This window comes from Pieris brassicae, chromosome 2 (assembly GCF_905147105.1).
Source record: "Pieris brassicae chromosome 2, ilPieBrab1.1, whole genome shotgun sequence".
Lineage (NCBI taxonomy): Eukaryota > Metazoa > Arthropoda > Insecta > Lepidoptera > Pieridae > Pieris > Pieris brassicae.
In genome coordinates this window covers 806,017-1,079,216 of record NC_059666.1, presented here as the reverse complement: position 1 = coordinate 1,079,216, position 273,200 = coordinate 806,017, and the positions used below count along the sequence as shown (strand labels likewise).

The 273,200-nt window shown below is 34.7% G+C and overlaps 1 protein-coding gene across 6 annotated transcripts; it reads left to right on the top strand.

The window, feature by feature from the left end:
* The first annotated feature begins 38,917 nt into the window (after positions 1 to 38,917).
* LOC123718865 (homeobox protein homothorax) lies at positions 38,918 to 261,858 on the top strand. 6 transcript variants are annotated; one of them, XM_045675850.1, is made up of 14 exons: positions 38,918 to 39,195; positions 50,683 to 50,855; positions 54,201 to 54,342; positions 70,645 to 70,695; positions 76,783 to 76,833; positions 82,089 to 82,256; positions 127,515 to 127,554; positions 149,464 to 149,472; positions 162,319 to 162,405; positions 184,664 to 184,812; positions 209,845 to 209,921; positions 252,224 to 252,282; positions 258,881 to 259,067; positions 259,319 to 261,858. In XM_045675850.1, the coding sequence occupies exons 1-13, from the start codon at positions 39,181 to 39,183 to the stop codon at positions 259,051 to 259,053; spliced, it is 1,194 nt and encodes a 397-aa protein (XP_045531806.1). In that variant the 5' UTR covers positions 38,918 to 39,180; the 3' UTR covers positions 259,054 to 259,067; positions 259,319 to 261,858. The 6 variants fall into 6 exon arrangements, with proteins under 6 accessions (XP_045531806.1, XP_045531798.1, XP_045531788.1 ...); XM_045675842.1 differs by having other exon boundaries at positions 162,319 to 162,417; XM_045675832.1 differs by lacking the exon at positions 127,515 to 127,554 and adding an exon at positions 114,764 to 114,887 and having other exon boundaries at positions 258,896 to 259,067.
* Positions 261,859 to 273,200: the final 11,342 nt, after the last annotated feature.

Genomic DNA, 273,200 nt, shown 5'->3' with positions numbered 1-273,200 from the left:
ATTTCATTGAATACGTGACGAATTAATTATGTTTTATTCTTTCGCCTAAATACATATTATATATACTTAGTAGTTTGGGCCGAATAGATTTTAAACCTGTGTTCGAACGGTTAAAGCTATTGTTTGTTTCTATACAATGACATTTCATGTCAAATTATGTAGATAGTTAGGTACTTAGAAAAATCTTTAAAATGCGGTTATTAACTAACACATATGAGGTAACATGTCCCTTCTGGGTCCTATTCCCGGCAAAATATTAACTGTTTTACATAGGCACACACAGATGTAGAAGTATCCAAAGTACACAAACTTTACCACGACCTTGAGTAAAAAGTAGATAAACTTAAATTTATTTTTATAATTAGGTTTAAGGGCTATTATATTCTATATTTTAATAGAAGTCATTTAACTCGTCTTATCAAGGGTTAACCAACCAAAATCATTGTTCAAACTTAGTTTGTGTCATGACATATGTTTTCAAATACGAGTTTATTTATGTGTTTCGTAATCCTACAGCTAACAATATAAAAGACAATTAGACTAAAAATATAGCCAAAGATGGAATACATCATATTTAAAAAAAGGTTCATACATTTACAAAAGCAAAAAAAAATATTTTAGACATTTAACTTATTTGGCTGTGTTGGGTGATGGTAAAATTGCGGAAATGTGCGTGAGTTAATACAGAAATGATTATTTATTTATTGTTTATTCAAGCCATTGTTATGTAAAAAACACTCAATACAACGTAAATAAATTTTATTAAAGTTCTGTACATATGACCAGAGTATGTAATAAAACTAATAATTTGTTGATGTGAAGTTATAATGATTATAGAGAAGAGAATGTTATGTAGCTAGCCCTTTCATCTTCTGTTATTTGTGGAACAATAGAGAATCACAGATCACAACGACAAAACTTAAAAAAAATTCTGACTTAAAGTCCCATGTTCCACTAGTGTAGAAAACCAGCCTGATCGTCCTCGTGAATCCAGCTTCCATCACCTCTGCAATGATGCTTCGTTGCCAGGTCTATTTTGGGAGGCCACGTTTCCCTTAGAGGAATCCAGTCGAGGGATTGCTTAGCAATGTAACTTGTGTATCCCTCCGGCGTATTACAGACCTGTCAATTGTCACCTCTTGCATAGATGGTGAGTAACTTGGGCAAGAATATTCCAAGAAAAAAATACAATACAATAGTTTTACAGACATTATTTTTATATATGAAAACACAACGAAAATAAAAAGTAAATAATGTTACCGTCGGAGGTCTCAATGCTCTCTCTGTAAATTATTTTAGTTTAAAAAAAACACTTTTTGAACGGATTAAAGTTATGTATTATTTTTAAAACTTATAGTTATTTACATAATTCTAAATTTTATGACGGGTTTTTGCAAAAATGACTCACGGTGTCCTCTGTTTTCGCGGATTGTTTGTCTTCGGGTTTTAATTTGATTATTATTGGATCCCAGGTGTTTGATAATTTTAGGCCGTCTTCTCTATTGAAATTGGGGTGTTTTTTGTATTTCAATGGCTTCGCGTACCAATCTTGGGAAGAATCTTTTTTCTTTCGCAAGTACTTTCGGTTGGTCAAAGCATCTTTGACCAACGTTCATCTTTTAGTCGATACCAACTTCGGGGCAATAAATACAGATAAAACAACTTTCTCTGCAGCTGTGATACTTTTGACATTTAACACCTTTTGTCTTCAGACACCGTGACCACGCACACTGAAAAGTACACGAAACGTCGGAAAAAAATTAAAATTTAGAATTATGTAAATAACTATAAGTTTTAAAAATAATACATAGCTTTAATACGTTCAAAAAGTGTTTTTCTTAATGTGTAAAAGCTATTTTAACAAAAGACAATATTTATTTAATTTGTCTGGTCGATTGTAGGTACGCTACCTATAATCAAAACCTATAAAAAAAAATTCGATTTGAACGCGTTTTATAAACGACGTAGGTTTGAATATCCATAATTGATACTCACACTTGGAAATCAATTTATCTGTTCGTCCGGGCAGGAGGCTCACCTGATGCTGTGGTGTGGTAGACCTCAAGTGATTGCCCTGATGTGAAGTGGGCCCTGAAAGCCCATGGACACTCACATTGCCAGGAGTCTCGCAAGTACGTGGCCGACATTTTATTTCTGTAAATGACGGAAAACGAACTTTTTATTTTTTATTCATAAAAGATTGCCAACTGTCGTCACACTGATACATTGGTAAAAGTACCACAATATACAATTTTTAGAGCTTAATCCTTAGGGTTCGTACCGATACTTAAAAGGCCGGCAACGCACTCACGAGCCCTCAGGCATCGAGTGTCCATGGGCATGACATGAGGTGAGACTCCTACCCATATAAAAGAATCCTTTTATTAAAGATATACTCGTGCGTAATGAGTACTCAAACCAGCCGGAGTAGTTCCAGCAGAGGAACTGCAGAGGATCATGATGTTGCTTTTAGATTTTATCACAGTTAATGAAATTCATAGATTTACGGACCTTTTTTAATTGTCGGATTTTATAATATCGTTATTGTTTTTTACATATTTTAAGTATCTAATTATTGAATGTTGTAAGTGTGTTTATATTGTGTGTGTGTTACATAAATATAGTAATAAAACTTTTAATCATATTTATTTCAAAGTAAATAAGCGGGCGACGGGCCTCGTACACAGTGACAGCTAACAAAGCATTTATTAAAAAAGACACGTATTATTAAAAACCTCCTTTTTGTAGTTTATGAAAATAAAAATTACGTAAAATTTACGTAAGTCTCAATGTGCGTCTTTTAGGCATTTTATTACTTCGTTAATTGAATGGTCGCAAAACAGACCACCCAAATTTCAAGTGTTGTCACAACAGGAGGCCAGAGTTGATTTATGGCTACGTTGGTGGCACACAAGTTTGCATCAGTGAAAGTGTGTGTTTCGGTAGTGAATAGTAAATCATAATTGTGTCAAAAAGTTGAATTAACTTTAGTTCAAGTTCAGTTAAAAGTGATGGGTATCTATATGTATAAAAATGAATCCCTATCACGGGGCTCATGACGGCATCACGGGTGTATGACTGGACCGATTTCGTTAATTACTTTTTGTTGTGTTTGTTATTGTCAGGAGAACGTTCTTATGAAAGAAAAAAATAAGCAAAATTGCGCAAATAATTAGAAAATTTAATTAAGGTTGTTACAGCTAATTTTATTTATTCAGTGCATAGCGCTTTTATAATTAAAGTTTGAATTGTTTGATGTAACCTTATGGCGTTTGACATGACATTGACAGAATGCGTGCTACAAATATCGTCAAAGAGGATGTAAGAATAATTAATATCGTTTAAAACAAATGCTTCGATCGGATTTAATGGAGCTAATTCGATCGGAATTAATGTATTGATAAAATACATATAAAATAATTACAGTCGCTAATTGTTTGTGGCATTAATGTTCAAAATCCATCCTTTTCATATGATCAGTTATATGCCGCGTGTTCCCGTGTCTTAATACCAACAAAACTATTTATATGCGCGCCAGAAAAACAAACAAAGAATGTTGTATATCATAATTAGACCATAAGCATTTTTAATTAATTATACCAATTCGAATATCCATAGTTAAGACAGGACAACGTCTGTCGGTCGACTAGTCTTTAATATTTTTAGGCCTCAGTTCTAACATACATCTCTCACTATTCATCAACATTCACAATGCTCGTCTGGTACTTTTGACTTGTCTTTTCTCTTGTCCTGGGTTTGGTACAAGGCCTACCCAACCCGACTTCCCCATCCATCTTTACTTTGTGTACCTCTTAACCTCCTCTCAATCACCGGTTCTAAATGGCGACTGCCTAAGCATACCTTTGAACCCACACTGCTCACGCATCACCAATACTTATCCTATCACGCAGTGTTATACCACACATATTTGTTAACGCTCTCATTACAATAGCATTTATTCTCTCATTCTTTCAATACCATTACCAATACCGCCAGTCGAGCATCGTTTAAAAAATTTACACATAATATTTCCAGCATCAAATACTATTCTATACCAAGGTATTTATTACATAAGCGGCCAAAAGTTTCATCCAATATGTTAGAAGGGTGTAGTATACTGGTATTGGTAGTGTCCATAGGCAGCGATGTCGGTAACATCAGTTGAGCGTCCTGCCCGTTTGCCCCCGTTGCTTGCCCGTTTTGTTCTATAAAAAACAACCTGTGTTTCAAATAGGTACGAGGTCTGACGAATATCGTCATATTAGCTTATGATATTAGAAGAATATTGGTAATTAATAGACATCGTAAAAAATATTTCTTATTCAGTAGAATAATTATTTAATTACTTACGTTTTAAATGTCTCAATATAAAAGAATACTTCATAAAGATATCAAGAATGGAGTCTATACAGATAAATAATAACACAGCTAAAAGGATATTACTTTGATGGAATGAATGAATGAATGACTGAGTGTAACGTAAAAGTCAACATATCTAGTTATCACTCTAAGATAAATCGTCTTTATTATTAAAATATTTTCATATATCAATTATTAATCTGTTTAAAAGTCAAGTAGTTTTTTGAAAGTATGTCTCGAAAGCATACCTAAATGCGACATCTATAGAAAACCCACGTAAGACGAATATTTACAAAAACACAATACTGCATTATTTTTCAATAACAATTGTTATAATAATTAAAAATAATTACGCCGTTAGTCACAGCTTAATGTAAGTAGGCATTTCATTCATTATGAAAATAAAATGAATAATTTATCGTGAAGGCAAAAAATATTCGCACCACATCGCGAACTGCATTTGCATTTCCTATCAAACCTTTTTTTCTACCATCTACTTTTCGCCCCGCTCATTTGACATTACCATTCCGTTTTCCCGCGTCACGCATTGGGAGGCACCTTCCCGCCAAAAGCTCGCCAATCAACTCGACCGCCATGTTGTTATCGGGGCGGCTACGAACTCCTTGAAGCCATATCTCCCTCCCACTTATGTAAACAAACCTACCTCTGTCTCGCTCGCACACGGCTCTCTCTCATTGGCAGGAGTGCAATTAGCGCGGGAATTCGAATTCTATTTTTGAAGTAAATGTTTTTTCAGGGATTGTTTATGGTTAGGCGGCCGGCTATGACGCCCTATCGAGCGACACCTGTCTCGATTGTGAACTCTTTAGAGTTAATCCTTTTTGAATCAGTCGTGTAATGGTGGTTCAGATATAATGTAAATCTGCTAGGATTTATGAAGCCGTATTAGCGCGTTGATCTTTGATAGATTTATGATGTTTCGGGGATTAATTCGGGATGTTATGTAATGATTGTAGGCGGGACCTGTCGTTTAGATGATAGGCGCCTTGCTGATCACTTGATGGACTGTTGAGTGGTTTACGATGTGAAATGAATACATAATTATGTTCGTATTAATTTTACGCTTGCAATTTTTAGTTTGTATTAGGATTCGAATTATTGTAAATGCTTATGAAAGAAATAATGTCAAAATACAATAATTTTTAGTAATAACCACTTGTCAGATGTGACAAATAAACGCAATATCTTCCTAAAAATATAAAGTAAATATGTTTTAAGTATACCAATGAATTTTTAAAGGTACATTTTCTAAGATTTTTTGGTAAGTATCTTATCAAATGAGCATCTGGAAGAAAAAAGTTGTTTTAAGTGCGCAAAAGTCAATAAATTAGCTTGTTCGTAAATATTGTACGCAATATTTTTTGTTGAACAGGTATTAGTGTTTCCGGTTTAAAGGAAAAGGCTAGCTCTTAGGTTAAAACACTATAGATAGCTATGATATCTTTTGAAGTGTTACTACGGTTACTATGTTTTGTGAATGCAAATTTGGTTACGGTTCCTATAAAAATTTGCTTATAAACTGTCATTTTATGATCTATGCACAGCTCAAGTTTAAATGTATTTAACGTATTATGCAGTCTCAATAACGAAGCGGCAGCAGCGGGCATAGACAATCGGTAGATGTCTCTTGAATTTTAGATCAGTAATAATTTGCTCTTTAAAATTAACAAAGCGATTGTTAAAGTCTCTAAACTAAAACTGTCACTGTCACTGTCAAAATATTTATGACAGCGAAAATCTAGAGATAAGTGGCATATATGCCTTGTCTTATAACCGTATTTCTACTAGCATAGCATAACTTTAGGTATAGCAAAAAATGTTTGCCTAAAGCAGGTGCAGGCTCGCACACTTTACGTTAACTCATACAATTTACATTATTATAAACAAAGTTTAGTAATTTGTATAGAATACTGTAAACGTACTAACGATTTGTTTGAAATAATCAAGCCACTATAGCCAACACGTCAAAGTTTTAAAGACCTTGAAGAAAGCAGACCATACTGCTTTCGTGTGAGAGAAGATAGACAACTTTTTTTTATGTAACAGGGGAAGGAGGCTCATCGGATGTTAAGTGATACCGCCGCCCATGAGCACTCAGTGTCAGGAGGCTCGCAAGTGCGCCTGCCTCATAAGAATTGGTACACTCTTCTCTTGAAGGACCCTAAGTCGAATTGGTTCGGAAATCCTTCAGTACTAGCTCAAACGATCAGTTGTGGAACGACGGACTTCGAGGTGATACGGTTTGTACCTTGAATTCCGAGGATGAAACTCAGCTGCAGGTATTAGAGTAACTAAGTTTTGATATGTGATATGATATCTTTAAAAAATCATAATGAATTATATAAAATTTCGTTCAAAAAAGGTTAAAATAGCACTAGCAAAAAGTTTTTTTTTTAATAACTTAATTATTTTAATCCCCGGCTGTGCACCAATTGATTTTCTTTCTATGTGCGCATTTAACATTCGCTCCAACGGTGAAGGCAAACATCGTGAGGAAACCGGCTACCCTTAGACCCAAAAAGTCGGCGTGAGTCAGGCACAGAAGGCTGATCACCTACTTGCCTATTAGATTCGTAAATGATCATGAAACAGATACAGAAATCTGAGGCCCAGACCTAAAAAGGTTGTAGCGCCATTGATTTTTTTTATATTATTTTTAGTTGAAATTAGGCCTATCTACCTACTTCAGCATTATATTTAAATAACCTATAATTCATCAGTAGAATATTTTGGTTAGATCCAAATTGAAGACATGTGTCGGACACAGAAACCTATCAAAGAAGTCAAAGAAACAAATACAGAAAAGACGAAAAGACGGTCACTCCTTGTTTCAACCCAAAAAAGGGTTCATCGTTTAGGCCATTGCTGGTATGGCCATAGTTATATATCTGTCGCAGCCAACTAGCTTAATTAGCCGTTTAATCAAAAGCCTAGTCTCATTGCGAAAAAGCGCCGTTCTACTAGCGACCTTAATGATATTCAGCTATTTGATGAAACAGCTAGGCACACAGCGATGACGTATACATTACTTGTCTATCCTGTTCATTTCGATTTAGTTCCACTTTATGCTGTTCCAAACTGTCAATAAAGCTTCGGTAAACCACAAATTTGATGATGTTTTTCAAATAACTTTATTCATCCAGGTAACCAAGTAGGTACACTTATGAACGTCAACAGAAAAGATTCAAAATTAACATTTACAACCAGAGGCAAGAAGAACTGTCAAGAAACTCTTCACCACTTTTTTCAATCGCCAAGTTTTGAGTCATACAAATCGTTTCAACTGGAGCATATCAATCCCAAGGATTAGGATAATTTAAATAATGAACAAATTTATTAAATGTTTTATCGATTAATTTACGTGTTTGAGTTTTGAATTGTAAATATATTAATTAAAGAATTTCTTATTCGGCTTTTTTATTTCTGTAACGAATGGCGTAAGCCAGCCAGTTTAAATTTTCTAACGAACGATACGGCTGAATATCATTGAGGCCGCTAGTTAAACCTCCCTGACTAGTCAAGAGGGTAGAATGTTGATTGAACGGCTAATTAAGCTAGTTGGCTCCGACATATCTTTTATAATCTAAATCGAATCAAACACTTCAGAGGTCACCGAGTAATGGCGTAGTTCTGTGTACTTTAACTGTATAATCAATGAAGTTATAAGCGGTATACTGCCTATTAGCGGAAATGACTACTATTGTAGCTTAGTTTCTCTTGACTTCAGTAGTCGGTGTGTGTCACATAACTCAATTGCCTACTCGTTAATGATATCATGCTTTCATTATTCTCGACCTGTTCTATGATGAAACGGAAAATATTATTACCGTGCAATAGTTTAGTTATAAAATGTAAATGTTATGTAGAAATTATTACGTCAAGTACAGACACGTCAGAAGCAAAAGACAATCCTTTTTTCTTTTTATTAACTAAACATAACATTGATTTATTTATTATTTGGTTGACGTGTACAAAATGTACATCTTGGATAAAGTGGTTAGGTCCTTATGAAATTGGCGTTTTGGCCACTTTGACCTCAAAAATCTCCGCTTTGGTAAGGAATTAGAATGTCACTTAACAGCTATTTACGCGTACATTAGTTTTTCGTTTATTAGAGGTGCTTCAATTAGAATAAGTCATCCACCGTACTCCCTGGACCTTGATCCAACAGATTACATTGTTTTTCAAAATTTGGATAACTTCTTACAAGGTAAAACTATTGTAACCCCCTTAAAGATTTTACTGATTCCCGTGCTAATGTTTTTTTTTAGTAAAGGGATCAATGAACTACCCATAAGATGGCAAAAGATGATTGATTAATTAAATATAGAATAGATAAAGATTATTTTTATAAAATCTACTTTTTGTTCCTCCCATACAGAACGCCAGTTTCATATGTAACCTAATATTATTTTTACTAATGGTCTACAACTTGGGCTCTAACACATCTACTGTCTATGAATACTGCTAATTTGTTATTGAGAATGCACATATTAAATACATTAAAACAGGGGGGTTTTAGATTGATAAGTAATAATAAAGTAGTAACTTCGGGACATAACAACTCTTAACAAATTCTGCATATGCAGAGCTTTTCTGAGCAGAAAAGCTTAATTGTCCCAATTGCAAATAGTTACGACAATTAACCTATTCACATCGAACGGCATTACATGTAATATAGTCCCAACTAATTAAAGTAAACATCTTTAAACTCTACCGTGTTAAGGAAAACGTAAAAATAAATAACTTAAAAAATAATAATAGATACTATAACAGCCTTATTTAATTAGCTAGATTTAAGGTTCCTAAACTCAACTGTGTCCGTTGTTTCACAACTGAGCGTTTTTTAATTTTGTCGCGCAGCTACTTGGAACCAGATGCCCACTGAAATACTTCCGAACTACTGCGATTATAGTCCTTCAAGAAACGTAAATTTTGATTCGTAAAAGGCCGGCCGAACTTGCGAGTCTTCTAGCGATGTAAGTGTCGTGGGCGGTGGAATCACTTAACATCAGGTCAGCCTTTCTGCCCTTCCTGTCATTTCTTTCCGATGTCATGTAGACACATCACCTTTGTTGCCGACTGCGTTCCGCGCGCAGGGCATAGGTAGACATCAACGTTGGCGAAATATTTATGCTTCCAAGGCTTTTTTTGTGAAATAAATGCGGGTACATATACGGGTGGTCCTTCAAGTGTATTTGGTGTCTTTGAGTCTCTCTCGAGTTGATTTAAAACGTGCTAAAATGTTTTATTTATTGAAAGAAAACACCTTTTTACCAGATTGAAGAAGAAAAATGTATTATTATAAACTTATACTTATTTTACAGCGTCACCGTGACCACGCACGCTGTAAGCACGCGCAACGTTTTTTAAATTATGTAAAATAATTATTATTATTTTTGCCGCGCACCACCGCTACGTGGAACCAGCTGCCCACTGAAGTATTTCCGAACCAATTCGACTTAGGGTCCTTCAAGAAAAGAGCGTACAAATTCTTAAAAGGCCGGCAACGCACTCGCGAGCCCTCTAGCATTGAGAGTGTCCATGGGCGGCGGTATCACTTAACATCAGGTGAGCCTCCTGCCCGTTTGCCCCCTATTTTATAATAAAAAAAGCTATGTTAACAAAAGACTACTATGTTTTATTTATATTTTGACTGGTAGATGTGTATATTTTGATACATTCAATTTAATTCCCGATTTATAGTTTAGAATAGAATTTTAGGGCTTTTTTTAAAGAACTGGGGCGCTATCACCTGATGTTAGATGATACCGCCCATGGACACTCTATTCCAGCGGCTTTTTTCTCGAAGGAGGCTTCTTAAAGTTGTATTTGGTCAATCGGTTTAGTATTCTTATAGGTTTTGAATCTTATTAGACATTTACGCAGACACAAGATTTAGACATTTGTTTAATCAAACACATGTTTAGTTCATAGAAATTAAATCAAATTGAATCATTTTAACTATTAACTAGTTAACAAACTCATACCTTTAATATAATTTTTTTTATAAGTAGGGTAGGTTTAGGTAGTATTTAAGAGTTCGACGCCCTCTTTAACTGTGTCATAGAACTCTTCAAACGCACAATTTTCCGTCTTTATTAATCGACATACTGACTACTACTTGCCAATAAAGTCCATACATTCAGCCATTAGAAATTGGCATGCAAATGTCATATTAATTATCATTATAAGAATAATTAGGTTATTTATAAGTGTTGTCAGAACCTACGGTCGAAATACGAATTTAATTATAACTGTTTACAATTTTGATTGATTTATTCCATTAATAATAGCATTAAATACAGATAATTTTACATTTAAAAAAAGTTGTACAATCTCCTTTTAGGTGTGCCCCTTTTCGGCGAAAGCCTCCACCAAATCCCCCAAGACATTCCGCTCTGCACTTAACGACACTGTCATCTACAGCCTGCTGTATTTAATTTCGCCCTTCCAAGTTGTCTATCTCTTTTCCAGGTTTTCCGGTACCAGTTTAGTACATCTTTGCTCCACTTTTGTGTTCCTCTTGCCATGTGTCCCGCCCATTTCCACTTTAGTCTATTTATTTTAATTGTAACACCTGTCACACGTATTTGTTTTTCTTAAAGCTACATTCTTTATTTTGTCTATTCTTTTCTTCCCTATATATTGTTCTTTGACACACCTGTAGCTTTGTGAGCTGCGCCCAAGTTTGACAACTATATCAGTAATGGTAGTTTGTTTTTCTTAAAGCTACATTCTTTATTTTGTCTATTCTTTTCTTCCCTATATATTGTTCTTTGACACACCTGTAGCTTTGTATGCTGCGCCCAAGTTTGACAACTATATCAGTAATGGTAGTTTGTTTTTCTTAAAGCTACATTCTTTATTTTGTCTATTCTTTTCTTCCCTATATATTGTTCTTTGACACACCTGTAGCTTTGTATGCTGCGCCCAAGTTTGACAACTATATCAGTAATGGTAGTTTGTTTTTCTTAAAGCTACATTCTTTATTTTGTCTATTCTTTTCTTCCCTATATATTGTTCTTTGACACACCTGTAGCTTTGTATGCTGCGCCCAAGTTTGACAACTATATCAGTAATGGTAGTTTGTTTTTCTTAAAGCTACATTCTTTATTTTGTCTATTCTTTTCTTCCCTATATATTGTTCTTTGACACACCTGTAGCTTTGTATGCTGCGCCCAAGTTTGACAACTATATCAGTAATGGTAGTTTGTTTTTCTTAAAGCTACATTCTTTATTTTGTCTATTCTTTTCTTCCCTATATATTGTTCTTTGACACACCTGTAGCTTTGTGAGCTGCGCCCAAGTTTGACAACTATATCAGTAATGGTAGTTTGTTTTTCTTAAAGCTACATTCTTTATTTTGTCTATTCTTTTCTTCCCTATACATTGTTCTTTGACACACCTGTACCTTTGTATACTGCGCCCAAGTTTGACAACTATATCAGTAATGGTAGTTTGTTTTTCTTAAAGCTACATTCTTTATTTTGTCTATTCTTTTCTTCCCTATATATTGTTCTTTGACACACCTGTACCTTTGTATACTGCGCCCAAGTTTGACAACTATATCAGTAATGGTAGTTTGTTTTTCTTAAAGCTACATTCTTTATTTTGTCTATTCTTTTCTTCCCTATACATTGTTCTTTGACACACCTGTACCTTTGTATACTGCGCCCAAGTTTGACAACTATATCAGTAATGGTAGTTTGTTTTTCTTAAAGCTACATTCTTTATTTTGTCTATTCTTTTCTTCCCTATACATTGTTCTTTGACACACCTGTACCTTTGTATACTGCGCCCAAGTTTGACAACTATATCAGTAATGGTAGTTTGTTTTTCTTAAAGCTACATTCTTTATTTTGTCTATTCTTTTCTTCCCTATATATTGTTCTTTGACACACCTGTAGCTTTGTGAGCTGCGCCCAAGTTTGACAACTATATCAGTAATGGTAGTTTGTTTTTCTTAAAGCTACATTCTTTATTTTGTCTATTCTTTTCTTCCCTATACATTGTTCTTTGACACACCTGTACCTTTGTATACTGCGCCCAAGTTTGACAACTATATCAGTAATGGTAGTTTGTTTTTCTTAAAGCTACATTCTTTATTTTGTCTATTCTTTTCTTCCCTATACATTGTTCTTTGACACACCTGTACCTTTGTATACTGCGCCCAAGTTTGACAACTATATCAGTAATGGTAGTTTGTTTTTCTTAAAGCTACATTCTTTATTTTGTCTATTCTTTTCTTCCCTATACATTGTTCTTTGACACACCTGTACCTTTGTATACTGCGCCCAAGTTTGACAACTATATCAGTAATGGTAGTTTGTTTTTCTTAAAGCTACATTCTTTATTTTGTCTATTCTTTTCTTCCCTATACATTGTTCTTTGACACACCTGTACCTTTGTATACTGCGCCCAAGTTTGACAACTATATCAGTAATGGTAGTATGCAAGTATTGAAGTGTTTTTTTTTTAAATATCATGCTCGTTTTCATATCCATGACTCTTCCTTCCTTCTTCTATAACTTCATGACATATAAGTGTTATGTGTATTTGCAACTTATACAGTTTTTTTTGTTCTCACAGTGGTGGTCTTGAATAGATCGCTCGAAGGCAATAAGGCCGCCAGCAGCCCAGTAGTCCTTTTTATTTATTTATTTTGCTGGTATTCTGAACTTTTGATTAAATAAATGAAATAAATATATCAAAGTTACATTATATGGAGCGTTGTCTCCATTCGTACTTGACTACTCAAGGCATATTTACGCATATGACAACTTTGACGTTTGGAGTGGCGTGATACAGAGTACATTAGCTTAGATAAATGAATCAGATACAATACTGTGGGTGTGGTAAAAATAATGGACATTGGTTACTGGCTAAACCTTGTGACATTGTTAGTAGGTACTTTGAATTGTTTATTTCCCTCTGTAAGGAATGAAAATAGTTCGAAATAATTTTAGAATAGGCAACAAAATAAATATGTACACTGTCAATGCCAGAGCTTGTGAGGACTTTTAAGAATTGGTACCTTCTTTTCTTGAAGCACCCTAAGTCGAGTTGCAAATACTTCAGCACTAGCTGGTTCCACATAGCGATGGCGTTGAGGTGTGGAATTTAGCATTATGCCTCAACGTCCGATGATGTTTGTTTTTCTACTAGCTGTTTCGTACAGCGAAAACGAAATCTGTTTTAAAATGGCGATCGCCTACAGTTGTATGAAAAATACATATACCATTTACGGTAAGGATACCATAAACGTCCCCTGTATGCCAAAACACGATTTTGACGTACGGGAGTCTTACTCTCAACTCTGAATCTTATCTTAGATGCTTTAGAGGGGTGTTAAAGCATTTTCTTGAGATAAATACCTACACAGTGTTGTTCTAAGTGCAAATAATTTTTGAAAATATAATTAAAGTCATTAACAGTTATTATTATTTTAAAAAAATGTTTTTAATGGAACATAAGATACAGGTATCACTTATTCCACGTCATTAATTTGTATAGCAGACATCCATACTCATCGGCAAAGACCGAGAGAAAAAGCCAAAGTAAAAAACTGTCGGTACTCTTTTAAAATATCAAAATTATTATAGTCAACAACGTTTTGTAGAAACACTTTTCTTCATTTTATAAAGGATAAGTGTTTTATAAATTACAATTCCTAATTTTAATGCTCTCTTAAATGTTATACGGCTAACACCCACTCAGTTGAAATACAGCCAAATTATCAACATAACTGTATCGTTCGTGTGATTAATCCCATTTATTCAATAATGAAACGCAAACGCCGACGTCACTTTGACAGATCGCCGCGCGAAAACTTTGATAGCCCTGAGCATTATTTTCACAGGTAATTCCGTATCCCCAATCATACTAAATCATAGTTTTTATTTCTTATTACGCCCGCTTTGCGAAACTACGCATTACACGCAGCGTTTCCGCGCGCTAATTTCAGTACAGCGCGGCGCACGCCTTTGACATCTGATTGACAGGTGAAAGGGCGCGAATTAGTGGCAGCGCGGGACCGATTTGCTGGAAACCTGGAAGACGTAGGAATTGGCTCAACTGAAAATTAACATAAAATCGTGCGAAAACAACATGCTGTGCTCGAGTTAATTGCGGCTATGTTGATCGTTGGTTTTGGGGTGATTCTGTTGAATTAAGTCAGGTAGTCCATTAGTGTGACATATGGAGTTGAGTGGGCATAGATAAGATAGACCCATATGTCATAATGCGCTACCGTTTGGCATCTGTGGACAAACAGAGGATGCTTGGATTAGGAAGCAAATAACGCGAGTGTGATGTTAAAACTAGCGATAAAGATGTATGCTTGAGATAATGGAGGTTTTAGATATAGAGCTTAGTCATGTCGGAGTGTAGAGAGGCTCGTTAAGGCATATATTTACGTTTATGTTGAGATAACGTGATCATTAGAACAAAAATTATTGCGTATTGTTAGCGTGTCGCGGTGTATTTTTACGTTTTCATCCCAATATTAAGATTATATTTTATACGATTTAATCTGATACCCATGTTGATAGTTTCATCTTTATTCGGCTAATTTTTAAATTTCGAACTCTGACCCTCGACGCCATGTTTAATCTCGTGACATCACCGATCATCAATCACGCGGGAGTTCGTACACTATCAGAAATCAATATTAGTTAGGTTGATTGTCAATCATTTGAAACGAATAAAGCATTATTGTGATAAAACTATTAATTGTTTTTATTTGTATATAATTGTGTCTACGTAAATGGCAAGAGCAATTCTGAAAATATATGTTGTTGGCATTTTCCAAGCGTAATTTTCGTTCGATGGCATCAAATCAAATCGCTATGATTAAACTGTTTTTTTTTAAGTTAAAAATATTCACAATTTTTACCCATGACCATAATGTCGGTGAAAACACGTGGTTTAGGTTCTATTTATTAATAGTATTTAAATAAAAAGTATCAGAAAATGTGGTTGTAATAGAGTTATATTGTTAAAAAATTATAACAAATAACATAAAATACTGCTAACAAAAAACAATAACTAACCTTAAAATTTAATAACTAAAATATATTATTAAAACGAGTCCCTCTTTAGGCAAGGATCCGAAGATACTGTCAGCGCTCCGCCTTTGAATAGCTGAACAGAAAGCCAAATAGCCCTAGGACTCCACGTACCAAAGGTCTCGACACCGAATGGGACAAAATCATATTCGGAGCCTAGACCCCTGTATTTCCACGCTTTAATAAATAATTGTAACGATCTATAGAACAGAGATTTAATTTTAAAAAAGAATTAGTTTTACGATCTAATCTTTTTATAACAAATTCAGTCAATATTAATTTAATTTACTAATAACGTGTGTTGGGGAAAATATCAATTAAGATTTATTTTCTAAATAAGTTCAAACTTAAAAAATTCAATACTCACTTGACTGTATACCAGCGGCTTCATCCCTTGGCGTTGCATAGAGATGTGGGGTCTAATATATAATATAATATAGGTTATTGTATCATATATATATATATATATATATATATATATATATATATAACACTTTATCGATATCTAAGTATCACAAGGTGTTGTTGAGACAAGTAACTACCTTTTCTCTACGATGTTTATAATGGGGTTTTTGGAGTATGCCTTATGTACTTAGGGTACCTTTATTCGTTTAAAACTATAAATAAAATATGAAAAGCGAAAACTTACTAGAGAAGCTTTTGACAAAGAATGTACGATTATTATCACGCTGCCGAAAACATAACCTTTTAGCTGTATTCTACTCAACAGTCCAGCGTCAGCAAGCTCCCATTCACCAAATGTTTCGTGCAGCAGTGACAATTAATGCGAAAGTTAAAAGTGGGGCACACGGTCAGGCCTCAGCCCACTAGAACACGAATCACTCAAAAATATTTTTACGGTTCAACGCTTTGAAAAATTCAACAATATCGAGAGTTAAAACTCATGTCGAAAGTTACCTGGCCGCACCTGGATGACGGCAGACACAAAGGTGACAATGCAAGCATATGATGGTTACTATATGTCAAAGTTATTTTTCTAGCATCCATATGAATGAAACTTTCATGTTCATAATTAAGTTTTGTAACTACAGGTTGGTACAGGTAACTATTGGTATTGTTATTATGCCAATATGTACAAGGCAAACGATAAAAAAAGTGTGCGTGTACTAGTGTACACACGTAAGAAGTGAAACTGCTTAATTACCTTAATTTTCGTATAATAATCTACTATATGCAACTTTACAGAAATTGGTTAAATAAAGTTAATAAGATAAAGTTTAACAAAAGGCTTTTATTATCATAGACATGAACACAAATAATACAATTACTTAATATTACCATATTACTACTATGATTATTACAGAATTTCATTAACTGTAACATTTTTGTCTTCTTCGAATCAACTGTGGTAGGGACAAAAAAAAGATCGCACGCAACGGAAAAATGTGACGCGTAACCCAAAAAATGTGACGGTATTTTTTTTTCCAACGCCGATAAAGAAGTTTCACTTCAATAATTATTATTTAATATTTTTTAGTGCATTTGGCATCGTTAAATTTTTTTGTTAAATTTTAATAAGCGACAATTATTTATAAAATATTAAGCTTTATTAATTAATTGGTAAGATGTCACTGATAAAAATGAATCCATTCAAACATATTTAAAAATACCCGCAACTCATACAATCCTTCTAAAATTGAAAAGCATTTTTGTCACCTATTCATAAAATGCAAATGGCGTCTATTAATAGAAACACCTGCGAATAAGCAACATAAATCTCACAAGGTGATGTGACAATTTGTAACGGGAATAAAACATTTTTAATTCCATTCAGGATACCTAATCCCAGGTACTACCCCCAATGGGGCATCAGGTAAAAAATATTGCGGCGTCTGTTGGATTATAACTATATTAATCCTGGTCCCAGATTGTATGTTAATTGTACACAGGTTGATTCTTAAATTGTTGTTGGAGATTCTATAAGTGTACAGCAAGGTCTGAATGTAGGACCTCAGGGTTATGAGTCGCGCTCTTAAACTACGCAAACACAGCAACTGCCACCCATATTAACATAAAAGCTGTGTTAATCAAATGCCAAATATTTTATGTCAAGCATTTTTGTCGTTGTGTTAATAAAAATGACAAGTTTACAAAGTAAGTTATTTTCAAACCCCGCTTTTCAAATACAGACATTCAACAAAGCAACCAATTTCAGCTGAAAAACAACAACAAAACATAACAATATACGCTAATTAACTTAGCCCGCGCTTGCCTTAACAGCGGCCATCTTGTGTAAAATATTGCGTTGTAAATTAATAACGAAAAATTACACTTTCAAATGTCGAACACGTAATTGTCCAGTTTTTTCGTAGTTTATTTAAATTGCTTTAAAATAGATCTATTGGAAAGGGTTTTTAAAGATTTTCAAAGGATGTAAAAGGTGAAAATATTTGATATTTTGTATATATGATTCGTCACTGATTCCGATATTATTTGGATTTTATTTATTAAATAGGTGTAAATTACACACAAGAGATAGAAGTTCAGGAAATACGTTTATACCTAGATATTTGGTGAACGTTTTCTTCAGTTAGCCTGATCATTAATTTTAATACATACATCCTAAATTCATTTAAAAATTTTATTAGATTCATTTCCTACACACAAATATACAGTATTTACAATATTGTTAACTTACACAGTAATAATGATTAAAAATTGAAACAAATTTTAAAAGTTTGGTACCTGTAACGCTCGCTGTATTGCGATACTTATTCGATTACCAAGGAAATAGGAATAACAATTTTAGTTTCATTACCTAAATGTTATTTTGCATATTAATATCAGTTCTATATATCTATAGTCAGTGCTTTAATAATATATAATATTTTATTATTGTAATCGTGAATTGCAATGTGAGATATATAGGTATATATTTTCAAGTTAATTTACACTAACTTAAAGATAAGTCCGCACTTTTGATAGGACTTTTATTCATTAATCAAACTCTCTTTGCCTTATCTGCAACTGCTTCCGCTTTCCTTGCGGATCCCAATCAAGCGCCTCCTTGGGGATATAATTGGTATCCCTTCGAAGTGCATCCATTTTCACTCCCACTACAAAAGTTGCTAGATAGAGATCTTCTCGGGCCTCAATACGGCGAATAGGAACGAAGACTTGGAGTAGGTGCGAGATGTCTTTAGTGACCTTCCACATCCATACAGCAGCACAGATTTGACGTTGGATCTGAATATTTTAACCAGTTATTTGCATACCGTCTGTCAAGTCATTTTTAGATTACATAAATTAATGAAAACAGCATTCTACAAACGGAAATAGCATCCTAACGCACAAATTCTATTCATTAATTTATCTGTGACACAACCTCTATAATCTACAGGTATTTTTTTAATCTGGAAAGGCGCAAGTCATTCCCCAGTCGTCTTCATTTGCAACAATGCGTTGTTAAATTGTACAGAGCAGTTATTACTAATTGTTCTTTAAACGATTGTCCGAGAAACGTGTCTTAATGACTCTCGAGAAAACAATGCAATTATACAAACTGTGTATTTTGTAATAATTCATCGGGACGACTGAAAATTTTAAAATGTCGTTTTGTTTTCGTTGCATTTTCCAGCTGAGTATTTCTTGTTTCAGTTAAGCATGTCTTATTCGACTTATAGCTGTGCTATTAATTTGAATATATGTTGTTTTATTCGCTTTTTTTACCAAATTGAATCCAGACTGATTTTTTTTGTAACTTTTAGTTTCAAACATTTGATAATGACAGAGTTTTGACATATCTCATGGTTCTCAGGCCTCAGCTTAGAGTAGAGGAATAATTTCATTTCTTGGTTGAATTAGTTTAATTCTTTTTATAGTTTTTTATTTTATGGTTGTTTGTATTAACACAGTTTTTTGTATCTACTTGATTTCGCTGATCGTTTCCACATTTTGTGGAGACGGCACCGTTTTTATATTTTTGTATGTACGCCAACTTGTATCATGTGTTTATCCTAATTTTGTAGTCAAATAAAAAAAAATATCTTGGACACTAATACGTTTTAAAATATTTTTTTCAACATAAACCTATACAATATGTACAATATTTTTCATCTACATCGACAAAAAACAAACTTATCAAAAAGAGATTAAAACAAATTTGATAAATTTGGTCCCTGTGGTTCTGTACCTTTAATGCCGATTGTTCGTTGAGAAAAGCAGAAATGTTTACTAATTAGTTATTAAAGCACGAAGTCATTGTTGAGAAGTCCAGCATCCAGCCAGCCATGATGATTGCCTGGCCTCCTTTCAAAGAAGCACTAAAAGAAGAATCTTGTCCACTGTTTCAATACTAAACTACCAAATAAAATAAACAAAAATTTTGTTACTAAAAGCCGTTTTTTCGTTTCATTTGATTGGTTTTCAATCCAGATCGATGAATAGGAATTAAGCGACTTAAGGCAATTAGGAAATCGTAATTTATACACAGAAAAACGCGGCCAAAACTCAGCGATATCTAGATTGGTTATTCTGATAAACGAGCTGGGTCTGGATAATTTCTCCCCTCACACTTTGAAATCGATTTTCACTTGAGTTTTTAATTTATGAATAGTTTTTTTTCTCTCTTCGTGTTGGTTATGCCTGTTGTTTGTGCCGAGCTTTGGCAAGATTTTATAAACAAAAGAAAATATTGAGATAGTATGAACTGCACTGGTGTTTCAATTGACGCCACTATTATATTCTTCTTTAGCATCAGGCATATATTCGATTCCTTTCATCATTATTCTTAGAATATGACATTATCATGACATTCGTCACTTCGTCACTTTGTTTCTCTTGCAAATTGCGTACATAGAAAGATAATTCAATTTTGCTGGGAAGGCACTCAGTTTTTTACAAATAATAATGAATAATTTGAAGTAAATTAAACACATTCTGAACATACCATAAGAAATTATTCAAACTCTAACAACCTACCTAAAGAATATTAAATTTTAGTGCATATAAACAAAACAATAAATGTCATGACAATAATGAAGCAATCTAACTAACATCTAAGTAACACAAATAGCGATTCTTCAAAGGTCGGCAAGGCATTAGCGAGACGTCTGATAGTGTCGGTATTTGGCGGTATTAGGCAGGCTATCAGGTGGTATAAAGGTATAGAAAAAAAAGTTTTACCTTTACGTCTTAGAGTGAAGAGAATCCAGATCGCAAAACAAGTGTGATGGTAATGAACTGAGGGACGAGTGGGGGAGAGGTTTAAGTGAAAATAATCTGCGTTCCGTTAGTCGACGGTATTACCTGGCCTCTTGGCGTGGGCTCATTTGTACCTGGATCTAGATATCTGGATGTACCTAAAACGTATAAGCTACCATGAACTTTTTTTATGTAACTGTAGTTTTAAAACCGGCAGGAGGCTCACCTGATGTTAAGTGTCCGCTGCCCTGGACACTGACATTGCTAGAAGGCTCGCAATGACGTTGCCGGCCTTTGAATATTTGGTACGCTCTTTTTTTGGATCCTAAGTCGAATTAGTTCAGCAACTGCCGAGAATCCCTGATAAGCCAGCAGTTCAAAGTGTAACCTTTTCCACTAGCCACTATAGGCCATACGCTAGGAAGAGATTCCAATTATATCCCCAAGCTTGATTTAAACCCGCTAGGAGAGCGGAAACGTTGCTGTCTCAAGCAAATCTGGCGGGGTTGTTTCGAATGAGGCAAAACGAGGCGAAGGCTTAGAGCGAGGGGAAACACGAGGCTCACTGTGGCCCTCTGCCCCATCTAGGTGTTACAGGAGATTAAGAGAAGTAATCAAACACTTACTATAATAAGTTAATAGACGCTATATAGGTATATAGGTACTTAGACGCTCATTAGGTCCGTTGTGCGTAAAGTCCAGGCAACTAAGACAGTCTAGTTCAATCCCCAGAGGCACTTCGTAGCGACTTTACTGCTCCGTGGACTTCCACGTGAAGCCACAGCTACGCATTCCAGAACTACGTGAGTGTGATTGATTCCTTTGCACTGAAACAGCCTCTACACAAGGGATTCTGTCGCGGCTAGGGCAAAAAGATGTTTATTAAGGACCTATCATTCTTTTGAGATTAGTTCCGTTGATCATTTTGCGCGGTGAGCCAAAAATGAGTTATTTTTGCTGACACCTTTTATGTTAAACTAGCATACAACATTATATTGACTGTTTTTATTGGATTTTAAATGTCACATTCGATCACACCTGTTATGGTGTAAATGCTAATATACAGACAGGCTTTTTGAGGATGTGTCAAAATTTGCATGGTCCCGAAACAATTGATGTTGAAGAGGATTTTTTTTATATAACGGGGCAAACTGGCAGGAAGCTGATGTTAGGTGATCCCGTCGCCCATGGATACTCCTAATCCTCCTCCAGAGGGCTCGCAAGTGTCTTCAGTATTGGTACGCTATTTTCTAGAAGGACCCTAATTCGAATTACATCGGAAATACTTCTGTGGGCAGCTGGTTCCACATAGTGGTGGAACGCTCCATTGTAGATCGACGTACGTCAGAGTAGTAAATATTGTAGGAGAACCAGGAGAACAGAGCATCTACCCCTAAATAGAGTCTGTAAGAAAGAAAAAAGGAATGACTTATTAGTCTTAAATAAGGCTATAAGGTAAGGTCCAAACTTGTCCCAATTAAGAGTCGTATATAAAAATTATATTCGTGTATTTGTGAAACGGAATTATTTAGGGTCATCCAGCGCTATATGTCGAAAGGTGTAATATGTTTAGTTGTGTACAGTTTGTAAGTCACTCTCAGCGGGGGTCAGGTCTCAGGCATATAGTAATATCTGCTAAGCTGATACACACATTTTATTTTTCAAATAACTTCACATCAACTTACGATTTCCTCTCTTATCGAGGATTTTAAAACCCTCCAATTCAAATAAAAAACATTTTTAATCAGCTACGACACGAAAATTCGTTGTAATTTTAATTCGATTTTTTATTATACACACCTGCTTAACATACTTTATTACTCATAAAAGATGGTCTAATTTAAGTGTGTTTATCACAAATGGATAGTTATGAGGGCGATGTTATAGTTATTAATAATAAAAGGTAATAAAATCACTATATAATATCTAATGAAGTTCATTACGATTTGGTTTTATAGTTGAAAACGTATTATCGGGCTCTTAATGCGCCAAGACAAATCGTATCCTATCAAACTAGATAGGCCTGTATTAATATGACTATAAAGCTACCGCCTCTAACGTCTTCACGCTCGATATTCGAGGGTAAATGCCAAAGTCGTAACCTCAATCAAAAAGGTGATAAACTTTGACAAAAATTCCACTTTAAGCCGCATTTTAATTATCCATATATTACAGAATTCGAATTTTAAACTACCTGATGGCAATTATAAGCGCTCACCCACGTCAAAAGCGACCCATTCACTGATATAAAAACTCTTTAGAACTGGCCGGTTATAATTCAAGCGAAATGTCCAAACTGCTCTCGAAAAAAATTAAAATTGAACATAGAAAGTGTTAGCGACAATAGGATATACAGAATCTTGTTAAGTCTATGAAAAAAAGATGTTTCCAAAAAGGCCGAGGTTTTTTTTTCGACGCAGCGTGAGATCGGATACTTGGATTTTCGACGTCATGTGTGTAGTTTTTGTTCATTTGAAATGGGCATATGGCTTATAATTTTTTTTAGAAAATAATTTTAATTCTTCGTGAAGTTATTATGAGATTTGCGAAGTGGGCGGCTCGATCGAAATTCGACCTTCGTCAGAATGTTTGTTTATTTGAACGTGTAAAATTGAGATAAATTTACCAAATTGTCAATTGTCAATGTAATTAAGTAATAAATCATAATTACCAATGTATTTTAAATAGTTATGAGATTTAAAACAATGGAACCTAAGTTCATAACAACAATTGTGTTTGAAAACAATGCTTTTGTCATCATTGTCAAGAAGGTTTAAAAATGCATTTTAAAGAAATAATTTAGCTGTTTTTAATAGTTGTGCCAACATCTATTCATACGGGGAGACTTTTTTGACTTTGGTAAGGTCTTAAACCTCCATGTTTTGGTTCCATTGCTATGTCTATGTCAATGTAATCAGGAGGTCCTGCATTCGATTACAAGCGGATAAAACAAAGAGGGAGATTTTTCCCCCCATGATAGGGTTTTATATTTATTTATTGCTTAATCCTACAGCTTACAAAAATTATAAATAAAACAAGCAATAATACTACAAATGTTACCAAAGATGGAATACACAATATTTGCAAAGGAAAAAAACAGTAAGAATTATTCAATAACTCAGTAATACCTAATTTGGCTGTGTTGTGTGATGTGTGATGGCGTAAAAGTAGGGGTATGTTCGTGAAGAGGTGTATGTGGGATATAAAATCTATTTATTGTTAGAATTATATATTACATAATAGATAAAACGTTAAACATTAAGTTTTAGTTTTAAGTGCAACGCAAATATTAAGGCTTTCTCGAGAATAACCAAATTCAAACTATTTTCACGGAGATTTTTATCAAACGATTTATTGGATCATGTGTTTATTGCAGAATCATTCATACTATTAATAATAATTCGTAATTTATTATTAAATTAATATTAATTTAATTTTAATCAAAAGCAATAAGCAATAAGTCCCTAGCCCCCCATAGGCCCCGACAAGTCTTTCCAATACTTTAATATAAAGTATATCGTACAAAGTTTTACGAAAGCACACAAAACCCTTTACATTTTGATATCTTCTCACATTTATCCACATAATAAGGATAAAAAGCGTGTATGTCTATGTAAACACAGCGGACGCGTGTAAATCGGTACTCGCGCCGATAGATCATTCAATGCGCGGAGATCTATAGATCATTCAAGATGGCCGCCGCAACTTGTGTAGTTTACGGAATATATGCTCATGTATTTATTCTTAGTGACTTTCTCTATAGCCTATAGCCGTATCCAAGGAAATATTAAGTGTACCTAAATGTTACACGTGTCGATTTATTATTAAAAAAAATAGGTACAGAAATATGTCTAGCTCTCGCAGCGGTTGAGGGGTTTTACTCTAGAAATTATTATAATATAATCGCTACCATATCATGTAATCAATTTGAAAATAAATATCATTAAATACTTTTCCTAAACGCTTGTCTATTGAATATAAATTTTGCAAGTTAATCTGTATATCAAATGCAGTCCGCTAAACAGCCCATAGCTGTCACTTTGACAGCTCAACGCTGCGCGCCGAAGCATACCAAAGCCTTTTATTTTAATGGCGCGAACACTTCCCAAAATCGCTACGTCACGATAATCAATCACCATTTAAAATATCGAAAATGATTATATTAATTCCCAACATTATTTGACTAAGACCCGTAACAATGCCCCGAATGACCGTTTAAAAAGTGGCTCTATGCTGGATGACGTGTCAATTATAAGCACATCAATTGTCAGTTGCTTTATGGACGCCGGCATAGACGAGCTGGAGCCGTCAAATTTTTTGTTTAATGCATTTTATTTGAAATCGCGTAACGGATGTACATTCCTTTTCAGCCAGTAAGACTGTGTGGTTTGTAGGCCGATCTGTGGATAGTTACGGAACTGCAAATTTTTTTCTGCCATAGCTAGCTCTATAAGAGACACTTCCAGAAACTTCTAAATTTGTTTAGTTCGAAACTATAAACAATTTTCAAACTATTTCAAGTTTAACAATTCTATAGCTAGCTCTTTCGTTAGATTGTAAAAATAAGAGACGGCAACATTACCATCTAAATTTGTGAGTGCAGTAATAGCCCTTTACATAAGGAGCATTCGAGTTTAATTTGTAGAGCAAATTCACCCCGTCATGAGTGTAATTACATAGCCATCTTGCTCAGACCACGCCTTCAGTTAAAGTCTTACATTTGCATAGCCATTACGGTGACCACAAATAAGTGTTTTGACGGACATCTGATCTTTTATCTATTTATCTTTCTATTCGGGGGCGTTAACCTGACGGTCGACAGCGAACGGGTACAAGCTTAAACCTGTTGACCATACAGTCAAAAAGACATGTCAACAAACACGCTTGTTTACGTGATGGATTTGTCATCATACGGAACATAGATAACAAGAGTTGTTCAGCTCACGGCTACATTTGTAATCTTCAGGGTTTAGAAGGGAACTTGAAATGAACACGATAGCAAGTATATATTATATTTATTTATTGGTTATATACAAAACAAAATTAAATGTATCAGCAGAGTATACCAACTGCTGATAGGGATGGAGAATTTATAACTAAAATGGTCAACAATTAAGAAAGAAACAAATTCGAATCTACTCAATAAATATAAATAATAATTTTAAAGAGTTATGGTTCCATTTAAATTTGTATCGACTTTTGGGGTATTGGAATTTTTAATCCATGAATTTCCGTAATTACGGTCACAGTTCTAACCTTTCGTGAGTTTACAATTAACACGAATCGCTATGTTAATTTTCCGCGGTTTTTAATAGCTTCCACTATGCATACAATTATGTGAATATTATGGAAATCGATAAAAAAAGTGGGAAATACGCATCGCATTCTCGAAATATTTTTGTTATTAATTGACTTGTAAGTCACGCTACGTAGAATTTCTTTTCAATGTTACCATGTATGACTGTCGCTCGTGCGTACGAATTTCCATGTGGCCAAATAACAGGCGCATTTTGTGGTATTAACAAAAATAAAAAAAAATAGTGACCCTACAACCTTTTTTAGGTCTTGGCCTCACTCAATCTAATCTAAAATAGGTGGTCCACCACATGACACAACCGGACGTTCAACACGATATTTTTCTTCGCGGTTCATTCACATAGAACATCAATTGGTGCGCGCCGGGGATCGAACCTTCAACCTCAAGGATGAGGATCATGCGCTGAAGCCACTAGGCCCATAGCTCATATCGACTAATCGGCGATATAAGTTAAATCGTACGTTTGTTCGTAATCGTACGTTGCTACGTTTAACGTACATATTATTTAAAACAAAATTTCGGAATTTTTTTTTAATGGACACAATTCAGTCGGTATAGATGTTACAAAATATATGTTTTAAGAACCTCCATAATTAAGTTAATATATAATTAGTTAAATTAATCTACGCAAAAGTTTCTCCAATCGTTTTTAAAAACTATAAAAACATAGTTGCGGGCTTGTTAAGTAAATGAATTAATTGTTAAGCAATTCATATGGATTGAAATTTAAAAAAAAAAAACGGAAATTATAACGATTTTTCGTTGTTTTTTTTTGTAACGGGAAAAAGTGCAGGAGGCTCACCTGATGTTAAGTGCCGCCGCTCATGGACACTTAATAATAGAGGGCTCGTCTTGACGGACTTTTAGTTGGTACGCTCTTGTCTTACTTCAGTGGGCAGCTGGTTCCACATTGTGGTGCGTGAAAAAAACTGCCTTAAAAATACTTAGTTGTGTATTTATTATTCAGAATTTCAGTTTCCCAACTTAACGTAACTGTTTCGCACCTGGAGTACACCGCTTGGAGATAATAAGCCTAAAATACAGTTAAATTCACTGCCCACGTAGTTGTTAATCTTGCCCGATCAAAACAAATCGCAAAATTCAGTTAACAGCCTCTGTATGGGCTGTAAACTTTAGATTATGTAAATATTATTTCTAGATCAAAAATATAGTTTAATCTGTTACGCTGAGTTTTACTGAAGATTTTACAGACAATGTGTTTGGGCTACAGATGGGGCCTTGGACCGAATACTCGAGCATTAAATATATTTATTGGTTAAAAACACAACAAAATTATATATATCAGCCACAAATGGCACTACAGAGTTATCTGCCAGAGCTGCAGACATTGATGGAGCCCATTTATAACTAAAATAAAAGATAAACAAACTGTGGTGAGTGTTCTAAAGATTTGTTTGGGTGATCTTCTGGCTGGAAGTCTTCCATAGTCCGCTTTAAAAGACACCTTCTTTTGAGAAGTTGCGAACTGTGAAATCGACTCCCACTGGTCATCCCTGAGAGATACGACCTCCAACTGTTCTCTATGTGGAGTACATATAGATCCCTCCCTTTTTGGGCTTTTATACATCCCATAAAAAACATACAAAGACATAATGGATTCTATCCTATTCTTTATCAATCTACCTTACATATATAGGAATATTACAAACATACAAAATGTCTCGTTTGAACGGCGTTATATTAGATTTATTATGACCTTTATCGGTCAAAATGCGATTACATTTAGGAGACTTAAGCGTCTGGACTAACAGATATTCCCCTTCACGTTTCTTTGCTGACCACGATGGTCTTCCATGTGCTACCCACTGAAGAGAAAGAGGGTGCTTCGTGGCATTGAATTTAAATGGACAAAAATACTGAGAGTTTGTGTTTGTATTTATTTAGTTCTAAACATTTTTCTGAAGTTTATTTTTGAGTTACGTTCTTTTTAAATAATAGTAAAACTGTATTTATGACAAACATATCGTTGTGACAAAATTGATATAACGTTACTCACCATAGGGAGCCCCAGTGTCATCTATAACTAGATTACAATACCCTGAAATACGAATACATTGACGCATACAACGCGTATAATTATTTTCATAAAATAATTTGAGTTCGCATTGATTTTAAAACACTTGACATGAGTAAATGTAATGCCCTAATGAAGGACTATAGAAAGGTATATATAAAACACTTTCATAGTGCACTTAAGAAATGTTAAGATTTTTTTGCGCTAGTTTTTATCCCGTCCCAATGTTTTGAATGCAGTTTATTTATGATCTGCTAAGCGTCGTGAACTGACACATGAGTTTTGATTTACAATGTGTGACTATACATCTAAATTATGATAACTTTAATTGTTTTTAATTCATTTATTGTATACGTACCGCAGAAGGCGCGCGTCATTAATTAGATAAATATCATAAATTAAATATAATAAAACGGCTTCAGCGTGTGACTCTCATCTCTGAGGTCGTAGTTTCGATCCCTGGCTGTGCAATGGACGTTCTTTCTATGTGTGCATTTAACATACGCTCGAACGGTGAACGAAAACGTGAGGAAACCGGCTTGCCTTACACCAAAAAGTTTTTAGGCGTTTGTCTTTCCTTAGATTGGCAAATGTACATGAAAGAGACCTAAAAAGGATGTAGCGCTAATTATTTATTTTATTTATAAGATGATGTATTAAAATTTTGTCCTTGAATGTTTGTTTAATTTAATTAATTTAACAAATATTTTGTTTATGACTGTAATGTTTTGAACACATTACAACTAGATAAACGTTTTGTATTTTAGAATTTTATTGAAAAGGAAACTCTAATTATGATTTAAGTGAAACAAGAAACTTCAGACGGTAATTGTTAAATATAGCTTAGGAGTACATTCATCAATGGTACACCGCTGCTCTGTCTCTCTTAAATGGGCAGCTCATGTCTAAGCGTCTCTGTCAGCAAGGAACCATCAGGAGCGCACTCAGCGGTTTCAGTCGAGCGCCTCTCTTCTGACAGTGTTCAGTTTTGAGGGAGATGAGATGATGATGACCGCTTTCACTTGAGCGGTCCATCTGGTTGGTGAACAGCCTGCTACAGCCCAACATGATAGTTTGCCTTCTGTGTTATCAACGATCAGTTTTTCGAAGTTCTCACACTGTTTTATATCTTGTAGAAATTTGCGGTTTATTCTTGGCGTATTTATTATAACTGCTTTTGTTAGACATTACAATCTTTGTATGTCGTGCATACTTTAATTGGTAGTGTAATATTATCACTATTAGTGTATGTTAGTGTGGGTTATGGATCAATAAATAATATTTAAAGTTTCTGTTTCTGTATTGCGATTGAAATAAATGTCGACATATATTTTAGCGTCTCGAAGGAAAATTTCCACAATAGTTTTAAACACATAAACAATATTTGTATATAGTTGAGAAACATGACAGTCTTATATGCTTATCTTGTTGATCTGCTTCTAAGTAAGACACAAGCAGTTGTAACAACTAAACTGTTATTCTGAAATAATTAAAACTTTATCGAAAATAACAAAAAACATAACAACATTCACAAATTATAAAATACGATATAAAGGCCGTTGTTTTGGTAATCTACCAGTGGCGCTAAAACCTTTTAGGTTAAGGCCTCAGATTTCTTTAACCGTTCCGTGATCATTTATAATACACAAGTAGACGATCAACCTTCTGTTGATCCATTGTGCCATTGGTATATATATACCTATATGTATCGATTACAGTTTTGGTCTATTCTCTTCTGAGAATGTTTCTACTACTGTGTCTAAACTTTATAAATCGGTACATCTAAGTATATGAGATGTATGTAATCGTATTATGTAATACTAGAATCGGCGTCCGTGTTTCTTAGAAACAACGCCATGTGTTTCATAGTAACCAGAACTGACACATGGGCCCATGTGGTGTGGAGACAGTGTTTTTAGGTTTTCTAATCCATACACGTTAACTCCACATAAATAAAATCCTTATTTTGTTTCTCTTCTGTCTCTTCTTTGAGCTATTAAATTTAATGTAGTGAATAATAATTGTTAATGAACATTAGATTAGTTTAAGATTCATTAGTATTGTAGAAAATTAAGTCAACATAATATTACAGGCTATATAGTCACACTCTTTTTTGTAAACTGTCGCTTAGAAGCGATCTCCTCCAGGCAACCAATGTGAGAAAAAAAATGTATTAAATTAGATAAGGTAGGCAAGAAGTGCAAAAATCAACATTTTATATAGTTATATAGAAAAACTAAACAGAAAAAAAAACACGGTCTAGTCTATTAATGTACTAAACAAATATGTTTCTTTTAACATTGTTTCATTGTATATTATGTAACATATATGTAAACTAAATTTAATGTAATTAACCCTCATTTAGATTGCAAGACATGTGCGTGTATGAAGCGCCATTCACTAAATACATCAGACCTTCTATCAGGAGTTTTAAGACGAAATTAAATACAAATTGATGTATGATTTAAGCCAGGATTTTACACATAGGGATACAAATGAATATAGGATATATAGGATATAGAATATAGGATATACAAATGAAATTGTATATGCCATCTTTATTAAACATATATTTAAAAACAATACTGTGCTAATTTTAACTTCAGAAGTTACGTTATAGCCATATTATATTTATTCACGTTCAAAGTACTAATTAGAACTATTTACACTCCGTCGCCAGCTCTACCGAATTAATGGTAACATTTCAATAAATTTACACAAAACCGTAAGGATATTATATGTAATGAAATTAACTAGATATAATAATTATGTCAAACTTTATTTATTAACAGTTAACATTATTTAATATATTAAGTTGTTTGGTATTTTAAGCGAAAACATGAGTAAAACGGCGATTCCATACTATGGTAGCCGTCAAAATCTTTACAAATGTGGACGCGGAAAGCCCTAAACTGAGATGATTAGTTTTTTGTCTCGTTCTTAATACCCGAGGCGAGGCGAGAGAGATTAACGACGCCATTCTTAATTAAAACTCATACTAATTCTTGAAATACGTATAAGACAGCAAATTAGTTAACATTGAACTTTTGGGCTGTTTTCTAAACAAAAAATTAAGTGGACTTTTGTTGAGATGACGTCAAATATGTATTTATTCTATGATTAATAGAATGCAGAGGCCTTGTGGCTTCAGCTACTCTCATCCCTGATGTCATAGGTTCGATCCCCGGCTGTGCACCAATGGACTTTCTATCTATGTACGCATTTAACATTCGCTCGAAGGGTGAAAAAAACATCTTTTTTTATCGGTTTAAGACCCAAAAAGTCCGCGGTGATTGTCAGGCACACAAGACTTACTTATTAGGTTGACAATTCTTAAAACATATTTAGAAATCTAAAGCACAGACCTAATAAGGTTGTAGCGTAACTGATTTATTTAATTATCAATACCATACAACAAACAGGAGTAACATATAGAGTCTGAGAGCCCGTAAACACCCTATTCTTATATAATTACAAATATAGTATATTTATCAATACAATAAACATATATTTACTTAATAATTCATCACAAGACTTTGTGTGTGAATATTTACATTGACATGATGTAAATATCGATCATTTCTTGAAAAGTCTAATTATGTATAATTAGTAGTACCATATAAATATATTACATACAATTGGTCCTATATATATTGGGGAATTTTCATCTAAATACATATCAGTGTTCATATTTTAATTTACCATTGACTATGGATGAAAATGTTCATAATACACATTTTCCTGGCTTTATTAAAACTCCAAACGTAAGGTATGGTTTGTTCAGGCAGAGATTGATATAATGCTTATAGATAGATATTGTATTTATTTACTAAACATAAAGAACATAACGAAACAAAGATGAAGAGTAAAATACATTAACCATTGTTATGATAAAATATATTTTGTACCAAAAAAAGAGTAATGTGTTAATATTGTTAATTGAAGTCAACAAAGGGTTTAAATAGCTTAGTTAAATGGAATTTGCTTTAACAAACTAAATATTTACTTAGAATCAGGGTTAACCCGCATGCGCTGTCATTCATTCAATTTAACCAATGCAAATATATCTTAAGTTAAAAAATTATTTGTACAAACTAAGATCGATCTTCACAACGCAATTACAGACCACGCTGGTAGCAGGGTTTTCCACACTGAATCACTTCGAATTGCCCTGACGCTTATCAGCCTACGAATAGGAGTACATAAGTGTGGCACCTTGGAATCCATTGCCAAAAGAGGACATATTTTTCGCTACGTTTACGTCAAACACAAAAGCTAAAGTGAACGCAGCCGCAAAGCAGACGGAAAGTAATAAACTGCTCAAATATTTTTAATAGTTTTCGGCAACTTTGATTATTATACTATTTGACACACTTGGAACATGGAGTTCAAGCGCACAGACAGTTAATAAAAATATTTATATTGGCGTTGGGTAGACAGTACCGGTGACCTCAGGGCTGGTACTTTCTGAGGAACTGCTGCCAGCTTGAAGGTTTCACTGCCATACGGAGAATCTTTTTTAAATTCGTTTTAATTTTCTGTTAATTAATTTTAAGTTATTATTATTAATATGTAGACTGTTTGTGAACGTGCAGTCACACACAGTCACATCATTAATATTTAAAAGAGTACATTTATATATTTATAATTCAAATGGAAAATAATGTTTTTTTTTAATATAGACCCAGTATGAAAAAAAATTATTTGCGAAGAATATATTTAACGGCAAAATATTTTAATTACATATTGGGAAGCTGCTATGTAATCGTCAATTATATAAATTTATACTGAAATTATTTTATTCAGTAAAATATTTTGTTTTAAATTTTGGTTATTTTAGTCAAAGTTAAAGTAAAAAAAAAGTTAAAGTCTATTGTACGCTTTAAGAATGTTTTATTATAATAAGTACTATGGGTAACGATTCTCAAAGTGTTTGAGTTAGGTAAGAAATTAACACATTAAAGTTATCACAAATATAAACTAGACATAAATATTTGCACTTTAACTTTGAAGTCAGTAAATTTTGATATAAACCAGCACTTTACTTAGTTCCACTACTCGCCAAAAGATGGCGGTAGCAGTGCGCAAATAAATCCTTTCAACTAAAAACACTCTTATCCCATGCCTGATGCAATTTCTATTTTAAACTGATTTACTAGAATTAAACATACTACATAAACATTATTCATCAAAGACTAATTCCCGAAAAGCAGGGAAACAAGCCTATAAATAATAAAGTCGGATCGCGAACGTATCACGATTCGAATAAAATGCAGTAATAAAAAATAGAATGTTACCCATTACAGCGTTCATTAAATTTTTACTTCGCTTACACGACCGCGTCCTAATTTGTAAATTCTCGTATCTTGCATTTGTTAAATCTGTCTGATTTAATGACAAATATATATATCTGCTAAATAAATAATAGTTCACATACCTTAAAAATATAAAATGTAATAAATTTGGCATTTAAATTCTACTTTAATTGTCGTAAATACATTTTAAAAATTGTAAATTATTAACCAACAACGCCTAGGTCCAGACAAAAAACGCTGATCACTCATTTCCTTTAGAAAAATGAAGCTAGAACTTTCTCCGACCACTATTAGTGCTAAACTCTTAAAGCTGATTTATTTATGGACAATCTTGTAGGGTCTAAATAGGATTCTATAGAAAAATAGAATTTGGAATCTATTTAATCCGAATACGTACAAATAAGGACATTGGTACCTATTGGATCTTACGCACATGAACACCAATAAAACAGGCCATCAAGTGTAGCCGTTAAAAGCTAAACACAAGGCGTGGCTGCGGGGTCCCGCCTTCGATTCCTGACACGCAACTATTTCTAGCTTTTTGCGGGTATTTTGAAATAAATGACTAAAGCTCAATCATTACACCTATTGTGCGGTTTTCTGTAGTAAACATTGTTTTGATTCCACTGCATGATTCCAGTTATCTACGAGCTGTTCTATTGTAGAAAAAGTTTAAAAACTGTTTTCGCAATGATTTATTACACATAATTTATTGTTTGGACTTTGCAAAGATAGTTTTTTATAATTCGGGTAGTTTAACGATATAAAGGCGTGGGTGAATAAATAACCTGTTATTAAAACAGTTTACTACTACTAATAAATTAAGTTAACGCCTGGATACTGGTGACCATAGAGCTGGTGCTTTCCTGGCTTGAAGAATAGGTATCGCAATACAACGAGGAAATGCCAGCTTTAAAGGTAACTGGGACTAGAGTTTTTAAATTTGTTTAATATTTTTATTTATACAGCTTATTTACAAATAATTTCATAACACAATGTACATAACTAACCTATTTTATTTTCTCGCTAAGTGAATGTAATTCTTTGAGTAATAAAATACCTTTGAACCGGATGATAAAGAATTTTGTAAATACTGTATATTTGCGTTGTAAATAAACTACATTTACAATTTATTCAAATGTAGTTTATTATAAAAGACACGGCTGACTTTTTGACATTACGCATTCAGAATCGAAATCCTATATAATTTAATAAGAATTATTTTCATATTCGTCAAGAAAGTTCTTTTTATAATATTATAATTTCAATAATATCGTTTTATAAAAAATCAAAACGCTTTATACACTACATTTTTAATATTGTTACATTTTCGTTACATCCGTTGATACCGTCGTCCGTGAATTACCGAGCGTTACTTTTAAGTCAACACTATAAATACGCTACAAAGAAAAACATTACAAATAACTCAATTATAATAAAATAAAATTATAAATTCTTAATTAAACTATTTATAATCGATCGAAAGGCTCGTTTTCTGTCGTTGAACTTGATAAAACAACAGTTTTTTACAGTTAAAACAAAGCTAGACGTAAAATTTATTAAAAACATTGATTCATTTATTACCAATCATGATTGGTATTTGGAAACTTGAAGCACAATAAAAATTACATAATTAAATATAATTACGTAATTGTGAATTCTGAAAAAAGGGGGTTTTTAAGTGATTATTAGTGTGTTAAGGTGAAGTAATGTCCGCGCGAAGCACGAAAGAAAATTGTCGAATTTTAACAACTTACACAGATAATTTATGTTATTAAATATAGTAACAATGACGTCAGTGCACTATCTCACTATATTCCCTATTGATAAAAATAATATTCCTCTTTCATTAAACAAAATATTCTAGTTAAATCAATAGAGATATAAGAGAGCTTTTGCTTACTATTCTAGACTGGAAGTTGCGTTATACTATTAGATTATCAACAGCATTTACATTGAAGAGAGTTCGAGAGAGTGTTCAGAAGAGTTGTTCGGGATACCTGCAGTTGAGTTTTATCACAGGATGTCGAGGCAGAATACGAGATTCCATCTATAACTGAGCGTTTCTTAAGACAGTTTTTGCCGCGCACGACCATGTGGATCCAGCTGCCCAATGCAGCATTTCGAATTAGGCTCCTTTAAGAAAAGAGTCCAAGAGTGTCCATGGGCGGCGGTATCGCCTAACATCAGGTGAGCCTCCTACCCGTTTGCCCCTTGTTCTATAAAAAAAACAATCTATTGATTGTCTAAGTCTACTGATCAACCACATTATCTGTTTGGTAATTTTGAAGCCCACAGTGGCATGTACTCTTTCTATTTAAGATCACCACAGACAGGGTCAAAGAAAATTTAATTTAACTTACAAATATACTCTTAATTTTTTAGGTACTATACATATGTAGTTATAATAATTCCTTCAGGTTAATTGCTTCTTTTGAATTCTTACTTGGCTTAATAAAATTACGTATTAAATTATAGTTAATATATATAATAAGACCACTAGGGTTGCAACCCTTATTAGTTTTTATATTCGATACTAGATGGCGTAAGTCGTAATGTTTACAAAACAAATTTGCGTTAGTGTAAATTACGGCTAAACTCATTGCTTTGGCAATAAGTATTTATTTGTATGTACCAGTAGAATTAATAATTAATTAATTATAATGTAATCCATGAGAAATTTTACTTAAGTTGAACACCGTCATACTTGTTCGGAGCTATGAATTATGAAACGAAGTAGGCAAGTAGGTGATTAGCATCCTGTGTCTGACTGTTTGAGTATGTCGGGTTCCTCACCGCGATGTTTTCCTGCACCATTCGAGCGAATGTTAAATGCGCTTAGAAAGTCCATTGGTGCTGATCGAACCTACGACCCCAGGAATTAGAGTCACACACTAAAGCCTCTAGGCCACAGCTCACAAGACAATAGGCTAAATAAATATAATGCAGATGTAATGAAAATGTCTTTTTTTATTTATTATAAGTGGAGTCATAACTGAAGTGTATATATTTTCGAACTTAATTTTTTTAGGTAAAATTTATAATTGGATTTAAAGGCAATTTATACGTTTTCCGTACTATAAAACGTATAATTTTTTATGAAAAAATCCCTTTAACATTGCCAGAATTTATACAAAACGAAATAAGTTTTGAAGTCACAGTTTTTCGTATTTAATACAAAGGAACATATCATAGGGATCCATGGGATCGATGTATTGAGAAAAAAAGTATTAAGGTACAGATAGAGGATCTAAACTAAGTCCAAATCCAGGTTTATCAGGGTCTACCTTAACAGGGCTGCTCAACTACCATTTAATTGGGAATATTGTCTTAATAACATTTTTTATTTTATTTACAGGTGGCAAACGGGCAGGAGGCTCACCTGATGTTAAGTGATACCGCCGCCCATGGACACTTACATTGCCGCAACGCATTTGCGAGCCCTTTCAGAACTGGTACGCACTTTTCTTGAAGGACCCTACATCGAATTGATTCGGAAATACTTCTATACTGGTTCACTTAGTGGTGCGAGGCAGAAACTCCCGAAATGCTCAGTTGTGGAACGACGGAAGTTGCAAGTAGATCTATGAACAATATATTTGTAATCTGTAGAGAAAAGGTTTATCATAAATAAACTAAAGAACGAATTGATTTCAAAAATATTAAATTACAATGTCCTAAGAAATGTATGCTATTTGAATTCACATATTATTATATGTTACACCGCAAAATATCTAAGCAAAATAGTTAAGACTGAACGGAGCTTAACTGTTGGACATGCGTTTAAAATATAGTTTAAATTATCAGTTAAAATGTATTTTTAATCCAAAGTTTATGTCTTCACGCTCTTATTAATGTAAACCCTAATCTTTTAATATATAGAAAAGATGTTTTTTGGTTAATAAATAATTTGATAAGACACAAAAAAAAACTAAAATGTAAACTGTGTTAACGCGATTTTTTTAAATCTATGCATAATTTTTAATTTATGCAAACGCTTTAAATGTTAAATTAAATTAATTCACGAAAGTATTTTAAGTAATTATTGAGTGCGCGTCATTAAGACAGGTCAATAATTATCTTTTAATTGCGTTATATTTATAAACTTATTTATATAATTATTATCTATGCAACGTTTTAACATTACTAATCTGTATAATATTGTCTCTTTTCATCACAGCGTAAACATAATTTGGCAGAAAGTAACGAAATAATTGGTACTTCAGCTGTAATCATATTTAACTTTTATATTAGGAGTTAGTCTCTAAGTCATATGATATTTGAAACTAACTGAAACTTGCTTTGACGATATTTGTGATAAAAATAAATTTATTTTTTATATCACCGGAGTGTTTTTGTTATATATGATAAAGATATTTGTTTTGGTACCATGTACAAATGGTACCATGAAATTAGAATCCTATATTTTCGTAGAGTAACACGGAATATAGTTATTTCCATAATATTAAAAGTTTAAAATATTTTTATTATATACAAAATCTAATCTCTCGATCGAATCGAGGTCTTCTAGTTTAAAATTAACTTAACTAAAGTTTTAAATAAATTACCTACGCGTTACAGCTCCAACAAAGCTACAAAACACTTGAAGAATTCTACTTACTACAATATGACGTTAAGAAGTAACTTAAAATAATAATCTTCTAAGTTAATTCACTACTTTAACAAAAAGTTGGTTTTTTTATGATTTTTCATCAGCACTTAATGCTTTAGGTTATTCAAATTCAGTCGTTTAATTTATAAAAACAAACGAGTTCGTTTACCTTTTTTAAACAATTTAATAGAATAATTTTCCCACTATTTCCATTCTACTCTGAGCCCTCTTCGAAGTAAACAATAAAAAAAGCAATTTAAATTATCATAATAGTATACTCTATGTACTGAAAATGTTAATTTAGAGGAATTAGTAAAAACTAGGCATTTTAATTTATTTATCCGTAACAATTTTTTTAACTGTAACCAAAATTCATTAAGATAAGGTAATATGCTACTCATATTCAATTACGTTAAAGTTCTTGTTAAACATTGTTAAAATATTTTCAAATATAACTTTTCACATTAAAACTACGCATGCGCAGTTACAACACAACATTTAGGCAATTATCTGTAAAAAAACATTCGGCTATCATAGACGTTCCACGCGAAAGACTCTCAGATATTTTGATTAGGAAAAATCGGAGGAAAACTGAAATCGGTGCGCGGAAAAAAACGTGCGTCCGCGAATGTGAGCGTACGAAGAGTGGCGGGCGGGAACGCGGCTAAACCGACTCCTTCAGAGAGTAAAGCGCTGTTTAATTATAAAAGTCGCTTAATCGTTCTCCAAAATTTTCTCAGTGTGTTTAAATAATGTTCCCAATAAAAATAACTAACGAGCCATAAATATGTTGAAGTTCGAGTGTACTTGAAACATTTTTATAAGTTTCTTAAAAGCAAACGTTCGGCATTCAGCGTTCTATAGCTGTATTATTACACACAACTGGGCTTCAGCGCTGAGTTGGTCGCATTTGAGGCGACGGAGTACGGAGTGCAAGGTTCCATCCGATGCTCTGCGTTCCCGCGCTCTGATTGGTCGGTCATGTTCTGGGAGCGACGCCACGCCCCGGCGTCAGCTTCAGCGCGGCACACCGCGCCAGTGTCCGACAGACTGCCGAGCGTGTCGGGTTTCCCGCACCCCGCGTTCGCTCGGCCACGCGTTTCGTTCGTTTTTAAAGCCCTAACCGTCGCGAGTGCATTATGACACTAGTGAGCTAGCGGGCCGCTGTGACGGTGTCAATTTGTTGTGTTTGTGATCACGTGCTTGTGTGGTGTGTTAGCTTGAGCCCGTGACATAAAACGTTCGTGGTGGCCAGCGGAGCCTTACACCCGGGCTCGGGCCGAGCTTTCATGGCTCAGCCTAGGGTATGTACAGTCTTTTCATATGTCTGATAGGGCACACTTTACATACATTAGGGCTCCAATCTTACCAACGTAGGGTCAAAAACGAAGCGTCGGATGGTTTTAGCGTTAGCTTAGGAAATCTGAAACAAATCAGTTGTGATTCCAAGTCAGGGGAACGATCTCAAACGATATATTAACGTGTCCTGTCACCGGGGAGTTGTTTTAACAAGTCAAACGCGAAATGAATACGTAATGTAGTTTTAAAATGCATCCAACGACCGCCGACGCATTACGGCCGATAATGAAAACGAAATGAATGCTTTATGGTCATAAAAAGCTAAGATAACGTAATCACAACACTAGTCTGTCTTGGTAATAAAATAGAAAATGCGGTATAAATGAGTGTGAATTGTCAATTGTTTTGCCGACGCCATGTTTATCAAAGAAGGTGTTCTAAATTTAAATATGCTAACACCTGATGAGTTAGTTTAGAATGACAATAATAAGATAAAATGGCGTTCAGCGGGGCGTCTATTGTCGATTGCTCTTATGGGGTCGGTATGGAGCAGTAAAATAGGCCTTACAAGCGGCTTTAAACGCACGGTTGGGCACAAAAGGGCCTATCTCGGAAACCAACAATAAAATTCAATTGACAATGAAAAGAAAGTTTTTTTCGTTCGCGCCACAAAGATCCCTAACGGTACGGATGGGGACAAGTTTCCAAAGATTTAGGGTTGTATTGTTTTTACTCAGGTAACACAAAATTTAATCCCCCATTGCGAACTGTTCGGAGGCATTCATACGTAATGTAGTGTTGTTGAAGATACATGAATAAATTACTATCAACAAATGGCAATATACGGTTCTATGAATCAATAAATTTTAGGTCTAACTGATTATGATGTGAAAATAGTCATTAAAAGAAAACAAGTGTTATCAACTATTATCATCAACACGATAATTTACCATGATAAATAAGATTTGGATATAAGAATTTTATTACGTATATTGACTACTAGGTTTATTGACGACAATAATTTATATTATCGTCAATAAACAGAAGCTAATCTATTATTTTTTAATATATCTTTATCGGTATTGCGTTGCCGACGGTCCAGTTTGCTTTTAGTAGATTTTTATGTTTCAAAGATGCACAACTTTGAGTTGTAATTATAATTATTTAAATATTACGTTTTAAAAATACTTTATATTTCTTTTAATAAATCAGACACAGTCATAGTAACAAGAATTTTTTATTTATATATATCAAATTCATTAATTTAATTAATTACTTCCTTTGAAATATATCAAAACAAATAACAAAAACTAGCCAAAAATATTTACTAGATTATTATTTACGATAAACGATAAACTGTTATTGTAATTAATTAATTAAACAACTATATGATTTATAATAAATATATAGTCTTATATATAAATAATGAATAAATGCGTTTATTACAAAGTACAATAAAAGGACATAGTAATGTTTATTCAATACTTTGTGCCTATTTGACATTAATGTCACGGCCAGCATTTGACATTATGGTGGCCTAGCATAATCCTTATTCTTGTACCTAGTTTAAAGTATTTATGTTACTTTAAAAATATCCTTAGAATATTTGACAGCGCATTACTTTCAACCATAAACTAAGAAGGAAGATAATTGTAATTATTGGCAGTTACATAAGTATTTCACATTTGTCATTTTTTAGATTTTATGACGACTAGCGGACTCGACAAGTGTTGTCCTGTCTTAACTACGAATATTAATTTCGAATTGGTATAATTAACTAAAAAAATATTACAGAAACAAATTGTAATACTTAATGAATTGTCTGGAAGTAATTAAAATTTATAATTTTCCGCAGCTATTTTCTTTCATAAGAATCTTCTTCTGACAATAACAAACACAACAAAAAAGAGTTAGCGATGTCGGTCCAGCCGTTCACGCGTGACCAAGGGAAATGTAGATTTTTATGTATACAGATGAAACTATTATTTAGATAACTGTGTAATAGAAATTAAAATAATATTACAACACACTGTACTCTTCTAATAGCCGTTAAGCCGTTAGTTAATTAGAATAATAAGACATATGAAGATAAACAAATACATATTTTACTACAGATATTTTATATTTACTTCACTGTCAGTGTTCAATGTCTTTCAAGCCTGGTAATAAATATATAAAAACGTTGGCGATATTGTTTCTAATTTCATATTTTATTCACACAAATCTTTTATTGCGGTATCAATTTTTAATCTCGTGCCGTCTGGTCATTGACTCAACAAAAAAGCCTCTAGACACCATAATTGCTAATTTATTCGTTTCAATGTTGGTTTAATTATAATTTAGTTAATTTCGCGAATTATTAGTTGTAATAGAATGTATGTTATATTTGAACACCCAATGGGTACGTCGTTACAACTAGCAAGTAACGATTGTTATGTTTACGGACAGAAGACCTTTTGGTTGAGGATTTGTTTATTCGTTTTTAAATTTAAAAAAATGTGCGCCAGCGTCGAACGACCAGAGACAATATGTATTGGTTTATAAATTATCCGTGTATTAAAAAAAAATACACAATTTTTTGGAACCTATAGACTTACATATGATCAGCTCGCAGCGCCGTAAACCTCACTCATTGCGCGTGGGTAAAATTATTAAAAGGGGAATGAAATGACGATGTAATAATATTTGCTTAGTTGTTGTAATGTTTTGAGTGTATCATAAAGTTTATGATATCAATTTGTCCGCGATAATTCGGCGATGGCCCACTAATATCACTGATAAGTTATCATGCCGTACCTGCATCTGTCAAATATTAAAAAAATATTATGACTGTTAATAATTAATTTAGCTTACTTGAGTATCTACCAAATATCTATAGTATTCAGTGACATGAATATCGGGTTTACTGACACTTAGACTTGCATAAATCTTACAAGTTTAAAATTAAGAACGGTAATTTTAATCTTTGTTTACGGCTAATGAAGGACTCTGAGTATGCATCTGACGGCCTATAGAAGCGCCAAGCGGATTTGCTGTCGTATAGTTGTGTGATTTGAAACTATGTACTTATTGCATTAATACAAATTAATAATCGAATACTCCGACGGTTACTTTGAAGCATTATTAAAATTAATAAAATAAATGTATTTAAAATATTATTTAATATATTTTTAGTCTAGGTTTAATGTGTCTAATAATAAACGAAATTAATGACCACTTAATGAAAAACACAACAGTTCGAATTAATTTATTATTTAATTAATAAATGCGACTATGCTAAAAATAGTATTTTCAGCCTTTAAATAGTCTCAGAAGACTTCTAAAGTTTATTTTAATATTACAATTTGTGTTCCGTTTTTGCATACGGTTATATTTTAAATAAATAAATAAACGAATGTTATATTATATACATTAACTGCACAATCCTGTTTTAATCTTAGATTAATAAACAATTTCTTTAGTATTTTATAAGCGTTTTATAATAATATTCTCTGCAAGTCGGATATGTCATTTAATTTTAAGCTAAGTTTGGTTAGTTCTTCTTTTCCCGTTTACGCCCTTTGTTTAAATACAGTTAAGTTATTTATGAGGCGTATTAAAAATATATGTATATTTAAATAATAATATACTTTTAACATTGTTCATTTTATTTGGTAGGTATTTGCGTTAAATAGTTTTTTCATAAGCTTACCGCGAACTTATTTTCGCCTCAATATGATTTTACTTAGCTTATCTTTTTAGTAGCTACATACCAACATATGGAACAATTTTCTATGACTGTGTACTAAGTACTAAATAAAGCCAATTTTTTTCATATTTTTCCAATCTTTTTCTCCATTAAAACCTTCCAAATTCCAGGAATAAATCTACAACAAAAATACTCGAATTTATTCAGGCATTTGCGAGTTTTGCGATAAGCATACTTTGCGATTAATTCTTATACATATGATTAAAAGAGAAAAGCTTTAAAAATGTGTTATTAACAAAATTTATAGATTAAAAATTAACTAGCAACAGGCCCGACGGCTCACGTGTAAAGTGAACTTTGTAGATGTCTTAACTATACAAAAAACCCGAACGAATTTCCTAGATATATTTTCCCTAACGAATCGTCGGCTGTATATATTATTAGGAATTATACATTATATAATCGTTGTTTTAGAACATACATAGAAAATAGTTTGGCTTGTTATTCATAGTGTTAGAAGCGTTGACCTGGCTTCTGCTTTCGATTCCTAACCCTGATAATCGTAGTTACGAACTCCGGCGGTGCATCAATGAACTTTCTGTGCATAACACTGCTCGTGTGATGATTTTCCTTTACTGTGAGAAAACCGACATGCCTTAATGAAAATCGACGGCGTTGGCACGCTGATGTTCTACTGATGTTCTCTCTTACTATCGATTTGCTCTTAAAAAAATCACGAAACATACAGATATCGGTGGGCCAGTTGTACCGCCACTGGTATATGTTTATATTTAACATTGTAAGACGATTTTTTTCTATTATTTTTGGTTACATAAGTCAAGTTGCGAATTAATTCATTTGTCGTTCAAGTTTATTATAAAGTAGCAACAAAATAACGGAAAATCTTTTTTTTTTTCATTTTTCTGGAAAATTAAGGGAGTATATTATGTGGAAAGACGTCCAATTTAATGATGTTATACCATCAAATTCAACTACCTTAAATTATAATAAATATCAAGTATACAATGAGACAATATAGTTCATTATTCTTTGCGCGTTCCCAATTTGAATACGGTTATATAATAAGTTAATTGCGCAGTTTAGATTCAGAGTTAATTCGTTAATTTGAGAGTTTATTGTAACCGAATGTTTAAACATCCTCTTAGGGTGCGAATAATGAATGCCTAATTGCATTAAACATTTTAAGATGGACACAAAAATGCCGTTTGAACACACACTAATAAATAGTAGACGCAAACGGTTTAAGTTGACAATTGACTTTGAATGTAAGCTTAAAAGGTCGGTCTACACATTTGCTTTTCAACGTATAATATCGTTAAAATACTGCTATACTAATATTGTTAATAGGAAATATTTCGACAACAGGGAACCGGGACTGGCAGCTAGTTGGTTAAAGTTGTAAAATATCGTTTAAGTACGTAAAATACAATAAACAGTCATTAAATCTACCAAAAAGATAACATGAAACTTTATTAGAACCGTTAAAATCACTGAAAACAAAGTGTTGATATTCATGTCACGTCCCACAACACTTTGTTTAACGAATGTAATTCTTCTAATACGTCAGCTACATTAAATAATATTAATTGAAGCGAGGTGATTCAGCTGTTTATCGGCCAAGGGTTGGAAGGACAATGACTCCGGCTCCGCTCTTGGTGCTCGTATTTTCGAAATTCGAATTTTGCGTTCTTAAATTTAATCTTTATATAGAACCTTTTTGTCAAATTTGGAATTCGAACAATTTCATCAATATTTTCTGTGTTATTTTGACATTAATACATTGAATTCAATTGAGATTAAATCAAAATTAAAGGAATTTTTAGTTTTAATATATTACATATAAATAAGAAAATATTAAGAGAGAAATGAACGCTTGCGCAAAGTTTGGTACCGTCAAAGAAATCGACTTTAAATAGTCAATCAAGAGTTGGTGTGGCTAATCTCATTCAGACAGGCACAATAGAGGTAACGAACGCACAAACGGACAGACACGATAATAAGACACGCGTGGGCGGCTTTATGTCAACGTTATTTATGATGAGGCAGCTTTTTTTTCAAATCTTTCGAGTTATAAATGCCTAAACGCTTTGAACTACTTTTTATTAAAAAATAGGTAAATATCTGTTTACCCTCTTACTTAAATCTGAGTGGGTACCTACCAACTTGGTTAATATAGATACCGTTTTAAGATTTAGAAATGTCCTATACCTTCGTTTTGACAGTGTTATATTTCTATTTTATCCGTCATACTACGTACGGGTAGGCAGCAACTAAAAATCTAAGTATATATTAATGTCGTGGCAAAATGGTATTGTTATTTTAAAAGCCCACTGTATGATATTGGGACGTAACTTGGCGTGATTGTGATTTGTAGAAAATAACCCAAAAAATAGCGTTAATTTGCAGCCAGTATTAATTATATTTTTTTAAAGGTTTTATATGTTTAAATTGACGCTTGAGGGTACAGAGGAAACGAGAACGGAATGTTTACAATAGCCGATAATATTATCTTAGTTCATATGCCAGTTATCGACCCCCTGTTTACAATTTTGAATTAAATCAATTTGTTAATTTAATCTAAGGCTGAGGTTAACAGTCTATTAAATTGTAATTAACCGGGTCGTGTAACTGGTAAAAACTAACAATATTTGTAATATCGTGGAATCAGCGTGTGTACTCTTAAATTTGTTTTTTTGTAATTCGACATAAGCGCTATAGATATTAAAACTATATCGAAGCTGGGTCCGAAATCGCTATTGGAAGTTACAGAGTACTGTCGCAGGAAATCGTTTAAACTGCAAACGGGAAATGTCTCCTTTATACAAAGATATCAAATATGCATCTTCATGAACGTATTCTGTTGTATTACAAACATTAAAATATTAAGATAGTACACAAAAAAGTAAGAAACTAATTTAATATGGAAGGGCGAATTAATTTGGCCTCACTCAGTACGTACTGAAATAAAAAAAAAACAACAGAAATGTGTCTGCTTAAGACCACGGTCAAAGCTTATAGACAATTATATTACAGGCGCTATTGAACCTTGAAATAATCTGTGCACTATATGTAGCCTGTGCAAACATTATTAAAATAAGAGATGGATGATTTATGGCTTATAGATAATGCAATGCGTTGAAATGTAAACTGTTAAAGTATGTCTGTTTAGTTAAAAAGAATGAAATTATATTAAGCGTTTGCTTGTAAAATATTTTGAAGTTTTTGTCGGATTTTTCTTTTAACGGTGTTACCCGCTTGAGACCTGTGATAAGATTGTTGTGAGTTGTAATATATTTCTAAATTAATGCAAGTTAATAGTGTTAATTATCATTTGGTAAAAAATACTATTCCGTTTACAACGTCCAATCGACCATTATTCCATTTTGCGTGTTCGTTTCTACAAATAACTGTGCCCCATGCCCCATTCACACCAAATAATTAAGGTGGGTTCGGAAACCGTTTTATTAACACGTGGTCCCTGCGGATGGACAAATGGAATAATAGTCGTCTGGGCCCGCATCCGTCTGCGATACAATTTTTCAATTAAACACACCAGACGGATCCCTAATAGGTGTCGTTAAGACGTTCCGATTTTGAACGAGACGTTTTTATTGGTATTTATTGTTTCTGCGCTCTATGGATAGAGTTAAATAATCCACAGCGTAAAGCTCAACGGCGCTGCCTTAGCCTCGGGCTTCATTAATAGCAAAAATATAAGAAATTAAAAAAATATTTACTGCCAGATTCTTCCATCAGACCATACAATTACAAAAAGTATAGAATACCATAGATAACATTCTATAAAATACAAGATGTATTAAAGCAATTAAACAGCGTACAAATTAATAGGTACAATTGCTACCATTCTATAATTATTAGGTATTTCAACAATACTGGTCACCCCAGCCAGATGACTCGGAGCGGGATAGATATACGATTTGTCTATAGGTAGGAAAGAGACGGGCTGAGGGTGGAACCACCCCGTGTCGCTTACAAGTGACGTCTTTCGAAACCCTCGGTTTTTCATATACTATTTATCATTCTTGGGTTGTATTTATGTAGACAACAAGTAATAATATATATAAAACGTACGAAAGACATAATTACGGATAGTTCTGTATCAGATTTACATGCATTTTAAAAGCACAATCTTTGCCTTGCTTTGACATTGTGACTAATGTTATAGTCGTTGGTCATTCATAATTTTAATGAAATCGCCATTTCTCAGGAATTTAAGTTAACGCTTAACCCAAAACCGCAAAAGCTTATATCACCGCAAATTCTCAGAAACTTAAAGAGATAAGAATACACCTATTTATCCACACAACTGGCAACTCAATAAAACTAATTAAAAAATAAATCGAAAACCATAGATCGCAAAAAGAACTCCACAGAAAAAGCCACAAGTATGAAAAAAAAAATAACGATTCTTTTTCCGCTCGTGGGATAAAGGTTATCTCAAAAAAGGCGGGACCGAGCGATTCCATTTTTAAAACGTATCATTTAATTTTGAAACCGGCTCTCAAGACGTCAAAATGCAGTCATTACGTCTTTTCGTTAATGGCTAGTTTCGGTTTGGACTTAGCGCCTACAGATAACTTATTTTCTCATATTGTCTCTGTTATCTGTGGTTTTATTACCATTTAATATAGTGTACTACTATTATGTATTCTAAAGTGTTTGGTCATAATCATAGTAGATATGTATGTTCATTTAGGTCATTGCCTTATAAGATGGGGGTGTTTTGAATTTTGTGATAAGTATTAAGAATTCTAGGTAAACACTATATGTTCACAGTCGTATAAAACGGGGATTTATCATACCTATAATAGTCATATAAAATGATTTAAAGCGATATTGTCTCTACCAATAGTACTTGACGCCATATTTGATGAAAAACAAATTTAATAATACAACAACTTCAATCATATTGAACTGTAAGCCTTTGTATTAAGGTTTGATTTTAAACGACAATATATGTTATACTTGCAGCGTTAATTGCACGGTTTTCATTCGAGCATATGTCAAAGGAATAAGGTCTTAATTCGCTTAATTTTTGTTTAATAAAGCGGTCAACATTAATAATGATTTATAGAGGTTTATTTGCGAGTGCTTACAAGGAAGGAGCAGTGTTGGTCTAGTGGCTTCAGCGTGCGACTGCCTGAGGACTTCCATGAGCACTTAACGTTCGAACGGTGAAGGAAAACATCGCAAATACTTTAGACCCAAAAAGTTGGCGTGTGTCGGGCACAACTGATCACCAACTTGCCTATTAGATTGACAAATGGTCATGAAACATATACAAACATCTGAGGCTAGACCTAAAAAGGTTGTAGCTTCACGGATTTTTTTAAAGAAAGTGTAAAAGTATTAGAATTAAGTATAGTATATAACATTGCTAGTGGCTCTCATTCTTGAGGTTGCAGGTTCGACCCCGGCACTCCACCATTGGAGACTCATTCTATGTGCGCATTTAACATTAGACCAAAAAAGTCGGTGTGTGTCAGACACAGAAGGCTGATCACCTACTCGCCTATTAGATTGACAACTGAGCATGACACAGATACCGTCCGAAATATTATATATATATAACATATATACATTATTATATATTCTACGATAATTTCTGCATATATATATACATAAATATCCTTTCTAGCCTGTGTAAACTTTTACTATATTTGTAGATTTAACTACCAATTAAAGATTTTTCCCCATCACCTTATTATGAAGTTAACATAGATTTATTCGATTCCCATTGGATCCAGGTTATGTGAGGATCCTGCTGATGGTATTATGGCATATAATTAATTAAAAATAACGTAGCTACTGTTTATAGTACGACTTATAAATTTAAATGTATATTTGACTTAGACCCGTCGAAGAGGTACACTGTGACATACATTCACATAGAAAAATAACAGCTGTTGATAGTAGGCTAAAGGTATCAGCGTTCTAGAATATAGCGTTCTTAATCTAGATTGTAAAGCTAAATTATAGAAAATTTGATATAATTTTGTAAGTTATTAAAAAAGTTCGTGTCATAGCTACAGGTGTGTCGTATCGATCTATAAAAATGCTTACTCATCGTTTTTGATGGTAAACCGTTGTAACTTAACCTATTCATATAAATATTATATAAAGGGTGTATGTTGTGGTCGTTATTTCATCTACCCTCTTTTTTGCGTGACATTATTAGATTTTTTTATATATTTCTTATGACACTTACTAGGATACATATACATGTAGGCTGTACAATCAGCTAGCGATGTAAATTATTAAATATGGGGGTAGAAGAAAAAAAATATTTTTTTAATACAGTAAACCTTAAACAGACTAAAAACTTTATTCGAATAATATTAAATTATTCCTACTTAGACCTAGACCTACATTTAGGAAAAAATTCATGAAAATGAGTCTAGCCGTTACTGAGGACTATTTAAGACCAAAACGAAAGACACGAACTGTCCAGGAGCAATATAATTTGTAATAACTTATATATTAAATAAACCCTTGGGACTACAACTTTTAGTTCTGGGCCTCAGATTTCTGTATCTGTTTCATGATCATTTGTCAATCTAATAGGCAAGTGGGTTATCAGTCTCCTGTGCCTGACCTTTTTAGGTCTAAAGCAAGCCTGTTTACTTACGTTTCCTTCACCGTTGGAGCGAATAACAACAAGTCATTGTTGCACAGCTGTTCGAACCTACGACCTCAGAGACGAGAGCCGCACGCTGAAGCCACTAGGCCAACACAGCTCCTTATATTAACGCGTTCAAAACACACCAAGCATTGTACCATACTTACGAAGCATAAAATTATTTATCTTAGTACAAATTAAAAAAAACAATATTCCATTAGTTTTAATTGCGCACAATCCTGGCTTAAAAGCCTTAATTGATGGTTTGATCGTAGATACAACCACAATGACTTAACCGTTTCTATGAATATTCATTGAATTTTTGTTCCATTTAATTGTGGCCTCTTAATGCGTTTATTTCATACGAGATTTTAATGGAGATTTTAGGCCTGGATTTAGGCCTGCAACACGTTACGACCTAGTTAGTTTTTTTGTCTTTGTATTCAACTTTCACACTTCAGCATCAGCTTGATGACTGGAAGTCCACGGTCCGCTTCACAAGAGTTCTTTTGTGGAGTAGCGAACTGCAGATTGGACTTCCGGTCGGGGTCTTACTGGGAAATACGCTCTCCAATTGTTTAAAGAAAAGTTTACTCTTCCCTCAAAGGTGTCCATGGTCTGCGACGACTGCCCTTTTTAAAATAATGCCTCTGATGATGAATGATAATCAAGCGGTGATGATGGAATGTATAGATAAAGAAACGGTTATACCATCCGATTATTCGCACGCAATTAACAGTATTACCATCATATTATTGGATGAATGATTTATAATTATTTAATATCTTTGTGACTGTGGCATAATAACGTAAAGCCAAAAATGAAAATTTCGTACGTTCAGTTTTAACTATAGACAGGTTAATATCATGCAATGCTACACAATTAACATCATTTATTTATTATGTTTAATACTGCATGTGTTATTCTATAGTTCTAAGTATTAAATTGTATAATATATAAATGTATTGGGTAAGTGTATAGATTTATTTCAAACTTATGCATGGCGCGAATTGGATTATGCCACAGACTACATAGAAATTGCTCACCTAATAAAAACTTTTTGGTGACTTTGTGGACCTTTCATTTGTCTTATATTTAAATGTATTTAAAATGCTTTTTTAACAATTTTCTTTGAATTTCCAGTACGACGAGAGCCTCCACGGCGGGGGCTACATGGAGGGTGGGGCGATGTACCACGAGCACCGGCTCGCTCACCCCCACATCCCCCCAGTGCATTACCCGCCGCCCGCGGCGCCGGCGCACGCGTTACCCGGCGAGCCCTTAGTGCATAAACGAGACAAGGATGCCATTTACGGGTGAGTGGGTGGTAAAGTGGCCTTTTGAAATTTTACATACTTTATACAACTGCAGGGTTACTCTATAAACTTTGAGAACTCAGAAACAGAAAAAAAACCAGCAACGCTACAAGTCTTGGTCTCAGTTTTCCGTAGAAGCGGAACTAACAAAAAATAATAATAAAAATAGCCTTTGTTCCCGTACTACACTACACTAACTCCATGTCATTGTGTTTTACATTGTATTATGAGGCCTCCGACGGAGAGCAGGCCTCCAAATTCTTCCACTTGTCTCAAATTTCTCTCAACAATTTTCTCTCCCCTATCCCTTGTATTCCATCTTCTCTTTCCTCGTCCCACTAGGTCATTCCAAATAAGATACTATACATATATATGTATATACTTGGATGTTTATGAAGGATGTTTAATAAAAAAGCGTACCTCAGTTGCCGTATTCCATATTTGTTTCGAGAACAAAATTTAGAGATTGTTTGACTTAAGCGTACTAAATAAAATATTTGAGCGTAAGACACGCCCCAAGTTATAAATATACCTACATTTGGGACGTTAGCATCTAAAATACCTACGCAATGAGACATCGCATGACTAAAGTTTCTTTGTTCAAAAATTATATTTATTATCCGATTTTTTTTATTCTTAGAAAATTCAACTCGTCACAGGTTAATGTTTTACTGACGGTTAACAGTTAAACTGTATTTTTAACCAACAGTTTACATGTTACATTAAAAATGTTCTTTACATCGTTATTGTAATTCTTGTTCCATTTTATTTTTCCTCACAGTGTTTGTTAAAGATCAGCCGGGAAGATTCGATTCCCGGCTGTGCACCAATGGTGTTTCTATGTGCGCATTTAACAGTGGTTACTTTAGACCTAGGTCAGGCACAGATGGCTGCTTCCCTATTTGAAAAATAATCACGAAATAGATACAAAACTAAAAAGTCTTTAATAAGTTTTGAATGGAAACTTTAGGAAGATACATTCGTCAAAATGTTTTGTAACAGGCTTAATTGATACGATAATCTTAATAGATTAATTTTATCATTTATTGATTGATTAAAACAGTAGCAAATCTTTATATTTGCAGAGACATTTGCAATGGTAAATACAAAATAAAAATCTTATCATTAACAATAATTAGGTATTTCCAATGTTATCTTCATAATTTGTTTAATATACATTTATAACCTATAATTTGAGTTTTGAGTTCCTAATCGTAGCATTTTATTTATTTATTTCTTATTAATTCATCCTAATATTGGTAAATTATTTCTCACTATGAGTATTAGTTGTGTTAGTATAAGTTGTAAAAATTTAGAATAAAAAATAAAATAAAAAAGCCTCCTCCATATTTTTCCATTTACTTTTTTTCTATAATTTTTCTCAATGTATTTTCAGATCTAATTGTCTTGTTTTCATGATGTTACGTTGAATGATCTTTACTTGGTTGATCTTTGGGTACAGATGATACATAGAGTATAGCTTAGGGTCCTTTATGAGTAAAGTCAGGTTTAGGTATGACGTCACGATACAATCAGTCGTAATGAATGGCGTCAGTAAAGTTAAATTGAAGCAGATATGACAACAAAGGTGTCATATCGCGGATCAGTGCACGAAGTTTCTATCTGATCGAAACTTGTCAAACCGTATGGTGTCACTGATAGCGTGTAAAAACGCTTCCGCTTAGCGGCTACGCGATTTTATGAATTTTTCAAGTTATTATTTGCTTATTAACAGAAAACCACTTAACCTTGGTGCTTGAAGGGTGGGTACTAGGTAGTAGTATGGCTGTGTCCCTTGGACTATTTTCCGCAACGTGTCTATGAAAAAACTGACTTTTTGTGATTACCAAATTCGATTTGGTTCCCTTTGGAGTAGAGGCTCTTGGGCCGTGGGGTACTAAGGTACTGGTGAACCCAGAGCTGGTGCTTTCCTCGCTGTTTTGCGACATAATGAAATTATTGGTTATTATTTTTTAATAATTATTATTATTACTATATAGGTATTATTACTGTATATTTTTTTCTTTCGAATGAATACCTTTTCTTTTTCACGTGTCCTTTTTGAGTCAGTTACTTTTCCTGTTATAGTTTTGTCTTTTATATCAGGCATTTTTTCCACTTCGTTTTACTCTCTATGGTTGCCTAGAAGAGACCGCTCAAAAGCGATAAGGCCGCCAGTAGCCATCCTCCTTATGTCAGTTGTATTATATTTCTCTATGCAACGTAGTGTTAATAAATAAACTAAAAGCCACGAATCGCTTGCCTAAGTTCGCTTACATAGCATTTCAAATGCATTGTTTAAAGGTTAATCGCCGGCGCAATCAGCTGCCCGCATTTATTACAATTTTATTGCCTTATAAAGCGTATTTACTCAACACAATATGTATTACTTGTGTAACGGTTGTGTTCAATCGTTTTGTTTATTAAAAATTAAACTGTCTCTATGTTTTTGTCTACTATGTTAATATAGAATAATAATAAATCAATGGCGCTACAACCTTTTTAGGTCTGGGCCTTTTTCTGTCTGTTTCATGTGTTAATCTAATAGACAACAAGGCAGCTTTCTGTACCTGCACGGCGTCCACCTTTTGGGTCTAAGGCAAGCCGGTTTCCTCACGGTTCCCTAACCATTTGAGTGGATCTTAAATGCTCATAGAAATAAAGTCCATTGGTGCATGTCAGTCGCATGCTGAAGCAACTAGGCCAACACAGCTCATTTCAATTCAGAATACTATTCTATAAACAGATGCAAATCCTAGCAGAGCAGCAATCAGTTTTTGTTCTGGCACTGTAGGACTTTGACGGCGCCATGAAAATCACGTGTTACTATTACCAATTCCCAAAAGGCCGGTGACACACTCGCGAGTTTTTACTGTAGCTGTGGTATCTTTAAACAGTAGATCTACTCAAAATATATATATTCTATTCGTTAATTAAAGATTCCCGCGGTAAGTGCCGCCGCACAATGGTGTGATGGTATCACCATCACGTGCGGCATATCTCCATCTAATCGGCTTCTATGCACCTCAATTATTGCCTTTATGGCGTATTTTGCTGGATATACATCTTAACGTTGAGGTTTTTCTGGTGGTTTTTAAATTATGGCTTGATTTTGATTTAGTGGTCAGGCTAAGGAGGCAAAAGGGAGTCCCTATAAAAAATGTCAATGACAGATGCGAGACCAAGAACCATTGTATAGACTATAGAATAAAGTCCATACTTAAAACTATGCCAAGCTGATAGATTACATAATAATTTAATTAATTAATTAATTTGGTTGTTGCATAAAACTATATATTTAATAGGTCTATAGAACGTTCTTAAAACGTATCTTCTATTTTTCAGGCATCCCTTATTCCCCCTCCTGGCGCTGATCTTTGAGAAATGCGAACTAGCCACATGCACACCACGTGACCCTGGAGTCGCTGGTGGAGACGTCTGCTCGTCCGAATCCTTCAATGAAGACATCGCAGTATTTAGCAAACAGGTAAGTTTAGTTCAAACAGATAATGCAAAAGACAAACAATGATCACCTTCTTTCTACGTTCAAAAACTTTGCTGTATTCTGCTAACTAAAATTTGTATAGAATGAAATAAACCCTGGTTTCTCATGACACTTTCCCAATGCGTTCGTCTAAATAGCTACCGCAATGGCGAAACAAAAAGTTTTCATCTCTTCCGAACTTCGATTACATTTCAAACTTCCAAATAGGATTTTAACGCTTTAACAACGTCCAATTGCGCTAGAAAATAAGTAAAAGCGAAACGAGACAGTAATAAAAATCCAGGCAACCCCAATCGGAATCCACAGAGCCATTTTGAAAATGATTCGCGAGTCTGTATAACTCTGTGCACCTGCCTCCATCAGAATTAAAAAAAGTAAAAAAAGCGCGCGAACGCATTCGGATATTAAAATGTCGCGCAAAATGGCGGGCGTAAATCAACGCAGGCAATTTCTTGAATGCCTTTAATAACTATAAAGTGTAATTAGCAACGGTAAATCTGTTATCGGAGTTTCGTATTGATTGTCATGCTTGTTTGTTTGGTTTCAATATCGTCTCATTTGTACGGTAAAGTAATTTAGGTATAATCAATTCGGTGCGAACGTAAAATTTTAATATTTTTAAATTGATTTTCAATACTCTGTGCGCCATGATTATTTATATTAAAATAATAACATTTGCCATCGTAAGAAAGTGGAGCTTTTTATGTTTCAATCACTACAAATAACAATACATAAAAGCTTTGTTACGAAACACCGTTTTGCGGTTTTAACAACAAATCAACATGCACTTAGCGACACCTATTATTTGTTCGATAAAAAGCTCTCGAAAGAACTAAAATGGAGTCATTTTGTTGCAATTCGGTCGGAACAGGTAATCTGGCAGACCGACAATCAACAGCCATATAATTTTCTTGTATAAATTTATTAAACCACAATACTTTTTCACTTTTTACCCCACAATGCCCTAACAGGCGTTGACACGTTGCGGTAGGATGCAATTTTAAAAAAAAACTGTCACTTTTGCGTCAAATGTCAAACGCCGGAAGCGTCTTTGCATCCATGAGTTTCACTTTCATTTAATAACTTATTATCAGTCAAAGACACCATTGTGAGCTAATTATTGAAATTAAATTGTATTAATAGCTTTAATATTGCATGTTGTCTGACCTCTTGATAGCTTCTAGATAATGTCAGTGTCAGAGAACTGACCAGTTCATGTTTATTTATGTCTCTTGACTTAGGTCTGATAAATCGGGATTGATGACATTTAATAAGTATTATTGTTGCATAAATATAATGGAATCTGTATCGGGCGACAGTTAGTGATTGTAGTTGAAATATCGGTTTGGCGATCGAGCCATTAGCTGTCATATTTATCATCCGTACGCACATGTAACGCGTAAGCTAATCGCTTCTTTTTAATTACTTCAATAAAAAGTTTATCGGCGGCGGTAGCACGTGAAATCGCCGCAAAAAGAGATAAAAATTCGGACCTCCCGCTCTAGAGCACTTTAATAAGTAACGTTCATAATTCATCGGCGCACGAAATAAATCATAAACGGTAAAGTGTTTATTTTCAACATACTTAATATGTTATAAATTTATTTAAGTGGCATGCGGTACGATTGTGGAGTGATTGATATAGTGCTCTCTGGCGAGCGATCGGTTTAGTTGTGATACTGTCATCCTGAGCTGTCATCGATACATTCGCGGCACATCACTGCCGTAGTGATGCGATCGAGTGACCGCTTATCGAGGGCCTAAATTGTCAACTGGATGTTTTTATTGCCGCTAACTTCTATGTACTATCAAAACAAAAATTATCTAATTACACCTCGAGTCAAGTTTACGACCGTTTTATGAACAACTTTTATTACCTCTTAATGTGCCCAGGTATTGCGTTCGTTATTAAATACATGTCTTGCCATACTATCTGAATTTAATGAGACTCATGGACTTATCATGTGAATGATAAAACACACTACAGTGATATTTTAATTAACATTTGTCGTACAGCAACTCAATTAACATAGAACAACGTTACACGTAGTTTTAATAACTGCTATAATCTCTGGAGCGAGAAATTAAAAGAGTGGAAAAAAATAACGTGTACCGAACGCGGTCGTGGCTCGAGTATTTCTAAACTTTTTATGAATACGTACGGAATCGATTAATAAAATATTTATGGAAAATCGCTACCGACACCGCTAACACGGCGTCTTAAATAATTGGTGATGTTAAATGGAGAAGCGTGTATAATGAAAAATAATTGCTGGAATTTTAATGGCCAACACGTAGATTCATTGAGAGCGATACACGGAAAACGACTCGTTGTATACACCATGGAAAAAGTGTCGCGTCACTACAAGGTCACTTGTTGCGTTGCGCGCGTTTTTTACTGTCAACTGTCAACTGAGTAAGTTGTCATAAGACATTTGGCCTGGAATGTGTGGAATGCCGGACGAATATTTTGCACTAGACCAGCGGTGTTAATTAGTGTGTAAAAACACGATACCTATTACGGAAAATTATCGGTTGTTAATATATTAATCACTTGCTTCAATAGGTTTTAATTGCCTAAGAAAAAAAAACATTTTGTTCCCACGCAAACTATACAATACCACTTCTCAATCTTTAGAGCGTACCGGTTTGAGAAATTATAATTGCTAACATCCGCAAATTCGGTTCAAATTAAATATAACTGTCTACTGTTTTTAAAAAGAAACGTTCAGAAATTATAAACATTTAGGAATGTTGCCACTTAAGAACATACATTTATTTGACTATAGATAACAAAAGAACGTTGATGAATTCATTATAATGTATATTTATCTAAAACCTGTATTATAAACAAACAAGTCACGTATTCAAATATAAATTAAATCAAAGACAACCACAGATTTCATCAGCCACAGATAATTTTGAAAGAGCGAGAGAGAAAAATCGTTGCACCCAAACACACAAATTGCCACGACAATTAGAGATACACTGTTAATTATTTATATTAAAATTCATTTATTCAAGATACAGGCTAGTCGTTGAATATATTTACACCAATGCCTTAAATTATAAAGATGTAGCGAAGATAAGGCAAAGATATTATGTGTAAAAGATTAAATTATTATGATTTCAATAACTATTTGTTTGCGACTTATTTGACACGTGAATGTTTTATTGTCTAATTGCTTTGTCTAGCTACCTTGATCGCTTTGTTTTCAAAAATATACTGTGGGTATAAAAAAAAACCTGTGGCGCTGCAACCTTTTTAGATCTGTGCCACAGATTTGTTTCTGTTTTATGAGTCGAGCTAGTCTAGTAGAACAGCCTTTGGGGTCTAAGGTAAAGTTTCTTCACCGTTCGAACGAATGTTAAATGCGTATAGCTGTTCGAACCTACGACCTCAGGGATAGCACGCTGAAGCTCAACACTAGTGACACTCCTATATATAACGTATGCACTTATACTATATGTGATAAAATATTGAAATAATGACGTAAGAATGAACTTACGGTAACTATATCTAGTTAATGGTAACCTAACACTTTAAGTTGTCGAATTAAGAGCTGGCAACCCTGCCTTGGTTTCTGAGGTCCCAAAATCAAGTGATTACACTAACATTGTGGAGCACACGACTCACCCCATCAATGCTCTTTTCGTTTGTCTGTTTGTTTACATCTGTCGTCTCGTTTAAAGCATCTATTGTCTATTGTTAAGGGATTTGGCGCGCAATTTGAGCTCTATGCCGCCATGATCCATTTCGCACGGAAATAATAAATATGGCGTCGCTGCAGCTGTGCGTGTATGGGATAAAGTCTTTTGATAAAATGGACACATTGGTGAATATGTGTTTAGTTTTTGTTTTTTTCTATTACTAGATAAAAATGTCCAACACTCGTATACGTATTTTTTTTATATTCTATTTATAACAATCACACGGATCTACTGATTGAGTACACAAAAACAACATTGAGTCATTGCTCGGAGTTAAAGGAATGCGATAATAAAACCATTTATGTAAAATATTTTCACACCATACTGAATTATTATTGGAATATTATGTTTTATTACTTCAACATAGCTACGGGCTAAATCATAGAAGCGTCTAGAATTTTTCTATAAAGATTTTAAAGTAATAAAATAAAATAGCCTTTTTTCTAGTACTTTATAATCAGGATTATATTTAGTCCATGTTCACATTAGTACACGTACTCCGAAGGACATCACGCCTTCAAATTCTTCTAGTTGTCTCTCATCCTCTCCCATTTTCCAATCCTTCTATTTCATCTTACCAGGTGTCTGGTGGGTGTTCACTCTTTTTGTCATATAAAGAGAAAATACTCGAAGTTCCAAGTAAAAGACACGGGTCTTATTCAAGTCAATAAACCTGTGTCAGGAACTCGAACGTAGACTCCAGGTAGCTTTAAGCTCTTCGGAAAACTCCGAACCAATTCGACTTAGGGTCCTTCAAGAAGCGTACCAATTCAAGTCGCCAACGCTCTCGTGAGCCCTTTGGTCCATGGGCGGCGATATCACTTAACATCTGAAAAGCCTCCTGCCCGTTTGCCCCCCCCCCCCCAAGAATAAATCCGGTACAGAATGTTGCCGTAATAGAAAACTTTTCTTGCCATTTCTTCATGAAGAAATTATCTATTACGGTGTGGTTTATCTTCGTCAATGCCTTAAAAACTGCAGGTTATTGACTTTGTTTTGGCAATTCGTGTCCTGATTCAGCCCCATGCGATTGCGTGAGCCACTCAATTAGCGTTTGACACGTCGTTTTTGTACATTAATATGCCGATGGACTAAACATTTCAACACTGACGTCAGACAGGTTTACAATTTAAAATGTTCGTTCCTTTTTTGAAAAGCCTCAAACTTAAACTCAAACTTTATTCATGTAACTAAGTACACTTACGAACGTCAACAGAAAAGATGTTAAATTGGTTCTAAATTTACATTTACTACCGGTTCGCGAGGACGGAGAGCGTGCAAGAGGAACTGGCAAGAAACTCTTTGTAACTCTTTTGAATCGCCAAGATTTGAGTCATACAAATCGTGTGAACTGGAGCAAATCAATCCCAAGGATGCACATATAACATTCGCTCGAACGGTGAAGGAAAACATCGTGAGGGCACCAAAACAGTCGACGGCGTGTGTTAGGCACAGGATGCTGATCACCTACTTGCCTAGATTGCCTAAATCATGTAACAGACTCAGAAATCTGAGGCCCAGACATACAAAAAATTTTTAGTGCCTCTAATTTATTTTAAATTTTCTCAAGTCCAATAGAAAGTGCGTTGAACATGCAAAAACCATTCAACGATAAAGACAGTTGCATGAAAACTACGCAATAAATTCGAATCGTTACGCTTGGCTAATTCGTAAATTTTGAATTTTTGATTAGGGAACGCGAACGGAACGGAGGGTTCGAAATTTGAATGCGCCAATGATGGGCACGGTGTGATGTGATTGGTCAATTTTTCGTATTTCATACCTAGTCTACCCTTCGCCTGCGGCTTGACTCCAATTTAATATGTTTACGTATATGAATAATATAATTAAAATCTTTTGTAATTTAAAGAACGAATGTCCTTTTCGGTGCCGGCCGGTTCGTTGTAAAAAGTTGTAGCGGCTGGCGGTGGTATGGCAATTTTTTTTGACATCTCGCGATTAAAATGGACGTCAAATGAGTATTAATTCGCACCGGTTAATAATGACATAAATATTGTTACAGGGTGTGTTGTTTGGAAGTAGAGCAGTTTTTTTAAACCATTTTTATAATATCACTTATCCTTACCTATTTTTACGATCGTATCAATACGAGAAAATATTAGAATATAAGAAATTGTGATTACTTACTACTTAATTACTTTGCTATGAACATAAAAAGCGGCCTATAAATAATTAAGTTAATAAAGAAACATTCTGTATAAACCGCGGTGTAATTATAAGAGTCGCAGGCGCATTCCACACAACACGTCTTGGCTTTTCGCTCGCCGCGTTCACCGACTGCGTAAAAGGAAAGTTATTTGACGTTTCTTGTGTAAAAACTGACAATTCTATTGCAGATTAAATAGCCATCTAAATAGTTTTGCATGCTCGTTTAGAAATCTGTAAAGATGTAAGGGATTCTGTATCTGTATTTTTTATATAGCAAGGGGCAAACGGGCAAGAGGAACCACATGTTCAGTTATAGCGACGTCCATAGACTCGCGAGTGGGTTGCCGAACATTTCTACGTTTCCTTAAATCGAATGTTATATACCAAACCACGCCGTGACCTGGGGTCTTCGTTCGAGTCCCTGTCACGGGTTTATTTACTTGTCATAAATAAGACTCATGTCTTATACATGGAAGTTCCAGTAGTTTCTTTCCTTGCCTGACCTGAAATCTTGCTAAAAAAGGGTAGAGGAAAAATATTATATTAAGGGTTTTTAACCGGTATTCGAATCCAAAGCCGCCCATAGCTATCAATCCCCATATAAACCTACATATCCTTTATCCCTAAAAATAAAAAGCATTCACATGCATTTGACGTAACCAAAGTAAGTTGACCCGCCGCAAACGTATTTCAAATGAAATGTTTACGGCGCTGGTACTTTTATGGGATCAACGTAATTTGGCCGAGGTAACCGATGTAAGTTGGACCCTGAGACGGTTTGAGAATAAGGCAATGGCGGGTCTTTAGGGTGCGGTAAATAAGGGTGGGTCAAAACCAGCTGACGCGGATTACAGGCTATACGAACTATATATTTGCTAATTGTATAATGTGTTTAATTTTCTAAAACGTAAATCGTTTTCGCCATTTTGAATTTATCGCACCTTCTTTATTCGAATCCGGAATTTCTTTTAGGCGTTCTAAATTTAAAAAGAAAGCGAAGCTCGAGATGTGTTATTTGTCATAGACAATTTTAGTTTAGTTAACTCTAGGCATAGATAACAAACAAGCTTAGCTGGTGGTTCAGCTTGTGTCGAATTAATTATTTTATACAAGTAGGCACAATTCCTTACTTACTCCAGAGAATATGCTTTAAACCCCATTTGACTACTTACAAATATGTTCGTTGATTGCATTTATGATGATTTATCGGACCTCAAGGCAGAATACAAAATACCATCTGTATCACCTCAAGGTCCGTCATTCCACAACTGAGCGTTTCTTAAAGCAGTTTTTGCAGCGCTAACTATGTGGTACCAGTTAGTACTGTAGTATTTCCGATTCAATTCGACTTAGGGAAGAAAAGAGACTTCTTAAAAGGCCGGCAGCGCACTTGTGAGCCTCTTGTTACATAAATAAATAAAAACATAATGAAAATAACAAGTGGTACCTACATACAATTTTTTAATTTCAATATTAAAAACGAACTATCAGTTAACAAAGAAGCAAACCATTAATATACATGTTTAACCCGATCAATGCCGCCTGTTATTAGGGAGCTAGGTTATTTCAATACGAACTGTAACTAAAAATTAATTTTCCCTCGCAACCCTAGACAGTGTTGCCCTGTAATTATGGGATACCAGTTTTTATTTCAATTTAATTCCGCTTGTAATTTTTATTTTTAAAATGCCATAGATTGTTTGCTAATTATGAAAGTTTTTGTATGTCAGCTGTTAACTTAGCTTTAATTTTAAAAGGCATATAATAGCCGCTCCCGCGATTGTCATTTCGCCTAAATACGATACATAGCCAACCTTTTTAGTAGAAAATGAACATATGCTATGCTACCCCTATAGAGATGTTCGCTTTTCTTGAATAAAAACCTAAAAATTAATAAAATTTAAGTAGTGTTGGCCTAGTGGCGTACGACTGTCAACCCTGAGGTCGTAGGTTCGAAGTCATGTGCGCATTTAGATGAAGGAAAACATCGTGATGAATCGTCGACGGCTTGCTTTAAGCACAGGAGGCTGATCACCAATTGTCTATAAGAAAAATAATAGCCCCAGGCCTAAAACGTAGCACTGATTTTTTTAAATAAATATAACTAAATTTTTTAAGTATTATTATATTTTTTACTCCATAAAAACTTCGAGTTTAAGCAATGCATATAAATACTTGTATAATATCATAGATTGGAATAAAATCATTAATTGATTGATTGACCAATTAAGGAACGTAATTAATGAATATTGAACGAATTCTCCTGACGTCTTCTTTAATGCTTCATCAACTTTCTATTTATCGTTTACAATACAATGATTTAGCGAACGAATTAATATATATCCAATCTATGGGGTTAGTCAAACTATCCAGAAAATCTCAAAACGCGTAAAAAATAGATCCGGATTGGATTACATTTATACATAATTTAGCATAATTGAAGCTCTGCAAACGAACACAGGCACAGCTTATAACAGCTCTCAAACCCTTTGTTTGATTAACACTGAAAATTAAGAATCTTTTTTAACATAACACACCACGGACTTGTAATCTAGTTATCGACTACAGTGGGGCTCCCAACTACTGTGGGGACTAACGTTAGATCAATTGTGTAACAATCATATTTCATAAATACAGTTTTATATAGAAGTATTTCTATGTAATAAAGTCAGGGTAAAAAAGTTTATTAATTTATTATTGTTTTATGTTTTACCCTGAAATTGAAGATACTTTGGAGAAGAGAAGCTCGTATTATTAGTACTGTTAGTGCAATAACAAGGAATCAATCATTCAAACCCTTCACCGATATTTGTTCAGGGATAATGGCAGAGCCGTGTATACTGAAAGAGGGTTCATTTCTATAATTTTGCTTGAAGACTTAGGGGACATTTGGTGAAGTCTTTAAACGTCAGAGTTTTATAATTTTTATATATACATTTTTTAGTTTGAGCGATTTTAAACAAATTAAGTTTCATCAGCGGACAAAAATCATTCGTATTACCTCGTCTACAGCTGGGCGTTTCTTAAGGCATCACCACTATGTGGAACCAGTTGCCCACTGAAGTATTTCCGTACCAATTCGACGTATACCAATACCTTCAAGAAATGAGAGTACCAATTCTTAAAAAGCCAGCAATGCACATATGAGCGGGTGAGCCTCCTGCTTGTTTGCCCGTTGTTACCTACATAGAAACGGAGATTTAGGCTCGAATTGTTTGTTTTTTTGTTTGTCTATCTGAGTACACTGTGTATCGCTATTATCTTAAAATTAACGGCTACGATTGTCTCAAAATATCGTTTTATAATAAAAAAAACTTAATATTATATTTATAATGAAAAAGAAAAGTACAAAAATAAAAGTAATAAACAAACATGCAAACACAGACCCCGATCCCTTTATAGTATTAACTTATAAATGATATTAACAAAACTCACCCGCAGATAAGTTATTAAACATAGCACCATTACACTTTAATTTAACCCCCAGGGGTTCTGGGGGATTAAAAAGAGCATGCAATATTCATATGCTTTTTACACGTCTGTGGTTGTTTAGGGTTGGCTATAGTTTAATAAATATCGCCAAATTAATATATATATATTCGTTTTATACGTAAAAATAATAGTGAAAAAGTAATAAAAGAGTTAAGACTTGTCCCAGAGGCAATTATAATATGTAGTAAATTTGTAAATTTAAAAAATTATAAGAGCACAGACTAATAGTATAAGCAAAAAGGTTACATATTATTAAAAAGAATAACTTGACTAAAACTGGCTGGTGAGAAAAAAATGTTTTGATACTGGCCATTATTAAAAAAATAAGAATGTATTCAAGTTTTTATCGATGAATACAAATATAACAGCGAAAGATGCAGGGATTAACGGGCAGATGTATAAGTTTTTTATTTTAATCTTCTTTACGATAAACGTTTTGTAAAAATGAATAATAATTATAATAAAAACGTTTTTATATTAATCCCCGTTAAGTATTTGTTTGGCCTAAAGTTTACTTTACAATGTATGTATATAATAATAGCCTTTATTGCTGTAAAATCCTTATCCTAGTACATAAAAATGTGAAGTATTATAAACACGGTAATACAACGGAAAGCCAGTTAATTTCTGTCAGCTTGGTCTTGAACATAGGCCTCCTCTAAGAGCTTCCACTCTTCTCGGAGTCTAGCTTTGCGTAGCCACATAGGGCCAGGACCACTTGTACCATCTTCTCATATTTTTATATGTCTTCCTCCTTTTCCATAGCGAGGAAGCCATTCCGTCGCTTTTTTCTTACATTTCAAATCTTCTTTATTCTAGTTTTACTCTATCTTTCAATTTCATATACCATAGACTAAATAATCTTTGTAATTCACCAAATAGGTTCTATCATAAGAGTTTTTATTACAAAACGTATTGACCGCTAGTAAGTGCGTTGACCGTTTCAAAATTAAATATGGCGGGTATGAATGCAAATTTATTTATTAGATTTTACCCTTGTATCTCAAGTGCGGACAAATAAACATTCAGGGATTGTATACAAGACCGGGGAACACGCGTACTTTAAAAACAAACAGTTTTTCATCAGTCAGCCCCGAAATATAAACGCTTTGATCAAATAATCGATCGGTTTCGGGAGATTAATTCTGTGACGTCATTGCTTACGTCACTACGTGTGTGTATTAGGGAATGCAATCCCGATCTCGCGGGATCTCGATCTCGCGAGATCCCGTGTAATTTTTCGGGATCAATCCCGAAGCATAATATGACGAGATCCCGTTCGAGATTGACGGGATTGGGCTGCAATGGTCAGCGGTTCTACACACATCCGCTCGGGACGCTTCATGCGACATTGCACATTACATAGGGTACATTGCAATGGACATTAGATGCCGGTTAGCAGATCTCTCTCTCTCTAGAGACACTTTAGAAGATACTCTTTTTTTAGAAGCTACTTTTAAAATCACCAATTTTAATCTCCTTGAGCTATACCTACTTTTATTTTGATTACGTTCATGTAATTAAAATTAGTTGTTTAGTTCGTAATGTTAAAGGATAAAGGCTTTTGTTTTCTTTCAAATAATATTTTATTTTAATTAACCTCACTATCACAATCATGCAGTTTTCATCGTATTCAGTCACGTGAATTATTTTTTTAAACTATACGAGATCCCGAAAATTTCGGGATCCCGCCGGATTGATATTTTTAATCTCGAATTCACGATCTCGCGTCGGGATTGCATTCCCTAGTGTGTATATAATGTAGGGCTATTCTCTAAAATCGATATAATTTTCCGATGCATTGGAATTGTCTATGACAATTGATGCAAATATATCATCAAAAATAGAAGATGGAAACAGAGAAGAAACATTTCCAAAGTGAAATAAATGATACGGTGGCGCTACAACCTTTTTAGGTCTGGGCCTCTGATTTCTGTTTCATGATTGTCAATCTAATAGGCAAGTAGGTGATGAGACACGTCATCGACTGCTAAGGCCTTACGATGTTTTCTTTCACCACTGTTTACTTGGCATAGAATCTCCACTGGTGCAAAGCCGTGGATTGATGGCACGCTGAAGCCACAAGCCTAACACCTATATACCTAAGCTATATATATGGTTACAATTGTGTAATACCTTTTGTCTAATCAAGAACTATGTAGTGTGCACTTAATAGCTTAGTTGAACGCTAAAATCACATATTCCCTGCGTTATCCGGGCGTTTAAGCGTCCCCCTGGGGGTAATTTGGACCAGGAGGTCAGTTTTTCGGCCATTAACGCGATCAGAGGGTTGAAAAGTAGATCGTAAAGGTGTAATCACGAGTGGAGACGCGGTATGTTTCAAGTTTATTGCCTGAGCGAAGGTTTAAGCTTTAACTTATTGAGTTAAATGTTTAGATAACCTAATTCCTTAGTATTTTATGTAAAATAAAGAATGTATCTATTTAAAAGTCTGACCCGCCGTCAGCATATTTAAATCAAATAGTAACTATTTTTATCTACACAAAAACACAGAAAAACTAAGAGATTTGGAGCTGGTCGGCCGTAAATAAACAAACAAGCAGCTATACTTTCCTTGTCAATCGCCACTAGTAGAGGGGAATTGCAGTTTTTGCAGCACAGATAATGAGAAATACTTGATTAATCAAATAGAATGACGTATCGTAGAAAAAACATAAGTGACCCGTAATTTAGAAGACAAATCATTCCGAACGAAATAACAGGTCCCGCACTAAAATTACACGTTAGTGGCAACTGTCAAAAACACGATCACGCCCTAATATAAATTAATAAATCAAATCTCGGTTAGTGACAAAACGCATCAGAGTCACAAATCGTCAGACACCAAGATCGTAAATCAACTTGCATTCTTGGCGAGATAAAAAAATTACCCAAACACCCTGCGAGCGTCTACCTGCTCGTATCTTTAGAATTTCTTGTATTAAAAATAAAATTTTCGAAGGCAAAGCAAAAAATGCAAGAAAAACTACGTATTCGCTGTCTCGCTCTGGCTGTCTTGTCTTCATGTGGACTAGGCCATCTGCGTTAAGACTTTTGTCTTTCTCCTCGATATTTTCTTTTCAATTCATGCCCGATTAGATTTTATTATACGCTTACGTAAGTGGCGTTCAAATTTTAAGTTTTTTCAAATAATGTATATTGACGCATATGTTTATAGACAACTAACAATTTGAAAATCGAATGACAACGAAACACTTTGAGGACAACGCCCAACGTTCACGCATTTATCAGTGAAATGCAGAAATCCCCATTCGTCCCGGCGGGGGTATAGGGACATGTGCAGTGTAGAATAACATTTTTTTGTGCGTACGCGTCATTACTTGATCCGACCCCAATCGAAACGAGTTTCGAAGCTCACCGTTGCATATTTTCGATGTTACGATCACTAAAATATTTATGAATTCCACTTATGAATAGTTCTCTATGATTTACATATTTATGGCGGGGCCGAGCAAACAAAAGGTCCGAATTTGTATAAACTAAACTTTATAGAGAATTTACGACTCACTCGTTCACAAGTAGTTCGAATTTTATGGATCTCAAAACGTTCGCAGTTCGGACCACACAGTATACTTTTTAGTGAACCACGTTGTATCCAAAGGTATTCAAACTAGACTCAATGAACTAAGTGGTCCAAAAATACTCCCTAAAATAAGTAAACGAAAAAAAGGTCCATTTGAAATTAGTCTTTATTCTTTATCGGACAAGTACGTTATTTAATTAGCATCACAAAGCTGCTTATTATCTTAAGTGAGGTATAATCGAAAGTTTCAAAATCGTTACCAAACGCGGTACCCTGTAATTTTTAATAAAAAATCTATTTATACGAAGCTGAGAAGGCTACCTAAGATTCCCGATTGATCGATTTCTTCAAAGATTATTAAATTCGTGTAGACAATTTTGGCACTTGACACCCACAACATATGATCGAAAATCATAAGAGATTTCAGACTTTAATGGTAAATTATTCCATACATTTTGTTCCTCCTATTTCATAAGTTTTTTGATTGACGGCGATGTGCAGGTGGTTTTTTTTTTAAACTCAGGCTTCTGAAGTAGTTAAAATTATAGTGTATTAATATCTGTTACGAATTTTATTAATAGGATGCGCGTGCGCTTGTATTCTTCCGGAACTATAACTGTCACGTTAAAATATGTCCAATCATTTTATGGTCTTATTAGGGCTTCCTTTATACGTTTAATGGCGGACAGGAAAACATCTCAAACATAGATATCGAATGTAATACTAAGTTTAAAAAATATAACTTATACAGTAAGAATGAACATTAAATTGACCATAAAGTTGAGTAATAATGTCTTTTGGCGATTCGAAATTGATTTTAAGTAAAAACTAACAAATCTAAGTTTTATATTACAATTTATTCATTAGAAATTAGCCTAGTGGCTTCAGCTTGCGACTCTTATCTCCGAGGTCGTTGGGTCGAGTCCCGGCTATGCTGGACTTTCTTGCTATATGTGTATTTAACATTCGGAAAACATAGTGAAGAAACCGACCTACCTTTGGCACAAAGTCGGTGTGTGTCGGGCACTGAATGCTGAACACCTACTTGCCTTAATGTATTGACATTCATGAAACCGAAATCTGAGGCCCAGACCTAAAAAGGTTGTAGCGCCACCGACTTATTTATATATTTGATAATAAAATGAATATATGAAACCGTCAAAATTACACAGTATTATAATTTTAATAACAATCCAATATTTTTTGTACGCTCTTTACTACGTTTGTCATACATAGTATTGTGATTGTCAAAGCCTGAATCTTGTCATAAAGTGACAGGAATGGGAATTTGTATCTCCGTGACAAAACACAAAGGCCTACGGCGCATTGATTCAATTAGCTTTACAATTGGCCTAAAATGCACAATAGGACCAGGTAGAAGGACCGTGAATAGGCCTGACAATTGTCGCTGAAGAATTTAAGTCAGTTATATTTATAAAAAGAGTTTAAGTATGATTTATACGTATGTTCTTGTGATTTTTTTTTACTTTCGCTTAGTCTTGGGTTATAGAGGCGTTCCATGAACGTAGCTTTCATGAGAATTCTGCCTTTTGATTGTCACAGGACAATTTTTCTACGGTGTATGTTTTATTTACGTAATAGCGAGGTTTATTAAGTATAGACGAAAAGCCTCTAATAATAATAAATCTTTTATTTGCAAGAAAGTGGTTTAGATCGATCAAATATAAAAACAACAATCCGCCATTTAAAAATATTTAAAAATGTCATTAATTTTCATTAAGTCTGATAATAAAAACATCAACACAATAACATAATAATATTAACAAACAGAGAGAAACGTACATTCCTTATCTACCTACTACATATAACTTAACACATATAGCCACGAAACTATGTATAACAAAAACATATTAAAGGCATCGCGTGGGTGTCGTATTAGCATTTAATTTGACCAAAAGTGGGGGGTTTCGGGTCGATGAGCCCCCAAATGAGGGACTTCCTCCATGAAGAGGCGTGACCTCACGAGATTGGTTGGAGATGGGCATACGTCATAGGTCACTGACCTTATTTAAATTAATGGAAAATAATGCTATATTAATATTTATCGATAGCTCACATTCAGGTAAGAAAACGGCCTTGTGGGATTGTATGTTATTATATATACATTTAGATTCGCCTTAACACTTATGCTATATTCTAGCTAACAATGGTTGATAAGTGATTTATAAGTTACACAAGTATTTATCAGAATCGTCATTAATCAAATGTGGTGTGTGAAAATGTTCACATTCGTTTCGGTAGTTTAAGAATGTTATCTTTTATTGAACTCGAAACTATTATATAAAAATTAAATAAATAAATCAGTACCTGTGACTGACATACTGCTGGGTTTAAGGCAAGCCAGTTTCCTCACGACGTTTTCAGTTTTCGAGCGAATGAAAGAAATCATTGCACCTAGAAAGAAAGTCATTCATGCCAGGGATCGAGCCTCAGAGTTGGGGTCACACGCTACTAGGCCAAAACTACTCGAAACAAACTACTCGATAAATATGCATAGCCAGTCTCAATAATATCATAAAAAGTCTTTCAATGTTGTGGCACTATGTTTCTTAAGGTATTACATTCGAGTACATGACCTTATCTTCATAACAATGTTTCATTACTTGTTAGTTATTAAAAACAAGCTTATACGTTTTTGTACGTATTATTTTCATTTCACACAAAAAACTATGACATTTAAAATTCCGCCAGCGTGCATAGATGCGTGATAGTATAGCATTTCCGGTCAAGAAAAAAGGTACTCATAGAGTAAGCGAATAAGCAGACCGAGCAAAGAGAACTAAAAAAATACATATTTTCAACTGGAATTGCTCAACTTCACTTCCAACGCACAAATATACAATATTAACAGTTTTCTTAACCTACATAATAATAAGTAGAATATTGAAACAAATTTATAAAGTTATTTTTTTTCATGTACTACTGTATTTATTAATATAACTAAAAATAGACTTTTAAAAATACCTGGTCCAAATAACTGTGTTGAATAAATCAAATCGTACATTATTCGCCTTTCTGTAAAGTTATAACGTGTTAATAATTATGATAATTTAAATCGTAGAAGTGTTTCTCTATGATTTGTGTATCTATGATAACATCTATAGTCTTTGTAGTCAACGAAGTGTAACCGCTAATATTACCTGACGCGATGTTTTCGTTCTATTTTTGAATTTCTACCTTGCAACTGTGCGAGTTTTCGTAATTTTTATGTGTGTAATTATTTGTATTCATCTTTTGTGTTCTTTGTTATGAACATAACAGCCACAGCAATGAACGTGTTAAGTAATTTATAAAATTTAATGATGTTTTTGTTGATTTTATTAATAAATAATTTTCTTTTCTTCCAGATACGTCAAGAGAAACCTTATTACATAGCGGATCCGGAAGTTGATTCATTAGTAAGTACTTCATTCATATATCACATTTTAGTGACCAAATAATTTACAACTTGATTGCTTAAATCTAAAATTAACTGGCAACATCGGCAAATAAAAAAGTATTGTATGTCATAAAACCTTGGAGATTTTTGTCCCCCGCGGCTAGGGTTGCCATTAACGTATTTATAGATTTCGTATAACTACAATTATTGTCGTAAATCACTTTGTTTTATAGCAGGGCTCGAGAATATTATAAAAGCCTTATTTGTTCAGGTTTAAAGGTTCATACTAATTATAAAGAGCAGTCTACACGTAAAGTATTAGGACCTAGTGCTCTTTGATAGTTGACATTCCTTCATCTGAAAATATGAATGATAAAAATGGAAAATTAGAACAAATTTAAAAAGCTTGGTCCCTGTATACCTTTAACGCTGGCAGAATTTCCTCACTGGTACTTGAGCGAGGGTAGCACCAGCTCTGAGGTCTCCGGTACTATCTATCAAGCTACAACTTAAATCTTTAACTAGCGCCTGTGCACTTGAACCCCAAGGCCCAAGAATCTACTCCAAAGGGAACCAAAATCAAAGTTGGAAGAAAGACTTCTGTTTGAGTCATATATTACCTTCAGTTTTAATATAATATATTTATTAAGTAAAAAACACAAATGCGTGTTAGATTACGTTGTAACCTTTAAGAGAGTGGCAACCCGTGGTCTAGCGTCAAACAAAAAATTAAAAAAACACATCGACCACCCACCAGCCCGTTCGTTACGGATATTTAACCGATTTTGGACAAATAAAATTTGAGCCATTACGAATCGACGGTGGCCATTCATGCCTCGGATTAGAATTAAACATTATAAAGTAGGTTCGACATGACATTGATGTCAAAATAGCCATTTTCTCATGCGTCCATTTTTGTAAGATTCCTTTCTCTGACTCCATATGGAATGTGTTGTTAGAAAAGCATCTTGGCTAGACTGAGTACATGATAAAAGAGTTGCTAGTTCTCTTCTGCTCTGTGACCTTGATATCAGAACAGACACTAAATGTGAATAAAGAAGATATTCATTTATTAATTTATAAGTGATGTTCCTACAGTGTTACCTATGTAAATAAATTATATTTTGATTTATTGTTGAGCTGCTTACATGCTGAAAAGTGTTTTAATATACGTTCTAACACTTCTAAGTCCATACCAACTCGTCGTTCGTCATGCCACACCTGAGGTTTTTTAAGGCTCTTTCAAGCCCCATTGCCCGCTAAGCTGCCTCCGAACCAATTCGACTCCTAAGCCACCCATACTCCACACCATCTTGACGTTCACCATGAAACAAACGAGGCTTTTTATAGCTTTTTCGTGCCCCACTTAGTTTAGAATCAGAATTTCGACTTCGGGCCCCCATCAATTTTTATTTCTATCAGTGTGAGCTTTATCAATTAGCGTTTCAGTTTAGAAGTCCTTAATTAAGAACCTTAATATTAAAAAAGACATGTATAGCATAACATGTCTTTTTACGTCAGGTAGATCACACAAGAACAGTGAAACAGTTTTTCCTTCACCGTCTTCATTGTATCTTCAACGGTAGCAGTTACAAACATTCTGATAAGCATAAGATAAGGAACACAAACAGAGCTTTCTTGGCAGTTTTTGGGTATCGTTGAGCTTTACTAGACATTTTTATTTAATAAATGTGTGTTGCTTGTTTCTTTAAATATAATATTTAGGACATATGTAGTGAGAGTTTTTCAATTGTACGATATAAGTAGATATATCAATTATATGTTGACGCTGTTTATACAAATTTTGCAAATAGATGTATTAATTATATACAATAATCGCAACCCACATGGTGATAATAAATATAATTAAAAATTAGTAAAATGAAAATTAAAACCAATTGAAAAAGTTTGGTCCCTGTGGCAGTGTACCTTTAACCTCGCTGTATTGCGATACTTATTCATTGAGCGAGAAAAGCACCAGCTCTGGGGTCACCAGTACTGTCTACCAGGTGCCTTAAATCTTTAATTAGCGCCTGTGTTCATGCACATGGCCCAAGAGTCTCTACTTCATAGGGAACAAAATCGAAGTTGGAGAATGACAGATAACATTTTCAATTATATCTGTCATTAAATTTTGTATAGACTGTTTTACTGTTGTAATTAAGTTTGCGTTGTCTAAGGGAAACGTTAAGCAGTGTTTTGCAGTACATTAAATATTTTTTGATAACTGCTGGCACAATGATTTAGACCGTTTTAGCTATGATTCTATATTGTCTTCACTATTGGATTCAATTTTAGAGCATTGTTGGCCTAGTCAGTGAGACTCTCATCCCTGAGGTCGTAGGTTCGAACAGCTATGCCCCAATGGACTTCCTAAGTATTTAACATTCACTCAAACGGTGAAGGAAGACATCGTTAACCTTACCTTAGACCCAAAAAGTCGGTGTGTGTCGGGAACAGGACGCTGATCATCTACTTACCTATTAGATTGACAAATTACCATGTAACAGATACAGAAATCTGAGGCCCAGACCTAAAAAAGGTAGAGCCACTGATATCTTTTTGTGGGTCCATTACCTAAGGCTGTAATAAATTGATTCTAGTTTATTATTACTTACCATACATTAATGAACTTTTATTACAAACAATTACGTAGCTACAATTTTAATTATCTCATTACCCATTATATTGTAAAGCCTTAATTCAATGCGAAATTGGTTTAGCGGTTAACCGTTAAAGCCTTTTCTCAAGGTTGTCTCATTAACCCTGCAAATACCCCAGGGCTATTGTCCCAGGGCCCAGCTGACATTTGGTCATATCCCGCTTGCAATGTGTCATTCATACGTGAATAGTTATTTAAAGTATATATTTCTTTAGTTTTATTTAGTATTTTTTTTGATAAATGTGTGTAATAACACTACTTACCTTTAAATTCGAGTCCTTGGGAATATGTTTTTCTATTTATAGCAAATTTAAACCTGTATATACCCAATATATTGGTAGTATTGTACTGAAGTATTTACCTCGAGAGAAGAGCGTACCAATTCTTAAAGGCCGGCAACGCACTCGCGAGCCCTCTGGCAGTGAGTGTACATGTATCAATTAACATTAAATGACCGTTTGTTCTTTAAAAAAAGAGCTTTTAAAAGTTGCAAAACTAAATATCGACTAATCATATCAAAAACATATGTTTATCATTATAATGGTATAGTATTCTGTTTGTCAAAGATCAATAGTTTGTTTTTGAGAAGTTCAAACTTAAAACCCACAGTGTTTATTATGCCACCACAGATTAGTTATGGCTGTAGGGTGACAATATTTCATATTAAGGAAAAGATATTTAAAAAATTCAATGCTCTCGTTATGAGCTTCAAATGCGATTTTTTATCACTTACTTATATAGATATTTAAAAAATCCATGGGAACACTATGACACCTCAAGAAAAGAACTTACCTCATCTTATAATGCCGGCAACGCACTTCCGAGCCTTCTGGCAATATCCATAGCCGGCGTTATCATTAAGCATCAGACCTCCTGTCCATTCGCCTCCTGTTACATCAAAAATCTTTACACATACCATTATTAGTCGTACAAAACAAAACATTTCTTATTAATTCTAAGCTTTAACTGCCACACCCCTTTTATCATAATTAGTAAACGGAGCAACATAGCCCTATGTTGTATTTCTAATAAATTAAGTTTGTGTATAATGGGACGACTAATTATCCTATAAATGGGACTGCATGGTCACTACAGGTCCCCAAACGCAGTGAAGTTGTTTGCTCACGTCACATCTGTGTTTGCTCCTGCTGCATTTTGAGTCGTTTAACACCATCAGATAGGGTTTAGCCTGAGTCAACAATACTGTGAATAATTAGGGAGATGGCTTTAAAACGTATTTAATGTACTTATAATACTATTATGTTTTTTCCTCTTGAGACAATGAGGTATTGTAACAGTAGTTTCTAAGATTATCGCTTTCAAACCAACTCATTAGTTTTGTAAATCTCACTCAGTCCGCTGGTTCTGCGGACACGGAAGATTTTCCAGACAGACATAGTCCGAGGCTACAATCAACATAACTCGTTTTTAAAACAAAGTTTATCTTAGCGCAAAGTTTACTCCACAACTTCTTGGCCTCACAGGTCCTTCGGGCCGGACTGTCAGTGCTTAGCTCGATTAAGGATTTTTTCATAGAAAATATATTATAGGAAAAACGGGCAGGTGGCTTACCTGTTAAGTGAATCCACCGCTCATGGGCACTCAATGCCAGAGGGCTCGCGAGTGCGTTGCCAGCCTTTTTAAAATACGCTCTTCTATAGAGTCCCCAAGTTTAATTGATTCGGAAATACTTCAGTCGGCAGCTGGTTCCACATAGTCGAGGTGCTTCTCCTTTAAGTCTGAATGAAAAGCAGCATTATCCTTCCTTCAAATTAAATTATGAACAATAGAATATAACCAAAAATGTATATGAGATGGAAAAAAAAGTCTGTAAGGTTTAATTTCCCAACACCTTGGCCGATAATTCCTCCACAGATAAAAAAAAACTAAAAAGATAACAACTTTACTTCTCCTTTAAGTCTGAATGAAAAGCAGCATTATCCATCCGTCAAATTAAATTATGAACAATAGAATATAACCAAAAATGTAAATGAGATGGAAAAAAAATCGGTAAAGTTTAATTTCCCAACACCTTGGCCGATAATTCCTCCACAGATAAAAAGAAAAAACTAAAAAGATAACAACTTTATGACCAGTAGCATAGAGAACAAACAGACCCCATGTTTACTGTCACTTGACTTTTAAGATTTCTGGGTTGACTGTCAACAGTGTTATACTGATTTTAAATAAAAAATCTCTTATAAAACGACATTTCCCTTTGAAAGGCCCTTTAAAAAGCAATTTTTGATTGTTTGCGATTACGATCGACCACAGTCTATTTTAACAATTGTCTTTAATCCAATATTTATGTAGCCTTAATAAAACAGACCTCCCAATTTTACTATTAGACAAGAGAAAGTCTCACAAAACAGCTTCTTTAGCTAAAGTATTATACTCATATAAAAAACATCGATTCAACCTTATAGGGTTTGGGTCTCCGATTTCTGTATCTGTTAGATTATCATTTGTCAATCTAATAGGTAGATCAGACTTCTGTGTGTGACACACACTTTTAGTGTCTTAGGCAAGCCGGTTTTAAGATGTTTTCCTTCACCGTTCGAGCGAGTGTTAAGGCTGAAGCCAGGCCAACACTGCTGTTTTATTATACCCAAAACAATAATTGTTAAATATATTTTATAGGCTCAATTTTGAGACATAACTCCATGTCCCAAAACGGGATCGTAATTTGACCGTAGTCACACATAAATAACATTATTCACTCAAGACACGTCCAAATAATCACACACAAATCAATTATATTAAAAATGCATCGCTCGTCTATCAAGTTGATTTATCGAAAGGGTTCTTAGAACAAGTGCGAGTTATGGCCAAATTGTTTTATAGCGTTTGTTTGTATGTGCTATTATCGGGACAGAGATAATGAAAGCGTTTTTTAAAATACCATCCGTATCACCTCGACGTCCGTTCCACAACTGAACGTTTTTTAAAGCAGTTTATGCCGCGCACCACCACTATGTGGAACCAGCTAGTACTGAAGTATTTCCGAACCAATATGACTTAGGGTCTATCAAGAAAGAAGCGCACCAATTCTTAAAAGGCCGGTAACGCACTTGTGAGCATTCTGGCAATGTGAGTGTCCATGGGCGACCGTATCTCTTAACATCAGGTGCTTGTTTGCCTTCTATTGCATTAAAAACTCCAATTGCATTTTTCAAAGTTTAACGAAAATGGATTTAAAAATCATTAATGTTTAAAAATTAAACCAATTAATACGACGAAACTTAGCGTACTTTAAAGCCTAATTAACAAGTGAGTTAAGGAGAGTTTTGGTAATTTCTTAGTAGACAATACCTATTAATTTCGCCCTAAATGGCAGGCTTTAGTTTTTCGCCCATACCTAGACGTAATTTTAATCTAACGTCTAACTTACATAATCGTTTTAATGTTTTGAAATGTGCGTTCTAATTTTATTTTTGTCCACAGATGGTGCAAGCTATACAAGTCCTACGGTTTCACCTCTTAGAATTAGAAAAAGTAAGTGTCTTTTACATAACGAGGGAATACATTATGGAACCAGTTTTGATCACCTGACAATATTCGATTATACTCGCTGCGATCGAATCGAGATAACATATCGATGACCCGTTCGGAATTTGAAATTTTGAATTAGTTCTTTTTGATATGGAATATCGGCTTTCAAAAATTTTATACGAATCTAGACGCATATTCAATTTTTAAAAACCTTTTAGTGATGTGTCAAACAATAAATATTAATATAGTTATTTGTTGTTGTGCCTTTTTACTTTTTATTTTATTTTTGACCGTAACTTTTAGTATATAGTATAGCAATTTCATAATATGATATTTCCCATATCAATTGCAAACCTGTCCGCGCTATGTTGTAACGGTGTGTAAGATCAATCACACTTTTCGCATGTCCATGTTAATTTCATTTCAAATTTTTAATTAATATAATCTTGGGAATAACCCAACGCATTAAAATACGAAATGTGATAATTAAAAATTATTACGTCCCAATACTTTGTAACACGACATTTTTTAACTAAGCGCCATCTATTGTTCGAACAAATAATTAGGACTCATTCACTTATGATTATTATCCAACATCTTTACCACAACGGTTAATACATGCATACGACAAACTCCCGCGCTCGATATTTTGAATTTGGAACGCGGCTTTATTTTTTTAATGGCTTTTATCTCGCCCTCCAGCCAGATTCAGATTGGGTTACACTCGTTATACCGCATTGTATACTTTTTTTACTAATATTACCGTTTCCGAACGACTGTACATCTATGGTTTTTTTTAAATTTAAACATAGAACTATTGTTGTAGTCAATATTTTTTTTATTTTAAGGGAGGTCTTTATAATGGTAAGTTGTCCAGAAAAAAATATACTTCTAATGACACTAGCCAAAGTTTCTGATAGATTTTACTGTTTTTTTTTTATTATAGCAATAGTTTGATTTTACTGTTAATAACCTCGAAAGACAACTTCATAAATTGTTTAAATTTGAATTAAGAATTATACTTTAAAAAGAGAATAGAGTTTTAAATAAAGAACAAGTTTGAAATTACGTTTTATCCAACACATTAATATTACAAAGAGCTCGAAATGTTTAATGAAACGGAAATGAATCTAACGGTATTTTTTTCTCTGTACAAAAAACTTAAGACGAGATATAAAGCGACGTATGGGATTTCAACAAAAAATTGTTTTTGATATTAACAATTAAAACAGGTATAAAGGCTTTAATTATTACTAGCTTACGCCCGCGACTCCTGTTTCGTAGAGTAAGAATTTTTAATATGAATAAAAAACAAATATACTATTTTCCGATTTGTATACAGTTCATACACCTTCAACTCGAATATATAAAACCAATTGTAAATGTAATAACCAAAGGTCAAACAATACGTGATCATACCGATGTAAAAAATACCACATCGATAAATACCTAAATCATTTAAATTGTTAATATAGCAACAGGTACAAAAACTCACTTATCATTCATACACTTAAAAAGAATTATCCTATATTATAATATCCAATAACGTTTTTGATTTATGTTCGAAATTCGAAATTTAAAACATGGCCGGCGGCGGTCCTGTCACAGCCGACCTGATTGGTCTATACGTATGTACCCAAATTACTTTATGTATTCATTTTGTCTATCTTTTTAAACGTTTTATTTTTTATAAATGGCCAGTTTTCGAATATTTGAATCGACAAATTCAATATAAATCTTTTTTTTAAAAGCGTTTTCTTATCGGCCTACAACTTTTTTATTATCTTTAAAAAATAAAGATTAAAACAAGAATTTAAGAATTCTATATATCTTTATTAAACACCTTGTTCTGTTCCGTTTACAGGCACTCATTAAAACCTAGCCCTTTTTATGTTACTAAGTCGTAAACGTTATCTGTAACGTGGCTAAGTGATTTACGATGTAGGTCAGATTTGTTAGTTTACGGGCTTCGAACCTGGGACCCTCTTTATGACGCAACTATAACTTTTATAACCATACCAACATACGTTTAGTCACATGGAATTTTTATTGTTTTATTAACGATTTGTGTGGTTTTCATGACTTTGCGGATAAAAAATAAACATCTGCTTGGTACATTGTCAACGTCAACTGTTTTGAGATAAAGCTTCGTGTTCCTTTTTATATGAATATTAAAAATATATTAACTGTTTACATATATCGCTACACGGTAAATATGGAAGAATAAACATTAACTAATAGTATAGTTAGGTATTGTATATGATAACATAGAGAGCATAGTGGCGCGTAAACAGACAAGGATATAAACTTTAAGATATATTAGTTTGTATAAACTCGGTCAGTAGCAAAAAACAAGTGCGAATCAGCTCAATTTAAATCTCGACCGGTTTTTATTCAAATCGATGAAAAGAATCTTAACCCATCGAAATGTCGGACGAATACCTTTGAGTGCCGGTAAATAAAGGTATTAATACTTTAATATATTCCTATACATTACGTATAATTTAAAATGTGGCTATGAAATTCGGATTTGTTGAGAATTCGAATTTTAAAATGACAATTTCCGCAGTGAAACCATAGATTCTGTTCGCGTCAAATTAAGAACGTGTTTATTATTTATAGTCAAATCAACGTCGGAATAAAAATATATCTGTCACATAACATTTCACGGTTGATTTAGTAACGGAAAACATGAATATTAATTAAATCATACGCTAAAATAAATGTAATATGATGAATGTTGCAAGGTACCAAAATATATGGAACAATTTACGCATGTCAAAATATTCTATGAAATCAAAACTTGTTATTTTTATAAAAAAGTCCAATTTGCGCTAGTCACACCCACTGGCCGCAAATTCAGGGTTGGCGCGAAGCTAGAGCAATGTTTTTTTAACAGCAATAACACATAATAGGCGTTAAAGAAAAGTTATGCTTACTTTAAACTATAATTAATAATGAGATATAAGCAATTAGTATTTTATCTTAAATAGATAATGAGACGTGTGATCACAAACTGAAAACTATCGTTGATTTTACTAGATTTTGTGTTAAAAAGTCGGCCATGACAGCCCTAGGTAAGCCGCATTAGTGCGGGAAGTGGGTAGGTATTACAAAAAACCCTTTTAATCGCACATCGACCGTGGCACAGATATAGCGCCCACGCCTTGGCGCACTGACAGCCCTCAAAACTAAAAAAATAATTCCCGCATACCTTTATAAATGTACCGGACGATACTGATTAATTTGTTTTTACACTTGCCAAACGCACAAGGATGTGTTTTTAAATACTCTACTTAAAATAACAACACATCGCAGCGTACTGCGAAATTGGATTATTCAGTGTCCAAAAGCCTCGTATCTGTTTCATCGAAACTTCGACGTTTAAATTGTGAAGCCATAATCTTAGCGTTCTAAATTTAAAGTTTTGATGTTAGTAACGATAATCGCCTCGGATTCAGGAATTGGGACTGAGAATGTCGTAATACCTCATTAAAGACATCAACACCATACCGTCTCATCATCATATGTTTTTATGCGATAATGACACTTAGAATTTATGTTTAAAGGCTATTATTGCGTGTGGTGAATGGTAGTTATGTTGTTTACAATTTTCATGGGACGCTGATCCGCATTTGGATATCTAAAGAGTTACGATGACAAACTTGTTCCAATGAACGTTCGACTTGGATTATTAGAATTTTATTCAAAGTTCACTTTTAATTCTTTGTGGATTCACAGTTTTTTTATAATAAGCCAATTTGATTACATAAAATTAAAAATGACATATGAAACGGGTTTTTTTTTTATACACTTAATCTACGTTCTAATTCTGCAGGAACCCTTTTAGGAAAAGGCCTTCTGCTGAACTCCGCATTAGGATCTGTTCTTAGCTCCATCTATTCTCCGACTTTTCTTTTACCTGGAAGGTTGTTTGTTGTTGGTATTAGATTAATTACAAGATTCATCAAAGTTGAATAATGAATTGAAGAGGAAAAACACTTTCACAGTTATAATAAATTCAATAGTAACGCTCACTATAACTATTTTAGTATATTCCTGTAAATTAGAAAAAGCTGTCGATTAGGAAGACGAACATAATTAGCTGTCAACAGTTGCACTGTTTCCGCTTCCGGTGTTGTTCTATTTTCAAATCCGCTAAGGTCCTTCAGACACCTGCTGTTTATTACGTTTCGCCGATAAATTGTTTTTGTAATATGTTAATTTCTAAGTTAATTATGGAAAGAAGATTAGGGGTCGGATTTTATGGGGGCTCTATAGATTGATAGGCGATGGCCATGTTTTGTCCATTTTTATTTCTTTCCGAAGCACCGTGCCATCACTTGTTTAGGTATACGGAATCATTGATATACACCTCATTCATTCCATACAAATTTTGTACCGTTCCATTTTTTTTTTTGTTTTTTTTTTATCTGAGAAGAAATGAAGCCAGCGAGCTCGCAAGTGCCTTTCTAGAATTTTTCGAATCGAAGTCGAATTGGTTCGGAAATCTTAAAACAGTTCAGTATATTAATGAATGGAGAAATGTTTTTGTATATATTTTACAGTAAAGTTTTTACTGCAGTACGCAAACGACAGTTGGTCCACGGTTCCAAATGTATTTGTTCCTATTGTTGTGTTTTTGTAGCATTGTATACTAACATTAGTTTAAAGGTCGTATTTCGATGTTCGTGCGTTCAACTGGAGTCGCTGAACTTTGAGCACAGTGTAGAATGAGCAGTGTTTTTATCTAGTACTAGTGAGCAAAAGTGGGCAGGTTACATATATTCAATGGGAGATACTAGAACTACTAGAACTAAATTCAAAACACCAAATCTATGTTATTCAAGTTGTTATGGAAGCTCTGATACAGTAGTTTATACTTAAAAGAGTTCCCAAAGCTGTACCTTTAATGAAAGCTACACTTACACACATATATATGTGTCTGTGTAAATATCACTGGTGTTACTATATCCAACTGCTCTCAATGTCCTATGTTTCCAATTTAAAGAAATATACAATGCTCTTTATACCAGCTGTTTACGATTTAACCTGCGTTTAGTTTAGTTTAGTTTAGTAGTTTAGTTTCATTTACGCTATAATTACTTTCTTCTAGGATTCGAACCCCAAAACTATTTACATGTAAACTTCATACTTGGGAATCGAACCTTGAAATGTCTTCATTTAGCAGTAATTGCAAAGCAAGTCGACCACACTCCATCTAGGTGAACAGCTCGCTAACCAATGCATATCCGCAGGTGCACGAGCTCTGCGACAACTTCTGCCACCGCTACATCAGCTGTCTGAAGGGCAAGATGCCCATCGACCTGGTGATCGACGAGCGGGAGAGCGCACGCCCACCGGACGCGAACGGCGAGCGTTCGGCCCCCGACTCCAGCCACGACGGAGCCTCAACCCCTGACGTCGTGAGTACCCCCTATAGCAAAACCCATCTCATTCAGAGGCGCGATCCCCAGCTTGCACCCAACTCGACAACGAGTTACCTCGTGCACCCCTGTTCTTAGTTTGGCCATTGCAAAAACGAAGTCTATAGAGGGGTGCTCGCAATCTAGTTTTTAACGCCTCCCTCGCTTGTACACGGACCTTCCGAGGGCTTCCCACGAAGCCTAAGGAATTTCCGCTAGTTTAAGTTAAAAATCTTCGTTTTTGCAATTGGCCAACCCTTTGACACTGTAAAGTTTTAATCAAAGTTTCAAAATAATCGACAGTGATGGGGTGCTTTGGGTGCGATCGCCTGACGTTTTTGACCGATGACGTCGATCGACGTTGCGCTGTCGGTACTTATTTTGCGCTGTATTGTATACGATTTAACTTAAACTACGTATAACGTTAAATGTATGTTTATACTAATAACTTAGTGAATAAATATTCTTATCCCTTTTTGTCGGGAGCCGTTAACTCTTCTAGCGACTATAACTGAGCTTAGTTTAAATTAGGGTATTTGGAGAACTATTTGAAAACGAAGTATACGTAAAAAACACTTTAACTTGCCTAAGTGAAAAAAAGTTTTAATTAGGAATTTTAAATTATTGTCATTGTTTTAAAGGTGGTAGCTGCTAATCCTTTTGGCTAGAAGTATATACGTAAATAGTTAATAATTTGCGTTACTAACGAAAAAGCACTATAAAACTATAGTTCTAGTTAGTTCAATGGTTATACGTACTTGGTATACGCTAGGTGTAATATTAGCTCCATTATGTTTTGATCGCCATTTACTCCAGTGAGCGATCCAACGCCTCTGGCTGTAAATACGACCGACAATCATAATTGGATATTATATAATTGTATGTATGTGTTAGAGGTAGGCGCTTCAATGATATACACTTAGGTTTCGCGAAGAGAGCTACAAATTATTTGCTGTATTTTTGTACATTGCAAAGCCTATTGGAACAGTTGGAAATCAATCGCCGACCAATTCTGTGGCGGTTCTGTGCGATGGCGTGTGACATTTGACAGATGACAAGTGACAGGATTGGTTGGAGTCGCGTTTTGTTTAATGCTAAGGTATTTTTGGGCGTTGAGACTGATTGTTTTGTTTGTGTTATATAATTTTGTCAGTTTGTTAACAGCCATAACTTATACAGTTCTTAATCTGGTTGGTTCGGGAGTATATTATCTGTATATGAGTTTTAACATGTAGTTGATTGTCTAAGTTAGGTTTAAGATATTAACGCGGTAGATGTTCTGAATTTTCTCAATCTTAACTCGTATTGTATATTGCTATTTGGTGTACGTCCATCTTGTATGTCAATGTGATTTTAATTTTTTATTTTTCTGAACGGATTAAACAATAAAATGTTCTGTTTGAAATATCTTTGGATTTTATTTATAACAGAACTCATTTGGCACTAAACACTATCTAAACATCAATACCAGAGACAATTAATCTGTTTTAACGAAGTAATATATTAAAACAGTTACAAAAGAAGACAATCATGTAGATCGAGTAAATCATGTAATTTAAAATCAAATTTCCCAAGAGGAAAAATCCAGGAAAATCAATAGGTCCAAAATAACATTGTTAACTGTTTCAAAGCGGCGTGTTTAAAGGGAATATTTAAGGGAAATATTGTATTTTTATCATGTACCGGGGATAAGCTCCCCCGACGGCGAGCGTTGGAAAATTGTTTCTTTACAACTCCCTACGCGATTATCTTTTGCGGCTTTCCGCGCCGTGAACGCACTGCGGCAAACTTGGGAAAATAGGTTATAGAAAAGATTGACAAAAGTTGTGTCAAGAGGATTGAATAAGAGATTTCGGTTCAATGCATTCATCGCTGTAGTATTATCATGTACTTACTTATTTATATAGTAAGTGTCAAATACTATAAGTATCAAATACTTTACGTATTATACAGTAATTTCCGACGATAATAATAATGTTTGTTCCGTTGGCACTCACATAATGGAGACATATTAATATGATATGATAAAACCGGTGGTACTAGGAAGGCAGAAAGATAGAGGAGGTCTATATTAAAAACAATATAATATCAATAACATGATCAATACATCAAAAACCAGTAGTGCGGATAAGGACCGTCTCGTGGATTCTTTTCAAGAGCGGTTTTCGTGCGACAATCTGATATTTTATTTATTTTTTATAGTCTGCCATTGACGTTTGATGGATGCCGATTGCGATGCATGCTGAGAAAGTAGGGGTCACGATAATTGGTACGAATATTTTGGGAATGGCGGGAAATTTGACGGTGACAGTTATAGACTAATTGAGGTTCTTATTTTAAATAGCTATCAAAGAGGTTCTATTTTTAAAAGGAATTATGGGTTGTAAATGACCCGCGTTTTCCGCGGATTCGTGAAGATAGAAAAAAAAACAGACGACTAAGATATTTTTTAACTGCGTAGTTTCGTTCACAAACAAAACATAGATACAAAAAATAGGGGAAAATGTCTCGAAATTTTTACAAAAGAACACAGTACACACAATGAATAATTTAAGAGCATTGGGGTAATAAAAAATAATAAAAATAAGGGGACAAAGATGGGATTTGATCCCGGATAGAGCGCAATTCGTCACGGATTCGTCACAGTGTCGACAATACTCCAGGGTTACCAGTTATGTTTCCCCATTATCCAGGAACGAGGGAATTTATCCCTTGCTATGGTACCCAAGTTAGATTACAAATGATGAAAGGAAGAAGAATAAAATATAAAAAAAGGAAACATTAAATTATGTCTCTTTTACTTAGTACGAAATTGGAAAGATGCGGAAAACTCTTGTACATAAAGTATGTCCTTCTAAGTATTCATACTGGATTTCGAAAATAAATGAAAATATCTAATAAACAAATGGATTACAAAATCTCATTGGTTATGTACAGTTGCGCGGACTTGCGCGCACGCATACATTAGATTGTCAGTCCGTCTGACATGACCGCTTTATTACGTAGTATTTCTCGCCAACTTTACATATTGATTCATAAATTTCTTTAATTAAATCTTTAAAATATAAGTCGCAATCGCAGTCCGATAAAATCCTGTAAATACACAAATAAATCTTTAAAATATTTGTCCAATGGCAACACGTAAGTACGTTTAAATGGCTATGCAAACCGAATTTAGACTGCAAACATCAACAAAATCCATTTTGGCGGCAAAACGAAGACGCCGCCCGCTCATAAAGCGCTTTTAAATTTCGAACGAGCCGCCATTGGCCGCTCGCTCGCCAATCTCGCTGAAACAAATTTTACGACAACGCTGGCCACACCGAGCACTATTTACGACTCCTGAGAATCGCAAATAATTCTATTAATAAATTAATCGTAAATGCCGTGTAATTTATTGTCATGGCGTTCCCTCTAATTATTTCCTTTATTAGAAATATTTGTTATTACCGCTTTTACGGGCTAATTCTGTTGAGGTTTGCAATAAATATTGTAAATATACTCGAGACAAAGAACAATTTGAGGCCTTTGCTTAATTATCTAATACATTAGGTGTAAGTTTACCAACTTTACCAACTTGACATTCATCTCAATAAATGCCTACGCTATTTCGTCATTATATCTTCATATCTCTCTCCTAGAGAGATATTCATTGTCTTCATATCTCTCTCCTAGAGAGAGATATTCATTGTCTTCATATCTCTCTCCTAGAGAGAGATATTCATCGTCTTCATATCTCTCTCCTAGAGAGAGATATTCATTGTCTTCATAATTCTCTCTCTCTCTTAAGTCGGTAGCTCATATCTGACCATCGTGGTCTGCAAGGAAACGTGAAGCGGACTATCTGTTACCATCAGTTTCTGTTACAATAAACTTCTGTCCAGAGGCATTGTACATGTTACGATGAGTCTTTTAATTTATCTGTCTATTTGTTGGGACCACAATTGGTTTCTCCAAGTTCTCATTTCTCTGAATTGTATAGGCGAGTCTGTGAAGATCGATGTCGCATTTACCAGTCCATGGTATTCTTAACACTCGCCTCCAGCGGCAAATCTCAAATCCATCCCTTGTTATATTTATATTAATCAGAAAACACTAGTCAAATAGTTCATCTTTGATAATAAGACATCTCCATAAAAGTCATCAAATGAAATCGTCCATATAAATTGTCTAATTCGAGAAATGGAGTCGGTAAAGAATTTCTATTTAGCAACAATAGATATAATTATTTGAAAAAGTCCCCGCTGTGCCCCATTTCACGAAGTACAGGAAACTACAGGAGGTCTATATCTTTATTACGAATTGATTGAGTGAATCTATATACAATTCTTAGCTCGTAGATTTTAAATATAGCATACAATTATAATTATGTTAAATGTAATGGAACTTATAAAAAAGATTGTATGCCATAGAGGTATGGAGCGTTCTAATTTTGGGTTGAAACTTACAAGACAGTTAAAAAAACCATCATCTCTGAATCTAATAGACAAGTGAATGATCAGCCTGTGCGTGACACACAACGTCTTTTTGGATCAAAGGTAATTTGCCGTTTCACCGTTCGAGCGAATGTTATAGGCACAGATAGAATGTTCATTGGTGCACAGCTTTTCGAACCTACGACCTCAGGGATGAGAGTCGCACGCTGAAGCCACACAATCTCACCCACAAGTTAGTACTACAGAAATTGAGCCTACACAAATAGAATACAAATTACTTTTACAAGTTCCCCTGAATTGGAGTTTTACGTCGTGTTTATCCCAGGGTGGTCGGAAATCTCTGGTCTGCAAATGGCACCATGGGGCGACAACACGCTTCAGATATAATATTAAACGTTTTCCCTAATACAACTTCCTTAACATGCTCTTGTATTGTTACGTTCTGATGTCCGTTTATTTAATTTCATCCTGATATTTCATTCAATGTAAGATTTAATTCTGTTTATTGCCTTAGAAGATTAGAAACAAATTGGTATCACCTAAATACAAAACATTTTTAATGAATTTCTTTAATTGACTTGATTTGTAATAAATACTGAAGGACGAATTTAAAACGTTTCCAGACGAAATAATTGCTATTAATCAATTACGTATTTTTACCGAATACATTAATTTTATTGAGAGTTCAAATTATTCAATTAATATTCAGTGTTTATTGCTTTTAATAACTTACAATTAATTAGTGATAAATGCCAGAGAGCTACTGAACTTTCTCATAGACAATGTGCTCCATATAAACATGGTAACACCAGGAGTGGAAATAGCTCTTTTGAATATAAATTTCGAATTAGATTTAAAAGTTTAATTACAGAACACCGATCGGCTTCCGTAAAAGCACAACGGCGAACACATTTTCTAATTAGCGATTGGTCACGCGCTCGCCGGCCAATCGCACTCGATTCCAAATCCGAATCGGGTAATTTGAATTTGGAACGGTTCGGCTTATGATTTGCTCACAATGTTTCTTGTATTCATCGATAACGGTCGTCTTTTTCATTTAAACGACTTCTGTGTTCGAATGTATTCAATTATCTTCAAGTTATTTATACCTAATGACACGTCAGATTTGGCACGCCCGGCCGTACAAGTTTAAATTAAAAATATAATCGTGGATCGAGGTTAAAAATGCGGATGAGAAATTCCTCTCAGGTATTAGTCAAGATTTCAAAACGAACACTTTAATTACACGTTCAGATTGGCTTTTTTGAGCTGTGAATACTTAAGATTCCACTATTATGATTAGGACAAAAACCTTATCAGATATCTCGAGAGTGAATGAAGATAATATCTCGAGGATAATTAAGGAGTGTACGAGTCATATTATGGGGTCTGAAGAGGCAAAAACAAAGCATGTTAATGTCGAACAAAAGAGTGTCAAAGTGATTGACGCGAAGTCAACAAAAGGAATTTTCAAATCAACCAATGTCACGCTACAAGTGGCAGCCGTCGCTAAATAAAGTGATGTCGTCACGCCAATTAAAAAAAATTATCCCCCTTAATAAGTGTCAATTCTTAACGAATGTGTGCATACGCATGATTTTTATTTCACGCGCCGGGGCAATGTCTGCGAACAAAAGCTAAATGATAATAAACCTTAAATTAGTACTGTTGAAGTCCATTTTGTTAGTGAAGCAAATTTTACGATTATTTTTATTGACGCCAAGTCTCGACACTCAGTGTAGCAATTGCAGCGCGAATGGTCCTACGAACCTACTGAGTCAACGAAAATTGCACCCTCTTCCCCTACTATACAGTTGATTGTTCAAAAAACATTGAATATAGTTTAAATATTTTACTACCAAGTAGTTGGTACTAATATGTACCGAGTCGAAGATGAATGTGGTAGAAGTGGCCATCAAATTTTAATTGTCCGTTAAAATAATAATCAATGAGGCGACTACCTTTGCGTATACTAGGATAATTGGACAGCGCACATGTGCCAACTACTAATGACACATAAAAAGGGCTATAAAAATAATTCGGGGAACAACTAAATATAATATAAAATTACATGAATTCTTCAAATGAGACATTACGTATTCTAAACGACTTGAATTTCGTGAGGTGCGACGAGAATTTTACTTTTAAAATACGCAAATTCGGTAAGATTGTCGCTTATCTTGGTATCTTGAGAATTACTGGCAGTTAATTCTCCATTTTATGGGTCGTTATTGGTTTAGACGTTAAAGTCACCGCATCTTCTGCGCCTGCGATCTTATTTCTACGTCCAACCACTAATTAGGTGCGTAAATATGGTGATGCTGTCTTGATGCTGTCTTGATGGAAATATATCTTCACTATTTACTGGATAACTTTCCGTTTAATTAAGTTTAATATTAATACGATAATGTCCTTATCTAGAGGTAAAATATATCAGTAGTACAACCTTTTGAGCCTCAGAATATAAGACTATAGGTTTCTTAAAGTAACCTCGAATATTTTGAGATTTTAATCAGTTTTAATCAAATCCAGAATACTCCAAATTTCCTTCTCAATTCTGTGTTGTCCATTATATATTACAGTGCTGACCGATTATCTGTGTCGTATCTATTGTGTCTATAATACTCAATCATTTTATAATTATCTTCCATCATAAAGTAACGGTAATCGGGCACTTAGGAAGTTAACAGCCCAAAGTTTATAAACATAGTTACAGATCATTTAAAGCATCATAATGCTTGTTTTCCCATGGCTTTTTGCTTAAGCTGTTGTTAGGTCGTAATTTATTCGAAAATCCTTTTTGGTGTTGATGCCATGAAGACTTGGCTGTACGAATAATAAGGCCACTGTAATTCCATACTGTTAAAATATCATATTAAATAGGGTGTTTGTTTATATATTATACTCTTAGTCTACGTTATTTACTATTATTTTGTTAGAAATTACCTCCTCCTGAACTTTCCATTTGGATATGTGCTTAGCCTTCTCCATCCATTTTTGACCAGAAACCATACCTAGCTCGTCAGCCCATCACTTTTGTAGCCTTCCTACCTTTGTGGTTACCTCCAGCGGGTGGCTTCAGCGGTGCATTTTTTGTCTGTGCACCTTGCAATATGGCCTGTCCTTTTCCAGCTGTAAGGCGTGAATTAAGATACTTGACTACTATTAATAAACTGTACAAAACATACAATGTTAGCTATTTTCTTATTGATTTTGCCGTAGCTATTATGACAACTTCAATAGACCAACGCATTGAATTGACTTCTAGAGATGTTTCCAATAGTTCTCTGCTATCAGACGCTGTAATTTTTATTGAATCTGTATTACGAAAATATATGTATAGAGATTGCGTAAAACTAGACGTGGAAAGGACAGAAAAGGAGGAAAGGACTCCTCAAAAAAAGGTGGATATATAGAAGTGTGAGCAGGAATGGAAAAAGAAACCTATGGACAGACACATTTGGAAACCTTTACCCATGAAGGAGCTCCGATCAATGGTACTGAAGCTAGGATATTAGGATAACATGAAAAAAATTACATAACAAATCTAATCTACTTTTGTGATTATTGGAAATTAAACGGGATTATTATATTATTAGACATGTTGTTTTCGAATTTCAAGTACTTTTAAGAGTCAACGCATTTCTATTTATAAGAGCGACGTAAACACATATGATAGTCGCCTCTCCGTCGCCAACACTTTCTGTACGCACGTGCTCTATGATAATAATAAATGTTGGCGCATTATTTATTTATAGAACAGTTGCGGCTGTCGTTCGTCTGTCTGTGGATCTAAAACATTCTGTGACCATTAATGAAGGATCAAAGTGTCCAGGACTATCTTTGTAACGTCTTTGTATCATTGGAATGTCTGAGCCAAAATTAAAGATTTTACGTGATTTCACAACAAATATTGTATACAACAACGTTATCAGTTCTTATTCCCACAATCGAAATTCATACGGACATTTCAAAACAAAACCCATCTTCGTACAGTAATATCATACAGCATTGTTTTGCTCCGACGCTATTTGCGTCGTCCCCCTTCCTCTCGGAGAATCGTCTGAGCGCTATATTTTACCCGGGGTACGCTAAACTGTCAGAATCTCATCGGACGTTCAACTCTTTATAACGAGCTACACTTAGGACCTTTAAATTTTGGTTTATATGCTATGGTTTTGTTTGAATTTTAGATTTCGTTTTAGATTTATTATTTATGTTAGATTGTAGATTTCTGAACCGAAACACTAAAGACTTGTTTAAAGTATTTTGTATTAGTGTTTAAGATTTCGGCAATGTCTAATCAGACAGAGCTTAAAATCTTCAGATAAAATTAATTATTTCTAACAAAAGCTAAGTGTCCTAATTGATATTGTAAACATAGATTGCATACTAAATTAAAGCCCAAATCGTCCGTCTCATGCAAGACATTAACAAGCACGGTAATAATTAGTTATAAATCATGAAAATCATCGCGACGATGCATTGATAAAAGATGGTCTATATCTCAAACAGATTTGAGTAATGGCGGGCGTCGAGCCGACACTTGGCGCAGAGCTGGCCAGATAATACGGCCGTGATGGATTTCTCCTTCAATGCATTTTATATGCATTTAATGCTTTGCTTTTGTCTAAGACAGGTGTGTAATTTCGACCGCCTTTGTCCGAAATATTAAGTTTATTTTCATAGACATTAACATAAAATTCATTAGCTTACACTGTCATTTATGATTCAATTGCCATCCGTTGTTTAAATTCATAACGCTAGACGACTTTTATGAAGGCATAATAAAGTTTAAATTTTTAATTCCCAACACGTGAAATATCTTCATTTCCGAGTGGTTTACGACCGTCATTGCGACCACTTACCGACTCGTAACTACATTCTACAATAACGAGATTCTTTATGACAGTTCGTATGGTGACATCCGCTGTTCAAACAACATAAATTATTCCTCAAATCACATCTGATGCGTATTACCCACTGGTCTACAAAAAGCTCATGTATCTCTACATCTTCACGCAACAACAAATGTGTAACAAATAAATTATAAAATCAACGGGCATGGGTTTTTATACTCACGTGTGAGTTGCCGTCTCGTTTCAACTTCTAGAATCGACCATAGCCTTTTCCCGCTCGCCCGTGAATTGTCACTCCACATTCGCAGTTTATCATCAAGCGTCCTTTAATCATGACGTCTGTATTATGTATGGGAATCCTGGACCGAGTTCAGTGCACTCTTAAATTATTCATCAAATGTGGTTTACTCAACTAACTTAAGCGATACATTGTTGAGATCTAAACGTATTGGCTAGTGAGATCTCCACACAGCGAGGCAATTAACAATTTGTCGTTAATAAATTGCCGAGGTAATGCCTCGCGTCGGCTGCGGCGGGTTTAATTGCCAATTTTTCAATTGTAATTCTTTAAAATAAAAGTAGTTAGGTATCATCCTAATTAATTAGCGTGGCTATAATTAGTTGCGCAGGAGTTGCGGGGAGGTGCAGCTGTGACGTTTGACAGATGGCGACGCGACGTTGGCGCGCGCGCAGCTCTTTTGAAACCCGCCTGGAATGTAGGGGCAGGGAAACAGATCTAATTAGATGTGAATTTATTCTCTGATGGTATCGGAGCACACATCTGGCCGTATCTTAAACGTAGCTTTACGGAGCCATAAACTTATCTTAACTGATACAATAAAACCATAAAAAGCTCTCAAATGATTTACAGTACAATTTACACTTGGTCCTCCAATCATAAGCATCCCGTTGTCAATACAAGTAATGCGATAGCAATGAGCGATCATCTACATCAAGTGAGCGAAGGAAAAAAGCGACAATTAATGTCAGACAAAGTTTAGTATCTGACATTAGTAATATAGTAATGCCGCGTTCTTTAATCCGGGTTCAGTTTGAAAAAGTTGAAAACGCTAGATTGACTTCGAGATATGTCAATTCAATATCGCGGCTAACAAATTTGTTATTGCCATCACGTAATTTATGTTGTGCGATAGTGGCGCTTATTTGTTTTGGTATAGGGTCGTAGCTGTTCGCTTGATCTTGAAGAACTGTGGTCGCATTGGTATCTTAATGATATGCTCGTCTCGTCGTCCAGCTACGATTTAAACTCGTTTATCGACCATTGTCCGTCTGCTCCCAAATAAGTCGGTGAGATTAACAGGAATTCGTGTCGTTGGAAAAACTTTTTCGCGCGGGATTTTTATGAATTAATTATAGTATTTACTACAGACAAGATGAATGCTTTAGAAAGATATGGTTTTAACACAGAGTATCGTAAATTATGAATTCACTTAAAATTTTGTTATTGATAACATTTATCAATAACAAAACACACACACACACAGATAAAAAAAAACAAAATTAATACAGTACATTTTAAGTGTGTTATGTGTGCGTTGTGGTTGTAATTGTCCCTGGCTCAGCATTATGCAATGAAGCAGACGCGCCTCAGACACAAAAAAAAAAGAAAAAGAATGTATTATTTTGGAAGATTTGTGTGTAAAAGTAAATGAAATGATAAGAATAATTCTTAGTAAAACTTCTTTAAAAGATATATTCAGCAAACTTTTCTTTTAACTCCAGTATTGATTGATAACCTCTAAGAAATATTTACTACACTATAAATGCAATATATTTTGACACGTCTCAGACCTAGGAGTTGTCATTCCGCGCGCATTTATGTGAATATTCGTCGCACGCGCATCTCAACTAAACTAAATACATAATCGCGTAACTAGAACTGCGCTCAACGGATTCTCATGGCTCTATTATATGTATCAGTTGACAAAGAAATGTCAACTGTGTAATTATTTCACTGTAAATTACTAATTAATGATTAAGAGGAACTAAGGTGTTACAATAAAAAATAATAAACTTAAGTGGAAATGGGTAGGGCACATCGCAAGAGAAAAAACAGAAAACTGGAGTAGGAAGGTACTAAACTGGTGCCCAAGATACAATAAACGGAAAAGAGAAAGACAACTTAGAAGGTGGATAGACTCAATCAAGGAAACAGCAGGTACATGACAGAGAGTGGAACAGAGAAGATATGAATAGCAGCATTTGGAGGAAGCCTTTTCCAAAAGGCCGCACAGATACCTAAGAAGAATGAGATAGAAATATAAATGTGTTTAAGTGTAACAGTATCTGTAATAAAATGCTACTATTATTACTAATTATTAATGTTAGTACAGTAGACATTCTTGAAAAACTCTCTCTACAAGATTAGCTACAAGTATTCTATCGTACAAGAATTGGCTTTTCAACCATTTAATTATGAATAATTATGAATCCAGTGAATTCATCAGTTCATACTCTTTGACAGTTCTGGAACAAAAATCGAATGATGCTCAACGAACCGGAAACACTTCGATCGCTTTTTGTCTCTGAACGATGCAATGTCTAGATCTTCAAGTTGCTCTAATCTATCACAATTGATTTAAGAGTTGCATTCATACGGGTGAGTTGATAGAAATTTACTAATCAAACTTGAGAGAGTTAAGTGATTTATAACAGTTAATAAAAACCTGTTAAATGCGATGAGATTACCGTAGTTACGGTTAACACTACTACGCCATTCACTGCACTAAAGACCCAAGTTTGATAAAATTAACTATTTTTTTATCGACTTCTGGGTTTATTTACATCGTAATCGACACCAATTAAAACTTAATCTTAAAATAAGAAAAGAGCGTACCAAAGACAAAGAAAATATAGAGAAAAACCAACTACAACATCTGGGTCTTTGCCTCATATATTTGTTTCTGCTTTGTGAACATTGTTTCTTAATAAGCAAGTAGGTGATATTTTGTACCTGACACGTTGATTTCTCGGTCTAAGGTCAGTTTCCTCACAATGTTATCATTATCACGGGCACGCTCTACCTAATAGTGCTCATATTGCGTCTATTTTCTTGATGATATGCTAAAATCGCGGGCCGACTTCGTTTGAACATAGGCACGACTTTCAGTACTAAACGATGTTCCATGAATGAAATGTCTACCAACGAATATAATCGAACATAAAGACACAACTCACGGGTCAAACGCCTGTTAAAATTAGCTAAAAGATAATAAGCAAATTGTTGGCTGATAGATGTCGCTCGAGTCGTCGTGTCTCAGCCGAATACCAACGAGCGTACGCTGTGCTTGCGCATACTGAGTGCTTTTCTGTGACTGATCGATACTTTGTATGTGGTGTGTGTTTGTTTTAATCTTGGATTAATGTTGATTGGTCTTTATAGATTATGATCGATGTATCGCTTTTTGTATGTCTACGTGCATTATAGATAGCTTGAGATAAAACTGCTATAATAGAGTAGAAGTTCTAACTAAAAGCCGCAGGCGCAACTTTTCCCAAAATTCCTACAGATCAAAGCTAGATAGAGAGATGTACATCAGATGTAAGGGATGAGGCAAACTATCTCTTACAACCGGTTCCATGCACCCGCCGAATAAAAATTGCATAATTTCTAACGCCCGGGGTGAGTAATTCAAAATGCAAATGCATTTCCATTTAGTATTCAAGAGCATGCCATGCAAGAAGTGGCTACGCCCATCGTCGTTTTTACTGGAAAATCATGTAAAAATCGCTCGTTTTTATTCCGTGCGCATGCGACTTATTCGCTGTTCCCATGACTCTAATTTTCGCGTACATTTTTGTAATGAGATTATTTACATCCGTATATATTCTGATGTCAAAAGCGAAAGTCATTTTATTAAAGGGTTTGGTACAAAGCTATAGGTGAAGGGGATTGTATACTTTTGTTGTATCAACGTAGGCACAAACATATCTACTGTTTCAGACAAATATAACATAGTAATATAGTAGTCTCCCTAAAAAACCCCTTTCAAGAAGCGTGAAGAGCATCACAAAAATATAAAATGTTTCATTAATAAAACCGAAAACTCCTAAAATCCCGTACAAATAAGACGGCTGTTCAGACAGTAACTGGATGCCCGGTTCTATAAAAAGTCGCTTCGTTAGCCCCTGCACCCCTCGCCGGTCTAAATTTAACCGGGAAACGAACCAAGGACTCAGCACGTGTTCCTACTTAGCACTTAGGACGTCCCGACTTTTTGTTTACGTTTACTGTTAAGTTACCGTTAATGTAAACGTCGCCATTCTCGATAAAATTAAAAAGTATAAAGAGTTTTTGTTATCTCAAATATTACAGTTTATTACAATTTTAAATTCGAATCATTCCACTTTTGGTTTCATTGCCTCGGGCCATTCAGTATTTATGCTGGACTAACGACTTGACCTGGCTTTACGTTTGTTAATCTTTCTGTATACCTATTGGTTAGTTGTTCCACGTGTATATTTTGAGAGGTTATGTTTTAGTTTATTTTGGGTTCGCCAGTAGAGTCAATAAGTTCCATACTAGGTCAAAGTCATTTTACAGTTGTAGTAATACATTGCGTATATATACAGACAGACTAAAATATTATATCATTAAAGAGACGCAAGGCATCAGTTTTTCCACATCGGCCTCTTACATATTCTATTTAAATACTTTTTTGGTTCAAGGATAGATTATGTCAGAAACTCAAATGGAATAAATGTTTCCATCAGTGGCAAAACTGTTTGTTTGACATATGAAAGATGTAGTAATACAATAGATATTACGTTTAAACAGAACAACTCTATAATAGTAAGAATATAAACAAAATTAGCATGAAACGTATCCATGGTTTTCAGTTCTTATATTCTCAATAGCAATGCAATATTAGCCAGACCTAATTACAATATATGCACGCGAACAATAATCTAAGAATGGAGCAAAAAGACGGACCTTTATGGTCGCTCCAGCCCAGATTCAAATCCATTCGAAAGCTCAATTTGCTAAGCCGAATAGTTTTGTTTTGAACACAACCGCCATATCTCCGAAACTATCTTGAAAATAATTCAACGTTGCAACGCGATTCGCACTCCAGCAACGCAAAATGTACTCTACACAAACGCAAGATGGCACATTATCCAGTCGAAGTTCATATTCACATCGATTTTAATTGGAATTGAGAACCAATCACACGGTTATTGCCTTAAGGTACATATTGGTCTGTCGAAGACGAAGATATAAGTCGTTCTCGAGGAGAAAATGGTCTGGAATTCAAAGTTAAAGATGAGCGCGACAATTTTCGAAATACGAGGAGTGAAATCTGAAAGCCAGATAGCTTTTTGCGTGAAGACCGCGGCGGGGACGGGGCTTTTAATTATTCCACCGCTAATTAGCTTTTCGGGGTCCCTTTAATGTTTATGATCGACTATTCTGAATGCTTTATTTTTCATGAATTGTCACACATCGTGACGAAATAGTTCATTTAAAAAATACTGTGTACCATCTAAATTTCTATGGATTCCTTTGATTTCATGCAGCATTGAATGTGCTTCACCTTCTTAATAGATTATATAGTGGGTTTATATCTGAAGAACAGGCATATTCAAAATGGTTAGTCTTTTTAATTTAATAGGAGGCATACGGATAGGAGGCTCATCACACTCACATTACCAGAAAGGAATTCGAATTAGTTCGGATATACTTCTGTGGGCAGCTGGTCCCATATAGCGATGATGCTCGGCAAGAACTGTTTTTTTAATGAAACTCAACTGCAGATATTAGACTGAACAACTTTTCTGCATAGTCCCCCTGATCCTGTCCCCCACATCTAGTCTTAGTCCGATTTTCGCAATAGGCCAACTTCATGACTAAAGTTTTCAAAATGTCGAAGTACCACACATGGTATAAATGACGTAAGCCTGCCACACAAGAGCTCAAAGAGAAAGTACAATGTATAATATCAATAAACAAACAATGCCATAAAAAAACGTACGTCTCCTTAATCACTCAATTAAACGTACAGAACCAAAGATCATAAATAACTGCGCCGGCGCTGATTCCTCAGATTTTATGAGTTGTTCGGAAAGTTGTATCGCCACAAAAAAAACTGGCTACGGTCTGAGGCTTGGGTGTTTGAATTTGGCGACTTTTTCCCGCTAATATTAAGATGCACTATGTCTCTCATTCACATATTTTAACTGGAAAGTTAAATTATGTCTGTTTGATTGTTTATTGTCCAACCTAAAACGATATTTTTTTCAATTATTTTGTTCCTTTGGTGTATTATTATTGTTTACTCAAAGACATTTACGTCCAATTCAACTTCACCATAGTACACCTGAATATTACTAAAACAATATCATGAACATTTTAACCTCAACACAAAGAAAATATAATATTTTAATATACATGTCCCGTTCATATAACGACTCTATACGTAATCCATCTTTCCACATAATGATGGCTGATTAAATCCATAACGGAGTAAATTTCAGTATAATGTCGTGTCATTTCGGCGGTGAAGTAACCCAATACCTTGGAGGCACCCTGCTCAGCCTTCAATGCTAAAATTGACGAGTTGTATTGTTCGCCATATTGCCATATGATACGCTTTACAGTTTATTAATCTTGCTCATCGTTACAGTACATTTTTAATTTCTATTCGCTTCATAAAACAAAAATTTAAGAGTACAAATGTAATGAACCAGCCATTTGAACTGAAACTGCAAGACAATAGTCCTATTTCGATAACGAAAGACGTATGAATGGGCGCTGGTGACGCGTTGACAATTTGTCAGGTGCTGTCACTGGAATGAAATGATGACGGGGTGGACGCGTGATTAGGAGTGATGCCAATGCGCTGAAATGGCCTTTCAGTTATAGACTGATTGGATATTTAGCTAGCAACAACTCTTGGAACCAATGCATAGATTAGCTTTCATAATAATAATATGTGATACCGAGTTCGGATGTATAAACGACCTTGAATTGTGTCTTGGATCAAATGAGCAATTGTTTACGTTACACTTGCTTGCTTAAGAAGTCATTAAAAAAAAATTACTCGACTCCTGCACATGCAGAATATTACTTAAATATAATTAACAACTTACATGTATACCAAAACAAAAATTTGCGTTCTCAAACCAGACATTGTAAATTCAAAATAGCCCATTCAAGAAACAATTAAAAACAAAGAGTTAGCAGAGGACAGGAATTTGGTCAATCAGGTATCAACATTTCTGCCAATTACGAAATGCCGGCTTGGCACACGTTGACATCAATGTCAATTCGGAATTACATGCATTCTAGGTCACCTGTGTTCTGTCTTAACGGCCTCATAGTCGATCACACGATTTGCTTACAGTTAAGTCCTTTATTACAGTGGAAACGTGGAACATTTATGTTTCAGGAGGTATTTAAAGATGATAGTGTCATCATACTTTTTCCACTTACCTGATACGGCATACCTCACTAGCGAGCAGTGATATCTAATGTCGTTTCGTAATTTCTAATCTCAGATGAAGGAAAGGCATTCAGAAGACTTGCAAATTCCATTGGACATATGGTTAATCACCTTCATGTCTACAGCCCTTCTAATCCTCTTCTTCTTCTAATCCTTGCCCAGCGCGGCTCACGGGCAGCGAGACTTCAGTCTTAGGTCGACGTTTTTCTTTACTTTACTTTTAACACACGATTACCATTGATTTTTGTAGGTTATATTTAAGAAAACGGTCAACAATAACAATTATCATAAGGCAGTGGTAACCGCCAATTAATTTTTAACACAATGGCGTAACACATCGTTAACGAACGTTAAATTATGAAGAATTCCAATTAAAATATAAATGTATGCAAGACTTTTATTGACGATGAATTGGTGTAGAATGCAACAAAGAATCAAAGAATATTAATATCACTAACTCAATAATAAATATTAAGCTCCCGCAAGTAGCTAGTTAGATTTTGAATCTTTTTCTAGGATACAAGAATCTCCTAGATTTTCCGTTATGGAAAGGATTGCAAACGACAATATCTGTCAAACGGTTGATCCATTATAACATGAAAGAAAAATAAATGTATCGAAGCAAGCAATCGAAAGTGTTATAATGAAATCATACGGGGTTTAAAATATCTTCAAAGATATAGTTAATACTTTTTCTTGTTTTCTGAGTATATTTTTTTGTTTAGCATAAATACATTTATTATTGACTGACAATTGCGAACTCTGGGTTCAGATCTCGTACAGTGTCTTGTTGATTTACGAACGCGTCCAACTCGTAATGAGATGCGCCGACGGTTATGCATTTGTAAATTAACAATACCTTCGCTTCTTGTTTTGCTTTTTTGTTCGACTCGAGCGGAGGGTGATAATGTTTTTCATAATTGCAATTAAGCTAGACGTTCCAGCTTTTATTTATTAACATGGGCTATTGAACTTTAAAGCTTTTCGAAAGTGTTTTTACGTTTATTTGTAGTACAAATCTACATCTTTGTCTAATTTATTTTCCTATAACTAATAAGGAAAATTACCCAACTATATTTCACTTATGAAGAAATAAATTACCTGCCCCATAACAAGACGATCCCATATCAAGGGATCCCTAAGGGATCTATTTTCGGGCCCTCTCAATTTACAAGCTATGTATTTCTTACAGAACTATCTAGTGGTATTCCTGTATCATGTGAGATGCACATCTTAGAAGCAAAAAGAGACATGTACATCACTTTGATTACTAAATCATTTGTAATTGTGAGCTTCGAAGTTGGCAACAAATAATTTTAAATTTAAAACGTAACGAAACGTTGGGATTTAATGAACGAAAGTGTCACTTTCAAAACTAAACATTTCTCGCTAATAATAGCCTCGATCCACCCTTTAAGAGTTCCCGACAAATAGAACTAACAGACACACGATCCATCACAGATCCCCCTCTATATATTATTTATGGGACATCCTGCTACCCATGGCTAATCTTTCAATATCTTGAGAAATTCGGGATCTGAACATGGGGTCCGATGCATTCCAACGAAGTGAAGACGATGCAAAAACCAATCTTCTGGTGAAGGACATTAGGACTATATTAGCTACCGCTTTACATGGATTTGACCACAAACCTAATAATACAGTTATTGTAGACATTATTGTGGAACAAATAGAGTTGAAGTTACCGTGGCTTAGAGCGTGAAACAGTAGGAATAATTGCAGGATTTGTTTGTTTTGGCGCGGTAGAAAAGTAATGGCTTTGCATTGAAGGAGAATTGTAATTAATAGTTGTTTCTTAATGAATTTGCGCTATGACGGCCACTCAGCGGTAATTTCGGTGATGTAATTATACTTGTATATTAGTGCGGAGTCCAATTGTATTTTTTATTCCGTTATTTACGATGTGCAACAAACAAAATGCTCAGGGGAATAGTCAAGGCTCCCTGGTACATTCGCAATTACGACCTCCATCGGGACCTTAAGGTAGAATGTCACCACAAGAATAAAAAGACTGCTGGAGCACACTAACGTAAGCTCCACCATTACGTGAATGTCGAGGCTATTCAACTCCTTGACACCACTGGACTAGTGAGAAGATTGAAAAGGACAAAACCATTTGAACTAGTTAATTAGTGTTAGTGTACTTTAATCAGTGCTAAACAGTGAATAAAAAAAATAACACAAGAACAGAGTCTGTCCCTTTAATAGAGACTAAAAGTAGCGTTATTGGACACTTACTTATGAAAACAATCCTTTTTAGTAAATTAGGTTAGACTTAAATTACTTATTAGTCTTAAGTTAGGCTAGATCGTAATGTTCCATGTCGTAGTATACACATGTATATAAAACAAAATTACGGTGTCCAACCTGTATACAGAGGCTCTGGGTGATTCTTACAAGCATAATTCAAAGTCAAATCGTTTATTTCAATAAGGCCAATTAAAAAGGCACTTGTGAAAGTCAAAATTACAAGGTAAAAATATATAAATAATGACTATGTAGTAGCCCAACTCAGGAATGGGCATTACTCTTTTAAAATAGAACAAAAAAGAACTACAATACTAAAGTGAAACACAGTTATAAAAACAATTCAGCAGATATTATGTAGATACATGGTGGTCACATATTTATTTATTATTGTTTAGATTAAAGTAACGCATACATTTACAATTTCGTGAAAAAATTAGGTTCTTATGAAGTTGACTCTTTGTTTAAATCACTGAAACACATTGTGAGTGGCACAGTTCATAAGATGTTTAATTTACTATGAGTGACAATTTATCGGCACCTCTAAGTACTGCTGTCTGACTTAAGAATTCTATTTGCTATGCAATCTTCATAAGCAAATCCTCCTGAATATTATTGGCCAATAAGGTTCGTATTTAATTGACGTAAATACAAAATGCACTCTTACTTACGTGATTCTAATGATAATATGACACGCGATTCTCGTCTTTGTGTGAAAATGAAAGTATTATTAATTTATTAACTGAGACTGCATTGCGTGAGACGATTTTCTAAAGAAAAATTATTTCATGCGGATTAGCACTGAATGGATAACTCTTTATGCCGAAATTATACGACAAATATGACATCAGCTGTAGAGGAGGGAAGGTGTACTTCTTCCAACCTAATCCTGAGCATTGACCAGTCTCTGGTTTCAGCCGTCGGTAACACTTTGATAACACGATTTCATTTCCATAGGTCAGTTTTCTTCATATGTTCAGCTGTGCTATATTGATTCAAAGTCATCATCAGTTATATTTAGAGTCTGTTTCACAATGTATGGATGAAGTACCAAATAGCTATGCAACACATAAATTATTTGGAAGAAAAAAGTTCCGAAGTTTGACTTTATGTGACGAATAGCGCTTTCAGTAAGTCGTGAAACGCAACAATACTGTTTATCCTACCAATAACTAATCAATAGCTTATTAGGAACTTACCCGTGTGAAAGAGTATCGAATCTTTATTGGCATTGGTAGTTTGTCTTTGAATACAATGAATTGTATAGAAGATTTTGTGAAACCTGAAAAATTACAATCCATAACTAAAATTACGTAGACATTTTCTATTTAATTCCGCGATCTTCGCTTGTCACTACTTGATTTACAGATGCTCGTAAATCTCTCAGCTCGTAAAAGTAACAAATATCCGAATATAAATTGTTTGATATTATCTCTGTTTGACCGATAATGCTATCAGTTGTGAAGTTTACGTTTTGTTTGTCTCGCTCGGGTCAGTGAAGAACTGTGGTCACAATTCTTGATACCAAGAATTGTGGCCACAGGTATGTTGCTTTTGTATAACAGATATTTGGTCATTGTTTTTGAGTGTATTTCCTATGAGATTATAATTAACATGCACCATACAATCTACAATTTTAAGATTTTTATGCAATTTAAAGAAAATATGGGCTATTTTAATTGTAAGCATACAATACATCTCACATGCTCATGTATGTGATGTGTGGGTTTTGAATACTGAACTACTTTTGAAAAGTTATCATATAAACTAATTCAGTATCGACAAACGAATACTGTCATCTTGGAAAAACAATAAGGCTTTTAGTACAAAAAGTCATTGATTCTTAACAAAAAGCTTTTCCAAGTTAAAAAACTTTCCAATACTAATAAAATATACTTACAAAGTTCGACAAATTGTCGCGTTGTGTGAATCGGAGACCTGACAATTGATTTTTGTTATTCACTGCGAGATCCAAAGTTTTTCCACCCCAAGGCTTTTACAGGAAAACTTGGGGTATCTTTAAAACCATACACCGTTTTCACTTTGTATATAAAGCGATATAGAAGATTTAAAAACAACAAAAATTACATACAAAGTCACACTTATATTACTGTTAGTCTTATGTAGTGAGAGCCTTGAGCACCAATGAAGAAAGAACTGGTGTGGAGACCAGCCAAAGTCAGCCTCAGATTTAAACATGGAACATTAAAAGGAAATTTCTCAGTTTTGTTTATCAACTAATATAGATAACGGTGGCCTGTCCTTACTTGAGGCTAGAATTTAATTTTAATACTTATGTAATAAATAAATCCCCTTCTAAAAAACCCCAAAAATTTATTTATATTATTTGTTTGAAAGTTTGTCTGTTTAATACACTTATCGGACGTAACTTCAATCATACTTGGCCAAACTTTGTAAGTGTTCCAAAGTAAATTGATTTGTTTCAAACTTTTCCGGTTTAAATATTGAAACGACATTTCTCTATGAAAATTTTTCTTTTCATGTGGGGAAAACTTTTCGTAAAACAGGGGTTGTTTTATTCAATATTTTAAAAATAACGTATATCCCAAAATAATTGACATTGACTTCAATAATCGCGAATTTATTAATTATTATTTATATTTTAAAATGTTTAAGATACGTATGAGGAAATTATTTTCAATAAATCAAATGAAGTTAATTTAAGCGTTGGTCATGTCCTGGACAAAAAATCTGTATAAATTGTTTAGTTTTTAAAAATATTTACAACTCCAAACCAAAAAAAAAACACGCCTCCAGGTATTTTAAAGCATATTTAAAAGGCCACACATTGCATACGCCACATAAAAGCCGTTCTCCATTGACGGACATATTATTGTGGCTCAATTAGCCTATACTTAAGTACCTTTGTAAAACGATTATTTGAATTTTAAGTGTTTGTTTGTAGGGTGAAGTTCAATAGGCATTGAACATACTTTTAAATTGTATTAATAAGTATACGCTATATATCGGCAAGCTGGTTAATGTCTATTTTACAGCTTGTCCTTGGACATAGGCCTCCACTTAGATCTTCCAAGCTTCTCGGAGTCTAGTTTTACGTATCATCATTACCACCAGGAGCACTTGCATCATCTTTCCATCTATTTATTTGTCTTCCTCGTTTCGTTTGTTAATGAAAATGTTCCATTTACTAAGGAAGTACTATGGAATTAATGGAATATTAGTATTCATAGACTTAAAATTAAACAATTTAGTACATTAAGTTACTTTAGGTATACGTATTCCAATTATATGGCAAAATAATTTATACTATACATGTCCCAATCATCCAATTCACCTAAAAACAATAAAATACGCGATATCCAATACGAATTTGCCCCACATTTTTCTGCCCCAAATAAACGCGCAATTAAAATCGGCTCGCAACCCGTCAGTGGTACATGACAGGCAAACAATCGAACCCACTACCGCACGCGTACACCACTGAACAATCCCCATTGTAATCAACCCCAAAGTTTTTCCCTATTTGTTTTGGTGCGGTAATTATTGTTTGGTTTTCTTGTGAATTGTGGCCCTTAATAGCCCCTTAGACGGATTTATTTGTAATTTCGTTTGAGTGTTCCTGGCGTTAATACGCTGTTGATTACGATTCGGGGGTGTAGGTAGCGGTGCTGTGTCGGATGGGTGACCGGAAGTGAAGATTATTGGTACATGTACGTAGAGAGTTCATTATTAGGGAATTAAGTCGCGTTTGTCTGGATAATACATATTATTAAACGTAGATTAAAGTAGCCTGTATGGTTCCGTGTTAACGACGTATTTATACGTAAAAGGAATGATAACGAGCCAACTTGTAATACGGCCTACGGCTGTAAATGTTGGAATTTTTACAATTTTAAGTTCAACTAATAACGTACTATATAAACATGAACTCTCCGAGCGGCTTGATCCTTTGGAGTTGGATGTGGGTCACTCTGAAACTTCTGCCGCATTTACCATCGACAGTGTTCAGAGAAGTTTTTCGGATTACCGGATACCTGCAGCTGAGTTTCATTCTCACGTGGAATCCGTCAATGTCCCACAACCGAGTGTTACGTAATGCAATTTCCAAACCAGGACTGAAGTATTTCCGAACCAATTCGATTTAGGGTCCTTCAAGGAAAGAGCGTTCCAATTCTTAAAAGGCCGGCAACGCGCGTTCGAGCCCTCTGGTATTGAGAGATTCTTTAGGCGGCGCCATCATTTAACATCAGGGGAGCTTTCTGCCCGTCTGCCCTCTTTTCTATACAAAAAAATCCTGTGAACGTTTTTCTAAATTTCGATATTAAATATACAAATTAAATAAAGTTTGATTTCCTACCTGTCCTAATATGAACCTTAATTCGTTCACCAAACAAAGCCATCCAATTAAATCACTAAACGTAAAAATACTAATTTAAACACAACTACGTCGTAAAAACAATTAAACTAATTCTAATGTTACAAAAGTAATTAGTAATCGTCGGCCGTTCTCAATTGAAACGGAATCTAGACAATCTGATTTAAATAACATGACTATAAAAACATTATGCATTCAAATTGCCCGCCGGAAATGCGTAGACGCTTCCTAAGGTGCCCACAGATTATAATAAGTGCCACACTTGTTGCTATGTATAGATCAAACATGCTTGATAAAATTGTCTATGACATAGACTAAAATAGACTTGAGTTAATTATCTATTACGTTATTAAATTATGTATTACGCATTCCCTATTTTTGGCTCTTCCCACAAAATATTTCACTAATGTTGCAAAGAGCGGTAATATAAATTGTCAAACTTAGCCGTCAAACGTCAAACTTATCAACGAGTAGCGCCTGTCAATTCGAGTATATATTATTGCGCAACTGGTGACTTGTAATATTCATTTTCTCAAATAAAGAGTAAAAACTTCCAGAGATTAGGCAAAGACAGTTCTGTCATCAAAGACAATAGATTTCATTATATCTTGGAACGTCTTGACCGCATTGAATTATGTATGTCCCGTTCCGTTACATTGACTGGTTAATGAGGTGTATTCATGTGTTTGTCTAGTTAATATTAATTCCCCGTGTCTGCCTTACGTCTGATGGCCAAGGGATTTTTATTAGCTGAGTACTTGACTTTGGGATATCGGAGGAGCATTCGCTTTGTCTATAGTCAAAATCTTTTCATAGACCGCTCAATACTTTTATGTACACAATTACAGGTTGTCAAAATATATCTTCTATTAATAAAATAAATCTTCTATTAATAAATAATTTGTCATTCTAGAGAATAACCAATAATAACAAACATGATATTGTTCGTAAAAATTTGCATCAATTCACTGTCAAAAGTGTTATTCATTCTATAAATACCAGGAATAAGCATAAAATAGTAGTCCCAAAATACAGATTAACAAAATCGAATAAATCGTTTTTTGGGAATTGTGTCAGATTCTACAACAGGCTATCGAAGTGTGTAATTGATCTTACGACTAAAAAGTTCAAAAACGTCATCAAAGGAATCCTAGTTAAAAAAGCGTATTATAAAATCCAAGACTATGTTGTCTATATCTCTGCATGTGCGGCTTCCCTGGCAACTTGCGCTGTGCAAGTGTGTGTATCTCATTTTACACTAATAGTAAAAACTCAATTTTCTTTTGCATTGTATAGAATCTCTGTATACCTTGCATTATATAAACTTCTCAGCCGATTATTACTATTGTAACCGAGTCTTTGTAAGCTAAACCATTGTTGAAAAGAGTGTCCATGGAGTTTCTTGCCGGTTCTTCTCCATGAGACCCACTTTTTGGAGCCGTGCAACTAGACGTTTCATAAGAGCCTGCAAAGGCCTATTTGAAATAAAAACTTTTGATTTTGAGACAAGTAGGCGTTAAATGTGCATGTAGAAATAAAATACATTTGTGCACAGCCACGAACCTTGGGGATGAGAGTCACGCGCTGAAGCTACTAGGCCAATACTGTTTTTGGAGTATACTGGAACTAAATTTGTTCTCGCATCTCTTCGTAGAAAATTCGTAATAATTAAAAACAAAACAAAATACTGAAGTTTTTTTTCTGACTTAAAAAAAGATATAGCTAATTTTAATCCAAATCTTTTAATTAAACAAAATGAATGGTTATAATGTTTTAAAGCCAGTCCAGAATCAATGTCTCTGCGGGGCGCAGGCCACATGCCACGATTGTTCGATGCTCTTTAATGGACCTTAAAAAAACTGCCATTTTATGGATCAAGTTTTAATCTTTTTTATATTTTTTACGATTTAGATAACGATGTTTTTAAATGCGTATCAAAAGTCGGTAATTTCTTGTAAAATTCTTTATAATAATTTGTTAAATGCATGAAGTTCATGTCTAAGAAGAAAAAGCGAAATCGCCTTTTTTGTGAAAAAATGTGTTTTTATTTTGTAAATACTATATATGATATTGTGTATTTACACAATATCATATATATATATATATATATATATATATATATAGTATATATATAGTATCTTCCCTTTAATAAAGACTGTAAATAATGTTCTTATGTTAAATATCAGATCTTTCTTCTCAGTAGTTCTAAATTACTTATTACACTTAAACAATTGTCTATGGGTGGAAAGACTTTTTTGATATTTCGTACAAAACCTCTACAAATAATAAAAATAACATTTTATTTTCATACGACGGTAGGACTTGCTTGAAAAAGTATTGTTAAACAATATATGTAACGAGATAAGCCGTGTTTGACGCATTGAATAGCTAATCAGTGGTAATTGTTGGGGTTTTGGGGGCAAATGATCGGGATACTATTGTATGCGTGTGAAATGCTGGCCCAAGTTGTACCCCAATAAATTCTGATATAACGAGCTGTATTTAATAATTAACTCGAAGTTAATTCTGATAAACCATAAGTCAAAGTAACGGTGATCACGAAACGATTGTGACTTATTCAAATAACCGGAAGGCTGGTGATATTTCAGGACACTTTGAGGACTCAATCCTACTAATAATGTATTTATTTTGTAATGCTATAAGTAACAAACATTATATAAACAAACAATCACACTAATAGATCATTTTTACAAGATGATTCAAAAAATTTACAAAAGAGAAAAAACAATAAAAATTATTCAATACATTTGATAATACCTGAAAGGATTTCCGCAATAATTTAAACAATGATAATAATTATTTGGCTATGATTTGAATTGACATTTATGGTGTATAACTCATGTGTTGTATTTGGATTAAAAATTATATAACTATTTAAAGAACGAACTCTGCCGAGGTATGCTAGTCTTTCCTCCAACTTTGATTTTGTTCCCTTTGGATTTACGACTCTTGGGCCATGGGGTTCAAGTGCACAGGAGGTAATTTGGGATTTAAGCAGGCTTCGCTGCCCTCGCCAGCCTTAAAGAACACTGCCACATGGACCAAACTTTTTAAATTTGTTTTAATGGTTTGTTATTTATCAAATTTTAATTGAACTATGAGGGTTAAGAATATGTGTGTATTTTTATGTTGGAAAATAATATGAAATTACGTAATATATCTTAAATACACACCCAGATCATAAAATTTTAATATTTACACGAAAATTTCTAAGCAAATATGATTTTGAGCAAAAAACATTATCAATACTATGTGAACTAGGGCAAGATAACCATACATCACTCTGGACCTTAGCACCTGGACATTAGGCCCATAATATTCTGTAATCTCGTTCCCATGGTGGTCACTGACCTGGCGCCGAAAATGTTTAGAATTATCAACGCGTTCGCAATAAACGTATTATGGATACAAATTTAACTATCGTAAAATTTGACCTTCAATTTATTGAAATAGGCTATAAAGTTTCCAAATTATACAGCATAGGAACGCTGTCATAAAAGTGCCAAGTACATCATATAAAAATAAAACAAATAAATCAGTGGCGCTACAACCTTTTTAGGTCTGGACCTCACATTTCTGTATCCAGCCGAGCGAATGTTAAATCCGCAATGGAGTCCTTTGCACAGCCGGGAAAGGAACCTTCGGCTTCAGGGATGACAGTCGCACGCCGAAGCCACTAGGCCAACACTGCTCATGTACATTATATACATTAAAAAAGGCGGTTGATTTGAGCACTCTCTGCAAGATTCAGCCGCGACTTCCCTAAGTACGACTCCTATATGCCATAACCGTTTTGACATAACTACAGGAGTCACACTTATATATATATTTTATACGTATACACTATATATACACACTTATATATATATAAGTTATATCTTCCTGCAATGTATTTTCTATTCACGCTGTATCTAATTTAAAAGCAAGGTATATTATTTTGACAAGGATTAAAAACTGGACTGTGCCTGGTTGCTGAAGAACAAGCCAAGTTTAGTCATTGCTCAAACCTGCTGATTTATTGCTGATTATGATGAATTTTATTTCTAAACGTACATAATTTTTGAAAGCAATGTTAAGTACCTATCTGATACCTAATCCGCTATTTTGCTAGTATTTTTTTAACTGTATGTTTAACATAATTGTCATGTACTTTAAATTGTAACATATAATGCTATAATAGAACTTTAATAAATTTAGATTTCAATCATTTGTTTTACGCACAAATACAACTAAACCTATAAGAAATGCAAATATATATTAATGCCAGCTGCCAGTAACTTGATCCTGCGCACGCGTCGCCAAACAATCGCACAATACCTTTCAAACCTTTAGCTTGTTCATTTGTTTAAACAAAACCCGTATTGTTTATATTTTTCTATCGTGAACAGCTGATTGTCTTTTTTATGCGATCGGAATCCAAGACATCCGGCCTAACAGTACTCAGACAACCTAATCTAGCTAATTGGAAGTACTTCGCTTATCAAATTTTTTCCAGTCAACTTTATCCCTGAACCCTTTTAATAAGAAAATCTTTAATTATTTAACTTAAGTACTTTTAATCAGTGCTATCAAACAGATTTCGTCAATAATTATATTTGTTGCAATTTTTTTCTGGGCATAATATTTATTTCATTAAACATAACCATCAAATATACAGTATTCACAATTTTCTTAAACTACATAGTAATAATTCAAAATTAATAAAAATAAAATTTAAACAAATTAAAAAAACTCTGGTCTTTGTAACAGTGTACCTAACGCTGGCAGCATTTCGTCGCTGTATTGCGATACTTATTCCTTGAGCGAGGAAAGCACCAGCTCTATGGTCACCAGTACTTACATCTTAATCTTTAATAAGCGCTTGAACACTTGATCCCTACATTCCAAAAGTCTCTTCTCCAAAGGAAACAACATTGAAGTTGGAGCAAAGACTTTTTAGTTGTAAAATAACATTCGTAAAATTGGGATTGTCAATTCGCATGAAATCAAATCTATTTCACAGGAATGTTATCCGCAATATTCTCTGTATGCTAGTTTTCATCGTACACTTTTGTCAGTGTCATAAATTACATTATCAATTCTGATCATTCCTCACACATCGGCTAATTGTAGACGGAAATCGCATATTGCTTCGTGAATACAAAATTTTAATGTACACGACTAATTTTTATTAACATTTGGAACCGCTAGGTGTTAAACCTAAGGCTTATAATAAGAGGAAGCTGATTTGCCTTATAAACAAATATCCCCTTGAACATGGCGGAGTTACGGGTGTCAGGGTGCCGGCATTAGGCACAAGACCTGTACGCTTTGTTTGCTAAAACATTTAGAACTAAATTTAATTGCGCTTAAATCAATTTTTATTTATACAAATTTAGGTATCTCTTGAACACACCAAATACTAGAAATATTTTTAAATTATTGGTTTGATTAAAAACAGTACATATTAAAATCAATTATTTGTTATTTTGTTAATGTTTAAAACAGAATTTTTTGTAATAGAAGCCAAATGTGTTGCCGGCCTTTTAAGAATTGTTACCTTCTTTTCTTGAAGCACCCTAAGTCGAATTGGTTCGGAAATTTAATTCTAAAAGAGTTTTGGAGTTTATTCGTTTCATACAAACAATAGAACCTGCATCATAATGCTCGTAACAATACATCTTTGTATTGAATGGTTATGTTTTTATTTATTAAAGTTTACCACATAATATATAAATAATGCTATATCTACAGCATATTACAAACTTTCTTTTCTAAAATAAATAACCATTAAACATATAAACATTACAGTTATAATGTCAGATTTTACTAGTAATATTTTCGTCTATTAAATTACTAGCAAAACAGTGGATTGCTGTTGGACAGTTGTATTCTGGAAGAATTCGATTTAGAGGTCTTACTTAAATTAAATTAAGTGATTTCGTCTGATAAATGCATTCAAATATGTAATATATGTATATAAAGAGATTTTCATTAGGCTTTTTAAATGAATACATAAGTTTTCAACTCATGAGTTATATACGAGAAACGCGGCCAATTTTTAACGAAAATGACCTCAAAATCTCCAACCAAATTAGCTAGATGTCGCGATAAATGGCGTCCAAGACTGTCCGTTCCCAGTGGGAGGGGAAACTCAACTTTTCCATTATCATTAATCGTTGGAAACTGCTCACTATTGTCATGGCGAGGCGATGCGTCTTAATACAGCTTTTGTTTTTAGAGCTTTTGCCGAATGTGTGTGCCAAGTGATTAAGATTTATTTAAAAGGGACACTTTAGCGTTAATATAACATTTGTATATAAGGAATTGGTATCACTATAATACTAGAAATCTTTTACTAATAATATAGATTTTTTATGTTGTATCAGCGAAAATTTCTTAGAAACGAAGTATTTCAGTACATATATTATATCATTAATATAACCATGTTTGTATATTTCACGAGTCTAATAACTATGTATGTATATATGCATTTGTGTTATTAGATTCTTAAACTGTTGGGCCGATTTTGATGATATCGTTTCAATGGAATTGATTTTGTTTTGTGTAAGACGTGTCCAGGGCATCTTAGCTCCGCTAGTTATATTAAAAGCTCTGTGTTATATTAAAAGCTATTTTCTACATGAGATCTAAGGAAATGTCAGCAAAGGTTTTCCAAGGGTCGTGGTTAGACTGATTACTGTGAGAATGTGAAATTGTTGATTTGCAGTACGTAATCTAAAAGTTTAAAGAACGTAACAATTGGTAAAAGGCTGGCAATGCAACCGCGAGCCCTCTGACATTGTCAATGGATGGAATCACATGACATTAGGCGGCGGTAATACCTATCATGTGAGCATTCTGCTTTGCCTTTGTCGTCTTCAATACGTTTAAAAAATATTTTTATTAATAACATTGTATTTCTTCGCTGTAATTAAATCTCTCTGTGTTAGTTAAATAATAAAATTTGTCTTTGTAACAAGATTTTGTAACAAAATATTGCAAGTTAATTTTCATTATGGGGTTGGCATTACATCACGCGACGGCGCGTGCGCAGGATCAGATTTCGTGGGAATTTGGCAAACTGCGAGATGGTCACACGAAATCATCAGTTACGACCCTATTTGAGCGTTGGGCCTCTGAATATTTTATAATATTTCTGTAGGCCTGCACCTAACATCAACCAAGAGTTTTGGGTGTTAAACATGTTGTTCACGATGTATACTTTCACAGTGCGATAAACTACATTAAGAGTAAAAAAAAAATTGATCGGGATTTGAACCCACCACCGTATTCGATACGTCAAATACACTATAATATTTAAAAAAAAATTTTTATAAACGAGTTACAAATTATCAACACCTGCGCAAGACCAATAGTTTTGGAATAATCATAAATTACAATAAACTAGACAAAATAAACGCATCGCGTGTTGTCATATCGAAAAATAATTACAAAGGTGTTCGATCATTGACTGACAGTTTTTGCTAACGACACAACAACGGAATTGTCTATGGCCCTCGGAAACACGCTATTTTTGTTTCTAAATTTATTTTATAAACGATAAAATCTACTTGTCCCGCTCTTTTAAGCTTTAAAAATTACTCTTTGTGTGTTAACCATGGGTTAGTTACTTGACAATCTTGCGTAGTAAATAAGGTATTTTTATGAATAGTTTTTTTGATTTTAGAAATATTTTTATTACGTCAATATGATTCGTTATTAAAAATTCCAGCTGTTTGCTTTGTTTGAGGCATCCAAAATGAATAAATTCCGTGTGTGAGGAGGTCCTGACATGTGGATAAACAAAATTCGTTAATAAGTAAGTCATTCCGATTCTCACATATGGTGTGAACTGAGCGCATTAGTGGGCCCGCTTCCTGTCAAAAACACCAACAATTTGCTTTTATTTTAAAACAACACATTTCGTCTATGATCAGAATAAATTACTCTATTTAATATACACATATACATACTCTTTGAACAGATACGTTTAAAAATGCCAATTGTCAATAAGAAATGTATGATTTGAGAACTTAAGTTAATGCTAAAAACATATGTTCGATATTCAAATTAGGGAATAGACCTGAACATCGTCAGTTTTTGATCGGTGTAATTGAAAGTGGCGCGGCGGACATCTGTTCTAAATACAAATTCAAATTCGCCGCCTGTTTGCTTTCTGTAATGATTATTGAAATTGCCAGTTGGCTATACGCGTTCTATTTTTGAATGGAATTTCAGCTGGTGTTACATTTGTAATCTATGGTTTCGCCACAGATTACAACACGATTTTTACTTGCCTGAGGCGTCTCATTCAATTAAGTTGAGGCGCCATTATTTTAAATTAAAACAATCTCCTGTAATTGGACACCTAATGATCGTTAGTGCGATCAATTAAATCCAGCATGAATTGTGTTTTAATTGCGTTTCTTGTGAAATGCTGAGATATTAATTATTATCTCGTGAAAATATTTTGACTAACTTGAATAAATTGATTTCACTTCACAGCTATTCGAATAAAATTATCAATATTTATTCCGATATAAATAGCGTGAGTAGATATTAGGACGAGGACAAACGCAAGCCCATACAATAATTTTTGCTCGATTTTTTTCTAAAAGTCGACTTTAGTATAATTTTTGAAAGTCTTTATTATGACCCTTTTACCGGTAACGAAAAATAATATTTCGCAACTAGCAACAGACGCAGTTAATGATGCGCGCGCGCACGCCAGCTCGCCATTACGGCCACCTGCAGGGTAATGCCAAGTTACGGTCAAATACATATTATATTGTTTAATATTTTGTTGAAAATACGTGCTGTGCTAAATGCAAATACATTATTTATTCCTCTATTTTAAACCTTTCTACCACTATCTAGTTACCATAACCAATAACCCCAGAATATTATAATTTAGCAGCCAACTTCCAACATACGATGTTTAATAACTCAAGGATCTCCCAATTGTCTTAAATGACATGTCCCTTAATTGTCTATGAATAGACGGTTCGACTGTTGATGCGGTCTTGGGTTCTTCAACATCCTAACAGCTTAGCACAGCTTGCACAGTAGAATTAGGGGGCGCGGAGAGCAGGCCATCATAACTTCGAGTTGTTGTCAACAGAGACCTCCCTCATCCTCGCTGTCATACGGCGCTGTGAATGACGACGTGCGCTCTCCGGGGTCAGGCGGAACCCCTGGACCCCTCAGTCAACCGACGCCACAGACCCTCGATGCGACAGATCCAGGTACGTCAAGCTCTCTATCCTGGTAACATTTGAAGTGTCAGATCGGATGTTTGTATCGAATTTGTTTAGTGTAACTATTGGAGCCGCCAAAGGTTTTTATTGGGCGCTTATTGTGAAGCTTTATTGTTACCAGTTGCTTCTTTAAAAGCTCTGCCGTGTTTATATCTGCCGTTTGGAGAGTTGACAAGTAAGTTTTGCTTTATAGACGCTTTCCGCTTGCTTTATTAATTACCCAAACGTATTAACTGTTATCAAGGAACGGAAATTCATTTGCATTCGTACTGCTGAAATCTTGACAGCGATTCCGAAAGGTCAGGGGTTGGAGTTTTAATGAAGCGTTGTCAATATGACGTACTCCTACGCAACCGACAACCGACAATTAACATGTCTACGATCTAGATGCACACGTCAACACCCGTCAAACGTCAATGTAAGAATGACAGGCGGCCATCGTCGCTATCTCGCGTCACCTTCCACAAAGGAAGTTTTTAAACCCTTCAAATCAGTCACTAGAATTAGTATCACTCAACGTTTCAGATCTCGATCGATTGTCGCGCGTCTCGTGTTCGGAAATGATAGATGACTTCTGAATGCGTAGTTACGATTTCCAATACAATAGCTATTGAAATGAGCCACTCGAATTGTTACGCGCCAGATATCGCCTATTCATTACGGCGCGGCGCGGTAATTCAAATTTTTTCAATAACAAAAGATGCGTTGACGTTTGACAGCTGTCAAAAGTGGCCCGCCGCGGCGCGAAAAACTAACGGGGCGTCGGTGTTGTTTTTTTCTTCCCCACAATTCGCACGTAGTTTTTTCATGGAAAATTATGCTTTCGACGCACGTTTGTGTAATTGTTTGGTTTGTCGCACGGCACTGTCGGCTCGTACATGGCGAAATGAACGGAATTGAATTTTGGTGAGGCTGTACAATGATCTCCACCTATATAATGGGAAATTCGTATCGCCTTTTGTTTATTAAAATTCACCAGCGTGAATTATTTTCCATTCTATAGCCAGCATATCGGAAATTTTATATTATGAACGTAATTTACGTGACTGTTAATTTTACCTCTTAATAAAATGGAAAAGTATCAAGCTTTTTAATGTGTACATTAATTTATTTAATAAAGCATTAATTTACAAAGAAATTAACATTCAGATTGATTAATTATAAAAAAAAAACCACACAATCTGCTATATAAAAGTAGGCATGTTATATTAATTATTATGATGTCATCATCACTCACTTATGCACTCAAGCGTATTGATAACAGATAAAAATCAATATAAAAAAATTAAAAAATTAATAGAAGATGTAACTAAATTATATATAAATTAAATATTTTAAGGAATGTATAACTAAGTTTCTTATGAAAGAGCTGGAAACCCTGACACAGGTATTGTTTTACTTAAAAGGATTCCCGAATCTTACACATTGTAATACATATGTATAAGAATAAATAAATAAATCTACGGCGCTACAACCTTAGGTCTGGGCCTCAGCTTTCTGTATTTTTTTCATGACCATTTGTCAATCGAACAGGCTAGTAGGTGATCAGCCTCTTGTACCAGACACACGCCTTCGACTATTTGGGTTTGAGGCACGCTTTCCTCGCGATTATCCATCAGCACGCGAGCAAATATTAGTCGGGGATCGAACCTACGACCTCAGGGAAGAGAGTTGCACGCTGAAGCTACTAGGCCAGCATCGCTCGTCATAATAATAAGAACATTTAATATTAATTGTTGTCAAAACTTATGGTTTAACAACACTCCGTATAAATATTAGGTCCTTACATATGAAATTGGCGTTTTGTATGGGAGGAACAAAAAGTCAAATATTTTTAAATATAATATATTTAATTAATCAAAGTCTGAACCATTGTTTTCTATGCACTTTTGCCATCTCATAGGTAGTTCATTGATCCCTTTACTAAAAAAACCAGTCGGACGGGAATCAATAAAATCTGTGAAGGCGATTTGGACTGCCCCATCAGAGTTAATTTTTTTCCCTAGTAAGAAGTTGTCCAAATTTCTAAATAAATGGTACGGTCCGGGGTACTCCCCGGAGGATGTCTTAGACATTCCAATTGAAGCTCTTCTAATTTGGTAGCCGTCTGTTGTGCAGTGTGTGGTCTAGCGTTGTCGTGAAGTAGCAGTGGCGTGGAGCGATTGACCAGCCTAGGTTGTTTAGCTGCTGGCTTTTCCATCATGGTTTGCACTTGCTGACAATAGTCTGGCCAGATTTGAGAAAACTGCAATGAACAATTCCGGCACTAGTCCACCAAACGCTTACAAGTAACCAACCATTGCGCTGAGCGCTTCCGATTATCGTAAAGAATCCATTTTTCATGATTCGGTTTAAAATACCTTCATTATTGTGCCGGTTCACTAATGGAACGCAGCAGTCGACGCGCGTTTGCCGGTTTGCTTCAGTCAATTCGTGAGGTACCCACGAAAATTCCAGAACGAAAACGTTGGAACCAAAAATGAACTGTGTTTTCTTTTGCAACATGACCGCCATACACATCATTCACCCTTCGAGTCGTTTCCGCAGCACTAGTGCCACGGCGGAACTCGTACTCGTAAATAATGCGATACTTTAAGTTTTCCATTTTGTAAAATGAGTGACGCAAACAGAAAAAAAAACAGAAGAAAAAAACAAATGAATGACGGTCATCGAAGCACAAATAAATGAGTAAATAGCTGTACAAATTTGAATTTGGAATTCCTTACCAAAGAGGAGAACATCGTGATTAAAGTGGCCAGTACGAAATACGCCATTCATATGTAAGGACCTAATATATACGCTATAAAGTTTGACAGCCATGGCGTATTAAACAAATATTCATACAGCCCCTTTATTTAGTAAATGCTTTAAAATGCACATCACAATGCACTCAGAATCAACCCTTAACATTATAAAACAATTAACACAACCGTAGCTACGACCAACATTTGAACTAATTAAAAATTCAAATCTAAAAACGGAGCGTCACTCCCGCCATTCCAAAGGGCTAACTTTCCCGCGTGAATTATTCAAAATTCAAAATTTCCCTATAATTCAATCATCCCATCCCCCCGGGAGAGGGGAGGGGTGATTATTTGCGAATTTATTATTAATTAACTGACGTGCGCGCCATAATTACGTTTTTCAATTATATTCAATTATACGATGAAATTCGGATGCGAGACTGGCTGGTAATTTCGTTTTTTTTTTGTCTGTGGAATGAACCATAAATTCGCTTTTGACAGTTATTATCTGTACTCCACATTCAGATTACCTACAGACTTTAAATTTCAAATCATTACAGTATACACTGCGTCACACGAGGCTGGTACGTAACTACAAAATTCATTTATCTGTCTTTATACATTTTTTTTCTGTTACTTATAGTCATGTAAAAATCCTATCAGCTACAGCCCAATATCTCATAGGAATCCAAGACCCGGATGGCTGTCAGATAATTCAATTGCACATTTGTGAGTGGCGGTCACTACGTGTGATGTGTTTAAATGATATTAACGCCTGCTCGATACGAACGTTAAAAAAGCTCCAACCTAGCTTCCAGATTGTATACCAGATATGATGATGCTGAAGAATTTATGACAATACGTTTATTTTACGTATTAATGTTAAAAATCGTTCGAGTCAGCTTCAACAAAGAAATTAATGTCACACTAGCAGTCTAGACAGACGTTGTCCTGTATACAATACAAATATAATCCTGTATACAATACAATACAAATATTACTACCTAAACCATTCTCGAACCCACTAGAAAACTCATCAAAATCCTACCGTTTAGGAGGAGTTTAATTAGAAATCACATTATACATTTGAATTGGAAAATAAAATTTTCTCCAATTACCTTCCACAAATATTTCAAGATTAAAATCATCCAAAACGGTCCGGCCATTCTCGAGTATTGCTATTGTAATCATAAATGGCTTAATCAGACACTAAGTCCTGCCCGTGTGTAAACCGCCTTATTGTCAAAGTTATGAAGCAAATTGGAGCGTACAGCTTGAAGGAACGGTAATTTTATTTGCAGACCCCAGCCGGGGAGGTAACACAATAATCGTTGTGTCAGAATCTATTGCCGATTCCGCATTATGGTAAAATCGTTACTTATGAGGAATAAAACCTAGCTATTATTCATTAGATACCAATTTTATTATCGATTAATAGAATAAAATATAAAAAAGTCAGTGGCGCTACAACAACCGTTCTATGCCTGACACACGCCATTGACGGTTTCGGTCTAAGGCAAGCTTCCCTCACGAAGTTTTCGTTCACCGTTCCAGCGTATGTTAAATCATATATCGAAACTTCGATCCCAGGGATGAGAGTCGGAGGTTCACACGGTCAGTCACTAAAACATTGCCTAAAGGCTATAAATGTATTTATAATTTTTGCCGGTCACATTGCCGGCTTTTGTAAAGACAGATGGGCCAAAAAGACCCTTTCTAGGAATGGATTTGTGGGGGCCAAAACGAGAGATCGCCCACCAGAAACCTGGGATTGGAAAAAAGTAGCAAAGATGAGAGACAAATGGAAAAAATCTGAAGGCAGCCTGCACTCTGTTGGACGTCGTGTACAATTAAATACTACATATATATTTTGTATTATTTTCTTGTCTGCTAAAGATAATAGAATGAAGCACTGCCGAAAACTTACTTGCGCCGGCGCAGCTCAAATTAATCCAGTGACCGTCACGCGTCAAAATGTGACGGAACGAAATTTTTAATCAATTCCCAGTTTCACGGCTGTCACTTTGCCATTATTTGTTACATTGTTACACTGATTTTGTAACTATGAATAATTTAATTTAATTATATTGTTTTCTTATAATCGTAAAACATTTAATGATGCAGAGGTATACAATGTAGGTCAAGCTGAGAAGTACATTCTACAGCTTGAGCCGGTTTCCCTACGATGTTTGTCTCTTAAGGGCAGTGTTTTTATAGAAAGGTCGCACGACTTCAGCCACTAGGCTGGAGGTGATCATAACAATAACACCTCTGGGACTAGCTAACCAAAAAATCTAAGTTTTATAGCCCGCATTTAAAATACATAAAGTCTATAAGTCACGCTCTTTTTCCCGAAGGCGTAGGCAGAGATCTCCACTCGCCACGACCCGGACATAACTTTCGCTTCATCGTGTTTCATAACATTCACCATGCATTTACGTATTTTTGACCTATTCCTTCTCTAGTACCTCCTGGATTTGGTCTACGTACCAGACCCTACCTCACCAAGGCCGCTTCTCATTCACCCGTTCTACATGACGTGACCTAATCTCCTCTTATATCCCACACAGCTAAAATACTGACAAAACACAGCTATATCGCGAATACTCACAAACCAGATTGATTCTTCATAAGTCATAACATAATTCGAAATCAATAATTCAATCGTAAAATTGAAAACGGCCATTCGTATCACGTATACAACCACTTACTAAATGTAATCGCAAAACTGTTAATAATTCATATTAAATTCGATATTGTGGAATAAATATTAGATTAGCTCGGAAGGGCGGGACCCACGTTTCACCGAAATATGATTGGCCCGTTCTGGAGGGAAACATCGCGTGCGTCAAAATTCCAAACTTCCGAATTGGATCAAGGTATTCCAATTGTTTGTTGACGTACTGGTTTTTAAAAATCGGTTTAAAGATGTTGGAAAATGGAGTTCTACGCAAGACAAGTTCGTTCGTAGGTTCGATATCCAGATAACGGTGAAGGAAAACATCGTGAGATGATATTGGATTGACAAATGATTATGAAACAGATTCAGAGTTCTGAGACCCAGACCTAAAAAGGTTCAGCTCCACTGATGTTTAACTAATCAAGGCAAGATATTAAAGTTTAATGATTACATTTTCCAAATAAAATTAAGATTTTGTTCCTCCATTTTTCCTATACGATACCGTTGCTTATAGAATACTCTGAAAATCTTAGAGACAGTTCATACATAGCGCTATATGGTAATAACGAATTAGAGTTTATTACAGGAGTTATGATGTATGAAATAGATATTAATTATACATTATAATATATTTCGATCCGACTTCAGAAAACCCCAATAAATTTACAACGTGTATTCCATTCAGGAAGACGTGAATATAGATAATACAAGAGCAGGCAGAGGCCACGGTTTTACACTTGCTATCCTGACATACGTTTCTCGCCTCATCCACCTTTCAGGACATTCGCCATTCATGCTCATCGGTTACGAGTACCTGTAACTTGTCTAGTACGTCCTGGATTTGGTTATGTACAAGGCCTATCTATCTTCCGATCCACGGTTGCATTGTCTATTTTAACTATATATAAACATATGATTTAAAAATTTCTCTATGTATACCAGAATTCATGAAATAACGTTCACCAACAGTGTGAAAGCGTAACAAACATTTATAATTTTATAAAGGATTACAATTTACACAGACTATATTCATGTTAACAAAACTATAATATTTAATGCGGCCTTTGTTTGGCAAAGGGTGAAAATTAACAATTGGAGATCTGTCAAAAATGACAAAGTGATTCGTCATACAGCTGCCTGTTAGAAAGAGAGGCTAATTCGGGATAGAGCGAGACGTGTAACAATCAAAACGTGAATTTTTTATTATTATTCCGTTATGTAATGGCTGGTATGGAAGACCGATTGCCTGCTTAACTCATGTAATGATGATTCGAATGGACATCCGAAAAGACGCCCACTGCTACCAACAGTCGAGTTCTTAACTAATGTTTAAAAAACTTTATTTCTCATTAAAAGAAATGTATTTTTGTTTACATGAGAAACTTAATATATACGAACGAGACACACGTCACCAGCAGCCGTCCTAATTTAGTCTACTACACTCGATCTAATATCTTTAAGGCCCTTTTCTGAACAGCGTTGACCTGGAGTTTTGGCGCAAGCACCCTGAGGAGGAGTCTCTAATTATGTGATGACTAAGCCCATTGATGTCGCTGATGGAGAACCTTAGACACAAAAAGTCATTGTATGTCAGTAGGACTATCATCTGGATGATAATGACAAATGATCACGAAACAGATACAAAAATAGAGGCTTAATCTTTTCCGGTTTAGGCCTTTGATTTCTGTAACTGTTTCATGATTTGTCAATCTAATAGACAAGTAATCAGCCTTCACCACACGCTGTGGACTGTTTTGGACCAAGGCAAGACCACGTTAAATGCCCACATAGAAAGTCCATTGGTGCACAGCCGGGGATCGAACTAACGACCTTCAGGTGTGCGAGTGCAAATACTCCTATGCCTAAAAGGTTGTTGCGACACTGGATTTTTAACCCAAATGTATGAAAAATCAAATAAATTAAATTAAAAATAAATAATATATAAATTGTAAACTATTTTCGATTAGGTAGAAATCCCGACATACAAATGAGTTACAAGTATGCACTAAATGCACTGAAATTAAACTCTCCCTGACAGTTCCATTACTGAGGTATTTAAGGAATTTTCAATTACGCTTGATTAAACGAATCCGAGGTCGTCGTAACGTAAGGAATATTGTTGGTTTGCTCATGGTTTACGTCATCAATTTTGTTTAAATAAATATTACTTATCGCCTAAATAATACAGTCGAAATAACCACAAACGTCAATGTCAACAATGATTAATTACACACATTTGCGGCCCTTTTACAACTGACAAACAATCTTAAATAGGCTACTAGAATATTTTTCAATTTTTAAAAAAATGCTAATAAACCCACCAGTTAACAAGGCCCCCGATCTCTTAATGTGTATTTGACGATTCCCGAGCAGAGGGGCTCATCGAAACTGGTCGTCCAAGAATAATTGTTCTTAAACGGTAGCATTGTAATGAGTGAAAAGTAACACATTGTGATTATGTTTATGAGTTGTAAAATGTGGCTTCTGGTGATTTAACGTCTCAGACAATGGCTGACGTTGAATAGACAAGTGACCACAGATTAAACAATGGAATTTGAATTTCGAACATGTCGAATACAGCTTAAAAATTACTGTATTTTTGACAGCTACTGTGGTTGTTAGCTAAAGTTTTATAAGTTAGCTGCGCTGTGTGGTTTATTTATTTATTTGTAATAGAAATGAAGGAAAACTGAAGTTTAGCATTTAACAAACGACAATAAATACTAAACAAAAATTATAAATGCTTAACAGAGTTAAAGTCTTCCCGTCTCTTCAGATACTTCCTCTCATCCTCTTTGGTAAGGTGGAAAATATCAATATCATCTTAATTAGTGTAATAGTTTGATAAATCCCGAAACATTGGCGAATTATGCAGGTTATGTCTCAAATGACGCGATGTTATAGAGCCTATTGACTTGTCACTGTTCATCTTCTTTTCTGTATTAAAGACAGTCTCATTCACTCCAGTTCAGAAGTTTGCGTATATATTTTCGCAATCGATATTTATTGACAAACTAGAATTATAGCGATGCCTTATTAGATTCGGGAAATTAGGGTTTATCAATATTTAACGAATGTCAGGGATAATGCCATTGTGTCAACCATTTATTATATTAGTGATCATAAGTAGCGCTACAATCCTATGGGTTTGGCCTCAGATTGCATCCATTTATTTGATTAGATGGAGAAGGTGAACAGCCTTCTATGCCCGACACGCGTCCATTTTTGGGATATTCACGACGGTTTTCTTTCGCCGTAAATGCGAGTGAGGATTGAACCACCACCTACCACTTCACTGTTAGAGTCGTACGCCAACAATGCTACAATTTCTTATATTATCCAAATTACCAATATGTAGAGATGTTGGGTCTCTCTGCATCTTCTACCGCATTGACCATGGAGAGTGTTCAGAAGAGCTGTTCGGATTAATACTGGCAGCTTAGTTTCATCATCGGACGTGGAGGTAGAATACGAAATTACTCACGTATCACCTCGACGTCCGTCGTTCCACAACTGAGCGTTTCTTGAGGCAGTTTCTGCAACACCACTAGATGGAACCAGCTAGTAATTAAATATTTCCGAACCAATCCTACTTAGGGTTTTTCAGACATGAGCGTACCTTAAAAAGACGGCAAGCTCTCTTGCATTGCAAGTGTCCATGGGCTGTATCACTTAACATTCGCCACTTTTCCTTTTGCCTTCTGATAAAAAGAGGCTTGTTAGAGTCGAACATAATCAATGAGTCGCCGGTGGTCCATGAACCATGTCAAATCTTGTTAAACTATTGAAATTACTCCTGAAATTAGCATTTTAACCTTTATTTCTTAAGTCAGAGATGTCAAATCACTGTAAACGTTGAATAGCTTTTATAATATGTACATAATTTTCACGGTTATAAAATAGTTATAATTTACTTTGGCAATTGTTAAGTTTATTGTTTTAACTAATTGCTACTGTTTACGAAGATTATGTTTTGAGAAATAAACTTCAAATTAACTTATTTTGTCGAGTTTGGTATTTTCCATATTTCTTTTTGGACTGGAGTCACCCTCAATAGACCCTCTATCTTTCAAGATTGGAGAATGTTATGCCAACCAACCACCAACTTACGAGCACAAAACTGTCGACTGTCATTTACAAACGTGTTTTTAGCAACTTTGTCCATATCAGAGAACCGGTATAGTCTCGACTAACTAGAAGAAGTGATGGTAGGAGAAGTCAGGGACCGCCTACCCGTTCTGAACAAATGAAGGCAACCTTTGCCCATGCACACAAAGAATTTTACACCAAACGCGAAGACATACAGACAAGATATACACTTCGACACAAAAAACGCCTAAACCTACCATCTTCCCGATTACAAATACATGCATCAAGCCCACTAGTCATGTCAATCAAAATTTATAATAAACTACCGGAGACACTAAGAAATGAAAAAAAGATACATATATTTACAAACAAACTAAAAAAACTTCTTATACGTAAATGTTATTATAGCGTTAATGAGTACCTAGAAGATAAAAATATAGCTTATTTTCATGATTATTAATCCCTAAATATACAAAATTCAATAAATAAAAAAATGTTATTCTATGTAATTGGTACTAGCCTGGAGTGTGAAGTTTTATGTGCTATTTTTTATTGTGTTGCTATTAGCTATGTTATATAGGTTTCGTAATGCCTTCTTTTGCTGTGCCCTAACAGGGTCCATAATATTGTACCTAGCTTTAAGCCTCATAAACATCTTTTGTATCGTTATGGAATGAAAATAGATACATGAATACATGAGCCTCGACATATACTGCCCACATGTGGATGATAGGACGGTGTGGATGCAGCAAGTCGACGTATCGGTTAGGGCTTAAGATAGGCACGTAAAAGAAGAATAATTGTCAAAGATATTTGAAAGAGCTTTTCATCAGCCTCACGGGGGGCTTTCCCTAGCTAGGATTGTAAAGTGCAGTACTGGTAAACCAAAAAGTATTAGAAGCTCTTCGTATTGACTGGTGATGGCCTCGTGGCTTGAATTTGCTGAACCCACAACATTCGGATCTCCTGTGCACCAATGGAGTTCTATTCTACTTATTAATTTCACATTTGGTCGTGGGAAAACCGGGTAGCCTTTCAGCTAAAAGATTTAAGGCAGATGGTGTCTGTCATGCACAGAAGGCTGATTTGCTGAACCCACAACATTCGGATCTCCTGTGCACCAATGGAGTTCTATTCTACTTATTAATTTCACATTCGGTCGTGGGGAAACCGGGTAGCCTTTCAGCTAAAAGATTTAAGGCAGATGGTGTCTGTCATGCACAGAAGGCTGATCACCTACTTGCCTATTAGACAAAATAATTTAAACACGAAATTGATACAGAATTCTCATGCCAAGACTAAGGATTGTAAATTTTGACTGTTTTATTTATTTATTAACACTTCGTTACACTACATTTAAAAAAATGAACATAATTAAATCAAAAGAAGGGAAACTGGCGGCCTTATCGCTTTCGAACGACGTCTTCCAGGCAACGACTGTGAGTAAAGGAAAAAAAAGTATTAAATTACATAAGACAGGCAAGTAGTGCAAAAATATATGGTATACACAGTTATTAAGACAAAACTAAACAGGAACAAAATAAACAAACTAAACTAAAAAGACATATTTTATTAACGTACTTAATTTTAACTGGCTTTAAACTATCATTTTATAGTTTTAAATTTATCGAAGACGGTTCAACTTTAAAAGGAATTAATTCTGTCAAATTGTGTGTGCGTGTTTATTTAGTTACTAAAATAATGACATTTAGGTGTGACATTATTAAATTATATTATTCCAGTTTTAACGATTGCCACGTGAAAACAAAAATTAACATCTTGAGGGGAAAAAATATTTTGATTAAAAATTTATTCGGCCTGGGGTCGGTTCGACCCTAAGCTCTGTCAGATGTCAATCTTGGGTAGTGATGCTGTCTATTTTTTATTGTCTGTGATGGGGTGACCGTGCGTGAAATGATTCTGAATATTTATGGATAGAGCGGATTATAACTTGTAATTGTCAATGCAATTGAGATTGTCAACTGTCAAATTAACACTAAATTGGCTTATTATGGATTAGGGTTTTTTATTGTTTATTTTTTTTATTCATTTAACCGTATTCCTCATACCTGGTCGTTAACATCTACGCTATAGTAAATACCACTTGTAACTTGGTTATGGATACTGAGATAGTACGTTAGTCGTATATACAGTAATAAGGGAAAATCATCTTTTTATAAATCTGTTAGGCGTGTTTTGTAATTAAACTCCAAAACGGCTGGACCGATTTTGATGAAACTCTTGTGTAAGTTACGATTTACAATAAGAGTCTTTGTTCGACAAAGTCAGGTGGGCTAGTATTTATATACAATATCTAGTAATAATAAAATGATTTTTTAACAAAAAGGACGATAATCCCACACCAGGCGACAATTACTGTACAAAGGTGCAACAGATGATAATTGTAAGCGACGTATATAAATATTAATATGTCTGTCTGTCCGTTCGAGTGTGCCTTTTTACGTCCCCTAACTGTATTACATTAGTGAATTAGTCAAGCGTGAACTGAGAATATTAACCATTAGATAATCTGTAGTAAAAAAACTTTATTTCAATGACGGTACCTTGGTAATTTATAGACAAAGGTTTTTGACGAATTTAAACTCGCTACTTAGCTTCTAATGATTAATTAAATCCATAGAACTTAAAATGTAGCAAGTAGCCTCTATTATGTATTATCGCGTATTAATAAGTTGATAGTGATTCATTTATTTATTACAGAAATACATAATGCTTGATAAAGAAATTATAAAAAATACATTAAAGGACTCTTTTGTCTCTTACTGTCAAGTTGTGCTTATGTTGTGAAGGAAAGTGACAAAATACAAAGTCAGACAATACTAGACACTATAAATTATAGCTGGAATCATTAACATTTTACACTTTTTACTTGTTGACTTAATTATAACTACTTAACACATTCAATTAAACCAGCTTGATAATTTATTTGCTTATAAATAATTATTATTTTATAATTACAAAAAAACAATGGCGCTTTATTGTCTGTTATTTATTGTCTAAGCCGGTATCGAACCTACGACCCCCACTCAAAGCCTGACCTTGAAAAAATAATTTTATTAATTTCCCTTTGTATCTTTACAGGTAAGACCGAAATATGAATTCAAAGAAGAATTGGATGATAGTAAGTGAATAGTATAAAGCATATTTAAAAAGGCCGGCAACGCTCACGCCCTCTGACATTGATCGGAACACATCTATAAAAATCATATAAAATGTTCCTTAGAAAAAATATTCTTGAATTATTTTTTTAACTGTGGTATTGTATAATAATCTTTGGACAAGAAATAAAAAAAAACAATAAAATACATATCTAATTAAACCTCAGAGACTGCATACTAAGCGTTTTACGACTTAATAAAAGTTTCCCCAATACATAAAGTCCACTGTCACTTGAGTCTCTATAAAACTATAGAAAAAGTGATCTAAAAACCTTAAAAATTGTGTTTAGCACAGTGTATTTGTATCAGTCGGGCTCTCGAAAACGCCGATTCGTTCACGGTAGAGTTTAAGATTTTAGTGTAGTAGGATGGAGTTATAGCTGAGCGCCTCTCACAGTAGAAACAGCTATTTTTAGAGTGTATACTTTTATGTTTTCATTCATATGGAATCAACGTTTTGTATGTCAAATTATAACATTGTCTGAAGTAGCTTTTGCAATCTACCAAATATTTTACTAAATAACTAAGTCCATATTCCAAATAAAAATACCTCAATTCACCATCTTGTCTTGAACGCTTGCATATAGATAATGGCCTGACAGCTCTGAAACTAGATTAAAACGCTAACAACGCTCATCTAGAAGCACGCTGGACTTTCACCCATTCGTTATTGACAACCTCAGATACCGCTGCACGATTTGGATCTTTGTTCTTGTTCACAGCAAAGGAGTCCTTGGCCCCCCCCCTTCCATCCACCCTAAACAGGTTAATATAGGTTCATTTGGGCGGTGGTAAAATAGGCATAAACAGGCGTGCCTTCCAATAGGCCACATCACACCTTAGGTCTGTATGAAAACACGATCTTACTTAGTTCTTACGTAGACGAGGGTAAATACCTCAAGGTAGAAATTCACGGACTTGTCATAAAAAAAACAGTTCATCACTGATTTGACAGCTTAAAAAGTTGTTGTTAAAGCGTTTTAAACAACTGTTTGAACTGTGGCGAGGTCAATTAGAGCTATTTTAACAAAAGTTTTATTAATACATTTTATTGGGACATAAAATATTTAATTGTAATAAATACCTGGAGACATTTATGTGCGCGTTGAGAGAACAATCGTAAAAATAACTATAAAATTTCTTTCGCACATTGCGCCTGATTCTCTATCTAATTGACCTTCAAGAAAAGAGCGTACCAATTCTTAAAAGGCCGACTACGCACTCGCGAGCCCTCTGGCATTGACAGAGTCTATGGGAGGCGTGACCACTTAACATCATCATAAATGCTTTTGAACCAAGCTTTTTTTATATATATATTTTACAACAACGCTTAGTAATTGGCTCGTGTTTTTTAAGCTTTAAAATTTAGCTTAGTTCCACTTTCTTCGAAGTAATGTTTTTATTTAAATATTTTATTGTTAATTTGTCTAATTTTTATTAAAAAGTGTCATGGCCTTCGACATGATCTTCCAGTTCTGTACTTCCTTTCGCCTAAAGCTTTCAGCCGTAGCAGGTCCTCCTCGACGGCTCTGGTTAGCCTCTCTCACCGCTCGGTCTTGGGCCATGCGCTCAAAGTGCCCCAACCAACGTGGTCAAACATACCACTACAAATCAGTTAAAACTGGTAACTTTAAAGTCCTTAACATTAGATTTGATTCGTTCCAATTGCGGCAAAACTAAGCCAATATCTTTTCATATATGTTGTGTCTTATCGAAAGCTCATCATAATTAGTTCAGCTTTGAAACCTATACAACTTCGTTGATAATTAGTTAAGAGAGAATTTATCTTAGAAACGTCATTTCACGTTTCCATCTCCCCTAATTTAAAAACTCAGATAAAACTTGCATAATCTTAACAGCTGACTTATTACCGGGCTGTCATTTCGAAAAAATGTAATTAAACTTCAACAATCGCGCGCAAATATCTAAAACGTTCAGTCAAAACGCTCTAATGCTCAGTTAGAAAGAGAGAGATGTCGTCTGCGCTGCATTTCCACTTACGTTGGAAAGGGATAAGGGAAGAAAGTATTGTTTTAAAGACATTTTTAATTTCCCGAAGGTGATTTATCACTTTGTTTCGACTCGGTGTGAATATGGTATTTTTTGTGCTGCGAGGGGAGCGAGCGTCCCCCGCGATGATTTGAATTTAGAATAGAGTGGATTATGGAATGGAGAAATGCCTTTGCGGGTGACGGATGACTATTTTGAATTTGGAACATTTTCGAATGAGATTTTAAAACTGGCTGAGCGGAATATATTTCTTTTAAATCCCTAGATTTATTCCAAATTTGATTTCGTAGACTTGAATAACATTGCGATACCATAAGTATTTATAGACTAAAAACTCTATGGTATATGAAACTATTGTGCACTACAGATAGAAGGAAAAATTAATGACTTTTGACGGATTACTTACATTCGAACAAAATATATAACTCACTATTGAGTATGGATTTTTCTAAGGTTTATAGAGTTGTAAAGTTCACTCGCTGCCTTTTAAAGTAATCGGCTTACTGTGAGCTTAAACGTCAAGACCTTTCAGCAATGTTGCGTGAACGTATTTCCGCAAATAACTTTGATAAACGTTTCATATCGATTTAAAAGCACCATATAGGCCATTTAAAAGCTAGAATTAAAAAAAAACTATTATCCATTTTTAATTCTGCTATCAATGGATTTATCGTAAAGTCTCACGCTTAAGTAGGTATTAATAATTAACCGCAACCACTGACTGCAAAATTAACCGCAAACTAAACTTAAAGTACCTACATGAAATCTTGTCACAACCAAAGACAATACAAGCGTTACAACTAAAAATAAATGAATCGTTGTGGCATAGATTGACATTGATCTAGCAGACGCGGAATTTTCTCTAATTGTATATAATATTTATTTACAATTAATAATTCTTATTAGTACATAGCGTTCTTTGTCTTTCATTTTGAATTTCGAACAGCAGTAGTTCCACAGATAATCAACATACAATCGTCACATCTTACTGTTTGCAAATTAAGCGCGATTAGCATGTGTTTTAATCGCGTTCCAAATTCAAATTCACATTGGCCGTTGGTGGTCTATGTATTGTCTGCGGTGTTTAGGGATGGGCCACAGATTATGTAATGATGTATTTTTAGCAATAGGTATTTGAATACTTTTGTTATAAACCTTATGTAATCAATTTTTAATAAGCACAATAATTATTATAGAATTTAGCCACTCGAAGGATAAATCGGTTTTTTATTTCTATATTTATAGTCAAAAGCAAGATTTTTTTAATTCAGTCAAAGCGTTCATAGAAATATCCAATGACCAAAACTACAATTTTAATTCCAACATCAAAGGAAAACAAAAGAAAATTCATTTCCATGGTACATAAAGGCGCAGGTGCTCATCATTTGCATACGTAATCGCGGGACAAAGAAGCCAGAGCTTTGTAACTTATGTACGCCTGGTACAATTATTTACATTTCCCTGTTTATTTAAAAAAGGTACCTTGAGAAACTAAACCCGCGGTTTTGTTTATTTGTAATACACAGAGACGTCCATTAATATAATGAACAGTTTAACTAAAATTGGTTAAGTTATTTTGATAGGGCAACTTTTAATTGAATCTCTGAGTACATTATAATAATATCCAAAAATGTTGCTACAATAATTCTTAATCTAACTCCTTACATGTCAAAGAGTGTAGAGCATAGCATATTAATATTTATTATTTCTCTGTATGAAACTAAAGTTATTATTTTTCATACTTCGGTATTTTTAAGATCGATTTAAATTCCAGCATCTCATTAACATGTAAATTAGTTGGGCCACAGTAACCGACCAACAAAAAGCCAAAGACTAAAAATGAATAGCGAAGAAAACGGAACGATTATTAATTAGTTCGTCCCAGCCCCAGGCAAAAACTCGAATTACCTAATACCTTATGAGGCCCTGGTAATTAAGAAGTTTTTTCTTTTGCTAAACAACAACGAATTGGAAAAAAACTTTAAAAGTTATTTTATTTCATTTTACGCATTTGCTTAAATATCTCCTAAGAATCTTTTTTAAATAACCATATGCGATAACCAGGGAAATGAACGAAACAAAGCCAATAAAACCATGTAAATAATGATTGTCGTACAACGTACAATTTGTACCACAATCGAATCCACCCCCAATAGCAATATTTTCGTATGAGGAAATCTCTGTCCCATATATCATACCCGCTCAGATTTAGCCCCGAAACAAGACCGGAATCTCCATAGAAATTGCCTGAATATCGTTGGTACAATTTTATCATACGAAACGCCGGACCTAAATAACCTTATTATCATATACCAGGCCGCGACGGCACGGAATCGACGCATACTCTGCTTAAATTATCTTTAGGCCTGTGAAGTTGGGACTTCGGGATTTGCCGAAAAACCGCACGACAATCCCAAAATTCATTAAAGTCTTGGAATTCACAATATTGAAATCGCTCGCGTTCTTCACGACGCCATTACGCGGATAAATTGTTCTGTAGCAAATGCTTAGTTCAGATAGAATCCAACATTCCATTATAAAATTGTACCTTGACTTGGAGATTTTATATTTGATAGCTATTTCAATTAATGGCTTACTTAATCGGATTGAACGACCAGCATCGCCGCGTACAATGTAAACTTAAATCAAATAATAAATAATAAAAAAAATATTTTTCTACTATTATTATTATAACATATTTTTATGTGTCTGAGGCGCAAACTAACAGTGTCTCTGGCAGAATGAGCAGCGCTGTGGTACAGGTCTGCTCCACAGCAGAATGCTGTACCACAACACACACACATTACACACTTAAAATGTACCACCTTATAAATAGTTATTTTTCTTTTTCGATTATTATTTGAAGAGAAACTGCTTTAGCGGCGTTTGAAAACATTACCGTCACATTTTTCGGTTACGCGTCACATTTTTCCGTGACCCGCCATCTTTTTCTTGTCCCTACCACTGTTGATTTGAATAGATTCGAAGCCATTAATTAGGAAAAAAAATAACAATAACAATGATAGTAATAATTCTATTGCAATTAATTAAATTCTGTAATAATCTTCAAGTAATAAGGTAAAATTAAATAATTATAGTTTGTATTCATGTCTATGATAATAAGAGCCTTTTGTTAAACTTTATCTCATTTAACTGTATTTAACGAATTTCTGTAAAGTTGAATATAGTAGATCGTTTCGTTAGTAATAAATGTTTTGTTTAAACTAAATAACATTTAAGAATTGTTTAAAAAATTCCATTTTTTAGTTTTTCAACAATAATAATTTGTTTTCACACGCAGTCGATAAAACTCAAGCGAACAAAGCAACTTATCAAACATGGCGTCAACGCGGACATAAATTTATAAATTCACTCTCATTAATAATGAAAATATATCGTAAAACAATTTAGTCGATAATCTGGCCACGATTTACAGCGGGCAATATTCGTTCAACATAAAAAAGCGGTAAATGCGTATTAGTTGACGGGCAACCGTTTAATAACTGTTATTATAACGCAGCCCATTAAATGACCACTTCACTAGTGAAGCGCCTAGGTGTTTATTATGTCCTGGTACTTTTTAGAAAGTTTTACTTTCCTTCTACTTCTTTCTTTTTCTGGATTTTCTTTCATTTTGCTGCTGAAGATTAAGAGGAAAACTTAATTTAGAAAACTAGAGAGATTTTCGGTTCTATCATAATAATTTAGTAAGTTAACGTGTGAAGAAGATTGGCTGAAATAAAGCTGTAATTCATTTTATGGTAGTAACACTCTCAAAGTACCTGTAAAGATTAAACTAATGAAAGGGTGGCGTTAACAAGCGTTTAAGCAAATCCGGGGGCCGTGTTAGTAGCGGATAAAATGTATCATTCGGTTAATGTCGGTTCACTCGTAAAGTGCATCAGTCCTCCGTGTGTCGTAAAAAGACCTCTTCGACTAACAATTTCCTGATGGTCTGTAAATAGTAAGTTTATTGTCTTTTTATGAGGTACTCGGACCGTAAAAAGGAAATAAAAGAGCACCGCCGATGGTGATAATAAAAAAAATAATTTTCGACTCATCTTCGTGATTATCTCGCTCAGTTTTACGAGCGGCCCTTAAGCGGGAGCGGGACGGAGCGCTTTACGGCGTGTCGCGACCCTTTCCGATGGGGGTAAAGGTCGTAAAATGGAAGCATAAGGATAATGTTCTGGGTTTCCTATACAGCGCTTCATTCATGATTTCCTTTTAGTACAGTACATGTAAATCCGATTGCTTCGTCAATACTCTTATTGGATCGTTCCCTTGTAGTACACCCGTAATAGAATTCTTCTTCGCTCCTTTATTTCCTCTCTAACAAGCCATTCCCTTTGTTTTCGACAGACGGTGGGAGAATAAAACCTCCTAATGAAAAACGTCTAGTTCCAAATTTGAATTCAAATTTTCGCGATAACGGTTCCATTAATTGAGTAGGGCACCGCTATCCCGTGGCAAGTGGCGAGATCCCGACACTCGATTAGTTCAGCTCCAGTGAGCGGCCGGGACGCATCCTAATTCTTAAAGGGCCATCAGCAGACCTTTATGCGTTAATAAAGTTGCAATATAAAAAGAATGGAGGCGTCCGAGGGTGAAGGAAGGGTAGGCTTAAGTACGCGTTTAAGACGATGTAGAGGGCGTGCGAATTTGTCAACCCGTACTGTGAGGATTCAATTGCGATGATTAAATAAAGACAAGAGGCCTTTGTGTCGAGGAAATGTCCGATATCTTGGCTTTTGTTCGCCGATTTGTACCGGATGCTCACTTTGCGTACTTGGGCGACGGAGTAACTTGTTTATGGCCGCTTCGATTTTTATGACGGCTCCTATGATCTCGTAATGTTATGATAATGTTTTATTGATGTGCTTCGGGAAACCGTAATGTTTCGCTCTAAATGATGCATCAAATTGACGTGTTCTTAAAATATTTTTATGGTAATGTAAGCATTTTCAATATCCTAAGAGATTATTATGTTGTATGACGTTGCTAACGTTAATCTATAATTAATTAGAACATGTCTTGGTTTTTAATTGTGTGTATCAGTTTAATAAGTGTTTAAATTGTGTTTAAATTCTCAACTACTTAATAAAATGTATTTCCGGACCTATAGGACTTTTACGACGCTGGCAACATACTCAGGTACCCACTTCAAATGTCCATGGACAAGTCCTTTCGCCCCCTGTTGTATATAAAGCTAATTTGTCTGCTTAATATAAAATCATACATTCAAATTACTCTTAAAACCTTCTGAAGCCCTAGTCGTATTTCTACGCTCATTAGGCCAAAAACTATTTTCTTTTTTCCTTGATCCCAAACAAATAAGTATTTTCATAGAACATATTCACCGCTGAGATATCCTTAATCGGCCCGTTGCCCCCAAACAAAGAGTACGTCGTAAAGGAGTCGTGAGTGTTTTATGAGTCGTTCGGGGGCTTTATTTAACGGGTTCTCATACAGATTTTATACATGGCGACTGAATCTCTTATAGGCCCTATTACCCTGGTACATTTAATCGATTTCTTAAATGTAGTATTCTAAATAAAGTATGATAAAATTTAATCTAATTAGTTTTTTCAATTAAATTAGAATTTAATGAGTTCTAATAAAATTTAATTTAATTAATTAGAATAAATTGTATTATATTACTTTAAAAAAATGATTAGGTCAAATACATTTGCCACATACTTTTCTTAATCTGTAAAAGCGTGGCTGTCACGGATATTAAGTATTGCTAGTCGATAAAAATTAAGCATTATAAGGGGATTATTTGAAGTCATGGCTAACTTAGTAATTGATTAAAATGTCGTAATCTAGAAAATATTGTGTGACACAAATTTAGTAACAACTAATATGATAGGTTTTGTTACCTTTACTATTAATATAATATCTTTTAAGATACCTAGCAATGACAACCTTTCGATAATGCAAGGAATAAAAATAAATCCACTTTTATAGATGTATTTGTGAGCTAACTGACAATGTCAGTCTGACATTTCAAAATGGCGACGGTGGTACCAATTTTCGCCGTCAAAATAAAATAATAAACAGCACTTTGGATATGTAGTTAACACCCAAATTGCATGTTAAAGAACGCCTGAGAGAGGTATCAAGGGCTTCCTTGGATTGCTGGGACGGAACGATACGTTTGAGGAAAACTTGCCAGCCCGGAATTTTCTCGGGATATTTAGGCCGTATGTTTAATACGTTATTTACGAGCATTTGTCATTTAGAGTGTACTGTGCCTATGTGACATTTTCACGATTCCTTTTTAGTCCTGTTTGGTTATAGCAAAAAACACATAAATAATTGTATACCACAATTTGACTCCTGTTATTCTAGTAGTCGCGTAACTCTTGATTAGGTCATTAAACTTGAAATTTACTCAACAAATAAGCCTAGATTTTAAACCTTTGACAATTATCTGAATGGGCAATATAAAACGGCTTAACTCAATAAAATTTTATTATAACCGATTATAAGATGAAATTTATGACTTACAAAGATTGTAACACCTTTTACGAGCCGTAAAATGTCAAAATCCCAAATACACTTACGTATAATAAAAAAGAATCAGTGCGTCTGTATAAAAAAAATCATAAAAACATTTATAATTGTAGTCTGTATTTTCATTGGGTTGTTCAAAGACAAAAATATTGTCTAACACTAAAAACAATACTGGCTAATTAGTTGTCGATCTTAATGTCAGAATGTATTTATTTACTATACATTACTGAACCTTATAGGCCGCCATTTAAGTAGTTCAAACAATTTAGTAATAGGTAGGCTGCTGTTGAAGTAAACACTATACTAATAAGAATTTTTTAAAGTTGTCATTGGAGACTTAATTGATATCGTTTGCGTTTAAGATATTTAAGAATCACGTTGATTTTCTCAACCTTTTTTTAAATTTCGTGTACCCTCTAGATACGCCAGGCAACCAATTATCCCATTTGTTCTTTCAGAAGAACGCGTTTTTCCCAAAACTCTCAACACAAACCAGCTGGTCTGGATAGCCATAGTTGCTGTCATACTTTGATATCTTCTTGTATTCTTTGCCTATGTGTTTGTCACATTAAAAATGTTATTTTATACTTTTTGTACCAATGTATCAGTGTGCCGAGCGTTGGCATGCTCTTAGATTTGACACCGATTCTAAATAACTTAACTTCGACATTATATTATGTTCTTATTATAATACATTGTAAAAATTGACATCACATTTGCATGCCTATTTATATTTGCTGATTGCGCGAATATTTGTAGTTGATCGATCTAAACACTATAATCACTATCTTGGCAAATTTACCGAAACGATTTAACGAGGTTAGCGTTCCAAATTTGAAAATATTTTTCCCGCTCTTCAAGATTCACAGTGCACAGAACGTTCACATTCCACAGACGATATCACATCTCTAACCATCAAGTATCGAATACTTAAATAATCGAATAAAGTGACACTCGAGAAAAGCAAGTTAGGAACCCCTGCACTAGCTGGTAATCGAATTGCAGACCGCCACTTCACTTGAAGTGCGACGTTGTTAGCCAGTTGGGAGGGCTACAAGTGGTTACATTATGCAAAAATCTCAATTATTTATTCGACAATTGTGACAATAAGAGTATATGCTTCCAGCGTTAAAGGTACACAGGGACCAAACTTTTTAATTATTGTAATTACTATGTAGGTTAAGAATATTGTTAATACTGTATATCTGTGTTGGAATTATAGATAAAAGTCTGTTTTAGCTTATAACCCTTAGCGTGTATATATATATATATATATAGGCTGATAAACTAGGATCAAATATCTTTATAAAATATTGATACGTGCCTCCCATGGACACTAATGCCAGAGGCCTCGCGAATGCGTTACCGGCCCTTAAAGAATTGGCACGCTCTCTAAGATAAATTGCATTGTCAACTAAATTTATGAAAAATACAAAACTTATTTATACATATGAGTGTCGCTTTTTTACATTAAAGAATGAATTCTAGACATAGACAAATGCGTTAATTTACGTCAATAGCGGTCATTGACATTAATTAAACCTGTATCATAGATAAATCGATACCCAACTAAAACAGTTCATCAATATTCAGTGTTATTCATTGTTTCGTTCAGATTTCGTTCTATTCAATGTTAAAAGATAAAATAAAGATTAAGAATTAAACCGTGGAAGTAATAATAATAATGTATTGAAGAGATTTGATTGTATGTTGGTCCAAAACTGGACCGAATTGAAAATCTTTCACCATACATTAATCTCTAATGAACAATTTCTGTAATGACTAAATCCCTATATTGCGTATGTTGCGGAAACCATTGACAATAGATCAAAGTGATGTTCAACTGTACTTTCATAGAATACCGATTCTCTTTTGGTTTTTTCCCGTTTACCGTTATTCAAAACATCAAGATGGCTCGTTACTTTTAAGTATTTTTTCCAAATGTAATCGTGCCTATTCCAGAGCTTATTTTGAAAAATTATTGTTGTAGTTTATATCTTATTATTGATTAAACCGACCTCCTAAGTCTCCATTCTTCTCCAGACACGTTTAGGCCCTAGTCCTCTCAATGCCTAAATACAACACACTTTACAATTAAATAAAGGAAAACGCGGGAAAATTCGATCCGTGTGACGGAAAGCAATTACTCGGGCGTTGCTGACGCAGTAATCGAGGCGAGTCAGTTACAGTTTATGGCGTGACAATGACGACCGTCGGTTAACTGTGCCAAAAGTCAGTTAATTTTATGCTTACTGTTAACATCTTGCGGTTCAACTATTGTTGCGTTGATTATGATTCCATTACGTGATTATCAAGAACATTTCCGCATTTATACTTGTCTTTAAATCAATTAGTGGCGCTATAATCTTTTTAGGTCTGGGCCTCAGATTTCTGTATCTGTTTCATGATTATTTGTTAATCGAATAAGCAAGTAGGTGATCAGCCTTCTGTGCCTGATGTACCACGTCTTTGGATTTGACGGTTTCCTCACGGTGTTTTCCTTCAGTTGAGGAAATGTTAAATGTGAACATAGAAAGTCCAAACCACTAAGCCAACACTGGACTCCAGACTGGTCTTTACAATTACTGAACGACATGAGAATGTCCCACGCCATGTCATCGTTTGGGTGATTTTTAAGACAGTAGTTTGCGTATATATTTATTTGTATCTATTCTTTTTAGATGGCAGTTTGACAGCCCGTGAGGACTCTCACATCAGTTAATATTAATGAACAGTCACCATTTTGGCATCGTCTGTAGAAAAAATTTAAAATAGTTCCAAATAACTAATGATACAGTGTTAATGTATGCCGACTGAGGCGTCATCAGCTGAATTAATGTTTATCTTTGACTTGTTTCACTTTTAAGCTTTTGACCTGATTGATGGTGTAACTGTTTCAAATTTAAAGATTTCTATGCTTATACATCAGTGTTGGCCTAGTGGCTTCAGCGTGCAACTTTCATACCTGACGTCAGGTTCGAATGGACTGTCTTCGAGTGCACACTTGCACGAAAGGTGAAGGAAAACATCGGCAGGAAATCCGCTTGATTTAGACCCAAATAGTTGACGGCGTTTGTCAGACACAACTGATCCTATTAGATAAATGAACATGAAGCTGATACAGAACTCTGAGGCTCTAAGAATATTGTAACGCCAGTGATATAATTTTATTATTTAATGAAATAGTTTCGTATGTGTGGTTCGGTGGAAGAACGCGCGTACATTTAGTAGGAAGCAAAGCTGATTGTAGTATGGTATATCCGCCAGCCCCGCTCTATAAATATTGATAAATGGCTGGCTTAAGCATAAAACTGATGACGTCATTAAATTAAAAAGAAATTGTACTTGGACGAAAATATATCACGATGATCACAATTTGGAGGTCGGTAGCTAGACAGGATCCGATGATTAATGAATACGTGATCAACTTAGCAATACGTGTAAGGATAACGTTATCGAAATTTGATAGTAAACTCTTCAAGTATCGTCTCTGATAAGATTTATAAATGTTACCTTCAAAAACAATGAACAAACAGTTTTCAAGTTACTGAGTGACACAAATATACGAAAACATCTTGTTTGAATTCTCGTGGAAAGATCCAGCGGTTATCTATTAAGCAAACATTGTCTATGCTTCATCTGATCTAGCCAACATCCGGCCTTATCTAATCTATGGTCACTGTTTGAGATACACCGAGATACACGCCACTGTAAAAAACAGCAATTTAAAATTGGAAGCCGTATTTATTCTATGCAAATATCAATAGATAAAGCTGGCGCCATTCGAAATTCAAAAATCACATGTCAAGACGTCATAACTTTCTCGTGTCGATGTTTTTTTAATGTCAAAGATGACAGGTCATACATGTGCAAGTAGGTCCTAATCGTTTTTACACGCTCAAGTATTGTCACTAGAGATTTGTGCCCATCGACTCCTCGAGTGGTTTTAAACAAACATCATTGAGTGGAGAATAGAGGTCTCTTGTGCACCCTCATAAACAAATAACGTTTATTTATTTAGAAAAAATAGTAATCTTTGAGTTGAGTTATCGTTGCATCCGCTACATGCAACAAATATTGAGATTTCTCACGGTAGCGAATTGAAATACCATTGTTTTTATTAACTAAATACCTCTTCAGATGCCTTAAGATTAGTTTTAGCTTAACGAGTACGTAATTCTGATGTAAATAGCAAAACAACTGTACGCATTGTCTCCGAAGCCCCGCTGTAGGCCTTAAAACTTTTATGACAGGTAAACTCTAAGCAAACTTCAAAGCATCAGAGAAACCGCGATTTCACAAGTCGAATTACAAATGCCAAGTGTTTGTTCTGACATTATCTAGCGATTAGCCCAGATGACACAGACTTCAGTTTTGTTACGCAAATGTACTCTGGGAATAACGACGACATTTTGATACCTCGACAAAAAGTCCTTCTTTAGTATTGTCACAGATTATAAAAGTTGTCTGTGGATCACACGACTACGTGTAAATCAACCCTAAGATGGATGAGAGATTTTTTTTTCATATTATTTACCAAATTAAATAGTTAAATCGTTTGTTTAATAAATATTTGAAATTAAAACGAACATTAGAAACGTAAACAGGAGCACAGACAGAACCGTATGATGTCATCAAACAGTACCAATTACCAGGCAAGCAGAACGATGCAAGAGTTATCTCTTTGATCACCTCCTTAATTACTACATTGGCTGCCTGACAGTGGCATTTTAACTAAGTATAGTAAATTCTGACTTAAGAAAGACGTATGGATATAAGATGACGTTTTTTCGGTTGACAGTGACGTATGACGGTTTCGTATTCGGTTTTTGAAGTCGGTTAAAAATCAGAAGGTGTATTCGTTAATTAAGTTGTTGTGTAACAGGAGCAACAATCAATTCACAGTGATACGCCTAGTACTAGGCGTCCATAAGTCAGCAAGCACTAATAAAGACGCTGGCACATTGCATGTCCATGGTAAAACGCTGGGCGTAGCGACTCCGCCCCGGCGGCTTTTAGCGGACTTTGCTTTACTGCACTGGCGTTTTATGACTCCCTTGTACTGCCAACGAATTAGTGTAGACAATCGCGTGTTAAACTTCTGTGAAATGACCGCTGTCTTAGGGGTGCGTGGCAAAATAAAATGAATCCAATTTTTCTGCTAGTACAAACACATTTTACGAAACACTGTGTAATATAAATTTACTTTACTTATATATAAAAAGTATATCCATTAAAAGTTGACTTATATGTTATACATATATATACAAAATACCATCCGTATCACCTCGACGTCTGTCGCTGCACAACCGACTGTTCCTTAAGGCCGAAGTGAAACCAGCTGCCCTCTGAAGCATTTACGAACCAGTTAAAGCCTTTCAAGAAAAGAACTTGCAAACGTTCTGGCAATGTCCATGGCCATAACACTTGGTCCGTTTGCCTATAACATAAACACAATGCTGTATAATTCCGAGTATTAAAAGTGCAATTACAATGCAATTTTGTCGATTGTTGAAGCGTTTTGTTTGTGCAAGCACATTTTACAATAGGTGCGAAGCTCAAGGCGCCAAATTCCTATTACCCCAAAATAATTGGTCAACACACGCGAACTGTCTATCAAGTTAGGGTGAACCCTCACGCGACGTCAATACATAATTAATACATTATTTAACTATTAACTGCTCTTGTGGCGATTTTGCGCCCTAGCCAATAGTTTAACCATTATTAAGAATTTTAACAAATTGTATTCGGTTACAAGAAAAACAATAAACAACAATGCTTTAGGAATGCACGTTCTAGAATATTATTTATTTACACTTATATACCTTAAATATATAATCAGGTTATATAAGTGAGTTAACTGAGACACACATACACACATGTAGGTCTTATCTAACGAATTGTGTTGATAATTTGACGTTTTATAGGTCAAAATATCATTTATTCAAGCAAAAATTGGTCATCAAGACGTAGAACGGATGAAAAGAAACTACATCCATAATCTAGCTAACATGGAATTATGAATCCACCAATAAAAATGACCACCTAGCTTCTATCAGTAATGGCCATGGCGAAGAGAATAGACTTTTGTATCTATGAATTCTTCACATGCAGATGGGCAGATTTTCTTCAAAAAGTTACTAACACCCCGTGTTGCGGTACCAAACCCAGACGCCAAAGACGAAGCCACGGCTGTATCAATGTAAACAAAGTTGAACAATACGTAAAGTTTATTATTGATGCCATATCAAAGACACGATTCCCAGAAAGCGGCTCTTTGTACACCCCCTGCGTTTGTTCAATTGGAATTACTGGAATACTATTACATCACTAATTAATAATATGCTGGAAACTCACGAAAATATCGAATTTATATAGTATTGTGCTTCGTATACAATAATTATACCTTTCAGCATCGTTTAGACCTCAGATTACTGTATCGGTTTCATAATCATTGGTCAATGCAAGTAGGTGATCAGCCTTCTGTGCTTACTCTGTCTTCTTTTTCTGGTCTAATGCAAGGTATCACGTTGTTATCCTGCACCGTTCCAGCTAATAAGTGTGCCCAAGTCCATTGTTCCACCAGCTGTTCCAAACTACGACCTGGGATGGGGTCGCCACAAAGCCACAAGCCCAACACTGCTCTATCTAGGCAATATTATTCAGCAATGTTTATCTCCCTTGTCTTGGACATGGTTTTCACGACATCTCTAGCTTTAACTCACATCTAATTTAGTTTTTATGATTAGTATTCTTAAAAAATAGCTTAAAAGCCAACAAATTAAAGCACATTTTGAAGAAGCAAGGCATACTTTAAAAACAATCGCAATGAAGAGTTCGGATGAACACCTAAAGGCGTAGCTCGAACGCAAAAATGGCGCATATCTCGCTCCATATACGCTGGAATGATTTATGTACGTGCATATGCATTGTCCCGAACACATAAAATAATATAATAATGAAGTAATCGTCCCGAGAATGGCTCTTCACAATGGTTCCGTTAATTGCGCCCTTTGTGCATTCGAATAGAACATTTTCATGTTAAACCGAAATAGTCCTTTTATTGCCATATTTATATCACGGCTTTTAAACGTCAAGTGCTTGCAAGGACTCGCAATGAAACTAAGCGATCCACTTTGTTATTGATTTTATTCCTTATAGTTTGTCTTTCTCTCTTTCTTTCTGAGAATCTTACAGAGGTTCAAATGACATCAATGGACTTTTTCGTACATTACTGAACGTGTCAGAAGCCCTAACCGATACGCCGACTTGCCTACACACCATTCTATATTCTTGTCTGATTAGGGATATTGAGGCCCATAATTGTCTTAATTTAGACCACGCGTAGGCAATCGACCCCGTCCTGCCATCACATGTCCCTACAATTACTAAACTTTTTTTTAAATGCCTGTAAAGAAATATAAATATTTCTTTTAGATTGTTAATTATCTGTCATGTGTCAAAACTGATGTTTTATTTAATTGGTAGTCTGTGGAAAGAGACGCCAGTTTTGGCTTGTCACTTGAGTTTTTACAGATTCTATTAAAATATTTAAATTGAATATATAATAAATATATATGAATTTTACTTAGAATTTGATGAAAATAATAGTTTTGAACAGCTTTTTTGAAATAAACTGAAAAATTTTGTTTGTATATTTCAGGTAATTGATTACTTATTCGTTACTTTATTATTTAGTTTTTGGGTAAATAAAAACTACGGCCGGATATTTGTACAACACATTTATCATATACGATATAAACACTTGCTCAAGACATCAAGCACACACATTCATAAATCAAAGTCGGAAATCATGTGTTCTAGCGCCATTTATTATTTCTAAATCTAAGCACTACTCTAAGATACATGCAAAAGTATAAAAGGGAGACTACTACTAACAACCGTCAAAGTCGTTCATTAAAATTTTTTAAGATATTTGATAGAGTTTTATTTAGTACCGAACAGAAACCGTAATATGTGTTTTTGTAATTATTAAGTAGTAAAATTATTATCAAACCACAATCGTAATGTTTTTTATAAACTCTTTGTTAAATTAAAATAACATAAGACAAACTAAAAAGTATCTATTTTTAATTTCGCCTTAAGTTCCTAGGAACTGAATTGTCTTTGAATGCGTTGCCTGGAACCGCATGTTTGTTTGTCGGACTGTAAACTGTATCATAAACTGTGTGTGGCCAGCTCTTACGACGAAATCTGAACAGATGTGTATAGATCAAAAGAGTTGCCAGCGATAAAAAAGTTAATGTATAGTACTAGAACAGTTGTTTCTTTCTCGTTATACGTATTCCAAGCAGAATTCCCAGTTCCAGTAAAGCGCTTATTAGGATTTTTAGACATGTATAGATAATAAAGATTTATACAAAGTTAAAAAATCTTATCATGAATATGAATCTAATAGCCTTATTTATATATATTTTTTTATACTACAATGATCGAATCATAATTACCAAGCAATTATAACTTTCGAATGGTTCATTATCGAAGGTAGTGGCTCCGTTATTAACCGGGATTACGGGTATCCGAGACCCGGATATAGGGATTTGCTCGGATTCGGGACCGGGAAATGATAACAGAATGGTATATATCTTTTGATACCTCGCTTGAATTATAGCCACGGTATTAGTGTACGGCCCCTTATTGTGTAAAAGATTTTAAATAAAAAGAAAAGAAAAAAGATGTTTTTACTAACCTTAACGCAAAAATATTAATCAGTGGCGCTAGAAGCTTCTTAGCCTCAGATTTCTGTCTGTTTGCACTGCTCACTACTCTAAAACACGGATATGCTTCGCCAAGTATTGCATTTAGAACTTATAGACGCTTTGTATCATCAGAAACCAGCTGAGAACTAATCAAATGAAAGCGAACTAACAAAAGACTCACCAACCGATACAGAAAAAAGTCTGTAGAATAGATATAAAGTCTTAAACAAATCTGTAATGAATAGTATGTATAACGGGAGTGTAAATGCGATCATTACAAAAAAAATCCAACAAGATCCAGACTTCGAAGTAATCTTCCGTCCTGCCCTTCAGGCGATTGACCACCCCGCCACGGCCCAAGAAGCCCGTGTCTCGCAGGAGACCTTGCTTTAGTCGCAGTTAAGGGCCCGTTCCGGCTGAGCTTACCAAAAGGCCCTTAAGGCCAACAGCGAGAATACATTTAAAAAAAAACACTCGGAGTCTGATAAATGGAACATTAAACTATGTTTACAAGATAAACAGTGAGTCCATTAAGCTATCAAAAATAAAAATTTAATCAAAGCCCGCATGAGGTGTACTATAAATTAGACCCTAATGCGCAAGCGACGCTGACTGATAGTACTCGGTGACGGCTAAGTGCGATCGCTTGTAGCTCGATATCGGCCTACGCTCTGGGACTCGTTTTTCCCTTTGGGATTTCTATTTTAGTCCCTTCAAATGTGACAGGACACGTAGCTGCTAAAAGTATATACTTCATTGTGGACGGGAAAAACGTCATCTTTGCTTCCAATATCTATTCTGGGTAATTGTGTTACTTTAATCTTTGCTTCCTGGTTTTTTGATTCCTGCAACTGTTATACATGAAAAAATCCCGAATTGTGGAATCGACTCTCGCTGTCTTACTTGAAAGATCTTCAATTGTTTAAAGAAAGAGTTTACTCCTTCCTCTTCCTTAAGGCCGGCACCCGCTAAAATCGGTGTCCATGGGCTGCAAAGAATGACCTTTTTGGGGCGTCCCGCTTCTTATCCAATTAAATCAATTCCTAAATGACCCAGGTTCCAATGACTTTATGGTACATAATTCAACGCTGACCATCACTGCTTGCCACAAAAGCTCATAAATCCTATAAGATGTTCTGATACAGTACTCCGTCTGGTCGCTATAACTCCATCGAGGTTTTTTCTGATCTATTAATGTGTTTATATGGAACCAGCTGCCCTCTGAAGTATTTCCGAACCGAAGGTCCATCATAGAGTGTATTTCATAAAAGGCCGCACACTCGCGGGCACTCAGAGTATTAAGAGTATTCATAGGCTGAATCAATTGACATCAGATGAGCCTTCAATCTGGGGGATTTATAACATGTCTTATATCCTTAAAAGCCGGCAATGCAACTAACAAAAAAGGCGTCCATGGAACAGTTGTCTTCGGACCCTCGTTCTGCCCCCCCTTTATAACGACTTCGTCTGATGTTGATGACAAGGTAATTTAGTTCAGTTAAAAAAAATCCGGGATCCATTGAGTTCTCGAAGTTTCGAAGTCCAGACACAGATTATAAATACTCAGTTCCCTTTGCACCGTTACATTCCACCTGAACTTGTTGAAATTGTCAAACTGAGCTCACGGCGTATAAATAGACCCCTGCATATCCGCGATTACGACCCGTATTCGATTGTGATAGAGCTCAGTATCGTGATAAGACGTGTGTTATTGTATATAAGCTTATTAAGAACGAATCCCACTGGCGAACACGCAACATCAGTAGCCGGGGCTATATGGCGCTGTAATTAATAAGAAATGTGATATTTTTATTTTCTAAGCTTTAACTTTAATCAAATGTCAGAAATAAAATTGTATTCTCTTATGTTAAATAATGTCTTTAATCCCCTATGACGCGGAGATTTCTCAAGTTATATTTCTGTAGTGTAATTTTTTTATGATTTGCACATGTTTCAATTGTGTTGTTATAAAATTCAACTAAATAACTTTATAAAATTCTTGTTCCCAGTTTTTGAATTAATAAAAAACGGTTTTAAGAGAACACTATATATAAACACTTATCCTCCATGCAAAGTTAGAGAATTAACACTTAACAAATTAATCAATGAAGCTTTTTATAAATTTGACGATTATTTAAATGATCCTAAAGCCCTTGGGAATGATTTGCTCCAGTTCAAACAATTTGTATACCTCAAAACTTGACCATTAACTTGCCTTGACTTGCGAACTGGTAGTAAATGTGAATTTAGAATCAATTTAACATCTTTTCTATTGACGTTCATAAGTGCACTTAGTTACCTATATGAATTAAGGTTTTTTCAGTTTTAGTTTGAGTTATCAGAATGTCAAAACGACTAACTATCGCGTTCTATATATCTCTTATAAGACACCAGCTCGCTACTATACACGTATTAGATATAGTTCATATAATTACACTAAACGGCTGGCAAAAGAAGAGAATTTTAATAACATCATTTTTGTGTGAGTATTGTGCTTATGTTTATAAAAACATTTAAATAATGAACCCGCGCCATGTAAGCCCAGTCGGCGAGTAAGTGGAATCATACGTACATTTCCAAGTATGGCCGCGTCACAAGACCCGGTGCAACGGAGATCTTTTTATTTTAAACGACAGTTTAACTACGGTTTAAATAAAAATACAATTATTTCAATTTAACAATTCATTCTTTCATTAACAGATCTATAAATATCTTATAATAATGCTTCTTATAAGAATAATTGTTTACATTTATTTATAATTACTCTTGGAAGTGTAAAAAGACAAAAATGTCTATAATTGCAAATAAACAAGCGGTATACCGCCGTAAACCCTTGCAAAAATAATAATAAATAATAAAATAGAACTGTCTAAAAATTTTGAAAATCTCGGCAATTATTAACAAACAAACGTAATGACAGTAACATTGTAAAAAAATAAAGAAAAAATCAATAAAAATTCTTAATATTTTAATGAAGTATTTCCTAATTAGCCTGTACTGTGTGTCAGTATGAAAGTCACCCACCCCACACACACACTCACTTACATTACGGTATACGTTTTCAAAACTAGAAACCAAGAACAGTTTCCTTAAAATCCCTAACATGTTCTTATTTAACCCGCCCGTTGGTGGAATAGTGGAATCGGGCGATCGTGCTCAGTGCGGAATGTAAATAGATTGAAAACCGGCGGTCTCTGAGCTCGGGAAAAACGTTTAATTATTTATTTACTCACCCGACTGCGCTCGGGATTACTCTAATCAAAATCTTTATATCTGCACTCTAGATACTCTAGATAATATATATAAAAGATGTCGGAATATATTTTAGTTAAATTTTTAAATGTACATCATTTGCCACAGTGTGCTTCATTACTGAAGATCATGCCTGTCTGAAGCCCTAACCGATACGCCAACAGCCTCCACACCATTCTATGCTCAGCTTGTCAGGGCATTATGTTGAGAACCATATTTGTCTGTTGGTCAGATGACATGACAGACCAACGACATTACCAACTTGGTCGTCTGGCAATATGGCCAACATAGCACCCATTTAAATGACAGTCTTCTGGTGAACTTTAGTTGGTTGAGAATGGATTTTATTGGTTATTTTTACAGTCCATGGTGGTCGCAACATTCTTCTCTAACACCTCGAACATCGTGAGGCAACCGACTGCTTGACTCAAAAACTCGCCTGCGTGTGTCAGGCACAGGAGGCTGATCATGTACTTGCCTATTAGATTGACCAATAAACATGAAAGAGATACATAAATCTGTAACATAATAATGTTGTAGTTCCATCAATTACATTAAATATAACGAAAAAACTATTAATAATATAATGTCCCATACATAAATTCAAACATACTATATAAACATTCTAACCCTATATTGGAGCCATCACCTGTCAACCTGTCACCTAGCTGTCAACCTGTCAAATTTGTCCCGATACAGATAAGAAATTCTAAGAAAATACGATAAGTCCGATAATACCAATGTTCCACATGTAACGTATAAGTGTTTATTAAATTTGTGACCCCGATTTTGTCTGGGAAAAGGTTCATTTATTATATATTATAAGTTGATTACATAGTAACGACTTGTATTCATATACCTACCCTTATATTGTTTGTCTACAGTTAAATTAAAGAAACCCACTCACGAGCCCTCTGGAGTGTCCATGGGTATCACTTAACATTACAAGTCTTTTTTTCTATAAAAAAAAAAACAGTAAGATTCTTAGGCTTGTGGTGTTACCAATTTTAAAATATTCCGATAAAGAGATTTATGTGTCAGATTCAAGCCTGAAGCAAGGTTTCCTTGGTGCATAGCCGTAATGTAGGACCTCAGGGTTGAGACGCTCACGCCAATAGGACCACAGTGTCCTTGGGCGGACACTAAATTAGACGAGCCTTGGTCCCTTAAAAAAAAGTGAAACTCCCTTTTGAGCGCTGTCAAATATGTCAAAACTACATACAGAAAAAATTGGTTTGACAGCTGAAAATAGATATATTTAAAATCGATTGACGTTTGATATTACTAGCCGTAGGCTACTGGCCAGTAATAAAAAATAAACTATTTTTTTTTAATAATTACGTGTTTAACAATTCTTTCTTCTTGTTTCAGATGCAATGGGTAAGTGGTGCAGTAGTTTCGTGACGGTGTGAGTGGTTCTCTTCATAAATCATGTCTGGCCATAAACGTGGCGAACAAAAATTCCAATCTTCATAAAATTCGAAAAATAATTACGGTCAACTTGACTTTAGAGCCCACGAAAAGTTAACTAAGTATTATTACCGACTTAATACATATATAGTTCAAAATTATACTAGTTATGTATATGTACAAAAGATCTGTGTAACAATTTTTTTTACGAAAATCAAACTTAAGTACGTCAAAAATATTTATTTTGACAAATAAAATTTATATACTACTAAGTAATAATAATAACAACAACTCGGTCTTGGCCACTTAGTTCACGCAAAATTATATCGGGAAACACTAGGAGTCGTGAATTCGACTCGCGTCGTAAACTTTGATTAGGTCATTACAGATTGTTAATTTATTAGCGCAAATTGTATGGTTATCAAAGGAAAATGAGTTTTAATCTGTCCGTTTAGGGTTGATTTTGTTCTGCGTAATTTAATTGTAATTCATATTAAAAAGTTATATCGCGTGTTATACGCGACTCATCGTTGTAGGAAGTATGTTTGAAGATTGTTTTGGTTTTTCTATAACGTTGCCAGTTGCCATAGAGTAATTAAAATAATAGTAAACTTTTATAAAAAAATATTTTTTGTTTTACAATTAAAAAGTACGTCCCTGAGATCGTAGGTTCGATCCCCAGTTGTGCACCAATGTACTTTATATTAACCACTCGCTCGAGCGGTGAAGGAACACATCGTGAGAAAAACGGCGTGTGTCAAACACACCTGATCATGAAACAGATACAAAAATCTGAGACAAAAATTGAAAAAGGTTGTAGTGGCAGTGATTTTTTTTTTATTAGCTGCCAGTTAGAAAAAAAAATAAAACTCATACCATAGTGATAGAAACAGAGACATTTATGCGCTGTTCCAATTTCAAAAATCATAATTTGAATTTCCATAACGTTCATTCACGCAAAATAAATTAAAGAAACAATTCCAATCGGACACGGGAATACACTCAAAACATTTTGCTATTTATCATAAAATATTGCTTTTCACCATCCTTGTCTCGCACCCAACGTGTGAGAGGGATAGTAAATGGTTCTTTTCAAATCGTGTCGTGCGTTGATTTGTTCGTGCCGGCGTCGATGTAAGATATTAATTACGGAAATAATGAGCTTTCTTGTTATTTTATAGATACGGTTAAAATATTTGGTAGTGCTGGGTTTGGTTCTGTAGATACATTATTATACATTAATCGTCAATTCCTTGAGTAAAGTCCTTACAGACCTATAAGTCTCGTCTTGTAACTAAATTAAAATTCATTTGTATCACGTTAAATCTTTTATGTAATTACTAGCTTTTACCCGCGTCTTTGTTCTCTTGACAGTTATGTACTAACATCAAAAACTAAAATCAATTCAACACTGTAATCGCTGTATAGCTTTCATACTACCAAATTTCATTGAAATCGGTTTAAAAAAAATTGCTTAGATCCTCAGAGTGGAGACTTAAAGCTAAGTATTAGAGCATTTTAATTTTTTTTTAAATTACTACCCAGTTTTTGTAATCTATTCGCATATTACTTATGTATGATATTTTCACCCGCGGATCCCAAAAATTGATTAATGGTTCCGTAGCACGCTGCGTGGTAGATAAAATCAGACGCGTTGACTACAAAAACTATTGTTCTAGTGAGACTGACCCACATCGATTGAAATATCGGCTCATAAGGCACAGACTAAATAACGGATAGAATTTTTTATCTATAACTCGCTCATATCGAACTACAGTAAATAAATGCTATAAACTCGAAAACTAGGTACTGAATGGATTTCACCAACAGATAGAGTAATTCCTGAAGATTATATAGGTGTATAATTAAATGTGATTTTATGTAAATTGACAGAAATATAACTATTATTGTTGAGGAAGTCGCAAAAAGTTCCTGTTAAAATGTATGCTACATATTATACAGTTATCGTTATAACAATATATAATACCATAAAAACTAAACAATATAATAATCTGATAACTCGTACAGTAATTAAAATGTTATAACGATAAAATCGAACAATACCCATAATTTAATAAAAATCTAAATGTCGTAATTAAAAAACATGGCCATAAATTGCGCATCCGACAATTACACTAACGTTGTAATTGCAAGATGGCGTCCGATAGTGACAGATTGACATTTGATTACAGAAAGCGCTTATATTGTGGTACAAGGAACATTTTAAATATAGAACAAAACATTCAAATATTTTTCATGACCTACATACTAGTTTGACTCTCAAACTTCTTTAAGTTCCTTAGTTCCTGGTAACTGGTGGTGAGGTGACCAGGCAAAAGACGTCTTAAATATTCATAAGAAGCTCTTCCTCTTTTCCCTTCCGTCACAAAATAGATTTAGTGACATTCGATTTATATAATACACCAACTTTATTTAAAATATAAGTACCTGTCAAATGATTGATGCTATATCTTACGATAACGGCCAAGTACAGCCATATGTGGTTCTCAAAAGGAGAAATTGTAATGCTGACCATATAAAAAATCACTAACGAAATTCGATAAGAACAAAAAGCTCTTGAGCATTTCGAAACAAAACGAGCACGTGAGACTTGACATTGAGTCTAAAAGAAATAAGGCATCGACGTCTTAAATATATTATACTGTTATTGTTAACAGCTTGTCCAAGTCACGCAAAACCGCTAAACGTCGCGTTGACACGTCCCAAAATGGCCATATCGTACGAAGATTCAAATTTCGAACGTAAAATTCAAGATGGCGACCTTCGCAAGTCGTATATCAATCGTGATTTACGCGCCACGGTCGAGGTCGACGGCCGCCCGAATTTCGTTCAGAAATGCACTGAGTAATTTATTTGTGACCATCTATTATTTTGTAGACTCGCGAGGTCCTAAACGCAGCTGACATTAATATATCATTTTATGCGATGGCACGGTTCATCGTTCTCGGTCCTTGTCGCGCGTACGTTTTAACGGTACGAGGGAAAGAGACGACGATAGGGGGGCGAGTAGTCCGTGTTTTCACTTTTTATAGTAGCAATATATTTGATCAGCTGATCGTCATGACGTTTACTGCCTGTGTGGCTATGTGTAATGTTTTTCATAATTTATATTATAGTGGTTTGTTTTTATACGTGTTGGATAGGTCGCGGTTTTATTTATAATGTGGAATATTTATCTAATGGCAACACAAGCCTCCATGTGGCCAGTGTTGACAGATAAATTTTGCATTGACTACCGTTTTTGGTTATTAAAAGTTTATTTATGATCCAAACTGGTCATAAATTAGAATTTACCATAATTTCTGTTAATAAATATTCACAATTAATATACTTTGCTTTATGGCTTTTCAATATTGACAAAAATTATTATATTAGATTACTTAATTTACGGTAGTTCTATAAAATTTCAATTACAGCAAGTTTTAGAAGATATTTAAAGATTTATCAGATGTTTCCTTATTTTCCTGGAAATCGAACACGGACTCGGATAATAAATAACTAAGCTCAAATATTAACTAAGTCAAAAACGATAATGTGGGAAGATGTGTATGTGTCTCGCACGTGAACGAAAATATTTTTGGTGGCAATCGATTTCCGAAATCCATTCCCCAGCCCTTGTGACGGTGAATAGTTATGGATACTACTTTTAATTCTGTATCTATGCGGACGTTTCTAGAATGTTTTTACCAATAATGCGACTAACGACAAATGGACGGATTTTTGAAGATCTAAATACACTTTTAGAGGACCTTTCCTGGGGGGTTTAACTCGACGTGTTTCGACACTACACAGACAGATGAGAGATTGATTTTTTAAAATTACTACATGGACATGGATACAAGTCCTTTAGCCAGTTATGATTATTCAAATTTGCCATATTAACGCTACATTTGCCGTAAAATGTGTGTTTGCATTCCAAATCCGTTACAGAAATTTGTACGCACATAAGCTAGAGACAATATTTTGTAAAATTATGTACGTTCATATTCTTTATTCATTTAATTTCATTATTAATAGCGAAAACCTTATTGAAATAGTCACCGCAAGTGAGACGCAACGTTAAAGCGTTGTTAAACAATCATGGATTTTGAAGTGCTGAAGTTTTGGCTGTCAAAAGTGCACTTTTTTATGGCAAATGAGACCATAAACCCTTAATTTTAGATTACATTTTGGCAGAAGCTTGCTATAATCTTAATCACATGTTACTCTAGTACTACGACACTCTGTTTATGAACTTGTTTCAAATTCAAATTCACTATGATTGATGATCCAAGTGTTATCATGAGATAAACAATTTTAAAACAGCTCCGAGATAAAATTATCAGATCAAGGATGTTGAAAATATTTTACATTTTGGGAAGCGCGTATTTGCCTTATTACATAATATTAATTTTATATATTCTGTGCCTATTACAGTTAACATGTATCAAATTATTGCCACTGTAACGCGAACACTTACACTTACCACTCAAGTCAGTAGTGTTTAAATTCTAAATTTGAATAAGTCTACCTTAAGTACAGTAAAAACATTCCAAATTTAAAATAATCTACGGCTTATCCATACAAATCCGTTCGCATTAGCGCGTATCGCACCGTCCTGGCATCATTAATCTACGTGACAGTTCAAAATTTAGTTACAGAGGGTTACCCCCTCTCCCGCCGCCGCCTCACACCCGCGCCCGAATGTATCGAGGCATTCCTAAATAAAGTTTCATTCTGTTTTTGAATATTGCTGGCAATAAATAGGTTTTATATTTCGAAAGATGCGTTCGAAACGCTTGTTAGCGTGGTATATTATTTTGTGTATTTCTATAATCTGTGTCATTCTATAAGGCTTATTGATAAGCTTAAAATCTTACTTTTAACAGCTCTGTTATCTATTTATCATAATTTTTTTTATGAATTTATGAAACTCACATGCGGTGACTCATATAACCTACTCACTTAAGTACTAGATATGACTCTCGTAGAAATACGCCTACATAGTGATAACTTCACAAGCTGCGTATAGCTTCAAAAGATCAACATACATATATACATTTAAACCCGTATACAGCTATCTAAACCGCCTAAGGGAGTTATACAAAAGGGAATTAATCTGCACATAATTACAATATTCGATAGAGATCCCCGCTGCGTATGTCGTGAGCACATCCACTAATTACTACTTCCTATTTCTGATTGCCTGGTAATTTTGCTGTATATTTGATACCTTCTTGATAGCTCTGGTCGGGTTTATAGCATCCTGGTTTGATTGGGAGACAAAGCTTCGCTTTTTTAGTCTTCCACTAAATTAGGTTAGGTTTATAATTGCCTGGTAATTTTGATATATTACTAGTTATTTTCAAGGCTTTATGATTTTTTTCGTTTATTTTTTTCCCAGGAAGTGACACACGCAGAAAGAAATAATTGTTTTTTTATGCCGGTTTACTCATTACTACGTTAGGTTTATGATTGCCTGGTAATTTGGATATGTCATTTTCGAGGTAATTAAAGATTTATATATCCATTCCAGTTTGCTTAGGATAAGTTGCCCTAGATGCAATATATACAATAAAGAAAACGCTGCCAGTATCTTCAGAACCTTACCTAAATGGGCTCCTTTTGATATTACATTTTATTTTTTAAGGGTTTTAAAAGTTTTAGAATGAAGATTTTCAAAGAATGTTAGTTTTACTTTGCTTAATTAATGTAGTAATATCATCATACATAATATCTGTACCTAATTAATGTATTATAAACTCGATACAAAAGTATTTGTGATTGTACAGTTAGAATGGCCCGTCGCTCGTACTTACATTGTAGCATATAAATAATATATACTCCACAGACAAATACATATCTTTAGAAGGTTTTTAAATCGGCCATCTAACCAATGTAACCTTTAAGCTGTTGCTCTAATGAAAACGCGAAGCTTATTTGAATTCTTCACTCTGAAAATAAAGTTATTGTCGATGGCTATTGAATATTCGAAAAGGAATTAGCAATATATGTTTATATGCAAAATCAATACAAATATAAAAAATAATTTAAATAAAATCCTTTTATAAAATAAGATCGATGGGCAATGTCGGCTCATTAAAGTCATTTAGCTGGTTTCAACTAGACACGTTTAATTTTGCCAAGTCACGCACAGGACCGCACGAAAGATGTTTTCTTAATCACGGGTCAAAGAACTTTGATTTTTTAATACATTTCGATTTTTATTCAAGCACATTTGGTTGGACGCAACGGAAAAGCGATTTATCGGTAGATATAGTGATAAGCCTCCATACATATATAACATAATTATCATCTCTACGTTTTTAAAGACATTTTTTCCGCGCACCACCACTATGTGGAACGCTGCGAAGTCTTTCTGAACCAATTTGACTTGGGGACAAGAAAAGAGTAACAATTCTTAAAAGGCAGGCAAGACGAGCTCTCTGGCATTAAGTGTCTATGGGCTATCACTAAACGCTTAAAAACGTGGTTCATAAACCACCTTTTCTATAAAAAAATTGTCCCTTAACAATAAGAGCTATTATTTTTAATAATTTCCATATTTACACGAACATATTCACGATATTTAATTGATAAAATCGAAACATTAAAATAATTCATTCATTTTATCGTTGGCTCTAACAATAATGGTTTAACTCTCAATAAATATATATAGTAAATGTAATTGAGACTAATAACAATCATAGAAAATTCTTTTAGAACACCAACTCTGCGTTATCAGTTACTCAAAAACAGTTTGAAGATGAATAATCAAAAAAACATTCACATAAGACAGTATGAAACTCTATTCTGGCCCCATAAAGTGTGTATTTAAGGGGATATTTCGGAATTTATGCCACAAAACCGTGACTGGCACAATTCCGTACCGTTCGCCCTTTTTTATTACAACTCTTGTGTACACAATGTATACTGTATTTAGGTAACTCGATGGCCAAACCTATATATTGGACTTCAATTTTCAGAGGGCAATACTAATTAAAATTACGTTCATCATAACTACATCTTGCCATAACCTTGCTGTTGGCTCTGATAAAGGCTGTTATGAGCGTACCAATTCCTTAATAGCCGGCAACACACCATCGAGCCGTCTGGTGAGCCTCCTGCCGTATCCCCATGTTCTTAAAAAACCTCAATTTTGCTTTTATATAAATAAAAATGCCCATACATATAATGCGAAAACAATTAAATATCGCGTCACGCCCAAGTTGTAGCCCTCGTCCCTGTCAATCACATTACCGGGTCACTTGTAAACGTGGATCGCTATCAAACCGTCATTACTTGAACACACCCCACCTTTATCTGGACGTTTTATATTCATTCCCTTATAGAGTTTTAAACTTAAGGGACAACGGTTTCTTGCAAAAACTAGTCATTTTTTGTCGGACTTTGTGTGCTTATCAGCTGTCTACCTGTGCAGATAGATCTCTTCTAATATGCATAAAAGGAGTATTAATAATCATAGAGCATACCTGCATCATACACACCACGTACATACCCTCATTTTCACACAATCACACAACCCACCCGAATCAGGTATTACTTAGTTAAATGTTTTTATTGACTTTTATTGTTTTCCTTTCGTTAATGTTTGAACCTTTTGGTGTATATTATGTATTCCATCTTTGGCTATATACTAATATAAAGTCAGGATTAGAAATATTACCAGCTCAGATGGTTGACGACCTCGACATCTCTGATGATCCATCCATCATAATTGCCTGATGCAAAATTATTGAAATATCTAGTCGTTTATTGCATTTATAATTTCATAGATATTGTCACGATTACCTTCGATCTCTGATGAATAAAGCACGTGGTCGATGACGTACGGCCGTGCATGATCGATGAACTGTCACACTGACAGTGTCAAGGTCGAGTTTGACAGCTGTCAAATCGGGACAGCCGCTGTCAAACTGCACTGAAAAACGTGCCGCTGTCATGGCGTAATGGATAGCCTTCCGGGCTCCGGCCATATTTGTTTTGATGAACTTTATATTTTTCAGGTGTTCCTATTTTAGATATGTACACGTTTGTTAGTATTTTAGTCTCACTGGTTCCTATAAAGCAATTTCAGGCGATACAAAATGATTAAAAAAACTTTACAATTAACACTTAAACTTACCGTACATTTGATAACACAGAACCTTTTGACGGCGAATAAAAGCAGACACCTAAGCACATAGTCGATCGATTGGTACCTACAATGATATACCTAGGAAGCCTCCCTCTATCGACCGGGATCCCTTCAAGCAAATACCCTCTTTATCTCCAACAAAAGACGCGAGCTTTTCCTCTGACACCTCCAACTTTTCTTACCGTACATCATTTTCAATAAGACAGTAAAACCCAGTGGGCAGTTGTAGAAATTTAGCGTTTATTTCCATCGTCGGAAGGGTAAGGCGGATCCGCCCTAGCCAGGGCGGGCGCAATTAGGCAACTCGCGTTTAAAAATGCATTTTTTTATTACACACTGTTTTTACGCTCGGATGATATTTGAATCTCCCATTGTTATTGTAATTACTCTTTGTTTGGTGAGAATTTGCGCGATTGTTATTTTTGGTGAGTTTTTCAGCTAACTCCTGTTGTTGGTGGTGTTTTAACTCTGTTTTTATATGAAAGATAAATAACATGATAGTTATTATATTATTCATTTATGTAATAACATATACACAACATCTGTTCATCATTCTAATAGCTTTTTTCACGATATTTTCCTTCACCGTACGAGCGCATTGAATCTACATTGGTGCACAGATGGAGATCGAACGCACGACCTCAGGGATGAAAGTAGCAAGTCAATATTTATTTCTTCTACTCATTAAAAACAAAAAAACATAATTCATTTTTCTCAAGTTTTTTGAATACTACGTTTGAAAACATTAAGAAACTGTTCGTATCAGCATGTATCAATAAAGATATATAGGTGAGCTTCGTCCATTTTTAATCTGTTGACTTAAGCGATGGACCAGTATGGGCACGTATATAAATATGTAGGCCCTCCGGGAAGGTACGGCGCCATTACGGAAATTACTTTATAGACCTTAGGATATTGGTTTCACGTTTTTGTAATATATACTCGGGAACGCGTCTTTGCTTCCTGCTACGGGATCGGTCGGATTGTTAGGTATAATAACTTTTATTTATCATTAAAATGCCTTATTACATATTTAAAGTAGTCTTAAAACTGATTTATCGTGAGGCAGGTGTCCCGCAGATCATATAAAAAACATCATTCCAAATGTCATTTACGACTTTTCGTCAATAGCGTCTGAAACATTTTGTTCATTCGAATATTTCGTATCGAGTAAACTATACGAAAACTGTATTGCCGTGATTGTTAATTTGTTAGTTAATATCGAAGTTCAATATCTTCTTCATCAACTGACGTTGAGGCAGAATACGAGATTTCATCTGTTTCAACTTGACATCCGTTGTTCCATTCAGTTTTATCTTAAGACAGTTGACGCCCACGGCATCTTTGGAAGCTGGTACTGAAGCATTCCGAAACCAATTCGACTTAGGTGTTTTTTTGCGACTGAGGCACAAACTAGCTGCTGTCGTCTCTGGCAGAATGACAAGCGCTGTGGAACAACTCTGCTCCTCAGCATAATGCTGAGCCAGGGCCAATTACAACCGCAGCACACACGCATTACACAATTAAACCTTTGCCTTTAAAAAAAATGTTCTCAAATCTCTCTATTATTATAATTTTTTTATTTATTTTTTATTTATTGATTATTGTATTTGTTTTTATTGTGTTTATGTTATGTGTGCGTGTTTTTTGTTAGTAATAAATGTTATGACTACTTAGGGTCCTTCATAGAACGTACTAAGTCTTATAAGGCCGTGGTAAAGTTTTAGGCAAGTTGCTTCATCTTGCGATTCTGATCTCTAAGGTCGTAAGTTCGATCCCCTGCTGTGTACGAATAGACATTCTATATGCTTATTTACTCGCTCGAATAGTGAAGGAAAATATCCCGAGGAAAGCCGACCTTAGACTCAAAAAGTCGGCGTGTGTCAGGCACAGGAGGCCTATCACCTACTTGCCCTAGATTGACAAATGATTATAAATAATATACAGAAATCTATTTCCCAGGCTTGTATAGTGAAGCTGATGTATTTTTAAATTGTTATATAACACTTATAAAACACAGAACTCGTTAAAATTGAAGCTTTGTAATCAAAAGGGGAATAAATAGTTAACAGTTACATTAATTGTTACCTTTACACTGTTATTATATTTCCCTGTATCAGAGATAAGAACTTAATTATTGTTTTGTATATCATAGGCATTAATGAACTAAAATATAGTTTTTTTTTATCTAGAGTATATGTTACAGCTATTTTTCATGACAATTATGTTAAACATAAATGTTACAAAAAATTACTAGCAAAGACTTTTTTTTATAGAACAAGGTGCAAACGGACAGGAGGCTCACCTAATGTCATGATACCGCCGCCCATGGGCGCTCAATGCCAGAGGACTCACGATTGCGTTACCTGCCTTTTAACCTATATTCTGGGTTACGATAAAATTGGCTTTGGAAGACTGCTTTCCGTCTCGCTAAGTTTTAAGTTTACACGTAGATAGTATTATTTATATAATAAAGAACATACATTGTGAAGCTATATCTATATATGTTAATAGATATCTTTTCTAAAATACAAAAAATTCAAATTTTTCTAGTAATTTTTGTTAAGTACTCGTAAAGTAAAATGGCGGATTAGGTATATTTTTTATGTAATAGGAGGTAAACGGGTAGCAAGCTAACCAGATGTTAAGTTATACCACCGCCCATGGGCAAACAAAGAAGCACTCGCAAGTGCGTTGTCGGCCTTTAATTGGTATGCTTGAAGGCACTTAAAATTCTTTAAAAATTTACCAGTTTACCAGTACCGAATATATCAATATGTTTAAAAAGATCGCGTTAAAAAAAATAGACTATCAAAAATGTTTTTTATCGATTCGAATCAAAACCACACACACACACACACACACTTTTACGTATGACAACATTAACAACAAAAAGGAGAAATATCTTCAGTATTACAAAATCCATCCTCCGAATTCTATATTTGAAACGAGTCCTAATCATAATTAAATAAATAAGTCGCCTATATAACAATATTGACACTCGTATACATAGACAATTTCCTCAAACACCTCACCCTATGGTTATTATAATTTTTCGCCTTATAACCGTCGAGGGAGTCACACCTCAGCAATTTTACTTTAATTCTTATTTAGAGGCTCACGCTTACAAGATTTTTAGTATTTGTTTATGGTGTACTCGGCAATTTTCGCTTTCCTCAATTTTCACGAAACAATGGCGCTTACGTGTCGTCAAATGAACCGGGAATGATCGAAAATTGTCTTATTTAGCTCTTGAGATTATGTTTTTTTTATTGTCGCTGCTATTTTTTGAATGCGTTTATATAAAATCATTTTGAAATACTAACATTATGAGCAAAATGGTATTATAATCATATATCCTGTTTTAAATTTACATATATAATAGTATAATTATTATAATTGCGCCTTGGCTAAAGACTCACTACCATTTCTTACGTAATAATTTCCGCTATCGACTAAATAAATAGAAATAATATTAACAAAATGCAATGGCGTCGTCCCGCCATTTTGATTTGAATATAGAATAAAAATTAGATCTAAGACAAATTCAAAGACAGGTCAAGGGCTTTTTAAAAATCGAATGTTCATTTGGCGCGCGTCATCGCGCCGCTATCAATCATGCATGCACCATTGCTTTTGTTCGAATTACGAATTTCAAAAAAGGAACGAGCGAAAATTATGGACGGGTTTGAAAATGCCTCGCCTCCCGCGTGGTTGGTATTATTCAATTAAATAATTAAAAACACGTATGCGAGTTTCTGTTTGTATTGGCTTGTAAGAAAAAGGCATCAATTTACTTCATAACAGTTCATATAAACCAACAAATATAAACAGTAAAAGTTTGTAAGAGACACATTTGATGTTCGGGATAGTCGCATCACTTGTGTGTTCTTTATTTAAAAATACCGCGAAACAGTCTCATATCTATGACATTTATGAACTATTCCACAGTGTTTAAATCTGTGCTACAGATAACAAATAATGTCCGCCTCTACCTTTGGATACTGTCGAATAGCTACGATATGAAAAAAATTCTTTGAACGAAACGAGCGAAATACAATAAAAACATGACCCTCCTTCCACAATCGGGCAATATTATGAAGCAAACAGTGTGACACCGTTAAAAAGTAGGAAAATTGCTAATGGTGTATGATATTGCTTCCCCTTCTGTAAGGCTGGGGTGTCACCTTTGCGTTCCCAAGAGGTATTTTTTTTTGTTTTTTTTCGCTTTTTCCGTCGTGTTTTTTGCGTAATGACGCCTCGGTCCTGTGAGAGTTGGTAGAATCCATTAGATAGGCGGGAAGAGCTTAATGTAACGGCTTTTTTCTTGAGAATCGAACCCCGAAAAGGCATTAGCTTGTTTTATCGGACTGGGGACGTTCCCAATTTGTTGCAAAGCGATTTATCATTTACACAAGATACTAATAAATGTTTTGTCAACGATATACTAGAAGACATTCATCGTGATAATATTACTATAAAAGTTACCACAGTAGTACTACATATTGTAAATCTAAAACATAAGCTCAAATTTCATTAAAATCTGTTCAATATTTCAGTGACACAGAACAAATATTCATATATTGATATTTATTTCGAATAAACAGTGTCTTTATCCTAAATTCGAAATTCAAATAACGTTCCAAATTCAATTTCAGGCAAATGGTGTCCGTCGAGGCGCGAGTGGTCATCACCTCCCGATGTAGCGAGACGGGTCTACTCCTCCGTGTTCCTGGGCAGCCCTGGTGAGTATCCAGGTATATATCGACCCAATTTTTTTTATTAATTATTATATAATAATCTTTATCAACGGTAATTTGTATGAAAGATCGTTAAAGGTACGATCGCCTTTAGGTGTCCACTCAACGCTTACTCAGCGTCTGTAATTATGATCTGTCTATTCTATGACACTTGTCATGAAGTGATGACAGCTACAATGTGGGTTGAAAATATTTTGATTGTTTAGATACTGTAATTAAAACTAAAAAAATCCTTATTTAAAAAAATTTAAATTACGTCCCGTAATTGAATATCGAGCTAATTTTGAATAAATAATACTGGTAACTTCAAATGTTTTAAACAAAAAATCTCGAAACATCTCAATACAAAGCACTTGGCTGTCAAATAAATATGACATCAATACACCAGCGCCATCTATCGGCTCATTCATAACAATCAACTGTAACAGATACCGCATTCTACAATCGACCGTAAATGTATATAGATAGAGATACAATTAGAATAACATTGAATTGCACTTTCCACGCTACAACATTAGAACATTAGTACAAGTAGATCATCCATCTCTCTCGCACTTGTATGCTATTCGATTATACATCTCGCTTGTATTATAATACGTCAGTAACAGTGCCCGTTTCCATTACACTAAATCAATTACCGGACGTTGCTCACTTGACCGTATATCGATATGATACGGTCGATGTTTCGTGAAAATTCAAGTAAATTTAAATTTTTTGTTCTAATAAATACAGTATGCCTCTTTTCCTTTCGATATACAATACTAATGGTACTGTACGAGTCCATAGTAATGACTTTTTTCTAAATCCGCTTACGGGATCGATCAAACGCACCGCGGTCCCAAACACACGACGTCAGATAAAAAATAATAAACTACCAAAATCAGAAATGGAATCGGAAGGAGCAGAGTCAATTTATATGGCTTCGTTACAATTCTGATTTTTATCTACGTCTTCAATGAACGCCGAAGACGGATTACCGTGGAGCTGCGTCACACAACAGACAGAGAGGGACGGCAATAGGTTATCGATTCTGTCCTCAACAAGAAAGGATCGTCGGAGCGAGAAAGCGCGATGCGTCTTTACGACGTGAGAAAGAGATAAAACAATTCCTTACGCGGCGTAATGGAGACACATTCGAAATAGCACTTTACTCACTGATGTTACGGTCGCAACTGTCCTGTTATTATTACAACGATTGCGGAACCATCGAATGTAATGTTATAACTTCATTGCGCGTTCGATGCGATTTTGTTTTTTGTTTCTTACCACTTAGAGTTGTTTTTGTTGTCGCCTTTTATGGATATAGAGCTTTTTGGTTGTAATTTGCGGTTACTATGGTGACGCGCTTTGGAATGTTTAGGCTGAATCAAAGATGCTTGCTACTTTGATGATTTTCTCATAAATAACGATGTCATAAATGTAATTCATAACGTACTCAAATAGATAAAATAATTACTAAGTAGTTTAGTGTTCATGGCATCGTAGTAATCATTTCTATAGTGTTTTAATGATAATTAACTGGTCCTCTATAAAGTTTAATATCCTTATTAAATAACTATAAATATTTTACTGCCATTTTTATTTACCCCATTAAAATGCGTGTGCTTTAAACATACCATAACCATGTTAAACAGACTTGTCTATGGTTTACATTAATCTGTATGGTTTGCAAGACAGTGATACCTAAAATGCGATAGCTATGTAATTGCTCAATTTGTGTCACGACGTTCCTTTTTCAAAAAATCCAATGAGATCGATCGTTCGCCATGTCCGCAAATTAGAGCGGGAATCGGTGTTCGTTAGCGTATTCACCAATCCGTAACGTCTCAAGCGCCAACTTTCTTTCACGGATAAATCGCATCTACGCCGTGCACATTGGTGCGTTTATGTCGTGAGTGTTTTAATCTCAATCTTCGTTCAAAAGCGCCCCGGTGCAATGCATTTTAGCTAGCGGTCGCGCTCATTTCGCTTGCTTTTAAGTTCCAGGGTCGTGCGAAAATTGCATTCTTCGTGGCAATGGCCACTATAAGTAATATATAAATAAGTACCTATAGAACACAGCCTATCTATTTATATAGATACGAATTTTGAACCTGTTTCTACGGATAGAATGACTAGCCTTCTCTGATTACGTGTGATCAAGATAAAGAATGGTTTAAGATGGTTATCAGTTTAAACTTTATCCACAGTTTTAACTTAAGATGTACAATTTTAAACGCATAAAAACTTATAAACTTGTTCTTTTATACCTAATTACATCTCAAGGCAATTTTCTTGTCAAAGACATAAAAATTTGTCATTTGGTATCCCGTCGGAAACTGGTTGCTTTTAATTTTTTTTAATAAGAATTCAGTTACTAAATATAGAATTAACATGATACTTTTGAACGTCATGTGCTATACAAATTGAGGATCAGACTTTTAACCCGTAACAATAATTGTTCCGCCGGTAACTGAACCCTGCTCATAAGCCACTAAGCTATGGCGGTAGTCAAAGTACTAGGAACGCATAAAAAGTAAGATTTATCTTTCAACAGGTTGGATACAAAAAAAGAAAAATTAATTTTAAATTTCGAACAAAATCCGAAGTTTTATTCTATTGGCCCTATAAACAAGGCAAATGTTTATTATGTTTAGAACAATGATAAGAACTAATTGATGGAACTTAACATGGACGCTGGTGGTCATTGCGTGAGAGTGCAATTTGTAGCTGACCTGACCCCGAAGGAATGCGATTATATGCTAATAACTTTACGATTCTGTAAAACGTTTTAAAATGTTTCGTGAGATAAATGTTTTTTCATCTGTATTTTATTCAATAGTAATTTAAATGAGCAGTGTTGGCCTAGTGTCTTCAGCGTCTTTTGTCTCTGAGATCGTAGATATAATCCCCGGCTGTGCACCAGGGCTGTGAACTGTTTAACCTTCCGAAATCCAGAAAGTCAGTCAGTCAGTGCATCAGTCACAGGAGGAACATCTACTTGACAAAATCATCATCAAACAGATACAAGAAATCTGAGGCCCAGACCTAAAAAGTATAATTAAATATATCATATTCTACTAGGATTGCAGAAGTCAGTTGTAGGTGTTGAATTTTAAATAAAGAAGAATAAAATAATAGAAAGTAAAGAGGCGTAGGAGTCAGCGGGGCCAAAATGTAATTGATCAAACGTGTTTCGGTATTTAAAACATAGACTAAGTGCTAAGTGTTACGCCCACGCTAAAAGCATTATCGAAATCAATCTCGTTAACAATAACGCGAAACAAAAACATCGTAAACGAATACGAGAAATGTAATCGACCCGTCGGGCCAAATAAAATAAAAACTCAATCAAAAATCTTAAAACATTCCGTATCATAACCGGAGCGGTGCGTCGACCCGGCCGCCATACGAGAAAAAAAACTAAAACTAACGCACTAAGTATCTTAAAGTACGCCTCGCGTCGGGTAGACCTTAGAGCTCGGTAGTTGGGTTGAAGTTAGCCCGGGGGTGAGGCGCGCGCGGGGCGGGCCGTGATGGATGGCCCAATCGGGCGGCGTGGCGGTCCCGCGCTAATCGCGCACTGCGCCCCGAGACTCGGACGCACACACACGTATTTCACACAAAAGCGCATCTTGATACCTACCGGAAAATCGATGGAAAACAGCCGCCCCTCAAACAAACATGAGTTACGTCGGGTCGATAGCTACCAACTGTTGTAAACAAGCGGGGAATTGGGGAAAAAAGCTCGCCACCCCGTGGGGCTATTAACGGCCACGTGACTAATTTTGTGAGCTGTCACCGGCAGGCGCACGTGGCTGTGGTCTGCTGCTGACCTTAAGCTTTGAAAAGTGGCTTCGGACCAGATGCGAATTACTCTTTGCTGACTGAAATTATTGTGGGCATACTATTGTCTTCATTGAATGAAAAAAAATTACTATTAAATCAACAAGAGAGCGTGTTTTCTGTTTAAAAAATTTACTATATTTAACAAAAACTAGAGTAAATATATAGAAGACAGTACTTCAATGTCCAATTCGTTATTAAAATTTGCTAAACAGATTCGATCATTAATTATCCTGTGGTACACAAGAACCACAGAGCAGAGACATTTGAGCAATTGCGCTGAATTTATTTAATTACCAAACGTTTATTTATTAAATTAACTGTCCGTTAAAGTAGTATTATATTAATTATTACGTACTTATATGTTTATTTGACACAAAAGAAAAATTAACCCTAGATATTTTTCATCGTTATTCCACAGATTATGAACGACCATAGTCAAAATTCGAGCACATTCCACGCATAATCTATGGCATTTGATTTTCAACATATTTATGAAATTACTATAATTTCGTGGGTTAAACTTAGAGCTGTCAAAATTGACGTCGGTATATCATGAGTGACCCTTTTTTGTTGCTCTAATAATTTCGTTAAGGGCTTTTTAAAATGTTTGAAATAGCTGCCGGTACTTAATAGTATGAATCGGTTTTATTGGAATTTAAATGGGAACTAAATTGATCATACAATTTGGGAGGAATTTTAAGTATGATTTGAATAATGGAACACTGTGTGCGTTTATGCCTAGATCGGCAAACTTTGTTTTGCCATAAAAGTCAAAATTCATATAAAATAATAACTTTGCCGGGCCATTAATGTACACAAAAATATATATAAATCGGTCAATCCGTTTCGTAGTTTTGCTTACAAACAAACGTTTGATATCTTGAAAACATTATTTATTAAGAGTTGATATTATCTTCTTTGTCGACTGAAGATAGTTTTATATATTATTTTTACTTTTTTTACATACATTTCTCATTGATTATTAGCCAAAAAGGCTACGCGATCAGGTTGAATCCCAGTTGAGCGTAAATTATACCCAGGTTAGTTTTTTCACCACTAATGTGAACTATCAAAGCAATATGCCGTTTAGAGTAACCCATGAGGAAGGCTCACAAGCTTCTAAGATACAAAACTAAAAAGTACAAAAACTATCAAACGCTCGAAAGGATTTATCATTCTCGTTATTCATATCTCAACAAAGAGGGATAAATTATGCGCCCCAAAAATATCTAAATCCTAATCCATTTGCCTCGGCCGTCCCCGAATCCGATTTTAAAATATGAAAAGAAAAAACGGACTGAGTTAAAAATAAAAAAAAAACCCACGCCTCGAGCAACGGAAAAAAGTTAAAATGATCGCGGGCTTTTTTCTTTTTCATTATTCTGGGATTAGAGATAGTGTCTCTTGATTTATACTTTTTGGGTGGTAATTAATTAGTCTATGGTGTTACTGTTATGTGTTTGAAGTCTAACTATTGTGCGCCATTAACAATAGCCCGAAAGAAATTCATAAATATATTTTAAATAGGTGCAGAAATCTGCCTTAACTGGAAGACAATATCTAGAAGGTTTTACACAGTTTTAAACTAGACATGACACACAATTGTTATCGATTTTGTGTAATATAATAATCAGATTGTAATTATAAAAGCATAAATGATTCCGCGATTGAGTTTCGAAAATAGCAACATTACATTTTGTTAATTTCCTCTTTACTCCATTTCACTACTTCCGATGTTTAATAATTATAATAAGCTGGCAACATTTACATTTGACATTGACGTAGGGCACACACACGTGCGCTGTCAATAATCTTTGTCACATTTTTGCATCAGAAACCGCTTCGAGATTTAAAATATTATAACGGATATAAAATGGCGAATTTATTAATATGATTTCTTATACATGTCCTTATTAAATAAACTTTGAATCGAAAGTTATATCCCGCGCGGGCTCATGGCCGCTCGGTCACAATAAAAACAGGGATTTGACAAGATTAAAATTGTATTTCAAGTCTTTGACGTGTATCTTATTGCTTTTTCGCTACGGTGTTGCCCCCATCTTTACGTTTTATTGCTCAAACCTATCGGTATATATTTAAAATCAACGTTGCCAACAATGAAAACGAATTTATTTTATGCAAATTAGCCACATTAATTATGAGGCCTCTTACCGTAAGCTATTCGGATGACGTTTAATTTTTTACCGCCGAACAAAATGATGTGTCAGTAATTTTGAATATTTAAATTTACGGAAAAAGGTTTTAATGAAGGAATAATTTTCGAGATAAAATGTTAAAATGAAGTTTTTATGTATTTATGCTGTTAATACGTCAATAAAAGTACTTATGCAATGTAATTTTAGCGGAGAATTTCGTAAGAATATCTTAATTCCTTATTGTAACCACTTAAGTGGAGTTTAAAATACGTAATTTTTACATTTATTTTGGATGAGATAACGTCTTACAATAGTTGCTTAATTTGTAAGTAATTATTCATTCACAATGTAAATAAGCTAAAAACACGGCTCAGCCGACGTAAGATAAACGTTTTACTCAGGTACAACTTTCCCATTATCTTTATGTGAATTTAACAACACAATGAACATTTTAAGTCCCTATAATTTTTATTGTCTTCCAACCTTTCCCACATTTCGGGACAATCAGCAGTCTGGCAACACAGAACTGAGCGATCACGGCCGCCATTACGGGAGATTACCTCTAATGTAATGTGTAGGTGATTTGAAATAATCACGCGGATTACCCTGGCCTGATATTTAATCAATATACAAGTATAACATAAATGATAATATGAGCGCCAACGACAAATGAGGTTGTGTTTTTGGCGCCATACGGCTTATTATAATTCTGTAAACACAAACGAAACAATAGTATATCTAATAGAGTCGTATTTCACATGACTCCTGATTTATGGCTCTATAAAACTATTGGTAGGACAGTGAATAAAACTAATTTTGTCTATTTAAAGCGTCAGCTAGGTGAATTGTTACTTTGTTTATTTTTACTCGTTAATTAAATTTAAGAGACCTTGTATTGAAACACGTAATTATCTCTGACCGCTAAACCTTTCTACATAACTGCCATAGGTTATAAAAATGACACGTTCAAATTGCCGCCAAAACCACAGAGCACAACGTGTGACAGGCTGGTTAGAAAAAAAAATTAAATGCGCTAACGAGAACTAGTAAAATATGTTTAAGTTGTGGTTAAACTTATACCGTGTGGTTATTATCTGTGGCCGCGGGAAAAATCTATTTTAGAGGCTTGTATTTTAAAATTACCCGCCTCGAGCTCAGTGGAATTATAAAACGAATTGAATTAATTCGAAACGTAATCGATTTCCAATGTCAGGTACCGCTACTTGCCGACAGATGGCGTTGTAATTAAGCTTCATGTAATGGGCCCGTCTTGAAATATCTTAGCGGTGGTTTTATTGTATTTTATTTTTGGTTGGCAACAAGGCAATTCAATTTAAATGAATCAAAAATAAACGAATGCAACTAGAACTACTTGGTAGTTACATACTATTCTTAAAAATATATATACATACGAATTATCAGCTAATTATGTCGTGGCAACTAACCTACCATATGAATAACAAATATTTGATTTCCTAGTTAAATTGAATATAAAAATATACACGGAAATGACACAAAGAAACTGGAAAAGCATAACAATATAGCTGCTTATACATTCCATACTCCGGAGTCGTAATTGAACATCGTATGCAAATGCGGCGCGCGCTCGCCATCTCTTTAATATTTATAGTATCTTGGTACTTTCATATAGAGCAGGTGGCCTATTTGTATTTTTATTAAACTGTGCTCCACTGCGGTTTCGCTTGTACTAAAAAAAACTGTCTAAAGACATATATCATCATACACATATTAATTACTCTTTGCTTCTGACAATGCATTAAGTAGACTAACTAATTAAACAAAAAACTTTAGATTTCCATTTCAGCTACATACTTACATATTTTAGAATGAACCAAAGTAATTAAAAGATGAACTCAAAACAAGAAACTAAGATAAAGATCGCATCAACAATGAATGACACAGTTATTTTGGTCAATGTCACCACATAAATCACGTTGATTCCACATAAATTTACATTTTAACGCTCCCGACGTCGTTTAGGAGAAAATAATTATAATACGGTACACTTATCAGAGTGGATTTATTTTTATTTTATATTTAAATTAATAATATCTTAATTATTATAATATGTTATCGTGTTAATTTCATTTAGCTTTGTCTAGAACTCCACAGACTATACTGCTATACTAGAAAAAGTATAGTCTATCTTGTCTACGTATTTATTATTTAAAAAAATAGTTTAAAATTCCGAAGGTGTACTACCAATGATTGTTGAATTAATTCCATACAATTACTAGTTTGTAAGTAAGTATTCTAGACAAGAATATACAGTATTTAAATTCGTCAAACCCGAAATAAATTCTCAAAGACTACTTTAAAATGACCATAGCATACTTCAGATATTTATGAAACCTAGTCTGTGTCATACGCGCCAAAGACAATGACATTTTCCAAAAACCTTGCCATATTAGAATTCTATTTAGTTATTCAAAATTAGAATGTTACCAGTTGAAACGCGTTTGTCACCGGTTCTATATTTAAATGGAGATGACTTCGCGTAACGAGGTGGGCGTACTGGCCGTTTCGGTTGTGCTTTTTTGCTTGTCATTTTATTATAAATATGATACATCTGTATAGATGGTAAGATAATTTGTTTTGATACTTGAATATTTTAATATTCATCGAATTGAGGAGCATCAGGCAGAGTAATTTAACATAACATTCACTAAAACTAAAAGTATCAAAATTAATTTTGATCCTATAGAATAACATTCGACATCTACAGTCTACCATCCTTGAAATCTTCTCAAAAGAGGATCGTAGATAATTAATTGATATCGTTTGTGTTTGAGATATTCAGGTTGATTGTGGGGCAATCTTTTAATTTTATATTTCGTGTACTCTCTTGATACCCCATCATCCCATTTGTCCTTTCAAAAGAACGCGTTTTGGTCAAAACTTTAAAGAGTCACTCCAGTCACACTTTAAAAACTTTGTGTATTCTTTGCGTATAATTGCTTGAAATAAAAACTGTATCTCATATTCTAGTGTCGAGCGTTGGCAAGAATTTATAAATAAATATATCAAAATCCTCGAAGATGATAAGCTGTACATATGTAGTATAACGGTGTATCAAATACACTGTATAGAAACTTTCAGAAGAGCAAAGGTTATATATGACAAAAGTTGTATATATCTACAAATTACGCGTTTGTCCCGTTAAACACAGGCTTATTATAAATTATCACATCTAACGGACCGGCTTATTCGCGTTAACATCACGATGTCCGCGTAACATAAATTTAGTCTTAATTAAGGTTCACATGGCATTTAAAATAGTACGGAAATTATAATTTGGCTAAGTAGTTGAACACCTAAGCATAGTTATTCGTAGGCGTGATGTTACTTTATTATGTCATATATAAACTAAAAGTACAGTAAACACCAAAAAAAACTAAAAGGGCTTAACCTGCCTGTAGGGTGCAAATTTAAATCCGTTTAAACTGAAGAGTTTTAAAAAAATACAATTTATACAAAAACGTAACGAAAACATTACAACAAACATGAAAATATCAATTTGTATATTAAAAGAGAATTTGGCCTAAAAAGCATTGTTGGCTAGTGACTACAGCGTTTGACTCTCAACCCTGAGGTCGTAGGTTCGATTTGCGACTGTGCACCAATGGACTTTCCTTCCATGCGTATTTAACATACGCTCGAACGATAAAGGAAAACATCGTGAGGAAACCTATTTACCTGTTAGATTGACAAATGAGCATGTAACAGATACAGAAATCTGAGGCCCAGACCTAAAAAAAAGTTTAAGCACAATTGAATTAGTTTTTTATTTATATGTCCTTAACACTATACACATGATAACTGAAATACATCATGTCCATTCATATATAATTTTGCTGTAGAAGCAAAATTCTATAAAGTTATTTCCAGCTACATAGGCGTAAATTTCGGCCCTGTCACGCGTCCCGCCTAATTACGTGACAAATATAATCACGTATTTATGTCCAAGACGCGACATCAATCGCGCTAATCCAGCTTATTTGCAAAACTGCATTCAGTTATTTCAGTTCGAATAAATAATTGCAAAATGGCGGGCGTTTATGACGCGCGGCCTGACAGTAATATTTGTCTACTTGCTGATTTATTCTGCGATGCATGCCCTCTAACGTAAAATGGCTGTTTTATGATCACAGATAATGACTGCTCAATTAAAGAGCTATCTTAAATTAATGACAATATGAATGAAGGTTGACATTAGGTGCTGTGTTGCTAGCTTAAAGTATAGTTCATAAATTTAACATGTAATTTTAAGTAGACACTTAGCTCTATGGTCTATTTAAAAATACTTGACAGAATTGTGATGGTATAACGCGGGAATCTCAACATTAGGTGCTATGTTGCCAGCTCTTAAAATTTTGGCAGGCGCGTCCTCTTAAGTTTGTCGCGATACGATTTCCTCAATGTATTGTTGCCAAATACCTATTTCCCGTATCTTGTGGAATGCTTAAATATCTACAATTGACAGGCCCCGTAAAGTGCTCGACGGAGATTGCCAAAATTCGTTATTCGCTGTACAGTTCCTTGTAATTGTGTTGTTTATTTATTGCTGTCAACACATTTGGTTAACCTATGTTTATCATTCCATTAAAAATATTCTTTTCTTTTTCCATCTCTTATTTTCGTACTTTATATCTCTTGATTTCATTAAGAATTTATTAGAAGACTTATTTGTTTTCTCTGTAAATAGAATCAAACGTAAAAGGTCTTTTGAAACTGGAATTTTATAATTTTTTTGTATAAATCGGAAACACTGACATGCAAATTTCTAATTCTGAAAGTTACCATAGAAAAATCGGAAACACTTACATGCAAAGCGCAACGCATTCGAAGATTAACGGCACTATAATGGTTTTAATAACGCGTGTTAGTATTCTCTAAGCGCTTAGTTCAATCACGTCTGCACTCAAATAACAATTAGACGCAGGTCTCGCGCAGCCGACGCCAGAATATCCATTGTTTATAACCAGAACTGTGATTTGAATTACGGACAAAATAACTTTTTGGTAAAACAGTTCTCTGTGTCTCTGTACAAAAATATGTGTTTATTTTGAAGAGAATGAATGAATGAATCAATTCTTTTTCTGTAGATAAAAAACTGTTTGACTTGCTATTAAAAGCAAAAACACCTTACTCAATTCAATTATAAATTAATAAAAAGGTATGATTATGTTTTTCTTTGTACATTGTACATTTTTAATTTGTGACGCCAAATAATTATAAACAATTTATTTTAAAAAGTAAATTAAATAAAACACGGACGTATATTTTTTGTCGTAATTATTGTAACAATGCGTGGCGATTGTTCAAGATAATTTATGTTACAACTTGACTAGTTTTTTAAATAAATTTGCGGTTAATTCTTGATTTCGATAATTTGTAATAACACAAAACTAATTTAATCATATTGTTATAAATTTAAAAAATGCATTCCTTTAAACTAATTTTACACAGAACATTAACAATTATTATTTTAATCTTGCAACATTTTTATGTCATATTTGCATTAACCTTGACGTGGCTGATTGGTGTTTAGATTGCCATAATTAAAAATCTTGTTTTATACACGCTTAACAATCAATATTTTTTTGATTGTATCGATTTGCCGAATGCTCATATCGAGCCATCGAAGTCGATGACATTTCGCTTTTTTGTTTCTTTAACCAAAGCCCACATATATATATATATATTAAACATAACAAAACTCGAATTGTGATAAAAACATGGGATTAATCACACAACAAGTGTATAATGTTACGTGTACTAGGATCTCATGAGACGGCCGGTGTTCATAAATACGTAGGCCGCACACGGTGCTGGATTAATGTTCTCCCGGTCCTGACCGGTTAGTGCTACTAGGCGTAGGCGCATCATTTTATAAGGCTAAAAGAAAATATACGTAATTTTGTAATTTTTGATGTATTAACATAACTGTTCGTTACACTATCTTGAAATAGTCATTACCATTGAAGCAGCATACAGCATTATATTTACTGCTTTGAAAAAATAACATATATCACACCACCGTCATTGGCAGTTATTACATTAGAGTCCATCTGCCAAAAGACTTCGTTAACCATATCCCGTATCTCAGGAGGCAAGCTGTTGAAAAGACTCCCTCCGAAATATTTGTCGCGATGTCGCTTACATTTGGAGCTCTTGCTTTCCTCTATAAATAAGCTATTCAACTGTAAATGGTTTTTGTCAGAAGTGAAGCCGTTTTTGGGACAAAAAACAAATCTTACTATAAAATCTTCTACCGCAGTTACCATGGGGAGTGTTCAGAAGAGTTGTTCGGTCTAATACCCGCAGCTGAGTTTCATTATCGGACGTCAAGGCAAAATACAAAATACCATCCGTATCACCTCGACGTCCGTCGTTCCACAACTGAGCGTTTTCTAAGGCAGTTTTTGCCGCGCACCACCACTATGTGGAACCAGCTGCCCACTGAAGTATTTCCGAACCAATTCGACTTAGGGTCCTTCAAGAAAAGAGCGTACCATTTCTTGAAAGGCCGGCAACACTTGCGAGCCTTCTGGCAGTGTGAGTGTCCATGGGCGGCGGTATCGCTTCACATCAGGTGAGCCTCTTGCCCGTTTGCCTGCTATTACATTAAAAAAAAATGGCAAACTGTATGACAGCTATAATCTTTGTATCGCTCTCGAAGAATATAGAAAAATCGAATCAAATTATGTATATAAAATATTTTTTTTCGATGTTAGCCTCTGAACTTTCCAGCCCACACATTAGTTCTGAGATTAGCGCTTTCAAAGCTTTATGCTATGAGTCGATTGCCTATACGTGTATATTTATCGACGAAGAATAAAACTATTTTCATTAAAATGAATATGATTTCGCGTTACACGTTATTGTCCGCCCCCCGCTGGTTTTGCATAAAATTTTATAGACCTTAACGAGCCCAAGACACATCGACGCGATTTCTATTATTAAACGTTTTGTTATGGACTATCGTGAACTGGTTTTCTTCGTAAAAAAAACCATTTGTAAAATAATATTCTTTACAATATCGGCGTTGAACTTGACGCTAAAGTTTTGCGTGAAAGGATACTATGTTTTTTAAATAATATTTATTTATAAGTAACCTTACAGCTACATATGTATTCATATAAAAGAAATCACTTACAATAAACATTAAATATTTAAAAATATATAAATTGTTACTGCTAAAGTCGACGTGTCCCTTGGCAAGGAAAATGTCAACATCTTCATGATTAGTGTCATAAATTGACACTGCGGGCTTCGACTCCTTGGACAATAATTAATATATTAGTCAATTTAATACCTTAACTAAGCTTTTTTAGAAATTACAACACTGGTACACATTAGAAAAATCGTTTTTTAGGTACGACACGAGATCGTGGGACTTTATAATAAGTATGTTTAATATTTCTTTGTCAAAACATAAAAAAAGTTATCAAACCAACCCTAAGTTTATTATGACCAAAAGTCGCTTTTGATTTATATAAAGATAGCATTAACCCTTCAAATACGGTAACAAGAGTCGACCGCGCGAAATGGGATGTATTAGAAAAATTTGCATTTTAATTATATGTCAAATGGGAATCGAGTTCCCGTAAGCGACCTTTAATGGCATTCATATTAGAGCCTATGTTAATATAGTCTTGTTAGTAATATTTAAAAATTGTTTTCTTTATATAATGTAATAGACCTTTCTGCAAGTTTGAAGTTGATTACGATCTCTAACCGTGAAATAAAATAAACAAAACATACATCAATGACGCTACAACCTTTTTAGGTCTGGGCCTCTTCTGTGTCTGTTTCATGGTGAGACACGCCGTCTACGTTAGAGCGAATGTTTATTGCGCACATAGTAGTCCATTGGTGCAAAGCCGGGGATTGAACCTACGACCTCAGGGATGAGAGTCACGCTGAAGCACTTGTAGATACAAGGCCATCCCGTATCTTCTACATCTTTCATTAATACATACAGATTACAATAAGTTTTAGCTACACTTAATTAAAAACAAACATTACTCGAATCCAATTAACAATTAATTATGGAATTATCTCGGAAAGACACTTAAAGTATTCACTTAGCCATCAACTTTAAAATTGCGGAGATTTTAAAATACTTAAAACCCGCTTTCTGATAAGGAATTATCGGGGAGACAATTAGACCCTAAGTATTAAGATTATCTTGACTTGTATTATGTTAGCTGAACTCTGATTCAAGCTTTATAAAGATGTATGTGGTGAAAGAAATTAACCCACTTAATCCTGAGCAGGTTTTTTGACGTGTGTAGTTTCATGTAGTACACTATTTTATATAGATATATTTTTCTCACCTCACCTGATGTTTATACCCGCCCATAGATACTCCAATGGTACGCTCTTTTGAGGGACCATAAGTCAATGTGGTGAGGATACTTTGATATAGCTAGTTTTACACAGTGGTGATCGAAAAAATGCGTAACAACGAGAAACTAAGAGATTCTCCGTCTAAAACCACATTCATGTGTGAGCTTTCCATTACGTTGTTTACATACTATTGAAAGTGATATTCTATATGTGGATTTTTTTAATTCGTCCCAATCGACTTCATTACCAGTAGGGTTAAAAATATGCAAAAATCAAAGGCCGGGGTGAATTTTAAGCAATGTAATTTTGTATAATATTCAACAATTAAAATTCAAATTGAAATCAATGCGCGGATGAACGGCGTACTTCGTGGGGTTTGGGGGTAACTTTAATCCCTTAATGTGCGTTTTGCGACGTGGGGTATGGGGTCTAGGACGACCCGAATCCGCTTGTGTTAATGTCCATTGAAGCTATTATATTTAGCTTCTTGTAACTTCAAATTATGCATGTTGTAGATTAGGTTGCGTTTTTGATGTTACTTTAACTTTTAATAAAAGTATATTATTATTAGTACACACAATTTTAATGCTTTGAATGGAAATCTTAAACAAATTATAATTACACACTTAGCATTTGTTAATAAATAGCGACTTTGAGTACGTCTTTTCACACTTTAAACGTAAATTAATCAATAAAACTTTTTATAAATTTGACGATTTTTTCCATCATCCTTGGGATTGATTTGCTCCAATTCAAACAATTTGTATGACTCAAAACTTTGCGATCAAAAAGAGTGGCGGAGAGTTTCTTGCCAGTTCTTCTTGCCCACTCTACGCCCTTGCGATCTGGTAAATGTACGTAAATTTAGAATCAATCTTTCCTGTTGACGTTCATAAGTGTACGTGGTTATTATAATATGAATAAAGTTATTTTGAATTTGAGTTTGTTGACCTTTCAGATTTCTGTATCAGCTTCTTAATAGGCAAGTAGATAATCATTCTATGGACACATGTCTTTGACTTCCTTCACTGTACCAGCTAGTGCTGAATGCGCACATCTAAAGTCCATTATTACCACTGACTTCGAACCTACGATCTCGTGGATTACACACGTTCTGGTTCTAGGAAATTTAGGGTGTTTAATATAATTCTCTATCAAAAGCTTTCAAAGTCCCACAAAATGGCAATATTTAAACTGGACAAATGTTATGCCATCAATTTTTGCTTCTAAGACAGGTTAACGTGAGTTACAAATCGCAGGCTTATTGATAGACATTTGTATCTGATTTCAAGTGGAGAAAAACAATGTTGTATATATTTTAATAGCATATACACTGGTCCTGTATATTTGTTCTTTCATTGTCATAATATGTACACTTTTTATTGTTTTTAAATTAAAAATCGGTCGCAATACAACCGCTTTAGGTCTGGTCACACGCTGTGTACTTTTCATAATCATTTGTCAATGTAATAAGCAAGTAGGTGATCAGCCTCTTGTGCTTGACACACGTAGACTTTTTAAGTGTCTAAGGCAAGCCGGTCTCCTCATGTCCATTGGTGATACGATCTCAGGAATGAGAGCCACATGCTGAAGACACTAGGCCAACACTAATGTTGTTTTTAAGTTAACGTTTAGTAGTGTATCATTTGCCGAACCGATTATTCAAGTAAAAGCTTGTTTAATCACGAAATATTCTCAAAGTGTTTCTGAACGGTTAATGGCCTATAAACTCACCCCATAACTCGGCTATCTTCCCAATGTTATGCGGATATAATTGGCCCTTCCGCCAGGAATCCTCAATTGTAGATATTAAACTAATTTTCAATGCGTTGTAATCGCGCAAACGTGCAATAAGGGGTTGAGAAATTCAGTTTAATCCTTGTCTATGACCGCCTTTATTTTCTTTTCTTTTAGTAAATATTACGATGAAATATACAATAATAATTTGTATTAACAATTTTTAAGGTACTGCCACAGGGACAATTAAAATTTCCTATTTATCAATTTTTATTATTATTAAGTTTAGCGGCAGTCTATCTCGGATTGAACTGTCATTAAACTTTTAAATATCTTGCCGAAGATTTCCAATTTTTTTTCATGTACGAGATTAAACAATTTTACGATTTTACGATAAAATCTTAGTGTTATCAGTTTAGTAATACTTGATTTTTACGAGCTCAACACTTTTTGATGATGTTTCACTGATAACACAGCATTATTTACAATTAACGAATTTGTATTTTATTAAAAGCGTTGATAAGTGCGTTTAATCCACTAAAGATACGGTCAAGTGTTTATTTTAATGAACTCATTTATTTAATGTAATGTAAATTGCAATAAATATATACATTGACACTATGAAACTTACAAACACTTCGTTGCATAGAGAAATATAGTACAATGAACATAATTAAGTAAGGAGTGCTAAAATACATTAAACTAATGGAACAAAGAGCAGTGTTGGCCGATTTGGCTTCAGCGTGCGTCACTCATCCCTAAGCTCGTGGGTTCCATCCCCGGCTGTGCACCAATGGATTTTCTTTCTATGTACATATTTAACATTAGCTCGGTGAAGGAAAACATCGTGAGGAAACCGGCTTGCCTTAAACCCACAAAGTTTACGGCGTGCGTCAGGCACAGAAGGCTGATCACCTACTTGCCTATTAGTTTAACAAATGCTCATGAAGCAGAAATCTGAGGCCAAGACCTAAAAAGGTTGTCCATTCTTTTTTAATGGAACAAAACAATTTTGTGTTTTGTTTGAAGATACAAAAGTATATATCTTCATTACTCCTGTGTACTTCTACTGATTCAAAATGAAAGAGAATTCATTCAGTAAAAAACAACTTATCAGACTAATATACAAAGATTCCCATACAAAATGGTTGAGAATCAGATTTCCAATAACATCGCACGCTTCCGTCACACCCTTAGCCATCATTACATCACCCAATAAGCTCGAAAGCTTTGTGTTTTTAAGGGAAAATGGGCTTTATACCGTGACACTAAGATCACGCGTTTAAGTCCCCGTTTCGGGTGCCAATTTTAATTAGCTCCCCTCCCCCCCCCCCCTTTGTTCCCCCTGCGTCGTCCAGATAAGGGTGTTTGCAAATAGTGCCGGCAAAGAAGCCAATCCATCAAATTGGAGCATTACCACACCATGTTGAGGGTTGTGAAATGTCGATAGGTAACGAGAAAGATTGTCGATTTATGTTTTTTAATGTTGACTTAATATTTAAGTCAAGTTTAGTATTTGTTTTACATGTGTCTAAATAAAAGTTACTATTTTAGTTTTTGATAAATGGCTTCGTGACCTAGTGGTTAACATACATGTCTGGTGTCCTAGGGTCAAATACAAGTGAAAACATAATTGTTTCATATTGGTACGTATGAAACAATTATGTTTTCACTCGTATACACTGTATCTACCTAGATATTTTAAAAAAGAAGATACAGGTATGCCCCAGTGGACTTCAAAGAATTGCCAAAATAAATTCCTTTCGACACTGCTACGTTTTAGGAACGAGAGAATTAATCGTGTAATCGATTCCCACGTTGTCACATCACTAGCGAGCGCGTGCTTTCAGTTGATTGGCGTAACTCGATAGCCCCACACTAATGTTGGTCGCGATAAATCTCACAGGAACCGACGGTGTCAATGACTCGCAGGGTCTAAGTTCACATCGATGCTAAAAATTGGGTACATCACTAAATTAAGAACTTTCTCGAGGAATGGGATAACCGTGTTGTTACCTAGGAACATTTCTGACTTACGTTGCTATGGCTACCATTCTAAAGTCATCGTTACCATGGCAACAGGCACAGACAAATATTTTCAAGTATAATCTATATATATATATAAAAGAATCCCTATTTTCCCTGGTCGTATGCCGTATCACGCTAATTATTTTTTGCTTTGTTTTGTTATTGACAGAAGGTTCTTATGAAAGAAAAAAATTAAGAAAATAGCGCGAAAATTGGAAAATTTAAGAATACTTAACCACCATATTAAGTAATCATTAAAGTAATGCGTCGATCCAAGTTACTACATTGATAAAACACATATAAAATAATTACAGTAGCTAATTAATCTTGAAAATCCTGGTTTTTCACATGGCCAGTTACATGTCGCCTGTTCCCATGTCGGAATACCAACAAAACTCATTATAAACGCCAGAAGAACAAAAAAAAAATTCTAAATCATAAAGCATTTTTAGTTTATAATACAAAGTCGACATCAATATTCATAGGTAAGACAGGTCAACGTGTGTTGGCTCCGCTAGTTGTCTACACTAATATTATAAGGAGGAAAGATTTGTACCTATGTTTGTATGTTTGTAATGAATAGGCTCAAAAAGTACTGGGCCGATTAAAAAAATTCTTTCACCAATAGAATGCTACATTCTTCCAATTTGACATAGGCTACATTTCATTTTGAGAAAAATAAGGGATCCTTAGTAAAATTGGAACAATGTAACCGAAGGTGTAGAAAAATTAGTCTTAAAATGTCTTTCGTCGAATGCGCTGCCGAAACTATTAGCGATAGAACAAAATAATGTACAACAATATTGAAGAACATCAAAATGTCTACAAAAAACTCCCCGGTAGCATATGTCCAACTATTGTAGTTATGTCACTACAACAACTTTTTTCTACAAATAAACAATTGTCTACCCCGTGCGAAGCCGGGACGGGCTGCTAGTAAATAACAAAGAAAGAAACTCGTTCTTAGACCATGAACATTAGACTCAATATTAATAAAAACATATTTTTAAATTTACCTTCAATTAAATACATCGCAAATGTTTGCCTTTTATTGGCTTGGTAATAATTGGCCCGGCCCCTAGTATAGTGGTGCGAGCTTTCGCAATGGGGTAGCGGATAGCGGAGCGGTTGGTGTCGGATTGCGTCAATCGGCTTACAAACGCCATGGGAGTCACCGCGTTGGGCTCTAATGAGCCATTTCGGTTATTGAACTTTAAACAAACGTCTTCTTAACAATAACAACTCGTAGAGAACAATTAAAAACGACTCGTTGACATTATGTACCTGTACTGCTAATTATATGTTATAGTTGTTAATGTCTGCTTAATTCTGGGGTTATATTGGGCTGAAACGTTCGTAGGCTTTCATAGAATTAGATTTTTCAATGTCTTCGTGAGCCATACAACGTTGAGCGGTCATACAATTTTTCATTATCATTGTTATAGTACGATTTGTCTTTAGCCTCAAAATAGGCTTCAGATTCGGCGATTACATCTTCATCAGCATTCTCTAGAGGTCTGAGAACAGAAAAAAGTAGCTGGAAGCCAAATCTGGAGAAATATGCAACATGTAAAAGATTGTATAGAACGTTATCTGTAGCCTACGATTCGTATCTAACAGGACTCCTATTTTGATATAGAAACCGGCAGTTAGTCGTATAGATATTTTTATCATTTTTGTCTACAACTGTGCCTACTTTGTACAGCAACTTTTACAGCCGTAACTTAAACTTTTATTAATCTACATTTAGATTAATCTAGACACTTAAAAAATAATAAACATTACTACAATCCAGAAGTTAATTTCATTCTCTTGACTTTTCGCACGCGGGTGTTTGCACACACCCATTTCGGGTGTGTGGGGTTCGGTAATGTGCCCTAAGATGAATTAGGGGATTACAATACTGCATCATGCAACTGCACTCTGATTTTGCACGGTGATACTGTATAGGATGATGTATTTGATGTATCACTACCACCAGTGTCAACAACCATCTTTCTTGGTCCTGCCTCCTACAGTATTGAACCAGAATGTAGCTTTTAAAGGAGATTTAAAGCTGACACATCCGAATGCTGATGCTGTGTAAGTGAGTCCGAAAATAACCTCAAATTTCATTACTCGTTAAAATAATTAAAATGTTTGTTTTCCTATTGTAAAAACTCGATTCAGCCGTGTTTGACAATTAAGTGCCTATGAATTTAAAGAAAAAGAAAGGATGTGTCAATTTTACTACCCAATGACAATAAAATGGTTATTTTGTCGAATTAAACATTTTTATTGTTACACCCTGTACGCTATGCAACTCTTAGGGGTGGCGGGTAATGGCCTAAAAGTAATTTTATTACTTTGCCCCCATTACAATGCATTACCATCACAATGCCACCGGTCGCGATATGCAGACAGATACTCGATACGTTTCGTCATTGTCAGTAATTTTATCTTTACGTAATCTATTTAAGCCAACGTTGGAAAGTTTAATGAGAACGGGACCGAGATATGTACCTTGTGGAAGCCAATATAAAAATTCGTACTTTTAGGCATTTTTAAAAGTAGAAACATAAAATCCAACGAAGAAAAGCTCTTAACAATTTAAGTCGCTTGTTTAAAAAGGACTACAAAAAGTATACCAAATAAGGCAGAAGCAGAAACAATTGGAACGTGCTGCAATTCGGATTTTTTTTATTTATCAACATCGGATTACAAGGAATAAGGAGCTCACACCCGGTGATTCGATTTGTTCTTCCTCCGATGAATATTTGATGTAGCTCAGTGCACACTAATTTGTTTATCGTGTACGCTTTTGTTCAGTTCACATTCCCGAAGTGAAATTCACATTAATTATTCAGAAAAACAAACGTATCGCTGTATTCTACGTTTCTACAATTTCTCTACCTTTTTCTAATTCAATAAACACTAGTTATTTACTGTTCGGTTTTAGACTTTCGTTTATTCCTTATAGAATAATTTAGTTTGATTTTAATTTCATAAATCATAATAATAAAAGCCAGTTTAATTTCCAATCATTTCAATAGTAGAATATACAGCTTAGATTTGATATATACACTTTTTTGCTTTTTATCCTAATATCCTAGCTTCAGAACCTTTGATTGAAACCCCTTTACGGGAAAAGAACTCCTCCACCTTTTTCCAAATATCTTTGTCCATATTTCTTCTCCTTTCGCTTTCTGCTAACACTTCTATTTCTTCTATCCATCTTCTTCCCCTTTCATCTGTGTAACTTGCTGTTGCGATTTTAATTTCAATAATTTAACAAAATTTCCAATCCCTATTTTTTGAAGTACACGTATCACGTATTCAGTCCATAGAACGCCTTGTCGTCCAGGGGAAGATAGAAGGCACTAGACCGCGCGGAAGGTCACCTACGTTGGACTGACCAGATCAAGTCTGCCGTAGGAGGTACACTCAATGAGTGTAGCAGGATGACCACTAATAGGCAACGATGGCGAAACGTCGGGAAGCGCATCACATCTGCTCCTTTGATTACCACTACTAAATAGCGATCACCACCGCTCTGTCAAGAGTGTACCGGATGAGAAGAAAAAGAATGTTTTGAAGTTTACGTATGAGGAGACACTATACGCGAAAAGTCATAGAAAAAAAAAACAAATAGCAAATCAAGCACGTATCGCGACGCAACGCGAATTAATTGAATGTTGTAGATAGGAATCAGTGGAGGCAGGTGATTAAATAAATACTAGCTAGCGTTTCTAATTAATATGCCAGACGCAAAGTAGATAACACGTCGAAATATCTCCGCTTTAGATGCGATTAACACATTATTTTAATGAGCTACAGAATTTGTCGCGATGTCTCGTAACGGATACACCGTGATACATTATCTGACATAACCGCTAGATCCTGGATCTATGGATCATACACTGACGTTTTCCCACAGATTAATATTCACTAGACGTCACTGGACAGTTCATTAAATTATCTATTATATTCTACTGTTAATGATGAAAAATTGTCTATACTTTAAGACATATTGTAAGACGTATTGTATATTTTCTAGTATGCTATATGGGACACGAATATGTCTATTATACTAGAGATCCTAGAAGTTTTTTTATTAAAATTTTTGATGTTTTTCACAGGAGACGCGAGTAATGCGAGTATCGGATCCGGGGAAGGCACGGGGGAAGAAGACGATGACACGAATGGGAAGAAGAATCAGAAGAAAAGGGGGATTTTCCCGAAGGTGGCCACAAACATCCTGCGGGCGTGGCTATTTCAACACTTAACGGTAAGTTTAAGTTTACAAAATATGTTCAAAGTCAAATTTTGGAAGCTATGTTTGGTAAAGTCTTACAAATATTTATTTATTTTACAAATACCCACCTACACAGATTGCAGCTTTCGAATTTTAAACGAACAATATTCATGGACGGTAGATATTTGAACTATGACCCACATATAACTCGCTGGTGTGGAAAATGAGTAAAGTTCTGTAGCAATTGACAAAGCAAAGTTTATATCCTGTAAACGCGGATCGCGTCACAGATTTATTGTTAACAGTTGGGCAAAACAGGAATCATAAATTGTATAAAGTGACGAGAGAGAAGAATTTAGATTTTTTTGAATCAACTTGGGTATTGCTTAAGGCATCAGTGTTGGCCTAGCTTCACCGTTCGACTATCATCTCTGACTTCCCGCAATCACCAGGTGTGTTTCAACGGACTTTCTATGTTCGCATTTAACATTCGCTCGAACGGCGAAGGAAAACATCGTGAGGAAACCAACGGCTGATCACCTGCTTGCATATTAGATATGATCATGAGGACTATATATGTGATATCATAAAGAAAATGTATATTATCGTACTAATATAGTGCGTTTTCGTATATAGAGTGTTCCAGTAAAACCTACTATTCACATCGATCTGGATCAGTTCAGTTTTCAATTAAAATTTTCCCGTTAAAGCAATAAATTTTTCATTGCGTAAAGAACAGTGAGAGCGATTCTACGAACAATTAAACGCGTTGTTTTGTTTGAATCCTCTTGTTTATGCAGTTGGCTTTTGTTTAAAGGGCACACGGCTCATCCTAAACTGCTGAACGAGGCTCTATAGTTTTATTTCAAAGGCACGTACAAATATTTTTTTTAAAATCATAACTTCTCTATAGTGCATATATGAAAATTAACCTCACGTCAGTCATAGAAAAGAACATCTATTGTGCATTTCGGTGTGTTCGAAATTCAAACTGTAAAGTAGGTTTATTCGAAATTCAAAATTCCACTGTAATCTGTATATTTTGACACGGCTAGCGTTAGCGGCGTCGTAATGAAAGCACTTAGCTTTAAACGAAGCAATTATAAGCAATTCGGACCGTAATGTCGGCAGACGGGACGCAAAAACGCGCACTAAAAGCCTCCTAATTCGATTGTCAACTTTTTAAACTTCCAACCGGAAATAGAGTCGAAAAGTGTTTATTGAAATAACCAATGCGCGTCTGAATTAGTTGCTGTTTCAGAAAACTAGTCCTGTCTAAACTAGAAAGCCAAACGAATCTAAATTAAACTTCAAATTAAAGACTTTGGAATTGAAAGTATTTGTAGTGCCTCTTTAAATATTATAATTACAGCTGAATCATGATTAACAGTAATCATTTTCATTCTAAAACACAAGTGCGTCAAATTTTGAAATTTCGAATACGAAGCGATATTTCAACAAAGCTCTTCCGTTCCAATTAAAACTCGTTTCGGAATTCTCGGAATAGCTATAAAGAATTCGGAATCTCCTGAAAACAGAGTCTCAGGCGTCACCTGAGTAGTCTTCGGGCCCCGGTGATTTATGGACGCGGATCCGGACCGGTAATGAAATTGCACCCCCTTCTTGGCCCCCTCTTGCCCCCTTTCTTGCCCCGCATCCCTCTGAAACCCCCTTACCCCGCAAAGCCATTCGAGAAATTACAACTTCGCGACACTCGTCGTATGCTAATGTTTATTTTTAAACCATCCATCACTCTGATAATATATCAGATATCGATAAAATTAATGTGTTTTATAAAGTTTAGTTCACGTTATTTTTAAAAGAGGCTTGCTATCTGTGGCTTTCTCTATTTTTAATTTTTACTCACACACAAAGTACACTTGTTTTATTAAAAACTGTTTCTCAACTAAAGAGTCTCCGGTCCCTACGACTTTTAAAATAATACCTCAACTATAGAGCTTAAAAGCTGTGTCAATATAACGGATTCAAAATTCGAATAAGAACTATAACAAGTACAATTTCCATTTCCGTATTCCGCGTAGCGTAGACACTGTGGTAGAATGTCAATTGTCAATTCGGACAAGCTTTTATGCAGACGTGATAGTTGTAATATTCATTCGATTAGTTGCGGCACTTCCACCTGTAGCTTTCACACCAAACTTGATTGAACGGAATATATTTTCGTTTTCAAGATATCGGTACGAAATTTATTAAATAAAATTATAATCTTATTGGAGCTTTGTGTTATACTCTGAAAAGTCCAAGTAGACAGAATAAAATAAATCTGTAATATAATAATTGTAGTACGTTTACAAAAAGCTCTTCATGCCGACGAAACTGTTGATACAATTATTTCCCATATATATGTTGTTTTGAATTTAGAACACCACTTGTCACACCTTGCCGATAATATTTCTCCCATACGTGTAGAAGTAGATATGTTCTCAGTGATGGAAACTAATTCTGTATGGTGACCAAAAATGGAGTTAACTTCGGATCGTGGCTGCATTTATATTCAGCGGGATGCAATATGGGTAACAACACGATTGTCCACTGCAAACTGAATGTTAAAATTGTAGCACGTACGAAATCTATTGATACCAGTTAAATTTTTAAAAACATAGATCGTGCCTATCAATTTACAATCCACATTTAAAATGTCAGGGTTTTTACAATTACGGTTGGATTGGATTAAACTTGTGTCCTAAAACAACCTCGAATGATAAGCAATTAATAACTCTCCTTGGACGTAAAACCATTGAACAGCTGTTAACATTCTGTATTCTAAGAAACAATAGGCGCGCGCCGCGGGGATTCTGTCTTGGGATTACGGCAGCCTTATAATTATTTTTAGCCCCCTAAAAGGGCTTAAAGTCCCAAGGTGGGATTTTGTAGGCGACGTTATTCAATATTATGTCTTGGCGAGGGCGGCGCGACACGTAGCGATGAAGTATTGCATGGATCCCGCAATCCCGTGCCACGATTGATGATTAACGGGATTATAAGTGACGGCAGTCGCAATATGTGTGATGGAAGAGTCTGACAACAGCTGAAGGTTTATATTTAATATTTATGAATGTCAAGTCACAAGTTTATTAGTTGTTAACAATTATTATCATTCGTAGAACATCTGTATTTCTCCGTTGTGTTTGTGGATATTTACGATTGCTTTAACTTTTATTTGTGCCAAAATATCTAAAATATCTATCTATCTAGAAGAATAGCTGAACGATAGCTTTGATCTCCGCGACTCGGATCTTCCCATCATGACATCCATAATCATAAACTACCCAGAGCACATAACATACGAGAAACATAAATAAAGTATAAATTCTTTGCTTCCATTCCGGTGCGGTGCTTCTCAAAGCGAGCTACGTAATACAACACCGGCTAGGAATTCCGTGTTTCGCCATCTCTCCACGTCTATGATGTCCTGGTACTTCTATTAATATTAAATGTCATGTGAATTATGTTCGTGTGTGAAACGAAGCGTGATTTTCGGAAAATGTATTAGAAATTCTGCGCCAAGGAAGGTGATGCGAAACGGGTTTTATTAAATTAAACCGTCAGTTTTATAGTAGATGTTATGAACCCAGCAACTTTGTTATTTTCTCAAGGTATATTTTAAAAGGAAAGCCTGACTGACTGATTTATTTACGCAGCTCAAATTACTATCTAGATAATGTAGAAAAATATATGCTAAAGAACATTTATTTCTGCAAAGTTGTGGAGACGTTACATCCTTGATTAAGAAACAAACAGCTCTACAAGATTTGTCCAAATAGTCAATAATTCGTCCATCTTATTTGACGCAAAGCATTGTTTACGCTGTCACCAAAAAAGTTAATTCCTTAGACCCGACACGTTCCAATATTAATAAATTCTCATTTCCTGGATTCGTATGCAATTTGCCCCGGACTCCTCCAAGTAAAACTTACGGCCTTCCCTTACCCTAAATAAAGACGGGCCGCACGTTTTGAGAAAAACGAAAATTGAGCCATATTTTGGTGTTCCCAGTTTATTGGATTAATGGCTCGGCCGGGCGTTTGGATAATTTTTTATGGTTAAGTGTTGCCAGTTTTAATAAGGTGCTGGAAAGTCGGGGCTTTTCTACTTTATGAAGAATTAAGTGTAGCGGGTTGGAGTCATTATTTTATTAATACTGTCGTGATGTAATCGCTCAAATATAGCAAACAGGGAATCTTTATTGAAGTTAGTAGCAAGAATTTCTATTTTTTTTTTCCTAAGGAATCGGAAATTTGTGAGAAAAAAAATATAATATTTGGTACTATATATAACTGGGTTTCTAAAATAAATGCATTAATGCAAATTCCCATTATTAATAATTACCATACATTATTTTAAAACACATACAAACACTGATTCAAATTTTTACAAAAATTCAGTGGTGAACGTAAATTTTACTAACTTAATATTTAAAAAGTAACCCCCAACTCAGCTAGAATAGATCGGCAAACTCGCAAACACCATACATCTTACGTCTCGTTTTAAACTTCCGGTTATCCGGGTGTGTCCGGGTACGACGCGGACTATTTCCGGGCGCCCGCAACTTTTTCTACGGACAGGATATTCGCTACGGCCCGGAAATAGAGTGAGACGCTCTTAGGAATAACGGGGTTTGAAATTTCTTTTTTGAACATAGATATATATGCCTAACGTGATACTATATTTAACAAATTGTACTAATAGCTAAATCGATACTAATAAAAATATATGTTTTTAAGTTTCTTTGTAAAAAGATATTGCCAATGTTAGACGGTTTAGAAATGGAATGTGGCGGTAATTCGAAATTCAAAATTTTACACAGTAGACACTTGTTTTTTTTTTAAATACAGCTACGAATATGTAAAAAACCTAACTTGATACTATATTTAACAAATTCTATTAATAAGTAAATCTGTACGTTACTACTACTAATTTACGTTTTTGAGTTACTTTGTATTTTTTTTTAATACTGAAGGCTTAAGTTTGGCAAATTTCTACCTTTGTATATTCTACTTCAGAGATACTTACGGAGGAACTGTATTATCTGTGGAAATTATTTTTAATCAACTATATCTCAATTAATCAGATTCTTTTTAGATATTTATTGATTACTGAACGGACTTATTATATATATTATTAAGAATTCCCGAACTTAGCGTTTCACCTTCGGAACCTTATTTGCTTTGTTCCATTAGTTGTCTTATGTAGTTTGGCAGTCAACACTCACAAAAATCCCACAGTGAAGATGAAGATTTGAAAGCGGTTGAAAGCGATAAAGCTGCTTCCTTTTATATAATTATTATAATAAATAAATAGTGTGTATAAATATATATAAATAAAATATACATTTATGTTACATCGTGCTTAATCAAGGTTTTCCGTCACATATTCCAATTGTGATCAGGAATTTAATAACACATCAAGGGTATCCAATATCCACGGAAACTTTGGCGATTCCAGTCGATAATCCACGGGCAATTACATCAGAACAACAAAGTGCCATTTCTAGTTTGACCAAAATTGCCCATCTCATATCTACATCTACCCCTTGGTCCCCCCGGTCGTTAAGATAAGAATGGGCTCAGGTTTCGGAGTGGTCAAGGGTTGATTTCATATTTTGATCTTTGAATTATGTTCGGGACGTTTGTGGACGATAACATGAAAATTTTATTTGAAAAATAATATCAATCCTGCAACCGTTGATGTACCAAATTGTCCCTTTTTAATACAGCGTAAACATAATTTGACAGAAAGAGACGAAAAAGTAACCTTAAGAGGGCATAGTTTGTTTACCATGCTTTCTATTGCTATTAATTTGAAAAGAGAATTAATATATATACTTTGGTGTTATATATTTAGGAAAAACTATATTATTTTCCATCTATAGAAGGAAATTCATTTATTCGTAATGAATATAGCGGAACTCTTGACCTCTAATGGACTTATATAAAACTAATACACACACATCTCTAATTTATTTACTAAGTATTCAATAACAGTCTTATCTTTTATCATGGCAACATTCCCTTTATTAAAGCTGGTGATATACGAATCCCGGAATCCCGAAATCCACACATGATAAATGCCCGAATAAGACCGTATGAAGATATCAAGAAAGAATTACGAAGGTATGCTACCTATATTAAAATGGGGCCAGGTGTGAAATACTACCAATGTCATATTAAATACATACTAAATTGTTAAAGGACTCCAATGTGATACGGTTTTGAAATGTAATGTGGCGGAAATTCGAAATTCAAAATTTGACACAGTAGACACTTGTTACTCTAATAATAATTGTTAGACGTGCGTTCATTAGGTTCAATTTATTTCTAAAAACAATATGATTTAGATGTAAAATTTACGTCACAAATAATTGAAATCAAAATTGTTTAACACAGTAGACACACGTTACACTCATAATAATTGTTAGAAGTGCGTTTATTAAAATAGTATTTAGCGTTAATTTTCCAGCGCAACAAATTTTATATTTAGAGATTTTTTTATTCAGAAGTAAAAATTACTTCCGACAGATTACCCTTTACAAATAATTATAATCAAAATTGTTTATTCAACGAATATCTAATGCTCTTTCAATATTCCGTAGCACGGTTAATTAATACTTGTCACATGATACTGTTTGCGAGGGTCCCGGGTTTGATTCCTATCGTCTTACGTTTGTATAGGATGAAGGGTTGTGGACAAAATACCATAATCTATTTGGTAACTTTTATCTTCTTGTCATTTGTGATCCTTTTAAGAAATATTATTCGCATTCATTGTTGTAGAATTTTAACCTACAACTTTAATTAAAAACTTGCTCACTTTTGCGTCCATATTTGTTCTTTTTATGACTGGCAAAGTGTTTTTCGGTCATTACCTAAGTAATTGGTGATTCTATAACCAGCATTAACAGGTGTAATTATCTATGTTGGTGCGCAATTCGAAATTCAAATAAATTTAATTACAAAACAGTCATTTGTTTTTAGACAGCTTTTTGTTTACTAGAAAATCCGATCATTAGATCGTTGCCAATTATTTTACAATTGTTTTGATACATCTATTCCAGCCTTTATAGGCAGACCTATATTTTTGGTAGGACCGCCCAATCGTAGGGTCAAAAACAACATGTATGACCAGGTTTACACTGCCGTGTCTTTATGTTTCATATAATTCGTATTAAATGATAAACCTATTAAAATAAAAGTACTTGAGAACGGCAAAAATCAAGTGACACGGTATTTCCATTACTGTGTATATTCGATTTGCATAAAATAATAATTTAAATGCGATAAGGACGACCGTAGTTCCCGGAGTCGATTTAGCTGATTTTCTACGCGACGGGTGACGATTTTTGAATTTCACTCGGTTTTAAAGTGTTTTAATTAGGTGTTAAGTGTGACTGCAATTTTTTGAATTGTTTCTTTAAACATTGTAATTTAAGTTAGTTAGATATAAGTTATATAAGTCTTTAAATGAATGCAGCAGTGATCAACGTTCTTGAGGTCGTAGGTTCGATACCAGGATGTGCATAAATGGATTTTCAAAGTGTTAACATTCACTCTAACCGTGAAGGATATTATCGTGAGTGTGTCAGGCACAGGAGGCTGATCGCCTAATTGCCTGTTAGATTGCCAAGTGATCATGAAACAGATACACAAATCTGAGGCCCAGACCTAAAAAGTTTATAATCAAATAATATTTTAATAAATAATAAACCTTAGGAACTTAAAATGAATTAAAATCCTTATTTCTTCTTCTTTAATATTTAGTTTAATTACGCGGTTAAAGTTAAACCAACTACAATACAACCGAACCATATTAAACCCACTTATCAGCTAAGTACATAAAATATTTATTGATTGCGTTGCAAAAACACCATAAAACAATCAAACTAGCCCTACATCACTTAACCCTTAAAATACCTAAGGGTCTGTTCCTTCATTAAATATTCATCGGAATCGAACCCACTACTATCAGACATAAAGAGTTTAAATTATTTGTCGGTTTATTTCTGCCCTGGGGAACATTTTTTTAGCAATATTATGAATGTGTATCGAAATCGAGAAAACGACTGCATTGGCAGTCCACTACACACAGTTTTGCAAAGCTTTTCGAAAATTCAATAACTTATTATTTGTATGTATCGCTTTTAGACATATTTGTGAACTGTAATTATTAAGTATAAAGAATACTGTGTAGTTTTGTTGGCAAACATCTTTTAAATATATAAAAAGTTATCGAAATATATAGTATTTGTAAAAGTTATTACGATAGTAGTGTTGGCCTAGTGGCTTCAGCGTGCGCCTCTCATCCCTGAGGTAGTAGGTTCGATCCCCGGCTGTGCACCAATGGATTTTCTGTCTTTGAGCGCATTTAACATTAGCTCGAACGGTGAAGGAAAACATCCTGAGGAAACCGGCTTGCCTTAGACCCAAAAAGTTGACGGCGTGCGTCAGGCACAGGAGGCTGATCAGCTACTTGCCTATTCAATTTACAAATGATCATGAAACAGATACAGAAATCTGAGGCCCAGACCTAAAAAAAGTTGTAGCGCCATTGATTTATTTTCTAATTACGATAATACGTCTGCTTCTGATATACACAAACTAAATACAATATCCAAATAAAAGCCGCACCTCGGTAACAATGTGATTACAGCGTAATTTCAACTTGCCCACTAAATTGGGTGGAGCGTAGAATTTTTCCCGGGAAACTTTGAAAGAGTAATCTAAAGTTGGCGCTGTTTAGATGCACATCTTAACTCAGCCATATATCTGGATTGTGGACTAAAGCTGCCTTTTAAAGACAATGCTTAAAAATCTGCTTGAAAATGCGGGTAGACATTTATTAAATTTTTACTTTATTCAAAGATTTTATTCATTTCATATAAATATATATAAACTAAAAGATAGCGGGCTATACATTGACATTCTTGATCATCACACATCGCGTTTAATCTAGAGATTACGATGTCTATTTAATGATGAATTATTCTATATATATGTCTGGTTTTTCAAAAAGTACAAAAAAATGTCGCCATTTTGAATAATTCACAAAAGTCTTTTAGACCTACCCTACACTAAAAAACGCTCGTTATAAATTTAAAAACAAAAACTTTAAACAATTCATTACATAACAATAATGCTGTAAATCAACTATTCTAATATCCAAAGGGTCCTGCCATAATCCATGGAGTCCAGCTTAGCTAATCAGCCGGCGGACGATTGCGCCTGAGCCGATAACGTCCACGCGATTACACTGACCGTTCCAAGCCCCCGAGTTTTCAAACTTTAATCCCATTTTCGGGATTTGGCAATGTTGTGGAAATTCTCGAAACTAATAATGGGGAGAGCGAATATTTACGAAATTAAACGCTCAAATAGTTTTTATATACAAAACCTGACTATGTTATTTACATCCTTCAGAAAGTCAACGTTATAAACGGAATTAATTGAAACTTTGACGATTGCCTTAGCTATATACTAATCATGAACTATTGCCTTGATATGACTTTTAGTTTTTGAGAAATTTGTATATACCATGTTTGTCACACGAAACGAAATATTAACAAAGGCAGGTTACACTGATAACCTCAATTTCCTGCACTCTGTTAACAAAAAGTCTTTTTTCGTTTAATCGCCAAACCTTACCAGATAAACATGACAGCCCCCACCGCTATTAAATCTATAGCAACTATAGAAATCCAATCGCTGAATGTAACTCAAATAATATCCAACACAGAACATATATTTCAAAATTTACGCAAACATGTTTCTTACTTACTTACTTCTTCTACTTTCTTCTACTAGAAGAAGACGCTTTCCTCCGAATTTGATTTTGTTCCCTTTCGACTAGACTGGTGGGGTTTTAATGCAAGGGTAATTAAAAATAACCGCTCACGCTCACGAGATGGGCGGACGATAGAAAAAACGGCTGGCTCGAGCTGAATGCAAATCATTAAAAACCGAGATACCTGGAGTTCCTTGAGGCCTTCACCTGTGGAAGGGTTTTTGCAAAATAATTGGGAAATAGATATTAAAAAATAGGAATAATAATTAGTATAATTTACTTTTCTTATATATATGTAATAAATAATATTAAGTTTATTTTGTTGTTTGCAAAAAATAAACAGGCTTTTTTATTTTATTAAATTAAAAATAAATATTGGCGCCTGGTAACCAGTGACCCCAGAGCTAAGTATTGCAATGCAGCTAGAAATTGCCAGCACAAAGGCTTTCCACAGGAACCAAACTTTTTAAATTAATTCTTAATTATTATTACTAAGTAGGTTAGGTTGTAATTACTGTATATTTGTTTGTTACAACAGTAGACAAACGTTTTTAATCAATTACGAATCCCCGCAGTACGAATTACAGTGATCAGTAATAAGTCATGGTTGCATTGCATTATCAGCAGCACGCAGGGTTTGTTCATGCAAATCGCTGTTTAAAATTAAATATTGGTTGATGGTGATACATATTTAAGCAAGCGATATAAGCTGGAATTAAAATTTAATGTTGTTTATCTACTGTATAAACAAAGACGTTTTGTTCAGTGTCTTTCATAAATGTTACTATTTCTGACCTATTATTTCTCAAACCAGTCGTTTATAATTCATGGGTGTGTCGTAGTTCAAAATTAACATATTAATCTACTTGGTAGATATTTTTGCTTAAAGGAAATCAAATCTAGCTATCGTTTGGTTCTTTATTGAAACTATCAATAGTAATTATAACGACTCGTTGAAACCAGACAGTATATCGCCTAGTTTACATTAATATGTACACTTCATGTAAAATACCTATATATAAAACAATATATCAAAATGTAATATTCCGTTGGTAAGTGTCAAGATCGATAAAGCGTTTTTAAAATATCTAGGCAATTACAAAAGTAGACTGTATACAAAACAATTACTTAGCGTGGGCGTTGCAGACTGGTGGGGGCGTGGGGGGAGGCTATCCGAAGCCATTTTCATAATGCACCGACTTTAAACTTCATACTTTAAAATAATTCAAGAAACATGTTTCTTTGCGTTGGCACTTTCAAAGTAATTGTAGATAGCCCAGCCCAGTGGTTGCGTACGAATCGCGAATCATATTCACGTTAGTAAATGTATGTTGTTTAACAAATAAATAATTTATATAAAAACACAGAAATGTATGTGTCAGTTGATAATCAAAACGATCACTGAAACAGCTGAAAAAGAAATCCTTTAGAATACACAAAGAGTTTTGAAAATATAAAACTTAAAATAAATCCAAGCGAGACGTAAATCTGGAGGGATTTTTAATGTGCCTAAGTGTTAGGTTATTTAGTGGGTCCTAGACTAGACTGCAGGCGTGGCAGAATATTAAGACCCATGAAATATTAGCTTGGCTTGGCATTCCTCCACTATCTGATGAGTTTTATGTGTTTTTTTTACAGAAATTGATACCACAGTATTACAGGTTTTGTGTATTTATTGGTTAAAAAATATACGAGTGGCACTACAACCTTTTAGGTCTGAACGTCAGTTTTTGATTCGTGTTAATTTACTAATAGTAGGTGATCAGTATTATGTGCAGACGCCGTCGACAAAATAGCCAAGTGTCAAATGTCGAGTGTCCCGTCTGGGTTCGAACTTACGACCTCAGTAAGACAGCAGCCACTAGGCCAACAACGCTTTATGATTTATAAGGTAATAATATTAGTCCAGTCATATAACCTTGTATGGGTAGATGCATCTATATACTCTGAGATTTTTATAGACAACTTCAGCTGAAGGTTTGACGATTGTCGATTCATGTCTACAAGGCAATTAATAACCATACAATCCCAATTTAATGACACGAATAAATTATATTTATATAAAAGTTTATATATTTGTCTAATTATAAAATATGTCCAGAAAATTGTAATTAGTAAAAAAAATCGTTAATCATACAAGTAAACTGTTGCAAAGGAATTTTCTACAGTTAAAGCGTATTTAGTTTTAAATACCCTAAGGTGAGGCTTCAAAGCTACAAAAGTTAAGTCAAGTTGAGGTCAAAGAGAATTTTCGTCTGATTAGGCATTTCCCATTGCTTTGTGGTCTTTCGACTTTGAAGATGACGGACCTTTGGGCGTATCCTTTGTCGTTGTGTCAAAAATTACGAGAAAATTAAATTGTTAAATTTGTTATTTGTTTGTGTGCAAAGTTGAGTCCAACTTAGTGAATAGAATTCATCTAGAATCTATGAAACTTGGTTCTTCTGGGCTTTTTTTACATATTAAATATATATATTGATAACATATCGTAGGAAAAATATATTAGTGATATAGTATGAATAAATGTCTTCCTTCTTGGCTAATAATTGCTATTGATTCAATAGTATTGAAATTACAATTAAGGCAGTTTTTGCCGCGCATCACCACTATGTGGAACCAGCTGCCCACTGAAGTATTTCAGAACCAATTCGACTTAGACAAGAAAATAACCAATTCTTACGAGCCTCTGAGGGCTCGCGAGTGCGTTGCCGGCCTTTTAAGAATTTGTACGCTCTTTTCTTGAAGGACCCTAAGTCGAATTGGTTCGGAAATACTTCAGTGGGCAGCTGGTTCCACATAGCGGTGGTGCGCTGCAAAAATTGCCTTGAAAAACGCTCAGTCGTGGAACGGCGGACGTCGAGGTGATACGGTTGGAATTTTGTATTCCACCCGTATTGTGTTAGTTCCATATCACTTAACATCAAGTTAGCCTCCTGCCCGTTTGCATCTTGATCTATAAAAAGAAAATTACCTGAGATATAATATATATTCTACTCATTGCAAAGATTTCGCTGAGTGTTTGCAGAACGTATTTAATTTCTAATATTTGCTGTTACTGGAATTTTAACGGAATGAAATAACACACTACTCATTTCATCAAGGCCCGTGTGACTAGTAGTTATTGTCAAAAGTGTCACAGTAGAAAAACATATTAAAGTATAAAATCGCTGCCGCGTATAACTTGTTATACCACCAGATAACCCTGTCAGGCGTGTGACGGAGTGCGCTAGTTATCACGACGAGCCATTGTGCATTGTACATCCACATCTTCATAGGGATATCGCGTTACCCTCTAATTATACCTTTTGTAACATATATTTATGTAAAAACCAGTGTAATCTACGTCTTAGACATTCAATAGATTTTATTTATTCATATAGATTACAAGTACAGCCTTTGTCTTGTTAATGAGAGCAGCTTTTATGTTTTCTAGTTATTAAGCTAATAATTAAAAGAAACTGGCAAACCTATATGTAACTTACTTTATTAAGAACGGCTTCAAAAAGCCAACAATTTCAATCCTCTATATCTCATTGTAGTATTTCCGAAAAATCGACTTAGGGATCAGAAAAGAGCGTAAAAAAGGCTTGCGCGCCTTCTGTATCTATGAACAGCGTCAACACTTAACATCAGATGTACCTCCTGTCCTGTTCTATAGTAAAAGCAAATTTAAGATACTGGTACATTTAATGGACTGTAAAGGCAGTGAAACAGGATTGTTACTAGCGATAAGTTTATAAGCCACAATCGCCTATACCTTGCACCACAAAGCTTCGCGCATTGTTAGCTGAACTGTGGAGCTCTTAGCCATTGTCTCGTGATTGGATACATCATTGTTGCGTATCGAACTCCCTACAGCCTGTTACAAATTAGACTGTATTCACTACACCATTGCTTCTATACGTAGGTTATGATCGGTAATAGCAACTTCAGCCTGAATATATAGATATATAGATATTTTGTTTATCTCTGTTTCATGATAATTTGTCAATCTAATAAGCAAGTAGGTGGTGCCTGCTGTGCCCGACACACACCGACTGTTTGGGTCTAAGACAAGCTGAGTTCCTCACGATGCTTCGAATCGAGCAAAAGTTAAATTGTCGATTTTTTTTAAATCAGTGCCGCTACATTTTTTTTAGGTGTGGTCCTCAGATGTCTGTATCTGCTCCTGTTTCCGACACACCTACTTTTTTACATTACATTTCCTCGTAATGTTTTGAATCGAGCTAATGTTAAATTGTTTTTTGTTTATTTAAAACAGATAATTATTATATGTATTACTGTTTACACTTCATCGACAACATTGTAATTCCGAAGCTTTAACAAGAGCTTAAAGTTGTAAGCATATATCAGCAATTTCTCTGTACACTTACAAACCATATTCACAATTACATACAATAAAGTAAAATCCATCAAAGCCTCGCCGGCGGTCCGTGACGTCTCAATCCCGATACAATCTCTTGAGCTACGACCTACGCAACCTTATACTCTTATCGAACAATCTACCATTTTTACGTACGATTCGTCTTGTAACAATATCATTTTTACAATAAATAACTCTGTATTATGTTTCAAAGCATGTCTTTTACTGCATTATTATTAGTATAAGAATTAAAATGAACAGTGGCTTTGTAATTATGTTCTTCTCTTCATCGAGAGGACTCTGGGATTCCTTAGACTGCCATAGCCAAAAAGTTGAAAGCGTCAGGCACAGGTGAAAGATAGCCTCATTGCTTGTTAGAAAATTCACGAAATAAATACATAAATCTAAGGCAAAGACTCTTAGAAGAGGGAGAGAGGTTGTAGCTGCAGTGGGTTAAAAAAATTGTTGATAAAATGTGTTTTCCTTGACGTTGTTTTGGCAATAAGGTGTTTGACAAGTGTAAGATTTTGTGTCTTTCACGTATGATTCTTTAAAATCGGAACACGTACATACCTTTTAATACAGAAATCATTATCATCATCAATCATTATGTATAATAGCATCTTTTTGGGCACCACAAATAATTTGTAACATGACAACTATACGTAATACGCCCTAAAAGCAGCCATTAAGTTAAAATGGCCAAAATTATAATATCAATTACCGATGCATTAACAATTCATAAGTCAGACGTGAATCGTAGGGTGGGGGTGGAGGTGGTAGACAAGGCAGCCGCCGTCGGAGAGCTGTCAAAATGTCAAATTTCTCGGCGCAACTTCAAACGTGCCCCTACTGGCATGCACCGGCATCTCTAATATAGTTATGGAAGCCTGGTACTATGTTAATATTCATGCATATCCTAGGCAGCCATTTTCGTGAAAGCCTCTCCTCTATGAATATGAATTATCCATTTCTTGGATTTAACTTTTGTCAGTTTATGAAGAGTTTTGTTTGTTTATTTTAAGAAGGTGTTGTAGATTTACATAAACAATTGACAGTTAGCGGAGCTTTTTATTTATTATTTATGGTTGAGAAAAAGACTTAAAACAATCTAATAAAATGTGTTTTTAATTCGTCGAATTATTAATATATATATCTCCTGTCCTGATCTTGACCACATTTCAGAATAAAAAGGATTGTTTCGAGGGTGATCACCATTTAATAGCATATCATAAATAAAATTCGGAAACCAATGACAGACAAGAGCTAATAACACTCAAAACCAAGTAAGGCAAAAAAGAAAACACACAATAATTGGAACATTCAATTTCGCTACTTCCTGGAAAATAGGCAGTTTCATCTCCCTAAAAACTACACTACCTACCGACGCTGTCTGTCCCAAAGCTGACGTGAAGGATATTGGACCGAACCGAAAATGAGAAGCAAAAGAAACACAGATTTTTGACATTTCAATATGCACTCATCTGCCCCACGACTCACGAGCCAGTAATTAATATTACGGATGGAAATTCAATAGGAAAATACACCTTAACGCAGCGCCGTCGATGCCAAATTGCCAGTGACAAATAATCAAAACATTTCTTACGCTGGAACACTTGTACTTGAGCGTTTACGAGCGTCAATCACAACTGTCAAACTTGACAGAAGTCAAAATCCGCCCAATATTAGCGGGAAAGGACGTTCCCAATTTGAAAAACACACGTACGCGCGTGCTCGATTTGGCGATTAGTGTTTTTTCGAAAATGGAACGGAATCGCCGCCGGGCGAGTCCGCCTACAAAATGGCGGCTCTAATCAGCGTTCGCGGGGAAGAAACTGAATGATATACAATTTTATTGAAACGATGTGTTATTACCGAGTTGAACGTATAATTACGTGAACAAAACGCGTGGGAAGATTAGAAAAAGCATCTTTTGGGCTCGTGCTCTGTAATTGGTGGCTCGGGGTTACAATGGGGCCCGGCGCAGGCGCACATCTGATTATAGCAATTTGTTTGCAAATAATCAAAACTAACTCGCCCTTATTGTGTTCCGGATTAATGTTTTAAACTATTTAATTATATTATATCTAGACCATTGTTGGCGAAAATTTAACGAACTACAAAGTTTATTGTCTATGATAATTAGATCATAGACACACACATGCACAGGCACAATGTCGACGTACCTTTTTGCTATACTCACACTCATTAAAGCACCCAACGATGTATGATGATACGGCATTGTTCTGTATAATACAAACAATAAAACACGAAAATCAATCCGCCTAGGGATAACTAAATTCTTCTATCGTAATAAGGCTGATCACTAACAAGTTGACCCTGCAAAGGTCGCGTGACAGTCCCGGTGGCCACGTGTATAGGCGGGCGCCACGCCCACGGTAGGGCTCCTTTGACACAAGTTGGGGCTCAAATAACATGATCTCACGCCACACAAACTATTACCATTACAGCTGGTACGATCAAAATACTTTAAACAGAAATACTATGTTTTATATATGTAAGTACGGTTGCTATCATAAGAACATACTCGTTTATCATATTAAGACAGCCCTAAATTAATCTTAGATTTCAGTACCAGCTCCTTCCACTTTGACCGTATTCAACAAAGAGCGGTTCGAATCGTCGACGACCAATCTCTGCCAGTTTGCCCCTGTTCTTTTGGTTTATAAAAATTGTTATTAAGATTACCTGTTACAAGTATAATGACGTAACAAAATTGTCAATATAAAAAAAACTAATTTAACATTGTAGCGACCTCAAATCCGATACAGATATGACTACTATCTTGACACGACTATGAATATAAGGGTCACTCAGTAGTAACAGTGTCAAGCGCTCAGAACATAAGTTTTGCTCTGGAACATCTAAAAGGTGTTATAATTTGTGTTTTCTTGTATATTGTATTGCTTGGGAGTTTCGTTACATTGTGAGGCTATTACTATTTTTGTATTGCGACAAATATAGCCTATGTTATGATAGATAACGTAAAATGGTAATCCTAAAACCAATTATTTGTTAAATACTATAAAAAGCTATACATATACGTAAAATTATAACCGTAAAATCAATATTTCGTTAGCAACGTAAATGAACAAATATTTTCTGTTTATAAGTTATCACCATCAAAAGAATTTAAGGTGTGTAGTATTTGATTAAAAACGTTATTATGTACTCTGATATAATTATCAAAACATGTATGTCCAAAATGACAGAGAAAAGTGTAATTAATATTTATACATATAGGTTGAATAATATAAGTGCCGCTAGCGTATATAAAATGCATTTTGATTTTAACTACTTTATGGTAACAATGGTATCTTTGAATTTTGGTTATAAAATCATCGTGTTGTGACTTAAATAAAGTAAAAAACTATAAAACTCGTTCTTCTATAGATTTGCACTTTTCACACAACCTGATTCCGTCATCCCCTTTCAAGTAACGTTCATCTAGAAGCACCTTTTCATTGTTGACTTCCCCAGGTGCCGTTGTACGATTTGGATCATCGTTTCTTGTTCACAGCACAAGTAGGCCTTTTTTCCCTTCTACCATCTTCCCTAAACAGTTATATTAGTGCATTTAAGCGGCGGTTAAATAGGCACCTCCTGGACAACGAACTGCAAAAGGCTGCATCTAACTTAACATCAGATGGGAATGTCGCCTAATCTGTCCAGTTCTGTATAAAAAACTGAAACTGTTATGAAAATTGCTACAAAACAGAGTTTTCTTTTCATGTTTTAAAAGGGTATTAAAAATACCACGTAATTCCAAATGATTTTTTGCATTTAGATATGTACATTACATGCAATTAGTGAATCGATTGACCATAAATCATCGTATGTGTAGCCGCCATTGCCGAGAGCGCGTAAAATAATCTACCATGATTGGATGTGATATGAAAATTTTTGCAATTATTTTACTGTGTTTTATTTAAGCAATAAATACGCACCCCAGAACCAAGGGAGTCTGTATGTTGGAAATTTACCTATAAAACGTTACGAACTATTTAAATTCAAAACAACTCTGAAAAGTTGTCGATTTTTTGCACTGTCAACCCTATTCGGAACTGTCATTTAGCGTCGATCTCATGAATATTTTTTCATGTGTTTACTTTGCGCGGGCGCAGGTGCCTTCGCGGTATTCTTTGATCTCAATCGATATGCAAAGTATCATACTTACATATTCATCAAGCTCTGTTCACAATGTAAAGAAATTCTTATTTACTGTCCATTCAAGTTAAATGTCGGCAGTTTCGCGGAAGATTTACGTTCTATTTACAATTTAGTCAAGTTATACTCGTGGTAATATTATATATTGTTGGTAATATTACAAATTGTAGATTAGCAGTCTGAGATTCGTTATAGCTTATATCTACGTGTAAGAGTTACCGTGGTGTAATGATATGCAGAGCTAAAACTTAATTTTCCAACCAGTTCTTACCGAATAGTTCATCACAATGTCATTCTGAGGGTATCCGCGAAACAAAGGGTATAGTGTATAGTGACGTCACCCAATTCGATCAAAGCGCCACGTCACGGCGCAGTTGTGAACATCTATCTCATTTCCTAACCCAGTTGCGTGTTCCGAACGCTGTCAACACGTCCGGCTCGTGCAGATTCCTATCGCCATTTGACGCCCTTTGTTCTTATTGGTCGAGACGGATTCTATTTTCAAAAATCCAGTGGGTAGTTTAAAATCATCTGGTTTCAAATGACAATAAAAACAATTTATTTGTCCAATTAATATCTGAAGGGATGACTAAAATGTATTGTATTGCGAATAATAAAGTGTTTTTTACTAAATTTAGCAGTTTCGAAAAAGGGCTCTATTTCAGCAAGTAAATTGCACGAACGCTGTCCATTACACTTGTGCATAATTTAGACGGTCCGTAGCGGTCGGAACACTGAATTCTTTATCTATAGGTATTCAGAGTAAAAATGTCGAAAAATAGCAAATGTCCGATTTAGGAAATAAAAAGTATCGGTTTGTCTCTGGCACGTTGACATTGGTATGCAATTAACGTGCAGTCCGCTTCGTGCTTATGTGCAATTTGATGTCAATTGTCAATTCATTCACTATCTTGTATCCGCCATTAGAACAATTTGGTGTTTTTTTTTAAACTGGCTCTACTGAATAAATGATGCCGTATTATATATATAATTTAGCAGTTTTCACAGTAGTAAAAATATGACTTATATTTTGAATAAAAAAACGAAAGGATTTCTTTTAAAAGAATGTTATAAATAAAGTGTTGAAAAATAATCTCCCTCGCATAGTAGGCGATCATAAATAAGCAAGAGTTGCAAGGCAAATGGCACCATCCATCTTGCCACATCTTCGATAGGGTTAGGTCCTCCGCACCTTTATGTGTCCCTGGTGAGCCGTAAAGCACGTACCCCTGGACCCCTGGTACTTTGACATCTATTTTGTGGTCACCAATGGCTTGAAAGTCTTGTGCACATATTTTAATTAAAAAGTAAGTTTAGAAAATATAAGATATGTCGAAATCTTCAGAAGAAATTCTGTCGTTAGAAAAAATAAATTGCGTGTCTATGAATCAAAAACTAAAGAGTTGCAAAAAATAGTTTTGTCGAGTCCCATAGCAATACCTGTAATATAAACGTGCATAATTTATAGAGGAGATATGAAAACGTCACGTCGAGCGCGAGAAAAATTTAATACATCAACCTGTTCGGAGGTGTTGGCTATAAATATTAAACTTTCAAAGGTGGGATAGAACTTTATTGTGTAGTCCCGTGGTACATTCGTGTGTTTTGTAGTTTGTCAGGACTAGGATACCATAAGGTACATAGACGTAATTTAATTAATTACAATAAAGAGCGCGTAATTCAGTTATATTCTACATTTGGTACTGTGTTTTATGAAATCTTATCTAAGTATATTCTAATTTACATCATACCTAATATTTGTCGATAAATGTTAAGGGAATTCTAAAAAATAATTGAATAAAATCCTTTTTTCGTGAAGATTTTGTACCCTAAAATAGTCAGGACTCAAGCGAGAATCTCAATGCTCGCATCTCAAAATCAACCTCATCTATATATTATTGTTATGGCGGAATTGTGAAAAACTGCCGCCTCTTCTGGGAAATACGTGCCTTTTAGTGTGATTTTATTTGAATATACGATTTTGTTCTTCCAAGGACGAGGTTTTTAAATTATTTTCTTGTCCCCCACAAGAATAATAAGAATGGGAGATAATTAATTGTACATCTTTTTTTATAATTGCATTGACGAACTACCAGGGAGTTAGGATGTCCGATTTATAAACGATTAAATATAGTTGTTAATATACCAACTTTCTTTTACCCTCTCAATGACAACAGTAAGTACTTTTGGATGTATTAATCGCTAAAGTTCGTAGTTATTTTATTTACAAGAAACTTGTTAATGTTAGAAATTGGTTTGACAAGGATATCCCTTTCGATTCAGCCAAGTATTAACATATTCCATTCCGACACCCCATAAAACAAATGTATCTGAAATTTATTGTTTCGCAAGAGGCGAATTTTTTCAGGCCCTCCGTTCAATATATTTCTAACTTATGCCTCGTATAATCGTGATTTTAATGCGACACAAGATTTATGTGTACACCGGATTGCTACGAAATTTGATATCTCCATCGCTTTATGGGATCCTGGTACCTACAGCTCGTTAAACAGTAAATTTATTACGTATGTTAGTTATGTCTTAATTAAGTAAAATAGCTTATTGATCCGATAAAAACTAACCTGAACTTCGCCTCTGAAAGCTGGTTTAATTGTCGTCATTGAATCCTCCGTAAATCCTGTCCCTACAAACTTCATCAACCTCTTAACAGTTTGTCAGCCCTGGGGTTTTAAGTACTACGCAAAATCTGGTTCATTTTTCCTCATTTAAAATATCCCGTAATAAAGTATCCGAATCCTCAAAGCTAGCCGATTTAAAATTAAAATGATTTTAATAAGTCGGCTCCTTGCATCAATACCGTTAAGGGTGGTCACGATCTGTATTGCAAAATTAAAAATAATTGAGGCACATCAGCAAAAAGCCGAGTGCCGGCATAAATTTGACAAATCCCGTTAGCTGGCCGGCTCGGCTCGCCAACTTTATCATTTCACTGTTTTTGTGTACATCGTAATAGGGATCATAAATTTTTGATAATGTTTTTTCGATTTTCGACGCGGTCTCGCGTGCTGATGAAAAACCGACACAAAAACTTGTACCGTCAACGTTTCGTTCAATATTTAAACTCCGAAATAGGCAAGAGCAAGTTTTGTTTCAATTTGTTTCAAACGAATTGTGTGTTATTTATAAGCCGATAAATGGATAAGTTTGATAAACTCATGTCTACACTGGGTTTTAATAGTCTGTGGACCAACTTTACGGTATATGTTCTAAATTTAAAAAGCCTACCTGACAAGTATTTTTGGTAATCTGCAATAGAGTCAAGGAACCATAGATTAAAGCAAGATTGACGCGTTCTTATTATAGAGTATAGGCCAAAAGTTTTCCGCGTTCTGCATCTATATGCATACAGCTGATACACAGTCAAAATATTTTGAATTTCCGAAGAAACCGTGCAATCTTCATCGATTCAGCAAACATAAACATCCGATGCATTACTGAAATGATTACAATCGATCGAAACAATAAACATAGGACCTCCCGGAACAGAATACTGTTTACTTCATATTCAATAAACAGTTCGATTTAGAATATGGCTAAAATAGATTTAGATTCGCTTTCAATTATTTTTTCTCACGCTTGACATTCCTACACTGACAGAAAGTAAGCTAACGTTGTAAGCAAGGAAATATATTAAAGATAATAATAATATCTGTATTTTTACAAATATTTAACAAGTTACATCATCATCATCACCGTGATGTACAGGCCCTTGTTGGCGTTAGCCCATTCCACCAACGCAGCCTCGGTCTACCGGCTATTCTTTTGCAGCAGGTTGTCAGACTTGAACCTGTTGCATTTTATGAACCTCCTTGCTAACTAGAGTATCACTGACAATAGTACAAGAGTTTTTTTTAATATATTACAGTGTAGAAGTATATTCTAGGTAAATTAGATTTTTATTCAGAACATAAAATATTACGAGTGAAACGTAATACGGCATAACACCCTCCTTAAAATGGAGATGTTTGTACATGTTTACTATGAATACATTACAGAAACTCTTATTTTTATTAGTTGTTTTATGGAGCTCAGCTTCTCCAACCTCATAGGGAATAATTGATATTTTTTTATGTCTACGCTACTTAACGGTCTCTATAAATAACCGGTCTTTTCTGTGCATTTATGTCGTTTTAGTGATAATAATAGAAAAAGTCTAGAAACATAGTCTTCGTAGTCGAGATGCATAGTACGATAAATTTCATTCAGAAATATTTCATTTTTGTTAATAATCTTGCATTATGTTTTATCTGTATATGTATATATATAGTTTACTTGTCAACTCTAGCCTGACAATATAAGAAAATGTAGCGAGATAAAAAATTGTATTTTTAATATGAATAACAATTTTCCGGGCGCAGTAAATCATAATAAAGCTGTGTACACACTCGGACAATGGTGCGTTATGCGTCGTGTACACGACTGTAAGTGACGTATCAATTTCTCTCAGAAACCGATGTGTGCAGGGCCGAATTGCTGACAATTTGCTTTTTACCTTATCCCTTTATTTTCGTTGGTTTTATTTAAATCTCGTGAACTCACTCATTCATTTATATATTTGTGTTTATTAATAACATTATTTTGAATTAATTCATAATTATATTAACAATCACTTTATATATCATATTACTTATATTTTTCGAAATAATTTCAAAGACATGTCTCATTTCTCTCAATTGGTCGCTCATGTCACCAATGAAACCTCTGGAGTGGACAGTCTGTTTCCACCGGTTTCAGTCCAGCGCCCCTCTTCCAACAATCTATAGTTTTGAGGAGAACGAGTCCTTCACTTGATCGGTCCACCTGTGGCCTTCTGTGTTACAAACCACGATCACTATCTCCAAGTTCTCATCGCCTCTGCGATTTGTATGGCCAAAATAGAATACAAAATCAATATCAAAAGAAACAAAGAATGTCATGTATATTATTTCATTTATGAGTAAATATTGATCACAAGTCTCAGGGCCTCTTAAACTTCCAAGTCCGTCCCTGCCCATATCAGTGAAATCTGGCATTTTTATACTTTATTGTTACACGCGCGTTCCTGATTTTACGAAACTGATGTTAGTGTTAACTTGTATGAATAATGTTCACGAATATATTTTAAATAGTTATTCAGACTGTATCCCTGACTGTGTGACATTAATTTTTTTAGAATATATATGTTTGGATTGAGTGTTGGTCTAGTGGCTTCAGCTTTCGACTCTCATCCCTAAGGTTGTACATGTATCTACGCATTTGACATACGCTCGAACGATGGAGGAAAATATAGTGAGGAAATCGGCTTGCCTTAGACCCAAAAAGCTGACGGCGTGCGTCAGGCACAGAAGGCTGATCACCTACTTGCCTATTATATTAATAAATGATTATGAAACAGATAAAGGAAAATGAGGTTTTAACTCCACTGTTTTGTTTTATTATGTTTTTATAAATCTAGATAGGTGGGTCCAATCAATCATTTTTCTTTATCGCTAAAGAGATTTTTAAATTTGGAAAATTTCATACAAAATCTTGATTTATGAACGAATTATTTTCCATTATAAATTTTATTAATACTAATTATATGGATATAAAAATCTATTAGTACATAATGGTATTCTTACACACACCTAGCCACTAGGCTAACACATATGTAATGTATATACTAGCGGACCCGACAGACGTTTTCCTGTCTTAACTGTTACATGAAAAAGTTTGTATTGTAAAGGCGCTGTGCGAATAAAAAAAAATACTATCGTAACAAAAGTATTCTTAAATTTTATAATTTTTCGCACAATTTCGTTAATATTTTCTTCCTTCATCTGACAATAACAAACACAACAAAAGTCCAGCCGTTCACGCGTGTCCAAGGAAAATATGGATTCATTTTTGTATAATATAAAACTTTTGCAAACGAAAAACAACCGAAAAAGCTTCAAAAAGTCACGTCTTGAGTCGAGCTGGGAATCGAACCTGTTAATAATTTACACTACCTGTACGGGGATGACATGAAATAGAGGAGATCCCTCGGGACCGACCTCACGCCAGAAACCAATATCATTAGACTTATCTCTCTCTACTATTTATGTTTTGTTTTCGTTAATTCTCTTCCTAAACAGGAATTTTTCCTATATACTCTAGCGTTTAGTAAAATATATTTAATAATAATAACAGTGTTTATTAGTTATGACTGTTATAAACTTTGGCTTAAATGTTTTGTGTTAAACTGCCGTCAACACACAGATATTTTTATATATTTTGGAAATCGTTACAAACATAATAATTATATTTATTTCAGATATATTTACATATAAACACATTTATATTTATATCTCAGTCATTAGTAGATATATGGCCTTTATGGCAAAGGCTTCCTACAAATCCCGCCATTCCTGCACCATATCTGCACTGTCGCACTGTCAGCCTTCTGTGCCTGACGCACGCCGTCGACTTTTTGGGTCAAGGCAAGACGGTTTCCTCATGATGTATTCCTTCACCGTTCGAGCGAATGTTAAATGCGCACAAGAAAGTCCATTGATGCACAGTGATCGAACCTACGACCTCAGGGATGAGAATCGCACGCTGAAGCCACTAGGCTAACATTGCTCTTACAATATAAGTTTAGATAAATATATATTAAACAATTGCAATACTCATAATGGCAAATGAGAATAGGAAAGTTAATTAGCAATTATATTAATTAGATTTTCCGTTTTCAGCATCCGTACCCTTCGGAGGACCAGAAAAAACAGTTAGCGCAGGATACAGGGTTAACTATACTTCAAGTCAATAATTGGTAAGTACATAAAAGTCTCGCTTTTCCATTTACTAAGTACTTTAATAGAAATTAAATCGCATTTGTTTATTTAATATATTATGTAGTTTCGTAGTATTGAAGAATATGGATTAGAAGAAAAAAAGACAAACAAATAACATACATTAATAGGGATGCAACAGGCGGCCTTAGTAAACGAAATACTAATATATAGTAATATACATACCAATTGCTAAACTTAATCTAAAATAATACAAAAAAATATAAAAAGCTCAAATTCACAGTGTTTATATTACAATGCAATACCCAAGACCGTACAAATTATTCCTGGGCTCTTATTAGAATTAAAACAGTGTCTCTGTTGAGCCGGATACGGGGCAGTCGGAACAGCATCTTGAAGACTGTGCCAGATGACCTGTCCATGAGGCATTTTGTTCACTTCTCGGTACAGATCGACTGGTGTATGCAAAGACTTCCTCATGAGTGTTATGTTTACACTAGTCTCCAAGTTTATACTAACATAATGATGGATTATTTATACAATACACAAAAAATACGAAATAAACTAATTACACAGTCAGTAATTGTGTATTTAAACCAGGCTACGAAGCCAGGACCTGATTGTTAAAAAGTGCAAATCAATCCTTAACCAAACGGACATTTATTGGAGATTATTTAAGAATCTGTGTACGGCTGTTAATATATGTTTAAGGCACTCGCATAAAACATAAATATATAATAAAAATACGATTACCAATTTCTACGTAAAATAATTTATTGTATAAATTCTTATTATATCCGATTAATGTCGTGTATGTTATTTTGCACCTACAGGGTGACATTTTTAGTATTATTAAAAGCCAGTCCTTTCTGCATTTCTGAACATCTCTGTAATGCGACACCATTATCTTTATTTTGCATCTGTGGCGTCTACACACGAGCTGCGTTTAAAGCGCTTTCAAGTTATTTATGCCTTCGCTTCAGCCCTGTTTTACCATTAGGTATAATTTAAGGCTTCTAATTGATTTGTAAACGTTTAAGTCTTGTTTATTTAAACTATTACAATACTTATACCGAAATCTCAGAAATTATCGACTTTTGCTTAATTTTTCACGTTTTAATATAATGTACTTGAAAAACCTTTTTCAAGCCAAAATTAAGTTTAGTACGGGATAGAAAAACACAAAAATTTACCCCCTTTCTGTAAACAAAACCGCTGATTATTGGTTAAAAACCATGTCTTAAATATATCGCTTGGAGCAAACAAAAATAATATTTACGTATTCAAACACGCAAACGAAACGCGACTGATATGAAAACGACCTTACGAGAGGCGACTCGATGCAAAACATAAAATACTAATTTTACGACGTCAGCCTCCCACTTCCCCGCATTTAAAATTACCTGCCTTCTACTTAATATCGTAAGTGTTTATTTTTGAATTAAATTGATTTCACAATAGTTTTCTTTAGTACATCGTACTTACCTACCGTCAGAATTGTTAATGATTTTAAAGTTACAATACAGTCTTACATTATTTACATTTGTCTCCACTAGATTGCTTCGATCCTAGTAGATTTGTATTATCAAAAACAATAATTGAAGTTAAGTTTTTAAACATATTAAAAAAATCTGTGGCGCTATAACATTTTTAGGTCTGGGCCTCAGATTTCTATATCAATTATCGATCAAATAGGCGAGTAGGTAACACACAAACGCCGTCGACTTGGCTTGCAAGTCTGTTTCATCGTTTACCGTTTGAGCGAGTGTTAAAAGTGCACTTAGAAATGTCTGGACTTTCCATTGGTGCATAACCGGGGATAGAACTTACGATTTCAGGGATGAAAGTTGCACGATCAAGCCACTGCTCTGAAATTATACATTTCAATCTACGGGTGAATCAATGAACAATTGTAACTCGCCTTGAACATATTAAAAACGGCATAAATATTAATCAATATGTTATGTACAATTGTCCACGTGTTTCACGGTTAATCCAGACCACCCATATTTATTTATTAAGTGGATTTTAAATAAATCGTGTTGTGGAATCCTCGACAGCAGCGGACAATTTGTTTAACACTTTACGGGACTACACCCACTGCGAATCGTTTTCTTCATGACTCATAGTATCAAAAGGTTTTGACTATCAGAACTGTTTATTTTATTGCAATGACGCCAGATAAGATAAAAGGCATTTAGTGAAACCTGACGCCATTTTTATCTTTCCTATGTTAGGAATTTTGTGTTCATCTCATCACTTCAGGAGTGACTAAGAGTGTTCAGAAGAGTTGTTTAGATTAATATCAAAATACTTTCTGTATCACTTCGACGTTCCACAACTGAGTATTTCCGAACTAAATCGACTAAGGGTCTATCAAAAAAGAGCGTATAATTATTAAATGGCAAGGTAACACCTGGAAGCATTCTGGCAATGTGAATGTACATAGACGGTATCACTTAACATCAGGTGAGGCTGGAGCCCGTTTGCGTGCCCGTCCTATAAAAAAAACATAACCTGCGCCGGCGCGTTCCTAAATTATTCTGGAATAGAGAGTTAACTTGTATATATGTCAAAAACAACATAATATAGCTGTTTTTAAATTGTTATTTATTCATTAATATACTAGTGACAGCTTAGTATTTATCGTGTATTAATAATAACCTGGAGGTTCGATTGTTTATGGGAAGGCAAAGAGAACATATGAAAATTGCATAATAACTTATATATCGTGGGAATCGCTATTTTGACAGAATTATTATAAATACATATATCAACAATATTATCAAACACTCAAGATAAAATAATTAAAAAAAAAACACATACAATTGAGAGCAGCGATTGCATGCTTTATTAATAATAAAAAGTATCGAATGATTATTTTAATTGGAGATCTTTTTATTAAAACGTGATCGTTGGCCCGTGACACGTGTGACCCGTGGAATGAGTTTCTAAGGTCACAGGTCAGCTATTGTTTAACTCTTTTTCACCTATGATCCCCTGGTTGCTGCAATATATATTTAAAAGCTTTTAAGTTTCAACAATAAAATCGATTTAATAATAAAATAAAAGCGTCAAAATGGCTGTATTCGTTTCCATTTCTACTAAAACTAACCGAGTTTTAATACCGACCTCTCCTTTTAATGTATCAAAGTGTCTATTATACTCTAGAAAACAAAATACTGTATTTTCGTAAACACAAACACCTCGGAAGCGACTCCCTCGAGGTATGAATGAAAAAATTTGAAATTCAAATCCGTACGCCTTATCAATTACATGTACCGAGCAACAATACGGAAGAGCATTCTTCTAATTTACATCTTCATACAATACCAATTAGGGACTCGCTTAATGCGACAAGGTCCCAATGGCGGTTTCAATTCGAATGCGATGTAGTAATGTGATTATGGGACATTTGCATCTATTTTATTCCGTCCTGGTATCACTAGTTGATGTTATTTGAATAATTCGCTTGTTTTATTCGCATTCAATTTGTTTCGGAACACGAACAGGAGTATAAAAAAATACTGTCAAATTCAAAGCTCTCGTTAAATGTAAATTAACCATTAAAGCTCTTTCTAAATTTGACGATTATTTCAATGATCCGTATGCTTGGGATTGATTGGCTCCAGTTGAAACAATTTGACTCAAAACTTGGCGATTATAAAGAGTTACGGAGAGTTTCTAGCCAGTTCTTCTTGACCGCTGTACGCCCTTGACTTGCGAACTGGTAATAAATTTAATTCGTGTATTTGGTTACCTATAAGAATAAAGTTATTTTGAGTGTGAGTTTAAAAACATGCAATTAAACTTACTTGCCCAGGAAATCACATCTCATCTGAAAGTCTTCAAATCTAAAGATATATTATATCTTAATAGGATATTTCTAATCATCGAAAGGCAGACAGTGCATGTAGACGTAAGCCTATATAGGAGGTTTAGGCCAGCCTAGGCTGCGTCCGAGGGATTACAGGCTTAGGGGATCATAAAGGATTAGCTGCTCAATAGATTGGGATGGGTATTATAACTCGACTAGTGTTAATTTGTTGCTTGTAATTATGAATTCTGCCATGTGGATGGTACAGGGAAGTCTTCAATTGCCAACAGTGGTTCTATACTGGCTGATTGAATTCCTCAGAAGATTTTTGAAGTGATACTTCATTAGGCACATGAGGGTAACATTTTTACTGATGAAACGTCACGCTGCAGCGTTTTTGTCGAGGAAAAGGGAGAGAGCTATCGAGAGAGTAAGAAAAGGAGATCGAGAAAAAATACACAGTATTAATATCTGTTGTACCGGTGTGGACCTACCACATAAAACAATTAGCAAAACATGTCACATCATTTAAACGAAATAAAACGCGTTAACAAATTCATCGGACAATCAAAGAAAATATTGCAAATAAAACGGCAATAGACAACGCAGTAATGCGCCATAAACTGTCACTTTTCCCTCCAAAAACCCAAATTGTCCATCAAGAATCACTGTCGCAGTTTACGAGGCCGCCGTAAAACAAGTTAAGATGGCGCGTGAAGCACTCCGCCATTTTTGTTTACTCCCGATAAAATCGCATATCTTTTTCCCTTATTTTTACAAGCTCCTAAAGAGCCTTGTAAATGAGATGGAGGTTATCTTTTGAGTACGCGGTCTTTTAATTAAGATCGTTTATGTTTACTTCGACAGAGTTCCAAGTCGGGACGTTTAGACGACATAAAAGTTCTTTACCAAGCTATTTAAATATGTGGGCAGAGATTTTCTAGTGTTCTGGTATCTAAGGGTGTAGATTTGTGCACGTTGCCGATACTGACGGAAAATATTGACAAGAAACCGTCATATCTGACACAAGAAGTCAAGCACTAGACTGATCACTTGACTATTGAACATTTAAGTCTTTTATAATCAGATCAGAAATACCACTAACCGCTCGCTTCCTCTTCTATAAATCATTATGCAAATGCACAGATTACATCGAGAATATCGAAGGTAGCATCGAGCATCTACAGGGATCGGGTAAAAATTCCGGCTCCGATTACAGCGGGGAAATGGGTGTTTTATCACAGGCAATGCCATAGAACCCACTGGCGAACATACGGCTTTATACTTGGGGCGAACACGTGCAAAAATGTTGAAAATGTTTGTGACATCATAGTGACACAACGCGACATAGATACACAAAATAGGATATAATGAAAACACGTTAGCCCCGTCTCGCCTCCCTTGGACAAGCACAAAAGCTGGCGGAACCGCAAATAAAAATGCCTCATTATAAGTCTTTCCTCCAACTTGGAGTAGACACTCTTGCGTAGGGTACTTTAACACTAGTGCTAATTAAAGAATTAAGTTGGCACCTTGTAGATAGTAGGTACTGGGTCACCAGCCACCTGGATTACCCACAGCTGGTGCTCGTCGCTCGACGAATAAATATCGCAATACAGCTGCGGGGCCAAACAATACACTCGACGTTTGATTCCGAATCTATGCCCGTATCTTTCACAGAATGGGGAAACGCGATTCCAAAGGTGTTGTAAAACGTAAGTAAAACGCAATAGTGCTTTACACGGCGTGATTTGATCGCGGTTACCGCGGGAATGGAATCCGATGGCTCACCAATGGGCCGTTTGATAATTCTATTTGTTTTTTGTTTGAATACTGTAGGTTCTGTAATGTGATTTTGTGTGTGTATATAAAACTTTCACTGCGTTTTAAATTATTTCATTATATCATATGGTATATATGGTATATAAATAAATACTGAAAGAAAACAATCGTTTTTAACCAGATTAAAGATTTTTGTATTATTATAAACTTATAATTATTTTACATAATTTCAAATTTTCCGAGTTTTCGCGTGCTTTATAGCGTGCGTGGTCACGGTGACGGAAGGCAAAAGGTGTTGAATGTCAAAAAGTATCACAGCTGTAGAGAAAGTTGTGTTGTGAAAACTATGTTAACCAAAGACAATACTACATATAAATACTACCGAATGCTGTCTCCAACACTATCACACACACACACATATATATATATGTGTGTGTGTGTGTGTGTGTATGTTCGCAGAGTGAATTCACAGTAGCATGAACGAATTGGCATAGTCTGTAAGGACAATGTATGTGTTGATTTTATATCGTGGGTATATTCCTTATCAAATAATACGTAGTATCACATATTGTGGTTCGGAGTTCTGGCAACGAACTAGTGTAAAAATATGTTATTTTTAAATCATCAATTCTATTATAAAGACCACATGTCCCAAACCATACCATAATTAGCAAAAACAAACCAAAACGGGCAATTACAGCAAAAACAAGCAAATTAAACTAAAAACAATTACCTCTTGAGGCAATAACAATTGCCGTAAACGGGACTCGAACCCCCGACACTCGTCAAAATAATTCATTTTAATTTTCTTTACGGGCTAGTAAACCTTTATTTTACGAGGGCAGAGCCCGAGATAACTCGGGGACTCCCTTAAAGGCTGTTCGACCCTTTTACATTTCCTACTAAGATGTGATAACTTTCACCGCGAATTTTCGCTTTTGGATTTTCTTTGTGTTTTTTAAATCCACGCTTAGATGAAGCTTAGACGGATGTTTAGATGAAGATTATGAACGACCCACTTCCATTTATATAATATATACAATATTATTTACAATATTCTTAACCTACATAGTAATAAATAATCATTCAAAATTGATAAATTGAAATTAAAAATATTTACACACTTTAGTACCTATGGATTTGTTTCTTTAATTCTGATATGGGTATTCTGAGATGTATGGCGATGCTTATTCGTTAAGGAATGCTCCAGCTCTAGGCGAACCAGGCACTTTAAAAAATATATTAATATGTTACTTAATACAATATACTTAAATCACCTCTGGATAATTCTGGTCGGTCCACAGATGGAGGACCTTTTGCTTGAAATTCACACAAATCAAAATCATTGTAAAACCTTATCATAATCATATAATAAATAAATATATAATATTGTACTAATTTAAACTTATATATTAAAAATATATAAAATGCATGGAAAGATTCTATTATCGTTATCATGTCTTGGTACAGGGGCAGTGAATACAGATCTCACCATTCTTAAGGCGCGCAATTTTTCGCGTCTTGTAAATATTAATTATAATTAAAGGGCTTTTTTGTGTAAATAAATTGCCGCGGGCCACTTTTTCATTGTTATTTTAATTAAATATTCCTCATTGTTTCAGGTAAGTGCCATTTGCTGTTTACGTGCTACGAATTAATATAACTTACCGGTGGTAAGTAAATACTTATTTAGACACCGAACATCGTTTTGGGGCTGATTTTTCCCTTGCTGAAAATCATCAAAACTTCATGCTCTATGTAGACAAGTTTCCGTATTGTCGCGATTTTTGGCAAAGCCCTAATTAAGCATTCCAAATTTTCACCAAAGAACATCCCGCCAAAACTGACAACTACATTTTTCACGAGCGAAAACTGGCAACATTTGCAAATTAGAACCTTTTGTTGACCGTTACTTGTAATCGCGAATTTCGGCTTTGGTAAGAAAAACATTCGCTGTTCAAATTTTCGAATGTGGGAATCTTTTTTTTCTAAAACGAAACAAACGGTGAACGGAACACAAAAGCTTTGTCGTTCAAAAACTCCCGACCCTTTCAAAGAGTTTCCGCGCCGTCGGCGTGTACTCATTTTTCACGGCTCCTTCCATTTATTTTATCTGTGCGCCGCACGCTCTGCCCGCGATACGGCTCTGTTTCGAATTTCCAACATCAGCTGTTGAGACGCGGGTGAGATTTATTGTCGATGCCGGAGCGCGGGCTTTTTTCGCGCCCGTTTCGAAAATCGAATACAATTCCTATGTCGAACTTAATTGCATTTGAAAAAGTTCAATTCTCTTAGCTCACATTTTTTACTAGCCTACATATAAAACCTTATTAGTGCATCCGCCAATCTAAATTAAAAATGCAATAATCTGTCAAGATGACAGCGCGGTACAACTGCAGATAAGAGAGTATTGCCATCAATAAGACGTAAAAATAAAAGCAAAACATAATCTTGAATGTATCCATTGCTTGCTTAATTAAATGTCAACATGGCGGTCTTAAAGGGCAGTACTAGGCTTAATTAATTCATTTTGATTACAATTTATGGGATATCATTTTGAACGTTATCTAATATATATTTTACATGAACGTAAAACTGGGCGTTTATTAACGGTGAATTAAGATTTTGTCGATTTAACATTTGCAATCTTATAGTCGTTAATTCGTTGATAGTTGTTATTACGGTTTTTGTTTAACATTATAGGTATTTATCTCCAGTTCTCAAGTTCATTAAGTTGATGCGGAGGTTCAAATATAATGTAAAATACGATACCTACAATTCCTCTCCTTATAAAATGATACTTCGACCGTGTGTGTATGTATGAATGTAATAAACTTTTAAACTACCGAACGGATTTTTTGACAGTTGTCACAAAATATCGAATTATATCCCACATACATACCCTCTTTTTCACAACATCACTCAAAACATCCTAATTAGGTATTACTTGGTTAAATAAATTGAGTTTATCCTTTCGTAAATAACATTTTTACATAATATATACAATATTATGTATTCCACATTGAGCTATATCTTTTCTATAATTGTTTTTTTGTTATATTAGCTGTTTTTACGTAACAGGAGGCGTAGAAGGCTCACCTGATGTGTTGTGATACCGCCCATGGACACTCATGGCAGAGGGCTTACAAGTGCTTTGCAATTTAAGAATGTGTACGCTCTTTTCTTGAAGTACCCTACATTGAATTCGTTCGGAAATACTTTAAATAAATATTACCGAAATATAAAAAACAAGGTCCAAAAGACACCAAATCCAAGACCGAAGCCTTTTAATTAGATTTGTATTAAATGACGAAAGCCTTCCAAGCAGTTCCGATGCAAGACATCCTTACAAATACTTAATTTTAAAATCAAAACGTGCCCAAAAGGGTCGACTCAGCGACATTTCCCTATCTCATTTTCCATTTGGCAAACATCATTACATCTTCCGGGCGACAATTTACCCACTCCACTGCATACGACCCTATTTTATACGAATGATATGTTTTTGCCTTCGCTCGAATAAAGATTTATTTTAAAAATAAAGACACACTGGGTACCTACAATTCGACTTAAGCTCCTTCGAGAAAAGAGCCAATTCTTAATAGGCTGGCTACGCACTTGTGAGCCTTGGCAATGTGGGTGTCCATGGGCGGTATCACAACACATCAGAAGAGTCTCCTGCCCGTTTGCCTCCTGTTACATCGTACTGAAGTATATGTGAACAATGAAAAAAATCAATTAGATCAAATCAGTGTTTTTTCTTAAAAAACTATTAGAAATATATAATTTGTATATTAAAATATTCTTAACGAACATAGTAATAATAATAATTAAATTGATAAATAGAAAATTAAAACGAATTTTAAAAAATTGTCCCCTGTGGTAACTGGTGGTATTGCGATAGCTCGTTGAGCGAGGAAAGCAAACAGCTGTTTTCTCTCTCTCTCTCTCTATCTTACATTAATGTAACTGTCCAATAAATCTTTCATTAAAAGCTATATTAAAATGAAAAAAAAAATGGGCTTATGCAACTTCCTTATGTTAATAAAAGGCGTTCCAAGTGCGGTTTTTCAAAACCTTTCTAAAACAAAACAATTCAAACATATTCCCATCTAATCCTTTGCTTTTAGCAAAAACTTCGTCCCAAACCCACCCCAGGCAATTAATCACCACCCCCCGTCCCATGCCCCGGTATTGTCACATCGGGTTGTGCTGTTTCATTACAAAAATAATATGACTCATAGAAAACATGTTTATCTTTGAATTACAATAACATATATTACGTTATGAACATATACAAATGCTGTTGTGTAGTAGTCAAACTTATTTACGTAATTTTCTCTTAAAAGTTATTAGTCATTAATAGTTAAAAGTCATTGATAGTGTCCATGGGCATCACTTAACATCAGGTGAGCGTCAAGAGTCCATTTGCCCTTCGTACTATAAAAAAATACGTCAATATTTTCATGACGTTACCCAAATAAATAGGCGCCATTACTTTTTAGGTCTGCGCCTCAGATTTCAATCTAATAGCCAAGTACATGAGCCTCCTGTTCCCGACCCTCACCGGCTTTGCCGGTTTCCTCAGGATGTTTTCCTTCACAGTTAGAGCGAATGTTAAATGCGCATATCAGACCGAAAGTCCATTGTTGCACCTTGAATAGAACCTACGACCTCAGGGATAAGTGTCAAACGCTAACACTGCAATACATATATGAGGTTGAGTAACCTCTAGATTTAATATTTTTAATCTATTAAAAATTATATACCGTGGTTCAATTATTAACGTGACCCTCAATAGTCCCGAAGTGTTTTCCACGAAGGAAGCGTGGAACATCCATGGTGAAAATGACAATGAATATTGGAAAATCATTCCCCCAATGTATACAGAATGCGAGTAAAACCAGATGACATCGCTAATATACACAACAGTGAAATACTCTCGTCTGCATCCCCTGTTATCTACAACCGGAACATCCCTATACAGGGGTGACTAGTGATGTGACTGTATCGATAAATTTAATATATAGAACAATTTATAGCAATTTAAAATATATAGAGTTGCAGATTTGCCGATCAATTTATATCAATCTTCAAAAGGCAGTTATATTAAATTGAGAGGCATAGGCAAGTATTCTTGCGCTTTGCCTTTCTTGCGGGTTACCCGCAAAATTCTACAAGAAAACCCATAAAAAGAACAGTCCGAGCCAAGTGAACGGCTTAGGCTCGTGTGTAACACTGTACCAGAAATGATTTATTCAATCCTGAGCTGAAGTAAACAGGTACCAAAGATAATAATTAATAACTTTTTTACATCACAATAACAAGAGAAAAAAATTCTTAGGAGGCTCACAAGTCACTCACAAGATCCTAGTGGTTGCATGTATATAGTGCACACTCAGCTTTTGCACTTATCCGAACATTTGGTCCATTGTGCGTAACATCCTGGCTAGCTCCTTCCAGAAAACTCTAAAGTTTCCTGGCCACTTCGCAGGCTTCACGAAGCGACCTAGAAAAATCTTGTTTTTACTATTATGTAAATTACGTAACAACCGATAACCCCGTCACATCACTAGCACTCGAGGCGAGACGGAAGCCCTCGAGATTCCTGTGTCTGTTTGTTTGTCTACAAAAACAACTGCGGTAAAATTGTTTTTAAGTAAACCTATTTACAGAAAAACACGTGGTTTTAATCAATGGGAACTTAATTACAGCACAGTATGTTAGTTATATATATTAAGCCATATACTATGCAATGTAGGCTTATTATGTATTATGTACACTATTTTTATTGTAAAAATAATTAACAATATACAAAAAACACAAACCTAAAGTCAAACTTGACATACAGTAACGACACTTTCATTAGTGCATGTCGAGAATAACTTTTTACTTTTCCATTCAATTCAAACAAACAGCAGAGCAAAGAATGAACATAGGTCATTCGTTCATTGTTCTTAAATTCATTCCCGGTTCGTGTACTAATATTAAGTAAAGGGTGTACAATAAAATGCGCGTAAAACGCATTACGAGATACGTTGACAAGATTCACCCTACAATTTCACTTTATGACGTATTAGTGAGACGTCAGACGACGACGTTTATGACGTCGTAATGCGACCTCTGTTCACTTGTTGAGTTTATTGCTGTGGTACGATGGCGCGTGTGAACGGACCTTATTGTCAACACTAGATACGATTGTTTTTAATTGTTTTATGATATTGCGATATGAAAACATTGTAAACAATAAAATGATAATGGCGCTACAACACTGTATGGATATTGGCCTGAGATTGCATCTTTTTCTTTGAGCGTTTTTATTTCATAGACAAGTAGGTGATCCTTCTTCTGCAGATTTACTCGCGAAGTTAACGTTCACTGTACGAGTGACTGTTAGATGCGCACCAAATCCGTGCACCAGGAGATGGAATCTACGACCTTAAAACACTGCTAAACAGTATAATAAAAAAAACTTTATACATTTAGTAGTCTGTGGAATGATGACAATATAATCTGTATTTAATTTGGTATTAGTTTAATCTAGGCATTGTTTCATTATTTTAACAATATCTACGGACGTAAACGCTCACGGCATTCCAAGGCTGTGTTCCATCATAAATCGTTCCAATACATCGTAATTACGCCAGAGACAAATGTTCATAGGTGTAAGTTATGTGCGAGGGTTAATAGCACTTCTTAATGACCACGCTCCTCTAATGCGCCACGTGGGACCATCTAGCGGTTATGTTGCCCTGGTCACCTGCTAATCTTTTACTATTTTATTACTTGCTTTTAATTGCTGTTTTACTCTCAAAACAGCATAAAAACATAAGAAGGTTTCTTCAAAAGAACCACTGCATTTGTTTTAAATTGAGCAGTGTTGGCCTAGTGGCGTCAGGGTACAACTCTCATCCCTGAGGTTGTAGGTTCGATCCCTGGCTGTGCACCAATGGACCTTCTTTCTATCTGCACATTAAACACTCGCTCGAAGGGTGAAGGAAAACATCGTGAGGAAACCGATATGCCTTAGACCCAAAAAAGTCGACGGCGTGCGTCAGGCTCTGAAGGCTGATCAGCTACTTGCCTATTCGATTAACAAATGATCATGAAACAGATACAGAAATCTGAGGCCCAGACCTAAACAGGTTGTAGCGCCATTGATTTTTTTTTTAATATTGTTTTAAATAAAACTTATTTGACAGAATTATTTTATCCACAGACTTCTCTCTCATAGAGAAATGACTCAATTGTTAGTTGCATGTGTCTGCTATTATCGCCAGTTTATCTTGTATTATTTTAAATGGCTTGTTTTCGATTACTTAAGTTTCTATAGTTCTAGATTTATGACACAATTAAGATACGAAAAGATGTTACTATTTCACCATTTATTACTCAACATAACAGGTTTCGGTTAGTGGTTGAGATACTGAGAAAGATATTAATATTTTCTATCACCAGCAATTTTACACTGATTCAATAGAAAAACTTAAATGGACTTTGGAATCTCATGATTACTAAATAGAATAACTACAAAAATTCTTGTAATCCTAAGTAATAATTTTACGATAAATAAGATGCAAGTTATTGCTAATTAAAATTTTAATAGCCTATAAAATTTCTAATCAGGGATTTGTACAAAAAACGCAAATAAAATCTATTAAACTCGTTCATAAATCACGCCGAAATGATTCTGTATGCAGGCGCCTTCAAAATGGCGGTCGAGAATAACACGTCAAAACATAAACATGTCGGAAATTTTTACGTCCCAAATTTAATTGCCTATACGATTACAAAGGAATCCTTGTTTTCACAGGCCATTTGATTTATTATTCTTTAAATAATGCCAACTTAATCCTTTGAGGAATAGGAACTTTGAGAAGTCTATGAAAATATTCAAATTTACTACTGGAGTTTGATTTAGATTCGGATCTTTGAATTTTATGTGTCGTGAACGAATGTAAACGTCACGGAAGATTGAGGAGCTTAGAAATCATTCGCTTATATTTGTTGTTTATGGCTCACATCAAAGTTTGAAGTTAACTATCGTTATTTGTTTGTTTTCCGCTAATAGAATTTTTCTAATCCAAGAGTTATATGTTATATCTGTAAATTAATGTTATAAAATTACCTACGATTAGTACACTACAGCGATCAATCTTCACCTCACCTTAATGGTAGATACGTAAACTGTCTTGCGAATCGGCCGGTACACAAAATTACCCCGAATTACGAACAATTACATCGAATTACGTGTTATAACAACGGGTATTATCGTGTTGTACTAACGAAGGCGTGAGCGTTTAAAGCCTGAATATTATAGCCTACATAATGGGTATATATGTACGACAATTTAGGTACTAATTATAAAGCTAAAACACTAATTAATAAATGTATTTTTAGGACAAAGTTGGCAACCTTCTTTTTCTGTAAAAAAAAATCAAAGCCATACCCTAATACCTAAACTAACCAACGAAAAACCGCAAAAAACCCCAATTACGCGTTCTGTGCGCATTAAAAACAATTTGTGTAGCGGAGATCCTGTGCTAACGCGGGTGGCGCAGGCACCTCACCGCAAATTGCGCAATCCCGCCGTTTACCGGAACAATTTACGCCAAATGTCAATTGTCAAACGTCACTTTTACGCACGCGGCCACAGAATGCCACAATCTGTTCTAATCGCTTCCGGGCCTTGAAGCTAATTAGGTGACCTTTAATTTTCTTTGAACTTTAGATCGGTCTGCGGTTTTATTATTCAGGTGGGGCACAGGATATATATATATATATATAAATGCCTTTTGATTTTGATATACAAAAACTTATTAGGATATATGCACGTTATTGCAAATATTTACAAAGACATACTTTATAAATTTTAAGATTTTTATTTGATTATTTCTTTAAACGCCAAAGACTTTAACTGCTTTTGCGTGCGTCAACACGTAAACGATAATCGAGCAATTAAATGTAGCCGAAGTTAATTTCCGATACGACATATCAATACTTTAATCTGTGCATGTTTGACAATGCTATCAAAAAAAAATTACGGTAAACGTGTTATATTTTTACCTCATAGATCCAAAAGCTTAAAAGCTGCCGACTTATTTAAAATTATATATAAATAAAAGTGGAAAACATGTATTGAATTATATAATAATCTAAGGATATGTGACATACAGGTGGTGCAATTTTCCCGGCACTTTCCAATGATTTCCTCTGAGACTGAGAAAACACTTCGATTCCAGCCTAAGCCTAGCCACGCCTTCTAAGACACACCTACCTTTTGAACAGAAAACGAACAAATCATTTTGTTCTAATCGATTACAATTTATTATCATGTAACTTTTGGCTGACTTTGTTTAATTAGCAAAAGATATAACAATATTTTTTTAGTTCAACGGGTTTGATTCTCGACGAAACATGTGTCATGAACTTGACCATCACAGAAACGCAGATTGCGTCATCATATTGCGCAATGCCACGAGGACATAGGAATTTGTTAAAAAAAAAAAATTACGAACGTTTTCTTCTCTGTCACACACGTATCAACTAGTATAAGGTAAAAATTATACCGAGTAAACTCAACCACAGGACCAATTTCGAAAATTATTTATTTATTACATTTTGCCTGCGTAACGGCTGTATTGATTATCAAAATATGGCCATATAAAGGACTGTAAATAAAGGAAATATTCGGGACATCATTATCATCGAACAAGAGAGGTTACAATCGAATCCCGCGGGATCAGACTCGATCGCACGGAGTCCCGGAATAATCTCACCCGTGTTATATGATACGGATCCCGGATTTAGTGTATTACGATCAATATTTTATATACTTGTGTAAAGCAGATTTGTGTGTCTTATGGTTAAGACACACGACGACTTTTGGCTGTGTAAATAGGTACTTTAGGTATAATTACTATAGCATTTGAACTCTTTAATATAACTACTTTTATCCATTTGTTCTCTTCTGAGAAGAGTCTTCGGCCGTGTGATCTTAAAGTTCTTAAGATTTACGTTGAGCACCCAGAGCTGGTCCATTCCTCGCTCAACATATAAGTATCGCAATAGAGTGAGGAAATGCTGCCAGTGTTAAAGGATTGCCACAGGGACCAGAGTTTTTAAATTTGTTTTAATTTTCTATTTATTTATTATTATTACTATGTAGGTTAAGAATATTGTAAATACTGTTTATTTGTTTGAATTCGTTGTGGATCTGGTATGTTTAGTTTACATTTAATTCAAGGTAGTAACCCAAATGTTATGTTTTAAAATAAAGTATTTTGTATCTTTAACCAAATAAATACCTCTTATAAATAAATAAAAACCAAATAAGTTCTTCCTCTGGTGCCACTTTATTGCTAAATGTCGGCTGTTAAAAACTTGAATTGCCGTGTCTTGTTTAGAAAGTCCGTCGGTGCATTCTCGTAGGTTCCGACTTCTTCCAACAACCAGCTCGTCTTCTGCTTTGAATAGTTCATATATGATACCTATAATGATCTAGAGTCTTTTATATGTTATTGTACTTTTGTATGTTGCACTAGTTTGCCCTATTTCCGCCCGTGTAATGGGACGCAGCTAATGTTAAACACCATTCAACCTTATTCATTTATTGAAGATTACCGCATCATACATAATACTATATCTACGGTACATCTTTTCCAAAATACAGACAATTATGTTAAACATAAATGTTACAAAAAATTGTTAGCAAAGATTAGGTATCAGATACTTAACAATGCGTTCTTTAAAACTAATCAGCCCACTATCGAATATATCTAGGTCCGTATAAGTACTGTTTAATCCGTTATAATCGTGTAGAATGTTAATAAGACCTTTCTAGATAATTGTATTAACCAATGCAAAAACAACATTTCAATTCGGACTAGTAGTTCCTAAATAAAGGTTACTTAAATGCTATCAAATAATAATGAATGTTAAAGATATAAACAGATAAAAGAACATTCGTCGTGTTAGCATTGCACGTCGCAGACTTGTAGTTTTTAGTGCAGGTGTAAAATATAATATTTATGGGGTAAAGAAAACAGCCGAGACGCTTGTTAGTGATAATGAGGTGCGCGCGCATCGATAAATTCGTTCCGCCGCCCGCCGCCTGGGGGCGCGGCTCATTTGCATCTTTATGTATTTTGAAATTCGAATTCGCCTTAACTATCGCTGGGTCATTGGCTTTGCATAGAACGTTTGTGTGATCGCTATTTGGCGATAGATGGCGCCGTTCTTCTATTATCTATTTATCCTAAAATTTTTGTCTGTGTAATTTAAGTTTTATCTATAGCAATCTAGATAATTCTTCTGTCTGTGTATTCGTAAATTGTCTTAAAATTTATTTGTAGTTTATGTTTTTTTAGTTTAGTCTATGCTTTTTATACAAAGATTACCGGGACTTAATAATTATCTGTAGAATTAATATATTATTTTAGTAAAAAAATGAATGAGAAGAGCATAGCATCCAGCATTTTAATTTATTATAAATAAATTTACTCATAAATGGCCAAGATTGTTAAGTTGGTGTTTCATTCACTAAAAATAGCTGAGTTTATTTACCTGCTATCGTTTAAAGCCTTGACCGCTTAAAATAAAAATCCGACGTGCATTTTCCGAGATAAAAGCTCCGCTGAATCACGCTGAGTCAGCAACTTTCGGCTCCACTCGGCTCGTTAAGCGAACACGGCGCCTGTCAGCTGTCACTTTTGACAGTTTTTGACACAGACATCGATCGCTCGTTACATTATCACAGATATCACACGTTGCTATTAGTTCTGTGTGGTTTTGTTTTGTGATAATGATCCTAAATCGTTTTGTGACATGACTGACTTTTTTTCTTAGTTATGTATTCTCATACGTCTATAGAGAAGAAATTTATTTATTTTAACTGACCGTTACAAGTAAAGGAACTACAATACATCTTCAATGTTTGATTTAGCTCCAAAAAGCCTCCGGCAAAATAATACGTTTCACAGGAAAGTGGTCCTTGAAGAAAAGAGTATACCAATTCATAAAAGGTCGGCAACGCACTTGTAAGCCTTCTGGCTATGTGAATATCCACTTAACATCAGATGAACCTTCTCCGCTTTACTATTACATAAAAAATTGAAGAAAATATCTAATTTTCTACTTCACCTACTATTTTTTCTTCAGCTAAGCGAGAGTCAAGAAATTAATTAACCTATATGCTATACATTTAAGTACTATGCAAATCGACTCAATGAATAACAAAGTAGCAAGTCTACAATTTTTGCATCTTAAAAGCGGTTTAAAACCGCAAGATCGTATAAATCACACACAGAATAACGCTGCGAGGTGAAAACGTTATTATCGTTATAATTGCACGTCAGCCCTGGAGCTGTTTCTTCCCTTTTTCTCTATTTTTCCCGTTTTCCACGTGATATATCGGCCCATGAATACGCTATGTGGTGACACGTGCTTATGGAACCGAAAATTAGATTTAAATTTGGAATGTAAATTGTTCTAAACATACTTTTGTTGGTAGCACTGAAGTAATACAGATTATATAAAAGTCCGCCATATTCTGTGGATGATCATTTATAATCTGGATTTTCAAGTTTAATTATTGTATCTTTTCTCGATTACTTATCTGACCTCAGGTTTCTAAGAACTTACGTTACCTAAGTTGATATTCTAAAAACCGATTTAAATAAATGGTCAAAATAGGTGTTAAAAAGAATTGGTCAAATCAAGTTGGCTTTCCCACGCTCAACCTGCTCTATAAACAATGCCCCCAACTAAGTAACGAGGACCGCGTAAACTATTTTGATTAGAATAGAATTAAAAAACAAAACCGAATCCGCCGTCCTGACATTTCTCAAGTTGTCAAATGTCGAGCCCGCGCTTTTTGCGCGCCAAATACCGCGCGCTCCCTTTGAAATTATTTTTTTATAGCACATCTTTGACTTGAAATCTTAATTCCAAAGTTTTTCCCTCGACCGTAAACAAACGGCGATTTATAGAACTCGATTAACAATAAAGATTTGTACCTTTCTCGAATCAATGATTCGTAAATGTCTTAATTATATTTTGTATACATTTATAAATAACATGAGATATCAAACTACCAATATTTCACGCCATGAATAGGTAATTACTTAACACTAAAAAGTATTTATTACACCTCCATGCACGATCAGAAAACAGTTTGGATCATAACTCATGTAACGTAATACGCGGCGATAAAATCAAAAATAAGCTTAAAACAATAATTTAAGTCCTGAATATTCCGCATTATCAGCTGAATTCGCCTAATCCGGCCGGCGAGATGCGGACATTCAAAGTCGAAAAACAAAACATCGATCAAGTCCGTTCTCTCCCACATAAATCACTAGCATGTGAAAGAGACGGATCGATTTTACAAATGGGCGGAGCGAAGTGTCGACAACGAAACAAAAGAGCGAAATGGCAATAATTCGAGTTGCAAGTGCAGTACGTGCGAGGGGGAAGGAGGTCTTTTTTGCAAGACTCTCGGAAAATCTTAGAACGTGTTCCATAGTTCATTACGGCTGTTTGAAATAGGAATTTTCTAGTAAACGTGGAAAAAATCGCGTGCGAATCGTACTTAATACTTATGCAATGCGGTTACATTTTTCAATGTCTTATTGTAAGCGATTTTGATAGAGTGTAATTTTGTTTGAATTTATTGTATTTTTATACTTTGAAACTGCTGGTCAGATTATCATAAATTGTGAAAAATTATGCATATAATTTTTACGCCCTCTATTCTTTAATGGAAGTAGACATTCGATTATATTACATTAGTAACTAAAGAAAAATATGTCAGTAATTGAAGTGATTCATTTTTGAATTTCGAACTGTAAATATTAAGTCGTGACAAATAATTTTGTATAAAAATAATTGACGCGTCACAGTTTACAAAGGAATTACACAGATAATAATAGTATTATCTGTCAACCCAACCCAATTCCCGCCATTGATCGTGACCGTGAAGCGTGGCGTCATGTCACTGTCATGATACGAAAATTGCCCAGATTGCTCAAATTGCTCAAAACAAGTTTAATTCAGCAATTTGTAGTTTCAATTGTGTACACATCACGGAGCCAGTGTTGCCTGATTTAAAAATTATACTCAATTATTTTCTATTAGCCCTAATTTACATATTACGCTATGATATTTTAAAATTATTTAATGGCCGGTTAATGCAACTGCTTTTTTAAATTTTTAAAAGTTTATTGCGCATTTAGTGACATGTGCCAATTAATTACAGTTTATTGCGTTTCAATCAAATCGTTATAAAACGCAAATTATAGACAAATTATTGTTGTCTGTCATTACGTGATTTTCACATTGAAAATTACCAGATAATAATTGCTAGTTTGTATATGACAGCTGCACTTCGATAAATGATTTTTTTCTTTTGGTATTTTCCGTTATAGATACAGGTTCAATAGAAAAATAAATATCATATGTTATCCGGACGACATGTTTTTTTTTTTATGAAACACCTCAAACCAATTAATTTAAATAGGATACAAATTCGAATCGGTAAACTTAAAACTCGATAATCGAGATTTTAATCGTAGCGATATTCGATACTACGGCGAATGATTGAAACCGCTGTCCAGAATCGAGATAAAATCTGGAGAAATTGGTAACTCCACTCCACAAATTGCTTCTGTTTATCTGAAAGATACCTATACATAAATTGTTTATTTAAGAGAAAGCGGAATACAAAATGTCTATGACCGGACGCCCACAATGGCGAATTCTTCCATTTAAACGCAAGAAACTCAAAAACTAATGAATTGATTTTTATATAGGTTCCAGTAATTGATAGTGTGACTCATGATAAAGGTTTGAATGTATAAATTGTTATGGTTTTATGTAAATTGACTGAAATGTATCAGTTAGCAAAAGCTAGCCGAAATAAACGGTAATAATGTTCGTATATATGCTAAGACACTAGGTCCATATCCTTTTGAAGACCCATGGTGATCAGCACTGGATGTTTCCACCGCCTCTAGTAAATAGTTTTGAGGTAAAAATTCACTCGAACGATCCATTTGGTTGGTGAACGGCCTTGTGATCGTTTGCCTTCTGTATAACCAACGTGTTGGCTAAACTAGAGACAAAAAAAGAAATGTCACATATATTTTTGTATATTTTGTTATCAATAATTATCGATCTTAAATTAAAGTATATATAGCCTTTTTGGTCGAAGGCTTAGCGATCTGATATTGCATTCCAAGCATATTTTGATGTTATTCAACCGTTTTCGGACCGGTATTATAAATATCTTTTATTTTTTCTTTGGTGAGATTACATGAGCTCAAGTGTATGGGTGGCTGATTCCTTTGTAAGGTAGTCGATTGATTACGTTCGGGGAAAAGGGACCCTTAATTGTATACAAATATGAGTCAGAGTCAAACGCGGTATTGTGAGCCTCTTTGCCGACAGGACAGGACAGGCGAACAAAATTAACGCGCTGAAAATTACTATGATCTGATGTTTTTTATGTACGAAATAAATATTTTAAAGATTTAACTTTGTATTTTCAACGCGTTTATTAAAGCGTGATGGTAGCTTATAGCAGTGTCTTCCAACGTGAGGCCCATAAGAGGGCTAATAACATTATGAAGAATTTCAGTCTCTTAACTGGACAATTCAATGTCGTAAGCAAGAATTTTAGAAAGGCCGAGGTGGGAAATAAAATTGAGAAGCACCGCTTTAGAACTCTGTGTCAGGCACAGATGGCTACTCACCTACTTGCTTATTGGAAAGATTATCACGAAATATATACGGAAGTCTGAGGCCCAGACCTAAAAGGGGTTTTATACGTTTTAATGGAAACTTTTCGAACTCGATATACTTATTTATCAAAATTTTCCGTAACAGGATTTATTGATACTAATTTTTTTTGTCAATGTCAAGAATATTCTAGAAACTAAAGATTAAAAAAAACCAATTAACATTAAATTTATTCCCGTTAACCAAATTTAGGCAATTCAATTAGTTAAATAATGATTTTACAACACAAAAGTTTACAGAAAATGGAAACTTATATATACCTATATATAAACTTAGATACCCTAAATCCGCCCCTAAATCTTACTTGTACGAAGGGAGACGACAAAAAAGGCCAGGCTCTTTCAGCAGCCTAACTTATGTGGATTCGTGTCAGGTATGACATAGTGGTACCAGGGTGTCACGTCACAACGCACAATGCCTGCGTTATTGTCCAACAATGCGTGAAATGGCGTGACAAACGATGACAGCGGTCGCCCGATGCGCTAGTATGCTGCAATTTATGATATCCTAGTATGAGATTTAATGAATATAGACCATTTTTAATTGTGCGCCTGGTACTAGTTATTAAGAAATTTCCTTCACCGTTTGAGCAAATGTTAAATGCGCATATAGACAGAAAATCGAAAAAGCCCCTATCCAACATCAGGTATGAAAGTCGCAAGTTGAAGACACTAAAGGACCAACTTGATATTATATGGACGTTATAAATATATGAAAAATATATTTTTAACCGCCTTCAAAAAGGTTATCGACGTGTTTAATTATTTTAGGCCTTAAAGAAAAGTTTAACATAAAGTTTTCCATACTTTTTCACCAAAGCAAAATCTTCGTTTTCCCCAAATATTTGCAGCCGTCTCATAAATTGTACCGGGGCAACATACATAATGCGGAGCTCGGATCGGTAAACATATTGTAATGGAAAACGTTGTTTGCACTTTATGATGTCCTGGTTGTTGTAAACCGCCCCGTTTGGACGAGATAGCAAATATTCCGAATTTTCGGTTCGCAAGTAGCAAATTTACGAAAGTTGTGAATGAATTCCAAGCAAAACAAATACAATTATTTAATTGTTAACGAAACAGTAATTATTAAGAAGGAGAAAATACTTTTTCGTAAAACGTTCTAAATTCAAAATGTTTAAGAAATAGCAAAAATATTAGAATTTTTAATCTGTGTCCTTAATTCGCAAAAGCAACAGTAATTATTAAGAAGGAGAAAATACTTTTTCGTAAAACGTTCTAAATTCAAAATGTTTAAGAAATAGCAAAAATATTAGAATTTTTAATCTGTGTCCTTAATTCGCAAAAGCAATAACACGTGCACCTCTATCAAAGGTTTGACAGGACGAGCGTATCCCATTAAATACGAAACTCTCACCTTCTACAGTTATAGCACGTACAAAATGAAAATAGGGTGGGAGGAAGGGGAGGGTTGGGTATGGAAATGCTGGTCAAATATATCATGCGGTGCCTGACAGGGCAATTCTCTTATCGCTCCGGCGCGGCACGGGAGCGATCTAAGCGAGCTTAGCTAATATAAAATGGTTTTAAATTCAAGTTTAATTCTGACTATCTCGGCCCGCTCTGCCCGCACAAAGGGTCGATTTACGGGGCCGAATGTGTAACTTTGGCACGCGGCTCTATCTGCCTTTCTAGAGTTTTTGATGCGAATGTTTTCTTTAATATTCCAAGTTTACTTCAGTGTATAATCAAAAGTGATGAAGCCTAAGAAATCCCAGATTAAGCGTATGCTTAATGCTCGTACCACACACCCCTATTACAGGTTTTAAATAATGCCTTAAGTAGAAGTTATAGCAATAAAATATACAGTATAGTGTTGGAGGCACAGCTGGTGTGTTCGTTATAACTTGCGGATTTTGTATGAACTCCCATTGGGCGGGGCTCTTGCTAATTATAATTATTCATCTCTGTATAATTAGGCATCAGGTTTGCTCTCTAGTTAAAATAACCATTGACGTTTGTGCTATACTAAAGATAGATGATGGTTTAGGTACATATTATGAGGAAATTATTAATAATCAGGGAAAAGTATGAGAAATCGCGTTGCGAGATAAAAGTGGAGAAGATTTGGGAGAAAAATGCTCAAGATAGAGAGAGATGGCGCCAATTGAAGGCCTATAAGGGGTTGTTAGAAAAAATACAATCATATCTGTATAACATTTTAAGTTGCTTGTCTATCTTTTGTAAAGATTGAAACTCATCTCAAGCAAGCAATGAATGAGGCTTAGTTATTATTATTATGTCGTTTATTACCGTAGTATTGGAGTTACCTTTTTAGTCTCAAGTTTAGGGCAAAACGCAATGCACCAGGAACCACAAGGCTCAACCGCATGCCGGCGGCTGCCAAATTTTTAATTATTCACACAGACTACGTAATGCAGACTTGACGTCACCACATTTGGTGTCTATTCTTAAAAACGAATAAATAACATGACTATCTGATAAGTGGAAAATACAACGTCTCCATCAAGATCCAGTTTACTCTTTAAATTGGTTTTTGTATTACCTTATATTAAAAGTATTTTTAAATCGTTGAATCATTCTTCAATTGTTTAACTTTAAACATATCTCTTATTTTACGATTCCTATATGACATGAGAGCAATTATTACGTAATTCTCATTGCCATAAAGTGCTCGTAATAATAATTTAAAGATTATCTAGACACGCTAACTGTTGAAAGCACTGCATTCGAAACGAGTAAGAAATTACAGCAATTTGTAAATTGATCAATTTCCCGCCTAGCCGCCATTTTGTGTTAGTGCGATGTCATTGGCGTAATTATGGAATTATCCATAGATTATGTATCGGTTACTGCATAGATAAGAAAATTATAGACTATATAAGTGCTGACTGTTATGCAAGTCTTGGGTAATTGAATTTAAAAATCAGTTGTGTATGGTACAAATAAGGTGAAATATATTTATTTTTCAATGTGGAGCTAAGAAGCGGATTTTGAGTTGGTTTTATTTTTGTCATACATACGTATTTCGATATAAATTTTGAACGGTTGTCAGAATATATTAATTATTAATGAATATTTATAATTCTTGCAGTATTTAAACATTACATAAATCCATTACCAATTCGTTTAAATGCCATTACGAAATATTTCTGAAAAATGTCATTTTTCAAACCGGATATAAGGACAAAAAGCTTGGAGCAGTATCGCAAATCAATATCTGAATGGAGATCAGGGTGTCCCGAGTGGGGCATGGGACAATAAATCAAGCTATTGTGACCTCCACTAATGTATTGGCTTTTATCCCGGTAACGAAAAATTCTGAGATACGAAATAGTGCTGTGTAAGAATAGTTTTAACATTACGTTTTATTGACAAGAATAATAAAATAAATTCAAATTGTCGCCATTAAACGTATTTAAGTCGATAAATTATCGTTCGTTGTGATGTTAGCGTTTGTACTTATTAGTTATATGTCAAAAAATTTAACAAAATAGTTACGAAAAATTGTGCTATAGCGACGAGATGGCTTGGTATCCGCGTGCTCCCTTCAAATCTGCTTCTATTGATTTTTTATTATATTTGTGCATTGTTTTCAAACCAGCCTGCTGATGGTAAGATTCTAGTGAGCCGAAAATATATTAGTTTTGACATATTGAGCTGTTTCTCTTTGCGTTAAGTTTGACGTCGAAAAATATCTTGATTCTGAGTTGGTCGTAGTAGTGGGTGTCATAGTCACGCATTCCTTAGACTACATTTTAGGCACAAACTATAGAAAAATTATCTGTGAAATAGAATCTATCTGTGACCCATAAAAGTATTGAGTATTGAGTGATAAGCAAAGCCGAGTGTCCAAACAGTATACTAAGATAGCATAATACTAGATTTATACAGAGTATTAGCGCTGGGCTTTCATGATGCGGGAGCTTTTAACAGAGCTTTTGGCGACCGGCCAGGAATGGATGTCACTTGTATACTAAATATACTACTTAAATACTATATTATATACTGTCTTTCAAGCAAGGACAGGTTTTTGAATTGCACTTCAATAATATCAATAAAAATTTGTAGTATTCTAATTTTTATTTAACTAATTATGTCATTAAAATTCATATTTATTTTATTTAATGTAATGTGTTTAATTATGTAGAGTTCTAGAATTCCCACCTGTGAAAATAAAGCTTTAGGGCGTGTTCGGTGGAAAGACTTTCACATAAATTAATTTCCAGAAATCTAAAACCTGATTTAGACTTTACAGATGAAAACTATAACCATTAGAACAACGTGCTGTCAAGCTGTCACACTCTGACACACGCGATTAACATAAGTGTGAGCGAGTGAAATATAGCATTGTTTGTTACATTCTGTGGACAAAGGAATTAGGTAGGTTATGCCTGACCAAAAATGGTATTTATTTGTGAAAAAATATCTGCTGACGTTGTTTTTAAATGTATTTGTGAAATTCGTTTTATTTATCTATTAATGATAAAGAGGTTAGAATTTTACATTTGCACAAGATTAAAAAGGAAGCTGCGAGACGTTATAAGTTTTCAATGATTTTGTTTGTTTAAAGCAATATATAGCAAAGTTTTTTAAAAATTTATTTACTTATCAATAAGAAAACATGACAAACAAATACTACATTTGTAAAAATAAATACAAGTTATGATTATAATCCCTAAATAGTTACACAGATAATAATGTTTTTATTATATACGTAAAGTCGTATCAAAACTTTATTTTCTAAATATCTAAAGAACGTATTAGCAACGGAATTTAACGTAAGCTTAATTTAAATATTTATTATGTTGTGCACGTCATTAAAGTATTGTTTAGTATTCTGATGAATAGATAAAACTAGTATATGCAGTATATATAAACACTTGCCACAGAACCTACATGTGGGCTACAACATACTCGGAGTGTGCCGAGAATTTGCTTACCATCTGATAAAGTTATTACGTGGAAAATAAAACGGCAAAGGTCCGGTTCCTCAGGGTTCCAAATGCCGCCGTTACAGTCTGTACGTCCAGCGAAAACTAACGTCTCTAACACATGACTTGTATGGAAATAATTAACTGCATAGATTAAAAAACGTTTTTCAATGTCCGTTAAGTGTCTGCATCCAGGTTCCTATGGTATAAGACAGTCTGTAATGTAATCTGTGTTGATTTGTATGTAATGTCACAATTGGAGTGTATGTAATGGTAGTTCCTTGAATAAATGACTTGCAGTCGAGCTATTGAATTCCGCACTCAAAGAATTTATTTTAATACTTTTTAGATCAGATTGCCTGAACTCTATTAAAACTTTCCGTACCTTTAAATTCAAACCTAAGCCGGCTGATAAACGAATAAAAAGTTTAAAAACTCAGCTTATCTTTCTTAATACCGCAATTTGAATAGGTTTTTTATTGTTTTTATCACAATCATTTAATGGAAAAACTGAGTTTTGTATAGTCTGTTTCTCTATGAATTTTGACAGAGCAGTGTTAGCCTTGTGGCTTCGGCGTGCGACTCATCACCGAATCATCAATGCACTATCTATGTGCGCATTTAACATTCGCTCGAACGGTGAAGGAAAATATCGTGAGGAAACCGATTGCCTTATACCCAAAAAGTCGGTGAAACATATACCGAAATCTCAGGCCCAGACGTAAAAAGGTTGCAGTGCCGCCATTTTAATAGTTTTTACATTTATTGATCAAAAGTTGCTTTTACAAACGTCCAGGGCATATTCAGAGGAACATGGCGTTTATGACTCCTGTTAGATGATTTAGAGTCATACTAATGAAGTAAAATGAACCAAGTCAAAGCTTATCACGTCTTAAGGTTTTGTGAGTTGGATTTAAGTTATACAACAAAGTAAAAAGATACAAGAAAATATGACATCACAAATTTTACACACATACCTACACATCAATTATATTAGAACATTAGCACGCTAGCAAGGGAAAAGCTTCACAAAAAAGCAACTACAAAAGATTTTTTAACATTTTTTATTGAAGTTTTAACTAAAATCGTGTCCATTTAAATTAAAAACCTGTGTCGTCACATTTCCTCATTAACACAAACAAATATTGAAAAGTCCATAAAGCACATTTAAACGCGATAAAAAATCGAATTGCCACGGACCGATCATTCGTCTTGTGCCCACGCGCATCGATTTATGTAAGATATCGACTCATTTGTTTTGTTATTAATTCGATTAATTAATTTCCCGGTAGGTATCGTGTCCGCTCGTGTGTAATCGATTCTGCTTTTTACATCTTAGAATGGATAAATTATTGCGACACCTACACGTATTACTTAAAATTGTAATGTGCTCCATCTGATAATTAAATGAGGAATTTATTTTTCTTGAAGCAGTTTTCTAACTGTTACGTGCGTGCTACTGGGAATTTAATGCGGGCTCGCGAGCGGGAGAAACGATGTATTTTTTTTATTGATATTCGATTACGCAACATAGGCAAGTCTTTATGACATGGATCTGCTATCACTGCTATTTTTGGCCAAATAGCAGGAATGATAAGTATGCGTATCGTACAAAGTGTACTATGGGGAGTGTTCTACGGTGTTCCACCGCATGAGGCTTATTAATTCAAAATTTCTTCAGCATCACCTTGATGTTTTCCAAGGTCACTAGATCCTTGCTTTTGTGAACTAACGAACTGTGGAATTGACTCCTGGTGGGGGTCTTCTCTGGAAGATATGACTTCCATTTGTTTAAATAAAGAGTATACACCTCCCTCAAATGCCATGGGTGACCATGGGCTGCGATGACTGCCCTTTTTGGGCGTTATAATAATATTTAAACTATCTTGATATTTGACAGGGTCACGGGCTGAGTAATGGGAAAAATAGAGTCACTGTTTTGACAGGAGTCATGCTAAGCTAAGAGATATTTTTTAATTCCGGATAAGGATATTTAGACGGAAATAGAAAGTAAATTTAGAAATATTCGAAAGGCTTTCTAATCACATGTCGGTAAACGTAAAAAGGCTGTGTTAATGGGGAGCCATGACATGTAATTAACGGGCAAAGCGATCAATCACCACTGCAAATTGCCTTGTGGAACCATAAGCAACAATTAGACATCACTACATACGATTCGATTATTTATGTATCGACATGTCCACTTTCAAATCACGTGTAACGTGTTTGATTGTCTGTGGTTCGTTGCATTAAAAACTTCTTCAACGACTTTAGAGCACCCAAATTGTAATAAATTCGGGCTTATCTTTTACAGAGGCTTAAGTTGAGTAAAATTAATTACTTTAACGTGTGTTAGTTCGTAAGTGTACACTACGAAAATACGACACAATTTTGTTAAGAGATTTTTATTATTTGTTTTGTATACGTATCTGTTTTCTCTGACATAATGATCAATATAAAACGACAATCTATCAGTAGAAATATGTTAGTACATATCACATTTATTACCGCCTTGTTTCGTATTTTTTCAATATCAAGCGTATACCACGATGTTAATAAATGGATAGCATAATGCTAAGTGCAACGGCCATTTTGTTTTAGAGACATGATACACGACTAAATTTAATCTATTCTTTAAAGCCCCTGGACATAGATAATAAAGTAAACCTGACAATGTTTTGGCGCGTTTTCAACGTATTTTAAAACTAAGATGAAATGTTTCACAAACAGTTTTTTCATGTCAGCGATTTATCATATAATCATGTAAATAAATCTCGTCGTATGACTAAAAGCATAGAGCATAAAACTATAAATTTTTCCAATCTTATCACGAAATTGCGAGACATACATCAATTCTAATGGAATATAATCTACACCGGTTCGCCATTGTCTATTGTTTTTCTTGAGTGTTGCCATGATGGCTACTTGATATATTTTTCTTTTATGTTGTGTCATTGTGTTATAAAACTTGAGGCTCTAGGTTGATATTCGATATGAACTACGCGTAACTTTTTTTGTAAATGTTGTTTTGTCATTACATAAATAAATTCAAAACTAAATTAATGATTTTAATTAGTTTTTATTTGATTTAAATTGACTATGAATATTATATACCATTCGTAATCTATTATTTATTATATCTAGAGCAGATCATTAATGAAGAGATACGCCTATTCTTCTATTGTCTATTATAGGTATTGTTTGTAAAGATACTAGTTATAGATAAGACTTTCTTTTACTATAGACTGTAATTATGAGGCATACGTTAAGCTTGTTTATGTCTGTCTAATATCTTGTATATGTGAATTAATTATATATAAAAACATATACAAACATTCATAAAAGCACACTTAAGTCCTCAATTACAGTTTGAATAAGGGAAAACAAAGGGAGGGACCCTCATCAACTAATGACACGCCGAGTCCACCTGAGCCCACTGAATTATATAAAAACTGCACTTAATCCTTTCCAACGAGAATACAGGCCATCTAACGACTTACATTATGTATTACGGGCATAGACTATAAACAATTTTAACATAAAGTAATATTACCAAGTTTATAAATACTTATAAGTAATTTAACTTAAATGTCAAAGATACTAAGATATCGTGCAAGTATTTCAATGAAGAAAAAAATGTATTATTATTAAAATATAATTACCATTTCAGTTCAAGAACGATGATAACCGTTACTATTATTCGAATCGCATCGATTTTTCAACTCGATGACAGCTCGATCACCGATAGCGATATTTTTACTCTGTGCAAATAATAGGATGTTAATGCAATTGCAATAACGGAAAGCGGATGTGACCGCGTCTTCTGTCACAATTAATTTCCGGGTCCGTTGAAATTGGCGCGAAAACTGTCGCGGCGCGCGCCCGGCCGCCATGGCGGGAATTTTAATTACGGATCGTATCCCGAATAGCGATGTCGTCTTGTTTAAATTAAATATAAATTATACGCCTAGACGCTGTTCGTTTTGTAATGCGAATTGCTACTGTTGAATTAAATAACGTTTTTGGAATACGCAAAATGCGTCTTGAGATGTAAATTGAAATTGTTATGAACTGGCATTTAATTAAGAAAGGTTATAGGAAATTACTATCGAATGATACGAGAATACTAATTACGCTAACGTACAGCTGCTTCGATTATGTTCAACCTCCTTTTTTATTCTTGCCTACCAGTACCACTAATTATAAACATTAATTTTAAATGAATTCCATAACCATAGATATTTTGTTGTCTCTGTTTAAGTATTCCAAAAACAATAGAAGTGTACTCCATAACTTATAAAATATCAATAGATAAAAACGTAATTACAACAGACTTGCAACTTTGATAAAAAGATTAACTGTGACAGTTTGAAATATGGCCGCAGGAAAAAGTTCTCCATTGTTGGGACTTGGTTAATTCGGAAAGAAGCAGGGCACAGGTGCTCGGAGTCGTATTAATTTGCGTCTAATGTACGAGCCGCAGCTGGTTTTATACAGCGTATAGGGATTATGATGTCTGTCATAGTTTAGATTCTATTTGCTTTTAATTATATCGCCCGTTTTGTGTTATATTTGCGCGCGGATATTTTTGTTTGTCTTAAGTGCTCAAACTAAGTGAAAAAATTGAACACAAAACCTGTGTTAGCCGTCTCGTTAATGAAATCTGTAAAAAGTAGTGTTATTGAACACTTTCTTATGTTTAAAATCATTTCAATAAATTAAGGTTAGACTTACATTAAGGGGTTAGTTGTGGTCATGTTAACAAATTATTACAAATTAATATAAATTAAAAATATCGTTTATTAAAAAATAATTCAAGTATGTATACAGTATAGATTTTCCTATGTCTATTTTATTTTGAGGCAATGGTGTTAGCCATTATTTTGCGTGTAAATTTCGTGACGTTTTACACGCAATATAATTGCAATTGCTGTAATGATATTATGTATAAAATTTAAATCTTTTCGACGTCTGATTGTGTATACAATAAAATTGTTTGGTATACACCCATTCAGAGAAATCTTCGAACCAAATAAAGATAATCACTCGTTCGTACTCATAATTTGTTGCTTCTTAGAATGATAAGATAGATAAGGATAATGGCGGAATGAAATGTCAAACGGTGGGGCCGTCACTATGCAAATTCGCATCTTAATTACTGAGCCTATCTTAACTACGATCGCAGTACGTTTCTTTCGAAATTATGTTAATAGCAACAAATCTGGATTATTTAAAATTAATTCTTGGTATTTTTCTTGGCGTATAAGATGGTGAGATAGGCTTGTCATCGATACACGGTAATGCAACAAATTTGGAGTCAAATTAAGGCGATATTTTTACCTGAAGTCAGACTCTTCCATTAATTAATTATATATTAAAATAATATAACTAAACAATTAGTGGCAAAAGCTATTTTCCTTTACCGTTCGAGCGAATGTTAAATACGCACCTAAAGAGAAATTGGTGCATAGCCGAAGATCGAATCTACGACCTCAGGGATGGGAGTCGCACGCTGAAGCCACTACGCCAAAAATGCAATTAAGAATAAACTACGCGATAACGTCAGCTTTGTTAACTACTTTTTTAGTTGTCTATTGAATAATAATAATATGAAAATTAGTTATAGAATTTTACTTGGATTTTTTTTTAATTCTATTTGAGCATAATTTGTTGAAGACAAGAATTGCTTGTCAAAAAATCATTAATGAATAGGTACAGCCTTCGGTATTTATTTTTTATAAAAAATCGGAAATTATATTTGCAAACTTATTAATTTCATTGCTATTGTTGTTAATGCAAAACATTTGCTTATAAATCCCATTACTCGCCAGAAAGAAACATTACGCCAGGGGCATAAACAAAATAGAGTGACAGCAATTTGTCACCCCAATTCTCTGATTGTCAAAGGGTTGCCAGCGACAATCCGTCCGTGTAAAATCTAAGCTTTTGTCTATGGTGTCTGATCGGAAAAGTTAACTTGTAATCTCTGGTTGTTTTGTTATGGGGTTCTGGCATTACAGTGGGGATGACTGCCTCTTTGAAGTTAATCTTTAGAACATACAAGATATATATTTAGCTTGAGAAACTTTTATATTTTTCTTTATTAAATAATTATGTAAAACTAGTTAGTTATAGAATTCAAAAGTCTTCTATACATACATACGGCTCGCTCATCCGCTACTTTTAATTGTCCAGGGCTATCTCACTCTTACCACTTGACTCAACATTGACGAAAATATTGAAATATTTTACAACAATCTTCATACTAACCGTAACTTTATATATCACGCTCTTAATGAGGTTTATTTAAGTTTTCGTCTAGTTTGAGTATTATTACATTTTTGTGATTGCTTGTTTAACTTTTTCCCTTGCTTAAGTTCTAATTAAATTAAATTAAAAATTACTTTATTTGACTCACAAAAAAACATTACATTTTGAACTTACATTCTAAAGGTTGTAAACATACAATAGGCAACGAAACATTGAGATACAATTAATGTTATATATGTTTAAAACTTGTGGTGACATTTTTTGTATAATTTTACGCAAACAAGTTGTTTCAGAACTTAAATAAATAAATCAATACGTAAATAGTAGTTAGCTCTATTGTAATATTTGATTCAATTATAACTATGAAAGTTATATTTAAATTCGCAAACGCAATCAACTATATGTAGATAAAAACTCTTTGTTATAGTCGAAATTAATTTAAACTACAATTAATCAAATTTTCAATAAACACAGTGTTTACGGTTTCGACACTAAAATTAACAGCCATCACGGGTATTAAAGTCGTAAAAATTAAAATTCTAATTAAGACTAGACATTTATTACATAATCATGGTAGAGCAAGTCGTAAACTATGTTACTGCTTTAAAAATGATAATTTTACGAGGCGTTAAGATTTGAACATTACGATCAATTAAATATCCAATAGATTCTTATTAACTACAGAACATGAAAATACATTTATTAAATCCCATACATAACAATCAAATATACAGTATTTACAATTTTATCTCTCTCAATTTTATCTATCTTATAAGATCACACAGAAGTGTAACTTCTTAATTACCTTATTTTTCGAAAAATGATCTACTATATGCAACTTTACAGAAATTGGTTAAATAAAGTTTAATAAAAGGCTTTTATTATTAAAGACATGAATACAAATAATACAATTATTTGATTTTACCTTATTACTACTAAGATTATTACAGAATTTCATTAATTGTGATAGAATTATTACTATCATTGTTTTAGTTATTATATATTTTTGTTATTAATCGCTTCGAATCAACCGTGGTAGGGACAAGAAAAAGATGGCGCAGAACCGAAAAATGTGACGGTAATTTTTTTTTCGAACGCTGATAAAGAAGTTTGTTTCACTACAAAAAGAAAATTGAATTATTTTTTTAAATTTGTTTTCATTTTCTCTTAAATTTATGTTATTCCCAAGATTAGCTTCTAATCTAAAACGGAGCAATAATTCAAAACAACGCACTGATAAGGAACTTTCATTAACGGGAGGTTGAATTTAAAACCCGGCTTAAATGAGCTTTATTGGGGTCCACTCCACCTGTGTGTTTAGGAAACGGATTATTTTGCGAAATTTTCGTATGACATTGAACATTTTTAGGGTATTTTCTGTTACATTAAGTTTCAATACATACGGCGTTTATTAAGCAGGCATTCTGAATAGTTTATTGTCCAGTTTGATAAATATGGCTGTCTCTATCAATCAGCATATTTTCAATAGGGACAGAAAATCACGTCCCTTTTTTAATGTGTTTAATAAAAGTTAAACTGTTATAAAGCTTTACATATTGTATATATGTGTATGTGGAACAAATTATATGTGAAATTATTAAAAAAAATCAATTAAAACCTCCACAATCTGTTTGTTTGTATGTCTTAAACAGTGAGCGCCCGGGGCTTGTACCAGGGTAGCAGAGAGCGGCAGGAGCTAACCCCTTCTTTGATAAATGGCCAATTACGCAACCCTACTGTTAGCTTGTTGCCTATTTTGAATTGCTTTTTCGTTTAGATTAATATCTAAATAGGATAGATACGAATCCTATCTACGTTGTTTTTAAACGTAAATTCGGCTTTTGTTTTTCTTTCGCATTGTTCGCGTCTTTGTTGGAACGCCATTGTCCTAATTCTTGATTACGTATGTCTAGAATTCGTTGTGTTTTGTAAGTTTATACAAAAACATGTCTAATTTATGTGTTGATTAATGTCGCCGATAAAAATAATCGAAAATCGCATTAAGTCTTCGAATGTATGCTATTAATGTACGTCAGAATTACCTTGTACATATATATAATATGTCGAAACTTTCTTTCGACATATTATTTACTAATATTTTTGCATATTGTGAATATTAAGGTATACTAAACTGGTATTTTGACGCATTAAATAGTTTAAATTGGGACGGATATCAATTTAACTAAAATAACAAGTCCGAAAGTTGTATTAAAATATGTCCAAATTTATTGTATATCGAAATACAGATAAAACAAGTATTTTAACAACGTAGTACAAGTCATAACGACTAGATTCTGTGGCGATAGCCGTCCAGAGACAATAAATAAAGTTAAAAATTTAAGGGCCGACGCCATTAGAGTGCCTTAAAGATGGCATCGCGACGGCCTGCGTGAAATTGTTACTAGTTTATTGAGCTTCGAGGTATCTTCAGTCTAAAGATAACAGACTGGCTATAGACTATAGACTATTCTAAACGATTTGAAAGCGAATTGGATTCTCCTTGTTACATAGTATTTTACACAGAGTACGAGAAATTCAATAAATCAAATTTCAGTTCAAAGATACTTTATTTCTCAAAGAATTACATACACTTAGCAAGAAAAAATAAATTTTAAGTAGGTTAGTTGTACATCGTGTTGTAGAATTCTTAGAAATTAAGCTACATAAATTAAAAATATTACCCAGCAAATAAATAAAAACAAATCTGAGTGTAAATCAGTTTCTTTTAATAAAACTGCAATTGATAAATATTATTATCGTAAAAACAGGTAGGCGTAGTGATCTATCAACTGTTAATGTATTTATTAATGAATTCATAATAATTTAGTGATTCCATCACACTAATTGCCTAATAAAATTAATAAATTAACAAACTTATTCTTAAGAGATTCGTAACAGTTTATCGACAAACTTGACAGATGACATAATATATGACATAACGATTCTGCTTTATGACTTAAAACGCGGTTTTATAAATAAAAAATTTCAATTAATAAATATTCCAATTTCAAAAGTTCTCATTATGTGTTTGAGTGATGTGTTATGAAATGTCAAATCTTTTTAACGTGTCAGATAAACTTTGAATTTTAAATTCCGACTTGTCAAAACAACGAATTTAAAATTGGAATTCTAAACAAAACTGTGAAAAGCTAGGTACACACGACATAAAGCGCGGCGTACACAGGGTGTGTCGGGCAGCGTCCCGTCGCGATTCGCGCACATTTGTCAAATTAATGGCGCGCGAATCAGTTTTAAGGGCACCTGATGGCCATTGTGACGTCACAGCAATCCTTAAACATCCCATTCGTTATAATCATATAATTCTAAGCAATATTTGAAGACCAAGGGCTGTTTATTTCACAGTACACTGATGCCGTGTAACTGTTACGTGTAATTCATATGAACATTTAATTTAAAAAGAGCGTATTTTTTTAATAAATCAAATCGCTGACATTTGAAATGATACATGTCAACTTTCATTTTTGAGTTAGGAAATAATTCCTAGAGTTATCAAAAAGTTCTCGCGGCGGCCGCGGTGGCCGCATGGCGCTGCTGTTGCACTCATTAGCGGTCGACGAATTGCTACAGCTTTATGCTGTCCTAGTACTCGTATAAAGTATTTTATCTGATATTTGGTTTTTAGTAGCTTTCTAATTTTCGGATTTCAAGACATTTATTAAAATTCTGACTTAAAACTCCATTAAAACATAGAAGCGTTTTTATTTTATGTTTAAAATTCATTAAATCTAGTTATCTCATTAAGTAAAATAACGTAAAATTCGTCGGATTCAACGTACGCTTATATATTAAGTATAGTTTGAATTATCACGTTTCCATATTATATTAAATTCAGTACATCTGTTTGCACCTTAACCCCTTTAATTTGAGATAAATACGTTTTCTCGCAGTCAGCGCAATATGGCGCCACATTTTGGTGATACCAAAGCACGTAATTCGCGAGTGTTTTCACTAAATAAGCGGGAAAATCAGAAAAAATATTTCCAGTTATTCCTTTTTAATGATTGTACGTTTTTATCGAAATTTATAGGTTTTACCAAGGAATAATTTATAATATAATAAGTAGGTAATTGCATGAATAGCCCTGGTGTGTGAGAATGTAAATAATTATATATATGTATATGTTCTTGTAAACAGTTACAGAAAAAAACTATTGCAACATATCTAGAAAGTCTATTATTGCAAGTATTGAGACACTGTCATTCACAAGAAGGGCAAACGCGAGTGTTGCCATAAAACAGATCCGTTTCGCCCAATCGTCACCCTTGCCCTTATTAGTGAAGCACCATATGCCGACAACTCGATAGTGCTGTAATTATCGACAACAGTTGTTTGACCCTTGTAACCACGGCTCGATGTCAATAAGTTTGGAAATGTCATTAATTTATGATATAAAGTTAGCGCTACCAAAATTAGTTCTACTATTTCTAAGTGGGTGATGAAATTACAACATATGTATAGTAACATATATTATTATTTATTTTAAGGTAAACAAATTTTATCTATTACTTCCAAGTTGTGTGTAACATTATTATGTATACTCTTAAAAACGTAATTCATATCAATAGAATCAGTCGGTCTTCCATGGGATACTATTTTGGTTTATATTCTGTAGTTTTTCAAAATTCATGATAAATTATTAAGCTACAATGCTCGAATCTTCTAGAACAACAGTGTATTGTTAAGTCATCAAAATCACCAATAAAATACCTCTGTCTCACGTACAATACGTAATCCCTGAGTCCCGGGGGCGATAAATATTTTTCATGAATCGAGCGCGGGCGACGCATAGAAACTGCCCTAAATCAGACAATTATTAGCGCTCAATTATAGTCCCGGGATCAAAACAATTGCCCTACGAATCCAAGGTTCCGACATAACTTATGGAATATTTACGTCGATATCAGTACAGCAAATTACAATAGCGTCTTAAGTTTATCCATAGGTACATACACATCTATATTCTTAACGTAACGAATATAGCAGGTTTAACAATCAAATAACTTTTATTTACTTATTCACAAAAATAAATAAGTACGTGGAGGAGTTGTTCGGATCAATACCAGCTGAGTTTCATCATCGGACGTCAAGGCAGAATACAAAATACCATCCGTATCACCTCGAAGTTCGTCGTTCCATAACTGAGCGTTTTCTAAGGCAGTTTTTGCCGTTCACCATCGTTATGTGGAGGAACCAGGTGCCGCGGTGAAGGGTTTCCGAACCAATTCCACTTAGGGTCCTGTAAAAATAATCAAAAACACTTATCTTTTAAACAGACCATTGTCTATTAAGACATTCATAGCCAACGTCCATTTAATCAAACAAACCATCCATCCACAGTGGATTTGTTACATATCGAGAGATCTACTCAATTTATTCACCCTTTATTGTCCGGCTCACGAAGCAAATCTTTTAGATTTATTGCCGGCACTTTAATAGTTTCCTACTAAACAACTTTGTACCCTACTCATCAAAACTTTTGGTTTAAACTGTCAACTGCACCACAAATACTAGACTAACTAACATGTTTTAAAAAATAAAATATATCTGGGTTAGTGAAAGAATGGGCCTGCTTGGGTTTTTTCATTACACAAGAAAAAACTTCTTTAACCGTATATATTAAAGCTTGATAGGAAAAAAGAAAAAACTTTATTATACATAATAGTTCAGGGTGTGCCTGATATCGTAGGATCGATCCCCGGCTATGCACCAATAGACTTGATTGGGATTCGTTCGAACACTGAAGGAGAACTTCATAAGGAAACCGGCCTTGCCTTAGACCCAAAAAGTCGATGTGTCAAGTACTGCTGAACACAGGACTATTAGATTCACAGATAATCTTGAAACAGATACAGAAACCTAGCCCCAAAAAGGTAGTATTTATGGAGATATTTATTGTATATATAATAAAAAGGACATTTAGTTAAAAATACTAGCGTTTGTGTCTCAGGAAGCTAGTCACAGCTAGTTGACATAATAGTTTCTAAAGAACACTTACATTTTATAATAATACAATACCCAATAAAAAAATCCTTTTAAGCATAGTTTGTGTTTAAGATTATTAGTAAAAAAAACCTTCTAAAATAAACAGCAGCCAAACTACAACGATTGTACCATGTTGACATATTCCATACATTTTCTCACAAATGCCTCAGAATTTCGTCAATAACCTACAATATCCGGATACGGGGGACAAAAACAACTAATAATGAAATATGCCTCACAACCGCTGACCGTACTTTCTAATACGTCGTAAATTTTTATTGTTCCGTTTGTTTTCCTCAACGTTTCACAATACGTTCTGACTTTTCATTTTGGGTATAACGAAACGTCATATCGATCTGTCATTTCAAACAAAGGGAATTATCAAAAGCGGTCAAGAGTGAAGTTAGGAAAAACACCATACCTTTTTGTCACACATATAAGTATATGTGTACTATAAATAGATATACATAACTTATTAGGATCGGTTAATATATTATACAAATAACATGACCTGTAAAATATATATAATTGCACAGATACTAATTGATCTATGGCAAAAGATTATAGAGCATCCATAGACAATCAAGAGGTGACCATAACGCGCACCTAGCTCAGTCTTTGATTATTACTATGTGATTCCCCCAAATAGGAAAAGTTAAGTGTGTCATTTAACGGGCTCGACACGTTCTTAGGGGTCCCCAGGCATATACAGAGCTAATTTAAAATATAATAATATCGTCTTATTACTTTCAATGGCATTGGATAGTATACCTAATCTGGCAATCTTGTCTTTGCTTTTATTGGAGATAAAATTATACAGCAATTATAAATGTACACTTATGCATCGGTAAATAATAATACAGTGATTGTACTACAATAATTAATTATCAAGCAAACTATGTTCTTGACAGCTGTCATGTGTCAGTTTAAATCGGGATGTTTTTGTTTTGATTACATACATTTTTTAATAATTAAAATATTGCTATTAAAATCTCTTCAAGACAACTTCCATATAAAAAGTTATTCTGTTTGTAAATCACGCATAATCACAGATTAGAGTAAAAAACCGCCTTCACCGGGGAAGGCGAGGACCTTTACTTCGCACTTCGCTCACTCCAGTGAGCTTCCGTCCTGCCCTTCAGGCGATTGACCACCCCGCGACGGCCCAAGCCGAGGTTCGAGTCTCACAGGAGACGCCCTTGCGCTAGCCGCGGGATAAAACGCCATTCTGGCCGAGCTACGCTCGCCAAAACAGCCCGAGCTGAGCTGTAAAGGCCCTTAAGGCCAACAGCTAGATTCCTTTAAAAAAAAAACACGCATAAAAATAGTTAAAATATTACAACAGATAAAGGTGTAATTAATAGTTAAAATAAACCAACTAATTACAACACTGTGTAAAGCATAATTTAGTTTGTCATTTAATTAATTATAAAGGTTTAAAAATTTGTTTTATTTATCAATTACAACGAATAACTTACCAGGAGTGTATAATTTAGGCAGAGGTAACTGAAATTTAATTCCAACAAAGTTTTTAGATTTTAATCACCTAAGAGGAAATTAAATAAGAGGGAAAACGGAGCGTCCGTGACGTGAAATTAGAATTGTTTCATTTGTTAATTAAAGACGACGGAAAATCGGGCTGATATAAGAAAAAAGTACTCATCAAGTTAATCAAATAAGTTATTAAACAAAAGTTACTTATTATTATTACGCAAAACACGAAACATACAATCAATGTAATACTTAAATGATTGTAATCAAATAGATGAGACCTAGAAACGAAATATGACGCAGTCATACGCGTTGGACATTTTCAAGTCCATGGACCTTTCGCCTTTTAGAAACCTTGTCTTAATTTATCTGGTATTATTAGCTGTATTCCTATCATTAAATATTTACAGTGTTTATTTGCGGATGAATGAGACTTCAACTCTAAGCGTCCCGAGAGTTGTGTGCTGTGTTATTGCATACTACTCGACTGTCCTACTTGTGGTGTATGTGATGTTGGGATACTATGTAGGACAGGTTTCAATTGTTTCTGTACACAAATATTTAGTTATTAGTTATGTACTGGATGTAATCCCCTCAAATTGTATTTCCATTATAATTTTTTGTTATATACACTATCGGTCTTTTGTGAACACCTGTGTCTTGAAATCACGAACTTAATGAGAGTGGCACATAAGGCTCATTGCTTAATGTTATATGTATTATAGGAATGATGTTTAAATATATATAACAATAATATTAAAATAGTTGTAAAATTAGCCATTAGTGTAGCGAACACGATAACAATCCTCTTAACGCCTTAATCTCACAACAATTACACTAATTTGCATAAAAAATAAATGAATCAACACTCGGATCCATTTTTGACCTAACCCTTCCACTACATTGGCCATTAAAGCATCTCGCATGATTTATTACCAAACTATTGTGAATTTTAAAATGTACGCAGATGCTGAATTTGCGTATCTTTTTTATTTTTAATGACTAAAATTGATCACTTTAACTAATTGTGGCTTAAGGTGTATATAAGGATTAGGAATACATAAGGTTGGCTTCGTTTTTAGTTAAATTTTTAACTTAAATCAGTTTCGCTGTGAATTTAACTGATTTGTACTAACAGCATGATTGCGGTGCATACTTAAACTTATTTATGGACTGTGTATCGCGTTTGAATTTCGAATCACTTCGCACAAGTAAAAAGGTTATATGCTATTCCAATTTTAAATTTCGTATCATTTCGCATGACTAGCGGGGTTAAAATTTATTCCAATTCCAAATTTCGTACTTAGCACAAGCAGTAAGGTTCCCCCCCCCCCCCACCCCCACCATCTTTCCATTCGCCCATCAACCCACGACCAGAGCCAGTCGGAAACAATAAGTGATTCGTCATAAATTAACAAATACACAACCCTCAGTTCGTAAAATATTTAATTACGAACTCGCAAAATCTAATAACACGACAATAAATCTCACGTCACGCGTCATATTGTAAGAATAACAATTACAACCCCGTCCCAAGGGCCAAAGTCGGGACCTGTGGAGTTAATGAACTAATCGCGATATTAACGATACATTACTGCCAGACTGCTGTAATTACGTAAGGGTCTCTCTTGTTTTGACCCGGAGGGTTAGATCATAATTTTATGACGCCATTTCATAGTTCCGCGGAATGGCTGGACAGAATCTTTGAGATCATTATACTCTGTGCATAGAAATCAAATCGATAAAGATATACTTCACCTACTAGTATACCCGTGTCAGTTTTAATATTTAACAATTATAAGTATTTTAATTTGTTCTTAACTAATACAAAAATACAATTAATTTTTAACCTCCTTCGTTTTGTATTTATTGAAAAAACTGGCAATGACAAATTCACACTACACAAACGGTGGTAACCCACTTGCAAGCCCTCTGATATTGAGAGTGTCAAAGGCTGAGGAACATAAAGGTGAAGCGAAAGGAAGACAATTTAGCAGGTGGATAGACCAGATTAAGGAGACAGCATGTGTTACGTGGCATAAAGTGGCACAGTGCAGACAGGAATGGCGGGGCCTAGGAATAAATGATTATTTATATATTTAGCAGTATCTGAAATAAACGGTTTTTATTATTGGCAGAAGTAGTTAGGCGAGCGTCCTGCCCGTTTGCCGCTGTATCTATAATATATCAACAGTTCTAGCAAAACCCTTTATTTTCCTGTACTAATTACTGTCTTCTTGTTTCAGGTTTATAAACGCGAGACGTAGGATAGTCCAGCCAATGATCGACCAGTCAAATAGAGCAGGTAAAATTTTTCTTATACGAATAACTTTGCCTTTAAATCACCATGCGTTACACCTGCTATGCAGATGTTTGAGGTGTCTATTTTAGCTTTTCAATTTAAATTAACGCATCCCTGATACACCTGGCATGGCAAGTGAAAAGCATTAAATGCAAAATTTTAATATGGTAGTGATGAGTTGCAAAATATTTTTGATTTTGACAGTTACAGCTCGTGGTCGACTCTGTAAGTCACCTTGTTCTAGGCCGCTGACTTTGTATCTGTTTCCGTGAACTATGAGCAGTGTTGGCATTGTGGCTTCACCCTGCGACTCATACCTGAGGTGGTAGGTTCGGTCCTCGGCTGTGCACCAATGGACTCTATGTCTATGTGCGCATTTAACATTTGCTTGAACATCGTGAAGAAAGTCGACAGCTTGTATCAGGCACAGGACAAATGATTATGAAACATACAGAAATCTGAGGCCCAGATCTAAAAAGGTTCTAGCATTGTGGTTTTCTTCCGCGCTCTTTGCCTCACACGTAGTCGATTTCGAGTCGTAGGCGTTTAGTTTGAGGACGTATAATACGTAGACTCGTTATTATAGGAATCACTACCTACTGGACATTACGTAGTAACTTAACAGGTCTTTCAAAATTCTACTCAATGTATCATCAGTGCTTTGAAGGGATAGGTTTTTAAAGATTCAAGTCCCAAGAGGACAAGTGCATCATGCATACTGTATGAAGGTCCGGTCAAGTCAATTCACTTCAAAGGGTGGACGTGAGTCAATTTATTGATGCGGCACTTAGAGTGAACCACAAATTTGGACGCAATAAATAATTTTTTTGAGAAAGTTTTGTTCATATCGAAATGTTTTTAAGGAAATGCTGGAGTTTGTGAGAAATGTCTTTAGAAACAAAGCTATATAAGCAAAAGCTTTTGTTTAGAGCTTTATACGTAAACGAAGATATTTTACAGTTTGATCCAAATAAGTAAGTTCAGTAAAATATATTTTAAAGCAACGTCCTCTTGGGAGTGAGCTGCTCTGTACGCGGGAGCTGCATTCGCTAATGTATAGATGAGTTTGCTGACGGTACTTTCATACAGTATGCAGCACGACGTAAGAAATGACCATTTGAACACTATTTCTTTCCTAACTGTACTAGTGCTGCTCCATAGTACGATAGATCGATTTTAATGTTCAATATCTTTCATTGGATAATTGAATTAACTACGTTTATAATTTTTTGACATATGACATATGGACGTACCATTTGCGGTTTTTAATAAACACCTTCATAGAAAATCTTGAATCAATTTATCTCGCAAACTTAAGTTGGATAAATTATATGAAATATTCTATGTCGAACCAGCTGCCCACTGAAGTATTTCCGAACCAATTCGACTTAGGGTTTTCAAGAAAAGAGCATACCAATTCTCAAAAGGCCGGCAGCGTGCTTGACTTCTGCCAGTGTGTGTCCATAGGCGGCTGTATCACTTAACATCAGGTGAGTCTCCTGCCCGTTTGCCTCTTGTAAAAAACACATTTCTACATACACTTTAAGCAATTAATTATTAATAAATAGTCTATGTTAGTACATAGCACACTTCTAATCCTTTTTTGGTTTTGATCAATAAACTTTTAAATAAATAAATGGGTACATTAAAATACCTAATATTTATATCGATAATAGACCACCACTAGCACTTTATCGCGACACATCTGCCGGAGTGAAATAATGAGTAGATTACTGGCACGGACGGGCGCAGTGCAATTGTCACAAATTACTTCGTAGATACCTCTTGCTGAATCTTTAGTATCTTTTAAGGAAATTTAAATGCATTTTGTCTTTTAATTTAAAGCTATGTTGATGCAGCTTCCGCGTGCTACTCATACATGAGGTCGTAGGTTTCCGAACCTTTATCGATCACCGGTGATACACCAACCTACGGTGAAAGGATACATCGTTAGGAACTTAGATAAACAGATACAGAAAACTGAGGCCCAAACCTAAGCTAGTTGTAGCACCATTGATAAGTTAACACTAAGCGCACATTTTTTAAACAGATGTTGCGAGAATACATACACACATAAATCTAAACTCATTTTACTAGAAAACCTCTTCGCCTCTTTCTATTGCGTTTTCGCTATGAGGAAAAGAGACAAAAACTTATAACTGAGTTGGTATACATAATAATAATGAATACAAAACATACTTTGTATTATGAATTGTCGAACTCAGAGTCATATAAATCTAACTTTTAATAACTAACTTCTAAATAGCTTAGGGCAAAAGATCAAATACATGTCCCCATTCATTCGCTATATTATTCCTGTCCCGAAATCTACCCATATTAAAAAAAATAACTAAACCTATTTTAATGAAACCTGGACAGTATAATTCCGAGTATTTTGTATGTACTATACACATACATACATTCGTTTACTTGCAATCAGCTAAAAATTCATATATTTGCACGTCATCTTAAACATACATTTACAAAATTAAGCAACAGTTTATCGCGGCAACCTTAGTATAAAAAAATAACCTACCAAGGGTAAAGTAGATGTGCATAAATAAACAAAAACTCTTAAAAATCTTAATGAAACCCTCTTTTTATTTTATAAATTGATTCCTATCAGAATCATTATCGGAATTGCGACCATACGTCATTACGTCACACGAAGACAAAAGCATCTAATCCCCGAATAGGCAAGAATGTCCGAGATGGGGCGAATTGTTCGCGTGATGGATGGCCGCGGATGGGTCAACGAATTCGTACATTATTCTTTTTACCCTTCTTTTCTCGGCCTTTTTGTGTCCTCTTTGTAGTGTAGGGATGTTTTTAACGTTATAAATAAGCCCATTTGGCTTTAGCGAAGGTTTTTGTCGAATTTTATATTATTTAACAACGTAGTCAAACCGAAAAAAATAATGAATGAACCACGCACACTGAAAAGTACGCGAAACGTCGGGAAAAATTAAAATCTAGAATTATGTAAATAACTATAAGTTTTAATAATAATACATAGATGTAATCCGTTCAAAAAGTGTTTTTCTTAATGTGTAAAAGCTATTTTAACAAAAGTATTTAACAAAAGTTTACCCGATCTGTAATAAGGATTGTAAGGTTTTGGTGTTGATCGATATATGAAATCGGATTTTCTGCATGCTGGACTGGTTATCTCCGCATTTTCACGATGAGGACTATTTTCACGCGTACATTAAACTGTTGGAAACATAAACCTTCAATATCTCCATTGTAATATCAAACAACAATTCAAATTCGCGACATGCAAGATGATTCCGCAGACCTGTCACATGGTTTTTCCAAAGGCAAAGTGCCTTTATAGTTTGGGAGAATTTTAGTTCATAAGTTTTGACGACAATTATAAATAACGTAAATATTCTTTTAATGATAATTAATATGACATTTGCATGCCTATTTTCATATGGCTGAGTATGCTTTTATTTATGAGCTTAAACTTATACAAGAACGAAGATTCGGACTGAAAGCCAGATTTGTCAACTTACAATTAAATTTCAACCATAACGGTTATTTTACTATAAACACTCCATTAATAAAAAAATACTCCCGCAAATCCATTATATCGCCATCAGTGTCAGGCAAGAGATATTAAATTTATTACAAGAGCACAAATTGCCCACTTGCCCAATTGCCTATTGATAGGCAGCCATTAATGACACGTCAGCATATTACAATACTCGACTGATCGACTGATTTTCCATCAATAAACCTACTTTGCCTGACCGGTGATTTTTATTACGGGGTATTATTTTTTATAGTCACAAGTTTAATACTTTTACAGTAACAGGAGTATCCGATTTTAAATATAGAAATATAATCGAACTTCCGGTTATCAAAACATTCTATTTTCAAAACACCTAACGTCCAAAATAGCAACAGACCAATTCTTTAAATTCGACAAACGATCAAGCTGAAAAAGCCATCACAACTTCCTTTAAAATTGCTCACGGGCCATAAAGTCTAGTGTTTGCTAACAGGAAGCTAACTTTCGTTGGAAAATAGAAAAACGCGGACAACGGAAAATTGTTTTGGCAATCGCTCGAGAAAACGACCACCGCATTTCCTGCGGTCAGCTTATGTATTCCCGGTCCGTTCCAACTGCCAAGGGAGGGTTTTTTCCTTTAGTTTTCGCTTAAAAGGGGCTTGTCAAATTCGAATGACTAAATGGAATCGGCACAGCCTTATTTTTGCCGCTCCAATAATTCAACTATGCGGGGAAATGGCGCCGATTTCTAAAAGTCTGCACTGTTCTTTAAAACTCTCACATTTGTCGTCCCTAATACGATCTTAATACGATCTCAATACGATCTTAGTACTAGTTTAATGACGAGTTATTAATTAGTTGAGACCGGCAGTTTGTTAATAAATAAATAATAATCTATATGAGACGAATAATTATAGATCCAGCTACATATACTCTTTCAAGTGATGCATGTCGGTAGCGGAAACAATAACGGGTCCCCTGGGAGAGGGCGCTACCAGGAAACTATGATTTAGTGGGCGATAATCTACGTCCTTCACGTGTTATTGCGAAATGCTTCCACGGTGCCCTGCTAGGTTGATTTTTTATTTTACTTATGTTCTATTAAAATAATATTCTAACGACATTAAGAGACTACACATATTTGGTTGGAAAAACCGGTAGTCGTAAGAGTCGTTGACGTTATTAAGTACCTAGTACGTACTTGGTTAATATAACAGGTATGTTGTTTTAACCGATGTCGTCGTAAACGGTTTTACTGGACGACAAAGCACGACCAGGTTTTCAACAAGAAAAAGACCTTGATTTACGAAATCAATCTACGAGCTCTGTGACACACAATGACAATGGCAGACAATACCAGCACCATTGCTCGGAATGTATTTTTAAATATAAATATAACGTCTTGGCGCGTGTAACGTATATCTAACGTTAAATGATGTGAGTATTTTTAACTTTCAGTTACTTGCGCCAATAAGCGTATTACCATTATTAAAATGTTATCGTTGATAGTTGGTAGTTTATAAAAACTCAATCCCACAAAGCAAACGGAAACAACTGATAGTTTATAAAAACTATTTTGTTTTTCGTAGTAAAGAAAACCAAGCAAGCATGAACCGTTTATCAAGCAGTGTGGGGTGTAGGAAAAACGTTAATAAGTTTCTTTATTCGTAACTAGCTTTAAAAGTAATGTTTTATATGGTCTATTTTGATGCGGAATAAAACGGTCAGTATGAATTAAAAAAAATCTAACACTAACAAAACGCATAGCGCATCACTACAAACTAAACAATCCTACGTTTTCATTGTCTATTGATAGTTTAAGCATGGTTTTTTCAACAAGTTTCAATATTTGGCTGCAATTGAAACTGTCGAGTAAAGATTTTTTTTAAACGTTTATAAAATAAAAATAATAGGAGGCAGGAGGCTCACCTGATGTTAAGTGATACCACCGCCCATGGACACTCAATTGCCGCAACGCATTTACGAGCTTAAGAATTGGTACGCGATAAATTCCTCACAATATTCACCATACTTCAATAACGTCATTTTGAAACCGCTGTTGTAGTTACAGTATAAATGTGCATTAATTATAACATTTTCTAGTATGATAATAAAGATCAAACTTTATTTGAACAACTACAGCCAGAAATACATTTAATTATAAGTTCCAATACCATATCGGATCGATATACGTTTTATTGAAGCAAAAACGCTCCAACTCGGTTACATATAAGTTATTAATTATTCACGCGAATCATAGGCGTGTAATTAAAGCAAAAAAATGCATTCAACTGTGTAGATTTCCATATAAAGAAATAGTTATTTAACATTTTTAAATATAGTCAATTGTCAACAACAAAAAAAGAAGTTTTACAATTTAAAAAAGAAGCGCCATTTTATATTTCGAATGCAAAGAGAGGCGCGCTCAAGCGATCTGTCATCGTCAAATTAAAAAATCGGATACACGTAATGAACAATGTTAGTCTATAACTTTATTCTCCTCTCAAGTATTTTCAAGTAATTCGAAACGACATTGCGCTCTCGTGTTTGCGAGCTCAGAGCAATGGCGCGTGCCACCATAAAGACCCCACGACGGCGGAAATCGGCGTCAATAATGGACGAACACCATTAGTTTACGATTGATAATCCCCGAGGATATATTGCTTGCGGAAGCCATAACAGTTTTGTGGTAAAATTGAGCGAATTCCTACAGACTTGACAATTGTGAACGTTTTTTTGTCAGAATGTGTAATGTCAGCTTTATTACTTTCGGGGTTATTAATTGCATGCAAATTGCGTGTAACGAAAGTTGGGAGGAATAGTCAAGCTATCCGTTAACTTAGCTACGGACAGGCTTAATTTAAATTGGAATTAGCAAATGTCAACGAAATCCATACGCTATATCTTTCCCTAACACTGAAACAGGACCTTCATTAACCTTAAAACATTTATTAGTAAATTTTCTCCTAGCTATGAAGTTAGCAGTCCTAGAACAATGACAAACGGAATTTCAAAACGACCTAACCATAGAAATGGAACTTCTATCAATAAATATGTCAACACCAGGCCTAATTAACCGTTCAGTGTTCTATCCTGCAGTGTTCCCGCACGCGGGTCCCAGTGGTGCATACAGCCCGGAAGCGACCATGGGGTACATGATGGACGGCCAGCAGATGATGCACAGGCCGCCCACGGACCCCGCCTTCCACCACGGCTACGCGCAGTATCCCGCCGAGTATTACGGCCATCATCTTTAATGCAACTTGTACATGTAAGTAGTCTTTTCCATTTATTTAAATATAAAATAAAATCACAAGTTAATGTATTTTTGACGATGATGTATACCATTGGGTAAGGTAAATATTGAATTAAGTTTAAAAGTCAATAAATAATTTATTTTTTGTGTCGAAAGGACTTTAATGAGGTTCAGAATTTCAGTTGTAACAGACCAAAGTCGAATCTCCAAGGCTTCATAGTTCATGAAAGACTTATTTAAATTAAATAATTTTTTCTCCATTTCAGATATGAATAACGTACACAATATAGGGCCTTAGTTAAAGGCCGATAAGTGTCCCAAAATAAGGCCCCTACTAATCTCGCGTCTCGGTAAGAAGCGTTCGTGCGACTGGACGCATCCCCACCAGGCGAATGAGCGACTGCGCGTCTCATCTACCAGTCGCGAAGCGCCGCGATGCGTCCGTGCGACCGGACAGGCACGTGATACGAACAAACAGGAGAACGATGCTATGTACATAAAGCTATACGTTTTGTAATATTTGAAACAGTATACGATCTCCTAAATTAAGATTCTCTAATGTTAAAATTAATGTAAATTATCGAAGTGACATTGTGGACGCTGTATTATACGACTGGTGCAATCACCTATTATAAATATTATAAAATCGGTGTTATCACTCGGAACAATAGGAGCAAGTTGATGAATGTAACAATAAACGGTTTGATAGTTATCGTATAAATATTTATAGCTAATTGTGTATTGTTATTACGTAAATATAAATAAATAATTGAATAGTAAGTAACTATCACAAGTGCTGGGCTCGCTGGAAGGACTTTTGTAAGAGCTGTGTAGTTGTATTTAGCATTTCTGTTTATAATTTGTTATGCGAGGATTCGGATATCCGCGACCGTTTTTATAACGCACGGTCGCTCGTGCGTTCGGGTCCTAAGCAATTTGGGAGCAACTGTCGAGTTGAAATTTCAGTTTTTGGTTTTCCTACTTATTTATAAAGCTCAATTTAACGTCAATTTTCTTCGCAATTTTGCTTTACAGGTGACATACATATCTTTGAATTAACTATATATTATATTACGATTAGTAACATAGTTTCACCTTGCCTTGGTGTTCAGTAATAGCACAATTTGTAACCCATGTATACGATGAAATAAATATTTTACACTGTTGAAACAATGAGATTTTAGCTATATTTTGTCTTGATAATAAATTGCCTTAAACACGGATTTGATTCACGAGTATAAGTGACCGGTCCTTTGAATCGCATCAGAATATGTTAAGTCAACTGAAGATATTCCACCGCACCAATGAGAAACATATTTTGAAGCGATTTAATTAAACTGTCTCGTACATTGGTCTTATAGTTTCATGTTTTACATTATGTATATCTTTGAAAGCATTGAAATACAAGAATCATATACTTACTGGATCGTGTTTTTTGTGTATTTAAAGTAAATTAAAACGGCTAACGTTGCAAAAGTCAAAATAAGCCAGAAGTTTTGCCGGTAACTAGGATATTATATGTCAGAAGTTTATCTAATCCAGTACATAAGTACCAGGATGTCATAACTGTCAGAAGTTTATGCTGCGTATACGATTCTTTATGTTCAAATTCTAATAAAGTCGATAGTATACTATAAGGTGACGACCACGAAAGTAATTTTAAATGGTAATTTCTCGTTACCAGCCTTAGCGATGTATACGAATGGGAGCTTTTGAAATTTGACAGAATTTCGATAAAAAAAAAATTTGATCCTAGCCGCGGTTTTTGATAGCTATAGTTATCCGGAAACAAGCTTTATTCTATTATTTAACGTTGTGACATGATTGATTCATAGTTCAAATGACTTCTATAAGCCCTACTGGAAACTACTGTTTCAAGAATAAAAAGTATCAAGTCGGTATGTCAATTTTGATGGTTTTTACATTTTCTACATTAGCGTCATCCTTTAGGTTCCAACACCCCTGTCGATCCCTCTTATTCACAAAGTGTCTTCAACTGTTTTAACAAGAGCTTCTCTTTCAGTCACATTGTCATTATCGTGTGATGGAAAGGGACACGGAATTCGTTAAAATCCTGTAAGAATTATTGTGAATAATCGGGATATGTAATCCATAACATTTGAATTTGAAACAATGACGTCACACCAAATCAATATTATATTCGTTATACACTGTAAATATATTGTATTAAATATTTTTGTATAAAATGTTTCGTTTCATGAAATTTCAGTATTAATCGGATTTCGGTTCTATAAAAACATCCCCAATTTGTTACAATTTTATTGTTAAAATTCATCGCGTGTAATATATTTTATTAAGAAAAGTCTTAAATAGTAGTTATTAGATTAATGTATTAATTGAAGAAATTTATTTTGATTTTTCTCTAAAATATGTATTATACACAACTAATATGCATTCTGCTAAACACTGTACGGGCGTAAACAGTATTTATGTAAAACCTACCTAATTAGGTAGTCTGTAGCTAAAAAAGGATTTTTCTTTTACTCTTTTTTTCATTAAGTACAGTTTAAATTTGTGTCAAAGATAGCCCTGTACAGTCTGTCTATTAGAATGTATAAGTTATTAATTATACATAATGAGTTTGGGAGCCATGCGGTCTGTAAATATAGTATTACATTGCGCGTCTGTCAGCGAAGAAAAACCTGTATAATTTTCACATTGCAACCGATCAACACGAAATAGTTTTTTTGTTTATATAATAATAAGGTCATACTAACACGCTGATGAGACGTTTTCAAGAGAAATGTCAGCATTATGAATGCTACGAATTGTGTAAAAAATATTAAAAACCTAAAAAAAAGTTTTGTATTTTATTTCCATGATTTTATCCCTAATTAAGAGTAGTTACGATGGATTAAGTTAGTAAACAAAACCTTTTTAAAATATGAAAAACTTAAAAGTCTTATCAGTCGGCAGCTCATGAGCATCGTGGTCAGCGAGGAAACATCTGGAGCTGACTCGGTTTCCGCTGGTCCAACACCTCTCTTACAGAGTACAGTTTTAAGGGCGATGAGTCTCACTTGATCGGTCCATCTGTTGGGGAACGCCCTTCTGGGTTACCAACTACGATCAGTTCCTCCAAGTTCTCATCGCCTGTGTGCATTTCCGTAATAAAATACAATTACGGTTATTTATTATTTAAAAAACTCTGTCTAGTCAAATAGAGTTAAAACCAGTAGCCAATAAACTCTCGGCTTAATTAATAAAACAAAAAATATTAACACAGAAACAATAGAATGTTTAGAGAGCTACGGCGTAGATACGAGCGCTACGCCGTAGCGCGGGCGTGGCATCGAAAATGGCGGCCGACAGTGAGTAATGGCACGTTGCGACGGGTCCAGTGACGCGTACTACAAGGGCTGCCAATATAAGAGTTATATTTATTATTTAAAATAAACACATATACGAGAATGAAAATTGAAATGCATAATTCTTACTAAGTACTGTCATTAATTATAGTAGTATACAGACACTTTTATTGACAATTATGGATTGTAGGAGTGTATCTTACTAATAATTGTTCCCTTTTAAAGGAAATCTAAAGACCTTAAAGAAGAAAATTACTCTTTATAATACCTACGATACTGTGCTATTTTATTCCTTCAGATCTACCTATGCAACAGGTTCGATGACTGGCTAAGAGATATTTTAAAACTGATACAATTGGTATGTTACTTTCGAAATGGGCGCTTCGATGTTTTCGCAATTTGTCAAATTCCTTGCAAAATAATTTTCAAGTTGCCAACCCTAGTTTTTTCCTTCGTAGCTGTAAGCAACGCACCGATTGTATCGCTCGCGGATGCTCCGAGCGGCCCATTTGTCAACCTTAGCCCCCTACACCCCTACACCCGCAAAGAAACTCGGATACTTGTGATATCTACCTCGTAGTTCTATTATTCTGGTTCTTAGATGTACCAGGATAAAAAGTAAACTAGCTGCCCTTAACTGAAAAAAAAAACTATCGTTATGGGTACGATTTGAAATACACTGAAGTGTTTCTGAAGCTGGTTCCACATAGCATTGGTGCACGGCAAAAACTGCCTTAGAAAACGCCCAATTGTGGAACGACGCACGTCGATGTGATACGGGCTGTATTTTGTATTCTGCCTTGACGTCCGCTGACGTCCACCATACACACTCTACGTACTCACTCGTTGTGCGTAAAGCCCTGGCTATAGCCAGCCTAGATCCTGCCAGAAGCTCAGAATTGTCCTGGGCATTTCAAAGGTTTCAGTGAGCGACCACTGTTCCGAGGAAAATGAAGAACAATATTTTTTTCCCTGTTCACTTCATTCTAATGACGGCTAATCAAATGATCAATATCAATTCAGAATGCTTTAATGAAAGCTTCTTCGATAAATCATAATTATAATAATCAATTACCAAAATATGACCGTGAACATAAGCACAAATAAGCTTTAATTTATAGGATTTTGAATATAACGGCTCTTTTACAATGACAACTGAAAGTTATCATTTTAACGACTTAATTCACGCAGAAAATACCGTACATGGCTTTAATAAGTTTTTATTAGAAAAAGAAAATAGTACATAGAAGCAGGTTTTATTTAATCACATAATTAACATTTTGACATTAAATTGAACCCATTCAACATGATTATAGCGAGGAATTATATAAGTTAGCCTTATTTAAGATGGCCCGAGACATGTTTATTGGTTAATTAAAGTTTTACGTTCAAACAAACAAGTAGAAAGTACGGACAACAAATTAAATTTATGTATTTTTCGTGAAGTGTGTTTTTCTGTTCATATTGTATAAAATCGCTCTAATAAACATTGCCGCTTCAAAACGTGAAAATATTTTTCGTCTCAATCAGCTAGTCATCAAGTAATTATTTTAACATTTACGTGTTTACGTATGACTTGTGTACTCGAATGCAGTTGCATGAATCAATTTTGGAGAAACGAAATTAGTCAAAATTATGAAATCCCTTGACTATGGTTCAGTTGTGGTACTCTTATTGAAAACAATACTATTCAGTCCTATGAGAGCGTTTTAACGAAATATGTAGATCGACTCTTTCCATTGCAATATTAACACAATCAAGAAGAAACAGGTATTAGTACTTTAGTACTTTAATAAAATACTATAACAATATTTAGTCTTTGAAAAAGGTGCTTAGTAGAACAAATAAATTTAAAACAGTTACTTGATTTGACTGAATGCTTAGATGGGCGCCCACAGAGAGTATACTTGCTCCAAGTATTTCCGGTATGACGCTAGGTTTGCTTTGGACGGCCATGCTTCCACTTGCGGGTTCCAATCACGCGCCTGCTTGGGGATATAATTAGAATCTCATCGGAGTGTATGCCCATCCATTTACATGTGCTGGATAATGGAGGATTTCGGCAGCGCTCCCAAAGCTTACGTGATTTCAAGACACGTGTTTTTTTGTAACATTCGTTTTAGGTTTTTGCTATCCGTACACATTCAAAATCACCTGAACGGCAGCGGCCTGCGAAACAATAAGGCGAGAGCACAATTTATCCGCGATCCCGATTACGAGATCCCCTTGGTCTTCCCCTTTCCCCGGCACAGCTTGGGATTGACTTTATAACGGACAAGTGCCTAATAATGAGTTTAGACCAGTTTAATAAATTGTTATAGTGTAATACTGTAACTTACAAGATAAAATGCATAGGGACACTTTCTCAAAGACACAGTGGTTATCATTACGGAATAAAACAAACAGATATTCTTACCTACATCAACGCACAATGGACCTATTGAGCGTCTAAGTGCGGAAACAGAGTCCACACATACATACATACATACTTACCTACATCTATTTGATTTTATATTTGTTTCAAAGTTCCCTTATGATAGTTATAACCGTAATATAACAGTTTCATAAGACGTAATAATATGTTTTATTCTTAATTAATAAATTTAAGATATACATACTACCTACCTTTATGAATTAAGCGCAATCAATATAAGAGTATAGGTAAGCCGTCGTACAATAAATACAATTTTCAATCTAGACATAGACAAAGACATAAAAATAACATTTATTACTAACGAAACACACAAAATAAATTATAATCAAAAAAGAAAAATACCAATTATAGAAAAAAAGGTAATAAGTGTGTGCTGTGGTTGTAACTGGCCCTGGTTTAGCATTCTGCTGTGGAGCAGACCTGTACCACAGCGCTGGTAATTCTGCCAGAGACCACCACAGTTAGTTTGTGCCTCGCAAAACGAGTGTAATAATAATAATCGTAGAAAAATAATTTTCTATTAATGTTTGTTTTATTAGCTTGATTAAAATATGAATTATACACTAAGACTAATTATTTATCATTTAAATAACTAAAATTACTGTTTTATTAAATACCAGACCATCAACAAGATACAAAGCAACAAGGCATATTTCATTTATATCATAGTATGTTATATTTTCTGATTTTTGCTAGTTTGGTATTTACTAATATTTATTTCTTTATTAGATTGACTACGTTACCTACGTAAAGAATAATTAACCAACTAAAACTTCAAAATAACCACGAGATCTGGATGCAATTAATAAAAATAATTTTACGGAAGGAATCTGAATAACCAACCTGTGGTTATCCAATTACAGAAATAATAAAAAATACCTGGGCTTTGCCGTTTTATACTGAATATATACAGTAAGCAAGCCTAAAAAACAATAACAATAAGTATGGAATGAAAACGCAAAGGCCTGACTTACTAGCTTTTGGGGAGTATTTTTTGAACATAATGTCGTATTTTTATCCGACTTCAAAAACAGGTTTTCAAATAAAGTGATTTAAGGTGCTACGTATTTAGGTCTGGGCCTCACATTTCTGTATGTGTTTCATGATTATTTGTTAATAATAGGCAAGTAAGTGATCAATTTCCTCTGCCTGTACCCCGTCGACGTTTACGATCTAAGTCAAGCCTTCCTTCACCGTTCGAGCGAATGTCAAATGCGCACATAGAATCAAAGTCCATTGGTGCACAGCCAGGACCTCAGGGATGAGAGCCACTCTCAAAGGAGGCTATCAATTCGACGTATATTTTTTTATATTGAGCAGGTATACCAGTATTTTTATTGCAGAACAGGAGGCAAACGTGCAGGAGGAATGTAAAAAAGTTCAAAAATCGGCACCCGAATGGACTGTCCAGTCGGCAGTCATACCGCATCGCTCCATTTAACTTGAAATACACCCGCGCAGCGGATCCGCTGATTTATCGTGCTCTACGTTCTATAAGAGTGGAGCCTATATACCTAATATAAGCTTTTGAAACATAAGCTTTCTCTAGAAACTCACTGACAATTTTTTTAACAACGGTATCAGTGGTCTTATAACAGAGATGTGATATGATTCGACATCGTTCCATTTGAGTTTTTGAAGTGAAACTTCTTTATCGGCGTTGGAAAAGAATACCGTCACATTTTTCGGTTACGCGTCACATTTTTTCGTTACGCGCCATATTTTTCTTGTCCCTCATTTGATTCTTTTTTAATCTTTTTGATTCAAAGCCATTAAAAACAAAAATATATAATAACGATAACAATGATAGTAACAATTCTATTACAATTAATGAAATTCTGTAATAATCTTCAAGTAATAAGGTAAAATTAAATAATTATAGTTTGTATTCATGTCTATGATAATAAAAGCCTTTTGGTAAATTTTATCTAATTTAACTTTATTTAACCAATGTAAAGGAGATAGGAGATCAATTTTTCGAAAAATAAGGTTATAAAGAAGATTCACTTCTTTCGTATGTACACTAGTACATGAATACATTTTTATATAGAACAGGGGGCAAAGGGGCAGTTACCTCACCTGACGTTAAATGATACCGCTCGCCGCCCATGGACACATATTCCCACAAGGCAAGTGGGTGTACGCAAAGCATGCTAGAAGAAAGAAGAAGTAATATTGGGTTGTAGAACATTTATGTTTGTTCAAATTGCCTATATTTACACACTTAGTTGTTCGGTCTAATACCTGCAGCTGAGTTTCATCATCGGACGTCGAGGCAGGATACAAAATACCATCCGTATCATCTCGACGTTCATCGTTTCAAAACTAAGAGTTTTCAAAGGATTTCAGATTCCTTACAATCGTATTCAACACAAAAGCATCGCACGTTTGGCAAACGTCACCACAAGCTACATCAAAGCGAAAGTCGCGTTCGTCAGGCGACCGAAATGCGATCAGTCGTGCGACTAACTGGCGTGTCGTTTAGTAGCGTTAACAAAAACGCTAAGTTATTATTTTAATTTTGATCAAACCTTTCATGTTTATGTTTCAAGTATGTAGCTATACTCGTATATATTTAAATGAATTGCTGTACCGGATTGGGTAATTATTATCTTGAAATATTTGTGGATGTACTGGAAAACTTTAAATGGTGGAAAATGTAAATACTAAAATCTCTAAATCCAATGGTTTCGTCCTTTAAATTTTCTCACTATGCTCGTGGTGTCAACAAGTTGAATAGACTCGAAATTCACGTGTTGATGGAGCCTTTGTTCGAGGGCTCCAGCAATCTTTTTGATTAATGTGGTCAGGTCCTCTACATTATATGCCTATATAAATAATAAGCCTTCAATTTAGTTACTTTTACATTTAAATACGTTTCTATTTCAATCTTTATATAGGTATCTTCGTGACCGTTTTTGGCAAAATCCCGCCATTCCTGCCATCAGTGTGCCACTCTCTGCCTGTTTATTTAATTTGGTCCATTCATCTTCTAAGTTATAATCCTCTTTTTTATTCCTTGGGCACCAATTTAGTACTTTTTTGCACCACTTTTCTGTTCCTCTTGGCATGTGCCCCGCCCATTTTCACAATATTTTTTTTATTGTAACATCTGTTACCGTTTTTTTTTTATTAAAGCTCTATTATTTATTTTGTCTATTCTTTTCTTCCCTATCATACATAAAAAAATTAGCTACATAACAGTTATAGGACGTTTCTCTTTCCGCACAGACCGTATTCTTAGATTTTGGTAAAAACCTATGAAAAATTGTAACGAACATAATCATCACGAATGATGAAGACTGCAATTGAAGGAGCTTTATTTTAACAGGAGTCAAACGGGCAGGAGGACCTGATGTTAAGTGACACCGCCACTCCTAGACTTTAAAGGATTAGTACGTTCTTTTCTTGTTGTGAGTGGAATTGGCTCGGAAATACTTCAGTGGGCAGCTGGTTCCATATAGTGGTGGTGAACGTTCAATTACATTGCTAAAAATTAATAGTAAAACAATCTATTATATCCCATTGGCTGAAAATCATATTGATTGATGCTGACGGTACCTAATCGCAATCCATTTGAAAAATAGCGCGACAAACAAACGCAATGCGGTCACTTGATGTACTAGACTCGTTCGCGACAACGATTAGTTGCCAACGAAACTAACAACTGGAGATTTTAATCAAATAACGTTCTAATTTAAGCTATATATAGTCCCTTGTAAATGCATTTTGACTGAAGGTGTGCCTCAATTTTCTGTATCATTTGTCAATCTAAGAGGCAAGTGGGTCATCAGACTCCTGTGACACACACCGACTTTATAAATCTAAGTCAAGCCAATTTTTTCATGATGTTTTCCTTCACCGTTCGAGCGAATGTTAAATGCGCACAAAGAAAACCCCTTGGGGCATAAACGGGGATCCAACTGGGGTGGAATTTGTACGCTGAAGGCCAACACTGATGCTATCTATGGACAAGGAGACGGTAAAGGTTGCACGGACAGTGTATGGCTGGACTGTAAATTTCAGTTTATTTTTGAGAGGAGGAGTCAGGAGTCTTTAGCAAATACAGTATAATAATATTCACTACATTAAAACTATAAACATAACAATCCGTCAGCTTCCTGAGCCCTACAGTTGTAGCCTTACAGGTATTGGTAATATTAAGGACATCAACACCAAGAGACCTAGATGGAGATGGATTTTTAAAAGTATCAGGAAGGCTCACCACAATAGTTAAGAGCTTGAAGAAGTCTTCACCAGGATTTGAGAGGATGACACAAAAATACAATTTACACGTGTTTAATGTTATTTTGTCGTGGTGTCGGTGTATCGCTGATCATCATCTATAACAATGTAGGACAACCGTATTAAGAAAAGAGTGTTCTACTACCCTGTAGGGAGTAACTGTCTTATAAAACTTTTTCTGGCACTTTTTAAAACATCGCAACACTGTATTTTTAATTGAATTTATCTTTTATTTTTCGTAAAATTGCTCTGAAGACAAATTAAGATATTGTTTTGCGATTTTGTAATTAACTAAAATAATGTTAAAACATCTAGTCTATGTTATATTGTTTTCTTTAACATAAAACCAGTTTTACATAAATTGCCTAAAGACGTACATACGTGATTTGCTTGTATAAAAATCCCCTTTTTTATGTAATAATCTGATGCTAAGTGTTTTTTTTTTATTGAAACTTAATTGTCAACAGGCTCGCAAGTGCGTTGCCGACCTTTTAAGAATTGGTACGCTCTTTTATTGAAGGGCCCTAAGTCGAATTGGTTCCGAAATACCTTAGTGGGCAGCTGGTTCCACATGGTGATGCTCGGAAAAACTGCCTTAAAAACGCTCAGTTGTGGAACGACGGACGTCGATGTGATACGGATGGTAAAAACTATAACCTCAATAGTATCAGCCTTATTTGCAAAACATAGATCTGTTATAATAATAAAGAGGCCTAAGCAATACGTACTTACTACAGATTAGGTATCGTAATAGAAAATTAACAACGATACCTCGCTTTGAATACGTACAAACAATACAAACTGTAATTATAATAATTGATATTTTCCACCTGTCAATGACCGAAAGAACATTGTATTGACGTATAAGATTTTTCATTCTCTCAAATAAATTTTCCCTGTCATGAAAAGTCATCAGGGATTATTTTTATTAATGAAGCGATATTAAAACAGGTCAAAGTCACAACAACGACTCTATTGAGGAGCTAAAAAACATGATCAAACGTAGAATTCTTATTACTAATAATGCTATTAAGTATACCATTCATCTCTATCTAGCATAAGGCATTTTAATACATCTCTCTTGCTTTATCATACGTGACTGGCCATTCTAATGGAAGCATAATGGCCGCTTTGACAATAACATTAGTTTTGGAGGGAACGCATTGATTGGATTATTGAAAGACCTCACGTGATTTATGACGGCCTGGTACTTTTGTCATGATTGCGTTGATTTTCCGCTTCCGGAAAACGGAAAATTTTGTTGGTTGGCCATCAATTGTTGGTTCGAAAACAATTCGAAAATATGGATAAAGATGGATTATAACAGATATTTTTGATGACAGCTTCATCCACTTTCATAACATGCATGTCGGTTATGGGTGCTTATAACTCGCCTCTTCTCTAGTACCAGCTGGATTTTGCGCAGGAAGTCAATAAGGCCTTACTAACACGACTTCATTACCCACGGTTGCGTCTAATTTTAACAGCATCTCATTTCCGTTCTACATGGCCACACCACAAAGAATTTCCTTTCGTATCCTTGGTATTACGGCCTGTTTATCTATGATATACCTAAAAGTTCAGAACTCTTAGAGGTTCTTAAAATGTGTAATTTGCATTAAGTCAAAACCAAATTACGTTAGATATCCAAATGTAATTGTAATAGTGAATTGTAAGCAGTCGTGCCATGCATGTTCGTATAGTCTGTCAGACGGGAGCTTTAAGTACATTTCCTTCATTTCGAAATTCCCGCTCACAATCATTGTAGCAATTTTCCGGGGCATCCGTCGAGAGGGCCACGGGGGCTGTAGCTCAGGAGATGCTGAAGATACTGCATCGGTTATATAACTAGAAACTTTTATTTACAACAAATGTATTGTTCTAGTAACTAAGACTAGTGACTCTCATTCCAAACTTGGGGCTCTCGTCTCAAAGGGGGCAATTTTATTAAAGTTAATTTTTGGTTGTACGAAATTTGTTTTAAAAATTTACTTACTGTGTTTAGTTAACAATTTCTTAGTTATTTCTTCCTAAAACGTATAATTTAAGTTTCTTCAGGAAACTATTTATATTATATTCGGGCTGCCTAAGAACATGGTGGTGCATGGCACAAAAATCATTGGAAATCCCTGAAGCCTGAAGGAAAAATACAAATGAATTGTCAGGCACAACAATAAAAAAATATTGTCTAGGAAATAAATTCATAATCTGAGGCCAAGATCTATGCATGGTTGTAACGCCAATGTATGTATTGGCATTTAAATAAAATCTCCAAACTTTGAACTATTATAAAAAGCTCGCGGAGAAAGCTCTTCGTCACTGGGCATCTAACAAAGCAGTTTAGTTTTAGTGATATTCTCCAGTGTTAATAAAAGCTTTGCAATAATATCAGCGTCTCTAAGCACTAAGGGTGTCGCGTTGGGCGGCTGGGCGGTCTGGGCGGCGCTGGGCGGGCGGCAGTGACGTCGCTTGAGCGTGCGAAAATTACATTCCGAGAGCGCCTCGCATATCTATCACTTGCAAATTTAACTTTAGTTTCTGAACTACTCTCCACACTTTCGTATACCTCATGTTTTACATAGTTGTTGGCTTTTTAAATTCTAACTAGACAGGTCAGGACGACAATAATATAGAAAAGTAACAATAATCGCTAAAATTAATATCATTAGGCAGTCTTTTATTAACATAGCTTTTACACATTTAAAGAAAACACTTTTTACCGCATTGAAGGCATGTATTGTTTATAAACTTATAATTATTTTAGATAATTTTAAAATTTTCCCGACGTTTCGGGAATAAATACAGATAATACAACTTTCTCTACAGCTGTGATACTTTTTGACATACAACACCTTTTATCTTCAGTCACCGTGCCCACGCACGCTGTAAAGCACGCGAAACGTCGGGAGAAATTTAAAATTATGTACAATAATTATAAGTTAATAATAATACATAGCATCCGGTAAAAAAGTGTTTTCTTTAAATTATTAGGCTAATTTATTATTTTAAACTAACAGTACTTCTATGCATAGTTATTTACGCATTTCTCGCACCACAAGAACCAAGAACTGTGGGTCTCACCCACTCTATGCTTCTCAATGAGCTGGGTGAATAATTTCCACTAGTATTGTCTTTTGTTAACATAGCTTTTACACATTGAAAGAACGTCGGAAAAATTAAAATTATGTAATATTAGGTCCTTACATATGAAATTGGCGTTTTGTCGTACTGGCCACTTTGACCTCAAATACTTTGGTTAGGAATTTCAAATTTGTACAGCTATTTACTCATGTATTTGTGCTTCGATGACCGTCATTCATTTGTTTTTTTCTTCTGTTTTTTTTCTGTTTGCGTCACTCATTTTACAAAATGGAAAACTTAAAGTATCGCATTATTTACGAGTATGAGTTCCGCCGTGGCACTAGTACTGCGGAAACGACTCGAAGGGTGAATGATGTGTATGGCGGTCATGTTGCAAAAGAAAACACAGTTCGGTTTTGGTTCCAACGTTTTCGTTCTGGAAATTTCGACCTGCAGAACGAGCCCCGTGGACGGCCTGAGACCCAAGTGGATAATGAAGTATTTCTGGCTATTGTGGAAGCGGATTCATCGCAAACCACGTCCGAGTTAGCTGCAGGCTGCGGTGTTAGTGATAAAACTGTTTTAATTCACTTGAAGCAAATTGGGAAGATTAAAAAGCTTGAAAGGCGGGTACCTCACGAATTGACTGAAGCAAACCGGCAAACGCGCGTCGACTGCTGCGTTACATTACTGAACCGGCACAATAATGAAGGTATTTTAAACCGAATCATGAAAAATAGATTCTTTACGATAATCGGAAGCGCTCACCGCAATGGTTAGATCCTGGCCAGCCAGCCAAATCCTGCCCCAAGCGAAAATTAACCCCAAAAAAGTTACTTGTAAGCGTTTGGTGGACTAGTGCCGGTATTGTTCATTGCAGTTTTCTCAAATCTGGCAAGACTATTACGGCTGATGTCTATTGTCAGCAATTGCAAACCATGATGGAAAAGCTAGCGGCTAAATAACCTAGGCTGGTCAATCGCTCCACGCCACTGCTACTTCACGACAACGCTAGACCACGCACTGCACAACAGACGGCTACCAAATTAGAAGAGCTTC

Coding starts and splice junctions, on each gene's coding strand:
- LOC123718865 (XM_045675804.1), top strand. Junction 70,696..76,782: donor ATCCGGAAGTTGATTCATTA/GTAAGTACTTCA, acceptor TTTTGTCCACAG/ATGGTGCAAGCTATACAAGT. Junction 82,257..114,763: donor GAGCCTCAACCCCTGACGTC/GTGAGTACCCCC, acceptor TGTTGTCAACAG/AGACCTCCCTCATCCTCGCT.